A 252,256-nucleotide genomic window follows, 5' to 3' on the forward strand; every position below is an offset into this window, starting at 1 on the left:
TGATTCAAAGCCCAGTGCAAAGCAACAATGGGCTTCTCTATACATCTCAGCAGATCAGTCTGTCTCAAGGCTATTAAAATTCGCTTTTTAAAAATATTTAACATTGCTTTCTATGCAGTGACTCTATAATTTCTATGTACTATATGCAAATCTACAATCCCAAACCTTTTTCCCAGGGGAAGCTAGGAAGTTTGTGTTCTCCCTAGTGACCGCGGGAATGGGACTAGTTTTAAATCTTACAGTATACAAGTATTTAAGAAGGAATAAGATACAGGATTACTATACAAGGCAGTATACAGAGGGATGCTTAGTAGCTTGAGGACTGCAGGGAAGTACCAATGGTGAAACAATGTTAAAGCACTTTAATTTACTTAAAATGAAAAGGACAACTGTTTAGCCACCTAATTTCTAAGTGCACTTTTGTAAGAATGCTCTCTACAAGCAGGACTGGTTTCAGGTTTCTCCGATCCCCCAAAGGAAAATTCCAGAACTGACTCTAGAACCCTTAATGTTTTCAACTGCCTTCTCACCTCCCCTCCCTTGGCAAGCGGTTAATGTGGAAGGTTTTCTCTCTCCTGGGATGCCAAAGGAGCAACCTGAAGCTCCCAGAGAAGGGTGGCTAAGGGGTCATTTGACGATGCAGCCTTCCCCACCTTCACCAGTGGAGAGGGAGGTATGTCGCCACGGGAGGAAGTCCACTTCCAGGGGCCTCCTCATTGCAAACATCCACCTCCATTGCTCCTTTGGTGCTGGAAAAGCCCAAGAAGGCTGTGTTGCAGGGGCAGATTGGGGGAAGCCTTGGATCTGCATGATTCCAAGTCCTCCCATTTCCCCGATGAAGGAGGAGACCTACACGGAGCCTAGAGCAGATGTCCCACAGAAGGAGGAATAAAGCTCCTCCACCCATCCACCCCTTGCCTTGCTTGGGGCAATCCCAGCAACTCGATTCTCTCAACAACCCCTTCTCCACCTTCTCTGTAAAGTGGCAGCTCTCAGCACACTTACCTGGGACTAAGTCCCATGGAATTCAATAGGCCTAACGTTTGAGCAGATATGCATAGGGTTACTCTATAAGGGGCACTTCTGGACCTGCCTCTCTGGCAACCAGTCATGCTTTGAAGTGGCCACCGCCTTTTGGAAAAGAGAAAAGAAAGAACGCCTGCAAAAATCCTCATTATATAGGGTCACTATCTTAAAGTGACAAGGTTTATTGCATTACTGAGTTTTGAGTTCCAAGACGACGACAGCAGCAAGAAAGCACTGAGGAGGTTTCTAAAAAAACCCTGCTTGTTTTAAAATAGCAGCACAGAACACTCCTTGGTATCGGCGAGCACAAACAACGGTGGGATTGAAAGATATTAAAAGTAACAAGCAGGGGGAAGAGTAATTTCTTAGGGTCGGGTGGGGGTAGGGAAGGAGGAAAAAAATTGAAGCACACACAGTTTAACATCTTGCTACGCACAGGCCTCAGAAGAACATAAGAAGAGCCTGCAGGATCAGGCCGATGGCTCATCTGTTCCAACATCCTGTTCTCACAGCAGCGAACTGGATGTTTATGGGAAGTCGGGAAGCAGGACCCAAGTGCCACAGCACTCTCACCCGCTATGGTTTCCAGTAACTGGCATTCAGAGGCACACTGCCTCCCTCATTTGGTGTACCCTCAATGTGAAGAGGACACTGGACTGCTACCCACAAGAGCAAGTACGTATTTGTGGTTAGGAGTGGATGTGACCAGACCACTAACTTCCGCTATTTGTATACACCTACCAGACGAAGAAAAAAAAGTGTAGCTACAGTACTGTTTTTAAGGATGGCCTTTAGTCTTATAGCTTTTAGCCCTATTATTGCTAGTCTAAGCAGAAGGTTCTGGAAGGTTCTGCCTGGTTCATAACGGATAAAACTGAGAGGCTGCTTCAGACGACTGGATCTCCACTTGAGCCATCTTAAACTGGGTGCACTGCAGCCATTTGCGGAGGACGGTGAAGTTGGTGTTCATCTGGCCCGATCCCTGCAGCATCCTAAGGCTATGATGGTTCACGTTGCTCTGGATCGCTTGCAGGCGGAGCTGCAGCCCAGCAGATAAATGCTGTTAAAATATACAAAAGGTGGGGTTGTTTTTTTTAATTTGTTGGATTAAATGAACATATCAGAGAGCTCTGTAAATTAATAGTTAAAGTCTTTTATGTATCAACCTTTTATGCTCTTCCACACCCACCCAATGCTCCTATCCCTTCTTTTAAATTCTTATAGACTTTCATATTCACCTTCTGTTTTAATACCTTTTAGCTTTCCAAAACGCTTTTCAGATTTTAAATGCCTATATCCCACCCTTTTATGCTGGCCTATGACCATAATACAGATTTGAATTGAATTGAATTGTTTGTTTTGATATAGCAGTCACTTTCTTTATTTTAAAAGGATTTCAACCATGGGCTATAAAAATCAACTTGCAAACAATTGTTTAAGACAATGTCATTCTGAAATAAAACAATATTCACACCCAGCATAAGACAGGGGCGAAAACCCACATTTCCCTCTACTGTAGTCTCCTTATTAATGTGAGCTGCTTTGAAACCTGCCAAACTGCAAAGAGGTGCAGGGGCCTTTGTGTTAAGCACTTTAAAAGTTTAATTTGGAATGGGAAGAACTGAAACAAATTACCATCCAGGGTAAAATCATTCCCCTCTCCTTCCCTTCCTGGCATCTTCCTTAAACTTTAGAGATGCAAGTTGCACTCTAGCAAAGCTACTTCCTCCCCCCCCACCCCGCCCACCCCCAGAACTGGAATTGGAGAGCACTGATGAAATCATTCCCTCTGGTTGCATGCTAGACCTGTCATTCACAGTCTGCTCATGTTTTCCCTGTCTTCCCCGTATCCTCTCACCCTGGCATTGTTGGTACAGTGGTACCTTGCAAGACGAATGCCTCGCAAGACGAAAAACGCGCAAGATGAAAGGGTTTTTCGTTTTTTGCGTTGCTTCGCAAGACGATTTTCCCTATGGGCTTGTTTTGCAATATGAAAACATCTTGCAAGTTTGCTTCCTTTTTCTTAAAGCCGTTAATACCCAGCGAATCTGCGCTCCGCAAGACGAAAAAATCGCAAGACGACACAACTCGCGGAACGAATTAATTTCGTCTTGCGAGGCACCAGTGTAAATGCAGGAGACAGGACTTTCATGCAAACACTAATGTCTGTAGCATTTTTTATGTCTGGATTGCAGAGGTGCCACAAAGTCCTTTCTTCGCCTCATGCCTCCTCATAGAGATCCCGCTTCACCTCTGATGAGCCCCGTATAATTCTGAAGCATCCTGCTACACTCCTACATTCCTCTGAATCCAATGCGCTCCCCTCTTTATTACAGGCCTGCGAAAATAACAACTTTTCTAGCTGCCACAACCCAAGACAATGAGGCTGTGATAAGTGTGGCTCTTATAAAGGACGGAGTCCCCTCCATTTCAGATGATTCATCCAGGTCTATATGAGTTTTCAGTAGCCACATGTCAACAAAAGAACCAGTGCTTTCACTTCTCTCTCCCAGAGCTTCCTGCTCTGCTGCGCAAACCGCATGGCTCCTCAAGGGGCTGCCTTTGTATTGCTTTGTGCACCTAATTGAGGCTTCACAGAGAATCGCCTGAGTCAGCTTGATTATCTGTGCTGCTCTCTAAAGTTCCCTTCCTTGGCCTTCTGGTTTCCTTCCCTTGCATAGCCCTGAGAGGCTGAGCCATGTGGAAGTTCAGTGATTCCTTATCGGATTCTGAAGGAGCTGCATCTGTTTCATCTCTTGGAAAGGGTTTTGTTTGGTGGAGTTTTTGCAAGCTGTTTTAGCCCCAGACTCCCTTGTCCTGGGTTGCATGGGGCAAAGGTAAAAGGTAAAGGTAAGTCCAGCCAAAGGTGACTATGGGGTGTGGTGATCATCTCACTTTCAGGCCGAGGGAGCCGGCGTTTGTCCACAGACAGCATTCCAGGTCATGTGGCCATCATGACTAAACCACTTCTGGCGCAATGGAACACTGTGACAGAAACCAGAGCGCATGGAAATGCCATTTACCTTTCTGCCGCAGTATTACCTGTTTATCTACTTGCACTGGCATGTTTTTGAACTGCTAGGTTGGCAGGAGCTGGGACAGAGCAATGGGAGCTCACCTCGTTGTGCGGATTTGAACCGCCGACCTTCTGATCGTAAAGCCCAAGAGGCTCAGTGGTTTAGACCACAGGGCCACTCATGTCCCTAATGGGCAAAGGTACAACGACATGGCTGAGGATGAACTTATTAGAGTCTCAGTTCATGTAGAAACATCTGAGACCCCAGAGGGACGCATCTCTGCTTCTCCAGCACCTCCTACTAGGGCCAGGGCTGTGAGAGACACCAGCAGTGTTGTCCTGCATGGGACTCACATCTAGCTGCTTCAACAGTCAGCCCTAGGCCAGAAGATGCAGCTGTAGGGACTACTGCACCATTGCCTAATTTATTGTATTTTAATGTATTGTAAACTACCTTGAGAACTTTGGTTAGTAGGTGAGGTGTAAATATTCCTGAATAAAGAAATAAAAACTAATAATTTACTCCCTTCTTTGTGCTCCCCCTCTGAGGGAGATGCTGAGGGCCTTTTTAGTGGTGGCTCCCCAAAGAGTGGAATGCTCTTCCTAGGGAGGAGTGCTTGACGGGATCATTGCCAGCTTTTAGCCAAGAGGCAAATACATTCATGCCCACATAGGCATTTGGCATTCAGTTAGGGTCATAGGGTATGACGATACCCAAGCCTTTCTTGGTGTCCATCTTTTAGTAGAGTGGGATAGGATTTGTCCTTTCAGTGTAATTGCAGGACACTTTTAGTCTATGAATTACCCTTCTATCTTTTTGACGTATTTTGCATTTTGTATCACGTATGCATTTGTAATTGCAAGTTGCTTTGATATGTTTTTGTAGTAAGCAATGGATAACTGCAATAAACAAATAATCCAGAATTCTTATGATGAATTTGGGCACAAAATTCAATGTTCTCTTACACAAAAATACATGGGGAAAAGGTTGAAGTTGGGCAGCTGGAAGTGGGGAGCCTACCTTTAGATTGGACTGAATCATTGGCAGCCACATCGGGATCAGCTGGTGGAAGACAGAAATTGCATTATTTTCCTCGGCGTAGTGAGAATTAATTCATTACAGTCACCATGTTGTTATAGTTACACACAGTCAGAAGAGGATGTGACTAATTTTCTTAGTCTGAAGAACAAACCATAAACCTTGCTGATAACATTCATTCACAGGTAGTGCAACAAACATTTGCAGGGAACATTAGCTAAGCTGTGCTCTGTGCCATGTCTTTTATTTAAAAAAGTAAAATCTTTTAATAAACTGATGTTTAAATATTCCAGAAAAACCAGAGCATTTTTCTTTTTTAAAAAAGAGATATTTATAAATGAATTTAAACTTTATTTAAAAACACATTTTTGCTGAGATTTTTGTAATCAATTTTCCCCTCATTTCTGCTTTGTAAAGATACTGCAGCTAGTTCCAGTGAAATTGCCATGGTGTGGAATCTGCTTCAAATTGCTCCCCATGGTGCCTGCGACTGCCTATGTACTGCAGGGTGCCATCGGGGTTATGCAATTGTCTTCAGAGCTCCAGAACTGACAGGCAGGGGAGGGAATTGCAGAGGTGTTTAAAGAGCCACTCAGTCCATGTGACGTGCCACTGGCCGTGCAACCAACTCCACTGAGCAGTGGCAGCTGTCACATGGTTAATTTAAATTGACCTGTACATGGTGGCTCCCCCCCTTTTTTAGGAAGGTGGAGAAGGGTTGCAGTAGCCCAGTGCCAGAACATCTGCTCTACATACAAAATGGTGGTGTAGAGGTTAGAATATTGGACCAGGACCTGGGAGACCAGGGGTAGGTAAAGCAGGAAAACCGATTGTGAATATATCCATTTGAGGATGCTGGGTGCTAAAAGTGAGGGGTTGCATGGAGAGAGGGTCCCTGGGGCTGGCTGGGAATGTGCTGAGGAGGGTGGCAGGTGGCCAGGGAACTGGAAAGCGGGGAGGGAGGAGGAAGCGGGGGTCTTGGTGTGGGGTGAGAACGATGCACATGGAGTTGCCAGCAGCTGGGGGAAATGACTTCTGCTAAGGGATAGGAAGGCTTTGGTCTTCGGGAATGTGAGAGGAGCGGGGAATCTGCAGCAGCCTCTCCAGGTGAGAAGGCTGAGAGGAGCATCTGCACCTTTAGCAGGAGGTGTGTGCGTGGAAAGAGGAATTTCAGCAGGTGTGGTGGAAGTCGGCAAATTTTTCCTCGTTTTTGCTCTTCAAAATATGGCAACCCTAACCTAATACCGCTCTCAACTTTCATGCAGCCCTTGGTCCTATACACACACACACACCTTCTGTGGTTGATCACTTCAGATCTCTGGCAAGAGTGATCTGTCCCTCCCCACCTGCCCACCGGGTGGGGAAGAAGAGGGAGAGAGCAAGAGTGTGAGGGGGATGGAAAGGGGAGAGTCACCTCTTTGGGCTTTGGGAACATTACTGGCTTCATTCCACCCACAGTCAGCATGTGTCCTGCAAAAGTTTGTCCTCGGTGGTTGTGCCCACCATTGGCCTACTTTTCTGTATATGCTCCTGTGACACACAGGAGGCGTCACCTGTAACCTGCAATACCTGGAGGATGGTGTTCAACCAAACCTCCACATTTTTCTCAGCACATAGACATGCCTGTATCACATCTGCTAACTGTGCCTGCTTCTGGCATTTGCTAAGCTCAGATTTCTGTGGAAGAAACGAAGAGGGCTGCAACGGTTGATTTGTTTGGGGTTGTTGTTTTTATTTTATTTTTAAGTGTGTGCCAGGTTCGCTTCAAGTCCGAAGGCCCTTTTGACATGTTATCCGCGCTCTCCCATATTATTTAAGGAGTTGGACATATTGTTCTAAAGCGCTCCTCCAAATGGCATCAAGATTTGCAATTTTCCAATTAAGCTCCCTAGAGCTCCGTGTACAACCTAATCAGTATTGACAGCATGAGATAAACCACCCTCCAGAGGATGCGCTTTCATTGACCAAACCAGATGGCGTAATACTTGGCTGTGTTCTGTTAGTGGGTCGTTGTCCCTAATTACCAACAGCATTGGTTAGGGAATCCCAGTGAAGAGCAGAACACAACTACATTACAGCGTGGAGGCGAGATCTTGAAATGTTAGGAAGATGGCTTTGCCCTTGCAGTGACTGTCAATTACACACAGAAGCAGAGATGGACAAGCCTGGATCCTTAACAAGCAGACAGCAAGCCAAACAGCTAGGATGCTGTATGCCCCATGGGGCGAAAGAGGTGTGTTTAACCCTATAGAAAACTGGGGTGCAGAAGCTGTCTCCATTAGCCCCAGCTAGCGACTGGGGATGAAGGCAGCTGAAGGAGCAACCAATACAATCAGGAACGGTTGAAAGAGCTGAGTATATTTCGCCTGAAAAAGAGGAGACTGAGAGGAGATATGATAGCCATCTTCCAATATCTCAAGGGCTGTCACCTGGAAGATGGAACAAGCGTGTTTTCTCCCACTCTGGAGGGTAGGATTCGAACCAATGGCTTCAAATTACAAGGAGATTCCAACTAAACATCAGGAAAAACTTTCTGATGGTAAAAGCTGTTAGGACAGTGGAGTGGGGTCTCCCTCGGCAAAAACATTTTATCTTAAATAAACAAAATAAAAAATAAATTTTCTGCATGTGTTCTGATGGCTCTTCCCACCTAATGCTCCAAGAGAAAGCCCATCAGTTGGCAACAGATGTTACCTTTTGAAGAACAAAGGCAGCTTTTTGGTAAAAAGGCTGGAAGAAAGCAGAGAAGAACGATCGCTTATATTTTCCCCTTGTCTCTTTGACCCAAGTTTCCTAAGAACCACATCGTTTTGGGGAAAGGATACAGCTGAGTTACATGAAAGCTGTACCAAAAGCTGTTTTACCAGCTGAACCCAGTCACCAGAGTTATTTCCTCTCTATTATGAATGAAGGAATCTCTGTCCTGCATGCTACTTGGAGCACAGGAAAAATTCCAGTTCTGTTGACTGCAATTTCTCCTTTTGGATGCACAGGATTTTGGATTCTAACCATCTTAAAAAAAGAAGAAGGAAAAAGTATTCTCAATGGAGAATTCACCTACCTTGACGAAAATAGTGGAATTGCATTCCTGCAAAGCCTCCATCAAGCTGATCACATGGAGACATACCATCTCTACCATCTGTGGAGGGGAGAAAGATGTTGAAATAAAGTAAATACTCAGTGCCGTATTGTCGTGAAAGCAAAACACACCAAAAACCTGAGACTGATGGGATTAACCTAGATTAATTAGTATGGTACTTAAATGAAAGCAATACAGAATCGTAGAATTGTAGAGATGGAAAGGACCACAAAGGTCATTCAGTCCAGCCCCTGCAATGGAGGGATACAGGTGAAACTCGGAAAATTAGAATATCGTGGAAAAGTTCATTTATTTCAGTAATTCAACTTAAAAGGTGAAACTAATATATGAGATAGACTCATGACATGCAAAGTGAGATATGTCAAGCCTTTATTTCTTATAATTGTGATGATCATGGCATACACCTGATGAAAACCCCAAATTAACAATCTCAGAAAATTAGAATATTAAATAAAATCAGCAAAACAAGGACTGCAAATAGAGCAGTATTGGACCTCTGAGAAGCCGAAGCATGCATATGTACTCAGAACTTGGTTTGGGCCCCTTTTGCATCAATTACTGCCTCAATGCGGTGTGGCATGGATGCTATCAGCCTGTGGCACTGCTGAGGTGTTATGGAAGACCAGGAAGCTTCAATAGCAGCCTTCAGCTCTTCTGCATTGCTCGGTCTCATGTCTCTCATCTTTCTCTTGGCAATGCCCCATAGATTTTCTATGGAGTTCAGGTCCGGCGAGTTTGTTGGCCAATCAAGCACAGTAATCCCATGGGCATTGAACCAGGTTTTGGTACTTTTGGCAGTGTGGGCAGGTGCCAAAGTCCTGCTGGAAAATGAAGTCAGCATCCCCATAAAGCTCGTCTGCAGAAGGAAGCATGAAGTGCTCCAAAATCTCCTGGTAGACAGCTGTCTTGACCCTACACTTAATGAAGCACAGTGGACCAACACCAGCTAATGACATGGCTCCCCAAATCTCTTTTCTGATGAGAGCAGCTTTTGCATCTCATTTGGAAACCCAGAGTCTGGAGGAAGAATGGGGAGGCACACAATGAAAGATGCTTGAAGTCCAGTGTGAAGTTTCCACAGTCTGTTGATTTGGGGAGCCTTGTCATATATTAGTTTCACCTTTTAAGTTGAATTACTGAAATAAATGAACTTTTCCACAATATTCTAATTTTCCAAGTTTCACCTGTATTTTGCCCAATGTGGAGCTCGAACTCATGATCAAGAGTCTCATGCTCTACCTACTGAGCTATCAACTTGAACCATCAACACATCAGATTGAATATCCAGTAAAGAAGTGGAAACCCAACATTACCTTTCACATAGCCATGACAATCTTTAAGAGATTTTATTCAGTTTTAGCTTCCACCAGTGCAACCCAATGATGCTCTTTTATTTCAATTAACCTTGAAAAGGCTTTTCAAGCATCCCATCCAGGACAACCGCCATGCATAGCAGAGCCAGATTTCTTTAAAAAGAACTGGATTCTCTCTGAAGTTAACTTGCTATCTGGGTCCTATTTATTCCCTGCCCATCCAAAGTGATTTATCATTCTGAATCAGCAGCGAGCTATGAATATGCAATCTTCAAAGCATAAAACAGGGCATACAGGGCAGGGGGATGTCTCCCAGCCTTGGGTTGTAAATATCATTTTAACTTTTATGTGATGTAAATATAAAGGTAAACCAAGGCAAATGTAACTCGATAACGAAAAGGCCATGGAATTTTGAATACTGCTGATAAAGTTAAACCCTTTTTGTAGCCTGCTTCATCGTTATTTGGATATTTTAATTAAACGTCAGAACAACCCAATTAAATTTCATCTGGTCCAACCCCCTGCAATGCAAGAATCTCAACTAAAGTATCCATGACAGGTGGCCATCCAACCTCTGCTTAAAAACCTCCAAGGAAGGAGAGTTCACCACCTCCCAAGGGAGTCCATGTTGGGTGGGGTTGCCATATTTCCTCTTTTTCCAGGACACGTCCTCTTTTTCACAGGTAGAGTCGCTATAGCGATCCATAGTTAAAAGCAGAAGTTGGCAAATGTGTCCTCTTTTTTGCTCTTCAAAATATGGCGACCCTAATAATGTTGGGCTCCTTTGGGATATAAATTTAATAAATAAATGTATCCCAGCAGGGTAATAATAATAATAATAATAATAATAATAATAATAATAATAAGCTTTCAGCAGGAATCTAAAGCAATATTTATGCATTTATTCCATTTATTTATAAAATGTTGCGAGGGCGCCTGCCTAACAGGCAGGGAGTCTCAAAGCATGCGTGCTGCCACCTCGCAAGATTATCTCCTGGAAATGCAATTTATTCTACTACTGAGCTATATAGCCCTATAGTCTTCTGGCTGCCAAATGTGTGCATGTGTACATGCCCTATGATTTTCATTTTCAAATGGTCTATCTAAAGGCATAGGCAAACTCCGGCCCTCCAGATGTTTGGGACCACAATTCCCATCATCCCTGACCACTGGTCCTGTTAGCTAGGGATGATGGGAATTGTAGTCCCAAACATCTGGAGGGCCGGAGTTTGCCTATGCCTGGTCTATCTATTGCTTGGGGCTTTGTGGGATCTTGCCTAGCTCTGCTCACTGCCTCTGACTCACCACCTTGTTATGTGCCATCAGCTGGAGGATGCTCGGGGTGACTCGGCTCCAGAACTCCAGGGCAGTCAGGATGGCGGTGAAGCTGAATTCATTCTGGTTCTGCACCGTGGGCGCAACTGCCGCTTGTTCACAATACACCGTCCACAGCTGAGCAAATATAAAGGCGTGGAAGAGGGAGCACATGTGCAGGACGGACGTCTGGAGAAAAGAGAACCGGGGGGTGGGGAGCGTTAGCTTTTTCCTTCCAGCAGTGCATTATGGGATGCGCACACCCTCCCCCGGAGTACCAGAGCATGACAATTCCCTCGTCCGATAATAACACGCCCGCCCGTCAAAGCAATCCTAATCAAATATGGCTCTGTCAAGAATTCCCTCAGATTTTCCTTCCCTGTCAGTGAGCGATATGACAACTCATTCATATTGAAATAGCAGGCTTATAATTCACAGGCTAGAGTTAGGCAAAAGGATAGACAAGCTGAAGGCCATTAAAAGTGAAAAAGAAACGCTCACAGAACCACAGAGCTTGTTAGAACAGGGAGAGAAAGGAAATGGAAGAATATTGGAGTGTTTAGAACAGCCTCTCCACCCTGGTGCCCTTCAGATTTAGTTGGATGACAATTCCCATCATTCCTGACCAATGGCTATGCTTGCTGAGGCTGATGGGAGCTGGGAACACAGACATGTGGTCTGTCAGGCTCAGTCCTGTCCACACTAGCAAGAGCTCTGCAGGGTTTTAGAATACAGTGGTACCTCTGGTTACATACTTAATTCGTTTCAGAAGTCTGTTCTTAACCTGAAACTCTTCTTAACCTGAAGCACCACTTTAGCTAATGGGGCCTCCTCCTGCTGCTGCTGCTGCCGTGCGATTTCTGTTTTCATCCTGAAGCAAAGTTCTTAACCCGAGGTACTATTTCTGGGTTAGCATAGTCTGTAACATGAAGCGTATGTAATCTGAAGCGTATGTAACCCGAGGTACTACTGTAGAAACATTCCCAGCTCTCGTTGGAGATGGCAGGGATTTCCCCACCTCCAGTTTTTAAAACTGAGTTTCAAGGATTTTTAACAATTTAACTACAAATTTAAAAGAATTTTTACAAGTTGAGTTCCCACCCTTTCTCCCAGGTGTTTCCATAACCACTCTTTCCTGCTGTGTTATATAACATACTTTATCAATTACATTTCCCCTTCATTACAGTAATTATTCATTTATTCCCCCCTTATTTCAATTCATTATCCATTTCCCATCCACTGCTATTTCAGATCCTGATCCCGCTTCTGTTGACTTTAATGTTTTCCAGAGAAAAAGGCTCCAATCCTCCATAAAACGTTCAATATTTTAATCTCTTATACTGCCTCCTTTGTCATGTCCATGTGAGGTGACCGGGAATGAACCTGGGAACTTCTGCATGCAGATGACATCTTGATTCAGTTCTCGTTTAAAGATGAGCCTACCCAATTCACACTTTCTAAAACAGTATGCAAAGTGAAACACAGCCACCCTTTGAAATTCAAGCTCCTTCGAATTTTGTAACGCAATTCTCCAGCCAAGCCATGTGCACAGATATGCATATATTAGGACAAAGTTTGCAATGAAACACTAAAAATAATCACCCAAAGTACATTCTGCTAAGGACCTCTGTTTTGCAAAAAATAAAATAAAAATTGTATATCAGGGCTAATTATACACAAACCTACTTGTACTCAGAAATTTGTACTCAGACGCTGATGAATTTTCACGAGGGCTAAAGTGGAGAACTGAACTTAAGGCTGGAGGGAATGAGAAACGGAAGTTGACAGATTCACCCAACTTTATTGACCATCAGCCTCTGATCAAAAGACTGTGCAACAGCTGCAGAGTCTTCTTAGCATCCACTGTCAAGGGGCAGTAGCTCTGACAAGGATCTTAATTACCCAGGCAAGTTGGCAGCAGAGTAGGCAGCTATTCAGGTTAATTAGGCTGAAATCTATATAGTCAAATGTTGTTTAGGCACAACCAGCAGAATACTTGTACCTTGGACTGCTCTGGAAACCCAATCAGGATCACAATGAGGTGGTCAGCGACATGAGAGCCAGCATCCAGTGGAATGGGCATACATGTCGAAGGGGAATTTGGACAGATGACATTATGCGTCAGCGACCCCAGCAGGAGCCACGAGAGCAAACGAATATGAGATACGCATTCAATGAATTCTTTGGGCCTGTTGGAAAAGAAAATGCATTTCAGTGTCTTCTTATCTCAAAGGCTTTATTCTCCATGCCTTGAAATATTATTATGCTAACAAATGCATGAGCATTACTGTATTATGGATGCAAAACACGGGCAAAGTACATATTAACATGCCTTTTCAGGTGATCCATTTGTTTCAAACAGTGAATTGGGTGGGGAACCTCAGGCGGAGGGCCAAACACGGCCCTCAGGCCTCTGTACCTGGCCCTTTGAACTGTGGTGCAGATTCAGATGTCTTTTCTCAATGTGTCATTTTTGTTGAAGGGAAGTAGCACAAACTGCAATGTTTTGTTTCTAGGAAAATTCAATTTCTTTCCTGCTCCCCAGCTAGTGTGTACATAGTGGTGATGTTGCTGGCATCCATCTGTCTCAAGAGGCAATGGAGTGCAGCTCTGGGGTGAACTGAAGTGACCTCTTTGGGGTGCAAGGCTAGGCAGTCCTGAATTGCCCAGATGACAAGCCTTGCTGATGTGGTCCAAAGGAAAGCAGAGCAATACGTTTGGCACTGGCTTGGCTATAGGAGTTGCCGGAAGAAGGCACCATCAAACCATCTTAGAGACTCCACTCTGGTTTGGTGCAGAGCCGTTTCTTCTCCCAAAAAGAACCCACAACGCAGATGAGGTTTAGGATCAGCGTTTTCCTTCTCCCAGATGGCCTACCTTCCCAGGTTGAGAAGCCTCATCTGCCCCTCACTTCCCTCTACAGCATGTGCAGAAACCACCTTCTTGACGGTTGGACCCATTGCTGGGTCCAGGGAAGACTGTCTTCACATGCAGGGGAAGTCCCTAACTCATTGAGGGGTTGAGACCCATCGGCTACCCTCACCTCCTGGAGACCACATTTGCCATTGCAAGTGGTGGACGCAACTCCCCACTTTCACCCCTCTTCAGGGCACACCCATCTGGTGGTGCATTTTAAAGCTCTTAACGTTACACTGTTTGCAGCCAATACTTCCTTACCCCTGTTGCATTGCAGATGGAGGATGGTATAGCCAAGGGAGGTAACGAACTACAGCCTTGTTGTCCCTGTGATTACCACGCGAGATCTCCATCGCAGCAATCTGGGCTAAACCGACTTTCAGATGCCCACCAAAAGTGTCCTCATGCAATGGCTGGGAGCAGGTCTTCATGTGACTCTGTGGTGGAAGGACATTCAGCATATTGAGGGTATTAAAAGTAAGACATGTGGGTGATTAAAGGCATTTTGAAGGCCAAGGAAGCTGTTCCATTTATATGAAAACACTGTGTTCACTAGAGCAGCTTTCACCAACTCCAGATGTTTTGAACTACAAATGAAGGGAGTTAAAGGCTGCACTAAAGAGCAAATGTCCAGGTTATAAACTTCTATCAGTTTATCAAATACCTTTATTATACCTGCAAAAGGTGAAGTCTCATTTGTTTGCCCAAGTATTTGGTTGAGCTGGTTGATTGAGAGTGAGCTTTGGTTATGATTGGAGTTTTTAAAAAACTGCTACTCTTATTGTTTATTGATATTTATGAGTGCTTGGAGTTGAATTTATTCATTTACTTATAGAGATCACTTTTCACCAAGGGCCCCAAAGCAACTTCCAAAAGTGCAACAAACACACACCAAAACCCAATAAATTAAAACCAAATACAATTTGGAAATCAGATCATGCAGTTTACACAGGGCAGAACAGGGCAACCTGACACCCCAGAACAGGCTAAAGTTTAACAACTCCTCCAAAAGTTTGCTCTGTCGGGACTAGATAATCCAAGTCCAACAATGAAGTTGCCATCTGCACCTCTTGGGGGGAGAGTTTCAAATGGTGCAGTCACCAACAAGGCCCTGCTTCCTGCCTCAGCACAGGAAGCAATACTCAGCAGTTCCACTGGCCTAACACAAGTTATTTGCACGAGGCCCGACACCCCTGTGGACCCTGGTCACTATTTTCTGCTTTTTGCTGCTTATACAGTCACCCTTTCTATAATCGTTATTGTAGGAAGCTACTTTTTCAACTCTCCCATAAAACATGGCAAGGGCTTTCAGAAAGCACCTAAAGGTTCTCTCAACTATATGGGTGGCCAGAATGCAGAACTCCTCAAATGAGGCAATAACATCATTTGAACTGATGTGTCTGAATGCTATACTCACCTTTAATTTAGTTAACGTATGCATATCGGCAATAAAATCCAAAACTTCACCAATGTACTGTCTCATGCATTCCATGGCTGCTGTTCCACACTAAAACATGGAAGAACAATGGTCAGCTATCAGGGCTCCTCAAAGCACAATAATGGAAGTCCATTATCCTTCCCTCACCTAGCGCAAAACCAACTGAATCCTGAACCCTATATATGTCTACTCAGAAGTATGTCCCACTGGGTTCAGTTGGACTCAGAAGTAAATCCCACCTGGTTCAGTTGGACCCAGTAAGTGGGTACAGCATTGCAGCCTTATAGCTGATTAATCTCAAGACAAATATTGTTCCTAATGGACCAGGTCAGTTACACTAGTGTAGCCTCACTGATTGCAAAAGGACTAATAGTACTGTAAGTGGTTATGATTTTTTTAGGCTTATTATCCTAACAGTCCCATGGACTGCAAGAAGATCAAACCGATCAATTCTGAAGGAAATCAGCCCTGAGTGCTCACTGGAAGGACAGATCCTGAAGCTGAGACTCCAATACTTTGGCCACCTCATGAGAAGAGAACACTCCCTGGAAAAGACCCTGATGTTGGGAAAGTTGGAGGGCACAAGGAGAAGGGGACGACAGAGGACGAGATGGTTGGACAGTGTTCTTGAAGCTACCAGCATGAGTTTGACCAATTGCTGGAGGCAGTGGAAGACAGAAATGCCTGGTGTGCTCCGGTCCATGGGGTCACGAAGAGTCGGACACGACTAAACAACAACAACATTCTAACACTAGCTGCTGCCAATTGTGATAAGGTTGTAGTTGAATTTTTTCTGGCCTGGAGTGGAGGGGCAGAGAATTCAGAATGTAACTGGTCAGTCCTGCAACAAATTATTCAACCTTAACTCCCTTTCTGACCCAAAGTAATCAGCTGATATGGATAACAGATTGCCCCTCTTTGACGAGCGATGATTTGGGCCCACAAATTCAGAGAGTCTCAGTTGAGGTTCACTTGCTGGAATTCGGAGGGTGAGAGAAGAGACAATCTGCTCAAATTCCACATTTTAGCAGCTGACCCAAGTGCTTCTCATTTCTCTATGCTAATATAAAATCTACGTAGGGCTGAACTACACCACCTTCTGTCTCCTCCACAGTTACGCCTGTCAGTTGGCTTGACAGGACAACAAACAGCAAAAATAAGGTCACAGAGAGCCCTGTCAAAGTCTCCTCCATCTTCCAGTGGACTTGGAAGAAGGATTCCACATGTTGCTTCTTTCAAACTGAATGACAGAACGATAAAGGGTATTGTGCGCCAGCCCCTTGAATACCAATGACTGAATCTGAAGGATTTTCTCTTTCTTTTTATTCAGTTTCTCCCCGTTGCACTAAATATGTTGAGTACAAACAGAATAATCTGCTCTTCCATGTTTCCACCCCTGCCCTCATGCTACCAGAGTCTCCATTGTATCATCCTAACTCAAATAAAATTATAGTTTAACTGGGGAATGGTGTGTCACTGTTAGTATCGTTTAAGCTTAGAAGGTTTGGAGCAGGGGTAGGCAACCTAAGGCCTGAGGGCCGGATGCGGCCCAATCGCATTCTCATCCGGCCCGTGGACAGTCAGTGTGTTTTTACATGAGTAGAATGTGTCCTTTTATTTAAAATGCATCTCTGGGTTATTTGTGGGGCATAGGAATTTGTTCATTATTATTATTATTATTCAAATTATAATCCGGCCCACCACATGGTCTGAGGGATGGTGGACCGGCCCACAACTGAAAAAGGTTGATGACCCCTAGTTTGGAGTTTCTTCTCCTGAAAGACAGAAAGCATGCTCTATATTGAAACTAAGTCACTAAGTTTCAATGTGGATGGAATGCCAAATGATTCTGCATTGATTGGCACAAACCTTTACTCCATTCTGTCCAGGGGTCATTTACCTATCTATTTACCTAAGAAGAGTCCCATGATATAAATAGTGATAGCTTTATGGTGGCACATGCTCCCTACTAGGCAGAGGGCCTTCTTGGTAGTGGCGCCCACCCCGTGGAACGCCCTCCCATCAGATGTCAAAGAGATAAACAACTACCTGACATTTAGAAGACATCTGAAGGCAGCCCTGTTCAGGGAAGTTTTTAATGTGTGACATTTTAATGTATTTTTAATCTTTGTTGGAAGCTGCCCAGAGTGGCTGGGGAAACCCAGCCACATGGGCGGGGTACAAATAATAAATTACTATTACTATTACTATTACTATTACATCAGATGAAGGCAAATGTTACATAAACAATGATGTTATTTTCTGCACAGTTTTTGCCTTTTTCCTTCCACTGAAATTAATTAAATAATTGATTATGTTTGTTTCTGCCAAAGCAAAGTGGATAATGTAGGTTTTAGTGGAAGCCAAACTGTGGCAGAAAAGAAACAGTGCTGATTGTGTTCAACATAGCACAGAGTGGAAATCGCTGCCTTTTTATATCCCAAGCCCCAGCTGGCATGGCCAGTAGTCAAGGATATGGAGATAAATATATATTCTCTTCTTCAGTCTCAAGTCCCTTCCAACTGGAAAATGTGGGCTACATACATACAAAGCTAAGAAATAGTAAAGAAATTTGGAGCTTATGAAGAGGCGACTTATGTTTTGTTACTTACTGCAGGGATGGAAGCGATCATTTGCTTGTGTAAGATCAATGATTCAGCTAGTTTTGTTCCAGCATCTGCACAAACAAACTAATAAGAAATAACATATTAACCAATTTTGTGGACTGCTGGTGGTAAGGATGCAATAATCCCTAATTTATGAGTTTATTAAACAAAGTGTCTTCTTGCTGATATTTGCGGTAATTTTGCTGGTCATAAAAGGGAGAGCTTATATTGGAAACAAGAACCGTTATCAAGAAGTCAATCCAATTCTTTTTCACTACATACATATATTTAAAGCACTGTATAAAAATTAAGACGTATATTCTCATTTCTTCAGCAGCAAGTTTAAAGCGAAAGAGGATTTTCAATCAAAGCTCATTACACAGCCTGCAGTCCTGGTACCATTATGTCAATTATAGTTCCAATTGACTTAATGAAGGCTTTCATTCCAGAGCAAAACATTTCCCCTCCTTGTGAATTTTCTCTTCTTTTTCTTACAGAGTGTGAGCAACTATTCTATACATCAGATAGAATTTTTAGAAATAACATGTGTTTAAAAAAAAAATACGGACCATGTATTAAAAACCGGGGTTGTCAACTTTTTGGGTCCCATGAGTACATTTGCAAACTGGAGAAACTGTCAGGAACACCCTTCATATACCATAACCAAGCACACGTTACAACCTATTATATTGCCTACAACAGAATATTCCTTCCAACCTGGGGAAGGCCTCTGTGGGTGAATGAGCACCCATGGGTGCCATGTCGGCAACCTTCTACTCAACCAATGCGTTCCAGGACAGAAAGAGATTCCAAGATGTGAATCTTTCTTACCCCAAACCTACAGAATGCAGTGGATGGGAGCACCTTGCATTCAAGGTTCAACATGAGGTTACATGCATGAGCAGGCAAACTAAGGCCCAGGGGCCTGATCCAGCCCAATCGCCTTCTAACCGCCTGCAGACGGTCCGGGAATCAGCATGTTTTTACATGAGTAGAATGTGTGCTTTTATTTAAAAAGCATCTCTGGGTTATTTGTAGGGCATAGGAATTTCTTCTTTTTTTCCAAAATATAGTCCGGCCCCCCACAAGTTCTGAGGGACAGTGGACCGGCCCCCTGCTGAAAAAAGTTTGCTGACCCCTGGTTATGTGGCACAAGCGACCATAACAGAAAATGGAAGAGACCTGGATGCATCCCTCCCACTGGAAAGTTTGATGCAGTAAATCATGGTATTTCAGAGTGATGTATGATGCTGGGGAGTATCACTGTTTTGTGAGTTGGGAGGGAAATTAAAATATTGCAATCAAACAAATGGTCAGCACTTTGTTCCACTTTGTTGGAGCCACGACGTATTACATGGCGCCTTTCCGATGTTTTGGACTACAACTCCCATCATGGCCATGGCAGTTAGGGTTGATGGGAGCTGTAGTCCAAACCATCTGGAGCACACCAGGCTAGGGGAAGACTGGAATAAAAACAAGGCAGTAAATTGAGAAACTGGGGACAAAGAGTTACGGTCCTTAAGTATATTCAGCATCTTTGCTATACAAGGGTCCCTTCCAACTCTATAATTCTATGATTCTGTGATTCCTTTTGTTGGCCCTGAATCTCCCAACGTTCGTAGCAAGTCTCATTTAGGTGGACAGATCTGCACGATTGCTCGTTCTCATGACATGATAATTGGCTTAGTGTTATGTGCAAACCAGGCAAATGTGAGTCAGGGAGGAGTCTTTGGCTATACAAACTACCTTGGGTTAAGAACTTAATTTGTTCTGGAGGTCCGTTCTTAACCTGAAACTGTTCTTAACCTGAAGCACCACTTTAGCTAATGGGGCCTCCCGCTGCTGCCGCGCCGCCAGAGCACAATTTCTGTTCTCATCTTGAAGCAAAGTTCTTAACCTGAGGTACTATTTCTGGGTTAGCGGAGTCTGTAACCTGAAGCGTCTGTAACCCAAGGTACCACTGTCTGTATGTGCACATATGGTAAAGCAGAGGTGCACAAATGCTCCCTTTTTTTTTTTGCAACCGGCTAATCTGGCACATGCAAGTAATTAAGCTGAATGTGTTTTGAGATCATTTAAATTTGAACAGGTGGCTACAGCCATGCATTTGCAAAGAGCAATAGCCTCCTGCTCATCTTTACTGTTTCCGAGGCTCTCGTTTTGGACAACGTTATCTGCATCCCTCCAGGAAGTGGGGTGTGTTTCAACCTGACATCGCAAGCGGAAGACTGGGCAAACTAGACAAAGGCCCCACCACTTATTTCCAAAGCATCTCACTATCGCCCATATCAACTCCTTGCAAGATGCCAGGACGTCACCGGCAACAGATTTAATGCCAGTATTGTAAAAGAAAAGCCACAAAACAACATAACAGAAACAGGATAAATGTCTGCTGTGCCTCTCCCTAGAAATCTGCTGTCTGTGATAACGTGTCAGCAAAGGCTTCAGGGGTAGTTGGCTGGGCAGAGATCCAGGAAGACTAGTAGTCTAGGTTTGGGGATGGAGAGAATGACCTCAGCAACAGGCTGAGGCCTATGCAAGGGCCTAGATTTAGAAGATGAAAAAGCTGCCTTAAATTGAATCAACCATTGGTCCGTCTAGCTCAGCTTTGTCCACACTGATTAAACTTTAACATCATCAATTTTTAACATCAGCAGTAACATCTAGACCAAAGGAGCGTTTCAGCCTGTTCTTGAGTTTGTTTAAAATCTAAAACAGCTTATCTTGTATTCCTTTCTTTGAATTTGTGCTATGTAGGTTTTTTAAAAACTTTTTGTAAAGGCAATAATAGATTTTTCACAGCCAAGTCCTCAACTCCTTATTACTACTGCTTGGCTTTCTTTAAATAGGGCGATGTCTAAAACTTGAAAACTTTAGGTTTTCAAACCTTTTTTGTAAACTCGGGAGCGTTTCAGCCCTGTTCTTTAGTTTGTTTCAAATCATTTAAGGTTTATGATTTCTCTATTTTCTTCTGAGGAAACTGAATAGTTCAGTGAAACGAGGTTTGCAGCCAGCATCCCATTAAGACTTTGTTCAATTCTAGGTTTTTCTAATTTTTTCCTTAAACTTTTTGATTTTTGTTATTTAGTTTAATTCTATAAGATAATATTTCTAGTCGATTACTTCTCGTTTCAGGGGTTTTCACGGTATTTTATTTGTTTTGTGTAAATTGTCTACACTGATTGGCAGCTGCTCTCCGGGGTTTTAGGCAGGGTCCTCACCCAGCCCTACCTGGAGATGAGAGGGATTGAGTCTGGGCCCTTCCGCACGGCCCACCACTGAGCTATGGCCACATGACATTCTGCCCTATGCTTGCGCCTTGTTGCTGTCAGCAGAAATCAGCATGGAGACAATATTAAGGCCTTGGTGGAAAGAAAAACCCTGTGGCATTCAAGATGCATGAGATCTCTCCCTCCCACCCTGAAGGAATTACAAACTGATGTCCCTGACCAGAGTCAGGGCTGGTGAAGGGGCCATGATTCAGTGGCAGTTTGCATGCAGAATGTGTCTGGTTCAATCCCTGTCATTTCCAAGTAAAAGGATCTCAGGTAGCAGAAACCTTGGACCAGCCTTCCACACCCCGATGGACTCCAGATGTTCTGGACAATGAGTCCCATTATCCTTGACCATTGATTATGCTGGCTGGGGCTGATGAGAGCTCTGGTCTGGAGGGCAGCAGTTTGGGGGGCAGATGTGTTGTGCCTAGCTATAGGATTGGGCAAAGAGAAGAACCCTGTTCCATCTGCTGTGGTCACTCTTAGTATTTGCACTGTATTTGTTAGAAAATGCATTTTACAAACAATAAATTTCACTGCGGAAAAGAAAACACATGTAATATAACAGCTGCAAAGCAGGTGGTTCCCATTAAGGTGACAGAAACGCTGAACTATGGTGTTGTTAACTTCCTTTAAAAGTGAGTGTGTTTGTGCCTTAGACAGTGAGGGTGGGCGGTAAGGTTTGGCTGGTTGTACTGTCGTTTTTTCGCTGACTGAGTTTTGCTGACTGAGAATATGGGAGTGTGAAGACTTCAAGAAGATGCTGTCCGGAGGGGTTTGTGAGGACAAACAAGCTATGGACCAATGGCTTATGCACTGCTACAAAGGATTTTTGAAAGCAAAAGGACTAAACCCTCTCTTGGGCTCAAGGGAGAGAAAGGTATTGCATTGGACTTAATACATTTGAATAATACAAACTGCTCTGTTGCTGCCATCCTGACAAGTCTAGATTCATCTTCAGTTCTTGTGTGTGGAGTCCACTCCATCACTGAGGTCTGAGGGTGAAACCGCTACATCACTCTGAATAACTAAAAAAAAAAAAGCCATTACCCCCCACAATCCCACACAGCTGCCGATTCCAGGAACAGTTCTACTCCAGGGAATCCCCCCCCATACCCATGTCAAGAGCATGGGGACAGGTTTTGAACCCCAGCACCCTATGGGCTTTACTCCTAGACACACCCTAAGCCTTTGGCAGCTTAACTCTCGCTTCCAAAGGAGGCCAGCTAGTGGGACCACACCTTTCCTGCCCCACAACTGCTCTCCTCTCAGGGAAGCGGTGCTCATATGAACTCCTCATGCAGATTATACACCTACCCAAACTTTTCCATCCTCTAGCGTAAAGAAAGCTTTCCTCTTGTTTTGTGTCACTACCAATTCTGACAGCGATGAGTAACGTGGAAATAATTGGGATATCAAATGTAAATGTCAGGAATATATCTTTTGGTATTCAGCCCACCTTGCTTCTTATTTAACGTTCTTAGCCCCCGTACTGCTATCTTTGTCAAATCAAGCAGCAGCTTGAGTCCCTACATGTCTCACGCAGCTGTACACAGGAGTATTATGTGATTGCTCAAGTGGTATTTCAGTGTCCCACCTTGTTCTACCACCTTCCCATTGTGGTAGGTCACTTCCTGTTCTTTATACAGCAGGGGTGTAGAACTGGATCAATCTGGCAACCCAGTAGGGTCAGAGGATGGAGGCAGACCCACAAACTCATGAGCAGAAGATGGAGGCTTCATTGTCTCCCAAGGATTCTCCTTCTAGGGACATCTTTAGCAGGGTGGTTGAGGAAGCCTTCCTCAGACCTCCTCTTCTTAGGGAGCGTGGAAGACCCATGATTACATAAGTAAGCTTTCCACAATCTTGCACTCTCCGGACTATTTGGACCGCAGCTCCCGCCAACCCCTGTGAAGTTAACCAATGGCCAGGGAGGATGGTATTTATAGGTCAAAACATCTGGATAGCACCAGCTTGGGAGAGGTTGATGCTAGGGCTTGGGCCAAAAAATGCACTCCCAAGTTCCATAGAGCCATTCAGCTCCCACCAAAGTGGGCATGGGGTTCAGAGGCTTTTGCAGGGATGCTGCTGAATTCTAGAATATATTTTTTTGTGGGATGCGAGGGGCAGGAGAGACGTACCCTTGACACAAGGCAGCCAAGGGGAAACGAAAACCCTCCTTCCCTGCCTCACAGAAAAAGCTTCAAGAATGTAAGGAGAGGTCTGCTAGATCAGGCCAATGGCCTCTCTAGTCTAGCATCCTGTCCTCACAAGAGCCAACCAGATGCCGTGGGAAACCCACAAGCAGGACCTGAGCACAGGAGCACTCTCCCTTCAGTGTAGTGTAGTGGTTAAGAGCGGTAGACTCGTAATCTGGGGAACCGGGTTCGCGTCCCCGCTCCTCCACATGCAGCTGCTGGGTGACCTTGGGCTAGTCACACTTCTTTGAAGTCTCTCAGCCCCACTCACCTCACAGACTGTTTGTTGTGGGGGAGGAAGGGAAAGGAGAATGTTGAGACTCCTTCAGGTAGTGATAAAGCGGGATATCAGATCCAAACTCTTCAAACTCTTCTTCCTGTGGTTGCCAGCAACTGGTATTCAAGAAGCATGACAGCCTCAGACTGTTTCCCAACACTTTGAACAACGACAGAGCTGCCATGAGTAGCTCGTCCCAAGCCTCAGTCCTAAAAAGTGCCCCGCTGGCAATCACAGTATGCCATGACAGAGTGCCATTCCCAGACCCTTTGTGCATACGTGTGTATGTGTTTCTTGTAGGGTGGGGAGATTTGTTTGTGGGGGGGGGGGGAGTACTCTGTCATTCTGTGTAACGTTGCCTGTTTCTCACAGAGTCCAAGAAGCAGAAAGGACTGCCCTCTCCTCTTTTTAAATACATAAATAAAGGTTCCAGGTTGATCTACATTTAATTAATGAGGAAGGGCCTGATCCAACGTACTTGCAAACATCAACTTCCCCCCCCCCGAACCCATTACCTGGTGTGTCACCCCCCCACAACAACCAACCACACACACACACACACACACACACACACACAGTTCTCTTAACACTGATATTATAATAGTTGTTTTTAGGGAAATTCTAAGCCCTCTGTAATTTAGAACGTCAATGTTACTTTCCAACTCTCCTGGCAACTGCTAATTTTCTCTGACTAATGTGCCCATTGCTTACGAGAAGCTACGGTTCGTAGAAACATATGCCCGAGCGCAGCGCCAGGCACTTCGGAGGGGGGAAAGAAAAGAGGCTGTCATTCATGTGGAACTGTGCGTGACCCGGGGAGCAAGTCTGCAGAGCTGTGCATTGCGCCGTGGGCCACCCAGGTCACTTCCATTTCAGCTCCTTGTCATTTCGATGCGATTAAGTGCCAGCAACTGCCAGCCCAGTCATTCTGCAGTGGAGGATGGCTACTGTCAGGCTGCTGTATTTTTTAAAAAAACAAGTTGTGTGTCTCTCTAGTGAGCAACATGTGCTGTGTGCTTTCCTTCCAATCTGGTAGCGCAGGAGTCCTTCAGGCCCAATACAGATGAAGGGTGATTTAATTGGGAGGGAGCTCTCTCAGTGGCCTAGCTCACACTTAACACTAAAACATGGTTTGGTTAACAGGAGATAACCATGTGTTGCCCAATGACAATGATCAAGGAAACCATAGCTTGTTTTTGTAAAGTTTTGGTTTTTCCCCAGCTCCTCTTGCTTCATGACTTTGAGTTCTGTATTCTTTTCAATGTCTGCTGAAAATATTTTTGTTTAGGCAAACATTTCCAGATATGCAGACATTCAACCCCTTTTAGCTACTGGCTGTCCAGTGCTTGGAAACCCCACGCAATACATTCACTGTAAAACCATTTTTTAAAAAGTGTTTGTTCCATACCTGGACCAAAAGCAGAAGGTTCGTATCTGGCAAGGGAGATTTTAACTTCAGAGCTTGCAGCAACTCTAATATGACACTGCGGGATAAGTAGAACTTATCCCTTTCCTAAAAGAAAAGTGAACAAATCGGGGTTAAATTAATGCTTCCAACATTCTTCAACACCAAATCCTTGACTGCTATTTGTTTAGATGATTTATATGCCTCCCTTTGCCAAGTACAGAGTGGTTTAGAAGAAAACCAAATACATTAAAAGAATAGCATAAAATCCATAAAATAACACCTATACCTAACCACTAAATCACTTTTATATACAAATCACATACAGAGGCTTAGATCCTGAATTGCCCTTCCATGAATGGAGATTCTGTTCCTGGAGAGGCTCATGCTCACAGAATCAAAGAATTGGAGAGTTGGAAGGGAACCCGAGAGCCATCTAGTCCGTCCCTCTGCAAGACAGGAATCTCAACTAAAGCATCCATGACAGCTTAGGCCATCCAACCTCTGCTTGAACCTCTGGATCTCTTCAGAAGTGTACATATCCTTTACATATAATGCTACCCCTCTCTTCCTGTTTGGTCTATGCCCTTTGAAAAGGTTACACCCCTCAATTTCTACATTCCAGCCATAAATCTCATCCCACCAGGTTTCAGTAAAGCCTATTGGGTCATATCTGCCATTCTGTATCAACAGCTCAGACTCATCTTTCTTGTTTCTCATTCTCTGTGCATTAGTATAGACACAACTGAAACCATGTGCCATTCCCTCCAGCTACTTCCTTCTTGTAGTTTTCTGCCCTGTAGCAGGTTTCTGTAGCACTGCCTCAGTTCCCTGTGCATCAATGAAGCTATTATTCCTAGTACCAGGTGTTCTCCTGCCGTCTGTAATATTGCTTCCAGGGGGAAAAATCCCTCCATCTCGTCCGTACTCTGCAGTCCCCACTGAAACAGATTTTCAGAAGGAACAGAGGAATGTAGGGGCAACCTCTAGCAGCACCCCTTTCAATCAGCAGCCTCATCCTGCAAAGGGAGTTCCAGGCTGCATCCACACCATATATTTAAAGAACATGACATTCCTCAAAGAATCCCAGGAACTGTAGCTTACCCTCACAGAGCTACAGTTCTCAGCACTGTTAACGAACTACAGCTCCCAGGATTCTTTGGGGGAGGTAATGTGCTTTAAATGTACTATGCATACACAAGTCCTTTCATGGGAATTTAGGATCCAGTCCATAGAATTTGAGCAAGAAAATAGAGTTGAAAGAAGAAGAAAACCAGTGAGGTGTGTGCTTGCTCATAGAGCACACACATCGGCGTTCCCACAGGGGCTCAGTGCCCTACAACGGCCTGCGTGTGTTTATGCATCTGTCTAAGCTCCACAGCTCCTATCCCCTGTGATGCAAAGGATTTCTCTTCCAGGAAGGGCATGTTGCATCTGAGAGGATTATGTCAATGACATCTGCTGTTCCATTGAGCATTTTGTCCTGGCGCATAGACAAATGGAAAGATGGGGGGAGGGCAACTTTCGAACCCCCACTCCCAAGCTAATTTGCTCCCCTGTGAGATGAACTCCAGATGTCCCTACAGTTTATTCATCTGGATTTTTGTCAGATGGGGAGGAAACGTCTCTTATTTTTGAGAGACAGGATGGCCTAATGCATGTTCAGTAGAATTACTGATAATGCAAACACCACAGCAGCGAGGTAGAAAGTAGTGGACATAATGAAAAATATACCTCTGAAACTATGGCAGAAATGGAAGATGCAAACACCTCCCCCCGCTCTCACACACATTCATGTGGATGGAGGATAGATAGGGATGTATAAGCTAGAAAGAAGGCTGCCTCAATTGCTCTGCCTACTTTTGGCTCTAGCATGTGACTTCTGAAGGGCTGCCCAGAAGAGAATGAGGGCCTTGAGCTGAAAAAGTTTCCCACACCGATGTATTAGTGTGCAAGTACCCCGGTAGATTCCAGAATTTCTATTAATGAGCTATCCCCAGATCCATCAAGGAAAAGGTAAAGTATAATATTTGCACAACCTCTCAAGCAGGTTTTTGCCAGAGTTTCAGCTCCTTACTGTAATCTTCAAACTTTACCTCTAATTTTAAATAGCAGGTGGAACAGAGGTTGCTTTGACGTCAATTTCGCTTGAGAACAAAAATAAGGGGTAGGTGGGTTCCCCATTTGACCCTGTCTCTAGTGCAATTAAAAGGAAACAAGCCAGTTAATTACCTTTGTGAAAGCTCTGTGACACAAACCGCACAGCTCTACCAAATACGCTAGGGTGAAGACGGCGTTCTGAATGACGAAACTCAGCAATTTGGAAAATGGCTCCAGCAGACTCTGCAATGAAAGGAAGATGGAGGGCATGTCAGGAAATATATGCTTCTTTCAGCAATATGAAGGGTGTGTGGGTTGTGAAATCATTCATTATAACAAAGCCTGCCCCCCCTTTTTTTAACTTGAAGGATATGAAGTTGCAGCTGCCCAAACGGATTCGTTCCAATGACTGTAGTCACACTTTGGGATTCCCAGCCAGCACCTTGAGAGAACTCCTGGAAAGAGTTCTGCTTGCAAGATTCGCACTGGCTGCCAATCTGCAACCGGGCCAAGTTCAAAGTGTTGGCGTTAACATACAAGTCCCTAGGCAGCTCAAGACCAGGTTGCTTGAGAGACCCTTATACACCCAGCAGATTGCAGGAGAGTTCTGCAGGAGAGGTGCCTGGTTGACCTCACTTCTGGAAAACCAGTCCACCTGGTTGATGATCTTTTGCTGTCCAACACACCGGACAACAGCTTTCACGTGCAGCTAAAAGTCACAAGCCGACAGCTGCAGACAAAAAGTTGGCCATCACATTGCCTCAAACGCAACATTTTTCAATGACGTTGGCTCACACCGTCAGCCATGTGCCATTTAGGCATGTGCTTGCCTCCCTTAATTAAACCAGACATGAAAGTCCCAAGAAATGCAGCCTCTGCTATTCAATATTTTTCATTAACCAAATCCTGTACTTGCTCTCATCTTGGTTTGGTTCGTCCCAAACTGCAAAGCTCTAGGTAAATCTACTGGTGCCACTTTAAAAAAAGAAGAGAAAGAAATCCAACTCCTTAAGAAGACATAAACTCCCACCCACATAGTGCATGTAATCCCTCCCACACATTAATGCAACCTAGATTCGGAGAACTCCTATCCTGTTTGACACTGCACAATTGCACGGCTATAATACTCTTCCCACTAAGAGATAAGGAAGAAACCTGAAACGATGAGGAAGAGGGGAGGTTTTATATAAATATATAAAATCTCGAGCACTTACTCTGGCAGCACTGCTGGTGGGTATCTTCAGCAAGCAGATCATTATTCTGAGACTAGAATCTAAAGAACACTGGGGAGAAAACGGGGGAGGACACAGAAGAAAGAGTTAGTGCCTTTCCTTGGAATGTAATTTAGCCCTGCCAGGTATAAAGGATGATAAAGAAAGGCAGTCACACAGAAGTGCAGAAGCACACAATGTGAGACTATCTGGGAGGCAGTTGTCTGAGTTAAGAGTGGGCTTTTGAGCTGGAGGTACTACTCTGTAGCGCTTCCCCTCCTGCATGGATAGCCAGCTCTAGCAGGTGGTGCATGGCAGAGCCTGCTACTTACTAGATCGAAGTTTCCCAAACTTGGGTTTCCAGCTGTTTTGGGACTCCAGTTCCCATCATCCCTGACCACTGTTCCTGCTAGCTAGGGATGATGGGAGTGGTAGTCAAAAAACAGCTGGAAAACCCAAGTTTGGGAAACACTGTACTAGATGATGGGTAAGTTGAGCAGAACGTCTGGCTAATACAGATTTGCCAGCATGCAAGTCCTCCTTGAGCAAACCCTGTATGAATTAAAAGAGAGAGAGAGAGAAATCTCCACTCAGATTGGATAGGTGCTTGCCAAGTCAGACCACTGGCCCATCTAGCTCCACATATCTACAATGACTGGCAACAGCTGCCTGATGTTTTAGGTGGGCGATTTTCTCAGCAGCACCTGGGGATGCCAAGGACTGAATCTGGGATTGCAAGCACTGTACCTTAAGTGGCAAAACGCAGGGCAGTTTCGTAAAGAACGTCTGGAACTGGTTGCTGATTGTGGTCCAGAGGTTGCTGGGGGAATCCATCGGCAAAGCTTCCATGAACGTAGCAATGTTCTCCAAGCAGCGTAGCATCCCGCCCCCTGCTGGTAAATTCTTCTTGGTGTTTAAGCCCTAAGAAAATAAGTACATGGACAATTCAAACCCTGCTCGCAAAAAAGACACACACACACAAGACGGCGAGGAGCATTTTTGAAAAGTGCAAACAATAGGGACTGATTTCCTATTCCCTCCAACAAATCAATTACAAACTACCTTGTATCTCAACCTTTCCTAACCTACAGCACTTCAACTTGCATCCATTCCAACCAGTACACCTGTGCGAGCTATAGCTGGTGAGAGTTGGTGTTCAAAACATCTGGAGGGCATCGGGTTGAGAAAAGCTGGTGTACGTTATACATCGCAGGAATGAGGAGAAGCAAATATGTAGATAGTGCCTAACCTACCTCACAGCATTGTTGTAAAGGTGAAAGAGTGAACTACATACACCACCTTGAGCTCCTTGGAAGGAAAGGTGGGGTATAAATGTAATGATAAGAAATGAAATTGATCTGGAGATACACGTGTGTGTGTGTGTGTGTGTAGTAAGCATGAGTTAGAAGAACGGCTATAATGAAAGGTCTTTCTAATCCAGCATCCTAGTTTCAACAGCAACCAGCAAGATCCCTCTGGAAATGCCACAACCAAGGAATAAAGACATCCCTCCCCTGATTTTTGACCCCCAGCAACAGGTATTCAGTGCCACGCTGCATTTGGACACAGATATTATTTTTTACCTATAGTAGCAATGGGACAACACATAATCATGTCTGCCTGTTTGATCAAGGGAAATCCATTTGTGCAAGGAGACTTTGAGTTTCTCTCCTCCCATTTCCAGCCTCTGTGTACCCCCGCCCCACAAATCTGCTGCTGAGGGTCCCCAACCAAGTGTTGGTGATGCAGCGAAGAGGAAAGCAAGAAAAAGGAAGCTGTTGGGCAAAGGAACGGTGTCACTCAGGAAGCTGTGGATTCTCCTTCTGTGGAGGTTTTTAAGCAGAGGTTGGATGGCCATTTGCCATGGATGCTTTAGTTGAGTTTCCTGCATTGCAGGAGACTGGACTAGATGACTCTTGGGGTCCCTTCCAACTCTACAATTCTCTGATTCTATGAAAAGCCCCGTTGTTTAAATGAATTATTTTATTTATTACCTGTTCTTCACCCTAAGGCCCCAGGGTGGGTTGCAACAACTTAAAACACAACTTTAAAACAGTTTAAAACAAATTACAGTCACAAGAATAGGGTGAGAACAACAAAAATACACCTCAGGTGTCTAAGGCCAGCTAGTAGCCAAGAACTACTAGTCTTGATGGCTATGTTCTGCTTGAACTGTCAGAAGCATCATGTCTCTGAACACTAGTTACTGGCAATCACAGGTGGGCAGAGAGCTGTTGCGCTCATGTCTAGCTTCCTGGCTTCCCACAGGTATCTGATCAGTCACTGTGAGAATAGGATGCTAGACTAGATGGGCCATTGGCCTGATCCAGCAGGACTCTTATTTAGTTCTCAGTGAGAGAAGACACACATTGAAAAATAAACGTGGTGTTTGCCCTACACAAAATGGAAGTGTCTGAGCAGTTTCAGCTCTGCCCCAGTCAAAGCAAAACTTGAGAGTAGAAAAGTTGAGGGTGTGAGATGAGAAGATGTAAAATACATCCAGTGGAAAGAAACAGTGATTGTGAAAGATACACAGATGGTAGACTAACCTCCAGGAGCTGGCTCAAAGCAGCTATGGAACTCAGTTCACTGAAATCCATGAGAGATGTAGCCAAGGTCCGTAGAAAACTTCCATCTGCAAATGACAACATTTGGGGTTGCTGTTGTTTTCCAAAGAAGTTTCAGCATGGAGGTTGTGGAGAGGAAGGGAAACAAATCTCAGACATTTGCACATTACCTTTGATGTTGCTCTGGAACAGCTGGGGAAGTATGCCATTGGGAGCCAGTTGATGGAAAATACAGCGGAGAAATTGCTTGGCCACGCCTGCAGCATTCCCTGGGATCATCATGCTGAGGAACAAAATGAAGGAATAAAGAGGGAGAGAGATGCCATGATTCTTCAAGCATATCTCACCATGGAAAAGCCAAACACCATCCACTTTGATATGTTCAGTAGGAATTTCATTTCAAATACATTGTGGTGAGAAAAGAGTAAGAGTTAACTGGGGGGGGCTGAATGAAACCCATTTGCTGCATGTGATTCGAATGTCTTCGCTCAAATCAGTGCTTTTCCCCAGCTTGCATATCTTTCTGTTACATAAAAATGTAAGGCTGTCATCACACAGCAGTTCATGTGGCTGCCAACGGATGGTGTTGCAAACTACAGCATGATGACAAGCAAGGGAGAGGAAACCAAATACATTTGCTGTGCGTTTTTTGTTCTGTCCCCCCCCCCTTAATTCAAAATTACCTCCACCAAAGAGGGGATATTTATACACTTGTTTGTGGTCTGTAAAGAGGGGAAAAATTTGTTCTGATTGTACTGTACCTTTCTGCTTGATTAGAAAAATTGGTGCTTGAAGCCAACCTGGTGGAGAAGGAGGCAAACAAAAACAATTTATTTTTATTAAAGTAAAATAGTCGAAATGGCTGGTGCAATCAAATCAAATCCCAGATAAAATGACTTCACAATCATGAAGACTATCTTTCGTCAATACCTGGCTGGCAAAATCTGACATACTTTTGCTAAACCATTCTCATAGAATCGTAGAGTTGGAAGGGACCACAAGGATCATCTAGTCCAACCCCCTGCAATGCAGGAATCTTCCACTCTATGTGGGGCTCGAACCCATGACCCAGAGATTAGGAGTCTCATGCTTTACCAACTGAGCTATGCAGAACAGTTTGGCCACTGCTGCAAAATTGTCAGAACTTCTATTCACTTTCCCTTCTCGTGACAATGAGGAAGTGATGAAAGCATGTGCACTTAGCATACAAATGGGCTCAGGTCCAATCCCTTCCAACTTCACAGGCAAGTGAAAGTATAAATTATGGAGAAAGCGAAAGGTGAGGATATGACAGTGGGCAGGACATTTTCAGCTGGGAGCCCACTGTCCTCTGCAAGAAGCAGTTTTCCCCAGATACCAGTAGCTCTCACTGTGAGGTTGAGCATCAAAACTTCATCAGTTATCTGATGTTTACAGCAGTTCCCGGGCAGAATCCCTCAGCAGCAATCTCTAACCAATTTTCAGGTTCCTCCATGCCACTGATCATGAGGGTTCCGAAGTGTGGCCCCCCCAGGGACAGGGAACCTGTGGGGCTTCAAATGTTGCTGGACTACGTCAACCCTGATTATTGGCCATGCTGCCTGGGGATTTTGGAGTCCAACATCTAGAGGACATGAACCTCTCCATCCTGGATATTAGCAACAATCTTTAACTACCTTTCAAATTCCTCCATGCCACTTCTTATATCGCATGGTGTCCAGATGTTGTGGGACTCCATCTCCCACCAGCCCCAGGCAGCGTGGATGACAGTCAGGGGTTATGGGAGTTGTAGTCCAGCAACACTTGAGTTCCCCATCCCTAATGTAAGCGTTCCCATACATTTAGGACTACCAAGTGACGGCAACAATAGTCAGCTCCCTCATGGTTACAAACCATTTCTGCACAGAAGGGAGGGAAGCAGGAGGAATAGCTCAGTGACAGAGAATCTGCTTTGTATGCAGAAGTTCCCAGATTCAATCCCTGACATTTCTAGATAGGGCTGGGGGAGAGTCCTGCCTGAAACCCTGGGGAGCTTCTATTTAAAAAGCTAATGCTATTCTAGGCTGCATCAACAGATGTATAGTGTCTAGATCAAGGGAAGTAAAATAGTAAAATAGAGCAGTAAAATAGTACTGCTCTATTCTGCCTTGGTCAGACCAGAATACTGTGTCTAATTCTGGGCACCACAGTTTAAGAAGGATGTTGACAAGCTGGAAAGTGTGCAGAGGAGGGTGACCAAGATGATCAAGGATCTAGAAACCAAGCCTTATGAGGAATGGTTGAAGGAGCTGGGTATGTTTAGCCGGGAGAAGAGGAAATGGAGAGGAGAGATGATTGTTGTTGTTGTTTAGTCGTTTAGTCGTCTCCAACTCTTCATGACCCCATGGACCAGAGCACGCAAGGCCCTCCTGTCTTCCACAGTTTGGTTAAACTCATGCTGGTAGCTTTGAGAACACTGTCCAACCATCTTGTCCTCTGTCATCCCCTTTTTGTGCCCTCAATCTTTCCCAGGGAGTCTTCTCTTCTCATGAGGGAGGCTGTTTTCCAGGGAGTCTTCTCTTCTCATGAGGTGGCTGAAGTATTGGAGCCTCAGCTTCAGGATATGTCCTTCCAGTGAGGACTCAGGGCTGATTTCCTTAAGAATGGAGAGGTTTGATCTTCTTGCAGTCCATGGGACTCTCAAGAGTCTCCTCCAGCACCATAATTCAAAAGCATCAATTCTTTGGCGATCAGCTTTCTTTATGGTCCAGCTCTCACTTCCATACATCACTACTGGGAAAACCATAGTTTTAACTATATGGACCTTTGTCAGCAAGGTGATGTCTCTGCTTTTTAAGATGCTGTCTAGGTTTGTCATTGCTTTTCTCCCAAGAAGCAGGCATCTTTTAATTTCGTGACTTCTGTCACCATCTGCAGTGATCATGGAGCCCAAGAAAGTAGCCACCTTTAAACATCTCAAGGGCTGTCACATGGAAGATGGAGCAAGCTTGTTTTCTCCTGCTCTGGAGCGTAGGACTCCAAACCAATGGCTTCAAGGTACAAGAAAGAAGATTCTGATTAAACATCAGGAAGAGCTTTCTAAGAGCTGTTCGACAGTGGAATGGTTTCCCTTGGGAGGTTGTAGACTCTGCTTCCTTGGAGGTTTTTAAGCAGAGGTTGGCTGGTCATCTGTCATGGATTTCTTTAGCTGAGATTCCTACATTGCAGGGGGTTGGAGTAGATGACCCTTGGGATCCCTTCCATCTCTACCTTTCTATGATTCTATGTCAATGAAGGTGATACTAAGCAAGGTGGACCATTAGTCTGAGTCAGTATAAAGCAGAAAGGCAAGGCAAGTTTCTTACCTTCCTACAGACTGCATGATATCCAGCAACAAAGGAGCAGCCAGATCTGGGCTGAGGTGAATAAACGTGGAGAGAACCACAATGGCCAGACCTAATGTTTCTTCATCATACTCTTCCAAGATGGCTCCACAATCATGACACCTGTAAGAAAATTATGAAGAAGAAGTCTGGACATTAAAAGAGGACATTACATTCCTACAGTGATTAAAGCCGTGACTGATGGATCTGTGGATTGGCTTGCAGGAAAGGAAGGAAGACATTAATTCAGCATTAGCTGCTGTGGGCACTGACCGGCAGGCTGATCCTGCAATGCCAAGAGACATCTTTGAAAACTTTGCCAAGGCTGTGTGTGTGTGTGTGTGTTATGTGTGATCTTAAGGGACATGTCAGATGCAGGAGAGATGAGGCAGAATATCGCAGGGCACAGAAAGAGACAAACAACATTGGGAAACCAGTACATCTCGGCCCAATGGGCATGCTTGGGTAATTTGATCAACCACTCACTAATGTCTCCAACAGATTGTGATATTTGAACGTAATGGGATTGTACAGGCAATTTTCCTCTTCCCACTCAGTGGCAGCAGGAGAAAATGCCAGCAAGGTCATGAAAGTCAATCTCATTTAGCCCAGTTTACTACCTGCTGCCAAAGCTTTCTGGAAGCAGGCAGACCAACCGGCTGATACAAAATTAACCTCGCGAGAGATTTGGTCATTTGCAAAAATAAAATGAAAATCTTAATTCTACTTCCTCTTATTCCCATTGTAATGCTACAGTCAGGTTTTTCCAGCCACTGGTACTTGATTAATGCATTCAGAGGAGTAATGCAGAATGGTCAGAGCACAAGGTGAGATACCATTCCCAACACATTTTTGCCTGAGTACTTTGCCTCTGGGCACCTGCAGGGGTGGCCACATGTCCTGTTTTACACATGACAGTCTTCTATTTGAAGGCGTACTTTGTTTTGAGGGTTCTTCAATCCCAGCCCAGTTTAAAGATAAAGAAGGAGGAAGAACAGCTGGATTGAAGATGCCCATCAAGGCTTAGCGCTGGGATAGCACACTGAACAGGTCCGTCTTTCTCACTATTGCGAGATGTACTACAGTTCTATTTACACTACAGTAATTGTGTCTAAATGTGCATGCATTTAAGCACTGTGAATTTTATGCCAACCTGTTCCCCAGTCCTCTTTTTTGGCCGTGTGCAATTCACCATCCTAGCATCTGCCCAGTTGCCACTGCTTCCATGACAGGGCCTTTTCAGTGTCAGCTCTCCATTGTGGAATGCTTTCCCTGGTCAGGTGCATCTGTCCCCCTCATTACTGACTTATTATTATTATTATTTAATAAATCTGTATGCTGCTCTTCATCCGTAGAGCTCAGGGGGGTTCACAACATAAAAAATACAGCATAAAAACAAACATAAAAGCATACTTACAGTATGAATTTCAAAACATTCCTGTTTACCCAGGTATTTTATATTGTCAACTACCCTGTGATCCTCAGATGAAGGGTGGAAAATAATAATAATAATAATAATAATAATAATAATAAGGCTGAAAGGCACTGTTCCTGGCAACTCTGAGATCTCTGGCTGAAACAATGTTTTTCATGGTTTTTAGAATATTTTTAACTTAATTTAATTGTGATTTTGATTGATGTGTTTGGCACCCAGGGCTCCTTTTTTGGGTGGGGAGGAAAGATATACATTGAATAAATATCCAAATAACTCAGTAAATAAACCTGTTATTTCCCCATAATGTCCCTTTAAAAATGGGACTCCTGTTGAAAATTGCATTGCAGTTTTTCCTTGTTATTTTCCCCTCCCTTTGCCCCCCCATCCCCCCCAAATCATAGAAATGAGAAACATTGTACTCCTATCGGGGGAAAGGGAGTTTTTTCTTGCCTTGAGGGAGCTTTTTTAAAAAAAATAAAAAATAAAAATCCCCAGTTCTCATCTAGTCTAACACTTGTTACAAGTGTCTTTTGTTTTGACCTTCCAACTTTCTTTACTTGAAAAGTTTAAGAAAGTCTTCTAAAGATACTTCAAGTTTTGTTTGGGTTACAAAGTGCTCTGCTGCTGCTGCTGCTGCTGCTGCTGCTGCTGCTGCTGCTGCTGCTGTTTATAAATCAGCTCTATGTCTATGGCTGGTCTTAAATGACAAACCACTAAATACGTAAGTGGCTACCTGTTAACCTCTGGGCAAAGTTCAAAGCTGCTTTCAGTGTATAAAGCCTGATACAGGGTGGGACCAGCATACCTGAAAGATCATCTCTCCCCTTATATAGCCAGTCAGACCACTGCACTCTGCAGCTGAAGGTCTTATGAGGATATCAGGAGGTCCATTTCGCCCAATGTAGGAATCAGGCCCTTAGTGTCACAAAACTACTCTTAGGAATTTCCTCCCCTTGAGTATTAGACGGGCATGTCATCTCTGTTGCCTCTTCAGCGCTTACTGAAGACTTTCTTCTTTTAACAAGCCTTTTTAATAGAGACCTTTCCCAGTCTGAACCTGCACTGGAATAGCTTTGTAGATGTTTTGACTGTTTCATCATTTGTGTGTTTGCCATCATTTGTGTGTGCAATTAGAATGAAGAAATGAAGATGCTTACTTGTCAGTCATCATGGTCGGTTGGTCATCAATAAAATCTTCGGGTGCTGGTACAAACATACTGACTATACTGGGTGCTGACAGCAAGCTAGATTTTGTGGCACCTAGAGAGAGAAAGGGGAGAGAAAAAGAGCAAGAGAGCAAGAAGGAAGGAAGGAAGGAAGGAAGGAAGGAAGGAAGGAAGGAAGGAAGGAAGGAAGGAAGGAAGGAAGGATCCTTGAATATTAATGGGATTAAAAAACAAAAGTAACTGTTTTATACGTGAAATTAGATTTCTCTTTTGACCAATGGATTCTATTGACAATACCTTCTGCTGATGTAAATTTTATCAAAAGTGAGGGGATGTTTCTAAAGTAATCAAAGATCTGCTACAGGATACTTCTCCAGAGAAATCTGAAGGATTGTCCCCAATGAAGAGCCGTGCTAGAAGCACAAATAACAGTGTGTCTGGAGAACCCCTTCAATCATACTTGGTCTCTTTTTCTTCTATGATATTCTCTATCAAAGTCAAAGACACCAAAAGAAGAAACCAAGAGGATGTCCCAGTTTTGCATTCACAATCCTGTTCCAGTCCCTTCTTTAGAGGAAAGAGGTGCACTGCAGAACAGAGCTGGCCAGCCAGAGATTCTTTCAATCAATGGGTTTGTTCTTTATGTGATGTTAGATGAAATACTTCTCACCTTTAAGGAAGGTTGGGGACTGAAAGTGTCCATTCATCAAGACCTGGCAAACAGTTTCAGATAGACAGAGGAGGTGAAATGGAATCTTAGCATTGCATGGCTAGCATCTGTCAGAGGCAAAACAGGCTGATATGAAAGTAAACTCATCATCTATATATGCTGGGTGATTTGGGGCTTAGAAAGAGTACAATTGAAAGAGGGTCACTACAGCGCCTTTTTCACACAGAAACATGGGGAAGCCATGTAAACCTGGGGGGGAGTCAGAGGTTAAGGAGAGTGGGTCACAGAGCTAAGACTATCTGGAAAGCACAGACAGGTAGTGAACTACTGGGCAATTAATAATTTTTTGGGGGGGCAGGGGTTAACATGTCCAAAGAAGCCTGGCAATCCATGGTAGTTATACAGATGTGATTTCTGCTGCTGCCATTGCATAAACTCTTTCCTATGGTAAATAAGTTACTGCAAAACCATTTGGAATCAGAGTTAGATCCTGCCATGCTAAAATGGACTAGGAAGCCAACCACAAACTTCCTCCATCAAGTCCAAGAATGGATATCTTCAATGGTCCTTTTGAGCTTAACTTGATGGACTCTTGGTCTTCAGAACCCTTCAACAATGATAACACAGAATGAAAGCTGTATTGATTACATGTGCCTGGGCTAACTCTTTCTTTGTGGTTTAAGGGATTGAATGGCTTCCCTAGCACAAAATTCTGAGGCAGCTGGAGGCTGGTGTGTGCAGTTAGAAGCCAGCAGATAACATGAAGCTGCAGGTCTGCATATCAGCAGGGGGCGAGGGGAGGTCACCTACTTTAACCAGAACATTGTAATAAGAACACACAATTTCCCTATTCCCTATCGTATTGTGCTATAACATGAAATAAGGATAGCTCAGAATTCATTACAGGGGTTAGATTAGCAAGATGCCTGAGAGACAAAGCAATTTCAGAGTCAGCTTGCTGCTCTTTTGCAAAGAAACAGTTGCCAAACTTTGCTAGAGATTATAAACAAGAAAAAACCGATTGCGCTGAAAGAAGAACATTGTGAGAGCTCCAAGTTGCCCACTTCAAATCTGGGCTGGGGAGATATCTAGTCTTGTAATCCAAGGCTCTGTGCAAAATGGTCGATGAGGTCAGCTCAGAAACTGCCAGAACCACCATCACATTCAGCTCTAACTAAGCACCTTGGTTGTGAAGCTGCAGAGATGAAACCAAGGCTGAATGGACACTGAACTAACCTCTTATTCTTAGTGGTGGTCCCTCCAGGTCAGGGTTTAGGCAAACTGAGACATTGCACGGCCTCTTCCCATGCTGTATCTGTTCTGTGGATAAACAGAGAACTTCAGTCCCCTCTAGTCTCCGTTGAGAGTCTGCCACCAGCACCACAAAGACACCACACACGAGCACAACAGCTAGCGACATACAGCTAATGCAAGGCAACTAGAAAAAAGACAACTCCTATTGGAAAGAGAAGAAGGCAGACCAGGTCAGACCATTTGTCCATTTAGCTCAGTGTTGTGAACTGGCAGTCTTCCCCAGCCCTGCCTTGAGATTGAACCTGAGATTGCATTCGCTGTATCTCAGACAGAAGTCTTTCACATCTTTTAAGTGGAGGCACCAGGAAATGAGCCTGGAACCTTCTGCATGTGAAGTATGTCTCCCCCACTGAGCGGTATCCCCTCCCTAGATGCGGAGCCCACTTCCTAACATAAATATATATTTTAAAGAAGGCAGAGAATGTGCTGAAATAGCAACAGCTGGAGTCAAGCACAAAGACCTACTGTTTTTTTGGGGGGGGGGTCTAACGTTCCTCAGATCTTTAGATTTGGGCACCACGTCATTCCTACCAAACTCTCGAAGAGCTGAAGTGGTCAGAGGATTTAGAATATATATGAAATTGGGAACTATATACAGAAAGAAATGGAATATGTTAAGTGCTGTAGTAGAAGGCAATGTCAAGCACACAGCAAAATAAGATCAAAGGTGCTCACCACAATGGCACAGGATGCTTTAGGTCTACATGACGAATTTGCATTGCAGAAAAAGAATCCGAGGATGGACAGTTTGAAATGAAGTGTGAGAAAGGCGAACCCAAAAGTCACCTCCACAAAATGGAAGCTTTCCCCCCTAACTAAAGACATTTGCAGGGCAGAAAGAAAATGGAAAAGAATGGCAAACTGTGGCAAACTGCACCAATTCTGAAACAAGTTTAGAAATTATCTATGTTAAAATCAGAGGTAAAGCAGAGCAGAAGACAAGTACAGCTCCCATATTGCCAGGACTGCTAACTCTTCAGGGACGGCAGGAAGGATGGGGGAAGGATGGACAGTGCAGTGAAGGTTAGTGACATCATTGGTACACTACGGGGCCTAACAGCAGAAATGGGACTGTATAATATAGCAAACAAGACAGCAGAAAAATTAATCTGGTAAATCTGGGACTGTTTATGAACAGGAATCTTTAGTCCAATTCCAGGGTGAGTTATCCGAAACAATGCTGATCTCAGAACCACAGGTGTCCAAGAAGGAACAGAACACTAAACCGATTCTGAATTAAACAGCCGTTTCTGATCCATGTGCATCAACTAATCTTGTGACAGAGACATTTCCCTTGCTTTCCATCTTGGGAATTCTCCTGGCATTTCCCGCTTCATTGCAGAAGTTCCCCAAATGCATAATTTTGGAAGATAACTGCAGTGAAGCATCTGGTCCCTGTAATTTGCCAGGATCTATCATTCTGTAAAATCATCAGCCGAGTGGGACATCCTGGAGGGTTCTACAGAATTATGGAGGGGTGGGAAAGAGAGCCAAAGGCTTAATAAATGTTTAGTGTGGTTGGCAAAAATATGTTAATACACACACACACACACACACACACACACACTGAAAACCGAATGTCTTCATTTTGTTTTTAAATAACGATAAGGGAAGTAGGAGGACAGAAGTCTTGATTATAAAAACGACCACAGTTTCTATGAACTTGTGGTCCAGCCTGACCCGATCCAGGGTGAGGAACTTGCTGCTCTTCAGATGCTGTTGGACTCCAACTCCCATCAGCCCCAGCTAGCATGGTCAGTGACTGAGGATGATGGGAGCAATGGCTGGAGGGCCACAGGTTCCACCACCCCTCCTGCAGGGTATCATGTTCTACTTTGACCACCCGCTGGTTGTAAGTGGCATAGCTGCCTCCTGTGTGGGAATAAACTGAGCTACTATGAAACCAATGATGAAGCTCAACCAGGGGAAGAAGAGGCGAGTGTTTCTTTCCCCAAGGAAATAACTTTTGCTAGTGCACACAAGTAAAATCCTTGAGGAATACTTCTCTGAGTCCTTGCCTTTTCGTTTCCAGGACCAAACTAGACATGGGGGGAAGAGCTGCATGAAAACGACCCCACACACTTCTAAAGGCAAACTACCAACCCAGCAAAATGGGAGAGGGGCAAAGTGGTATTGTTTTGCTGGTCAAGGAAATAGTAGCTTTGGGGGATGATTTTCATCAGGAAAGTTATGCAGCGGGGAAAGGGTTAATTTGCCTCCCCCAGCATTGTGGGCTGATCCAAATCTCTGTGTCTTTCACATCCACACAGAAAACACACCCACACCATATACTTAGCACACACTTATCCTGTTTTAGCAGTCACAGAGACTCCAGAGAACTGCAGCTTGTTAAGGATGCTGGGAATTTTAGGTCTTTAACATCAGCATTCTTAACAAACAACGGTTCCCAGGATTCTCCACAAGTGTGAAAGTGGTATAAGAGGGACCACACACACACACACACACACGGTCCTATTTGTTCTAATTAGCAGGGTCTCATACACCATGCCTAGTTGCACCAGTGGTCACCAAGAGAGAGGTCTGAAATCAGGACTGGCCCAAGGAATTTGGCTGTTGGAAGTAGGTAAGGTAAAGAACCCCTGGACGGTTAGGTCCAGTCAAAGAAGACTATGGGGTTGTGGTGCTCATCTCACTTTCAGGCCGGCGTTTGTCCACAGACAGCTTTCCAGGTCATGTGGCCAGCATGACTAAACCACTTCTGGCACAATGGAACACCGTGACAGAAACCAGAGTGCACGGAAATGCTGCTTACCTTCCCACTGCAGAAGTACCTATTTATCTACTTGTACTGGTGTGCTTTCGAACTGCTAGGTTGGCAGGAGCTGGGACAGAGCAATGGGAGCTCACATCGTCTTACGGATTCGAACTGCCGACCTTCTGACCGGGAAGCCCAAGAGGCTCAGTGGTTTAAAGAACAGGATCGCATCTCCTCCCCACTCCACGTATAGAAACTGACTGCACAGTCAGATTAATCTTAATTCAACACTGGTGTCAAGATAGCATTCTTGACTACACCTGCTGCAGCAGGCCAGGTCAGGGGGCCAAGGACAGGCCATTTGAAAACAGAGAGGAATAGCTAGGAAGCTGAGGTGGAAGACTTGCAGGCTACTGTGCCACAGGATCTGTGGTTGCCTCATTCTGCCTAATGGTAGGGCTGCCCCTGCCTAATATAGAAGCAGAGATATATGAAACCAAAAGCAGGTTCTTCAGTATCCATTGATCCAGCCATGCACATACTCAGTTTAGATCAAACTGGTGTTCGATCTGTGGTGTTTGAAGATTTCACAGAAGAAAAACAGCGGCTTCCCTATCAACAAGATTGTAGGCTTTCTGTTGACTTCTTTCCAAAGAATCATAGAATTGTAGAGTTGCAAGAGGATCACCTAGTCCAATGCCTTGCAATGCAGGAATATTCAGCTGTCCCTTATGGGGATCGAACCTGCAGCCTTGGAGTTATCAGCACCGTGCTCTAGCCAACTGAGCTATGCGGTGGAAGATTCTACAACACCAGCAATTCAACACAGCTAGCAGACGCAGCCATTGATTAGCCTATGGGACCAGAACGATGGAAGAGAAAGGAAAGGGAAAAGAGAGGCACAGAGGGACACAGGGATGGAGGATGGAAATACTTACCAGTGTCCCATGTGCTGATATTATGAGGGGCACTAGACTGGTGTTCCAGCTGCCTCTTCATTAGCTGGTTCATAGTGAGAGCTCCCAGAGAACCCCTCTTCATTTGTCGGAACTGGGCTGCAAGTCAGAAATGGAAGAGTTTCAGAATGCAGATTTTCACTGGGCACATATTATAAAGTGAACTGATCTAGCCCAGACCTCCCCTGCTAACACATAGTTCAGAATGTAATCATCCTTTGACTTTTTGCACTCCTCTGTTTTCTACAATACAGTCCTTGGCTAAAAAATAAAATAAAAGAATACATATTTTAGGATAAAATACATTCCGAAATGAGTTCACTGAGATGAAATACATTTTTCAATATGATTTTGCAACTGGTTATGCAGTAAGATTGAGACACAGAATAAGGAACCACGGAGAAGAGGGGAGGGAAGTCAAAGAAAATGTTGATGTTTGTTTAGATTTGATTTTTGTTTAGAAACATTGTAAAATGAAAAATTGGGTTTTATTTTATTTTTAATTTTAGACTTTTAACAAGTTTAACAAGTTTAACAAATTTATTTTTTGACTTTTAACAAGTCTACTCCATCTTTTGCAAGTCAGTCCTTTGTGAATATTTGCAGAAACTGAATGCCAGATCCAGTGAGATTTTTGTGTGTGTGTGTGTGTGTGTGTGTGTGTGTGTGTGTGTGTGATCACCATTCAGTGTTCCATGTGGAAAGGGAGGAGTTTGGCTTATAGACAAATTCAGCAAAGAGAAGGCTATAAATGGCCACCGATGGCTACCAGCCATGATGGCTATGTTTTCCCTCCAATACTGGAATCAGTATGTCTCTGAATAACAGTTTCTGAGGATCTTGGGTAGAAGAGTGCTACCGCACTCATGCTCTCCTTCTGATCTCCCCATAGGAATCAGGTTGGCTGCTGTGATGTGAAAACAGGAAGCTAGATAGGTTTTTTGGTCTGATGCAGTAGAACATATTAACATTTAAAAAAACAACAACAGAAGAACATAAGAAACTGTGAACATGTTCCGAAATCTGGCCCATGGCTGCCTCAACTCACACTGGGGACTCAGCTACATTAGTGAAAATAAAACGTTATAAATGTGTTATAACGCTGTGACGCCATATGGCGCCGTAGAGCTGAAATAGGACCTCTATGAAATTTCCCATTGTGAGCTTTAAAATGTGGTTTTTTTCCAGAGCATTTTTTATAGTTGTGTTGCTTCTGCCTTGATGAATCCCAGGTCAAACCAAATCAGCCTGATTGGGTTTGGAATCTAGGATTTACCAGGAGCCGATGCAAAGCCCTGATGAAAATAAAATTTGAAGAGATTGTGTGGTTTTATTTGGAAGGATTTGGTTTTTGGATCCAAGGCAAGCATTAGTACCGGTCCATGTCACCTACTGGTGAATGTCAGACTGAACCCATTTCAAAAGTATTTCAGTGCAGAGTGTTGCCCTCGGATGCCCTTGTGTACATTTCGCTACTTTCAATACCCCAGAAAACATCCTGTCTGACCTGCTGGAATTGATGCAAATTCTGGTTCCATTTGATATAATAGGATTTGATATAATAGGATTCTGTGCTTTTAAAAGGGAAGCATCCTGCAGAAAGAAGTCTTTCACATCCAGTTGGGAACAACATAACTTCCATCATCTCCAGTGCAATGGTTTGAAATGAAAGCCTTATCAGCTTATCAAACACCGAATTTCCCAATGAAAGAACAGCAATTAAAATTTCAGAGCAGACATTATTGCTTGGGGCGCAGATGAGAGTTGAAAACATAGGAAATTGGCTGTTTTGAAATTGCTCCTTTGCTTTTATAATGGAAATTAAAGCTTTTCTCAGGCATATTATTCATTATCAGAACACTGATTTCGGTTTCTGGGAGTTACTTATCTGATGTCTCAAGGACAGCTTTGACTATTAATACTGGAGTGGTTATTTTTATAATGGGGGGTGCGGGTGGAATGAAAGGATTCTCTAATATTTGAGGTGCAGCTGGGCCAATACAGCACAATATCCATGTTTCTAACTATATGAGTTTTCGAACATAATACTTTATGCATGTCCACGCTATCAATGGCTTTATAAAATTAATCTGGCATTTTCTTTCCATCACGGAGTCATTTTAAAGTGACCATACATGGCCCAGAAAACTTGGAACAGTTATTTATTTATTTCATAAAATTTATTCACTGCTTAGCTGTAAAGAACCTCAAAGCAGTTTACAAAAGATAAAGCAGTAAAATCAAGAAAAATTTACAAGCCTACTTTAAAACATAAAAAAGTAAACCAATAAACCAGATCAAAATTGCCTCATTTATGACAAGAGAGGGAAACTGGATCCCACCAGATCCTTATCTCTCTCACCCCACCTCTGAGGGCTGCGTTTGACAGGTGTGCCCAGCTGTCAATCACCTGATGTCACAATGATGTTAGGTGACCATTCTTCCCCTGCACAGCTAATCGTCAGCGCTTGCGAAGAAACATGCATGGGGCATTTGCAATGCCCAACAATCAGCTGAGTATTCGGGTCATTCCATATCAAGTGATCCAACTTGCTTACCGCATGTCATCCAGTCTTCTTAATATTTTGTACACTTATTGAATGATCAAAACTAAGTTTAGATCTAAAATTTTAATTTTTTATCCCATCCTGTTTGTGAGTTATGAGGATTTGAAATTTTTTAAAATTGAAAATTTTGGCCTTGCCGGACCACACTAAAACCTTAAAAGCTCAGCCCACAATTGAGATACATCAAAACTAAAAACACCAATCTCTTCAGAACTTCATGGGCTTTAATATGATATGTCACATGATGGACTTTAAATGCCTTATTGGCTTCTATTTAGGATAAATGGGTCTTCCTGGAGTAAAATATAACAGAATAAACAAGACTTCAAACTGTAATATCAGTTACTTCAGGCATTTCTTTAGCAAGTTGTATCTGAAAAGCTAGTCAATCTCTTCTTTTAAAAAGGTGTTTGAAGTGATAGCTTGCTATTGCATGATAGAATTAATACTTTGAAAGAATTCTTGCTAGTACTTCATTTCATAAACATTACAACAAAACGAATATCAAACAAAATCATGGAGAAAAAATCTTGCACGTGAAATGGGTCTGAAAACATATATATTTCCATTATTTATACTTTACGCCAAACACTGAGCTTTTAATGTTTTTGTGTAAGGCCAAAATTGTCTTTTTTAAAAAAAAAAATTCAGACCCCCCCATTACTCACAAATGGGACGAGATAAAAAAAAAATTAGAATTAAAGTTAGTTTTGATCATTCAACAAGTGTACAAAATATTAAGAAAATTGGATGACAAAAAAGTAAAAAAAGTTGGATCACTTGATATGGAATGATCATCCATGCTTGCCAGATACCTTGTATAGGAGTTTGGCAATCCCTGATTGCCGCACACCATGCCATAAACAGCATACACAGTGCATTAGGTGGAAATGCTTGCAAAAAATATATATGTGTATGTTGATGAATTTTCATGAGCACTTCATAAAAGAAAAAGCTAACCAATGTGGAAATATGGGGAACTTATTATTGGAAAAACAGGAGGATGAAAGAAACTGATCTATCCATTCCCTCCTAGTATGCCTTGATCTTACAGACTGCCAAAGCCACTCCCATTCTCATGGAGTCAATTAATCGGCCTGCGCACAAGGCACATAAAGGACCAGTCAAATGTAAATTAGCGGAGAAAGGTGATGCGCCAGATGGCAAAACCGTCCTAAGAAGCCCTCAAGTGCCGTAACAGAGTTCCTCTCCTCAAAGCCAGGGGAAAACTTACTTGACATGGAAGAATGGCTACTCATCTCTGGTACACCTGCTTCAAGTGTCGGCGCAGATGATGATTCCCTTGGCATTTCAAGGGTTGAAAGGACTTTAGCTGAAGCATCTGCAAAGAGAAACAGCGCTTGAAGCTCAGATTCTCTTTTTGGCCCTCCAAAAAAAACCCAAAACCCCAGGGAACGCTTGTTCATCAACCGCCCTTTCACAGTCTAATTCCCCCCCCCCCTTCACCCCAATACACCACTTGGCTCTACAAGTGATGGTTTGGAATAAACGAGACACTTTGACAGAAGAAAGGCTCCCGCTTATTACAAATGACTTTGAAATGAGATTTGTGCATAAGGAAAACATCCTGAAGTGTTCGGCTTTTACTTTATGTGAGCACTTGGCATTCACTTCTAGGAGGACGGTAAATGCACCCGACTCACGGAAGCTTCTGCACAAGGACCTACCTCCCACCCCTTCATTGGCAGAGATCCTAAAAGGGGTGTAACAGAAGGGTGCAAATTGTGCCTCTTTGGGGAACTCAGAAATATACAAAACCCTGTTTCAAGATGCCTCTCCCAATATTACAGTATGCCCATGAGCTGAAATACGGCAGGGAGGCCATTGCGGTAGTAGAGATCTAATTGGTCGGAAAACAGAACAGGGTCTTCTCTAAAGTGGCACCCCAGCTCCGGAATTCTCACCCTCTTTTCTGCTCGCCAGACAGAACTATTGCTTCTCCCTGCACATGCTGACCTGGAAGTTCTCCCGACTCCACAGAGCTGTTTTGGAGTGCATGGAGGCACATGAGGCGGGGCGAGAAAGGGGAAAGCCCATTATGGTGGAGCAGAGGTTCCCAAACTTATTTGGCCTACCGCCTGGTGGTAAGTGTCATTACACAACAGATGGAACATGTACAAATATTTTTTCTTCATATTTTTTCTTCTCTTCTCTGATTCCTTTATGCTTCCACCACCCCCTTATTTTTATTCAACGCTGCCACCCCAATTGCACCCAAGGCTACTACCACCCCCCACCATGGATTGTCCAAGCACCCCCCGGGGGCGGTATCACCCACCTTGGGGAATGCTGTGCTAGAGGGACCCTCCTGCTAGTGTAACTGAGGGTGTGACTCTGCAGAGGAACAGGCAACGCAACTCAGAGTTGTGATGGCTTGATGCTCAATGGTGACAGAACCTAGGGGAACTAGGACAGGGTGCTGAAACTTTTATTTCTGTGTTTGCATGTGCACATGTGCGTGTGTGTCATGTGCCTCCACCTCTCCTGCCAGTTATACCTTCTCCTTCTCAAATTATGGGGGAATCCTTAGGAAAGAGGTGAGGGAAATGGACAAAGCCCATTGTGAGCTATACTCAGATTTGAGGGGGTCTGAGCCTGGCTCAGACTGAGATGAGGCCTTTCATAGTGGGGGAGCTCTTACTTCAAATTCCCCCAACTGCGAATTCACCCCATTACCACTGGGAAGAGCAAGGTAAGAAATTCTCTTTTTCCTCTAGCACAGCAGCAGGAAGAGAACATTTATTTTTCAGGTGGGTTGACCAACAGCTTCTGCTCACCTGACTCTTTCTGCTCCCCCAGCTTGTCTAAGATGTTGAAGGAAATGTCAAGGTACTCTCTCTGGATGGCACTCACTGCAATCTTCCTCTGCTTCCTCTGCCTTGGAACAATCTGGATCTTAAATTCCGACTCTTCGGCTTCCTCCTCCTGCTTCTGTTCTGTGCTTTGCTCCGTATCAGATTCTGCACCGGCGTCCAGCTTATCGCTTTCCGTTTGGACCTCAGAGTCCTCAGGAGCCTTGATGAAGACACTTTTCCCACTTGAACTGGGAAAGGGCCCGATCGGCTTAATCTCCTCTATGCATAAATCAAAGTTATCGTCGATGGACATCTCTGGAAGAGCAAAGGACTTCTGCAGCATATCTCGTTTCTGTTTCAGCGTGAGGGGGCTGCCAGGGGGTGCCTCGTGGACTTCTTCTGGCTTAGCTAGCTGATCAACATCTTTCTGACCTTCCAGAGGAATGGAGGTGGCTTCCTCTTCTGCAAATGAAACGATATGGCTTGATGCAGAAGGGAGCACATCTTTGGAGCAATCTTCAATGCTGAACTGCACCAGAGGGGTCGTGCTGAGGCTGAGCACAGAGAGGCCGGTGGGACTTGATGGAGATGAGGGAGCCACCTTGCCAGAGATGCTGTCATTCCGCTGGCTTGGGAGGTCAGCATCTTCCTCGTCGCTTTCCACTATCCTGAGAGGAGGGAGCGGTTCAAAGACCAATGAGTCGCTGTCTGAATTGGAGACCACTGACTGCTTTTCAGGTCCTGAAGTTGAATCAGAGGAGAGGTCTATAAGGTCCAAGTCCTCCTTTGGAGGGGAGCATTTGGCTGGGGAATCCACTTTCACTTCGTATGGCTCCATGCAGTTCAACCTGACTTCTGGTATGATAGGCCTCCGCCTTGCTAGGGTTCTTTCTGGGACGGCAGGCGGGTTCTCCTTCTCCCCTCCGTCTCCATCTTCCGTCTTGGTGGAGGAATTTTGACGCGGCCGCCCGTACTCGTTCTGCCTCAGTGCTGCAGAAGTGGCGGGAGGCTTCTCTAAGTCGCAGTGGTCTATGCACGACTTCCGGCGGTGTTCATCCAATGTAAACAAGAGGGAGTCTGCATTTCCTATGTCAAGCGATTTTTGTTTTAGTGAGCGCAGTTTCTTCTTCTGAATGCTTTCTTCTCTCACACAGCGCAGAATGTTGTCTTGCAATACTCCCGTTTCTCTATATTCAGCAAGTTCTATTTCACCTGGTTGAAACAGGGGAAAAGAGCTAGTACCATGCAAGTCACTGGCATTTCCACCATTCCCCCCTTGCATTCCATCATTAGGCACTATCGCATTTTAGATGCAAATCCTATCGTTTATTTCAAAATTAATTTAGAGGCATGCAAAATTAGTTCCACACAAGACACAACAAAAACTTTCTGGCAGTAAGAGCTGTTTGACAGTGGAACAGTCTCCCTTGGGAGGTTGTGGACTTCCTTCCTTGGAGGTTTTTAAGCAGAGCTTGGATGGTCATCTCTTATGGATGCTGTAGCTGAGATTCCTGCATTGCAGTGGGTTGGACTAGATGACCCAGATGGGGTCCCTCCCAACTCTACAATTCTATGACTCTGTGATAACACAGTGATGGCTCAAGACTGGCCCAACATTCCCTAGACTAGCTCATCATCATTGGCGATCTTCAAGCAGAGATTGGAAGAAGAGAAGAAGAAGAAGAGTTTGGATTTGATATCCCGCCTTTCACTCCCTTTAAGGAGTCTCAAAGCGGCTAACATTCTCCTTTCCCTTCCTCCCCCACAACAAACACTCTGTGAGGTGAGTGGAGCTGAGAGACTTCAGAGAAGTGTGACTGGCCCAAGGTCACCCAGCAGCTGCATGTGGAGGAGTGGGGAAGCGACTAGACTACCGCTCTTAACCACTACACCACACTGGCTCTCCAAGAGCTACCTGTTGGGGATTTCCTATCTCAATCTCTTGCTTTCCTGCATCAAACAACAAAACCACTCTATGATTCGATGGCACACTTTCCCCCATGCTTCCTTGGAGTCCTTGTGAACTATTTTCAGAGCTCCACAATCCTTCTTTGTGCTCATCATGTTGCATACGATGCTGTGTCTGGTAAACATGTCAGTTTGGTTAACACCGTTTTTAAAAGGTATAAAAAAGAAAAACGTATAGCATAAAAGATGTTCGGTTACATTTAAAATTAGTCGCTCTCTTTTTTTTAATGACATACTTCTCTGAGCATTCATCTCGACTGGCTGGTATTTCACCATTTTGCTGCCCCCAATTCTTTTCAGCCTCGCAAAGAAAGTTTGAGACTCTTTATTGCCGTTTCCAGTGGGTGTATCATGAATGTCAGACTCATCAAAGACGCTGTCTTCCTCCGCTGGAGAGAGAAATACAAGCATTGATTCCGCGGCAAAAGGCAACATATTGCACGTGAAACAGTTTGGCGATCAAAACTTCTCAGCAAAAGCATGCACCGATCTTCTATTTCAGTTTAATTGTTTTGAAAATAAAGGTCAAATAATGGCAGACAACATAAGTTCGATCACAACAGTATTTCACTGAGCACGCAGCAAGTATGCCAACACTACAGTGAGTTGAGAATTAATATATGATGGGAGGGCCATCTGCTTCCTAGAGCAGTTTGGGAAGGAGAGATCCCTAGTGGTCATTAAGAAAGCTGTTGGAGTTAGCATAGTCAGAAATGCCGACTCTCTGTTGTATAACATCCCGAAACAACAAGTTTTGGTTTTCTTTATAGGAACTGGCCTATCCTTTGGTGGAAGTTTGAGAAAAACTCTGAAATTCCATTTCAAGGTCATAGTCCTGGTACTAAGAGGACTACCACTTCCCTTTGATATAAAGGCCTTCTTGGATACTGACACCTGAAACTAACAAATATTTCAGTTTTTGTACCACTGTCCAAGCAAGCTGGGTAGCCACTTGCATTCTGGACAGTGTCACAGTTTCTAGCCATGGTACAGTGCAGAATGACCCAAGCAGCTGCCAGTCAGAGTAGCCAGCACTGGACTAAATGGATGGATGTTCTAACACAGTAAAAAGGAGCTTCATCAAACCCCTGTTCAGCAAACTCAGGTGGGAAAGATGCAAGCAAGCACCACTGCCCTCTGAAGCTAGAACAGAAGAACTGGTGGGTGTTTCACTCAGTTCAGATGCCACTATCTGTTGCAGTCAGCTTCCCCTACCCCCCTCCAAACTACTAAAGGTCCACAGCAGAAAAGAATAACTTATGTTGGTGATCTTACTCCCATCTTCCCTGACCATTGTCCATGCTGACTGGGGATGATGAGAACTAACAACATCTGGAGAGCAACACATTCCTCACTCCAAAATCATGTTGTTGTTGTTTTTAAAAAACCTGTTGACCAAGGTTCCATTAAATTCAGATAGCAACTGGCCTAGAAAGGGTCGATGGCGTGTCCTGAATGTGTGAATTCAGTTAGTGACAGATGTTCTTTTATTTTTCCTTCCTTAAAGACAAGATTAAGGAAGCAAGCCTGCAGACCATGTAAGAAAAGGTACTGCTGCAAGCCAACATCTATTTTTACTCTTTTTCCACTTTGTCCTCCTAGGAGAGCCTCTGAGGCAAGTCTCCTGCAGATTTTATTAAAAGTGACACCAGATCTGCTTGAGGTATCAAGCTTAATTCTGGTTCTCCCCCCCCCTTTTTTTTTAAAAAAGAAGTTTCGACTTTCCGAATCTCTTCAGAAAATAATGTAAATTAATTGCTGCATTAAATGTCACATTGCAGCTTGTAAAATAAAGAGTGGCATTCGGCCAAGTTTTACTCAGAGTAAATCCACTAAAATTAATGAACATGCCTAAAGGCTGCATTCACAAGGCAGTTTATTCCATTTTCACGATATATCCCAAACTGTTAATTTCCACATTATATTTGAACTTTCACACTTCCAGAACTATAGCAGAACATGGTAGAGCTATAGTGGAATACAGCACAAGTTAGCACTCAGTTCCATATTGCTTGCAAACAGATTTTTTTTCTGGAAGCAAACAACACAGAAATGAGCACTCAGTTTGCACTGTGTTCCACTATAGTTCCAGAAGTAGCTTTTACATTGTGTGAAAGCTCAATGTGGAACAGTTAGATAAAAGTAATAAAAACATAATAAATTGCATCAGGAATGCAGCCTAAGTTAGGTTTCTTGATTTCAATGGGTTTACTCATAGGAAAACTTAGTTGAAACCCACCTAAGTCATAAACCAGTAGCTTAATTCAGTTTCATACTTTGAAATACTTTGAAATGTTTCATACTTTGAAATGTAACATATGTCATTTATCTTGCTTGAAATTCTAATCCTCCTTAAGCATTCCTCCACAACTGTGTTTTTTAAATTTCTTGCACACAATGCTTTCAAGTCCACATAAGAAAGGAATTGGATCATTGTTGTTGTTGTTTTTTTATAAAAGACAAGGGTTGCCTAAGCTTAATGTTGCTTCCTTGGTTCACAAGCTCCGTTTCTCTTTCTTACTAGCAACTTTTAACCAAAAGTATAAAAATAGCATTTAAAAAGAAAGCACTAACGCATAACATTTCTGAACAACATGAGATAGAGAACCAATGATATTTCTATGATTCTTTACCCTCTTTCAGAAGCGCTTATGGGCATGCATAATGTGAAACGAGATGTTCGTTATAAGTCCATAACGAACTCCTGCATATATAAAGAATATTTACAGAAGGCTCTCTTCACATGATCGTGAGCGCTCTACTTTAAGAGTAAGATTTTCACACGAGGGAGCTCTCCATAGACATTATAATGGACACAGGTAGTCACTCCTCCACCCTGTTCAGCTGAATGTGAGAAAGGGGCTTTCTGATGCTTTTATTGTATGACACCTGAAGGGCAGCAGAGAATTTGTATTAAATAAGAGCAGTGCTATTTTTCTAGGGAAAGGTGCTGGAACGCACCAGAAACACCTCTCTTGTTCACTTACAAATGGCAATGGCGCCTACCTGAGAGGTGCTGGAACTGAGTTCCAGCTGGGGGGAAAAGCATGTTTCCTTACAACTGAAACCATGAGCCACGTGGTTAAAATTTGGTATGGCATTTGAGGGCCAGAAATCCTCCTTCAGCTGACCCAACTCAGTGCATGGACAGCTGGCGTCTCAATCTAGGCTAAACATGCCAGAAACATTCTTCCTTAATCCATGCCACCCAGAGCTTCCTCAGCTTCACATTCACATTTTAATACCTTTTTCCTTCTCACTGTAGCGGCTTATGTTGCTGTTGTCGCTGTACATAGGGCCTGCTGAGGCGTGAGGCTTGCAGCTGTGGTACTGTGCATTTAGAGTGTTGACGGTTATATGAATGAGATGCAACATGATTTTGCTGATGTCACAGTCTCTGTAAGGATACTGTCCAACAAGAAAAATGGAAAAGGTTGTTTTTTTTTGTATTGAAAACACCACTGACCTAAACAACACAATATGCAAGTGCAAAGGAAAAGGTTTTGAAACAGAAGAAAACCAAGGACGAAAATGATAGATAAAGTCAACGGGAACCTATAAACATTAAAGGAGGTGTGTGATTAGTTAACAGAAAGGCCAGTGCAATATATTACAACAACAGCACACAAAATCATGTGTGGAATACTCTCATATTGTAGCCAAAAACCAGCCACTGAACAGACTAGAAATACAAATTTCCTTGTGAAGCTGAATGTAAGAATGCATTTCAGAGCTGTTGATGAGATCTGCAGAATATATCTCACTTCATAGCTTTATCAAAACCAACTTAGAGAGGGGGAATCTATCATGGCTAGCAGCTGAAAATGACCCTCTTCCCAAAACATTAGTTATCTTGTAAAAATATATAAATACCAAGCAATTAAATTAGCTTTAATTGGCAATATAAAATTGCCCTTATTAAATGACGTGACTCACCCAAAGTCTAGTTCGCTTTAGTTATTTTATCAAGTATACGGCTCACCTCCAATCTGGTTTACAGTTCCCCTTGACTACCAGTGATTTTTATAACACCACCAAGCTAGTCATGTATTGCTATTATTTTGTGCACCATTTTCATCCACAGGCTTCTACACTCTCACTCCACAGCCTGCAGAGCAGCAATATTTCCATGAGTAAAGCCTTATGGTTCTTGTGACGTTTAATTGATAAGGTCCAACATAGCAGAAGCAAGTGTCCATTCATGCAATGGGGCTTCTCCTTCCTCTCCTCCCCCTGTGGCTTCCAAGGGGCATTGGCGATTTGGGGGGCATGTAGGGGGCTGGAGAGCAGGGGGGAAAAAACCCTGTTGCACAAGCAGATTTCAATTGTACAAGTGGATGGAAATCAGTGAATGTTGCTCAATTTTCATCAATGCAGTTGAATATTAAGGGAATATAGTATTAGACCCTGTTGAACTATGGGGATAGGAAACAAATAAGAATGCTTTAAATGTAGTGGGGGGGGGTTTCTATGCATATAACCCTGTCTGTCATCTCACAAAAGCACCTGCAATGATGTTTACTTACTTCTTATTTTAAATATTTCTACACCGCCTCAAAACATTTAGGAGGCTGTCCACTAGTGATGCTTCTTTCGTCATTTGAGAGCCCCACAGAAAACAGTTCCAAACTAAATAAACCACACAGGACAGGGCTGGAGGTATCAGCCATGCTCTCGGTTGCGCCTTTGTCTTTTACCGCTATACTTACCCAGGATCCATGCCAGTTGCTGTAGGAAAGACTCAGGCAAGCAACACAGAAGCATTTACCTTATACAGGATGACAAGCAGCGCCTTCAGCCACATCTGCCGAATGTGGGGCTTCAGGGACCAGAGGGAGCAGCGGGGCGGCTGCTGGAAGTAATGCCTGAGCTGAGGGCATGAGCAGTACTTCAGCACCTGAGCCACTAAAGGGAGGAGGTGTTTCCCCAGGTTAATATTATAGTCCATCACCTAGAAATGAACACACAATTTAGAATTTAGAGCATTTACTAAAATCACATTTTTTAGAAAATAATAGCAACAAAGGCATCAGGAAGAAGAAGAAAAACACTGGCAATGATTCGAGAAAATGATTGCAAGCTTTAAATTGGTAGATCAGCAGGCGTCAGAACCAGGGTCCAAATGCAACCCTATCCGGGCCTCTCTTCCTCACTCTTTGGCCTCTTCCCAGGCCACGCTCCTTCTCCCCACGCCAGTGGCGGAGCACGTATTTATGGTGCCCGGGGCACACATGCTAGCAGGGAGTGGGGCACGGAAGGCGAATGAAGCCCACCATGTGCCAGCACAGCCAACACAACACCAGCTCCGAGCTGCTTTGAGAGGCTGGAGCAAGCCCAGCCTCGCAAAATTGGCACAGGGCCCTGCAACACTTTGCGAGGCTGGCATCTGATCAGATACCAGCCTTGCGAAGCAGCTTGGGGAGGGTGGTGTGAGAAGGACGGCTTGCGCCCTATGATCTCAGTCCCTTGAGAGCAAACCTGGGATCCAAGGCATCTTTCTCATGCCACCTCCCCCAAGCTGCTTTGCGAGGCTGGGAACTGATCAGATCCCAGCCTTACAAAGTGCTGCAGGGCTGGCACCCAGGACAATCGCCCCGGCAACCCCCTAGCCCATGCTATGCCCCTGCCCCAGGTCACACCCCTCACCAGCCTTGCTTCACAAACTCCTTTTGAGTGTTTTGACTTAGCTAGAATGGGTCCTTGAACTCTGCTCATGATTCTTGCTTGTGAGTGTGTGTAGAAAGCAGCCTCCTGCATAAAAGGAAGATTTGCAGTCACCACTCCGCCCACTTTTGCCTCTGGCTTCATCTGCTACAGGCTGAAAAAAGGTTTCCTGCCCACCCCATAGTAGAGCAGCCAACAAAAGCTTTAGGCTAGGTATGGGAATCTTGTGGCCCACCAGATGCCATTAGACCCCAGCTCCTATGAGCCCCAGGTAACACAGTCAATGGCAATGGATGATGAGAATTATAGTCCAACAATATTTGATTCGCCCCATTCTTGCCCAGCTTTCAGCAACCCTGTGCATACTAACCAGAAAGACAGGCCCATGGAAAGCAATTCTAATTAGGAATGGATGTTAGAATTCCTGCTCCATGATTGCAGTCATGGGATTGTTGCCTATCACATGATGGTATATGTTTTGACTCCACAGAGTGGGAAGTGACGGAAACAGGATGTTTGTGTTACTGTGTTCCATGAAGTGGAACTATTGTCCTTTGTTCTTTTTCTCTTTGCTGTCTGATGCTAGAGAGAGAGAGAGCCATGTTGCAGTGCTCCGTGTATGTTTATATGTAAATAAAGTAGATTAGCCAAAATGCTGAGTTGCTGGGTCTGTCATGCGAACTGCCCTAAGTGTGCCAGTATCAGTTGGCATCGGTCGCTGTGATGTTTGGGCTGAAGAAAGCTTTTGAAGCTGCCAAATGATCGACCAGTAGGGAGAGAACATGCCAGTCAGGCATATGTCTCTGCCAGAGGCCTACTCGAGTGTAGGCCGAACTCCTGACAATGGGTTGCGTGTTTATTGATCAGGAGGAGCCAATTTTAATTGGTGGGGCTGAGTGTTAATGGAAATTCAAAACTGCGTTCTCATGATCACCTGGAAAATGTCCAGAGAGACAAGCTGCCGTTTTTCTTAGCCTCTTGCATGGTGTCAGAATGGGGAGTCATCTTCCGTGACACTGTCACTTTGATACTTGTCACTTCATAGTTTGCTGCAGGCAATTTCCCCCCTCAACGCTCGTTGCTTAGCTCGCCAGGACAAAATATGAATCAGCGCTCGCTATGATTGGCAAGTGTCCTTTCACGGACTGAATCTATGTGCCTGCAAATGTGTAGTGATGGGTCCCCAAATGCACACATGGTGCATGTGCCTGGCAGGAGAGCTATTCCAAGTGCAGCCGTTAACTGTAAAAGACCATCAATACACACGTGGCACTTTTACAGAATGAAAGTACAGGGAAAGTTCCTGCTCCATATACACTCTGGAGTCACAGGGAAGAGAAAAAAAACAAGTGGAAGGAAGAATGAAACAAGAACTCTAAGGAAGAACCTGGTGAAAGGGGAACACACACAAAAAAAATTTTCTCCTTTCTCTCACAACACCAGAACTCATGCACATGCAATGAAGCCGAATGCAGGAAGAATCAGAACAGATAAAAGAAATGATTTCTTCATGCAATGCATCGTTAAACTATGGAACTCGCTCCCAGTGAGAGCCAGTGTGGTGTAGTGGTTTAGAGCGGTAGACTCGTAATCTGGAGAACCGGGTTCGCGTCCCCGCTCCTCCACATGCAGCTGCTGGGTGACCTTGGGCTAGTAACACTTCTCTGAAGTCTCTCAGCCCCACTCACCTCACAGAGTGTTTGTTGTGGGGGAGGAAGGGAAAGGAGAATGTTAGCCGCTTTGAGACTCCTGAAGGGGAGTGAAAGGCGGGATATCAAATCCAAACTCTTCTTCTTCTTCCCAGGGAGGCAGTGATGGCCACCAGCTTGGATGGCTCTAAAAGAGGTTTAGGCAAGTTTGTGGAGGAGAGGATTATCAATGACTACTCGCCAAGCTAGCTATGTTCTTCCTCTGCTTCCAGAGGTGTTATGCCTTTGAATATCAGTTTCTGGGTATCGCAGGTAAGCAGAGTGTTGCTGCACCCATGCTTGAGGATTTCCCGCAGGCATCAGGGTGCCCGTGGTGAGAACGGGATGCTGAACTAGGTGGTGGTCCATTGGCCTGGTCCAGCAGGCTCTTCTTATGATGGCTTTGGGCTTCCTCTGGGATTAGCAGCAGCTTGCCTCTGAATACTCGGTTCTGGGGAACGGCAGTGGGAGAGGGATGTTGCTTTCACGTCCTGCTTGTGGATTTACCACAGGCACCTGACTGGCCATTGTGTGGCACATGGGGTGCTGACATCAGGACTCTTCTTAGGCCCTCTTACTAACAGCAATCACCATCTCAACCATAAGGCATTTCATAGAAAACCAACACAGGGAGCAGCATGGGCGTGTTATCTATATTGGGACACTTTTGCCCATATTATGCTCTAGCCCAGAGGTCGGCAACCTTATCGAAGGATGGGCAGGTCGACACTCCGTCCGTCGGAGGATGGGCTGGAATGTGTGTGCACGCACGCTCTTCCGGGTCAGAGAAGCTCCCGTGCACATGCGCACATGCGATTACCAGTGCTCCTCTGATCTGGAAGTGCGCTGGAAATAGCATATGTGCATGGGTGCTTCTCCATCCTGCATGCATGCGCACACGCTATTTCTGGTGCACATCAGGGTCAGAGGAGCACCCGTGTGCAAAGGTGCCATCAACCTGGAAGTCGGTCCCCACGCCACACTGGTAAGAGCGGGGGCGGCGGCAGGGGTTGCCATGGGCCAGTTAGATAAGTCTCAAGGGCTGCTACTGGCCCATGGGCCTTAGGTTGCCGACCCCTGCTCTAGCCCACTTGCTTGGTGATGTTCCTTTGCTTAATGGTTAACATTCCATCCCTGCCAGGACTTAATACTGCCCAGCCTTGACAAGAGATATCCAGGCAGGTCACAGCTACAGTCTCTTTCACAAAAACCTGTCCAACACCACCCTCTGGTGGACCAGCATCCAAACGATATCCAGGTTTATAAGGCATCTCCGTCCCCTTTGAAAACAGCAGCAATATCCAAATGAATGAAAAGAACATCTTTCAGAAACCAGGTTTCTCCGATGAAGGAACTGAAAAGTTGAACTGACGATTCAAGAGGCTGATAGAAGGCAGGATTCATTCTGCTAGTGGAAACCGGTGCAAGAACACTCACTAGTGCAATGGGGCTTCCCCCCCCACCTCCCTGCTCCCCCAGATCTGCTCCAGAACTATATGCAAGAGGAGAAGGGAGCTTGTTCCATCTGGCAGGCAGAAACTCCTGTGCTGATGGAACCATCTCCTGAGCACTACATTGAACTCCACCCTGCCTTCAACCACATTCTTGTCTCTCTCTTGCAAATTCTGCTTTGTGAAATGAACACCATCATCCTTTATAAGACCTACAGTGCTTCCAGACAGGGGGTTTGCTTGCAAACTGGTTGGTGTATTATCGCAAACAGGTTACTGGCAACAAGGCATAGGAAAATCAGTGCCAAAATTTCCATGGTTTTCCATGGAACAGTCTTCCAGGCTTAACAAATTTTCCAGGCAAGGTTCAGAGCATTGTCTTGGTAGCTTGGGAGCTGAGATATGAAGTAGGGTTCATTTGATGTGGTTATAACATCCCTCCAAAACACCAGTACCATCTTTTTTCAACAGCCTTTATTACTTGCCTGATCAGAGGAGGAAGGTTTCTGATTCTGTGTTGCCCAGGGGCCACAGAAACCTGGAGCTGGCCCTGAAGTCATGAACAGGTAATCCAGTGGCTTGCACCAAAATAATAATAAAAATGCAGGGAATTGGACATGGAATATAAAGCTGACTTACTTGAGCAATCCCCGCAATAAAAGCATTGAAGCATGTTGAAATGCGCATTTTTTGAGGAGCGATCATGAAGCATCCTTCCTGCTGATCATAGCCCATTAAGACATACAGGTGGCGCTTGACCGTGTTGAAGGCTTTAGCGCTGCTAATGTCCGACTCTGCACTGCTCTCGTCTTTGGCCATGAACTTCATCAACACTGTGATGAGTTGGTGGACAGTCTGATGGTCAATGCCAGCGTCCTCTGGGAGGAGGTCCTTTATGGTGTTGTCATTCTCTGGAGAAGGCTGCCCTATTAGCACAGAAAAAGAAAACATTGCAATGCATAGATGGCTGATGGGACAGCCAAACTAAACATCCTTCCTGAAGGACTCTTGGCATGTTCCTGAGATGTTTATAGGCATGGAGGCTTGGGAGTAAAGCAGCGATGCTAGAAATAAGTTACCATAACCAATGGGGAGTGGTAGACAGGCAGAAATAAATAAATAAATAATTTATACCCCACTCATCTGGCTGGGTTTTGCCAGCCACCGTGGGCGGATTACAGCACATAAAAATTGTAAAACATTCGACATTGAAATTTTCCCAATACAGGGTTGCCTTCAGATGCTTTCTAAAAGTCAGATACAGTCATACCTTGGTTCTCGAACGGAATGTTGGACTTCCAGAACTGTTTGAAAACCAAGACACGGCTTCTGATTGGCTGCAGGAACAGCCAATTGGAAGCCATGGAAGCCACGTTGGATGTTCAGTTTCCGAAAAACGTTTGAAAACCAGAACACTCACTTCCAGTTTTCAATTGTTTGAGAGCCAAAATGTACAGGTTCTGGGGCATTCAAGAACCAAGGTACTGTAGTTATTTACTTCCTTGACATCTGATAGGGAAGGGTCCCACAGGGCAGGCACCACTACCGAGAAGGCCCTCTGCCTGGTTCCCTGTAACCTCACTTCTTGCAGTGAGGGAACCACCAGAAGGCCCTCGGAGCTGGACCTCAGTGTCCAGGCTGAACAATGGAGGTGGAGACGCTCCTTCAGGTATATCAAGCTTCCTTCCTGCTTTTTCTCCAAGTTTGTTAGTTCACATATGAGCTAGTGTGTTCTCGTGCCTCCATACTGCAAAGCCTATACTCAGAATGGCTTTGTCTGTCAGGAGTAACAAACCTTAAGTCTCTTTCTTCTTCCTGCCTTACTGTACTATTTAATTACTGCACTCCTCTGCTCTATATTTACCAAACTGCAACAAGGAGAACAAAGTAGGCACTGGGGTGGGTGGAATTTGATTTCTTATTTCTAACACCACATTTTTTTAAAGGACACAATCCTTTCCATATATTTACCAGTGAACAATACTTCATTGCAGAGGGTTGGACTAGAAGACCCATGGGGTCCCTTCCAATCCTACAATCCTATTCTTCTAAATCACTGTCTAGATGCTAAACATGATCATTGTGAGGACTAGACTGAACCACACCTCCTTCTCACACTCAAAATATCTGAATATTTGCACAAATGTTCCTCTCTTGTCTTGGAGCCAATCATGTACTGTACACAAACACAGCATGTACCTTGAGTTTGTTCTGGTGTCCCACCAAGTGCTGGAGCAGATTGCTCATGCCTCATCAGCCTATTAGCTAAATAAAAATAAAAATATAGGCCTGTTAATATTAGATGAAAGACAGTCTCTCTGTGGCCACACCCATAACTCAGTGACAGGGCACATGTGGTAACTATTACTGAAAAAACCTAAAGAGTTCCAGCTCAGTCAGCAGAGCATGAGACTCTCGTGGGTTCGAATCCCATGTGGGGCAAAAGATTCCTGCATTGCAGGAAGCTGAACTAGATTGCCCTCGTGGTCCCTTCCAACTCTTCAGTTCTATGATTATATGATGTATATGCTAAATAAAGGTAAAGGGTAAAGGGACCCCTGACCATTAGGTCCAGTCGTGACCAACTCTGGGGTTGCGGTGCTCACCTCGCTTTATTGGCCGAGGGAGCCAGCGTTTGTCCGTAGACAGCTTCCGGGTCATGTGGCCAGCATGACTAAGCTGCTTCTGGCGAACCAGAGCAGCACACGGAAATGCCGTTTACCTTCCCATCAGAGCGCTACCTATTTATCTACTTGCACTTTGATGTGCTTTTGAACTGCTAGGTTGGCAGGAGCAGGGAACTAGCAATGGGAGCTAACCCCTTAGTGGGGATTCAAACCACCGACCTTCTGATCGGCAAGTCCTAGGCTCTGTGGTTTAACCCACAGCGCCACCCATGTCAGAAACATCTAGGACATCATGAGTTGCCAAAATGTGGTCCAAACTTCCTTCAGGTGGTCCACAAAGTGTCTGTGGATTTGTGGTTGAAGACAAGAGATGACACAACCATCATATTAAATATTCATATTGATCTTTAACTGTTTTTTTACTACTTCTTTAATTTTTACATTGCATTACAATTTGATATCTATTTTACTGCAATACAGTAAAACATACTATATAAGAAACGAAACGGAACAAGAAAAACACAAGAAAAAAACATAGCATCTTACAATAGTTACAGATAGGCAGGAACATCAGTAAGTGGTCTGCTAAGTACCTCAGCAACTTTCAAGTGGTCTGTGTGGGAAGGGGAATTTGGGAACCAATGTAGCAGATTATATTTCATATGATGTGCCATATATTTTTAACAAAACTTTGAGGAACATGCTGTGGAGTGTTCTAATAACAAGAGTTAAAAGAATTAATTAGTCGGTATTCCTTTTTGTCAAAACTACTGTCTTATACCTATTGGAGTAATGTTTACATCCATCTGAAAGAGAAACCTATTCAGTCATGCTTGAAAACCAGTCTCCACCTAGAAACAATTTGGTAACAGAGTTGAATTAAGAAAGGAGAATGAAGAAGAGACAATACTCAACGGATTTTGCTTGTGAGAGTTTCCGGGAGAGAAAGTGCCCTCTTGGATTCCAGCGGGCCCTTCACACTGTCTCTCAAAGAACGCACGCTCTTCTGTCGATTCCGGGCAAACCGAGCTCTCTTGATTTTCCACATCGCTGTATCGCTTAAGTTGGCAACATTCGTCCGGACAGCCGTAATCGCTTTTTGAATAGAATGAAACAAGTCAAGTTTAATTTCTTGGCACATTCCAGAACAATTTGTTCCAAGGGAACCCCACACCTTCATAGCATGTTGTTGCAAAAGAAGGATTTCAGATTGTCAACCCCACTCCTTCGGCAGATGAGCACAGACGGATACTAAACGTGGAGGTCAAATGTGCATCACCCAACATCTACACAAGCAACTTTATCTGATACAGGAAACCAGTTCAGATATTATTATCCCATCCCACAAAAAAATCAGTCATTTTCAGCAAAGCTATCATGGTTTCTAACCAGAATTTTCTATTACTACTACTACTACTACTATTAATATTTTGTACCCCACCCATCTGACTGGGTTGCCTCAGCCACCACTTGAGTGGCTTCCAACAAAATATACAAAAACACAACAGAACATCACACATTAAAACATCATACCAGAGGCAGTCTGCAGAAAATCTAAACAATTATGTTTCCAGTTGTGATGTAAATGTAATAGTCAAGTGACCATTTCAGGTATCTCATAGAAGACCCTTTGGTGCCCACAGGGCAATGCAGCTTTTCAATTTTTTTATTAGCCAGCCATTTTGACGATTCTCTCTATTTTTTAAAGTGGAGTTTTATGTTTCAATGTTGTACTCCACCTCAATCTTTTATGATACGGCCGTATAAAAATACTTTTATAACTAACTTTATAAATATATAAAAGGGTTATATGTGCAAGATCCTGGTTTCATACATTAATTTAGAGGGAGTTCTTAAACCAGAGTTTGCTAGTCCTGATTTCATGACTGATAAACCATGGTTTATGAACCAGGCCACTCCCTCTGCTTGTCTGGTTTTTAAGAACTTTTGGGGCAGGGAATTTCATTCCCATAAGGTAGCTCCCATAAAGGCAGAGCTGTACTTCTAGAGTCATCAACAAATTTAACAGGTGTTCTTGGGAGCTGTTCCCTCACCAATGAAGCAGAACATATAGAAGGCCTTCTTGTTGCAAACATGGGGCCTTCTACCCCATGTTTGTAACAAGAAGGCCTTATAAAGGTGAGGAACATGGAAGACACAGGATCTACCCACTCTGGAAGAATGGCAGATGAAGGTGATAGATTATATGGGACTGGCAGAAATGACCGGCAGAATCCGAGACCAGGGAGAAGAGACAGCAGAAGAAGATTGGAAGAAATTCAAAGACTATCTACAGAAATATTACAAAATTAATGAATGTTAGAATGATGTCGGATAGAAATTAAGCGGTTTCCAGCTGTAATGTTTTAGAATATGGAAAAAAAAGGTCTAGAAGCAGGTTAAAACTTATTGATAAGGATTTGCTGAACTAACAATTGAATTGGAATACAAAAAAGGGAGGTACGAGGAGGTCTGGGAAATAAGTTAATGAAAAATAAGTTTTTGAAACTTTGTGTGTTTTTAAGTATTTTCTGTTTTTGTATTGTTGTTATATTTTTCTGTTTTCTTTTTGATTTTCTTTTTATTGTATTAATATTGAAAACTTTAATAAATATCTTATAAATATATATATATAAAGGTGAGGAACATTTAACTGTGACAATATATTATCCCCTCCACATAAACACCCGCCCACACCAAAAAGTCACGTCGGGGAGTGACACTTACTCGTTGGGAATGGGAATTCCTTGTTGCAATCCAGGTGAAGCTGTGCCTCGAGAGAGAGGGTTTCAAACCTATTCACAAAGAATTCCCAGCTCAACGCCGGAATGTCTTGCTTGAGGAAATGAAGAAGCAAAAGCTTGCTGAGGATGGTGGGCCTGTCCTTGACGACAGTATCAAACTGGAAATCAAGGCAAAGGCAAAGGCCCTAGAGAGGAGAAATGAACAGGCAAAGGTAAAACACAAACACATTAATTGTGGTGTCACTAGGGCTTACACACACACCTTCCACAGCCACTACAATTAGGCTTCGAAAAACCCTTAGATCATAGCATTGTAGAGTTGGAAGGGACCATGAGGATCATCTAATCCAGCCTTTCTCAACCTGTGGTTCCCCAGATGTTGTTGAACTACAACTCCCATCACCCTTTGCTAGCAAGGCCAGGCTTGGGGATGATGGGAGTTGTAGTCCGACAACATCTGGGGACCCACAGGTTGAGAACCGCCAACCCACTGTGGTGCAGAAATATTTTGCCCAACATGGGGTTCAAACTCACAACCCTGAGATTAAGAGTCTCCTGCTCTACCAACTGAGCTATCCCAGCTCCTCCTAAATTGAAGGTTACTTTTGAACCTAATTTCGGGGGGGGCAGGCAAAGGCACACAACCTTGTGGACCTCTGCACGTGGAGGTGCAGGCATTGTGTGGGCAACCCGTGGCCTAGACCTACTCCTGGTCTCTGCCGTGGGACCTAACAGCCCCAACTCATCATAGGAAGTCAGCTGGGGCAGCTTCTCCCCCACCACTTCCTACAAACCATTTCTCCAACCTTACAATCTTTCTGCATCATTTCTAGCCACCCCTTTTACTCCCATACAATTGTCCTCTTACTGGCCCTTCCTCCCCCTCCTGCCTCCCTTTCCTTAACTTTCTCTGCTGCTTATAATGCTTCCACACACCCTTTTGGTATATGGGGGCTTAATTCCAGGCAGGTGGCATGGGCAGGGAGCCAAGCTGCTTTGACACAGTTCATCGCAGGTGACAAAAACGTTATTCCTCCCCATAGGACGGAATAATATATCGCAATTTCATCAAGAACGTTGAAAGATTGTGAAAATGGGTTGAACTGCATCTTTGACATGTTTGCCCCTAGCAAGAAAGCAAACTCAGAAAATAGAGTAGTAGTAGTAATAATAATAATAATAATAATAATAATAATAATAATAATAATAATAATAATTTTATACCCCACCCATCTGGCTGGGCTTCCCCAGCCACTCTGGGCAGCTTCCAACAAAATATTAAAATACAGTAAAGCATCAAACATTAAAAGCTTCCCTAAACAGGGCTGCCTTCAGATGTCTTCTAAAAGTCTGGTAGTTGTTGTTCTCTTTGACATCTGGTGGGAGGGTGTTCCTCAGGATGGGCGCCACTACCGAGAAGGCACTCTGCCTGGTTCCCTGTAACTTAGCTTCTTGCAGTGAGGGAACCACCAGAAGGCGCTGGACTTCAGTGTCCAGGTAGAACGATGGGGGTGGAGACACTCCTTCAGATATACTGGACCGAGGCCGTTTAGGGCTTTAAAGGTCAGCACCAACACTTTGAACTGTGCTCAGAAAACATGGACTCTTCCGTTTGGTATATTGCTGGGTTTGACCATGTTTCCTTTGCCACTGTTAACCTACCTGCAGAGCTGGCCTCTTGATGGTATCTAGCAACAGGCCTGCTCTGGTAGCCACAGCTGGGTTGACATCCTCAACAGCTGTCAGGAAGCAGCAAAAGGCATGTGCTAAGGAATACTTCAGCAAGTGGTTTTTGGTCACGGAGTGAATATCCAGGAACCGACACATCACAGCTACTTTCTCCACTGCAGCAGACAGCAAAGTCCCAAGATAAAGAAAAGAACACATTAATCAGACATTAAGAACATAAATATCTTGCTGGCTCAGGTCAGCGGCCCATCTAGTCCACTATCCTGTTCTCACAGTGGCCAACCAGATGCCCGTGGGAAGTTTTGTGAGAGAACACCCATGAAAGAAGACCCACATTTTCCGTTCACTTCCAGGTCCCTTTTCAGCTTTGGGTAGAAAGGTTCGACAGAAACATTTTGGATGTTGTAACCAACTTATAGTCATTGTGCCAGTCAGTTCCGGGTCAAAGTGGGTCTTTGGCTAGCTAAATGTTCCATTGTTTCATCATAGCAGAAAGTGTGAGAGGTTCAGCAAGCAATAGGGCAATGGAAAGGTGTAGTCCTGGGTTTCTGGCACCAATTTACAACCAGAAAAATAGGTGGGTTGTAGAGTAAGGAGAGACACCATAGCCAGCTGCTTTTTGTATTTTCTAATACAATAAATATCTGGAAATATGTAGGTTTGTTTCATTTCCTTTGCTTAAAACTCAATTCCCCCCCCCCCCAATTTGGTTCATGACAAAAGACTTGGCGGTACAGTGGTACCTCGGGTTACATACACTTCAGGTTACAGACTCTGCTAACCCAAAAATAGTACCTCGGGTTAAGAACTTTGCTTCAGGATGAGAACAGAAATTGTGTTCCGGCGGCGCGGCAGCAGCAGGAGGCCCCATTAGCTAAAGTGGTGCTTCAGATTAAGAACAGTTTCAGGTTAAGAACGGACCTCCGGAACAAATTAAGTACTTAACCCAAGGTACCACTGTAAATGGCTGGCATTTGTTATTCACATTGGGGGGTTGGGGATTAACCATTTTTGGCCCAGGTGCCACATTGACCACTGCACAACCCAATTATTTTTAGTTGTATTGCTTTGTTGTTTGCTGGCCAGGGCTCCTCTCCAAGGAAGCGCAAAAACAGAAATGGTATAAACAGAAACAACAACAGCTCCCATCATCCCTGGCCATTGGCCATGCTAACCGGGGCTTATGGAAGTTGTAGTCCAAAGGTTCTGGAGGGCCACAGATTCCACACTTACATCTTTTTTTTAATGTTAAAAGCTTACCTGCTTCAAACCTTATCTTCCAGTCTTTGCTGTTGAAGTTGCTATTGATGATGGTCCAGAAAATATCAGCTCCATGTGGGAGAGACAGAGCATGAAGAAGGAGGGGCACCGCCAGCGAAGAAAGCTGGGAGAATTCCGATTTGACAACTCTCCATAAGCTGGGAGAGAGAGAAAGAGGTGACACAAGCAAATCAGCTTGCAATCTGTTTATCTTCCCAACTTCACAAAATGGTTGCATTACTTTGCTGAGAGCATAATGGAAGCTGCTGCTCCAGGAACTTCTTACGCCTCCCTGGAGAGCCAGAGAACCCAGTTCCAGCACTGTTTTCCCTCAAGGAGATGCAGGGAGAAATTATCTTCCCACCACACCCAGATGTACCATGATCCTGCCACTCAAATGGCAGGTTTAAAATAGGAGTAATAAGCAAATGATGTGTGCTGACACAGTCTCCTATATACAGGGTACCTCAGTCGGACCTCCTATGGTCTTCAACAACTCAACTGGTATTCAGAATTATATGGCCAGGACCGTCTACAAGGCCACAATTTCTACCTCTGATCACCTGCTTGTGAATTTAATGAATTCAGTGGTTTCCCTCCACAAACCACTAGTTTGAATCTAACAATGGACTTGAAACAGGGATGGGGTGAAGGCCTTCCTGATGTTCTAGGATTACAACTCCTTCCACCCCTGAGCATTAGCCATTCTGGCAGGGGATGATGGGAGTTGGAGTCCACCAACAGCAGAACCTCAGGAGCTTGTGGGCTCTCCTTCCTTAGTAGTAGAACATTTAGTAGTTCATTAGCTGTCACCCATAACTGATTGGCTTTAGCCCAGTCTTCCCTGACATTGGGACCTCCATATGTTTTAAACTACAGCACCCATCATGCCTGACCACTGGCCATGTTGGCTGGGGCTGATGGGAGTTGCAGTCCAAAACACCTGGTTGCTGCTTTAGCCTACAAGCTTGCACTAGCTTCATATAAAATATCAACTCTTCTCTTGGGCGAAAATAGTATACCTGGCAATCAGCATATGATCCTGAATGTAGGCTAGGAACTGTGGGTAGTCCTTCCTTGCAATGTATAAACACTCTCCGTGAAGGCAGAGAATCTTCAAGCAGTTGAGCATGTTAAACAGAATATCTGGCTCTTCAAACCGTGCCATTTCCTTTGCCAAATTTAGAAACAAGCAGACAAAATACCATGCAATTAATCAGAAACGCCAAGCAGAAGTAATGAGACCAGAGCACTTGGTACTATAATTCTGAGCTAAAGCAGAACTGCATCAATTGAACCATGAACTAATATTAACATAAATAGCAATAGAGACTCAGGGCAATTTAAGCTGCATGTATGTTAATACTTTCTGGGAGATTGTCTGTGCTTGTGACTACTGAAAACCAGTAAACATTATTAAAAGAAAAGCGCACACACTTTCAGGGAGAAATACAATGATATCAGCATACAGGTGGAACAAACTTCTACTTACATAATGAGGTTTCATTTTTGTCATTCCCGCCCCTCCTCCTGCACCCAAAATCTTCTCCAGTGGGTTGGGGGACCTCTTTATCTTACTTCCCCCCTCCACTTAAAGAGTTTATCAAAATGATCAAACAAATGGTGCCCCACAGTTTACCAGTCGCAAAATCATTATTCAATGGGAGTGTCTTATCAAGAGACCACTTTATGACATAATCAAATCCACAAATACTTTTTAAAAAAAAAAAGTTTCAATTTTACCTGCAATATTGTATAGATAAGTTTCAGTGTCACTGGAAGCTGCTGGTAACAGAATTTCCTCTCAGTGTCATTTTTGATGGCTGCTATAAAAAAGGCATATGCAAAGGTTCACAGACAATTTTGTAGAAAGAAAGAAAGAAAGAAAGAAAGAAAGAAAGAAAGAAAGAAAGAAAGAAAGAAAGAAAGAAACCCACAGCTACCATATATCAGCAGCAGTTATGATCCCCTGTAAAATAAACTAGCAAAAATTAAAAGCAAGGTGAAACATCCAAATTTCTAAGTCCTGTTTAGAAAACAGTCAGCGAGGGGGACAGGCATTGTTCCAGCAGGAAAGCATTTTGTAAGGCTAGAATCAGCACAAAATAGGCCCTGTCACTCATGTACACCAACCTGACAGATCAAATCCATCTGTCAAGACTTTTATGCCTGATCTTAGGGTCTATAATAAACACACGAGATGTAACCGGCTGTGTTCTTAGATAAATAAGGTATACTATTCAAAGTGCTTTAACTACTGATGAAGCCCAGGATGGCTAAACAAGGCCAGTATTCCGGAAATCCTTGTCTAGACTCTGTGAAAGGATTTTGTGGAACTGTAACAACCTTTCATATGGCTTGTTTGGACTTTATGAACAGACAGGTGGAATAGACACCATTACACAGATGGACCTTATGCATGAACTGACTAGAGAATGATCTGATCCACTGGGTCTTCTGCTTTGTTCGTTTGTTGAACTTTATGTGTTACTTCTGTTGAAATTTGATACAATGAATAGGTAAAGGTAAAGGTAAAGGTACCCCTGCCCGTACGGGCCAGTCTTGACAGACTCTAGGGTTGTGCGCTCATCTCACTCTAGAGGCCGGGACACTTCCGGGTCTCGTGGCCAGCGTGACGACGCTGCTCCGGCAAACCGGCACCAGAGCAGCACACGGAAACGCCGTTTACCTTCCCGCTGTAAAGCGGTACCTATTTATCTACTTGCACTTAAGGGTGCTTTCAAACTGCTAGGTAGGCAGGAGCTGGGACCGAACGATGGGAGCTCACCCCGCCGCGGGGATTCGAACCGCCAACCATGCGATCGGCAAGTCCTAGGCGCTGAAGTTTTACCCACAGCGCCACCCGCGTCCCTACAATGAATAGTATACCTTATTTATCTAAGAACACAGCTGGTTATGTCTCGTGTGTTTATTGAGGATGCTTTACGTGACCAAAGGTTTGTTTGCTGTTGTTGTGATCTTAGGTCTAGGCAGGTTCGTACAGGGGGTCTTTCAAATAACCTGGTGCAAAGCCATTTAGGGCTCTAAAGGTAATCACCGGCACATTAAACTGAACCCAGAAACACACTGGCAACCAGTGTAGCAGATATAAAATTGGTGTTATATGTTCAGATTGCCTAGGCCCCACAAGCAACTGTGCTATTTGTATTTGTGGAGGCCAAATGTTTTTTCTTTGACACAGGAGTGAGGGGCAACTTGTGATGCAGACCCCTCACACAGTTATGATACCCGGCACCCATGATCAACCAAAATTCCCAGGATTCTTGTGCGGGTGGTGGGGGAGCCATGCCTGTTGAAGTGGTATAAGAGTGCTTTAAATGGGTGTAATGAAAGAGTTTGAATTCATGCCATCAAACAAGCACTAGATTTGGTGGCCATCGTAAAATCCAGGTGATTGTAAAGTTTTGAAACACAGTTGCTCATCGTTTACCTGTGTTTTCTGTTGTCTCTGTGTGATTTCCTGGGTTTTCTCCATGCTTCGATGCTGATTTGTTCTCTGCTTCCCCTTCAATTCCTATAATGAACTCAGGTCTAGAATCTAGAAGACTGTCCTCCAGATTATCTGTAGGTTCCTTCAAAAACCAAATATGGAGTGATGTTGATTTTCAGATGCCTACATTTACATGTTCTTAGATCAAGCATTCCTTAGGACATCTTAAGACATCTTAAGATGGATCAACAGACAACAGACTTGGTTTAATTTTACTTTTGTGTTGTATTTACTAAATACGGGTGTACCTTGGTTCTCGAACAGAACGTGTTCCTGGAGTCCGTTCAACTCCTGGAACTGTTCGAAAACCAAGACACAGCTTCCGATTGGCTGCAGGAACGTCCTTTAGCCAATCAGAAGCCGTGGAAGCAGCACCGGATGTTCGGCTTCCGAAAATCGTTCGAAAACCGGAATACTCACTTCCACTTTCCAACCGTTCGGGAGCCGAAACGTACCAGTTCCAAGGCATTCGGCAACTGTACTAAACCAGGCAAGCAAGCCATGATTCAGTATCAGGGTTAAGGTCTATCCATGTGTGCTGCCCTATCAAAAAAGCAGCAATCGTTGCAGGGGGGAGCAGGAAGTGGGAGAAATTGAACTGATTCCCTGCCATGCTGTCCTTTCCCAGAGCCTGACTGGTGCAAATGCTAATTTCTGATGGCGCTATGAATAGGCAGTCCTGGTGTCTGCATCAAGGGAAGAACCCCACACTCATAATTGTGCGCATGGCTCCTTAGCCAGCCAGAGCAGGGTGGTTATGCGGGGAACCTTTTATAGCCCAAGGGCCACATTTGCTGGTTGGCAACCTTCCAGGAGCCACGTTCCGGGGTGGACAGGGCAGAGGCAATAGCAAGGAGAGCAATGGCTGCAACTCTTAACTTTGTACAATAGGCTCCGTTCTAGCCAGGCAAAAGTAAGTGGTTTCTACACACTGAAACACATGCATCTTTCCTTCCAGACAATATGCAAATCATCCCTGAGTCTACAACAGATACAAGCAAGAGGTGTTGCTCGAACACTACATCAAGGGCAGTGTGCACTGAGTGTTACACATTTGTTTATCGCTTACCACTAGCCGGATTTCTTCTTTGGGGGCTAGTCTCTCCAGCAACTCACAAGCCAGCTGATAGCACAAGATACTGGACTGACACAGGTTGCATTCAATGGCCTTCTCGTCTTTTTGACAGGTATGAGAGCCACCCCAGGGGGCTTGGAACACATTGTTGATGATAGAAATTATGTCTTTGGATATGCTGTTCTCTAAACCCAGGGTAATGCCGTCATCTTGCAATTCCATCTGAAAAGCAAGTTTTAAGGAGCATAATTAAGGAAGCAACTGAAACACACGCTATTGACATAAGACAAAATCTATAAGCAAGCACCTCCTAGGCTACTTATTTTCTTTAAAAAAAGAAAGACAGATGTTCCATGCGTTCAAAACAGCTGCATAAGAAGCAGAAGTCAACAGGTGAAAATCACTACTCCTCCATGCCAGGAAAAACTGCAACTGTTGAAATTCTTCTTGCCAAGCTGCTGTTGAAAGTAAACAATCTATATCAGGGGAATAAAGCAGATGTGGGTATCTGGGGCCTCCAGATGTTGCCCCAACATCCCTAACTGTTGGCCATACTGGCAGGGGCTAAGGGGAGTTTGAGTTCAGAGGTGGCTGGTGTGCCGCAGGTTCTCTAACCAGTCTACAAAATGTGAGGCTGGAAGAGATCACCCAAATAACGGCAAATAATATGAGTAGAGAAAAGGAAGCTTAGGTCCTGGGGTTAGTAGCATGTGATCTGATTTGCTTTGTCCCAAAGCCGCACCAACTTCAAGTGGGAAGAAATGCATCCACAACCTTGGGAAGTCCAATTTTACCAGGTTCTCACTTTCTTTGGGCTATATTGTTTGCTACTAACATAAACATGGATTAGGTAACAAGGAATGCTGCAACTTCCTGGGCCACCCATTATGTGTTCCTCTCTTTGCAAACTGGATCTCGGAAAACAAGCTGAGACTACTCTATGCATCCAAAATCTCATTGTGCAAATGCAGAACCAAGCATCACAAGTGACTCGCACTCTTGGATATTGCATGGTTCCCATGTACAACATTTATAAACAACAACAGCGTTATAAGATAACCCTCCAGAAACTCATGCATCACTCTGAAGCTTTCTTTCCGTCCTCATTTAAAATGCCAGAATTCTCTTTTGCATTGTCACCTGCTTTAAGATGAGGTCGAACATCAGGATGAAACAATTCAGATTCATTTCTTCATCGTCGCAGTCAAAGTCAATAGCCCTCCCTCCTCCTCCTCCTCCTCCTCCTCCTCCTCCTCCTCCTCCTCCTCCTGGGTGCCCGAAGTTCTTGAAAGGACTACGGAAGGGGCTTCGCATGGGGCTGCGAAAAGGACTCTGAAATGGGCTTGGGTACGGGCTCAGTGTATTATGCTGAACTCTGTGCCCCGGATCAGAGGCAATGCTCACCTAGAGAAGTATGAAGAACCCAACATGCACAAAATCAGTGCTAAGCTCTTTCTGACTGACTAGCATGAAGCAAACACATCAACATTTTGCCATAGAAACAAGGAGGCAGTTCATTTAAAGTAGGGTCGTCAAATGATTTGGGAGAAATGCCCTGCCTTGCTTCTGTGCATTTAACAGCAGGCTTCTGTGGAGCAAAACCTTTTTAAAAACAGCATGGAGATCATCATTATTACCTGCTATTGATCAAGCTGCACATGAGTTAAGCACCACTTTAAAATAAAGAAAGAAAAAGGTGACAACAATATCTCAAAGGTAACTTCTCAGAAATCACACCTAAGCACATCTATAAAGTGGTTTAAAAATGTCTTACTGGGATTGATGAAGTATTTCTTAAAACGAAACTGTTCACAGGCGTAATACAGAGAAATATAGGTGGTCTGACTTAAATCATGTTAGAATGATGTGACCGAGGGTCAAGTTAGATGTGGGACACCATTCACACAATTAGAAACTGCATGAATGTTTTTAAGTAAACAGCAAGCTCAAAGAACCTGGTCCCAATGGGGAACCTGGTAGAAGGAAAATTTAACCCTTTACTACCCACTGTGATCCCAATGGATTGGGCCCTAGGCACATGCTTTTTGTATTGGGAAGAAAGCTCCCATTCACACAAACAGATTTCCTTCCCTATGCAAATAGCAGGGATTGGGGAATAGGGCACTCCAGAATGGAACCCAGCAAGTGGCAAAAGGTTGAACCCACTCAATGCACCTACCATTTACATTTATTTTTTTAATTTAAAAAAATTCTTTTTTTAATTTAAAAAAATTCTTGTTTTAATTTAAAAAAATTCTTTTTTTAATTTAAAAAAATTCGCACGAAAATCTTAAAAAACTTATTACATTTATGTACTGCCCTTCGTCTGAAGATCACAAGGTGGTTTACAACATAAAATTGCAAGGATGAAATCACATCCAACTTTGGCACTGATCATAAACACATCTACATGCACTTAAGCCTCACCAGGTTCACCGTGGTTTACTTCTCAGTAAGTGTGTTCAGTTTCAAATGCTACATACTCTTGTGTCACTGAATTCAGTGGAGTTTAGAAAACAACACGCTAAGTTTTCGCTGGATTTCACCAGCTGCCTTTGCCAAAAGAGGTGAGACATGCTTTTCCCTCTTATCATAAAGGTAAACTGATAATGAATTACCCTTCGAGCTGCAAGGTTCCCAGTTAGTTCCGTTACTCTTGATTTCCTCTGATTTGCCAGCTCTTTTACAGAATTAACCCCATCAGAAAACATACTGATCAGTAGCTGAAGAGGGACCACAATGTCTAATTCAGACAATACCTAAAAGAGAAAGAGAGAGAGAGAGAGTTCTCAGATCAGACCCAAAATGCAGTGAATGCTAATATTAGCACTAGGCCAAAATGAACAGTGAACTTAAGCAGGCATTTAACGTAGGGGAGTGCCATTTTCCCAAAAAGAGGTGCCAGAACTCACCATGAATGCCTCCCTTGTTCTCTTACAATGGCATTGGTGCCCACCTGAGAAGGGCCAGAACTGAGTAACAGTGGAAAAAAATCCCTGGTTAGGGACCTCTGTAAGTTTTGACCCTGACAATGCTGCTTATAGCTCTTGAGATCTGAAGTCGACTTTTCTTCCTGGCTCACAGGCACATGCTTCGCTTACAGCAAGCTCTTACCACCCAGAAGCGGCATGTCCTGTTTGTCAGGAGCTCAGCCTACACTCGAGTAGGACCCTGGCAGAGACACATGTCCGATTGGCATGTTCTCTCCCTCTTGGCCGATCGTTCGGGAGCTTCAAAAGCTTTCTTCCGCCTGAACCTCACAGCGACCGATGCCAACAGACACCGGCACACTTAGGGATCTGCAGAGTTTGCGCATCAAGCGTAACAGACCTCAGCAACTCAGAATTTTGGCTGATCTACTTTATTTACATATAAACAAACACGGAGCACTGCAACATGTCTCTCTCTCTCTCTAGCATCAGACAGCAAAGAGTAAAAGAACAAAGGACAATAGTCCCACTTCACGGAACAGAGTAACACAAACATCCTGTCTCCACCACTTCCCATTCTGTGGAGTCAAAACAAACACCATCAGATGAAAGACAACAATCCCATGACTGCAATCATGGAGCAGGAATTCTAACACTGTTTCACTGCCAGGGGAGAAGCGGGATGTGCCGCCCCACTGGCTCACCCCTGTCGAAGCCTCGCTTACTCAGGCCACATGGTGGCACCTGCAAGATATAACCACTTCTCTGCCAGCAGCAAGGCTGCAGGGGGGGCACTGTCTCTGGGGGTTCTGCCACCTGAGGAAGCTGCCTCAGCATGCCTTGTGAGCAGGCAGGCCCTGCTACCCCCCCCCCAAAAAAACAGCAATGGGTTTACAAAGCAGACCAAATCTCTGCTTGGGAAGGCAGCCCAAAAATCCAAGAAATACTGGTATGTAAAAGCCATGCTGCTGCTAACAGAGTGTTAATAAAATAATAATGATAATTATTTTATTATTTATACCCCACCCATCTGGCTGGGTTTCGCCAGCCACTCTGGGCGGCTTCCAGCAAAACAATAAAAACATAATAAAACATCAAACTTTAAAAACCTCCCAATACAGGGTTGCCTTCAGATGCCTTCTATAGTTCTTTATCTCCTTGAGATTTGATGGGAGGGCGTTCCACAGGGAGAGCGCCACTAACTATGGTAACTATGTTTAACTATGAGGGTTAGTGGATTATTATAATCCTCTTGGTACAGAGACAATGTTGACCTGATCATAGGAATGAAGGGGGAGCACTTACATGAAGCCAGAGTAAAGCCTGCTCTTGTACAGAAGAAGGGTATCCCGTAAACCGACAGCTTATGAAGCCAAACATCTCCTCCATGGAAAAAGGGAGCGGGCACAGCTCAATATCAAACATTTTGCTACAAAGCACAAAAGACAAAAAGGCTTATCAGTAAGTTCTTCTCGCAATCTCTTTTCACAAAAGACCAAAAGTTGTACATAACTTTGTAGGTTTAAACAAAATAAAAAAATTCCTTCCAGGAGCACGTCAGAGACCAACTAAGTTTTTTATTGGTATGAGCTTTCGTGTGCATGCACACTTCTTCTGATATGTATTTGTTTGTTTGTCAAACCTATAAATGGCCTTCAGCCAAAGGTGCCTCTCAATATAGTTTACTGTTATATGAAATAAAATACCTGCAGGTTCTGCTTTACAAACACAATGCATTCTGTGGAATTTGTTCCTTAGGTACGTGTTTGCATAACGAGTCAACAATTTCCACTGATTCCTATGGGGACATTTCTAATACATTCCCAACCACAGAATTTTGACACACACACCTGCCCTGCCAAAGCAGGGGAAACCCAGAAAAAAATGATCTCTGATTTGTCCAGTCTCTCCCCTCTCCCTCAGCCTACCAGCAAAAGGCAAACAAGAAGAGAAAGCGTGCTTTTTGTCCAGGTATCTGAATCTGTGGTGCTCACAGTGAGGTTTGGGTACTAATACCTTATGTTCAGATAAGTGAATTTTCGCAGAGCGAATTTTCATAAAGTGGGACCTGTGTGTCTAATGTTCCCTTCAAACAATAGTAAAAACTAGCATTAAATATAATATTTCTTGCCTGCCCTCCACAGTAAAATCCAGGGCAGATTGCAAAAATAGCATAATGCAATTTGAAAACCATATACTCATCCATATACAACAATCATCAGATTAATCAGGTTAATCATGAACTGCCAACCCTGTCTCCCTTCAATTTTAAAACCATGGCCCATCTGTAGACCTTTATGACTACAGAAAAACCATCAAAAGTAGTGAACAGGACCAAGGACCCTCTGATTCCCTTATAATTTGAGCACTAGCCCCAAATCAAATCTCCCACTTATTGAAAAGAAACCACTGGTGCTTCACTCAATGGTTGAGAGGTAATGAGCACCCCAAATTTCACAACTGATGGATTGGAAGGTTAAAGTATTCCATCTTCCACATTACAAGCTGCTTCAGGGTGCCTCCAGATGTGAAGCAACGTATATAAATACAATGGACTAAAGAGTAACTATGGGACGCGGATGGTGCTGTGGGATAAACCACAGAGCCTAGGGCTGGCTGATCAGAAGGTTGGCGATTCGAATCTCCGCAATGGGGTGAGCTCCCATTGTTTGGTCCCAGCTCCTGCCCACCTAGCAGTTCAAAAGCACGTCAAGTGCTTACCTTCCGGCGGGAAGGTAAACGGCGTTTCCGTGAGCTGCTCTGGTTCGCCAGAAGAGGCTTAGTCAGAAGAGGCTTAGTCATGCTGGCCACATGACCCAGAAGCTATCTGTGGACAAACACTTGCTCCCTTGGCCTATAGAGTGGGATGAGCGCCGCAACCCCAGAGTCGTCCGCAACTGGACCTAACGGTCAAGGGTATCTTTACCTTTAAAGAGTAACTAACTTTGGCGTTCTATTTTTGAAAGCCCAGGTGCCATTTTTCCCCCTCTGCAATTTGATTGACACATGCACAGAAGCCTCCACCGAGAGTTGGAAAACTTCCTACTTACATCCTCCTACTTACCTTAATACTTCCCTGAACTCCTTCAGCTGATTGTCTGGCACCTCAGTCCTGATGGCTTCCAGCCATTCTGGCATAATGCAATCCCACACAGGTTGGTTGATTACATTGTATGGAATTAAGCACAGGATCCGGTTCAGACCTTCCTTCAACTGCGTCACCGTGCTGCAGGACTTGTCCCAGTATCCACCCACCTAAGGGAATTTATAGGGGGGAAAGACTTCATTAAGGACTCTTTCCTCCCCTTCAAAACAGCCCAACACATACATGGCACCACGCAGTCATGAAACACTACTGAATAATCAACAACAGTACATTTTCTTCTCTCCTATAGCAAGAACAGTGAAAGTGAAGCTAAACTCTGCAATTTGAGGTGGCCCAAAGAGCTAGTGATGGCTTGTGCCCACTGGGACTTGGAGGACGGAAGGTAGAGAGGCCATGAGTAGGTGGAGCTCATTCTTGATTTGCCCTCTCCCCCTCCCTGTTGAGTTCCAGAAAGGCAACACCGAGATTAAGGAGGTGCTGAATGACAGCTCATAGTGCCACCCTCCAGGAAAAAAAGGAGGTAGGGCAGGAGATTGGCTGGGAGCAGAGCGAGGTTGACAAGGCAACGCTCCATTCTCCCCAGTGGGTCAACCTCCACTCAGAACACAGTTCACAACAAGCTACTGACAGAAGAAAACATAGGCAGACTCCTCACCCGTGCAAACTCCATCGGTTTAGGAAGGAGGCACATCACCATGACATCAAACCGGACATCGCACACTGTCTTCAGCCATTTGGTGACAAACTGGGGCTTGAGTTTCTCCACCAGGCTGCCAACTTCGTCATCCATCATGTAGGCCGTGGAATGGAACCACTGGAAGACCATGCTCACAAGCCGAGCCAAGCTCTCTGTGGGGGTGTTCTCGCTTGGGGTGCAAAGGCTTACCTGGAAAACATGTTTTGTTCAAAAGTCAGAGTAAGTTCCAGCTCTCTCTTGCAACCACCCTCATTGCAGTGGGAGGAAAGAGATGCGTTAGGATGTGTGCAACTGGAAAGTCTTTGGAAAAGACCACGAGGAGTGACAAGGCTGCTATCAAGCTTGTGCAACACTACTTGGAAAAGCAGTATGTGAATGTTAAACAAAGAAGCAACAGACCCACTTAAACCCTCCTGGCCCTACTATGGTCTCAGATCAAGTAAGTTCTGCAGGTTTTGTAGCCTTCTCGGTAATGGCACCCACACTGTGGAATGCCCTCCCACCAGATGTCAAAGAGAAAAACAACTACCAGACTTTTAGAAAACATCTGAAGGCAGCCCTGTTTAGGGAAGCTTATAATGTTTGACGGAATATTGTATTTTAATCTTTTGTTAGAAGGAAACCCAGCCAGATGGGTGGGGTATAAATAATAATAATAATTATTATTATTATTATTATTATTATTATTATTATTATTGGTATCTGAAGAAGTGTGCATGCACACGAAAGCTCATACCAAGAACTAACTTAGTTGGTCTTTAAGGTGCTACTGGAAGGAAATTTTTTTGTTTTTTTTTTTTATTATTATTATTATTATTATTATTATTATTATTATTATTATTATTATTATTATTAAATTATTTCCATAACCTACAAAACCTGTTCGAGAAGTGACTCTGGAAAATTACACAAAGTCTGCTTCATATCTGCTTTTCTAGACTATGTAGCTCTGCAGTAAATTATTATATTATAGTAATCTTTTTAGAATCCAAAGAAGAAGAAGAACGGGAAAAGCAAAAGAAACTCACCAAAAACCAAATTCCAAACTGGCTCAGAAGGCGCTGGTCGTTCTTGTCATCATCTTTGTTATCAAAGTCTGTGTTGTCCAATGAATGATGTGAAGAGGATAAGCCCAGCTGTCTCCTGCGATTCAGCTCATACTCCCGTTGCTCTGCATGGAGTTCAGCCTCCTTCAGCAAGCTAAACAACAACATCAGGTGTCTCTAAACAGATGCCAAAAATACAGCTGTGCACAAGGCCCCACATTTATTATTTTATTTTTTTCCCTGTTGCCTTTGATTTTATGGCAAACCCCTCCTCACAAGGCACCTTCTATAAAAAAATAAAATTCCAGTGTATACAGTATCATGTTTCAAGAAAAGCAGCAATTTAAAGGAGCAGTCTCTAAGATAATTCATGGGCCACCAGCACACCCTTACTGAAAAATTTACTAAAAACAAATTAAGACACTTTCGAATTATTGCCAATATAAATCTTCAAATACAGGGATGGGGAGCCAGTAGCCATCCAGATGTTGTTGGACTACAACTTCCATCAGCCCCAACCAGCACAGCCAATGGTCAGGGGTGATGGGAGTTGTAGTCCAACACCATCTGGAAGGCCACAAGTCTTCTGAGTCTGCTTAAAAACATGAACTGATGGTGTCATATGTATAACATCTGGGAGGAAATTATATAACCATGGAGCTTTGTCTCTGATTATCTTATAGGCAGGTTGACAAGCAGGGCCTCTGAAGCTGATCTCAGGATCTGGGCAACCTCATTATTAGTAAAAGCAGTCCATTAAGTAACCTGTTCTCATGCCATATATATTCCTTGATTATGCTACATTGCAAACTGTAGGAGCTCATCTGGTGTATTATTGTCCATGAATTGTTTTATGGAGACATCTACTTTACAAAGTGGGAAGCGGGTGGCGCTGTGGGTTAAACCACAGAGCCTAGGGCTTGCTGATCAGAAGGTAGGCAGTTTGAATCCCCACGACGGGGTGAGCTCCTGTTGCTCAGTCCCAGCTCCTGCCAACCTAGCAGTTCGAAAGCATGTCAAAGTGCAAGTAGATAAATAGGTACCGCTCCGGCGGGAAGGTAAACGGCGTTTCCGTGCGCTGCTCTGGTTCACCAGAAGTGGCTTAGTCATGCTGGCCACATGACCAGGAAGCTGTACGCCGGCTCCCTCGGCCAGTAAAGCGAGATGAGCGCCGCAACCCCAGAGTCGGTCACGACTAGACCTAATGGTCAGGGGTCCCTTTACTTTTACCTTTACTTTACAAAGTACCAGAGGCAGAAGGTTAAGCAGTGGAGAACAAGTAGCTCCAGACCCTTGGTGCTGCTAATATAGATTATGCTCATCTCTATGTGTTCATTATTCTGCAAATAGCATAATTATTTGGACAGCCACTTTTATCCTAGACGAAGTATTGATCTAGGTCCTGAATGACCCGACTTCAGATTACTGCTCAGCTGTGAAGCTCACGGTGTGATAGAAAGCGATCCCTCTGGGTTGCATCCAACTAAGTCAGAACTCAGAGCAGGCCCATTGGAATCAACAAGCGTTTGTTGGCCAGGACCAGCTTAGGCCTATTGCTTTCGATGGGTCTACTAAGTCAGAGAACCCTCTGTCTGATCTGAACCTACCTCAAAGGGTTGTTGTGAGGCAAAAATAGGTTGCCCTGAGCTCACTAAAGGAAGGGATTGAATTATTAAGTTAAATTAAAGTATTCAACGTGTAATAAACTGAGAAACTCCTCTTATACGTTACTTTAAATAAAATTTTAAAATAGCAATGCAACAAATGGAAACACATGAAATGAAAGTTCGTTAGACAGGAAGCTCCTAGTGCTGGTTAGTAATTGATCTTCTGCTGTAAACTACAAGTTGAATCGCACTTGATGTCTTGCATTTCAGGGGGGCAATTTTCCTGGTTTGCGCATCTTGTCTCGCTATGTTTCATCCCTGCAGAGGGAGCGACATAATCATGTGGGCAGGGCTGTTCTCCCCTTTCTCCTCCCCCTCATGTTCACTTTCATTCCAAAAGCCACTGCTCTAATTTTATTGCTTCCTGCAAGTTGTTTCTTCAAAGGGATGAGGGAAAGCAGCAGTTGAAACTGACAAACTGCAAGAGTCAAAGGCTTTATTAATTCCTTCTCCTCACCTCCCCTTCTCCAGGCATTTGAAACAGCTGATTAAATTCATTGTTTCCTGAAGTTGTTACCTCCTATCTACTTTGGGTACCATACTTACTCCCCCCTTTTCTTACACTTTTTAATTAGCGAGAATGCACCTACATTTCCTTCTCTTTTCTTAAGTGTTATTTTGCACCCGCTGAAGTGAAATAGCAGGAATTAAAAATAAAATGAAACAAATTAGCGCCTGAAGCCAAAGGGAATAAGTTTGTGGGGTTTATCCAGTCTCCTCCCTCCTGCTGAGGTTTGAAAGGATAATTGGGTTAAGCAGAGAATAGCATTGCACAATCAAAATATGGATACTGGGGATAAATTATATAGTGGCGTTTAGGCTGCTGAAAAGCTTTGCTGCATCAGGAGATGCAGCCCATTTGTTCTGATGGCATAGCAGCCAACATGACGCTCTCAGGATGTTGTCAGACTACAACTCCCATCTCCCCTGCTCATTAGCCATGCAGCTTTGGGCTGCTGGGAGCTGAAGTCCAGCAACATTTTGGGACAGCTTAAGGTAAAGGACCCCTGGATGGTTAAGTCCAGTCAAAAGCAACTATGGGGTGCAGCACTCATCTCCCTTTCAGGCCGAGGGAGCCAACTTTTCTCCACAGACAGCTTTCCGGGTCATGTGGCCAGCATGACTAAACCACTTCTGGCACATCGGAACACCATGATGGAAACCAGAGCACACAGAAATGCTGTTTGCCCTCCTGCCTAATAATAATAATAATAATAATAATAATTTATACCCCGCCCATCTGGCTGAGTTTCCCCAGCTTCCAATCAAATGTTAAAAACAATATAGCATTAAATATTAAAAACTTCAGATGTCTTTTAAAGAGAAGATAGCTGCTTATTTCCTTGACATCTGAAGGGAGGACGTTCCACAGGACGCCACTACTGAGAGGGCCCTCTGTCTGGTTTCCTGTAACCTCACTTCTTGCAATGAGGGAACCGCCAGAAGGCCCTCGGCGCTGGATCTCAGTGTCCGGGCAGAACGATGGGGGTGGAGATGCTCCTTCAGGTATACAGGACTGAGGCCGTTTAGGGCTTTAAAGGTCAGCACCAACACTTTGAATTGTGCTTGGAAACGTACTGGGAGCCAATGCAGATCTCTCAGGACCGGTGTTATGTGGTCCCGGTGGCCACTCCCAGTCACCAGTCTAGCTGCCGCAATCTGAATTAATTGCAGTTTCTGGGTCACCTGCAAAGGTAGCCCCACGTAGAGCGCATTGCAGTAGTCCAAGCGGGAGATAACTAGAGCATGCACCACTCTGGCAAGACAGTCCACAGGCAGGTAGGGTCTCAGCCTGCATACCAGGTGGAGCTGGTAGACAGCCGCTCTGTACACAGAATTAACCACTGGTGTGCTTTTGAACTGCTAGGTTGACAGAAGCTGGAACAGAGCAATGGGAGTTCGCCCCGTTGCAGGGATTTGAACCGCCGACCTTTCGTTCGGCAAGCCCAAGAGCCTCAGTGGTTTGGACCACAGCGCCACCCGCTACCGTGTTGAGCTCTAAGAGCTTAGAATGATTTCCATGCACGGATGGAAGAGGGAATGGGACAGACAAGAGCAGGATTTGGGTTCCACGTGTGTTCACCTGCCTGCTGTGGGTTACCTGATAACAGCTTCCACAGTACAAACTAGCTCCTCAGCCCCACACTCCCGAGTGTTGATAGGAGGCGGCGATGTCTGGTAGAGATGCGTCTCGGCTGTTGCCCCAACTTCACTGCTGTGGTGGTTGGAGTGGCATCGTTTGCAGTAGCGCACCGGCCTGTTCCCATGGCGACCACAGCAGCCGGCAGAGAAACACGTGACAACAGCCCTCCTAACATGCGAGCTACAGTTCTGGAAAGAAGCAATGTAAGTGCCATTAAGCCCATCATGGTGACTGAGAGGAAGAATCAAAGAGCTATCTATTCAAAGAATTAGCAGCTTATCCAGCAGGAGGGAGAGAAACACATATGTGTGTAGTTTGAATTTTAGGTAAAGGTAAAGGGACCCCTGGCCGTTAAGTACAGTCGTGGACGACTCTGGGGTTGTGGCGCTCATCTTGCTTTACTGGCTGAGGGAGCTGGCATTTGTCCGCAGACAGCTTCCGGGTCATGTGGCCAGCATGACTAAGCCGCTTCTGGCAAACCAGAGCAGCACACGGAAACACAGTTTAACTTCCCACCAGAGTAGTACCTATTTATTTACTTGCACTTTGATGTGTTTTCAAACTGCTAAGTTGGCAGGAGAATTTTACTTGGATGTGATTTGGTGAAATTGGCTGGCTTGACTTCCGTGAAATGGGTGTTCTGCGGGAGCAGAACATGGGTTTCAAATGATTGGCTTTTTTAGCAGCCATTTTGTGACTGGCTATCCCCTCCCACATGGCACCCATTTTGTGGCAACACACAGCACTTTTGCAAAATTCCAAGTGTGCCCTCCGAAACACTAAATCATACCCCTGGTCAATGTGTGCATTTTAAAAGATGGTAGGTGAATACTTACTGTAAATAATGTCACTTAAGTTCATCATATCAAAATCAGTAGGGCTTATTTGAGAGAAAATAAGCTTAGGATGGCGCATGGTATTAATGCAAGTGAATTCCAATTTTTTTGAAGGGTGTATATATTTCAGTTTTAGCGACATGGAATCTTACACTGCTTCTGTTGTCAAATGCATATGTTTTATGAAATTATTACATTGACGAGTTCCCCCAAATAATTCTGGGAGCTGCAATTTGTTAAAGGCACTGGAAATTGTAGCTTTGTGAGGGGGGAAACTACAATTCCTAGGATTATCTGGGCAAAGTAATGTGATTTATATGTGTACTGAATATGCTTTAAATGTATAGTGTGGAACTACTGTGGTGACTTTAAAAAGCCCAGAGTGCAGGAGGTAACTGACTCTACTCCCTGGGCCACCATTTTGCAACTGGCGGCTCCCACAATTTCATACATGGCTCCGCTTGGTTGATGTTGAGGTACTAGTTTTTTTTAAAAAAAAAAAAATAAAGCAGACCCCACAAGTCTGCCATACACAATGAAACAAGGAACTGCAAACAAGATATCTCATTTCCTCTTGCCATCTTCAGTCTCCTGCTCTAGGGTGGAATCTAGACACATATTAAAAAACACACTGTGAAAATGCTTTTTAAAAACTGTTTTGAAAAATATATTGAATTTGCCATAAGCTCACCATCGCCATCTAGTGTTAATTACGTATAATGCCCTTAAAACGCACTTAAAATGTTATATTTGCAGCTGTGTCCTAGGTCTAATTGTGCCACAATTCCTTTATGTCATGGCGTGAGGTAGGGAAAGGTAAGCAGTGCCTTGATCTTGTGTGTGTTTTTTAAATAAGAAGGCCATATTTTGATAGAATAGTGGTGACAACTCCAAGGTGCAAAGCCTGGCTGAAGCAATTCCAGTTTGAGCAAACGAGAACAAATTGTTCATTTGAGGCACTAAAAGGAATCACTAGATGAAAGTAATTTTGTAAGCATGCTTCATTTTGTTCTGCTGAAGCCTTTAAATTATCCTTGTAATCTCCATTCATTCCTACGGGCCTCGTGCCACAGCAATTATTTGTGGATTGCACTCACACCGAACTGCGCAAGGTGAAATGAATGGCAACAAGGCAGCGCTTGAAAATAGCCACTGAATATCAACGCCCAGTAATTAGAAGCACAATGTCAAGACGTTCCAGCAACATTCCACAGACTCCAATACAACAGAACCCTCCATCTCTTAACCAAAAACGACGACAATGGGAGAATATTTGCACTGCGTGTGACGACGAGATGAAATCACAGACAAAAATAAAAAGCTGAGAGTGATGCCCCATCACATAGATGGAAGAGTCTTACCTTCTTTTGACATATAGCAGAAATTTCGGCTGTAATGGGAAGGTAAACGGAATATCAAAACAGTTATGATCACTCCTTTGACAGGCTGATCTGGGGCCTTACAAGATATTCTAGAGAAAATGGAATTATGAGGTGGTAATCAAAAATCTTGTTTGCCTGTTCAGCACATTTATGTCTCCTAATAGCAGTTTCTGGGGATCGTGAACAGGAGAGTTGTATTGCACTAATGCCTCCATTTACATAGATGTCTGGCTGGAGACTTTGAGAACAGAATGCTGGACTAGATGGGCCTCTGATTTGATCCAGCAGTGCTTCTCTTATTATAAATGTGTGCTGGAAACAGACCGCTAGCCATACAGAACGCTTCCAGAATGAGACACCTCTTGTAGTTCTGTTTGTAAGCAGGTTTAGACGTCTAGAATGAGACATCTTTTGTAATTCAGAGCTTCTTTCTCTTACAGTTCTAAAACATGGCAGGTGTTCCCTGCTTCCCATCTGCATGGAAATGGTAAATGATTCTGGCCAGTCCAACACAAGGAGTATTAGCATGACCCTGTTCTCCATACAGAGGTAGAAGCCAGAGAATTCATTGGAACAATAAGCACAAGAAGAGATTCACAGATGGTAAAAGTAGTCTGGGCCAAGAGAAGAGCTGGAATAGAGAGTGCCGCTAAATTCTGGGTTCGTAATAAATTGTCAGGCCTCCATGGGGTAGAACTCCTGGCACCAGACTCAGGGCTTACTAGAATCTGGATTTCACCACAAGAAGCACTGGCCGAACTCACAACAAATTACCCCAAAAATGTTCAGGGTTAGTGAAATACACAAAAACAGGATCAGCACCAGAGGGTGTCAAGATCTAGCATTTGCCAGGTTCCAGAAAAGTGCTACCATTTCTGCTTTGCACAAAACACCCAATTCTGGAACCAGCACTGCATGAAGATTACTATACTATACTATACTAAACTATACTATACTATACTATACTTAATATGCAGTGCTATTTTTCTAGAAAAGGAGGTGCCAGAACTCAACATGAGCACCTCCCTCATTCTCTTAGAATGTCAATAGCACCCACCTGAGAGGTGCCGGAACTGAGTTCCGGTGAGTTCTGACTGAAAAAAGAGACGTGTGGCTCAGGCGCGCTGCAGGCCAGGCCCAGCATTCACCCCCCTCAGGGATGAGACCCAAGGCGGTCTGCTCCCACCGCTCCCCTCTTCCTACACCACCAATCCAATCTTTATTTGTTGCAATCAGAGCTGCTTCCTTTCTGCTGCTGTTCAGCTTCCCGCGAAGAATACACGAGTCATCTCACTGTGCACTATTTAATGTAAGTTATGTAACTTACACCCCATTCATTTCAATGGAAAGCAAATGTTAAAACAATGTCAAAAACGTAACTAATTATGTGCCTAACATCAATCTACAAATGACTGACATTGAAGCTGCTCCCCTGAGGAATAGTCCCACTGATTCTCTGCGACCAATTCCAGTCAGGCTGGCAGACACCAGTCCTGAACACTTTTCAGAAAATGGGTTTTGCCCCTCAAGCCCTTCTAAGCCTGGGGTTGGGCCAGGCAAAAGCTACGGTCAGGCAAATTTAAGGAGAATAAGCAATATTAAAAGTAACTTAAAAATAAGGGAAGGATTTGCTGAAAATAAATTTGAAATTGGAATACAGAAAGGGGAGGTATGAGGAAGTCGGGAAAGTAAGCTATAAGAAATTAAGAATTGAACTTATATGTGTTTTATGTTTTATTATGTTTTGTGTTGTGTTTTTTATGTTTTGTTTTGTTATGACAAAGTTTGCTGAAACCTTAATAAAAAAATATTTTTTTAAAAAAAGCTACGGTCAGGCAAAGAATCATAGACACCAAGAGACAATAGGACTGCTCAAGGTGCCCTGACTATAAAATTGGAGAAATTGAGAGATATATAGCCACACTGGCAGCATATCTCTTCTTTCTCATATCTAAAAATGCAAGAAGGGCCTTTACACTCGCCAGAAGCTCGGCTCTGCCCTCGCCGGTCCTGGAAGGAACCTTTAAAAAAGTCCCATATGCTCAGAGACTTTGCGCCGGTCCATTGGGGGAGATAGGAAGCCCAGAGCACATGTTCTTTAGATGTCCCTTTTATGAAGAGGCACATAGTAAATCCATTGATCCCCTACTGGTGAGGCTCTCTGACCTCCCGGAAAAGCAAAACTTCAACCTTTTCCTGTTAGGCAAAGATCAGAAGACGACCCGGATGGTCGCCGGATTCTGTGTACAGATCTGTAGGCGCAGACCACCTCCCAACTCAAACCAGTTCTATGGGTGACTCTGGATCAGCTCCCTGCGGTAGTTTATTGTTGTACATTATTTTTAAATTTATTGTTGTACATTGTTTTAATTGTTTGTTTTCCTTCTGTGACTGTACCCCCAAGTGTGTTTTATAAGCTGGTCTCCAACCGTAATAAATTATCTATCTATCTATCTATCTATCTATCTATCTATCTAATTATGTATAGATGGTGCACTTAAAAGCAACAATGTGAATGAGTCATATTTGTTTGACTGATATCCATTTCGGAACTGAACTACTGCTATTTCTGCTTCCTTTCTCAATTTTGCCTGGATTCTCTGGCATCTTTAATTTCAACTCTGATCATTCCTGAACTAATCCCAGCTCAAACCATTTGCCCATCTAGTCCAGTATTGCCTGCTCAGACTGGCATCAGCTCTCCAGGGTCTCAAACAGAGGGTCTTCCCCATCACCTGCTGCCTGATTTTTGAAACTGGAGGTGCTGGGGATTTGAACTCGGGGCCTCCTGCATGCATGCCACGTTCTCTACCCCCGAGCTACGATACAGGGGCTTGGTTTGAATGACCTTTGAGCACCCTTAGAATCCCACAATTCTATGATTCTATAAAAACTCCCATATCACGGTATTGCCATTAGTACTTGCTATCCAACTTTAAATGGTCTTACCTTGTGGTAAAAGAACATCAATCAACCATTCACTGTGATCCCTTAAAAGGAAAGGAAAGAATCAGAGTAGTTTATGATGTGTTTTCCCTACCACCACCACCAAAATAAAATAAAATAAAATAAAATATGAAAAAGCCATTTTTAAACTGCGCAGGCTGGGCTCCTCCTGATTATGGATAGTATCTATCTCTGTAATTTTTACTTCTGAACTGGACTACTTTGTCACATTGCATTTATCGCACATTACCGCTGTACTGATGTCAGGTCTGCTATGTTCTACCCATTTTTTTGCAGCTTATATTGAAAATTCTCAATTAGATGAAGAAATACAGAGCACCTTTGACTATCCTCAGATGGCTACGGGTGTGATCCCAACATAAAAAGAGAACAAACAGCTCCACCATCTAATTCGCTTGTTCCTGCTTAAAAGCCAGACCTCCTAGCAAATTTAATTATTTTCACTTCAGGTTTAAATCAAAGATGACTTCAACACCAAGGTGACTTCTATAAAATTAAATTACCTTTTTTCCCCTCCTGCAAATGGCCTCGCTGTGATGCCAAGGCTGCTATAAAGCAGCAGGCAAAAATAAGAAGTGCACCTTATGGTCTAATTTTTAGTAAATGTGCATTTCTTTGCCCTAAATTTTTATTATTATTGGACTCTGAAACTAAGGGAAAACGCTATCAAAGCGGTGAAGCCACGGTATGTTTTAAAATGTGCTTCTCTAAACCGCAACCCGCCAAACTGAACGGCAACCACTGTTACGATTTTATTACACTATAAAAATGCTCCCTTCTAAATGTCTCGCGGAAGGCAATAACAACGCCTTGTTGAGATGGAAAGTCGTGTTATCCCTTCCCTGTAATAACTGATGCATGGAGAAGAATTACATGATTTTGTGCCAAAGTTTATAACCTAATCCTGTACAGCCAAGATTGGGTGCTAGATAGATTACTGCAATGCTCTCTGCGTGGGGCTGCCCTTGAGGTTGGTCCAGAAGGTGCAGTTAGTGTGAAATGCAGTACTTTGAATGCTCACTGGGGCTAACATGTTATGCTGCTGCTCAAAGAATTGCACTGGCTGCCAGCTGGCTACCAGGTTTTAAGGTGCTAGTTCTGATGTATAATGTCTTCTACAGCTTGGGACTAGGATACCTGAAATATTTTCTCACCCCTTATCTCATTCACTGCACTCTAAAGATAAGGGCCTCCCACAGGTACAGAGGAACCTCAGTTTTTGAGCGTCTCGGAAGCCCAACTTTTCAGAACCTGAAAACCCGGAAGTGATTGCTTCCGTTTTTGAACGCGTCTCGGAAGTCGAACGGCTTCCAAGGCACGTTTCTCAATTTTCACCATTGAAACTGCCGACAGCCCTTTGCGCCTCAGTTGTCGAATGTTTCAGAAGCCGAACGGTCTTCCGGAATCGATTATGTTCGACAACCAAGGTTCCAATGTACCATCTTATCAGGCGGTCTCCTCTATACAATATCGGAATTGGGCACCTACACTTTGGAATTTCGCCACACACAGACCCCGTTATATATTTAATAAATAAATGAAATGCCAGGTTTAGATGTGAGGAAGCCATACCAGTCCCCCTCAGAGCCAAACTAGATGTGCTGCCCTGCACACAACATTTTAGGGCTTGATTTAGATTGGGACTATGGTATGCAGGTAAGTTTTTTATTAAAAAAAACCTCTCTGCCCCTGCTGCAGTCCTTTTTTCAGACCTCACGCCTCTGTTTCAAAAGGCAAAGGGAATATTGTCCCCCACCAAGCTCCAAAATCAGAAGTGACCTGAGCGATTTCTTGTGGGTATAGGTTTCCATCGGAACAACTTGCTTTTCCCAGTTTGCCGTCGCTCATCCTGAACCAAAAATCCTTCCTTGCAACATCCGGCGAATCCTTTTTCTCCCTCTCCAAAGTAAACTGAGCTGTTTTGCAATCAGGAGACAGCAACTTCCGGCAGCAAGAGTGGAACTGCCTCCAAACAAATCATTTCCTGTGATGCCACACGAACTTGGGTGTCTAATAAATCAGACCGGATTGGTTTACCATGCTCAATCATCAAATAGCATTTGCACTTACTTGCAAACGTGCCCTGATTTATTCTGATTTCTAGAAGTTTCAGTACTTAACCATTCAGCTTAAGAGAAAGCTATGTGCCTTTTGCTTTTGACTTAATTCAGGTTCCAGAGTTTTTGCATAGCTTTTTAGGATAGTTTTCTCAAGTTCACCATGATTCTTTGGGTTTGGTCGGCCTCTCTTAAGTCTACCCACCCTGCAATCCTCTGGCTGCATTCTTCACAAAGGTAGAGAGGGGGTGGTTTATCACCCAAAGCCACAGACAAGGAAGGATCTATGCACATCTGAAACACACAGGAAGGACAGAATCAGTTTCTCTCCAGAAATGTGCTCTAGTCACATGTGCTCTAGTCTAACACAAATCCCCTGCAAGTGACCAAAAAAAAACCACCTCATTGCTTCCACTGACGAAAGGGAATCTGTGTTCATGAGCCTCAAGCCTCTTTCAGGCCATTCTTACCAACTTTCTTTGTGCTTAGGTATGGAAAAGGCTCATCAATTAAGATGGCACAGGTGAGCTGAATGTTTTGTTTGGGATGTTGGCATGCAATAACGTATTAATGTTTGCAGAGCTCTCTGTGGAGAAAAATCAGTCACAAACTAAGCAGAGCTTCTGCACAAACAAGATTTGGGGTGGACAAGAATAGAAAAGGCTGTTAAACTATAATATTAAGAGAGAACCGGATCCGCTTGTTTCTGAACTGAAATGTGGAAGCAACTTACTGGATGGAAGGGATGTGAGTAGGCTCTTTTAGAGCACGAGAGTCATTCAGGGTCATTGTTAACCCCTGATATGTAACTGCTCAGGAATCACAGGTTATGCCCTGATATCAGCATAGGAAATGGGTGGTACTACTCATGGTTGGGGGAGCTCAACACAGGGACGTCAGTTTGTTCTGCTCTAATTACCGTGAGATCATACATTCAGCTCTGCTCAAATGCTATCATATCCACTCAGAGCTATTAAAGGTAAAGGTACCCCCTGACCATTAGGTCCAGTCGTGGACGACTCTGGGGTTGCGTGCTCATCTCGCTTTACAGGCCAAGGGAGCCGGCGTTTGTCCGCAGACAGCTTCTGGGGCATGTGGCCAGCCTGACTAAGCCGCTTCTGGCTAACCAGAGCAGTGCACAGAAACGCCGTTTACCTTCCCGTCGGAGCGGTACCTATTTATCTACTTGCATTTTGATGTGCTTTCGAGCTGTAAGGTTGGCAGGAGCTGGGACCGAACAATGGGAGCTCACCCCGTCACGGGGATTCAAACCGCTGACCTTCTGATCAGCAAGCCCTAGGCTCTGTGGTTTAGACCACAGCACCACCCGTGTCCCCATATCTGACAATTAGGACCAAACAAATTTATACTCCTAACATGCAGTGAGTGACCATGTACTAGGCACAGGGGGAAATATTTATTGGAACCACAGCGCATGGAGAGAGGAGGGTTGACTCTTCCCTTTCCTGCTGTGATGATCCTGACAAAAATCCCCCTCCCAGTACAGCAAATAACATGGTCGGGCGGGAGGAACCTCCCTGCAGCATGGAGGGCACTTTTTGTTGGCATCACAGATGCCAAAGGGAGGATTAAACTTCTCCTCCCCATGCACTGCAGTTCTGGTGAAAATTCCCGCCCCCCACAATGGTTTGTATTAATTTTCTTATTTAAAAATTCCATTACATGCACACTGACAATGTCCTCAGCATAATATGTAGTTTAACCCTTCATCCTGAGCTATCTGAGGAATGAAGATACTACCCAGGAACACCAAACCTAAACTGGGGAGTGGTTTTTACCAGTATTCTGCTGTCAAAAGTACAGTACAGAATGCAATGTACTTTTTAGGTTTACAGCTGCCCAGCACTGCAGTCCTGTAGCTGAAGAATGGAAACAGTGGCTCAAAGACAGATAACATCTGTTCCAACAGGCAGGACTATCCTATACAGGAAGAGGGGCCAATTTAGGGCCACCTTTTCTTGGTCACACTCTGTTCCTGGCACAGTAAGGCCTCTGATCCTCTATAAATAAAGTGTATACATTCCAGGTAGTCCAATGTACAAGGGGCATGGAAAGCAATGTGTCTCTTCGAGGGGAGGCAACTTGTCTCTGGGTGCAGAATTATAGCAGGATTAAGAAGAAATCCCTGTTCCAGGGGCAAACTAGAGAAAAGTTTCTAACCAATTGAACAGTAGGGATACAGGGGTTGCTGTAGGGTTTGGTTATGTTTGGCAATGTCATGGTTTGAATAGAAGCTATTTTGGAGATGCGGCCGTCCCTTCATTTGTTCACTCTTAATGACAGATAACCCCACTATTCCAGCAACTGCTGGGACATCATTAGCCCCTCAGTGGGCACAGTCTAAGGGGTGCATAAGTGTCCATTACCTTCACTGCTGGCTTGTTAATGGCATTATGGCATTCAATGTGCTGACAGTGTATGGGATTCCATGCTGAAAAACAAAACCATCACTGATGAACACACATAAGTTTATTGATGAGCTAAATATGGGTCAGATACAATGCTGAGAGACCATTACTACCAGCTGTACTCATTTCAGGTGATGATATTTTGTTTCAGGTTCAGGTTGAGATACTGAACACCAGTTTAGAATTATTTTTACTCTCGAGTTCTGGTGTCAGCTCTGGCAACTACCGAGTTGAGGGGCACTGAGAGTGCATGCCTGCATTATGGATCCAGGTTCAGTGATCAGCACGTCCATTTAAATGCTAACAGGCTGCCTGCAGAAAAGAATTCTGCCTGGGAACCTAGAGAGGCATTAAATACACTGAACTCGATGAGAATCTCCCTCTATTCTAATGCTGGGAAGTCTTGTTTATAATTCTGCATATACAGTAAAATATATTTCTACGGCTAGTTCGCACAGTCATATTCATCACTTGACTTCTGCAGCATGTGCTTGCTTGCTTGGCTGGAGGAATGGGCCATTGCAGAGTTAAGGCAGAACTGGCTGTGTTCACACGTCGCAATAATGAGCTGTAATGAATTTCAATGAACTTTGTGCTCACCTGCTTCTTCCTCCTCTCTCTTCCTCTTGCATAGCCACTAGAAGGACCCTGGAAGCTTTTGCTTCCGCTTCTGCTTAACGATGGTTTGTTGCATTCCTGGAGCAACAAACTGGTTTATAGTTAGTTTAAAGCAAGTTAGCTCCAAGCCATGGTTTCTGAGGCTGGCATGTTTAAACTAACCATATTTCCAGCTCAGGAGCATTGTGGCTGAACAAAAACAGAAGCAGAAGCTTCTGAGCTGCTCCTCCTGTCAAAATGTGATGGGGAGCATCACACAAGCCAGAAGCTGACCTGCAGCTCATTCTAGCTCATACGTGACTTGCGATCGGGCCATAGAGAACCCACAATATGTCTGCTGTAGCACAAGCCTTCCCAGCTTCACAATTTGAGTGGCTGGCATGTATACTAGCACGCTGAAAGCTGGTTCAGTTATCAGACTTTTCCCTCCCAATCTCCATGATTCAGGTGAGCTGTTCCCCCTTTTAAAGAAATGTTTAAAAGAATAGCACACGTGAACTTGCCCCTACATGAGAACAAAGAGAGAGTGCAGAAGCGGAGCAGAGAAGCCAAGAAAGACATTTCCCTTACCCTCCTGGAATCCAAACAAGTTACAGAAAAGATATCAAGAGGGGAATTCACACAGCGGCAGATTGACAGGTGTCATGCCTGACCTACTGCACAACTCAGCAATTTCATTATAGAATCATAGAATTCGAAGGTGCCCAATGGATCACCTCATCCAGCCCTCTGCCCTGAAAGAGAACCTCCTAAGTCTAAAGTATATCTGAGAGATATCTGAAAAAACACTGAGGGAATACCTTGGGATCGCATTCCAACACTGAACTCTTTTTCTAGTCAAGAAACTGTCACCTACTTTACTTTTTAAATTACCAGGAACACGTTAACCCAGAAACACCTTGCTGCATGTAAGCATTTACTACACAGTTCTGCGAACACACTGCATTATACACAATAGTTAGAAGTGAATGTGTCGATTCGGGGGTGGGAACCATCCATCTCTTCAGCATCCACAACAATACTGTGTTAGGCTTCAGCATCCAGCTCTAAGATACAGCTGGGCTGAGCATCACTTACCTGTATACTGCAGTCCTCGGTATTCGCTTATTGCCCCGGGTGGTTTTAAGTTGGGCCAGTAGTGGAAAAGCATTTGTACGGCCGGTGGTTTTACTTGAGAAGGACCATATGCTATTACGTAGAGCAAATCCTAAAAGAGAAACAGGGCTGTCGGTTGAATTTCAGAAGGCATCACAGGGGCAGAATGCAGAAAAGCGTGTGCATTTTGGCGCATCTTTGAAGGCCTGCACTTTGGCTGCAATCCTATACCTGCTCACTTGAACTCAGTGGCTCTTACTACTGAGTAGACCATGCCTAGGATTGTGATGTTTGGCAGCAGTCTTGGGCACTACACACTTACCTGGGAGCAAGCCCAATTGAACTCAACTGGGGCTTACTTCCAAGTAACCAGGATTGCAACGACTGCCTCAAAACACCTGCGTCTGTTTTGTTTTGTATTTTATTTTATTAGCTGCCCTGTGTTCTCCTTGGGATATTTATATGGAGTGAATTCTCAGCGGTGGTGCCAAAACTTAAGAATCCCCTTCCTGTTGACATCCACAGAATTTCCTACTCTGCTTGCTCTGAGGCAGGTTCAAAAGATTCATTTCAACCATCTTTAAACGCGTAATTATATGCTGCACAGTTCTAACTGCAGCAGCTATTAGCTATTTTATCCTTTTTAGTTTAGTTTTGTAGTTTGTCTTGGTGGTGGCTGCAGTGTGAACAAGAATGGGCAAAGCTTTCAGTTTCTCATTTTTCTAATCTTAAATTAAGTTCACATTGGTTTGTGAGCTTTTTTTTTTTTTAAGCCATCGTGAAAATTCATGCACATTTTTGTGTTCGCTTTCCCTACTATATACATTTTTGCAAGCTGTTTCCTGATATGTAATGGATTTTTGCACATTTATGTGCACCCTTTTTGCTGATATATGTATTTTGCTCTCATTTGGGGTGGAGGACTGCATTGCAAAATTCAGAGAAGTAAAAACTTTCAAAAGGATAGTTGCGATTTGGTCTGCATTTTGTTTTCCCCTGTGTGAATTAGGTAGGTCCACATTAAAATGAGAGCTGAACAAATGTCTTGCCCATCACTAATTGCAAACCACTTATTAATTGAAAACAGGGCTGCTGAAGACTGAACAAACTAGAAAAAAAGACAATCGGATGTAGTAAAGTAATCCAAGTTAAAGAAAACATCCAGGCAGGGTTGGTTCAAGGCATTTTGCTGCCTGAGGCAGAAGAGCACATACTCCCCTCTGCACAGACAATAGAGGTGCATCCTATATTGTATTTATTCCATTTAATTATTACTCAATTTTCAGAACCAAGCTCCCATGAAGCAATTCAGGCTTCATACACACCATACACTTAAAGCATATTACTCCCTGTACCAATTAATCCTGGGAACTGTAGTTTAACCCCTCACAAAGCTACAATTTCCAGCACCCTTAAAAAACTACAGTTCCCGTGATTCTTTGGTCATGTGCTTTAAATGTATGGTATGCAGCCAGAAAGAGAAATAAAACAATAGAACTTCAGAAAGCATATGAAGCACCAAACAGACACAGGTGAACAGATGCATAAGGTCACCAGCATCGTTCTCTTTAAGGAAAGGCAAGTTATCCATGACTGGCTAAGTTATTTAGGCACTGCAAACAGAAAATTCTGCAAATTCTGGCTGTAGAAATGCAAAATGAAATAGCCATCAATTTACTGCCCCTCTCATAAGAACAAAAATCACATTTCTAAGTAAACTTCCACACTCTGCCTAATGGTAGGGCCAGTCCTGAATACAGGCCTCCAGTAGCCACAAAAATTGGACCCAGCAATGACCAACTATGTTGCTGCAAAGGCCAGAAAGCCAAACTTCCTATCCCATACTCTGGGTTCTAGCAGGGTTCCCCAAAGGTGGATCTTCAGCTGTTTGGGGACTACAGTTCCCATCATCCCTGACCACTGGTCCTGCTAGCTAGGGATGGTGGGCATTGTAGTCCAAAAACAGCTGGAGAACCAAGTTTGGGAAACCTTGTTCTAGACAATGTTGCTGGCTCCTGAATTTTGCAAACCACAAAACAAAGCAACATTCTAGCCCTCTATGAATATGTGTTGTTTTGAACTGATTTGGTTTAAAGAAACAAAAAGACTGCATCAATGCTATTTCCCCCAGTGGGAAATATACCATGAAACATACCATGAAGAAGGATTCCACCTAGGGTGCAGGAGGGAATGGCATGCACAAATGCATATTGCAATACGGTCCTTCAGGAAATGAATCAGACATGTACATTTTCCCAACTGATTTGGTCATTTACTAGGATTTCAATGTTAAAATAGAGCATTGTTCATTCTATTCTTTTTGTAAAACATATTTGGTCCCGCACTTACTTTCCAAACTTCTTGTTTGTACTTCATAAGGCATTCCAGTAACTGACAATGGTACACTGGAAGAGAAAAAGCAGACTCATTGAAATACGAAATGAAGGAACGAAATTGCTTTGTAACATTCTGATTGTCTTAATTCATAGCTGCCAGTTCAAAGCCTGCATAGCAAATGGGTAGCAATAGCAGTTTCTACGTCTGGTTAGGGTGATCATGGAATTGTCCAATTCCCTGCAATGCAGGAATCACAGCTGAAGAATCCCTGACAAACAGCCATCCAACGTCTGTTTAAAAACCTCCATTGAAAGAGAGCCCCCACCACATTCCAATCAGCATCCCTTACATGGATTCAGGAAGTCAATTCAAATGTTCATCAAGCTCACATGATACAGTCCTCATGAGCCTGTATCAGAACCCACGTGGGAGAATGCATGTGTGAATGTGCTCCCCGTGACTCAGCATGCCTGTATGCAGAAAACTTACTGGGTTAGATCCAGACTTGGTCATGCTTAGCGCTGAACCACTGAAATGGGTTTTAGCTGTTTCCTTGACTGCTTTGTGTGTACACTGCTTTGAAAACAACTGAGGAAATGTGATTTTAAAGAAAGTTTGCAGTACAGATATTCTATAACTCGTAAGTTTAGTAAAAGATGTATATGATACCTTACTTTCTTTTTTATAATTCGTTCCACTTTTTTATACATCACAATCATATAAGATATATTGTTTGTCTGTTTATTTTGACGCCACTGTTGACCTCCCAGAAGGAGCCTGGGGTGGCAAACTCTGAAGTGGTAAAACAATACAATGAAAATAAAGCGAAAAAGTATTTTAAAATATCTAAAAGCATCCATGCTGTGTACAGACTGCTAAATTTAAAGTTGATACACATAACACAGCCAAAATTATAACAAATAGGTAACAAAAAGCAGTATGTTCACCTAAGTTCACAGAAATACAATATGGGTAACCTTCAAGAGAAGATTTGTTGAAACAACTGGGTTTTCAGATGGTGCAGCCAGCCTAACCTCAGTGGTCAAAGAAATCTCAGGAGCGCCACACTGAATGCTCCATTTCTGATTGATGAAGACACGATGTAACCACAAACCCATCACATGTGCCTCAGTTGCAGATTATAAAAATCAGATGGAGGTACAAAAGTTGAGGCAGTCCTTTAAATACACTGGTCCCAAGTGGTTTCGGGCTTTAAACACTGGTAATAACATTTTGAACTTGGCTCGGTAACAAATTGGCAGCCACATCTTGGACACCCACACCTGACTCAGATGTTGTGGAGAAACAGAGCAGGGCGTCATCAGCATACTGATGGCACTCCCCCCCCCCAAAAAAAACCTCCTAATATCTGCTCCCAATTCCTTCATATAGATGTTAAATAAAATCGGGTTGCCATACATCTGGCATGATGGACTTAGTGTCCAGAGGAAATTTGGGAAATTGGCCAAATGTCTGGATTTTTGAAGTCTTCCCAACAACTGGATTTGGGGGCCAAAGAGAATTCTGCCAGTGTTCCTCTTTGGATGCAAACATGTAGGTAGGACTGGAACCATTGTAAAACAGTGCCCTAAATTCAGCTAAGTCCAAGCCAACTTAAAAGGAAAATAAAAACCTTAAGAACAGAGTATTAGGAAACTTGGCCAACTCATTTCCTAAATATTTTGAAACTGCTTTTAAAGGATCTGGTGCCAGTCATCTTTTTAACAATAGCAGTGCCATAATAGGTGTGCCACAAGGAAAAAGTCAACAGGTGAAGCCCATGCATGAGTGCACAGTGTATCTATGCCACAAGAGAGATAGGTTCACCAGCTGTTATTTGCTAGGTACAGTGTTGGGTTTTTTTAAAGGTGGCAGATATACCTCACACAGAATAACTGCATATATTTATCAGATCCAGCATGACTGCTCCTATCTTTCTCATTGCAATCAACTTATGAGACTGTAGGAGGCATAATTTGCCCTTCTATAAGGAGGATTCATTAGGAAACTTACCAAAGTGCAGGATATGAAGCAATCAACACATTCGTCTCTAAATTTAATGTGAAACTTCAGTGTTCCTTAATTATCACTAAGGCAGTTGTGGGGTTTTGTTTAGTTTTAAAAAAAATCTGATGCTGTTTAATTTTCTGGTGTTAAAATAGAACTTATAGAACTGGTTCAAAGTCTCCAACACTGGGATCCAAATGTACTTTTGCAACACTGTGAAATTAATTATCACCAAAATAGCTGCTTCCGGCACTAGACTCAGACATTCTCATGGGGCTGTTTTCAGTTCTTTTGCAAAATAAGAACACAGCGAGAGGGATTAAGAACTGGTTGAGAAGAAATTCATGTAGTGTTAGCTTTCCAGTAGTAAAGGGACCCCTGACCATTAGTGACCGACTCTGGGGTTGCGGCGCTCATCTTGCTTTATTGGCCGAGGGAGCTGGCGTACAACTTCCGGATCATGTGGCCAACATGACTAAGCCGCTTCTGGTGAGCGCCGTTTGCTTCCCACTGGAGCAGTACCTATTTATCTACTTGCACTTTGACGTGCTTTTGAACTGCTAGGTTGGCAGGAGCAGGGACTGAGCAACGGGAGCTCACCCCGTTGCGGGGATTCGAACCGCCAACCTTCTGTCTGGCAAGTCCTAGGCTCTCTTGTTTAACCCACAGCGCCACCCGCATCCCAGTAGCTTCCCAGTAGCTCTGTTCAAAAAACGTTTTTCACCGTTTCCATGTTTTAAACGTTATGTGATTAATGTCCAGGAAGAATGACAGATGAACAAACAGTCAGAAAAACCAGTACATACCAGGGTTGGATGTGTACTGCATGGCAATCATCAGCATTGAAGATGCAGAAAGATTAACATGAGCAGGTACTCCCTCTCTTCTTGAGGAGCCCACTTCAAAGAAAACAAACAAGGTATTAGTAGCAAGCAATGCAAATTTGCCTATTATTCTAAGCAATTCATCCAAATATTGAATTTCTAACTATTCAGTTAAACTGACACTACAAGCATGATATCTTCTGGAAGGTTATCCCAATACATCTTACTGCAGTATTCTAGAGCTCTTGTTTTCTGCATACAGTGGTACCTCAGGTTACAGATGCTTCAGGTTACAGACTCCGCTAACCCAGAAATAGTGCTTCGGGTTAAGAACTTTGCTTCAGGATGAGAACAGAAATCGTGCTCCAGCGGCACGGCAGCAGCAGGAGGCCCCATTAGCTAAAGTGGTGCTTCAGGTTAAGAACAGTTTCAGGTTAAGAACGGACCTCCGGAACAAATTAAGTTCTTAATCCGAGGTACCACTGTAGTTTGTATAGCCAAAGACTCCTCCCTGACTCACATTTGCCTGGTTTGCACGTACCACGAAGCCAATTATCACGTCATGAGAATGAGCAATCGTGCAGATCCGTCCACCTAAATGAGACTTGCTATGAACATTGGGAGATTCAGGGCCAATAAAAGGAATCACAGAATTGTAGAGTTGGGAGGGACCCCAAGGGTCATATCGTCCAATTCCCTGCAATGCAGGAATCTCAGCTAAAGCATCCATGACAGATGGCCATCCAACCTCTGCTTAAAAACCTCCAAGGAAGGAGTGTCCACAACCTCTCGAGGGAGACCACTTCACTGTTGAACAGCTCTTACTGTCAGAAAGTTCTTCCATATCTTTAGTCAGAATCTCCTTCCTTGTAACTTGAAGCCATTGGTTCAGGTCCTACCCTCCAGAGCAGGAGAAAACAAGCTTGCTCCATCTTCCATATGACAGCCCTTGAGATATTTGAAGATGACTATCATATAGGATTGCAGCTGTCATGAGCTGTACAACTGCCTGCATCATCACCACAGTAGCTGGGCACTTGGCAACAACGTTCATGGAAATTCATTTGGAATTACCAAAAAAAAAGCAAGATTAAAAGCAAAAAAGAAAAGAAAAAAGGATGATGATAAGGAAAGAGGCTTCAGGTTCCATACTTAACTTTGTCGAATATTACAAATTGTATTAATTGGTTAGCAGATCAGACAATAGAATAATGTTCAGATATTTCAAAACCGGAGCAAAATATTATAGGCATCCCACTATATAAATTACTTTGGAGTAATAAAAAGCTTTGCTAAAGATCTGGGATCGATATAAAAGATCGCTACATCTAAGCCCATCCCTACCTGAATCGTTAACAGACAGGATAAAAGGAAGCGAGAGGATGGATTTTCAAATGTGGAATAACAATAACTTATTTAGGTTTAAAGATATTGTGCTTCAGGAATCAATGATTTCAGAAAGCAGCTGCAGTGCAGAAATTCCCAGCTGGTTTGAATATTTTCAGATAAGATCTTCAGTGCAGAGATGTCTTGGAGATCAAGTGCAATCAAAAGAGCTTCTGAAACACTAATTGTAAAAAACCAATAGCGTTTGGATATTAATTGAGCATCCACCAGTCTTTCGCTTCTGGGAACCATCTCCATAAAATGCAAAATAAACTGGAACTTGCCTTTTCCAATTGCTGTGAGCTGGAGAGGCTTTGGCTATGTGGCCATAGAAAACAGTTCTGCATATCAAAGGAGGCGGGGACTCAGCAAATGAGCTAATCTAATCATGAGCAGCTCGTGATTTAATATACGCTAAAATGGCATTGTATCTCAGATAGCATTCTTCTCCTGAAGAAATCAGACTCCACACAAACTCTAAAACTGACCCAGGAAATGGTTGTGATGTATTCTGCTTGTAAAAATTAAGACTGTAACCCTATACTTGGCTTTCCTGGAAGTTCTAATTGTTTGTTTTTGCTTCTGTGTAGACTTGAATAGGATTGCACTGTGAAATTCTGAAATAGGCATGCTCCAATGGTATATTATTGAAAATACAAAACACACAAAGGCATCAAAAGCAGAACTAAGAGGAAAGAAATAAAACAGATATTGTATTCAAAGATAAATATCAATCAAGAGGCATTATTATTATTATTATTATTATTATTATTATCCTGGAAATAGGGTGGGTCCTGAAAACACAAGACCCAGGTTCAAAGGCCAGGGTAAATAGGCATGTTTTAATCCACCAAGCATAATACAAATACAAAGGTAGATGCATAATGGTCAGAGAAGAAAAATGAAATACCTCTTCCCATCATCTTACATGCACGAGTTAATGTTGACTATTGTTTTTTGGAGAACTATTCCATAAGTAAGAGGAAAATGTAGACATGGAGCCAAGAGAGGGCAGAAAATGTAGTATTCCACTATTATTAGCGTACTGATTCAGTGACAGATTGAAAAGCATTTATAAACTACTTAATATTCTATTCTCAATCTTGTATACAATAGTTTAAAAGTTATTGAAACAAAAATACATCCAAAAACCAATAAAACAGCATTATGAAAACACGCAATTGCATATAAAAGCAAATGAAACAAAAATTCAGGGAATTTAAGCAGATAAAGCAGGGTCCAGTCTCATGGGTCAGGGAGAGCCCATCTGAACCAGACATCTGAAGCAACTGCTGGTTGCTGCTTCGTGTATGGCACAGGGAAGAGTATTCTGTAATATAGGGGCAACAGCAGAAAAATGTCTGTTTTCAGGTCACACACACACCCTATGATTTTCTTTAGGGCGCAGTACCACAAACAGAATTTCCTCAGAATACTGATGTAGTAAACAGAAAGCAAATTCTGATGCCTTTCCAGAGTTACCTTTTCTACACATGAACAGCAAATCAGCACCGCTCTGAGTCTTAAAAATACCGGGTTGTATGTGAAATTTCTATGGGTTTACACCGAGTATGACTAACTTCAGACACAAACCATTGTATTTTTTGAACTGCCATGTATTCTGGGTATGAAAACCAGGGGTAGGGCCTTCTCTGTGGTAGCCCCCTCAGAACTCTGACAAGTTCCAAGATGATATTTTGGCACTCGTTATGAAAAACATACCTGTGCACTACACCCTTTCTGGATCAATTAATGGTGCCCTTGGGGTTACCATTCGTATTTTATTTATATTACTCTGATTTTACTCTGTCTGTTTTTATCGTTTTAATTTGCACACTGTCATCTAATAGGTAGTGTACAGAAACTTTTACAGATAAATAAATAAAGGAGACCTTGGCATGAGAGATGTTTTGTACCGATGAAGCTCCTGAATCAGTGGCATATCCATAGGAAGGCCCATAACATTCAAGTCGGTAAGGAGCTCTTGACAATAGTATTTTCAATTTCCCAAAGCCATCCTTCCACAGGCTTTGGCACAGAATGCCACTTTATTTGCAAAATTGCAAATTCCACCACTCACCTAACAAAGACTGTCAGTGAAAGCCCTGCATAAGGGCCTCTGTTCCCTCAAACACACCATAAACCACCTGAAATTGGCTCAGGGGGAATCAGAAGAACCCCCAGAAGAGGATGCAAGAGAAAGGGAAGGGGGGTTGTTCCATCTGCCAGGCTGATACAAAACATTTGTAATAGCACAACATTGAATTCCACTGGGAGCATCGTAACTATAAAATCTATACTCAATATTTTTATCAGGACAAGGAGATGCCTTGGGGTTGTTTCTACAGGCTGGTTAATCCTATACAGTACACTCATGTTGCTATGGGAAACGCCAGTATTTTTCCACCACCCTTTTCTTTCGGAATTCACTTACGTATAGCCATGGGCAAGAACGAGGTGCTGAGATACTCGACGATGTCTTTATGCAGAAAGGGCGGGAACGTGGCTAATGTGGAGATCATGGTATACGGTAAAGTGCTCAAGATGTCGTCGTTGAGAAACGGGAGCAAGCATGTGGTTGTGTAAAAAATGGACTGTCCGAGATCTGCCAAGAGGAAGAGAAAACAGACAACAGTGAATGCATGGCCACCATCAAAGTAGGAGAAGGCATCCTACGTATTCCCACACCACCTGGTCCCCCTCCAAAACATCTGCAGGTGGGGTATCAGGTGGGGGTAAGCTGCTTTATAGCTTTCAGTGATAGATCCAATCAAGGTCACTGATGACCAAAGGTGTCCTTCTGGGGCACAGGGAGAACTGGGAGGCAAGAGAGGGAGGGAGGCTTACAACAGAATTTGGAGGAAACTGTCTAGTCCTTTCAAAATAATGCTTGACCCAAAGACTGCTCTGTCCGGGGCTGAGCCACCCTGAGTGCCCATAAGCCCATTTTGGGTAGTGCCATTTGTCCAGGCCTTGGGTAGTCCCTAGTAGCTGCTGATGGGATCCGGTAGAAGTGAGGAGGGGCTATAAGGAGCAGGAGGTGGATGGAGGTCCGCCTCTGCTGCTAGACCATCAGCTTGAGGCCACCAGAAGCCAAGCTGCACAGAAAATGCAGTTTGGATGAGGGAGAAAGGAGAACAAAGGAAGGATGGAAATGAGTGAGAGGAGGAAGGCATGGCCTGGTTCAACACATTTAGAAAAAGCGAAGAACCAGCTTCCTGGCCTCTTCAGCAACAAGCCAAGTACCAAGCCCAGTTCATTAGGCACCAGTAGTGACTGTTTGTCTGGATTTTAGGCAAACAGGAAGCTCCCTGTGAGTCAGGCCATTGGTCCATCTAGTTCAGGCTTCCTCAACCTCGGCCCTCCAGATATTTTGAGACTACAGTTCCCAGCATCCCTGACCACTGGTCCTGCTAGCTAGGGATCATGGGAGTTGTAGGACAAAAACATCTGGAGGGCCGAGGTTGAGGAAGCCTGGTCTAGTTCAATAGTGTTGACCCTGACTGGCAGCAACTCTGTGGGGTTTCAGAAAGGGGTCTGTCCAGCCTTACCTGGAGGTGCCTGGGATAGAACTTGGGGTCTTTTGCATGCAAGGCAGATGATGTGCCACTGAGCTATAGCACTCCAGGGTGCGTAAAACTTAAAAGCACTTCCAAGTTACATTGATTTCAGTGGGACACTTAATGCAATTTAAACCAAACTAGGACTTGAAATGATCTCCTGTTGGCTGGATCGCTCCTGAACTTTAAGGCAAAATCAAATTACTGCTCCTTCTGCCAGAATTTCTGAATGAGAAGATCCCAAAGGGACTGTGAATGGAATTGAGCATAACAGTTTTGCTGATTTACTCCAATGATTCTGGTATTATCAGTGTCCTAAATAGAGAAGCACAGACCTGCAACCTCAGTATGCATAATCAAGGAATACAAAATCTACAGCAGAAACAGTTTTGACCAATGCTATCCATCACAGAGTGATCTGTCGCAAAGCAAAAAGCTATTAAAAGATACGTCACTATATTTAACACACTGTATGTATTACTATAATTACAGCATTCTCTTGGCTACAATATCATTCCCTGCCCCACATGGTTGCTTGTCAAAGGTAGCATCTCTAAACATGGTGGTTCAATTGCTTTCCAGACTTCATGCAATGACAGTCAAAAGTGGGGTTCCCCAGGGCCCATTGTTGTTCAACTTCACTGTAAACAACTTGGATGAAGCTATTAAGGGGGTGCTTATCAAATTTGCAGATTACACCAGCATGGGAGGAGTAGCAAAGGTGGCTGAGGACAGAATCCGGATTGGAGAACTGGGCCGAAACCAACAAAATGAATTTCAGTAGGGACAAATGTAAGGTTCTCCGCTTAAGCAGGAAGAACCAGATGCACAAATATAGGTTGGGGAAACTCTGGCTTGACAGTAGTACATGTGAAAAACGATATAGGGCTCTTAGTAGACCACAAGCTTAATATGAGTCAACAATGTGATGCAGCAGCAAAAAGACATAATTAGAAATTTAGTCTCCAGATCAAGAGAAGTAATAGTACTGCTCTATTCTGCCTTGGTTAGACCACACCTGGAATACAGTGTCCAATTCTGGGCACCACAATTTAAAAAGGATATTGACAAGCTGGAATGTGTGCAGAGAAATGTGACCAAAACGATCAAGGGTCTGGAAACCAAGCCTTATGAGAAGTGCTTAAAGGAGCTGAATATGTTTAGCCTGATAAAGAAGAGACTGAGAGGAGACAGCCATCTTCCAATATCTAAAGGGCTGTCACATGGAAAATGGAACCCAAACCAATGGCTTCAAGTTACGAGAAATGAGTTTCCGACTAAATTTCCAGAGGAACTTTCTGACAAATACATATTTCCTCAAGTAAATGCCTTTCTTAAGCCTCCTGTCTCTACAGCAGATGGCTTCTCCCACAGACAGTGCTGAAACTAGTCAAGCAAAAGGGAACACATCCGCACCATTAAAGCACATTTACATCCCCTTAAACAGCCATGGCTTCTCCCAAAGAATCCTGGGTAAATTTTGCCAAGGCTGCTGAGAGTTACTTTCTCCTCACAGAGCTACAATTCCCTGAAAAGAGAGCTTGATTGTTAAACCACTATGAGGACTGTAGCTCCGTGAGGGGAACAGGAGCCTCCTGGCCACTCAGCACCCTTAAGAAACTACAGTTCCCAGGATTCTTTGGGAGAAGCTACAACTGGTTAAAGTGGTATAACGATGCTTTAAATGTATGCTGTGGGTGCAGCCTGTCTCTGAACACATGGAGCTGCGCCAAACTGAGCCATGGGTTCACATAAGCCAGTATTGTCTACCCTGCCAGGTGGTTTTCCTCCAGTGCCTCAGGCACTGAACAGCAGGGTTCAACCTGGGACCTTGAGCTTGCAAAGCATGTTCTCTGCCACTAAGGGTGAGGGAGTGCAGATAAGGCATTTTAGGGGAAGCTGAGTGCTTACGCTCGGAACACAAGTTCCCAGTACCCAGACTGGTCCCTCCAAACCTTGGACCTTCTCCTGTCCCACAGCTATCCTAGATCAGAAGACATTAAAGCTGTGGGAGGCTTGACACAGTGGATATATACAGGAAATAAGGGCCAACTGCACCTTCTGGTTGAAAGTGAAGCATGGCAGAATTCACAATGAAAGAGGGGCAAGAACATCTATAAAAAACGGGGCTGCTTTGCGTGTTGACTCCCTGATAGCTGCAATGTCAAGCCATGGCTTAGATGGCTGAGGAAGCCTTTTTAAATCCAACAGCAGAAGGAAAACACTTCTGCCAGTGCAGACACAATGCTGCACAGCTGGGCCAATTTGTTTCTTCACAGCAGCGAGCCATCAAGCAGAGAGAAGCCACTGGGGTGTTGTGTATATTTGTGTGAGAGAGAACGAACAAAATCAGCCAGCCTAAAATGGCTGGCAGAATGGATGAGGAAAGCTTGGGGAAGGGCCATATCTCATTGGAAAAAACATCTGCTTTGGATGCAGGAAGTCCCAGGTTCGGTCTCTGGTGCCTCTGGTTAGGACTCCTGTCTGAAATCCAGTGAAAGCAATACTGAGCTAGATGGATCAATGATTTGAACTCAGGATAAGGCAGTGTCCTATGTGAGATTTTGGGTGAGTGGGAGTAGGTTAAGGCAAGACTGACCCCCATAACACGTCTGGATCCCACAACACTTGTGGACTGCCCTGAGATCTTGAAGGGTGGTATAGTCGTACCTCGGAAGTCGAACGGAATCCTTTCCAGAAGTCTGTTTGACTTCCAAAACGTTCAGAAACCAAGGCGCAGCTTCCAATTGGCTGCAGAAAGCTCCTGCAGCCAATCGGAAGCCGCAGAAGCCATGTCGGACGTTCGGGTTCCAAAGAACATTCACAAACCGGAACACTCCTGGATTTTTGGCATTCGGAAGCCAAAACATTCAAGTCGCAAGGCATTTGTCAACCAAGGTATGACTATATATTAATTTAATAAATAATATTAATAAATAAACACAGCAAGACTCCATTCCTAAAACACTTGCAGAGAAGAGTAGAGTGCCTCTAGAATCTAAGACATTTTCAGGTACATATCTCTATGCCAATACATTTTAACTGTCCTTGGATCCGTCAAATTTGCAAAACATAAAACATCTAGATATCTGCCAATTTAAGGTTTTCTTATTGACATAAGCCCAGTGTAGATAATGGTGTATCTACAGTACAGACACAAGATACAAAATTTGGATCCGTGCCAATTCAAGCCTATTTTTGAAAGCTGTTTTTTCTTATTCATACAAGCCTAGTGTTGATGCCATGCCCCCAAGCAGTCTGTAAGGATTCAAAAGGTCCACTTACCATGCTGACCATGTTGTAGCAAAGGAACTAGATCCAGCAGAGTCACCAATGTCACGTATAGTCCTTGATAGTCCAATGAAGGGTAGTCTGATAACTGAGCATCACGACTTTGCTGGCCGCGTTCAGTGGGAGCATCTCGCAGGACGCTGTAAAGGAGGGAGCGAGTAACAGTAGGGTTGATGGAACTGACCTGTGGTCTTAGAGATGGGGTGAGTGGGAATGGCACAGGAAAAAGACACATGGTCATGGGCACTGTCAAATTGGAGGCATCTTGGTTCTCCTTCTTCCCTGTGCGGGACAAAATGCTGTTGGGGGGACAAAGAAAAAAAAGAGACAACAAAGACACAAAGAACAGCACATTACATTGAAATGACACTATAAAACAAATAATAAAACTCCAGATACATCCCACATGAGATGCAATCTCTACCAATAACTAGTGCATCTTGCAAAATCTAGCAACAGTTCACTTCCATGCTTGGGGAAAAAATACAATTCAGAAATTGCTACTTGTGGGGAAATTTTCCATTGCATCTCATGTGTTATCTGGTTCATAAGGAGCAAAAATATAAAAATGCATGTTTCAGTGGCACACCCATGTTTCACAGTTCTGCAAAATTAGATGCAATTTGCTATGGAAGGAGAAAAACAATGCAACGGCGGCAGCATCAGATTGTCTGAAATATATGTGTGTATTATTATTATTATTATTATTATTATTATTATTATTATTATTATTTTATATAAGAAAAGGATAATATTGGGAAAACATTTTGAACATTGTTGTTGGAAACCAAGGAGGAAATACTTGCAAAAAATAGGTGTGGCACTTCTAGAAACATGTTTTAGCAAAGAATAAACATGTGTGTTTGTTAAGAGAACCTTAAAAATCACATGTTTATTGCATCAAAATAATGTCTGTATGTATTACATGATACTGTTTCATGACATTCCGTCAGTATCATCTGAGATAATGAGATTTCAACAGGCACATGGATTTAGAAATAATATAATATTTCTAAAATGTTAGCTAAACTACGTTTGGAAAAGCTTTAAAATAATATATTGTCGATGGGCTGCAGCATGTTTGTGAGCTTATGAGAATGGTAGTTTGTGTGTGCTTTTAATTTAGGGGAAGGAAACATCTTATTTTCTGAATACAAACACTCTCTTGTTAACATGGTTACTTTTGAAATCTAAGGGCTAAGCAAGCATCACCCGTTGTATAGCTGAATATCAGACAGGGTCTTATCATACATTGCTAAGGCTACTTACGTTATTTATTGAACAAACTCACTACAGACTAAAGGAGAAATAATTTAGAATAATTAAAAGGCTTAGTGGGAATCAAAATGAAGGCTAGAAATTAGATTGCTATGCCTTCTCCATATCATTGCAACCATATTATTCCACTTTTCTGAAATGGCTATTTAAAAAAGGCTGCTATTACAACAAGATTAAAGGGCACTAATCCAGGCAAAGTTAAGCACCTTTACAACTCACTGAAATCAACAGAAGAGGCGCAACACAACCCTATGCAAATTTACTCAGAAGCAAGTGTAGTCAATGGGGCTTATTCCCAGGTAAGTTGCACATAGGACTGCAGCCTTAAAAATGTGCCTGGCTCTCTCCCAGTGAAATCAGAGGAGCTTAAAGGTGCTTAATTTTGTCTCGTGCATGCTCTTCACTTCTTTTTACTAATTTATCACACCATGACTATATATTAGCTAACTTACAAAATATATATATTCTTTACAATGCATCAGACCAGATACCCATTTCCCACCTGTGTGTTTGGCATGGAAGAGGCACTGTTTGAAATGCCTACTCGGAGGCTGGCAACTTGTGGCCCTCAGATATTGCTGGACGCCCAGTTCCCATCATCCCTGACCACTGGCCATGCTAAGCTGGGGCTGATGTGAGTTGCAGTCCAACAACATCTAGAGAGTCACACTGGTATAGCCTTGACCTTACTCTTCCTACAGATTTCTATGGTTGATCGTCTACAAAAGACAGAAGTTAGCATCCCATTGACTGTTCATCATTTATAGGTTGGATGTTGAGCCAGACTTAGATATTTCTGAAATCACCGGCCTCATTATATACTGCTGACCTCATGAATTGTCTTGCACACGAATAAGCAAATGCACAACTAGCAGGAAGGTGCCACAAAGTTATCCAGTGAGAGTACGGGCACTGGGGAAGTGATTTAAACATGTGCAGGACAAGAGCTTATTGTGGTGGCACAGGAACTGTCAACCTGTTTGGAGATTGTACAAGCGTTCTGGATTGGTCAAGTATGCCAGCTGCCATCTTCCAACAAGTAATCTGTACCATCTGCTCAACTCTACAAGTCTCAGTGATACAAACAGAGGCCACACAGCAGCAGGTTGTACCCATTATATTCGGATTTTAAAAATTCCTTGTTTATTGTGCCTTATATACTTCCCTCATCCCTTTTGGTATCCCAACGTCCAGTTACCGTGAAGGTATTTTTCAAACGCAAACCAATAAAATCGCCTAAAGACCACTATCATAATCATGTCCACACTAATAAATAGAAGCAAAGGAAGCTGGCTTATATCATTGGGCCATTGTCATTACTGTCTACACTGACTGATGGTGTTTTCTTTAGGGGGGTTTAATTTATTCTCCTATGCTGTGCTGTTCCATTGCCTTAGCTACTCAATTTCATTCTATTCCAGTGCAGTCCAATTGCTCATTTTTCTTTATTTGGCTGCAAAGCATAAATCTCGATCAGCTCTGGCTCTCTGAGTATAAGGCATTCAAGGTTGTCCTCCTTCAAAATGGAGCTGAAGCATCGAGAGACTACACATCCCAGCATGCAATTCTCCATTGCTATCCAATGTGCTTTCTGGCCAGAGCAAGGGAACGTTTAAATGTTTAAAGGCCAAGGATTTGCATGGCAATGTGCTTTCTTAGCAGGTCAAATTATTATATATCTTTTTGGTGTACATGCAGAGGACTGAGGCAAATTGTAGAGTCTGCAGGGCAGGGGAAGGTATCTAATAGCCACTTGCGGCTGGTGTGGTGGGGCAGAGCTGTCCTGCTAAGACCAGCAACACTACAGCTTACCTGGACAGTGCTGGGGTGGCAGCAAGGTCAAGGTTGTGTGGACACAGTTGGATGTACCAGCAGAAGCACTGAATTGGTTCTTCAGGTGCATCTGTGCAGGGTCTTTAATAGCTGCATAGCATGCAGAAATCCCTAGTTCCCTAGCACCCCTATGTTAGGAACTGTTGCCTTCTACTCACCATGAAGCTGTCCAAACCAATGGGCAGCCCATAAACCATGGCGCACCTTGGGGGCTTTTCCTAACCCAAATAGTGTGACATTGCATGCTGGGACTTGTAGTGTGTTAGGTGACACACCTCCATACAGACTAGTTATGCTACAGGAGTGCCATCTATACTTGTGGGTGCTGAGCACCCGTGCCACAGGGCCCCTGATGCAATGTCTGGTGCCTTGCAAAGCACCGGAAATCACGTCCGAGTGCTTGGAGATGCTTTCTGAGGTCTTTCTGAGATCTCGGAACCTGACTTCCAGTACCACCGGAAGTCAGGTTCCAAGGAGAGTGGGTGCGTATGGTGTCATTTTGTCATGTCACAGCGTGATGTCATGCCATCACGCGCACTGTGTACCCATAACCTGGGGCCCAAGTTGGCTCCCCTGTTACACAAGTACACTGTCAATGACGATCTAACTCCCATAAAGAGGAACTTAAAAGCAAGTACAGCCTCGAGGGAAGACAGTGTAGAGTCCAACTTTGTACCCACCACCATCTCCCAGAAGTGATTCAAAATGGTTCAAGAGTGCTTGCAACCTTCACCAAAACTGCCAAATATAAAAGAGGACAGGGCTTCTTTTACATTGTGCAAAAACCCGGATATTCAGTAGGAATATTCACTCACTCTTGTCTACATGACAATTTGCACTTGCCATTCTGTCCCAGGGATGGGGAAACTGGTCTTGTTGGACCCCAATTGCCACCAGCCCCAGCCTGCACGGTCAGGGATGGTGGAAGCTGTTCAACAACATTAGGAGGGGCAAGGACTCCCCAGCCCTGCTTCATCCTATCCTGCCCCCCCTTTGTACCCTAAAGGTCACTCAACATGAGGACCTCTGTATCAGCACCTTATACCCTGTTTTTTTTTATCACAGCCCCTGCAAGTCTATTTCTGAAGTTGAAGTAATCTTCAGCAATAGCCTCTGACGCAGGACATGGGAATGCATTTTTTTAAAAATCTGGAACAGCTTTTGCACCTGCAGAAACTCTGAGAAGGGATCCTGTCCTGTATCTTGAGCAGCTGCTATTTTATAGATAAAGAAACACGATTTTCTCTTGATAAGAAGATAATAATTCTCCTTTCCCTCTGGGGCATTTGTTATATTTGCAGTCAAGTTAGGGGGGAAACAAGCTGGAAATGAGCAATGCATGAAAATTAAATTCATGCTTAATGCAGAGAAATGCTTTGGCCTGAAGGTCAACTTAAGGAGGAGCTCGATGAATCAATGTGTTATGCGCTGTGCATGGTGATTTATTTTTAATGTGATGTTTTATTTGTAAAAAAAAATAATGCATTTTCTTTACATTTCCCCACCCATCCATCTAAAACCGGCACTGCCCAATTTCCCTCCCCAAATTTGGTGCACCCTAAAGATGTCTGCAAGTCCAAGGGTCATGTTCATCCCCCAAGTGACTAAAAGAAAGCCAACTAAATCCAAACGCAAAGGAAGTCAACCTCGTCATGAAACCAATGTCTGTTGTTCCCCCAAAGATGTTAGCATGTTGCAAATTTCCATGAAATCCATCTTTGTGACCTAGCTGGGAAGACTCCTTCTGAACAGCCTCATCCTTCAATGTGCCAGTTTGGGTTGCTGATTCGTTTTGGACAAAGTAGGACACATTTCCACCCAAAACGGAGTGCAGGTTTCAAGTCACCAGCTCAACCTCTAAATGTTTTAAGCCCATTTCTAGCTCACGGGGGAGGTAGTGGGACTTGAAGGCAATAGATCAAAGTGCACTCCAACAAATACCTCCTGGGGCATTAAGCTATTGGCCTGGGAGTCATTACAGCCCTGCTCCTTCCCACATGGCCAGAAGCATCATTTGAGAAAGGGGTTGCTTTTGTGTATTGATCAGCATTTGTACTTTAGCAAAACTTCATATCTGTTAAGGGAAACTAATTAGCCAAACGATCTAAGGAGGCCGGGAAAAGACATGCAATGGGTTTTAATTATAGGTTCCAACTGGACATTAGGGGAAATTGCAAGCATTTGATATTATCGCCATTGGAAATTTTACAAAAATTTGGCAGACGTCTCAGAGGGAACTAATTTGGGGTTAGGATATCCTGCCTTAGGGTGACGAGTTAGGAGATCTTACTGACCAAGTCGCCTTCCACTCCTGTTATGCTGTGGTACGGAACAGGTTATATAGCCACTGGTTGTTAAGCAGTTTGGTTGGGCAAACTGAGGACTGGTCTACATAAATGCAGCAGAATGGGTGGGGAAAGTTAGGGCAGGTAGAATGGACTGGATCACTGCTGGCTGATTGTAGGCAATCACAGTTCTGAATGCTCTGGTATATTATTAGCAACCTCCTGCAAATAGAAAATCAGCATAACAGATAAAGGGGGGTGATCACCTTTCCCCCTGCTTTGCTAGTGTTCCAATTGCAGGGAGTCTTCTTGGTGGAGAAACAGATGCAATACGTAGCCAATAGTGGTACAGCCCATCACCTCATTCCCCCTACGTTCTGCTGCACATGAACATAGCTTCCTCCTAGACAACCACTGCTGAAGTTACTTATTGCTTCCAGATTTTATACTTCATTGAGCTCTGACACATCTAGCAGAACACCCTTCTATTTTTCATAAAGCTATTCATACACTTCATTTAACCAGTATACATTTTCTATGAAAGCATAATTTAAAGCTTACCTTAGCAATGTCTGAGAAAAGTATTTCAGAGTGTTTGCAATGTCAGTTCCAGAGGGGACGGGGTAAATGTTGTGAAGAACACGGTTATGGTATTCTTGCAAGTACCGGATCTTGGAAGCAACTGGTTTTTGTTGTGTTTGAAGAAAATGGAAAGGGGAAGAAAAAGAACATGTATCTTAGTTCTGTTCTTGTGGATAGAAAAATCATATAGTTTTTCTGCATTCAGGCCACAATCCAGCACAGTTACAGCTAAGCTAACTGTAATCTATGATCATGGATCTCCCAGTTTTTTAAAAGTTAACAGCAGTTGTTGGGAGGGAAGGAGGATTCCATCGGATTGGGGCCATAGTGCTGGTGGAAGGAAGACTAGATGTAGCCTCAGATACTCCAAAACCCATTTAATTTAATGGACTTCGGCATGACTAACTGTGTTGAACTGTGGTCAGAATCTAATATATTCAGGCTGAAGGCAGTTGCCAGTTCGATTTTATTCCAAATGTCCACCAAACTTAAACAATTTTATTGGTGTCTGTCCCCCCCCCACACACACACATATGATATTTGTACAAAGTCAAGCAAAATGACAGGAAACCAATGCAATGATTATGTCTTCATAAAATTAATCACACAACACCTTTCAACCCTCAAAAGTGTCTCCAATATGGGCTTACATCCCAAAAATATGCTTAGAAGTACATGGCCAACAATGGAAAATTGGTTTGGCTTGCCATATTTTGCCCAAACATGCACCCCTTTTCTCCTCAGCATGCCATGATCACATCAGGAAGTCTACAGCTAACCATAGTTTCCCATTCTGCCCCAAACTGGGGAAACTGTGGTTACCAGGCTTGGAGCAAGCCAAGATCTTACACCAACTTCAGAGTTTCCTCTCTCTCAAAGGCTTGCCCAAATCACTGGAAGTACAGGAGACAAAACTAAGGAGATCAGAATAAGCAGTGATGTATTATCTATTTCACCAAATAAGCAGTGATGTATTATCTATTTCACCTGCACTGCTACCTGGGAAACTGGCCATCGGCTAGGCGGCTGTAATCATGAAACCAAAACAGGCAAGTAACACAAGGTATGGGTACAGCTAATTTGCTGTACACTATGTGCTTTATACTGCAAAAAGGGGTTTGCCAGGAAATGTGCTTGTGCTTTACAATGCAAGAAGGGGCTGGCTTGAGATGGCATAGGGAGGCCTCAAGAAGCAGTGTGAAGACAACTGTATCATCTCAGTACTCAGTGGGCTGATCAACCAAGGGGACAAGAAACCAGAGGTGAAGTTTTTGGAGGACCCAGAACATATGGCTCTTGCTTCTGACACTGCCATATTGAGGCATCACCTAGGAATAAGTTACAGCCCGATCTATTGACTGAATTGCTAAATATAACTGATAGAATGGCTGGCTGCAGGCAACCAAAGAATAAGGTTTACTACCATGGTTTTGCCCGGTCATTTGTATTAATGAAAATGTGGTATGTGTGTTTTCTTGTGGTGAAGGTGGCAAGGCTTCGTCACGCTTACTACTTGGTAAGTTGGCCGTATGTATTAGCAATCACAGTAGTTAATTGATTGCTTTTACTACTTTTGTTGCTTTTGGTTATCATTTAATCATCATTGCTGTTATTACTCAATTTCATTTATATATATATTTTTTTAAGATATTTATTTAAAAAAATTATAAGAATACATACTCAATTTCATTTATAAATTGCTTCTTATAAGTTGTTGTTGTTGTTAAAATTTGTATACTGCCCTATACCCATAGTTCTCAGGGCAGTGTGCAACTTAGTTCCAGGGCTGGCTGTATAAGCAACCCCTCACAGAAATCTGCCATTGGTAGGTTTTCATTTCAAAAATACTGTTGAATTACTCAGAGCAGTTTCAAAATACAGTAAAAACATATACAAAATAATGGCATGTATAAAAAGTACATATATATTATACACACACCCAATTTCAAATCCAACATGGATACCAACTGGGATAAAAATCTACCCTTGTTTTTATTGAAGTTGTAAGATACCTTGAGAATGTTGTATATTCAGTGGGAGGGTAGAAATGTTTTAAATGAATAAACTTTCACCCTACAGTTAAGCAATTGATAGGTTTATTATGCAGCCAACAGCAATGAAGGCAATAAATTAAACAGCAACCTATTAATCATCATAAGAAACGGAAAATGTAAAGGAATGTTACCATAAAAACTTAGAAATGAAATAAATGTATGGGAAATCTCTTTCCCCAGATTTTCCCATTCATCATGTGATTGCATGTAGCAAAGAAAACAGTGACTCATAAGTTCATCTGCCTCTGTTTTCTTCTGTAAGAGTCACTGAGATGTTTACTGCTGAGAAATCTCTGCATGCCTAAGCAGATATTTGAGTGACCATTGTAATGAACTATTTGCACTTGTGTTGCTGAACTACCACTCTCACTATCCCTGGCCATGCTGGCTGTGGCTGATGGGATTTGGAGTCCAACCATCTCTGGAGGGCCACAGGTTCCCCAACCCTGCAGTAGATGGATCAGACTTCTTCTCCATTGCTCCACAAGGCTGCACTAAAATCCATGGGTGGAAATTCCAGGGAAGAAGACGTCAGCTAACTGTTAAGAGACCTTTCTTAACAGTAGGAGCTATTCAACAGTGAAATAGGCTGCCTCAGGTGAGCTCTCTCCTTTATTAGAGGTATTTGAGCAGAGGCTGGATAACCATCAGCCAGGGATGATGTAGTTATGCCCTGTATCACAGTTCCTGCCCTGAGAAGGGGGCGTTCAACTAGACGACCTCCAAGATCCCTCCTGGCTCTATAATTCTGGTTCTTGTGGTGCAAAAGCTCAGAGCTGCTTAACTTCAGAAACATGGTAGCCTTGTGTGTCTTCAGGTCATAGCTGATGACCTGGTGTATGTATGTATGTGTATATATATATATATATATATATATATATATATATATATCGCGCACCAGCTCATAGCATATCAAGGTGGAGAGCAATCATATATTACTTTTTTATATATCTATCTATCTATTTCATATATTGCCCTGTATCCATAGACATCAGGGTGGTTCACAACACAGAATTACAATATATATAAAAAACACAAAATACATAATAAAAACAAAGACAACCCAATAATCCTCACCCCCCTTCCACAACACATAAAAGGGCATTAAGATGTCAATCTGCCAAAGGTCTGGTTAAAGAGGAACGTTTTTGCCTGGTGCCTAAAGGTGTATAATGAAGGCACCAGTTGATCCTTAGGGAAATCAACCCACAAACAGGAAGCCCATTCTCGTGTTGCCGCCCTCTGGATCTCTTGTCAAAAGAACAAGAGAAGGGCCTCAGAGGATGATCTCAGGGTCCAAGTAGGCTCATATGGAGAGAGGTGGTCCTTGAGGTATTGTGGTCCTGAGCCATTTAAGGCTTTATAGGTCAAAAACAGTACTTTTAATTGAACCCAGAAACTAATTGGCAGTCAGTGCAGTTGAGCCAGGATTGGTGATTTATGCTCAGACTGTCTTGCCCCCATGAATAACCTGGTCACCAAACTCTGCACTAGCAGAACCATTTTCAGAGGCAGCCCTACATATAACATATTGCAGTAATCTAGCCTTGAGGTCACCAGAGCATGGACAACAGAAGTTAGGTTGTCCCTGTAAAGATTAGGAATGCAGCTGGACAGGCTGGTGGAAGGCACTCTGCTCCACTGAGGACACCTGAATCTCAAGTGACAATGAAGGATTCAGAAATATCCCCAAGCTGTGTATTTGCTCCTTCAGAGGGAGGTAACCCCATCAAGAGCAGGTAATCTCACAGTCGTCCGCTCTAGAGATGCCTCAGTCTAACTGAATTGTGCTTCAGTTTGTAGGCTCTCATCAAGTCCATTATCGAGGTAAGACAAATTGTCCAGTATATCCACTGCCTGCCCTGCAAATGTAAAGGAGAAGTAGAGCTGTGTGTCTTCAGCATATTGCTGACAACGTACTCCAAACCTCCGGATAACCCCACTCAGCTGTTTCATATAGATGTCAAAGAGTGTAGGGGATAGAATCAATCCCTGTGGAACCCCACAATGAAGGCTCTACAGGTCATCTGCAAATGACCATCCAAGTAGGATCGGAACCACCACAAAGCAGCGCCACCAATCCCTAATTCCAGAATAATACCATGGCTGATGGTATCGAAAGTCACTGAGAGGTCAAGGAGAATTAACAGGGACACATTTCCCCTGTCTCTCTCCCAACAGAAGTAATCATTTAGGGCAACCAAATCAGTTTCTGTGCCAAAACCCAACCTTAACGCTGATTGAAATGGCTCTGGAAAACCATTTTCCTCCAAGAGTACCTGGATCTGGTCCACAACCACATAAATCACCATGAAAATAATACAAAATTATCAGTAAAATGACTAATCAACAAAGTTTAAACAGCTGCATGGGCCTGTCAGCACAAAAATGTGTTCAACAGACATACTGAACACAAATTTTATTATTGCTTCTAAGTCTTTTGGCTAAGATCAAATGTAGCCACTACGCTTTCACCTTTATTGGGGGTCACGCTGCAAATGTATTCAGGTAGAAGATTGTATTGACAGAGAAATTGGATTAATATGCAACTGTGGTCAGAATGAAACGGTCACAAATCAAATTTCAGGCCCCAGAGTAACATTTTTTGATTTACAGGGGTTTTCCTATCCTGGGAAACTTGGAAAGAAGGGTGAGATACAAATTCAATAAACAGATAAATAACATACAGGTATTTTGCAGTGACAGCCAGATGTTTGTCTGTGAGTGATTTAGAGCTATATTGGTAAATGACAGATCTGAAGAGAATGAAGTCATATTTTTAAAAGCCAACACTTTCCGTAGCCCAATCATCTAGAATATATCTGGACTACAAATTTGTATCAGTTTAACTATCACAATTTCCCCCCAACCCTGCTGTATAATCCTACTGTTTGAAGACAGGAATATCTGATCAAGACCTCTCACACCTCACTCACACAACTACAATTCCCAGGCTTTTATGCTGAATACAAGTGGCTCCTAAACCCTTTTGACACAGCATTCCCACACGTATCTGCCCCACTGAGTTCTGTGGGACTTGACTCACAGGTAAAATGGTTGTGGAAAAACAGTCTCAGTCTATAGCGTAGAAACGTTTTAAATTGGTTTTACTGCCTCTCCTGGATCTATAATTTTGTTTCCCCTCAGTTTTATTGTATTACAAAAGAATGTGCGGTGCAATTATTTTATTACATTGTATTTTTCTTCAACACCGCAATCCATCAGGATGAATGGCAGTTGAGAATTAAAAAATATAAAATACATCCTTAGAATATAATAAAGTTGTTGGGATTGCTCCTTCCAGCAGAAGAAGAAACTAATTTTTAAATACAGAACCTTTTGATGAGTGTATTTTCACCTTCCCCTTTTAATAGATGCTACCAGGATAGCCTTCCCTTCTTCTTTTGCCAATGTCGATGTGACAGCAGCACACACTTCTCTTTAAATGTGAGCCTGCCATCATCCAGCATAAAGCGGTCATGGCCACAGGGAGGCCCGTTGCAACTTCTGGAAGACCCAACACGGCCCATTGCAGCTACAGGAAGGCCTGACAAGGCCCACAGCAGATGCAGGAAAGGCCAACAAGGTACCCAGCAGTTGCGGGAAGGCCCAACGAGGCCCCCCACAACCACAGAAAGGCCCGATGGGCCCCGTTGGGCCTTCCCACAGCTGCAACGGGCCCTGTTGATGTTGGAATTCTGCCACGGTCAGAGGAATGTGCCCTTCTCAGCGTAGGCACCGGCAGATATTCCTTGGCGACCTCCCCGCTGCTACACTGCTGATAAGCAGCCGAGGTCTCGGCGATTCTTCCCAGATGTGTGAGAGGAACACACCGTTCTTCCTCTCTCCCCTTTGGTGTCCCCCAGGGAGGGGAAAGAAGCAGACAGAAATCTATTTACATCTTTTATTCCTGTCTTTCATATCAGTACAGAGAAACATGTCTGCACTCCATAGCAGTTAGAAGAAAACTCCACCCATGTACTTCCAGTACGGGTCATATGGCACACACACTGAGCTAACATCCGGTGCTCAGTACAGAATGGACTGCCCCTTTGTTCCCATGGCAACAGTCACAAACATCCTGTCTGGCTTTCCAGCCACAAGCAGCTGCCTGAGCTGCTAGAGCCTTTGCTTGCTGCAGCATTGGTGCTTTAGAATAACAGTTGAGCCCCATTAGGCCTTCCCGAGGGCCACAATGGGCCTCCTTCTGCCAGGTGATGTCATATGTGCGCCACGCACATGAAGTCACAGGCCCACACCAGGCACCAACAAAGTGGGGCAGGACGTGGCACCCGTGTCTCCCAGCCAAGTTCACTTCCAGGATCAGGTGCAAGGGGAGAGGTATCATTTCAGGAGACTGCAAAGAAGCAAACCTTGAGCAAAAGGAGAGTTCAGGGCCCAAACTTCCCCTTGCGTACCTCTTTGTGAATTGTTCAGGAAGACCTGTATTTAGAAGGATGGGTGCTCTGACCTACCCACTGCCTCACATGGCCCCAACCATTGCATGAAAAGTGTGCAGGGAAGCAACAGAGCTATTTCAGTTTTTCCTGGCAGATGCCAAAATGCAGGTCTTGGAGTCTCCCTACGCAGTATTTTCACTGGGGTGGTCAACCTTCAAAGCCAAGGCACATGAACATCTCCCAGAAAGGATGTAAGGGTCTTATAAGTGTATGTTTATTTGGCTTGCATGTCAAATTAATATAATTGTGTGTTTCCATCAAATACTGTATTACAGACCTTTTCTAATTATGAAAAAAAATTGTGCTGAAAAACAAGGAAACAGAAGGTAGACTTCACGTATGGTGGTTGGCCCAGATTTTGTTCCTAGTGTTCAGACATCAATGCAGTGCATCACACAAATGGCACCTTCAACCTGTTGCTATGATCCCAGGGACATTGCCAAGTCAAATGCAAAACACAGCTACAGCCACAATATAGAGAGCAAATCACCTAAAATGTCCTGTAATGAGTCATGACCTGGTTTTCAGAAGCGTTAACACCTAGATCATCAGGAAGCATCACCAGGTGCTTGAGAAAACAGCTTATTTTCATTTAAATTGTTTTTCTTTAAAAGGAGCTTAGGTGTCTGTATCCAAGATTATTTCATAACAACATTACTGGGTTTCTCTCAGCTCGCTTTTCTGAGCTAAGTGAAGCAGTATTTCTTGGAAGGGTCTGAACACAATTAACAGGCTCATGAACACTCAGTTCTGACCTAATCCTCTTCCTCAGCTACTTCCTACATATTATGTTAGTTCAGATCCTTTTTACGTCAATAGACTCAGTAGAAAGAGTCCTCTGTGGGATCTTCTCTGCTGCCTCTGTACCAAACCCACCTGCAGTAGATATAATATGCATTAATAGCTGTGCATCTTTTAAAAGGAAATAGCAGGTGCATGGGGGTTGATCTGGATCATGACCACAGGGACAAGGGTTCAACTCTTTGTCCCCTGCTGTAGTACTCATCAGGATCAGGGGACCATTGCCCTATATTTGCATTGGAAGGAAGTCTCTCAATTGCACCAGTGGAAACTTTCTTTCCAGTGCAAATAGCAGGCATGAAGGAGGGCCATCTGGACTGGCGCCTCAGTTGGGTAGAAAAATGGGTAAAAAAAACCTCCACACCAGCATACTTTTTCAGGATTGGACGCTCTATGCCTGCTACTTAACTTTCAAATGCTCACTCACCTGTTATTGCTCCATATCTACTTTGGCCCTGAAAACAATGGGAATAGGACTCCGACTGCACAATTCTATGTATGTCTATGCAGAAGTAACTCTCATTGAGTTCCATTGTGGTAAGTGAGCATAACAATGAGCCTTTAGTCTATCATTTGCTTGATTACCCCTGGCCTGGAGCTGGGGTGAGTTTCTGGAAAATGATATTGGGTAAGAGAAGGAAGTGAACGCCTTTGTTTCCTTTAACAATATGTGGAGAAAATAAATTACATCAGCATCATTTCCCTGATCTGTGGAAGGCAAGCAGAAAGTATAACCCATTATTCTAGTTAGTTAGTTAGTTAGTTAGTTGCTCTGATCCACAGACTGATTCAGCTATCCAAGCTCTAGTGCATACTGTCCAGAGAGGTTTATATATCTCCTTCCTTGATGGTATTCAGGAAAAGACTTCGGATATGGGCTGTTCTGTCTTTGGCTTGTGGACTGGAATGATCTGTCCATATTTATGGCTCTGCAGTTCTATGATCAGTGACATCATTTCATCCTGCATTGTTCAACCACAGATAATCAGCACATATCTTCCTTCATTAAAGAGGAAGTATTTGCCTGCCATCTACCAAGGGCATTTAACTGAAGCAAGATTGAACATTAAGGAGGTTATTCTAAAGGATCAGTGGTGGACTCAGTGCAAGACTTTGGGAGTAGAAGTCCAGTGTCCCGCTCAGCAGAATGAGCAGGAAATTCCCCAATGCAGCAGAGCTTGCTTGGCACATTTTTTTTAAGTAAGTGAAGTACTACACATTGCCATCTAATGGGGGGGGGCGGCTAAAAATTAAGTCCAGAATCTAAAATTCCCCAAGTGCAACACTATAAATGAAGAAACAATTCTGTACACTTCCAAGAGAAGTTCTGGAATCTTCTTCCTTGAGAGGTAGCCAAAGGAAGATAGGCAAGAACCGGTCATGGATACTTTGCCTGCAAGACATTGGAGCACCTGCAGTATCCAAGGGTCCCCTGCGAGTATACGGTGCCATGATTCTATTATACCTTTTCATTCAGTGTTGGTCAATGAAGCTACACAAACAGTCAGCTGATCCTGCCTCACAGTGACCTGATAGGGTGTCTTGGAAGCAACGGCCTTGTATATATATGGATCTGACCAATCCCTCTTTTCCTCCTCTAATTACATCTCTGTTTATCTGAGTGTGTAAATATTACTTCACTGGCAACTTGAAGAAGCCATCAAGGAAGACAATCCCCTCCCAGTCCAAAATATCAACTAAAGCAAGAGTGGGTGTGGGAGAAAGGCAAGAGATAGCCTATTACTTGAAGGCCCCTGAGATTTTGTTTTTATTTTCAAGTCATCCAGTACAGTGCAATCAGGAAATGAAAATAATCTGGGACGAAGATTTCCAAAATCTAGCAACGGAATCAAATCAAGTGCGTTAAGCTAGCTCCTCTTTTAAAAGGGGGGGGGGAGAGAATCGTATCAAAGGCCTACATTTCCTCTGTATGTGTGGAGACAGAAAACCATCTCCCCTCTTTTGGTAAATATAGGGATTCAAACACTCCATGATGCTTTTAAAGGGATTGTGCTTTGTAGATGCACATCCTTAAGGGTGGCCAACATGATGGGCGCAGAAGGCCCGGGGGAGACCAGAATCAAGCTCTTTAAACCGCAGTGCTCTTCGGTCTTCCTAGATCTGGGCTTCCCTTCTGCATGCAAGGGCGGAGAAATCGCCTGCCGCATTCAGCACCACGGACAGCGCCGTCCCTTCGCGTCTCTTTCCCCCCACCCCACAACCACCTGACGCCCCCAGTTTGCCCCCTTCCGTCCCTGCCGATGCTCTCCTTTGTCCCCCCCCCCCACGCAGTCTCTTTGCCTCCGCGGGGTGGGCTACTTACACTGCTCCGCTTTGGTGGACATGGTGGGGCCCGGGTGGAAGTGGTTGCTCCCAATATTGGCGGCGCGGGGTCCTCTCCGTCGGCTAGCGGGGAGCGGCGCTCTCCTGCCGCGGCGGTGAAGTCACCCTGCCTCCCGAGCTGCATCCCTCCCCCTCGGCTGCCTCTACCATCGCTACGGAGCCGCAGAGCTGCAGGGAAGGGAAGGGAAGCAGGCCAAGGAGGGAGGGGAGAAGCCACGAGGGGGCGGCGGCTTCGAGGAGCCCCCGCACGCTCCAAGCGCGGACCCCCGTTCCGCGCCCTAGGCTAGGCGGTGTCCGGGGGTGAGCGCGCCTAAACGGCGACGCGCGGAGAAGGGCCCATTTTACAGCCGAGGCAAAAATTAATAAACAAGAGGGCCTTCCCGCCCCCCCCCCCGCGTTTGCGTGAAATGAGCTCGACCGGAGAGGAACGTGGAGGCGGGGGAGGGGGGAGTGTTCCATTCATGAAGACGGGCGGCTGAGCGCGGCCAGCCTTTTAAAGGGACTGCCATTCGCGGCCCCCGCGGCAGGGAGGGGCTCCCGCTTTTTTCTGAATGGGAAGCGCGCCGCCTTCTTTTGCAGGACCTGCTCCAGCGATGGATTTAGGATTGCCATATTTTGGAGAGCAAAAAAGGGAGATGACGCTGTGACGGCCATTCAAAGCAATAAATGCAATTTGTAAAAAAAAAATATTAAAAAATGAAGAGGGCGTGTCCTGGAATAAGAGGACACATGGCAACCTTAGCGCCCGCCAAAATAAGCACGTGCTTATCAGGGGAAGTGGGGGATTCCCATAATATGCTGCTGGTTGGTTGGCCAGCCAGCCAGCTGCTCTTATGTCCTTGCACTAAAGCACTGGAATTGACATTGCATTTATGCATGTTTTTATTGTAATTTTTCTTCCAAGGTGTTTTATTTGTTTATTTGTTGCATTCCTACCTTTTTATTCATTGCATTTTTCTCTAAGGAGTAAAACATGGTTCTCCCTCCCCATTCTCATTTTATCCCCAGAACAACCCTGTAAGGTAGGTTAAGATGAGACACAGTGACCAGCAGTGGCATAGTGTGGGGGTGCAGGGGGGCCGGCCACACTGGGCGCAACATCTGGGGGGTGCTTGCACTCGAGTGCTAAAATCCACGGGTTAGGGGGCGCAAATTACTTGCCTTGCCCCGGGTGCTGACAACCCACGCTACGCCACTGGTGACCAGCCCAAGGTCACCCAGTGAGCTTCCTGGCAGAGTAGGGATTTGAACCCTGGGTGCAGCCTCCAGTTTAGTTTCATCTGCCTGCCCCCCCCCACTGCCCGCAGACATTTTCTGGGCTCTGCTCCTGCCTAGTGTGTGATTCAGAGCAGGCCCCTTTCCTCCATGAGGCCTTTAGTTCCCAGATCAAGATAAAAAAGTAAAAAGATCAAGGACCCAGACAGTTGTTGTTGTTTAGTCATTTAGTTGTGTCCGACTCTTCGTGACCCCATGAACCAGAGCACGCCAGGCACTCCTGTCTTCCACTGCCTCCCACAGATTGGTCAAACTCATGCTGGTAGCTTCGAGAACACTGTCCAACCATCTCGTCCTCTGTCGTCCCCTTCTCCTTGTCTTTCCCAACATCAGGGTCTTTTCCAGGGAGTCTTCTCTTCTCATGAGGTGGCCATAGTATTGGAGCCTCAGCTTCACGATCTGTCCTTCCAGTGAGCACTTAGGGCTGATTTCCTTAAGAATGGATAGGTTTGATCTTCTTGCAGTCCATGAGACTCTCAAGAGTCTCCTCCAGCACCATAATTCAAAAGCATCAATTCTTCGGTGATCAGCCTTCTTTATGGTCCAGCTCTCACTTCCATACATCACTACTGGGAAAACCATAGCTTTAACTATACGGGCCTTTGTTGACAAGGTGATGTCTCTGTTAAGTCCAGTCAAAGGCAACTATGGGGTTGCAGTGCTCATCTCGCTTTCAGGCCAAGGAAGCTGGCATTGGAACAGCTTTCTGGGTCATGTGGCCTACATGACTCAGCTGCTTCTGACACAACAGAACACAATAGGGAAGCCAGGGCACACAGAAATGCTGTTTACCTTCCCCCCGCAGCGGTACCTATTTATCTACTTGCACTGGCGTGCTTTCGAACTGCTAGGTTGGCAGGAATAGGCAAGCCCAAGAAGTTCAGTGGTTTAGACCACAGCACCACCCACGTCCCTTCCCATTTCAACTGTCATTTAAGGTTGATTTTTGTTTCCGCCCAGCACCCATTGTTCCTAATGTAGATCTTCACTCACCCCTCTTGCTCCCTGTGTAAATTCCCATCCCTCCATTGTTCCCAGTGTTGATCTTTACTCCCTGCTTTGTCCCTGGCTGCAGGAGGCATTTTGTGGTTTGCCCCAGGTGCCAAAACGTCTGAAGCTTCAGCAAGGTGAAAATAACAAGGTGGTATTATAACAGTGGTCATTTTCATGCTCTGTTCTTACAATATAACAAAGCAGCAGGGTGAATTTTTTTTTAATTCAAGGGAAAAGCTTGAGGTTTTTGGGTTGTTGTTTTTTTAATACACACAGAAAAATTAGAAGTTTGAGACAGGTCACATTTCTGTGGAATTTTTTTGAAGATGTCAGTGACATAAAACAGGTTGCTCCGGCCTCCTAGGTTGTCCAAACATCTAAATGTAGCAGATTCAAGAACACCAAGTCCTGGGAATTAAATTACTCAAGTGTCTTCAATGCTAAGGTCATTGTTTTCCCGTAACTTCCACAGAGTCACTTTGTTTAGTTAATTCTCCAGTGAACTGCTACAGAACCTTGGCGATCCAGCTGCAGATTGTTGTCTCTTCCCTTTGCTCCAAGTAAATCAAGTAGGAAACAAAACTCTAATTATGTGGAATATTCTGCATCATCTTACTGGTTGTACTGCCAACCAGATGGGGGAAAAACACTCATGTCTTTCCCTCCCTCCCTCCCTCCCTCCAACTGGCTGCATTTACAACATAATCCTGTGAATGTTGGTGCAGAAATGCCCCACTGAGTTCAGTGGGGCTTACTCCCAGGTAAGTGGGCACAGGACTTCTGCCTCACACAGCAATTCTGCAAACCTCTGCTCAGAAGTCAGTCCCCTTGTGTTCAATGGGGCCAAATCCCAGATTAATGGGTATAGGTTTATAGTCTTAATTGCCTTTCCTTCCCCTCTCAGCTAGCAGAAAGTAATTAATACCTATAAGCCATCAAAGCCATTATTAAGCAAACATCTTTATCTAGCAAACAATACAAGAGCTTTGCATATTCAAAGTCCATGTTTGCAGCAACTTAAAATGCAAGTTACTGAGGTTTGTAAGCTTCCAAATGCAGCAAATATTTAAATAAATTCTTTATTCTGAATAAACATTATGGTATGTACTTTGCAGCTTATATTTTGTTGCCATGCAATGTCCCAATGTGGCTTTTATTGTTCATAAATGCTTGGGAGTGCTCATTAAAAATGGGGGGGGGAATAAATTGTGATTCATGTTTGCTTTAAATAATGAGGAAAACTTTCTGGATGTTAACTTGGCAAGGTCTATCTGGCAGATCTGCAAAAACAGTCTGCTTCTGGCAAAAAAATTTGCTACTGAGTTAATGCCGCTCCCTTTTCTCAGGAGACAGAAGACTGTTGGATTTTTCCACATACTCAGTTGGATATAGATGGGGGTTGAAGAAGCTTAAGAATAAGCTGTACCATGACAACTTTTGATTTTGCTATTTGAAAGAGAGAGGTTCTCAAGCCTAAATCCTTTAATGCCCTGATTTGGTTGGATTTCTGATGCAGGCATTCCCAGAGAACATGCAGAAGGGAGCTTCCTATATCCCCTGTATGATATCTGAATGCACAACTAACATGAAAATCAATACATCTGCAAAGAAAACACAGTGGAGATCAAATGAAGCCTTAATTAAGTATGTGAGAGCCAGTGCTGTCTCATTTATTTGATCGTTTATTCCATTCATCAGTCATCCAATAGCAATAGTTCTCTGGGACTAAATAGATTGTGAAAATGGATTAAAAATCACAATTCCAATAAAACAAGAATCAATAAAAGCACTTTGGAAAAAAACTTTGAAAAAAATCATTCCGAAACGGAGACCTAGAGCAGATGTGGGGAAGCTGCTGGGAAAGATCTCTGCCTTAGGACTTGGAACATAGAAAGCTATCTTATACCAAGTCAGACCATTGATCCATCTAGCTCATTATTGTTGGCAGCTTGCCAGAATTTCCAATGGTCCTCAGTCCATTCAACTTCCCAAACATTCGGAAACCAAAGCGCTGCTTCTGATTGGCTGCAGGAAACTCCTGCAGCCAATCAGAAGCCTTGCCGGATGTTCGGCTTCCAAAAATAGTTCGCAAACCAGAACAGTCACTTCCGGGTTTGCTGCGTTCTGGAGCCAAAACCTTCGGAACTAAGCTGTTCAAAAAGCAAGGTACGACTGTACTTTGCTCAGAATGAAATTATATTCAGAATGGAAGCATGCAAGAGCTGATATCAGTTCCTTCATTAGCATGAATGGGGATATGCGACAGGGCAAAATGAGGATGGCTTGAATAAATATTTGATTCTGTATCTCTTGCTAGCAGCCAGAATAGCTATTGCAAGAAAATGGAAATATCTAGAGGGATTAAATAAGGATTTATGGTGTGGTGAAATCTGGTCCGTAGCTATAAAAATGAACTAAAACATTAAGGTATGCTTGAGAACAAACAAAAAAAGATTCATTTTCAACTATGTAGCAAAAAATAATAATAATTGTATATTCATGACGATAAGAGCGTTCAAATGCCTCCTGTAAAATATGCTATTTGAAATTCTTAGCAACTACAGTGGTACCTTGGGTTACATACGCTTCCGGTTACATACGCTTCAGGTTACAGACTCCGCTAACCCAGAAATAGTGTTTCAGGTTAAGAACTTTGCTTCAGGATGAGAACAGAAATCATGCTCTGGCGGCGTGGCAGCAGCAGGAGGCCCCATTAGCTAAAGTGGTGCTTCAGGTTAAGAACAGTTTCAGGTTAAATACAGACCTCCGGAGCGAATTAAGTACTTAACCCGAGGTACCACTGTATTCAGTTTGAAGGCGCTGATGGACCAATGCACCTCTCCCAATGGTGGCCTGTGTGGGGTTGTGGCACCCGATCCACGACAGTGGCAACTTTCCAGCCCAGAAAAGAGTTTGTTTTTGTTATCCCGCGTTATCACTACCCGAAGGAGTCTCAAAGCGGCTAACATTCTCCTTTCCCTTCCTCCCCCACAACAAACACTCTGTGAGGTGAGTGGGGCTGAGAGACTTCAGAGAATTGTGACTGGCCCAAGGTCACCCAGCAGCTGCATGTGGAGGAGCGGAGACGCGAACCCGGTTCACCAGATTATGAATCTACCGCTCCTAACCACTACACCACACTGGCTCCCAGGGCCCAGGGCCAGCCCCACTGGATTCCTATCAGGCTGTAGGCAGGCCTTAGCCAAACCTAGTCTTACCAGTAATCAATAAAGTTGTGGGCTAATTCAGCCCAAAACCAATCTCCTGTGTTCATTTTCCTCAGACTTCCCGCACTGGCCGCAGACATCATGCACCTGTGGCAGCAATTGAAACATGCAGAAATGGGCACTCTGTGTAGCCTAAGAACCACAACACTTTAAGGGAAGAATGTTGAGATTTCATAGAATCATAGAATTGTAGAGTTGGAAGGGACCACGTATGTCATCTAGTCCAACCCCCCAACCCTGTGGGAATCTTTTGCCCAATGTAGGGCTCGAACCTGTGACCCATAGATTAAGAGTCTCATGCTCTATCAGCGGAGCTACAAGGCTGAAGGAGAGTCATCCCCCAAAAAATAGCAAAAAGTTTTTTTATTTGTAAACTTTATTAATAATATTAAATTCTACAAACATCACCAATGGAAAACACAAATTCATGACCCATCAATTGATTTTACAAATACAGTACAGTGGTACCTCAGGTTACATACGCTTCAGGTTACATACGCTTCAGATTACAGACTCAGCTAACCCAGAAATAGTGCTTCGGGTTAATAACTTTGCTTCAGGATGAGAACAGAAATCGTGTTCCGGCGGCGCGGCAGCAGCAGGAGGCCCCATTAGCTAAAGTGGTGCTTCGGGTTAAGAACAGTTTCAGGTTAAGTATGGACCTCCGGAATGAATTAAGTACTTAACCCGAGGTACCACTGTATCCGTAATAACTAAACTGTCACTCATTCAAAAAGCTCTTCCATAACTATATAATTCAGTCGTCTTTTAGACTGTCTTAAAGATAGCTGCTGGTTCTCCATCAATTTTATCCAATTCACGACTCCTAAAGAGGATTAATATATATATATATATATATATCTAAACAAATCATTTTAGCAACTCCTTTGGAGAATTCGCTGGTGAAGGGCTGCAGCTCTGGGAGATGCCTGTGAAGATGTGTGTGTTCTTTGTTGTCTATTGTGTTGTTGAAAACCGCCTTGTGTATAGTAATATAGAAAGGTGGTATACAAATTGAAAGTGAAATGGGGGGGGGATGAAATTAAGCCTCTGCTCTCACAAAGGAGAGTTCCACACCTTCTGAGGCAGTCCGTTCCAGAGTCAAACAATACAGTCTGTGAGAACTTCTTCCTAATGTTGAATCTAAACCCCTTTTCTTGTGATGTTGGTTTGGATCCTGCCCTCTGGTGCAGCAGAAATCTAATTCTCGCCTTCATCTATGTGACAGCCATTCAAATATTTAAAGATTGCTTATTCCATTGCCTCTTTCCCTTTGCACTGAAGCTCCTAGATGGCCCACAGTGCTTCTGTTTCACATATAAAAACAGATTTGTAATTCCCAACCAAGTAAGCATGTGTGTTCATTAGCTGTGTTCTAATTATCAGTGTGGGAGATCACATAATTCTATCTATTCCTATGGTAACAAATTAAGATGTGTGTTCCAGCAGCATCTAATGAGATTTGTGCAGACTACTAATTTGGGGAAAATTGTGTTTCTTCGCTGATCATGGACGAAAGCTAGATCCCCCTGCAGGCTAGTTGAGTGTTCTCTGCCAATTAGCTCTTTAAAGTATATATGCAGTACAGCAGATTCTATCAATTATATTCTAACACTATTAAATATAAATCAGATGCAAAGCAGAAGAAGAATATAAAGAACCCCAGTTTCAAAACAACTTTATAAGGCCTGTTTAACTGTCTGTGACGCAGGTGACAGCTAGTTAGGATTTCCATTATGCTTGTGGGCATTTTGCATAATTGTCAGTGACGGGCTGGATACTGAAGGGTAGTGGCTAGATTCTGATGAGCGGGCACCAGGGGAAGGGAGGTTGGAGACTGTCTTGGAAGAAGGGATCAGTGATCTGGGAGAGCCCATAGCAGCCTGGAGTTGAGAGTCAGAGACAAGAGAAGCTGCAGGATTCTAGAGTGAACAACAGTTGCAGGATAGACAGGCCAGGCTGGTGGAGAGTCCAGGGCTTTCATAGTGGGGTAGGAGAGCTGAGGGAGGGGGTGGAATTCACGTCAGGCATTGGTTTCTGCCCCTTTGGTTTCAGATAGTACATGGGTAGTAAAGATAAAGGGACCCCTGACCATTAGGTCCAGTCGTGGCCGACTCTGGGGTTGCGGCGCTCATCTCACTTTATTGGCCGAGGGAGCCGGCATACAGCTTCCGGGTCATGTGGCCAGCATGACTAAGCCACTTCTGGCAAACCAGAGCAGTGCACGGAAACATCGTTTACCTTCCCGCCTCAGCGGTACCAATTTATCTACTTGCACTTTGACGTGCTTCCAAACTGCTAGGTTGGCAGGAGCAGGGACCGAGCAAGGGGAGCTCACCACGTCGCGGGGATTCAAACCGCCGACCTTCTGATCAGCAAGTCCTAGGCTCAGTGGTTTAACCCACAGCACCACCCGTGTCCCACAAGGGTAGTAGTAGAGTCTAAAAAGCCCAGGACACAAATTTTCTTTCTTTTATATATATATATTTATTTGGTTTTCCAGATTAAAATTTGACAGTCCCATATCCAACATACAACATAGAAACAAGATTCCAGAGACTCTCCTGGACTTCCTTCCTCCCCTTTTTAAAATCATTTTCTCCTGCATCTTTTATAATAATCCAAATCTTTCACCTCTCCATGGTGTCCAAAATTCACCATTAAACGACAAGTGTTATTCCAATCCTATTAACGATTTTAACTGGTTTTTAAGATAAATTATAAATTTCCCCATTCCTTATTAAAATTTTGGTCTTCCTGATTTCTGATTCTTCTGGTCATTTTAGCCATTTCAGCATAATCCATCAACTTGATCTGCCATTCTTCTCTGGTAGGGACTTTTATCTTCTTTCCATCTCTGGGCCAATAACATCCATGCAGCCATGGGCGCCTACATAAATAGTCTTTTTGCTCCTTTGGGATTTCAGCTCCCAAGGGACACAGATTTTCATGGCCCTCTAGCGGCTATGGTGACTCATTTACCAGAAGTAATGTGTTTAGCGATAACTGTGTATGCTGTGCATACTGACCAAACTAAGCCCCCTGGTGTACATTTTGCTCTAGATGTGAAATATATTGGCATTGTTTTCAGTTCTCCTACCACACTACCATGCCTCCTCTTTCTGCGGCTGCCTCTGCTGCTCCACTGTCTCCCAGGAGAGGTTTGGAGTGGGGGGAGCAGAAGCAGGTGACACACAGGTGGAGTCTTCACCTACTTGTGTGCAGCTCAGGTTGGAGAGATACATAAGCCAAGCTTGGGGGCGGGGTGTAAGGGACTGGGCAGAGGATGAATGGTGGAGATTCACTCCCCAGCCTGACTATTCTAGGGAGGAGGAAGAGGAAGACAGTATAGTTAACACAGGGGTTGGAGGGATGTCACAGCTCAGAGGCAGATGAGGGGACAAGTTGGGAACTAATTGGAGAGGATGAGGAGGAAGAGGGGGCTACAGCTGACGGACACAGACCCCCCTCCCAGAACCCGGCGAGCCTTGAAAGTAGGAGAGCAAAGAGCTCAAAGACAGAAGACACATAGCAGCACCCATAGAAGTGATGAAGGAGGAAGTGGGAGAGACGAGGGTGTGGAGATTCACTCGGGACAATGCCCTTATCCAGGAGGCTGGGTTCTAGATCCTCTCTCTGTAAATGCTGAATAAAAAGTGGATTTCTTGTTTTTGTATGTTCCTGGGCAACCGGCTGTGGGAGTTGCTGGCAGCAGCCTGACACGGGGCCTCTCTGTTGCGGCAACTGCATCACCGGGTACACACCTAGGAGTAGCTGAAAAGAAGGACTGATGGACATGCCTTTTCCTAACTTGTAAGTGTACTTTTGACTTAATTCCTCACTCTGGACATTCTGTGCCTGACAGCGCCATGTTGCTGTGGGCATGTCAAGTTGTTGTCAACGAGCCAGGTCAGCCACAGGACAGGCACACACATGGGAGGCACAGGTTGCAATTAGGTCTTTAACAACAGAAACTACCAACACAGCAGAGTCCTTCGTATTAATCCGGCTGAGACCTTGCTGAAACTGACCACTAGCTCTGCCCTCCCCTTCTAACCTTTTAATCTGGATCCCTCCCAAGCAGATGAGCACTGCGTCAGCAGGACTGGGGCTGTCTGCACTCACATTGTGATTCTCAGACTTTAACTCCGTCCTGGAGGGCCCCCTTCTTCTGATGCTCCGCCCCTCGATTGCTCAAACCCCTTGCTTGTAGCACCTCCCAGCTCGTCCCTTCTCCAGACTGCTCCCCAGTGTCCCACCACCAGGATCTGGGATCAAAGTCTTCTTCTTCTGAGCCCTTGGGGGGGGGCTCTTGTGCGGGGGCCTCCCACCACTCTTCCTCATCCAGCCAGTCCCTGAAATGGCACCTAGTGGGCAGTGCCCGCACAGACAGCACTAAGCAATACGGGGCAGCTGCTGGAGACCGCAGATGACCACGCTGCACAAAGAGTCTTTCCCCAGATCCAGAACAAAGGCAGCCTCCTATCTCCTCTTCTGATGACTGTGAGACCAGTGGAGAAGGGTGGACTAAGAGCTACTGCTAAGCTACAGAAGAGCAAGTTTCTTGCCTCTGGATTCAGGCATCTTCCTTGAGGCCCTCTGGGACAAACAGCTGAATTGCCTATCTCTCCCTGGGGCAAGGAACTACAAAAATTGGGAGCTAGGCCAGCAAATCACAAGTAATTAAGGACAACAGCTCCCCTTCTCCTATCATGTAATAGACATGCTTTATAATACCAGAGGAAAACTGGCAAAAAAATATGCACCAGGGCCTTTTATTCCAATCCGCACTTCAAGCAACTGCTCAAGACCTCAGAACAATATATAAACATTGATGTACTTTCCCAAATATGTTATTTATCTCTTTTTAAAAAAACAACACACCACAGTTTCATCTCCTGCCATTCCCACTCCTCTGGTCCATGTCCTTTGTTTACTTGTCTATCAGCAGACAGCCTTATTGCTTATCAGCAACACTTTAATGAAAGATAAATACCAGGAAAACTCTCATCAAGTTATTTCCTGTATGATATATATAGGGAAAGACATGGGGGGTGTGTGTAATGGAACTAAATCCCAAGTCTTCTAAGCAATTAGGAATGCTCATTAACTCAAAGTGCACAAATGATCCCCTTGACCTCGACGGATTTACTACTCGTGTGTCCTCAATTCAAGCGTGATCATGCTGTTAAAATCAGAGTTTTCTGTTTGCGCCTTGTCACAATCTCTTTGGTGTTATCTAATGAACACTGGGTTGTTTTGCAGCCTGCACTGAGGGGCAAAGGCTTGAAACTATGGGAATCTTCCCATGGACCTAATAAGTCTGTAATCAGGCCGGCTGTGGTGAGAGAGCTATCCTACACCTAGGAGCTGAGCAGCTCAATATGCGATCAGTTGAGATACCCCCAGAGACTTTAACTGTAATCCTTGCGGAAGGCTGGCATTGAGTAATGATGACTGAAATGATTATGCGGGAGAATCCAGCATGAGTGCAGCATCAACAAATACAGACTTCACCCTTTACTACCAATTCTCACAACTTTTTTAAACTCCTTCATTCTTTTTGGGAGATTCAGGACAAATAAAAGAAAGTACTTCTTCATATAAGGTAAAGGTAAAGGGACTCCTGACCGTTAGGTCCAGTCCCGAACGACTCTGGGCATGCGGCACTCATCTCACTTTATTGACCAAGGGAGCCGGCGCACAGCTTCCAGGTCATGTGTCCAGCATGACTAAGCCGCTTCTGGCGAACCAGAGCAACGCACAGAAACGCTGTTTTCCTTCCTGATGGAGCGGTACCTATTTATCTACTTGCACTTTGAGGTGCTTTCGAGTCCAGGGCTTTCATAGTAGGGTAGGAGAGATGGGGAGGGGGGTTGGATTCACATCAGGCATTGGTTTCTGCCCCTTTGGTTTCAGATAGTACATGGGTAGTAAAGGTAAAGGTAAAGGGACCCCTGACCATTAGGTCCAGTCACGAACAACTCTGGGGTTGCGGCCCTCATCTCGCTTTACTGCCGAGGGAGCCGGCGTACATGTGTCCAGCATGACTAAGCCGCTTGTGGCGAACCAGAGCAGCGCATGGAAACGTCGTTTACCTTCCCGCTGAAGTGGTACTTATTTATCTACTTGCACTTTGATGTGCTTTCAAACTGCTAGGTTGGCAGGAGCTGGGACCGAGCAACGGGAGCTCACCCCATCGTGGGGATTCGAACCGCCGACCTTCTGATTGGCAAGCCCTAGTTTCCCTACTTCTTCATGTAGCATGTAGTTAAACTCTGGAACTCACCCCCACAGAAGTAGTGCTGGCCACCAAATTAGGTGGCTTTAAAAGATGATTAGACAAATTCAAGGCTATCAATGGCTACTAGCCACGATGGCTAGTTGGAGACTAGCTGTCTCCAACTGCAATGCTTCTGAATACCAGTTGCTGGAAACCACAGGAGGAGAGAGGGTCCTTGTACACAGGTCCTGTGTTATGAAAGGCTTGGGCAAAGAGTAATGATGGAAAGAACCAGTTAGGGAACCACCAAGGGAATAAGGTCCAGAGCCCGTGGATTTGTGGAGGGACAACGATGAATGGTCAGAGAGTGATGAGAGAGAAGACTGGGAAGAGGGGGTGTTGGAAGCTGAAGAGTTAACAGGATTTAGTGAGCTGGGAGAGTCTGTGACAGAATCAGAGGCAGAAACTGAAGCACGAGGGTGGAAGGAGAAAGACCAAGAGGCAGAGATTATTTAGGCTGGTGAAGAGTCCTGAGTGCCTCCCCCTCCTGTTGCGACAAGCTCCCCTCCCTCCTTGTCTCCCAGAACCAGAAGAGACATGAAAAGGGCGGAGGATAGATTGGTGACATGCAGACACAGTCTCTGATTGCTTGGGGGGGAAACCCTGGAGAGAAGGGGATATACGCAGCTGTGGGAAGGCAGGAAACTTCAGTCTCAGCAACTGCTTCACGGGGACAAGAACTACCGGAGATGTACTGCTGTGCTCATTAGGCCTGGCACTCCTGTTATTGTTTTTGCTAACAAAGAGTTAACTCCAGTTTGCACATTGTAATTTACTGCTGGCTTGCTCTTGACATCCTGCTTGTAGGCTTCCTACAGGCATCTGGGGGGCCACTGCAGGAACAGGATGGGTCATTGGCCTGAACCAGCAGGCACTTCTTTTGTCTCCTTGATGCATGACTGTTATTAACCCATTCAGTTAGGCTAGAATTCCCATGTCTAAGGCGAAACACTGAAGCTACCCAATAGTTCCATAGTTGCAATGCACACCTGCGCCAATCCACCTGGGCAAGGAAGGGTCAGGGCTCAGTCTAAAAGTGATACAGAAATGCTACTCATGATTCAAGATGAATGGTGATTTTTGCTGCAGATTGATATATGAGAAAATGCAGTTACATTTTTTTAAAAATTCGAAAAGAAATGCTAAACACAATTTTAAACAGCTATTGTCCGTAAGCGTCTGCGTTTTCACAAAGCAACAGTAAGGTCAGAACAACAGGCGCAGAACCTGGAATTGGTGCTTCTATTTTTAGCTGGTAGGACTTCAAGGTGACTTTATTTTCCAGGGCCGTTGATAGCAGATCTGAATCTGATGCATCTCGGACGCAGAAGAATGTCTTCTACCTCATTCTATAGCTTGAAATATGGCTCAGGAACCATCCAGTTGGTCCGAGAATAGCCAATGAAAACACTGTTAAACCGATGACGGTTTCCTAAATCAAGGGAAAGAAGGGTCATGCAAGGCAAAACAGAGACGCAAGCGAGGCTGCCTGAGGGGGGGGGGAGCTTTTTGCCTTACAGATACGGGGAGCTTTTTGCCTTACAGATACAGCTATTGAACTTTTAAAGCTGCAATCTCAGTAATGTGATAGATGCAAAGAACCAACCACAGCAAAAGTTGATTATCCTACAAATCCAGTCACCAACTGAAGTAGTTCATGTCAACTGAAAAGCAAAGTGTGATTTGTCATTTTAGGTCACTATGGGTTAAAAATGGGGGTGGGGGATTACTTTCAAAGCTTCACTACAGCTTAGTGGCTTCGCTTTCCTTTTTAGCTTTTTGCACATTTTGAGGGTGCGCTGCCACAGCTAAGCAGAACCACAACCTTTTTGCACGAGATCTTTCACTGCTCCAGAGCTCCATATGCACGCCAATGGATACATGGAAACCGAAGCAGGTTTCCTTGCCATTGCCAAAACAAAAGGAAATGCATTGCTTAAAAAAAACTGCACATGCTAAGTTAAATTTACTTACTCAGTTTGAGAAATAATTGCTATCGTTTAAGCAGAGATACAGTGCATCTACTCAGTGGCGTAGCGTGGGGGGTGCAGGGGGGGCCGGCTGCACCGGGCGCAACATCTGGGGGTTAGGGTTAGGGGGCGCAAATCCACGGGTTAGGGGACGCAAATTACTTGCCTTGCCCTGGGTGCTGACAACCCACACTACGCCACTGCATCTACTCAAGGAAGACTGTGACCACATGTGTCAGCTGTTCAGGTGCTAGCTCAGTGTTTTGTTAGACTACAACTCCCATCATCCCTGACCACTGTTCCTGCTAGCTAGGGATGATGGGAGTTGTAGTCCAACAACCGCTAGGGAACCAAGTTTGAAAAACACTGTGCGCACTGTTGATGGGAAGCTTCAGGACCCAATAACTCATCTTAGGTTGTTCTGGGTGGGATTCAACTCATGAGTCCTGATAGTGGAAGCCCCTGCAAGGACTTACACTAGCGCAATGGGGCTCCCCCCCTTCTGTCCCTGCACGCACTTCCCAAAAGTGGTGTGTTTCAGGAGATCCCCCAGAACAGTGCACAGGGGGAGAAGAGGGGGGATTGTTCCATCTGACAGGCTGAAAATCACAAGTTGCATTAAAATGTGGAGAACTGAATTTAAGATTGAAAATTAGAAACGGAGAGAAATGAAATAGACAGATCCTTCCATCCCTAGTCTGGAGCCCCTCAATTAACTTAAGGGAGCTCATGGAAGGAATTCTTTTCCCCAGGAGCTCTTAGTCCTATTCCAGAGTGGTCAGGCATCTCCCCAGTGTCTTTGGAGAGAGGTTTTCTGGGCATCAGAAAGGTGAGATAGGAACAAGAAACACTCCTTCATTAAGTTGTCTCAGGGATCCACACTCATATAGTTGTTCTGATCAAGAGTAGGTTTTCAAGAGAGACAGCTTGCCTTGCTTGATAAATAGATCGGGATAACTCTCAGGTGACCTGCTTATTCAGCATTCATCCTGATTTGCTTGCACAAAATCAGCAAGCAGGTCATCCAGCATTGGCTATTTATCCACTATTCAATATGATTTGTTTTCAGGGAGGTTAGACAATGTTGCCTCGAGCAAGAGTTACGCCACACTTTCCAGAGCATTTTCCTAACACTTTTCTTCTTGCAAAAAGTCCAGTTCTAAGGGGGAAGCAAGCCTGTGGTGTAAGAGCTCCAAATAAACTTTCAGAGCGCCACCTGAATTTGCAAATGCGCAACCAAATTCGATCCAGAAACAGTGACAATCTTGAAACGCTTAGGGTCAGCTCCCATCATCCTTGACCATTGGCCATACTGGTTGGTGCTGATGGGAGTGGAAGTCCAGCAGCATCTGAAGTGTACCCCATTGGCTAGCCGTGCCCTAGACAAGGAGGCGACAGACAAGAAGACAACTTACCAGGGGTCCTACTTTGCCCTTGGCTGGCTTGCTGTGGATGAGACGAAGGTTGCTGTTTGTGGACCTGATGAAGGATAGCAGCCCAGAAGAACGGAGCCGGGAGCCTTGGAGTGCAGCTAGAGCCATCGTCCAAGTGAGCAGGATGAAGAGTTTGATCAACAGACCTCTGCCTGGTTGGCAGCTCTGGCTCTGCTGAACAGAATGGTCTTCAGCAACAGATAAGCAGGAAGCCCAGGAACTCAATAGCGAAGATCTTGTACATTCAAGAGAGAACGTGCTTTCTAGCACATCTGCATAGTCTGCTGGTCAAGGAGGCTTCTGTTCTAAGGCTCGGCTCTGCTGTTTCCAAAGACAGACCTCTGGATCAGTCACCTCCCACAAGCTTATTTAGCAGTGTCAGCTGTTGTGCCCAAGGGATGAGAGGATCAGCCAGCTGCTGCTGCTGCTGCTGCTGAGGGAGACAGTGGTACAGTACAAGCGAGATGGCTGGATAAAGTCTAGTGACAGGAGCAGTCAGCCAAATATGCTGGGACAAGGCTGGTTCAAGGGTAAGGGAGACAGCCAAAGTCAGGCAGACACAAGACTGAGGTTTGCTCTGGGAGCTGAGGTCCCCTAGAAGCACCCACTGCTGCCCTTAAAAATGCTCTGTACATTTTCCACTGTTATCTCCCCCCCCCCCCGCATTCATTTTCACTTTTAATATTTGTCATCATACACAAATCATAATAATTTTACAAATAGGATTCTCAGGATCCCCGAACTTCCCTCCACTCCTCCACAGTTTCCCCAGATATTCTTTTCAAACTGCATCTTATCATATTCTCCATGTTTTCTTAAATCTCAATTTTTATCGTCATTCCCGCTTCATTGCAAGTGTTTTTAAAATCCTGCCAATGTTTTCAGTTGTTTATAGTGTTCTTTCATGTAACTTTTTTTTAAATCCCCATTTTTAAAAAATGCACCTTTCTCAAAGTAGTGAAACATAGTAGTGAAACATAGAATACAAGCAATACAAGGAAGACTAGAGTCCATTATGAGCTCCAGATAGAGCCATAACAGAATGGATTGATACCATTCTCTTTTATAACAAGAAAAATCGCCTCTACTATAATTGGCTCTATAGTGTGGAATACGCTGCCAAGAAAGATGCTTTAGCTGTGATTCCTGCATTGCAGGGGTCGGACTAGGAGACGCTGAGGTCTTGTCCAGCTCTACAATTCAGCAGGCCGTCCTGTTCTAACTTTCAAACACCTTCTTTTAAAAATTATATTCTACCAGGCCTACGCAAGCAATTAAAAATACATCTTTTTTTTAACATACTTGTTTTAAACTTTTCATATCGTACTGCATGGTTTTGTGTGTTTTTGTTGTGAAGCTCTTTGATATTTTAAAATGAAATATCAGTTTATTTGTATAAATATTTGTATAAATAAACAGAGCAAACTGTAGAGCAAACTTTAATTAATTTTTCGATCTTGGAAGCATCTTTGATCACTCTTACCCTCCATATTCTCCATATTCACCATACACTATGCATACCTTCTGGTACCAACATGCAAGGTCTTTCCAATGTGAATGTGAGGCTTACAGCCACCAGTAAATGACCCAGTAAATGTTTATTGCTGCCATCATAGGCGCCAATTCCTAAGCGCCAAGGTCCCTTCAGGGTCTCCCTCCCCCGGTTGACGGACACTGCCATTCAAATTGCATGAAATCGTGTGCCCCCACCCTGTTCCACCCCGCTCTGCCCCTGCAGACGTCTTTTATGATGTTTCCAAGTCACTTCCTGGAACAGGTGTTGCCTGTATTGTTATTTTCTTTTAATCTCCAGCAAACCTGCCATCCTAAGAGGCTCGGTTTTCCTGGTTCATAAAAACGTATTGCTGTTAATGACTTGCAGGCCTTCCAGCTCGTAGAGCAAAGGCACCCCCGATACGCCGTCGGTTCATTTGCACTGCTTGCACAGAAAGAAAAGGGCAAGTTGTTATAAACCCTGGCTGGATTATCAAGCTCCCCCAGGAGCTTTGTTCACCATTTCCTCCCACTGTTTTGGTGAGAATGCTGGGAAGCGGTGACCTCTCAGCACAGCGGAGGCTTGAGAAGCAGATTCCCAGGGCTCTGCATTCTTGTATTTGATGATCGTTGACGTGCGGCTTCAGACGTTTCGATGCCTTGGCGGATGGTGCCATTAAGAGGAAGCTGACTTTTATTTGCTCAAGTAATTGGCACACATTTAAAACGAGTGCTTTCCTATTCTGTTTCTCCGCTACTTTTTCTACATTTAATTTCATACACAGTTTCATACCAGTTTGGATGGCTACTCATCACAATGGCTATACTCTGCTTCCACTGTCAAAGGCCATATGCCTCTGAACACCAATTTCTGTTGGGGAAAGTGCTATCACACCCTCCAAGTGTCTCTATTTCCCAGGCACAGTCCTGGAACTACAGAAGCCATCCCGGTTTCTGATTTGATCCTGGAAAGTCCCGGTTTTCCTTTCTCCTCCCCTCCACATCTCAGAGAACTATTAAAAATTGTGTGTGTGTGTGTGTGTGTGTGTGTGTGTGTGTGTGTGTATGTGCAAGAGTTCTGTTTTTACTGAAAATAAAATTCCTGCACCAAATGAAGGAAATGGTGAAACCCTTCTTGTAGTTTTGAAGGAAAATGTCACCAATCGACTTTAATTTATTTAACTGCAAAGCTTCAGCAGCCAACCATTCTTTAGGAAATGCGTGGAGCCCTATTACACTGTCTACTGAGAAGTAAGTCCCACTGTATTCAATGAAGCTTACTCCAAGGTAACTGAGCAAAAACGGTGTAGCCTTCCACTGCAATCCTAAGCATTTTTACTCAGAACTAATTCCCAATGAATTCAATAGGATCCCTGCCTCTTCTGATGTGAACTACATCAGGCAAATGCAGCTTGAAAAGCATTGCAAGGGGGGATGACCTTGCTGGCTTTAATGTGAACATGCCCAGAGATCAAGGACACGTTCCATCCAGGCAAAAACATCAAGATATGAAGAAAGGCCAGTGAGGGTTATGGCCTGGGGTGGGGGAGTCCTGAGGGCCAAAAAGAGAGGCCTAGGACTCAGCTACATTAGTAAAGAAACAGCAATTTGAATGCGCTATAAACATGCAACACCAGATGGAGCCAGAGAGCAGGAAAAATTTTAAACACGATTTTCCATAGGAATTTTTTTTGTTATAACAATCTAATTTCTGACTTACTTATAGCATTCCCCCCCTCTTGTGTGTAGGACCCCCCCCCAGTTGTTCACCACCCCTGCCCTAAACAGTATACTGGCTGAGATATCTAAAGGACCACCTTTGGCCAACTGAGGTCATCCCCTGAGGTCCTCCTCTGCGTACTCATTCCTTCTGAGGTCAGGTTGATACAGCAGGAAGGCGCTTTTCAGGTGGTCCATCCAAGTTCTGGAACACTGTCCCTCAAGAGATATACCCACCTGGTATCATATCTCTTCTTTTTAGGCACCAGGCACAGCCTCTCTTGCTCTCACATGTTTTTAAACAGTATTTAAGGGCCTATTTAGGGTTTTCCCATGCATGCGTGGCTGTTTCTGTCTTTGCGGGCTGTTTGGGGTTTTTTGTATGTATTGATTGCATTTACGCTGCAAGAGGTGGATCATAAAAATGATGAACAAAGGCGTACCTGATTGAGCAAGGCGTGAAGGGCAAATAGCGCTGGCTCTGCATACTGATCTCCTCTTCCCTGAACCAAGAACCTGAGGCACAGGCAAAAGCCCTCTTCAACCCTATTTTCCACAGTGAGAACAGTATGTGAAGAAATCTCTAGTTAAATGCCACAGTTCCTCAGTCTCATCCCGTAGGTCAGGAGTGAGGAACAAGTGCCCCTTCAGAGGTTGTTAGGCTGCATCCCCAAGACACATTTAAAGCACTATTATGCCACTTTAATAGCCATGGCTTCTACCCTCATCACATAATTCTGGGAAATGAAGTTTGTTTAGGGGACTGGCGAATGAAACTCTGTGATGGGTAAGCTGGAGTTCCCAGGATTCTTTGAGGGAAGCCGCAACTGTTGAAGTACAGGTGGCGACCATTTTGTGTATGTCTGATTGACATGGGACTGCTGATGTGTGGGTCCTTTTGGACCCGGAAGAGGGCAGAATGGGGGTGTAATGCGGCAGGTGTATGCGTGCTTTCACCAATGTGCGTGAGGGCCAGGAACGGAACCCCCGTGAAAATGGTTGTCGCCTGTAATAGAATACTGCTTTAAATGTGTGGTCTAAATGTAGCCTAACTCCAACGCCCATCAGCTGCCGCCAGCACAGCCTAACTGGAGAATTGTAACTGCATGTCAGTTGCTCTTTGCACTGGGAAATAGAACGGAGAGCATTGTGTGTGTGTGTGTGCTGTGAGTCTGCTTTTCATATTAATCAAGGCTCTTCTCTCCTTGCATCCACCTACCCCTTCTCAACTCACTTCATCCTCGGATTAACGCTTTGGACCACGTAATCAAATTGCAAGACCAAAGTAAGTAGTTGCAGATGGTTCCTTAATGTTCATGTTGTGATTTGCACCTAAACTAGAATTAACAAATAAATGTCAAGGCAGTTATAATCAGGGTGATAATTACAAGAGGAGCTAAATTTTTCAAAGTATTTGACTTAAATAAGATGGAATTTTAACTATAAGTTAAAATAAACTATAAGTTTATTATTTATAAACTATAAGTTAAGAATGAAATAAATTGTGTCTGTGGCTGGAGAATTGCAACAGGTGAGATGAAAGTGGTTTGAAAGATGATTTGCTTCCAATAAACATGCACAGAGTGATAGCTCAAGGCTTGAGTGTGTGGGATTCCTTCTACATGTGGGGTGGGACGTACATGGATTGGTCTGTCATTGTACAAAATTTGGCTATGCACAGACTGAGTCACCCAGTGCAGATGGGCTTAGGGTAATGAATGAATGAGTGAATGAAATGGGCCTAGGGTAAGCATTAACACCAATGTGGCCCTGCTGAAGTATTGGTTCCTTGAAAACAAATGCCCAAGAATACTGAATGCCAATGCCAGGCATTGATACACTTTCATTTACTTTGTCCTATTCTTGCCTTTGATCAACATGGTCTGGCCTCAAGGGTCCTCAAAAGCTGTTCACCGGGGGCAAGAGCCAAATAAATATACATACACCAAGCCACTTGGGCTTGCTGATCATAAGGTCAGCAGTTCAAATCCACATGATGGGGTGAGCTCCCATTGCTTTGTCCCAGCTCCTGCCAACCTAGTAGTTTGAAAGCATACCAGGGCAAGTAGATAAATAGGTACTGCTGCAGCTGGAAGGTAAACAGTGTTTCCATGTGCTCTGGCACTCATTAGAATGTCCCATTGCGCCAGAAGTGGTTGAGTCATGCTGGCCACATGACCCAGAAATCTGTCTGCAGACAAATACTGGCTCCCTCAGCCTAAAAAATGAGATGAGCACCACACCCCATATTCGAATTTGACTGGACTTAACCGTCCAGGGGTCTTTTACCTTTACCTTACATTCCATGAGCAGCAAACCCTTTTGCAAATCTCTTTCAACTCTCTGGAAGAAAAACATATATACACACATGCATTTACATGCACACACATACACACACACAGTCTGTAAGGTTGCTACCACTGGCCACATTTTTAAAAAGTTGTCTTTGCCCACTACCAGATTGAATTACAGAAACCAGCAGGTGAAGCTTTTCACAGCTTGAAGATTCAATGTTCAGTTGTGATACTATCAAGCAGCTCTTAAGGCACAGGTCTGTGTCTGGTTGAAAAGTTGACAACCTGTCAACCTCCAACCTGATTCATGCCAAAACCAAAGGTCATATCCAGCTGTTGGAAACAGCACCACTTGGTGATTCCCTGCTTGTACTGCATAGGATTTTTGCCCTACTTTTAAGGCCATGCCATGATGCTAACCCTCATTTTAACACAGATAAAGGAGGGGAACATTCAAAACCACCAACTTTTAAGACAAAGCTTGGGGATAATTCAGGTGGAAATTCCCAGATGTCAAAAAAGGTTATTTATGTATGCCACTACTGTGGCCTGTGTTTTGTTAGCCCCAAAATGGAAAGCGAGCGAGGTCCCAACTAAAGAAGAATGGCAACTTAAACTGATGTGCAGCTTGCGGGTCTAACATATAGAATAAGAGAACAAGAAGAACATACATTTAAAGACGATTGGAACATGTTTATTGATTATATGGGGGGGGGGTTATGTGCACTTGAAAATGTTGGCAGCATTAAGATAAATTCAACAGTGTAAATAAGTTTTGATGGATGTAATAATGGAATACTGAATGGTTTGGTTTATGCAGTGATTTAATTTATATTATGCAAAACGAACCGTGGAAAGAGAAGAAGGGAAGTCACTGATATTTTAAGGTTGTTTAAATTAATATTCAAAAATGTAAAACAGAAAATTTAATAAAAATTATGGGGGGGGGGTGCTTTTAAGACAAAGCAGATGAGCAAACAAGCACAAAAAGACACCATTCCATGCTCACAGTAGGAAGCTTTTGTGGTTTTAAGCTGCACTGTGTTTCAGCCTTTTTATATTATTGTTGGTTTTTACTTGTGCTAACGTTTGTATATTTTTCAGTGCTAGGTTTCCTTGGGTTGAAAGGGAGAAGTGTGTGCATTTTTATTTATCAGCAAGCAAAAATATTACAGGACGCTTGCATGTGTACACACAAAAGATGGTAGAAATGGACAAACACCTAGAATACCAGTTCTCTTGGGTGGCCAGATGAAGAAGAGGACAGAGCTCCTGTACCTGCCCAGAGAAACAGACAGGACCACTGTTAGGTAAAGTAAGGAAAAGTCAACTCTGTTGGAGAGCTCAACTATATATGCTATGCAATCTCCCCCATCACCATCTTGAAGTTAGATTCAGCCATCAGCCCATGAAGCGAACAGGACGTGCCAGCATGTCCTTTGCTTGAGGCGACAAGATGTTTCAGGCCATTCCTGACAGCAAATAAGTGCCCATCTTCAAACTAGCCACACACAACTTTATTGTGAGACACTTTACCATAGAGAGGCATAGAAATGAATTTGAGTTGGGGCTGAAAAATGCTCCTAAAGCTGTCTTTGGCCATGTATACATTAACAGCTGGAAACACGGCAAGGTCATTTCCCCCTTCTGTACACATCAAAGAGAGGGTGGGGAGGTCAAGACCTATTTTTTTGTCCTCTGAACTTTGATTCATTGAAGCTGTCATCTGCACATGTGCAATGGCTGCCTCAGATGTACACACCTCATCTTAACTGCGGCTTACATTTTGGATGGAAGCTGGTTTGAGAGCACCAAGCAGCAGTATTTCTCGAGAGATCTGTGGGACTACTTATTTATTTAACTTATTTACTTACGCACCCTTCATCCTAAGGTCCCACATGGATTGTGGCTATCGTCATGTGTACCTGGCTCCAGACACCAGTGGTGATAGCGCATTGGAGCTGGAGTGAATTGTAATGTGTACACTAGAGAGGGAATTCCACTACTTTTGCACCACACTTCCACCCTGAAAGAGTGCTTTTTGGTGCTTTTTTGATCACATGACTCACCATCCTGGAACATCCTGAATCTGCAAAGTTTGGGCAGTATGTTCTTGCTTTGGGGCTTTTGGGAGGTAAGAGTTCAACAACATCTCACTCTGGTCTATCCTACCCTTGGGCTCTGTTTCTTCTTTGACTTTTCATTTTATGGTGCTTTATGGGTCCTTGCTCTGATTTAAAATTCTGCACAGGGAGAAGGAAGAAGTGAATGTAACGGGTGAAGAATAAACACAGGCTGACTATCAGGGATTAAGCCAAAGGCTTTGCAGAAAGCATGCGTTTTGAATAATTACATGAAGCAAGAGAGTGTATTTTGTTGAATTTCTGGTATTTCTAGGTAGGGCTTGGAGGAACTGACAGCTAGATAGATATATCCTTTGCCGTAGGGTTTGGCCTGTTTGTCTCTATATTGGACAAACAGGCCAAACCCTACGCCGAAGGATAAATGGACACAAATCTGACATCAGGAATCACAAGACAGAGAAGCCAGTAGGAGAATACTTCCATCTCCCAGGACATTCAATACAGGATCTTAAAGCAGCTGTCTTCTTACAAAAGAATTTCAGAAATAGACTTGAAAGAGAAGTTGCTGAATTACAATTTATTACTAAACTGAAAACTATGGAGAGACCTGGTCTGAATAGAGATATTGGATTCTTGTCTCATTACATATGCTAAAGCTATTTTTGGTCATCTGCATACTATCCCTTGCTTTTTCCTGTAGGACTAATTGCAGTCGTTAACAGTTGACAACAGTTACCATACCCATTGAGTCAATCACCCATCTCCCACTACTCTTCTGAGAAAAACCCCGCTCCACCCTCCCACTATATTTAAGGGTCTGGTGACTTCTGTTTCAGTGTATCTAAAGAAGTGTGATGCACACGAAAGCTTATACAGTGGTACCTCTGGATACGAACGGGATCTGTTCCGGATCCCTGTTCGCATCCTGAAGCGAAAGCAACCCGCGTAATGTGTTCCATTACTTCCAGGTCGCCGGCGGAGTGCAACCCGAAAGCGCTCAGCCTGAAGCATATTTAACCCGAGGTATGACTGTACCCCTGGGATGTGGGTGGCACTGCGGGTTAAACCACAGAGCCTAGGACTTGCCAATCAGAAGGTCGGCGGTTCAAAACCCCGCGACGGGGTGAGCTCCCGTTGCTCAGTCCCTGCTCCTGCCAACCTAGCAGTTCAAAAGCATGTCAAAGTGCAAGTAGATAAATAGGTACCGCTCCAGTGGGAAGGTAAACTGCGTTTCCGTGCGCTGCTCTGGTTCGCCAGAAGCGGCTTCGCCATGCTGGCCACATGACCCGGAAGCTGTACGCCGGCTCCCTCGGCCAATAAAGCGAGATGAGTGCCGCAATCCCAGAGTCGGCCACGACTGGACCTAATGGTCAGGGGTCCCTTTACCTTTCCCTTGTGACTGTACCCAGAACAAACTTGGTCTCTAAGGTGCTACTGGTCAATTCTATATTTTTTTTAATTTATTTTGACTGCGTCAGACCAACACGGCTACCTACCTACCTGAATCTTGAATGCTGGAAGATTCAGGGCAGATTAAAGAAAGTTTTTCTTCCTGCAGTGCCTAGGAGAACTATGACACTTGCTCCTACAGAAGGGAGTTATAGTCACCAAGATGGAGGATTTAAAAGAGGGTTAGACAGATTCATGGAAGAGAGAGCTATCAATGGCCATTAGCCATGATGACTACACTCTGCCTCCACAGCTGGAAGGAGCAGTGCTTTCAGTACCATTTGCTGGGAACCACAGAGGGAGAGAGTCCTCTTGCGCTCAGTTCCATCAGACTCTTACTATGTTCTTAAGGCTGTTCCCTGCACTCCTGTGAATGCAGTAAGACGACAGCAGGATTTTCCGTTGGCTTAGAATTAAGTCCGTCTGACTTGATCAAGAGTACCAAAACCAAACAGACAAAATGGCACAGAATCCTCTTGAAAGAAGAACGCACTCATCCATATCAAAGTTGGGATTACAAAAGATGAAGCTTATTAAATAACAGGAAACCCTTATGTTACTCATTTAGAAATCTGCTACACTGCTTTAATTTTCCATCCATCTTTTCAGCTGCCTCTTTAAAATGCTGCTTCCATCTCTGTTTTGGGTTATTGTTTTTAATTAGAAGCTTGGGCATCACACCCACTTCTTAATGTCCTGACTGCAGATGGCGCTGAATTATCACGCACTCAGAATACAATCTGGAGATCACAGCTAACAATTAACATGAGATGGGTGGAAGAGGAGGGAGAACAGAGGAGGCTCAGAAGTAAAGTGTTTTGAACAGTATGCAGATTAAATATGTGGCTCGGGCTTTAGGTACAAATAATTACATTCCAGCAAATGACATAATTTATAAAGGTTAAATTCCATTTACTTTGGCAAATTTGAGTTTAGAGAGCAGCTTATTCCAGGTTGAAAGGAGAGGCTGCTAACTCTTGCCAATTACTGATGTTCAAGCTGATCTATCTGACTAAAAACACTTATTTAGGACAGACATGCGGCTAGATCGTGCCCACATTAACTCCGAAACAGGTCCCAGATAAGAATACATAGTTATGGGCTTATTTTGAAATATGGGTCCTCTTCCTATGGAAATCTGGGCATTGTATTTCTGTGAGGGTAGATTTAATGACAATTCCCAGCATTCTCTGGAGGAGGTTGAGAAAACTGAATGAAACCCATCTGAGTGTAGAACCTAGGCTTAATTTGTATCAGGACTTGGCCCGATTCTTTGGACTATTCTTAGAATATGGAAATTAACAAATATAGGGAACATGTCTCTGACTCCATGAAGTGTATGGAGACCACACTAGAAACGCCAGCTAATCACTAGCATTTATTTATTTCTGACATCACAAAAACCTTCAGCTGGTTTGGGAGCCTTGGGGGAAAGGGGACTTGTACCATCTTCCGTGCTAAACAAACTCATCTGACTTTTGACCACAAGGTGGCAACAAGCACAAAACATTACAAATGTTATGCTCCTCCCTTTTTTTAGATTACAGTTTAAGTCTCAAACCAACATGATGCATAAAGATTGTGCCATCAGTCATTCAGTGGACTAACACGGCTTCCAGTCCGTATGGAGAGATAATTGCGAGACAAAGTAAGCTCTTTTTGGCTGCTGCAATGAATAAGGGTGGATGTCTTCAGACATTTCTTGGCTTCTGCAAAACCTGATCCCTTTTCCTGATCCCACTGGACTTCTTTCTGTAAAATCTGGCTAACGGAGCTAATACTGGTGCCAGATAGGATCAAGATGAATCGTAATAAGCCTAAAATGAACTTCCAAGTTCAAGAACAGCCTTTAGTGCCTGGTATCATCTTTACTGGATCTTAAATCTGCTCCGTCAGTTTTATGTCAATGTTATGCAACAAGGGTTGCTAGCTGGTTTGAGAATGGGCTTGGTTATCCAGGACTGGCTTTGATGTAGTTATTTGTGTTTTCAATAGGATTTGTTATATATTTTACTGTTGTGCTTTTTGTTGTTGTAAGCTACCTTGAGTTTCTTTGAAGTTTAAGTGGGGTGTGCATTTCAAAAATAATGTGGAAAATAAATTAAACTAACAACAGCAAATATTGTGACACATAACATACCAGTGGGATTTAAATTTGTGGTTTGACATTTGGGTTACCCTTTTTGGAGGCACTCTCTAGATAGCTCTGCATGTCTTCTCAAGGACTGCTTCTACCCTGAGCAATTCACCACAGCTGGAGTCTCCTCAGCTGAGGTTTAGAAATCTTAGCCAGTCCCAGCCTTCAAAACAGGGAGGCATTTTTACTTGGACCATGAGTAAAGGCGGAGGTAAAGCATAACTTCCGCTCATCATATTACACACCTACACCATACAGTAGAGCTTACCTTCCCAAATATCTACCTATTACTGTTTTTAGAGGAGCACCAAACACTTAATGTGCCCCCACTGGTGATTAACAGAGAAGCCCCAATAACTCATAGGGCCCCTTCAGACTTGGTGTGCGGCTGTGTTCTGCAACACACCACTGATGCAATAATAGTTTGTTAGTAGTGGATTTACTGTATACTGGACTGTTCACACATAATTCCACTTCCCCAATGTTATCACAGCATTGCTGTTTGGAAGGGTGCTCTTGCACTACAGCACAACAAAAGGAGAACAAAAAGAATAATTCCAATCCTGGAACATTTGTGGTATCGAAAATTACAGGGTTTCAGCAGGATGTTATGGGACACGCACTGCTTGAAAATGAGGCCTCTCAAAACTTCAGCAGGTACAAACAGTACTGCAGGCAGGAACTGTGAATAACTGCCCTGATACTATCATGAGCACAAAGCATCATGAATGCACGATAAAATTAACATATTGAGTGGCGCCTATAGTTGTGTATGATCCATTAATGGTAACTGTCACTGGCTTCTCTCCCCCCCCCTTCTTTTGTGAATGTTCCCCACTCACATTTGTGTGTCTAAGGTTCCCCCCACCTGAATCTGAAGTTTGTGATGATGCATTGAAAAGTCCATTAGAAACATTTAAACACACACATCGCAACTTGGCCTTCTGATCTACTGACTGCAAGCCTGATCTTATGCTCTGCTACACAGCAGTCCAAAAATAGACATGTCGGGCAGGTTGAGGGAGACACGGCGTTTGCCGTGTGGCACATTCCGATTGCTGCAGGAAGAGTTATTGACCAATCTCCAGTTCCATGATTTGTATGGCTGGTGCCAATTAGGACACGGCAGTCAAATTAGCAGTAGCTTTGCCTTGCCTGCAGTCAAGCAGGGATAAGGAGCGATTCTTGATTTTATTTAAGGACTTCAGGTTTGGGGCCCAGGCGCCTTCAAGTCAAACTATGACAAATCTCAGCAGTATTGAATTTCACTGAGGTGCGGTTTAAGTGGATGATGCACAATTCATATTCCGTACAAAGGGAATGGCAACCACACCTAGCCAGAAGGTGCTGATTCACTCCCCATATTTCGGTGAGCAACCGACAACCTTCCCTCCTCTGCCTCCTCTCCTGTTCTAAAAACAGATCTGCATTCTAAGTTTTACCAGCTGTATTTCCCACCCTCCGCCTTCAACCTATAGTTTAGACAGGGCTTTTTTCAGCTGGAACTCGCCGGAACTCAGCTCCGGCAGCTTTCAGGTGGGTGCCATTGCCATGAGAAGAAAACAAGGTGAGAACAAGGAAACCCAGGCAACAGGACTGAATGAGACCCTCCAGGCAATTTTACCTGGCCCACAGGCCACACCCCTCACTGGTCCAGCCATACACCCTCCTGAAGTAAGAACATCCAAAGTGTCCTTCTGGATCAGGCCAAAGGCTCATTTAGTCCAGTATTAATACTGTGATTGTTTTTAATTCTTCCTAATATGTTTTTCAAATTGTTATACATTGGAACCTCAGTTGTTGAACACTTCGGAAGTCGAATGCTTCCATTTTCGAACACGCCTCAGAAGTCAAAGGCTCATTTTTTCAATGGATTTTGCCGACTGGCAATTGCACCTTGGTTGTCAAAAGTTTCGGAAGTTGGACGGTCTTCCGGAATGGATTACAGTGGTACCTCATGTTAAGTACTTAATTTGTTCCAGAGGTCCGTTCTTAACCTGAAACTGTTCTTAACCTGAAGCACCACTTTAGCCAATGGGGCCTCCTGCTGCTGCCACGCCGCCGGAGCATGATTTCTGTTCTCATCCTGAAGCAAAGTTCTTAAGCTGAAGCACTACTTCTGGGTTAGTGGCGTCTGTAACCTGAAGCGTATGTAACCCGAAGCGTATGTAACCCGAGATACCACTGTACATTTGACAACTGAGGTTCCACCGTACTTAATGTTTGTTTGACATGTTGTGAGCCACTCTGGGCAGTTTGCTGGGGAAATGGCACACAAATAAACTGATGATGGCGATTCTATTCTCACAGGGGCCAACCAGGGGCAAGTCCACAAGCAAGGCATGAGCATAACAGCACTTTCCTGGCTTGTCTTTCCCATAATTGGTGTCCACCTTTGGAAACAGTACTTTGTGGTGTAAGTGGATGATGCCCAGAGTGGCTGGGGAAACCCAGCCACATGGGCAGGGTATAAATAAATTTATTATTATTATTATTATTATTATTATTATTATTATTATTATTATTATTATTATTATTATTATGTGCAGAGATGGAAGGATTTGTCAGTGTTGGTTCTCTCAGTTTCTCATGTTTCTAATATTAAAGTCAGTTCTCTACATTTCTGCAGCAATTTGCAAAAAATAAATAATAATCTCATTAAAATTCTTCAGAATTTCCCCTAATAAACACAGTTTGATGCAGTTTCGACTAACATGCACATTTTTGGAAGCACTTTCACCTAATATAATGCATTTTTGTATGTTGTTTTCACACTGGATAGAAGCTGTGGGGTGAATGTGTGTGAGATTGACAGTGCACCAAATGTTTGAAGTGCACAGACACACCCAAGAATCCTGAGGACCTTTAACAAACTAGCGTTCCCAGGATTCTTGTAGGAGGGGTGCTTTAAATATATTGTGTGTATGCAGTCTGTCAGTGTAGGGAACAAAATGAACTGAATTTAAACTGTTCTGTTGTAATAATCAAGTAATATTTGCAAGAGGCCTAGAGGAAAAACTTCCCAGCGCTTCAGTCAGTGTGCCCAGATATCACCACTCAAGTCTCCTAGCTAATAATGCACAGTTAGCACAGCAAGGCTCAGTAAATCCAGGTCTGTCTCACTACCTGCATTCAAGCCTAATTACTAGAGCTGTCAAGACATTGCTTTCTTGCTTTGATATACTGTCACCGTGATCTAAAAATCTGAACTGCCAACTCATCCAGGAAGAAGAAAAAAGTGATGCTGAATTACACTAAAATTCTTTGATCCTTCACACCTAGTCAAAGCATAGGTGGCAGAGAAAAAACCAAATTAGGCAGTCTTGAGCAGAGTGAGTAAAATGACAGGTCTGTGAATGATTATGGCACCAAGACTACAGACTCCAAGTGCTGTTTATTTTTCAGAATGGATACCTAACACTCTGTGATTCTCCATTCAGTGGTTGCCTTGTGGTTACTGGCTCAATGAAGACCACAGACAGCATGCTTTTGAGAGAATGAACTATCTTTTAGTTATATCTCTGCAGCACACAGCACAAAGGAACCTTTACTCCAAACTGCAGGCATTGCTTAGTTATAAAATTTTCCAACCGTATCCTACAAATGCACTTCAAGATGTTGGCATATAAAACAAAATGATGCCGAATATATGGTCTTTCCAGGTAATAAATTTCTATTGGTACCAGTGCTGGTTTTGAAGTCTTGAGTTCTGAATGATAAAATGAATGCAGCTTGATTCTGTGTACAATTTCTCAGATTTATCACAACCCTCAACTGAAATTAAGGCTGCAATCCTAGGCATACTAATCTAGGAGTAAGTCTTATTTTACAGTACAATCCTATACATGTCTACTTGGAAATAAATCCTATTAAATTCAATAGGACTTACTTGCAAGAAAGTAATATTGGGACTACATTCTTAGGGTGCAGCCCTGTACCCACTTACCAGGGGGAAATCTCCATTGAACACAGTAGGATCTGCTTCTGAGTAGACAAGCATAGAATTCCACTGTAAAATAAGGCTTATTCCTGGACAACTGCGCACAGGATTGCAGCCTTAATTCCAGTTTTGTATTTCTGAGTGCTGTTAAGCAATCCTTCTGGACTAAAGACTTAAGCAAAATGTTTTGCTTGATTGGCCTCTGGATTTAGGATGCAACCATGCAGCTGCCTAACATATGCAAAGACATGTCTTGAAAATGGATGTAAAGAACAGCCGGACATGAAATCTAATCATACACCCTGGAATGTAAAAAGAAAAAGAAAAAAAGTACAGGTACAAGGACCCCTGGACAGTTACCGTATTTTTTGCACCATAACACTAACTTTTTTTCTCCTAGAAAGTAAGGGGAAATGTCTGTGCGTGTTATGGAGGGAATGCCTACGGGTGGGGGGGGGGATCTGCTGCAGTTGTGAACAGAGGATCCATGCTTCCCCTTCCTTCCCTCCTCCGTGGCTCGCTTTGAAACAGCAAAGTGGGAGAAGAGCCGCTGAGTGGGGAGGAGAGAGGGACAGAGAGCATGCTTCTTTAAAGGAGCAAAGCGGGAAAGGAGAGGAGCCGCTTACATGAGTGTAAGCGGCTCCTGTCCAGTTGGTTCCTTTAAAGCAAGCAGGCTCTCTGTCCCTCTCTCCTCCCCACTCAGCTCGCTACATACCAGCAAAGTTTTTCAGCTCACTAAGCTGGGGGGATGAGCCGGGTAGGAGGGAGAGAAGCAGACTGCTTGCTTTAAAGGAGCAAAGTGGGAGAGGAGAGGAGCCTTCTCCCCTTATACCCCTCTTCTTCATTATTAGCAGCATCCTTCTCCACCCACCCCATGCGTGCTCCTTGTCCCTTGAGTGCTTTTCCTACCCTCCCCACTTAAAACATGGTTACAAAGCACGGATCCACATGGATCCTCAGGATTTTTGCACTGGGTCACCCCAAATTCACCATCAGATCACATAGCATGTCCATGGCTACATCTTGCACCAAATAAATCACGCACCCACTGTTGCCTGGGGCCGCAGTGGTGCAAAAACGTGGTTACAAAGCATGGATCCACATGAATCCCCAGGATTTTTGCATTGGGCTACTTCAAACTCTGTCAGATCACATGTCTGTGGCCACAGCATGAACCACAAAAATCATACATCCACTGTTTCGTTTAGAATATTTTTTTCCCTTGTTTTCCTCCTCTAAAAACTATGTGTGTGTTATGGTCGGGTGCGTGTTATAGAGCGAAAAAACGGTACCGTAAGTCCAGTCAAAGGCGACGATGGGGTGTGGCACTCATCTTGCTTCAGGCCAAGGGAGCTGGTGTTTGCCCACAGACAGCTTTCCAGGTCATGTGGCCAGCATGACTAAGCCGCTTCTGGAGGCAGGGAGTCCATCTGTAGGTGTTCCCAGAACCCTATGATGGGCAGAGCCAACTAATTCTAGTTTTGCCCCCATCATCCTCCCTATGGAGTTCTACAAAGGAAACACTGAGATTGAGGAGGAAGCTGAAAGCCATTGTCATCCCCTGCAATGGATGTTTATGGCTTTCAGAGCATAGTGATCAGACCATGGCACTTTCACAGCGGGGAGCATGATCACATCTATGCCAGCCACAAAGATCAGATCCAGCGTGTGGCCTGCTTGATGAGTGGGGCCCAAAACAAACTGGGAGAGCCCTAGTGTTGCCATGGAAGTCACTAGGTCCAGAGCCTGTGAGGAGGGAGCGGCATCAGCATGGACGTTGAAGTCTCCCAAAACCTGTAGGTTTGGGAACTCCAAGGCCCAGCCCGCCACCACCTCCAGCAGGTCTGACAGGGTGGCTGCAGGTGTGCTGGGTGGTCGGTACACCAGCCAGACAGCCATGCTCTCCTTGGTGCCCCACACGAGACCAACACATTCAATGCCGGAGATCGCCAGTGATGGCAGAGCTCTGAAAAAGCAATCCTCCCGGAATAACAACGCTACTCCTCCCCCCCTGACCCACAGTCTGCGATTGATGGAGGACAGAGAAACCTGGGGGTGTTATCTCATGTAGGGAGACTACTTCGCCTTCCCGTACCCAGGTCTCCGTCACGCAAGCCAGGTCAATCCCCTGCGAGACAAAAAAGTCACGCATGGTGGCGGTTTTGTTGCCTATGGACCTGGCATTGCACAGCACCAATGACGGAGGTGTGTAATCCTTGCTCTCCCTACCCTCATCCCTTGGGATGGAGTGTAGATTGGAAGGGGTTCGAGGATCACTGCATCTCGAAACCCTTCGCCGATAGAGATATCTAGCCCCACCGCCATTCCTCCCTAGCCCTTCAATTGTGGAAATCCCAGATCCCGCACATACCTACAATTCCCACACCTGCTCTTAACATACCACCATTCCCTGGGTTATTTGGGAGAGGGGATGCCATGTGCTTTAAATGTGTGGCGTGTGACCTCTGTCAGCAGCATTGTGGGAAATATGGCTGGAGACACTTGTCTGTTCTTTGGTGTTTGATAAGTTTCCCAATGTCTTCAATTCTAGGGTGGCCCAGATTAGTTTCAAGCCTCTTTTACTGGTGAAACCAATACCAGCAGGGTAGCCATGTTTGATCTGTTTCAGCAAATGCCAAGAAACGTGCCTTGTCCTATGGCACCATAGAGACCAAGTGATTAACTGATTGTCTAGAAAAAGACAAATGTCATTTGTAGATTGTCACTTTTTTGCAGGTGAGATTCAATGGAATAACAGCAGATGTAAAATGGAAACAAACGTGCACCCAGAATTAGCTCCTCGACTTTCTGCAGTAAGTGACAGGAAGGTGCACTGGAAAGTGTGCATAGGATCGTGCTCTGCATGGCAAGCGCACTCCTACGCGCGCTTTACTGGTAAGTAAGAATGGCTCCCTGCTTATTTAACTTACCGGGTATATGCAGAATTCTTCATGTGAAAGGCTGGACTGGATGAATCCCAAGCCAGAATTCCAGGAAGAAATATCAACAACCTCAGATACGCATGACACAACCTTGATGGCAGAAAGTGAGGAGGAATTAAAGAACCTTTTAATGAGGGTGAAAGAGGAGAGCGCAAAATATGGTCTGAAGTTCAACATAAAAAAATGAAGATCATGGCCACTGGTCCAATCACCTCCTGGCAAATAGAAGAGGAATAAATGGAGGCAGTGAGAGATTTTACTTTCTTGGGCTCCATGATCACTGCAGATGGTGACAGCAGTCATGAAATTAAGACGCCTGCTTCCTGGGAGGAAAGCAATTTCAAACCTAGACAGCATCTTAAAAAGCAGAGACATCATCTTGCCAACAAGCTATGGTTTTCACAGTAGTGATGTATGGAAGTGAGAGCTGGACCATAAAGAAGGCTGACCACTGAAGAATTGATGCTTTTGAATTACGGTGCTGGAGGAGACTCTTGAGAGTCCAATGGACTGCAAGAAAATCAAACCGATCCATTCTGAAGGAAATCAGCCCTGAGTGCTCACTGGAAGGACAGATCCTGAAGCTGAGACACCAATACTTTGGCCACCTCATGAGAAGAGAAGACTCCCTGGAAAAGACCCTGATGTTGGGAAAGATGGAGGGCACAAGGAGAAGGGGACGACAGAGGATGAGATGGTTGGACAGTGTTCTCGAAGCTACCAGCCTGAGTTTGACCAAACTGCTGGAGGCAGTGGAAGACAGAAGTGCCTGGCGTGCTCTGGTCCAGGGGGTCACGAAGAGTCGGACACGATTAAACAAGAAGAAGAGCGGCGCAGAGCCAGCCCTTTGCGCGCAGGAAGCCCCTCGTTCAATCCCCAGAAAGGGCTGGGGAGGGGGGAGGGAGAGAGAGAGAGAACCAGCGGCCTGACCCGGCGTAAAGCATTTCCCTGCGTTCCGACGTGCGCCAGAAACCCACCCACCGCCTCTTCCCGCGCAACTTCTCCTTGCCACTTCCCTCCCTCCCTCAGCGCACCACGTGTCTAGGGCGACGCTGCGCATGCTCTGTGCTCGCTCCTCCCGCCTCCCCCCCCCCATCTCTCCCGCTCCTCCTGCTCCTCCTCCTCCCGAACGAGTCTGGCCGGAGTCTGTGGCTCAAAATGGCGGCCGCGGCGGCGGCCGGAGCAGACCGAGGAGGGGGTAGTAGCGAGAGCCGCTGAGGCGGGCCGGCCCCTGCAGCCCAGCTGGGGATCATGGAGGGAGCTCCGGGCTGCAGCTGAAAGACGCGCTCGGTGAGAGCAAGGAGGAGGGGAAGGGGGTCCAGAGGGGCACTTGCGAGGCGTGTGTATGGCGCGGAGGGGGGTTGTTATGTAGCCCCCCGAATCTCCCCTCCCTTTCCCCGGGCCCTGTGGGGGATGCCCCGCTCCACCGCCGCCATCCTCGTCCTCCTCCCTCCGCTGCCTCTAGGCACCTCCCGGGGTCCTGCCCCTGCGCTCCTGTCCCCGGTGTTTGGGTGGCAGCGAGTTCCGCCCCGGTGCTTCCCTCCCTCAAAACCCAGGCGAGGGTCTGGGGAGACAGGCGACCCCCCAAATGCCCGAGGCTCCAGGGGAGCGCTCGCCTCTCTTCTTCCGACGGCCACTTTACTTCGCCAGGCACACTTCGGAGCCCCGGCGGTGCGCTCCTTGACAGCTTCTTTCTTTTTACACTTGTGGCGAACGCCCGCCCTTTGAATCTTCCCCCTTTTATCCTTTGCCTATTTATCCCCGGGGTGACCCACAAGCTCATCCCTCCACTCCCTTTCACGTCCTCGGGCTTTGCTTTTTTGCCCGGCTCCCTTACTTTTTTAAAGGGAGATGGATCCTGAACATTTGACATCCTAAACTAGGGCTTGGTATGCTAATTCTTTCTTCTTTCTTTCTTTCTTTCTTTCTTTCTTTCTTTCTTTCTTTCTCTCTTTCTCTCTTTCTCTCTTTCTCTCTTTCTCTCTCTCTTTCTTTCTTTCTCTTTCTTTCTTTCTTTCTTTCTCTTTATCACTCTCCCTCCTCCCCCCACACCTCCACAACTTTCCCCTTTTCGGTATCCTTTGCAATAATTCGGGATTCATAGTGTTCGAATGTGGACCTGGGTCCAAGTTTTCTCTCTCTGCTTTGTACTTGCACAGGCTCTTCTTCCTTACTCTTTTAAGTTGGCACCGAAGTGCCAAAGCAGAGAGCTCTTCCCAAAAGGATATGATTTGTAGTGGGCCTTCCATAATAACATCGCAGCACAGGAAGATCCTGCGCCCGCTGCATTCTTTCGTCTGTCTGAAGAAGTCTGTAGCCCTTACACAGGCACATTGGACTAAGCCCTATTGAACGTAGTGGGATTTATTTCTGAATAAACACAGACATGATTGTACTGTAAGTCTGCAAAGAACTGGCATGGAAGATTCCGAGTGTGATATGTGTGTTCTGGATGTGTGTATCCAAAATGCATCCCCCCCTTTCTATTCATTTGTTCTCTTTCCTGTAGATTTAAGCTCAGAAGCATTAAGCAACTCATTATTTCTCAGTTCAGGTTTGCTTTTTAGAGTTGTGAAAATGAGTGATAAATTGTAAAAAAAAAAAAAAAAAGTAGACAGCTCAGTGTTTATTTGGAGCGAGTTTATTCTTTTAACCTCCCTGACAGAGGTAATTGTGTTTCTTCTAGATGACACCTCATTAGTTTTGCTTGTGTATGGTACAATAATGGTCTTGCTTAACAGCTTTGTGGTAATAACAACCATTTCACATCACAGCTTGGGTATTCTCTCTCTAGGGAGGCCAACATCTAAACTGAGAAAGTTTAGATGGCAGTGCAAAGACTGGTAAGATAGTTAGAGTTTATCTGAAAATTGCTGGTGGAGTTTGGAATGGATATGGAAGTTGTTGATCTCTTACTTTGTGCAGTATTTGTTAGGTTTTTTTGTTTGTTAGTAGACTTGGCCATTACTAATTAAAAGTTGGGATAGAGATTGAATCAATACACCACACCATGGAGAGGAACTGCTGAGTTCAGTGATTAGAAATCATTTAGTATGTACCATGTAGTAAGCAATTACAGTCCAAAGTGTAGTGTAGAGAGAGAATCTTACTTAAAGCTTTTCTGCCTGTTGTGGACTTCAGAAGCACTGCAAAACTGAAGTCCCCTACCCTATTGATGCTTGAGAGGGCCTTATAGAGACTGATTTATTTATTTATTTCTATGTTTTTTACTATTCTCTCACTGGAGAGGTGCAATATATATGAAGCTCTAGTGCTACAATTTCAATTGTTTCAGGATCTCTTGGATCAGCTAATTTTTCACAAAGGTTACACTGTAGTACACTTATGTCACTGATTAATCCCATCTTTGTCTATAGAGCTTTCTTGTTCTGTGATCACATAATAATTTTTTCTTCCTTGAATCAAGGTTCTAGGGTGACTTTTCTCATTTTGCGCAAAGTTTCTCATCCGTATCTGAGGCAGACTCTCTGTAGACTCTTGAGATTCTCAAGCATGAAAGGCAATACAGAAAAGCTGGCTATTATGCTGTTAGCATCCAGAAAAGCCGGGAAGGCTTATAGATGCAGACTGCAGATATAAACACCTTTTGGAATAGAATGGTGATGATACAGTTCATTTCTCTTGTACTGGATAAATTTTGCTGCAACATGATTTTTTTCCTGGGTGTGTAGTGGATAACACAATTACCAGTAGCATTTTCCATTGTCATTTACTGGAAGTAGTTAAAATATTTCATTCAGTGGAAGCAGCTGTGCTTTGTGTTGCTGTAATTCTTGCTCCCTTTGTAGTCTGCATTTATTAGTGGCCACTTTGTCTGTGCTCCCTAGATATAGTTTGATTTAAGGTGTTTTTTATATTAGAGGTTTGATATACGGTATTTATTGATGATGTGGTAGCTCTCTGCAAATGTTAATTAATTCTCTCACCTTCTGTGTAACAGTAATTGAGTGCATTTTACATGGTAGATAATTTTTTTAAGATCTAGTAACTCTTTTTCTACTAATCAAGTTCTTGTTTGTTAAACCAAATCACATTTGTTCCCTAAGTAGGAATTTGTTGCCATGAAATTATTTCTGATAGTAGACTATACATTGAGAAAAGTGTGTCCAAAGATTTTTTTAACAAACTCAGCATATCAACTCCGTCCAGAGATAGTGCTTATGCATGGTTTAGGAAACACTCTTGTAGCTCTTTATGCCCCTTCACCCCTGATTTCATAGAATCGTAGAGTTGGAAGGGACCCCAAGGGTCATCTAGTCGAACCCCTTGCACTGCAAATCCATGACAGATGACCATCCAACCTCTGTTTAAAGACCTCCAATGAAGGAGATTCCACAACTTCCCCAGGGGAGACTGTTCCACTGTGGAACAGCTATCAGAAAGTTTTTTCTGATGTTTAGTCAGAATTTCCCTTCTTGTAACTTGTAGCCATTGGTTCGAGTCATACCCCCCAGAGTAGGAGAAAACAAGCATGCTTCATCTTCCATGTGACAGCCCTTGAGATATTTTAAGATGGCTATCATAGCTCCTCTCAGTCTCTTGTTGTTATGAATTGCCAAACAATGGTTATAGCTTGCCTCCGAAGCACAGTTTGAAGTTTCTATTTGAAAGAGGTTTGCAAACAATGGTTTTAGAGGTTAACATTAACCATAGTTTGCCAATTAGGATGTCAGGTTAACCTATAGAAGGAGAGACTGCTGTTGTATGCAGGTCCGGCTTGCAGGCTTCCTGTAGGAATCTTGTTGGCCACTGTGAGAATTGGATGCTGGACTAGCTGGACCCCTGGTTTGATTCAGCAGGCTCTCATGTTCTTACAGTTAGAGAAAACTAGTAGTAGGGGAGGTGGGAGAGGAGTAAATACGTGCTCACATGGAACTCTCCTTACCAGACCTGTCCTGGCATTACCTCTGGGTAAAGCTTTTTAAAAACCCTAGAAGCTTCTCTAACCGACACAAACACCATTTAAATGATTGTGTAAACTGTGATGGGACAACAAAGGAGTACATCAGTATGTCTTTCCAACCACTTCTTGCAAGGCTGCGTGGTACAATAGGGATGGGAAACTAGTTCAGTGTGGCAGATTGCATCAGCAAATTATGCATTGTATATTACTAACTTTTCCTCTGCAATTATGAGGGCTAGACATTTGTTTGAAAACACATATTTTCCCTCAGGATTATATTCCCAGAGGTTATGTGAGGCCTGTAGGCTACAGGTTCCCCACCACTGCCCTAGCCAAGTTCAAAACCATTGCTCTTGCAAGTGGGGGGACGGAGACACATGAGCTCTGTGCCTGCTGTGAATAGCATTTCTGATAACTTGATTGAAGTGTTGATCTCACTGATTTTCACATGATGTAATTCGGAACATTATAAGTGATCATTTGCTTGGCTAATGGTATGGAAGTGCAAAGTTCAGATTCATTTCTGTTCGCTTCTATTATTTTAGTATTCTTTTCGGAGCAGAAAATGCTTAAAAAATTCTTCTCCTTCTCTCAACCTCTCTGGGGTATAGGTTAAGCTGAAATACAGTTTTCCACAGCATAATATGTGCTAGGTTTTGCCACAAAGTGGCTGCAGTACCCTATTGAGAGCACAATATTGTTTCTTACAGAATCACAGAATTGTAGATTTGGAAGGGTCCCTGAGGATCATCTAGTCCAACCCCCTGCAATACAGGGCTATGCAGTCATCCCATACTGGCATCGAACCTGCAACCTTATCAGCACCATGCTCAAACCAACTGAACTATCTACGGTATATGTATTTGTAGTATTCACCCTTTGTTTTTTAAGTGTACACATACAAGTCTGTGACTGTGGAAGATCTGACAAGGAGTCACCTATATATTAATAATTATTTTGGTTTACCTTGATGAGCTCTATATTTTTAAATCTGTCTTTGCCTTCTTTTTGATGGTGGATAGGTACAGCACTGGTGATACAACACCTTGCTTACTCCTGGTTGGGTTTCATCAGCATTTTACTCCTGGACTCTTGCAGCTCTGTCCACACCAATGGTGGAGAATACTTTGCCTATAGGCCTAATTATGCCTGACAGGCCTTGGATATTATTATTATTATTATCATCATCATTATCATTATCAGACCACTTCATTAAAGCAGTATATATGATGAAAACAGAATAAAATACACATATACAAGCTCTTGGAACAAAAATCAATTCAACAAAAATATCCTCCTACCTGTCATGGTGGCCCACAGAGGATTGACTATATTCTTCCAGTCAGATCCAGTTCCCCACCCCTGGTTGACACAAAACAAAATATAGTTTTTCTGTATTACCTGTGTGTTGACACCCAGTTATACCTCTCCAGGTATCCAATTCTTTATCTCCAGCTGTTATTATCTTTCCCTCCCTAGGTGTTCCATCACTATCTCAAACAGCTCACCCAGGCTTCCTAAGCTTTCCTTTCTTCTCTATGCATTGACATCAATCCTATCCGGACCCAAATACATGGCTTTTGCTCCTGATAATCAGTCTGTTACTGAATCGTGTCTCTTCCCCCTGTACAGCACAACAGATATCAACAACTTGCTTTTTGTTCCCTTTGTTGAATCTCTGGTCCTGGCTCTGGTTGTTTCTCACCTTGACTGCTGGAAAACCTTTTCTGGTATTCCTTTATCATATTTCTCACCTCTATTTGAGATTCTGCTGTCCAGGTTATTTACCATTCTCACTGTTGAGACCATTTTGAGCTACCTTGTTTATTTATTTTCTTTTCTACCTTTCTACTTGAAAATGTACTCAGGGTGTGTACTACATTGCAAACAATGTGTAATACCCCTGCTCAAATCCCTGTACAGGTCTTATTCTGAATCCAGAACAATTTCTTTTGCCTTACCTTTAAGGCTCTGCACTTACTGCCCCACCCTAGCTCTTTGTTCTTATTTCCTATCCTGTTCCCTTCAGGTTCTGCCATTGCAGATTCTTCTGTCCTATTAAGGGACTCTGTCCTCTGTTATTTTCCCTCTTGCCTGGTCCACCTTTCCATGTCACTTTTGTCACCGCTCTTCCTTTAGTACCTGTCTTAAAAAATTCACCATTTCTGTTAAATGTTTGGCTACAGCCCTTTTGTTCACTATCTGAAACTGTAGTGGTTCTGTAAATTGCCTAGAGTCTATCAGGGAAAAACGCAGGAAATATTAATATTAATAATAATAATAAAATATGATGAAGATGTCTCATATTCCTATCCTTTTGCTGTCAAAAGTTGTCTTGTCAGCTATTCAGGGTAGAGGCCAGTCCTTTTGTTTTGTAAAGTAGCATGTACTATAAAAATAATGAAAATGAATCTGCTCTTAATTACTCATGATGAGTAATTAAATACCAATTTTTGTATTTACCCAATTTTGGAAGAGCTTAATTTAGTCGCATAAGGTTGGTGGTTTTCGGTTTGTCCTCTTGGAAGGTAGGGCACCCAGCTTTTGCCAGTCACCTTACCTTCTGTACTGGAGCGCCCCCCCCCCCCAATTCCTCAGGAGTGTCTCTTGGAAGGGGGTGCCACAGTAGATAGGTGAGATGGGAAGAATCTGGTGCCAGGCATTGCACAAGTAGAAGTATACAACCCATGATGACGGACATGTTGCATGTCTGGCTAGGTTTGTGTTCTTTTTGGTATGACAGTAGAAGTGACAGATCTTTAGATGTTTCTAAAAACAGCTATTAATTTCAGTTGACTGAAATATAATCAAACTAGTTGAGCTAAAATTAATGTTTTAGGAAGGTTCAATTACTGTAAATGTCAGCTGATAATTACATACGCTTGAGAAGTGAAAGTTCACTTTTCGCCAAGCTTGCATTTTGGTACCTTGCCTCAAGTCAGGTAGAATTCAGCAATTTTTTTCCTTTTAAATATATTTTTCAGCACTTCAAATAATATTGCATGTCTGTTAATTTTACTGAAAGCTGTGGCCCAGCATTAATCAGTTGGAATGAATAAAAGACTTGGCACTGCCAAATTCAAATGTTCAAAGGATTGGGTTGTATCCAGTGAAGTTGCCCTGTTGGTGCATGGACTTCTGCTTGCCCAAAGAAACTTCCCCTCCCTCCCCTTCCCCAGTTCTGTTCTGAGGGTTCCCCCAATCCTCTATAGCACATTGGGAGAGTAACAAGAAAAGGAGACAGAGGGGATGTTCCGTTCTGCAAATTGAAGGCATTGCACTAATAGGGCAACTTCATTGGATTACAACCCAGTGAATCACATTCTCAGATACATGAGTTGAATTTAAAATCATGACACTATTGCACTGTTTTATTTAGAATATTTATATTCTATTTTCAGCAAATGGTTATGAAGGCAGTTTCCTTTATAAAATTGGGCAATGGTTAAAACATCCTAACATGTATTTACTATAACTTTTCCAACTACTGGGATTTTTGTTTGGATTTCTGAGCTTCACAGTTAAGCTTCTCTTTGTTTTGTTCCTTTTTTACTGAGACAATAAGTTAAAGCCAGTTGAAATAGGTGATGGAAAAGTCCTCTCTCCTTTCCCAAGACTCTAGGGAGCTACTGTAAGTGAGCAGACAATGCTGGGCCAGACAGATCAATAGTTTGACCTGGTATAAGGCAGCTTCCTGTGTTTCTAGGAGATATGGGCTTGTGATTACAAATAACAGAAGTGGTTCTTGATCTGCATGGGCTGTTATCTAATACATTTTTAATGTGAATTGTACTTTCTAACTGTGTGACTTGTGTCTTAATTAACTAGATAATTTAGAGTAGTTAATTGTGGACATCTTTTAAAAACTTCAATACTTGTCAAACAATTAACTTCCAAACTTAGATTGGTGGAACAGCAGTTTTACCACTGTGGGCCATAATACAGAGAACGCGTCCTACATCCATCTTCAATGCATGAAAAATATTGTTTGCCAAAGCGCAGGAGAAATTTGTGCCTATCCAGAATAATGGTAAGGTGTGTTATGTGTTATTAGCTATCTGCCCAGAAGTAGAAAACCCATGTAAAAGGATGCTGCTTTTTCTCTTGGAGGGAACGGCGTTTACAGCCAAAAGTGCTAAAAATTATCTGGAGCTCATGGCTTCAGCATCGTATTAAACACACATGATCAAAAATAATAATTGTGAACTTGAAAACACATCAGTCCTCTTCATTTGTTCAATATGAACTAGTCTTGTTCTGTAGGCATCAGCCTTGACGCAGGTGACATGCAGTCAGTGTTGGACCATAGGGGGCCCTAGACAACATGGATGTTTGTGGCTATATTCCCTTCAGACAGGCACCAAGGGTATAATGGCCAAAGGGCATGGCTGGCATGCACATTGCTTAGTTTCAAGGAGCAAGACCAGTTGGGTACCTTGTCAGAAGCACCTTCATGGGTTTGGTAGTCATGGGTACTGAATGCCTTCCGCCTGAAGCTGAATTTTCATTTATAAACCAATGTTAGTTATACATAACAAACTATTTTGAATTACAATGTGGAAGCAGGTCATTCCGATTCACATTTTTTTCAGTAATTTGATACTAATATTTATGTATGCTTGACTACACAATCTACAGTCAGAACAGAATTAAAGACTTGATACTCATTTAATGTCATTTTAGCTGTAGGAACAGAACTCTATCCTGAAAACCTCTATGATTAAATTCTCAGTTGTGCACGGAAGTTAAACATTGGTATCAAATTACTGGGAACCTTTTGTTTCTCTGCCTCTTCTCTCCTACTTTGAAAAATTTCTTAAATATACATTCTTCTGAAGGCAGCTCTGTATCAGGAAATTTTTAACGTCTGATGTTTTACAAATTTTTATATGTGCTGTAAGCTGCCCAGAGTGGCTAGGGAAACCCAGCCAGATGGGAGGGTATTAAGAATAATATATTATTCTAAAGGCATATCTGTGAATAACATAGAGAGTTGGAAGGCAATTTGAGGGTCATCTAGTCCAACTCCCTGCAATGCAGGAATCTCAACTAAAGCATCCATTAGAGATGGCCACCCAACCTTTGCTTAAAAACCTCTTCTTAAAAATATGTGGCATTTGTATACCACCAAGAGGCTTGTAAGGTAGACTGGTATGCTGTCCATGTTGCTGATGGGAAGTTGATGCTGAAATAATGCTTTGCCTAAGTGAGTTACTGGTTGAGGGGCCGTTTGTTCTGGGGACTTCCTGACTTGCATCTCCCACTTTTAGCCACTATAATCTGCCATAAAATCCTAATTTGACAAGTATTTGGTTTCTTCTCCTGTTTTCAATTTGCATTCATATTTCATCCCACCTCCAAAGCTACATGTTCAAACAGTCGCCCCCAGTTCTTGACTGGCCTTAGCAGCGTCAAACCAAAAGTTATGGTCAGCTGCCCCTCCCCTTGTTGGCTTGGCTGTCTCAGGTGAGTACTTGAGATGGAAAAATGTGTTGTAGAGTTTGCCTAAGTGCCTAGTGCCTAGTCACCTCAGTCACGCATTAGCAAAAATCTTCCACTTTCTCTACTTTCCTCTTCTCCAAAGCAGGCAAGGGTGACACAGACTGTACATTTGAATTTTCCAAGCAGCCTAGTAGCTAAAGAGCTCTCAGCATTCCTCCCAACTTTTGAGCTGGGGAAGAGGCAGGGATTATTTCATACCTCCCAGAATGATCCCTGCCTATCTCTGCAACTCCAAGGCTAGAAGCAAAATGGCAGCAGCACACTAGCCATGGCAAGTGAGTATAGTCGAATGGCTCCATTTTCGAACATTTCGGCTCCCAAATGCCAAAAACCTGGATATAAATGGCATTAAAGTGGCATTTTTTTGTAGTATTGGCATATGTGAAAGTGTTTCCCGTCAAGAGAAGATCACTGGTAAAAGAGCTCGATAAGGAACTGCCCCTGCCAAATTAAGCATCCCATGTAAATATTTCTGTTGTCAACAAGCTGATTATATAGCATTTATTGCAAGCATATTGTAGGTGCAGCCAAGATGTTCCATAAAGCTTCTTACACAGTATGTAGAACATGAGCACCAGTTCCTGTCTTGTTAAGAAAACCTACTGATGCGTTTCCAATAACACATTACATTGCTCATTTTTAATCATTTGCAGCTAGCTGTCCTGCAGCCATCTCGGGCATGGAGCATTGTTAGTTCCTTTTCTCTGCTTGTGGCTTAAATACTTTGGTATGTTGGTTTTTTCTTGATTGGTTGTGTACAGTTGTGATGGATGCTGAAAAGCAGCCACATGTGTGCTCAAAGACAGATTTTCCAGCACAGAATATGTGATGGTAGAATTGGAAGAGTGAAGGCAACAGGATGGGAAATAAGAAAAACTTCAATCATTTGATTACTAAAACTGTCACAATTTTTTTAGAAATTGAAAAATTCCTCCCACTTTCAATAGTCTTAAATATCATGTATGTTAGAGAAGAGGAATCAGAATCTGACATTTGTGAGAAGTGTCTAGTGCCATGGGTTGCATTTCTACAAAATGGGCACAGCTATGCCTGCTGACATGAGCTTACTTTAATCAGTAGGCCAGTTTACCCTGAATAATATGGCTGCAATATTGCTGAGTTGGCTTTGGTCTCTTTACTAGTCATATGGCATGGTCACTTCCCCCTCCTGCTTTCCCACTCCCAGCTGGAGTTGCTACTGACAGCTGCCAAAACATCCCATCTTTGAGAAGAGTTTAGTCACCATTATGGTAATCTACATCTTGTAATCTACATCTGTCTTTTCCTAAATGAATCATGACTGAATATTTAGCAATATGCATACCTGGGAGTAAACACCATTAAATTCAGTGGGATTTGCTTCTGAGTAGACGTGTAGAATTGTGCTTCAAATGCTTTAGAATCTGACCCTTGCAAGATCTTTTGTGAGTGTCACAGGACTTTGTCACTACAGTCCTCAGAGCTGACAGAACTATAATTTTCGGAACTGGCGGAACTCCTCCAGCCATTCTGTTTTTGACTTTCGGAAAACATCAGTACTTATAAGTGTCGGCTTTAAACCTAATATACTAAAGGTCTGGAGTTGGTTTCCTTGCTTTAAAACCCTTTAAAGAGAATGCAGACAGACAGAATGAGATGTCTTTGTCAAAACAGTCTAGTCTCTCAACTATGTGCTTCTAAAACAATTCTGACAGATTGTTGTAGAACTGTACAGTGTTTGATCGTAATTTGCCATGTTTAGTTAATGGGCTGGGAGTCCTTAATGTGTCTAGGGATCTTATCTGTTGAGTTTGTTCCTTCAAAGTGCCCTTTATTTGTCTATAAAGTTGCATATTTGTACTGAGAATTATTTTTCAAAGTGACAGGGTCTGAGCTAGTACACTGAGCTCATACCAAGACAAAACAAAATGAGACATTTGGTATGCTAACAGAAAATGTCCTATTTGTTAAGTTTTTCCTCACTATTCCATTAAGAAAATAGCTTCTAGATTGCTCTTTGAACTTGGATAAATGCAATATTAAGACAAGATTACTGAGCACCTTCTTACTGTTTCCTTGTCAGTTATAAGCACCTACAATGTACATGATTCTTTAAGTAACATGAGCAAAAGACAGGTCCTGTCTCAGAGGCTTAATCTAGATTTTGTGAGTGTGGGAAACGGCAGGGGAAGGGAAAATCAAGGCAAAGATAGGAATGCAATTAGGTGTGACCCTCTTTACTTTGAGGTACAAAACTATACCCGGTTAGACCCCTTTGCTAGACCAGTGTCTGAAGCAATAATGGGTTGCATGAGGACCAACAAACTGAAGCTGAATCTTGGCAAAATGGAGGCATTGTGGACTGGTGGTTCCCATGTCTGAGAATTAGGTACAAGTTCTGTTCTCAATTGGGTTGAATTCCCCCTGAAAGATGAGGCCCATAGTCTCATGGTGCTCCTGGATTCCACCTTGTCGCTTGAGATCCAGGTGTCTTCAGTGGGGTGGAGAGTTTCTCTCTATTTGTGACTAGTTCACCTGCTACAGCTATTCCTAGACCGGGAAAGGATGGCCATTGTGATCCACGCTTTAGTAACTTTCCGTTCGAATTATTGCAATTTGCTGTACTTTGGGCTGCCCTTGAAGACTGTTTGGAAGTTGCCCCTACTGCAAAATGCAGCTGTGAGAGACCATAAAAAGTTGCCCCTTCAACGTTTTCACTGGCTACCAATTCAAGGTTTTAGTTTTGACTTGTGTAGCTCTAAACAAGCTGTGCCCCACTTACATAAGAAAAACCTCTCTCCATACCAGCAACTTGTTACCTTGGATCTGGTGAGGCCTTGCTGGTAGTGCCATCCTTATGGGAAGCTCAAAGAGCTATAGGTCTTCATTAGGCCTTCTCAGCTAGAGCATGCAATCTGAAAATCTGGCCCCCTCTGCCAGCCTTTTAATATATGCCTAGATTACAGAAATTTGATAACTTACCAGTTCTGGTGGCTATGGATGAAGGACAAGATATAAAAATAAAATGAAACAGAATAAACTAAAATAGAATTAAATGTCCAGCCAGAGGTTCACTGGCTTTTTCTGCCCATCTGTTTAACCTATAGGTTAAATAGCCTTTGGCCTGGCAACTTTCTGGCGCTTAAATCAATAAATTGTTCCAAATGAGTGATATATTTTTTTATACTTGCAGTTTCAGCTTAGTTTAATAGCACATCTCAGTAAGGCAAGCAAAGAGAAGAAAAGAGAAAACAAAGTGGTGTTCTGAGTTTCTCATCTCTAGCACCAGTGCAGCTAGGATTAGCATACCTATGAGGAAGTACCTTTAAAGTCAAGAAGATGAGCTTTCAAACCATCACAGTCCCTGAGGAGCCCATTTGAGTATCTTGGGAACTGGATGTTGCTGTTATGTGTCACATTGTGCAGCCCACGCTCCATACATAATACGTTTGTAAAAGATGTGTTTTTTAAGGTAAAATACCAATCTCCAGATCTCGTGAACCTGACATTTAATAGGCCTTTATGCAATCTCTGTAGCTGTAAAGGACTAATGTGATGGCATCCAGAAAATGACTAGCAAATGGAGTCAAATAAACCATGGAGTCCCAAAGGATCCATATTGGGACCTGAATTATTTAAGTTATTCATAAATGAACTGGAATCAGGGGTGAGCAGTGAGGCAGCCAAGTTTGCAGATGTTACCAAATTATTCAGGATTAATAATAATAATAATTTCATTTCTATACTGCTTTATATTTTTAAGGAGGGTGGGAATCTCACAGCAGTTTACAACCTACATTACAATATCAAATAAAACAATCCAGAATCAAACATTACAGAAGAAAGTCACATATAAAGTACAGGAAATGATGGGGATGCTTTCCTGAACCCCGCGTATGTTGGCGGAGCACATGTAAGCCTGCCCTGCCCCATTACCTTCCCATTTCCACCACTTCCAGGTTGCAGCAATGCGCACGTGCACAGGTGCACATGCTCTGAATACGCATGAAACTGTTGTTGCCTGTATACATTTGCTACAATATTTTAGGAAACTAAAATTTTCACTTAAGGTTTCAAAATAAAACATTACAAAGGAGGTCAAGTGCAGAATGCACATTTAAAACAGCGTAATTAGCAAGAGAATAAAATATTACCTTAAGCAAGTAGTTTCTTAATAAACATAATGTGTTGCTGCTGTTGCCAGTCCTGCCAATGGTGGTTTCACGGTGGGCAGGGCTGTGGTCGCTCAGGTCCAATGACCTCGGTCTTCACTAAGAGACAGCCGCGGTGGTGTAACACAAAACAGACTGTGAAGAGCTCTAAAAGGATCTCTACACAGTGGATGAATGGGCAATGGAATAACAAATGAGATTAAATGCAAGTGTGAAGTGATATACATTTGGCCAAGAAATCTTAACTTCACATGTCCTGAGGGGGCTTAAACTGATTGTGAGAAAAGGCTAAAAGAGGCTGTGTTTTTTGTAGTGAGACTGTGATTTGCACTCCTTTAACCTCCGTGGAGGAAAGAAGTTGTTTCTCCAGCTTGTGACGACAGATCTTGGGGTCAACCAGTAAAATCAGTTTAGGGCAGATGAAAGAACACATAATTAATGTACAGAATGCACTTGTAAAACATGTGGTAGCTTTGAAAAAAGGATTAGAAAAAGAACAGTGTAAGATAGGCATAATGGTAGCTGTTGGCCATGCTAGCTAAATAGAACTACCATGTTCAGAATCTTCAAATTGTAGAGTTGGAAGGGACCCTGAACATCATCTAGTCCAACCTCCCTGCAATGCAGGAATATGCAGCTGTCCCATACAGGGATCGAACCTGCAACTTTGCATTATCAGCACCACACTCTAACGAACTGAGCTCTCCAGGCTCAAGTTTGTTTTGGTGATAATGTGTTGCTGGGAGCCACAGGAGAGAGTGATCGCCTTTATCCTTACACTTGTGAACTCCCAGAACCTTTGGAAAATGAATGATGGATGAGATTGATCTTGCTCTTTCTTCCAGCAATGCCAGCCTATAAACCTCATGGAATATAGTTGCCTGGTTCCAACTTGCAAGACAGCACAATTCCTAATCTGCCACACCTTTAAAAATGCCACCTCATGTCTAGTCTTGTGAGTTGTATCCAGCGTTAGTCAAACTCAGAGTAGACCCACTGAAATTAATGTACTTAAGTTAGCCATGCCTATTAATCTTAATGGGTCCACTCTGAATTTGACCAGTGTTGAATGCATCCCTGAGAATATTTGTCTCACAACATTTGCAGAATCACAATTACTGTGTTGTTGTGACCCACATTTTTTGAAATCCTGAACCTTGCCTGTTTATAGTCTTTTTTTCAAGTATGACTTGTAAATCAATTTCCGCCTTGCTGTTTCTGAAGGGGTCTCCTTGACAGCTTGAGAAATATTGCTTTGCAGTGATAGAATGCACAAAGCGGTGAGTTTCTAAGTGTTTATTCTGAAGAGTTTAGCAGCTCCCAAGCCTAAATTCATTGGCTATGCAAGCAAGACAGTTGAGATGACTTTGTATTTGAGCTGTACAAGTATACAGCTGTGCTTCTTACATGGACTAGGAATTGTTTTCATTTCACGGGATGGAAGAAAACTAGAGTAGGAAAGTGACTTGAACACTCTGAGAAGATAAGCAGAACTGGGAAGCTTAGCTGGTGATCAAGTGTCCACACTGTTCAATTGAAACAAAGTTTATCTATTTAAAGATCACAGTAGCACTGCAAAAGACAAGCCAGATAATCCTCTGCAAATGGTAGAAATGTCTCTTATTTCCCACTGGTGATCAGTGGTCTGTAAAGAGCCATATGCACAGACTTCAGTGGATTAGCCACAAATCAGTCAAAATCAGCTATGCTTACTGTTTCTAACTTTACCATAAAAAAAAGTGGGACATAAAGGGCTTTAATTTTGGTTGCATCAGTTCTGGAATTTTGAGATTTGGAAGGAAATATTTTGTGAACTATGCCATCACAATATTAATGTGAAGCATATAGTTTTACTTAAATGGAAAGTAGATCCATTTGTATGCTAATTCATAAATCATTTTCATTTGAGGTTTATTTTCCCAAGTATATTTTTTCCTTCAAGCTAAGGTTCATTTCAGAATTACAGGGAGGGCCACCTGATGCAAATTGAAAGATATAATTTCCTCTTGGTGGACCAAGAAATTAAACAAATATCCCGAGTTGAATTCTCAACGGGTAAAATTACTCTTTGGCTGCAATTCTATGCACCTTATTTATATGTAAGCCCCATGCAACTCAGTGGAGCTTAAGTAGACATGTAGAAGATGGAACTGCTAAGTAATTCGTTTTTCTTGATCAGTGAATTCCTTTAGTTTCTTATAACATTGATTGTAAATATAGTTTCCTTTTTAAAGTGGTGTGTTGGACATTTGTTCCGCAGTCATGGGTACTTGAGTACTGAATCACTTACTACTATATAACAATGATGTCATTTGTTGTCATACAGGCTTTTAAAACTAGACCAAGATTATCTTTGATAGCTGATGAGCAATTCAAATGCAACAAAACACTGTGGTGCATGTGTAGGGAACCTCTGGACCTCCAGACATTCTTGAGCTACATCTTCTCAGGACATTGACCATTCTTAAACAACAGATATAAATGTCCAACCTATAGAAAATGAGTATGGGGAAATCATATAACGTATACCATTACAGGATCAATGTGCTAGGTAATGTGTAAACTGTGGCATTTTAAACTCTTAAAAACATGATTTCTCATCTCAGCACATTTGCAGCTTCGCAGTATTGAATTAGCATTTGGTAATTCTTGCAACCCCTTTTTGGTGCAAGTGATAAACTTTGAAATGAGCTCTCTCCCGCCCCCATGCTTACCATGCTTCTATATTATATCATACATGGTTTTTCAATTTCTGTGTGTATATTTATTTTTGAAAGCCACTTTGTGACCATCTTGGTAGTAAGTGGTAGATAAATAGATAAATAATTATAAAAAGGAAATAATAGTCTTATAAGCTTAAAATGCTAAGTGAGTAACCAACTCTAGACTTGCACATTCCGTGAATCCTGCATTCTGGTTGCAGGAGTTTGTTATGTGGTTAGAGAATAAATAAAGGCAAACTATGATCTGATTGCCAGTTTTGCAGTGTGTTCACATATGTTGTGAGCCATGCAGTTTCTGTAAAAGTTAAAATTTGTGAAGGAATCTTTAGTTTAAGCAATCTTCAAACATAGTTAAAATTAACTACGAGAGGCCAGTGTCTATGGATATCCAGGAAACACTGCATGAACACTATCACTCTGCCAAGGATTCCATGTGTTTAGTTCCAGAAATGCAACTTGAAGAAATGTAGTATCTGAATGGAACTCTGCTCCATATTGTCTAGTAAAAACAATGGGGGGGATAGAGAACTGGGTTGTAAATAGGATCCCCTGTCTTTAAGTGTTAATGGGTAATAAAAAATGATATTGGGAGGGCTGAAAAGTGAAAGATCACATAATGGAGATAAATGCAAGAATGCATTGGCACCTACATACAGGATTTGCATAGGACAAATTTCAGGAACATTTAGATTTTTAAGCAGAGAAATGGCACCCTCTACTTAAGGAAACTTGGGTTGTATACTGTAGGCATTGTGTGACATGAAACAGTAGAAAAGGTACTAAGATTCATTTCATTGACTTTTTAGTAGGGTCTACAGAGGGGGTGTGTGTGTGTATGTGTGTGTGTTGCCTCACTCTAGCATTAATGAAGTGTTAAAATTGTTTGCTTGTGGGGAATGGGTTCGTTTAAGAAATATTTACCCATTGTACTGCTGTTTGTCAACCCATTTATAAATCGGTGTGTTTATGCTAAAGATGTTTCTGCTAAAGAAGCATAGATGGAGTGCCATAGAAATATAGATGGGGTGCTATAGAAATAAATATTGGCTCAGTGAAACTAAAATTCCTTTGCATAGATCTTATATACCATATACAGACTTAATGACATTTAATCTTTGAGACAGATAATTTTCTCTGACATGGAAAGTTGGCAGAGCACATGTAGTCATGCATGTAATTGGAACAAAGTTATAAAAGGTAAAGATGCCTTTTGGCTGGTCTTGCAAGGAAGAAGAGCTTGGTGCTGTTTTATCTTATAGAAAAAATAAGAAATCACTGTCTCTTCAATCACACTAATAATTCACTTAGTTCATGCATTTTCTAACTTTAAAGAATTAAAGTGGATGCCAGAAAATAAAAATTCACATAGTTGAGTAGACTTGAGGCACATTAGCCCCTAGTATTCTTATTCACTCCAGTGTATGTCATGCCCTAGCTTCTACTTTGCTTCCAGAAATGTGAATCTTGTAAATGTCAGCTGAGCTTTAGTGGAATGGAGGGACAGGAAATTTTCTGAGACTACAGAGATGGTTTGAGTTCCAAGGAGGAATGAATGCACCTGATTATTCCCCAAGCTTCTTATCCACTTCTTATCCAGCTTTGTCTAGTTTAGTCAAACTAGAAAAATACAATCTTTCACTTTGTTTACACTGATCTTGGTTTTACTCATCTTATTGAATGTACCGTACTATACAGGCAGTATTCAACAACAGTTGAACAAAAAAAGCTTATCTGGCAACCGTAAATTGCATCCATATCCTCACTAGACAGCACTAATTCAGGGCTTTAAAATCAGTTAGTTTTTTACTTGGAAAAATGTGGGCTAGGAAAGATGTGAGGCACTTGGCTCTCCAAAAGGTGCTTGCAACATTGGTGAATATTAAAAGATAATTTTAGATTGTTACCCTGCTGCATTTGGCCATACATTCAGATATACCATCTCTGGGCAATCTTGAAATATCAAGGCAGCTGGAAAAACAGATCTCAATTTATTATAAGCAGTTAAGGGACAAATTATTCCCTCCACTAGATAAACTGAACAGAATTTGGAGTGTGGAGGCACAAATCAATTCCCAACTTAAGTGAGGACAGAGACTAGTGGCATCAGTTCAAAACAAACCACTATAAGCTAAAGTTATACCACAGTAGTCATCAACCTTTTGGGAACATGTGTCTCAGGTGTATTGTATGAGAGTGTGAACAGCAAGAACATAAGAAAAGCCCTGTGGATCAGTGACCCATCTAGTCCAGCATCCTGTTCTCACAGTGGCCAACCAGAAGCCCCTGGGAATCGCCCAAGCACAACAGCATTCTGCCCACCTGTGAATCCCAGCAACTAGTATTTAGAGGCACACTGCCTCTGATATTGGAGGTAAAGCATAACCATTGTGATGACGAGGAGGTCTTGATTTCCTTGTCCTTGAGTTTTGGCTAATCCTCTCTTAAAGGCATCCAAGTTGATGGCCATCTACAATACACTTGCAGCTTTTTTCTCCAAGCTCTGAACCATGGAGGAAGCAAGAATGGTAGATCTGACCCTTGTCCTAGGGTCTTGTCCTGTTGGGCTTTACCCTTCTGTGACACCCCTGTATTGGCCAATTTGTGTTGTATTATATGTACACAGCAACAAGCAAAGCTGTGTATGTGTATGGGAAAATGTAAGGTTTGCAGAGCTATTATAATGGATATAGTCTGCTAGAAGAACACCGTGCTTGTTTTTTGTTTTGTAATTTCTCAAAACAAGTTAATAACAGGAAAAGGTTTTGCAATTTACGATCTCGTGTAGTGTATCTGGATTACTTTTCCCTCTCTCCCTTTTTGACTCTCACATTATTATAACATTAAAAGCCAATCTGTCTAAATAACATTAGTTCACACATTAACAGGCTTTGCATACTCTGAAGATTTGGCTGTTTCATTATTCTTCTGAGAATACCCATTTTGGGAAGAAACAGAAGTTTGAAGTATTTGGCTGCACAATATTCATTTTTTGTTTTGCACCTTGTCATTTAATCACTTTGAAGTCCTAGTGGAAAATAGTATGAAAATGCTGGTGTTGAGAGGAAACTTGTATACAAAAGCATGGCTGTTACCCAAAGCCCAGTTGTACACAGAGCTTTTGTTAGGCTGGGGACTCCTGGCTATAAGCCCAGATGCCTCAGATTATTGCCAGTTTCCTTAGACATTCTAAAGTTGTGGAATGGTGGGAACCTGAGATGTTTGCTGTATTGCAGACCTAGGTGGTGACATATTACAGTTTGTCTTTCTTATTTAAATTCATCTTCCCCAAATAGAGATTTCTGCTGTTTTGCATGCAACTAATTTTTTTAAAGTACCACACTGAAAAGCTGTTAAAAATTTGTGGGAGAGTAATTTGCATATTTTTTGTGGCACGAAGCATGTACATTTGTTATGTGCTGAGTATTGTATTTGTTTGGGAGGAATTGGCACTTCCTCATGTTTCAGTTAGCAGTAAAAGTGAGCTAAAATGTTGGGTATATAACCATCATCTTGGAAATCAATGGAAAGGTACTAGCTGTGATTTTATGTTCTTCCCAAAACTGAAGAACGGAAGGAGGATAACTTTTAAACATGGATGCTAGGGCTCAAGAAATATTTCAGATTCCTTGGCTTCAGTACTCTTTGGAATTTTTTTTTATGCTGCCAGCATTACACTGCACATAGAATTGAGTAAATGGTCAAAATTCCTGGGTGCTGCTGTTGCATTTCTAGGTGATCAAGCACATTTCATTTTTCCAGTGTTGATGTGTGATAAATGATAACTTTGGAGCAGGGATTTTGGAACCAGGGCTGAAGGCCACTTTACAGTTAGGTAGATGCAAATTTTGGTGTTTATCTCCATTTATAGTACTGTATGTCAAAAGCTGGGTTACACAAATTCTGGCTGGCCTTAATAGTTGAGCCAAGATGCTCATCTTGAACCTAAGCCTCACTGTGTTCAATGGGGCTTACTCCCAAATAAATGTCCATGAACTTGCTGCCTTAGCTTAGTCCATGAACTGAGGGAAGGCAGCATGAGCTTGTGTTCCTGCTGGCCAACCAAGGGTAATGCAGAAGGAAAGGCAGGATTTTGTTTGAGGGGTGGTAAGCTGCTGGCTGCCAAAATGGCCAGCGCAATCCACATCTCTAACTTGAAGCTGGGGAGGAATGCAGAATTTCTTTGTTGTACTGAGCCCCTTGCCAAAAAACCTCAGTGTAACAGTATGAGTGATTCCTGCAGCTATATCCTCTTGTCACCCTTATCATGTCATGGGGTGACAGAGGGGAAAGTGAACCCCTAGTCTAAGCTGTGTGTCTGGCGAGTTTCTCTGAAGAATTGCTCACCACATTAGTGAATAGCCACTTTAAGGCAAGCTTTCTGTATATTGTTATAGCGCTGCTATATAACATCAGGGACTGGTTAGTGAATAACTTTGGCCATGGACGTATTTTCCTAATTGCCACAGGAATTGTAGCTATTGCTTATGTGACAGTGACGAATTCACTCTGGTATATTAACATTGTTTAGTGACTGGGCTAGATGGACCTTGATCTCGCAAGGCAGTTATCAGTGTGTTTTTTCACGGGTCTTTTATCACCATTGAAATAACTGTGCAAGGGGGGAGAGGATCAGCTCATCCGGCACACATAAGAGATCCTTGTAAGAAGAGCATTGAGTTGAGTAGCCTTTCACCTTTGCTCCTTTTTAAAGTATCCAGACTGTAGCGGTGATAATGCTAACTGACTGTGTTGATTTATTCCATCCAGAGAAGGGGCAAGAGCATAGTTGAGTCATTAGCTTGGGAGTTTTTCTCAAACTAACCATGTTTAATGGGGGAACTCCTATTCTTTATTTAGCAAGAGGGGGAAAAACCCATCTTTTCAAAATGGCAAAAGGAATTACCACCTGTATGAAATAGAGGTTACAACAGTGAATTTAGTTGTAAGTTAAAACTAAACGCTAGTTAAAACTAAAACTAAACATCTTTTGTATGTCTCCATGCCAACTGATGCTCTAGCCTCCCATGTCTTCGCAGAGCCTGGCAGGGGTGGTTCAATACATATTTCTTTCTACAATGGAGCAGTAAATGATGTCCTCCCCCAGTCAAGGTGCATAGTACCCAACCAAGGCTGGTCAAGCTACTTTGGCATTTCAGGTAAAAAAAATCCCAGAAGCACCTCTCTCTCTGGCAGTAAAAATAGATTAAATAATGCCCTTTCATGACACCCAAAATCAGCAGCCTGAGGCAAGAATCTCATTCTACCTAATGGGAGGTCTGGCTGTGAGCTGCCTTCCCAGGACTTGAGCTCTGAGATCAGTTGCTGGAGGTAGGATGAAGGATTGAGGGTGAGTCTAAAGTCCAACAGGCATAAAGTACTGATCTTATCGACTAGGAAATGGGCAGAAGCCATTGCAGTTGGTATTTATACTCACACTAGCCATGTCAGAGCTTTTGTACTGCATGCTAGCCTCAGCAGCCGTTGTTATGTACCCGCATTGCCTTCTGAGCCTGAAGAGACTTCTTAGGCCCGAATGTGTACACAGCTCTAAATAACTGGTCTAGCTACATCTGAGCTTCTGGTCATGAGGTTTCCTGCAGACGCAGTAGCCATAGAAATAACTAGGGTAGTTGGCAGTGCAGGAACAGGGGCAAGATGTAAACAGATGTGACCTGCCCCTGGAATTTAGGGTTTTTAAATGACAAGTGAAAGGATAAAAATAAGGTACTTTATGGCTTATGCTGAAAAGAGGGTACAGTATTAGTTAAGTGTGTGGAATCGCTCAGTGGTGCAACACACGCTGTGCCTGCACAAGGTCTCAACTTCAGACCCTGGCATCTGCAGTTAAAAGTATCAGCTGATTGGAAAGACCTCCTCTTAAGACCCTGGAGAGTAGCTATCAGTCAGAGTAGAGAATACTTGGCTAGGTGGACAAATAGACTGTCCTGGTATAAGGCAGCTTCCAATATTATTATATTCCTGTCTGTTTGCAGTGTTGCATCAGAAGCAAACCCTCATGGTGGAGCCATAAAAATGAAAATTGCACAATGCCAGGACTCAGTTCTAAACCTGCCCTAGCAAAGAAGTATGTTTTTATTTGTTATTCAAAAAGATCAAAGAAAAAGAATATTCATAAAATAGTATTATATAAATTATCTGTACATGAGACAATACTGTACTTAATCTTAAAAAAAATTAATGTATTGGATACTGAACTGACCCTATTTATAACTGATAAGTATCAGTTGTGTAAATTGAGGTATATATGTTAAGATATTTTGTATTGCACTCTTGTCAGTCATTTAGAGTGAAAGAGTAAATGAAAATCTGCTATAAAAGCAAAGTTTCATGTTTCAAAACGTCTCCTAACAATTTACTGTATATGCATTTGTTTGTTCTTGCCCTTCGTTATTCCAATAAAATACAAAGAAGTTGTCTTCTATCTGCCTTCCTTCTCTTACTTTTAAGTTTACAAGCTTAGACATATAACCCATTTCCTAAACTCTGGAGAGCCAGGAATTTATTGACAGCGTAGGGAATTTTTCCACTTTCAATCTTTGCTGATGTTACTGTTTCTTGGTTGTCTTTTGAAATTAGTCTTTTGCAGTATCCAGATACTGTTGCAAAAGGGTCTCTGCGGAGCTCTGACAAAGGATGTTCTTTATTTCTGTTAGTGCAGGCTCCCAAAATATTTTAATTATTGCGCATTCCCAATCATGTGAAAGTTTTACATTTCCAACACCAGTTGCTTATTGCTGGGTGTTTTTTGCTCATGCTAGTTGGGCCAAGTTCCAGCGAATCATGATCTTATGGAAATTTCCCTTAGATTCATGCAGAACTGTTAATTTGTAAAAGGAATGGTTTCATTTCAGCCAAATGTACCCCACAGATAAGAAAAAAGATTGGCCCCTGTGGTTGTGGAGGCATAATGCACTGCTTATGATGCAGTATGGTATGTTGCAATTTGAGAAAGGTAAAACATGTTTTTCTGGAACAAGTCCATTTGATCTTGTCCCCTTCACAGCATTGCTGACCATGGTCCATTTTAATTGAACCTAAGTAGATAGCTGTAACTGTTTTTCTTTGCAGACAGGAGCCAACAAAAAGTGGTGACCCTTTGTCAAAGAGAGTTCCTACTTGCCCATGTGCATGGCTTGGGTTACTGGGGTCATGTGGCCAGAGCAGCACAGTGTCTCAAGATCTGTCTGCTGTTTTACTCACTCTCACACACCCAGTTTTTTATTAGACTCAAAAGCGCTACAGGGAAGGGAGTGCCTCCATTGCTTCACATACAAGATCCTACATGCAGCACATCTCATTTTGTAGGTTTACATATCACAACTCAGTTACATTGACTTACAACCACACGCATCTCTACTCTTTATTTATTTCTGAAAATACTTCTATACTGCTTTTCATGTGGTTTACCAAAGCAGCATACAGGTTGATCAACAATGTTAGGTTAAAACAAAACAGAATATACCAAATAAGTTGCACAAGCACAATAAATAGAGCCAGCAATTCCCAATCCACAAATTCCTAGGTGAACAAAAGTGTTTTTAATTGCCATCAGAAATATGTTACCGAGGTGCCTGCCTGGTCCCTGTGGGGAGACTGTTCTATAATGCAGGCACCGCTGCAGAGAGAGCCCTTTTCCTGGTTTGATGCCTGGTCAAGTAGAGCAGGCTGAGGCACTTCCAGGAGGGGTCCCTCTGAAGATTTGAGTGGCTTGGCAGGTTCAGGTGGGATAATGCATTGCCTTAGATAATGGGGTCTCAAGTTATTTTGAGCTTTATAAGTCAATACCAGAACCATAAACTTGGTTCACAAGCAAATTGGCAACCAGTGCAAACTGCCAATCAGAAAAGGGTAAAGGTAAAAAGGGAAAGGACCCCTGGACTATGGAGTGCAGCGCTCATCTCGCTTTAGGCAGCGCTCATCTCGCTTTAGGCCAAGGGAGCCAGTGTTTGTCCACAGACAGCTTTCCAGGTCATGTGACCAGCATGACTAAACCGCTTCCGGCGCAATGGGGCACCGTGATGAGTGCCAGAACGCACAGAAACACTGTTTATCATCCCACTGCAGCGGTACCTATTTATCTACTTGCACCGGTGTGCTTTTGAACTGCTAGGTTGGCAGAGCAATGGGACAGAGCAATAGGAGCTCACCTCATCATGCGGATTTGAACCCAAGGGTATAGTGTACTAACAGCTTTCTTGGCCCCAGCATCTGGCACCAGTTGCAGCTTTTGATCAAAGCCTAGGAGCTGCTGCCCCCTATAGAGCAGATTACAGTAGTCCAATACTTGTTCCGAAGGTGTATATTTTTAGGACCCTCTTATTTATATGGGTGCAAGTTGTTTTTAATGGTTTTTAATGTTGAAACCTGCCCTAGACCTTGGGGTGAAGGACGGGTGATAGATGATAGATAGATAGATAGATAGATAGATAGATAGATAGATAGATAGATAGATGATAGATAGATAGATTTTCAACAGCGCTTTTTGTGTGCTCATGAGTTGCATAAAACCATAGAATCATAGAATCATAGAGTTGGAAGAGACCACAAGGGCCATCGAGTCCAACCCCCTGCCAAGCAGGAAACACCATCAGAGCACTCCTGACATATGGTTGTCAAGCCTCTGCTTAAAGACCTCCAAAGAAGGAGACTCCACCACACTCCTTGGCAGCAAATTCCACTACGAACAGCTCTTACTGTCAGGAAGTTCTTCCTAATGTTTAGGTGGAATCTTCTTTCTTGTAATTTGGATCCATTACTCCGTGTCCGCTTCTCTGGAGCAGCAGAAAACAACCTTTCTCCCTCCTCTATGTGACCACTATATCTGCACATCTGAAACATTTATAGGAAGTGAGTTTTTCTCAAATGCCATTAAGAATATAAAAATGTACATCTAAACAACAATTAAAGCTGGGATAGCATCATCAAAGGCCCAGGAGGGCCTGAGTTGAACAGATAAGTTGGTATTAGATGATGGCATATTTTCAGCACAAGGAGAGTGTGCGGTAAGAACCCTCATATACAGCACTTTATTGCCTTTATAACCCAACCAGTTAGAAACTCGGGTGTATATAAACTAGGCGCCAAACAGCACCTTGAATCTAGATTGTGGTTGCCCCAACAGAATATCTATTCACCAGGTGGTTGGATTAAATGACCCTCGTGATCCCTTCCAATGTTACAATTCCATCATTCTATGGTTTCTATTGCTTGACTGTAGCTTGCTGTTACAACAATGTACATGTCCCAGTATGCAAGAGGGAGAAACACACACAGTGGAAATGGTATTAACTATGGAGTAAGGCAGAGGTTTTTAAACCTTGGTCGCTAACCTGGCACCCAGAAATCTCCATGTATTTGCAGTTGGACCCACACCGGTAGCAAAAAGCACCTGGCTAATTTTGAACATGGAACCCAACTTTTCTCCAAGCCACTTAAGGTCCTGCATGGCAATCCCGTGTTGGGTTAAGCTGACGCAAATAGTGGCTCACCTAAGGCCATCCATTGAGCTGGGAAATAGGATTGTCTTGAAAATGTCCATATTGGCTACCACAGATTTTGCATTTATTTAAATGCTGTGGTTTAAATGTAATGTGTGAAAACATTTTAAACATTTTAAAGCTGCACTATTCCCCACTGAATACAGTGGGATTTACTTCCAAGCAAACATGCATAACATTGGGCTACCAATCTCTTAAACTGTAGCAGCACTGCTGATTTTGCTTTTGCATTCTAAATGGGTTTTTCTCACTCAGGCATTTGTCATAATGAATGTTCTCTTACTGAATTAAGTACAGTATTAAGTACAGCTGTGTACTTGGGAAGACAGCAGTGATTATGATTATTATTATTTTTTTGTTGTTCAGAAATGGAGGCAAAGAACCTACCTGAGCCATGTCTTGAAGTTTTATAATGGATTATGGAACTGTGTGCTGATGAGCCAGCCAGTGGAATGCCTGAGTGACTGAAGAAAATGGGTGCTAATGCTTCAAACTACCCTCATTCGTGTTCCCCAAGGGTAGGGGGAAATTCTCAGGCACAACAGACATTCATAGGTAAGTTTCTCCTGTCTTTAAGTTTTTATTTCCAGGGCATAGGTTTTCTTGTGATATCTGTAAAAAAAAGAAAGGAAGAAAGGAAGACTAGCAAGTTATATAGATCTAAGATACTAGGATACTGTGAACTTTGTGGGTTCACACAATTTCCATTTATTACATTTATGAGTCATTCTGTAACAATGTTCTCTGAGCAATGAGCAAATAAAAGGACTTAACAAAATCATAAATAGACTCAAGTAAACACTAAAAGCCAACAACCAGGGCAGTACAATGTAACTCTAAGCATATCCACTGACATAAAAGCAAAATAACAGTCTTATAAGGTTAAAACATGCATCCAACCAGCAGAGATTAAAATTCTTTTTGGCACTAAATTAAGGTTATTCAACCATTAAACATCAAAACCTCATCAAGGCTGTGCAAAGTATTAGGCACCGTATTTTTTTAAATGTAGGGTTAGGGAGAGCATCCTATAATTGGGGGGGGGGGGGAACAGTAGTGAAGATTCTCTGCTTGTGCAGCCAATCTCTAAATAGGATTAAGAGGTATTTGACGAAGGGCATTCACTGATGATGTTAGATTTATATAGGAAAATACCAAGCCATGCAGGTTTAATGAGTAAAAAATAGCACTTTGATTTGGCCCCAGAACTCAATCTGGAGGCAACCAAAGTGAAAAAGAACTGGTCTAATATGTTCATAATTGGTAACTACCATGGCAAAATGTGTTTTTATCTCTTTTGGATGTACTTTGTAATTATAACATTTGGAATACTTACCTTGAATTAAATGCATCGTAGTACTTATTCAGACTCCCTGGATGGCAAAATCAAAAAGTGTGCATACAAGGTGACAATGGTCTCAATGTTAAGAGAGCATGCCTAGCCTCTCCCAGACTCCCTCACTAGCTCCTCCCCTCAGGCACTAGGAAGGTGTATGGAAGTTTTCACATCTCTTTTAAACCAGCCACACTTGTTGTGATGTCTGAAGCCTGACAAACCCATTGGCCTTCTTAACTACGGTTAGCTGAAACACGCCAGCTTCAAGACATGGGTTATGCAGCTATCTTGTTGCAACTAACCATAGTTAACACCATCCACAGTTTAGAATGTGGCCATAATGCTAAGCTGTGGCTAATTGAAATCAGAAGTAAAAATTCCCAGTCTCCTTAAGGCTATGCCAAAGGAGAACATGGGATGCATGAGACAAAGGCTTATGCATGTAACAATAATCCAGTGCTTATTGTTATGTCAAACCTGGATCCGTGTTGTTGTTTTTTACCTCGTTCCTTGTTTCTTCTGTGAATCTAGTTTTCATCTTGCCCTTCTACCAGTTTCAACAGTGTGTTAATGGTGCTGCCTCGACCTGATTTTCAGTTTCTCCCACAAGCAACCTTCTGCCCACATCCAAATATGCTGTGAGTCTCCTGTCTAGGGGCAGTAAATTCCCCTTGCACATGTGTCCTCACTTGGATGGCATTGGATACAACAACAGATTTTTGATCCTAGAGATATATCATTCTATTGTTGTAAGTTCCACATGCATGTTACATCTAGGCTCATAAGCAAGCAGCAGGGTGGGCTGGCACAATCCCAAGTCCTACTGTAAGTAAAGTATATGTGCATTAGTAATAGGAGTGAACAAGGGTCACTTTAGCTTTATTGGGCAATCAGCTACCCCTTAAAATACAATTTGCTCGGCTGTGGCATGTGGAAGTTGTTCTAAAGTTCAAAGTGTTTTGCAAGTCAGTTTCTCATGGATAACATTTTTCTCTCGGCTGCCACAAAATAAAAGGCCAGATCAGATAAGGAGAACACACTTAACAAAAATGAGTTTCCACCCCCCCCCCCGACACTGTGGGGCTGGAAACTGGTAGGAGACTGCAGATTTCAGAATTAGAAACTAGGCTTCCTGCAAGTTTGGTGTTTGAACTCCATGATTTTGTCAGGTTTTGCCTCTGGCACAAACTTGGAATAAGTACACTGTTAAAATAACGTCTCATTGTTAGCCCATCAGACTTAATAGCAAGATTGTTCTTGCTCAAGGTAAATCTTGGGTATTAATTAACCCTAAGTCCTTTGGAGGCTTCCCTTGAAGCCTCAATTACTACTTTAATATTTCCAACTTGCAGCAAGCCTGGTTTTTGTTCACTTTTCTCTGGAGCATTTTTTGAAAGTCAAGTTAGATCTTTTTTGTTTGAACTGCCTTTTAGGATCCATGGTAAAATGGCCCCAGGTGTGTATAGCAGGGACAAGGCAGGGTTGGGCTTCTTTTTCAAGCTTTCCTTTAGAAAGTTACAACCAACTTGTGGAATTGAACAGGGAAGAGTCTGAATGCAAATCCATATTAAGAGGGTACTGAAAGTAATTATAATGAACTTGCAGAGTATCTTTAAAATGGATTTCAGGACAGCCCCAAAAGTATTGTTCTATGGAAATGTAAGAATTGTTGTTGAGTTGCTTTCTTGGCCCTTAATTAAAATAGAACAAGTATATCTATGTAGGATTTTATACGTAAGCAAAGCAGATTTGTTTCATGCCTTCTGTGAAACAATGAAACTGTTGCAACATAACATTATGTTGCCGAGATTCAGCACACCCTCCATCATAAAGCTTGCAGATTAGTGTAACCTAATCCTCTTTGTCACACAGCTGACCCATCCTCCTGGACCTCCCAGGTGGAAATGTTGATTTGTTATATGTTAATTTGTTCCCTGGCAGGGCATCCTCTAAACATGTTCTGTCCTGGACTCATCCATTTAAATGGTAATAGCTGCTGCAGGACAAACTTCAGGAGACTTGATTGCATATGATGTCATCCCTGACTTGCCTAGTCTTGATTGGCGTTTCACATGACCTCCCCCTAGCAATAATTATTGGTTCATTTTGTAGGGGTGGAGCAACAATTTTGTCACATCATCTACACTTTGTTTTAAACAAAGTGTATCATGGGGGAGGGTGCTTTCTTTTTTGATCCCATGAGCCAGGCACCTTTTGGTTTGCTCCATATCTGAAATAGTTTAGAAAAATTAACGTTTTGGAACTTACAAGCTTATGTCTCCTGCTCAGTAGTATTATCCACCAGAGGAAGGATTTTGCCTAAGTGAGGGTTGTTTTTTATGTTGTTCCTATGTACTTCAATCTAATATAATCTATTTATTTTAAAGAGTTCTTACTGACTAGTTATCAGTATTAGATTTCACCTATGTTGTTAACACAGTCATCTTAAGACTGCTTGATTATGCTCTTGGCTTCATGCCCAGATCAGCAAGAGAGCTCAGAAACTTGGTTAGATGAGACAGGGCCAGAGACCTTGCTTCTCATGCCTTCTGTTTTTGTTTTGTGGCCTATCCAAGACACCATAAGGCAGTGGCAGCTAAGAAAAGTAGTATCTGCTAGTGGATTAAAACTCTGTGTTATACTTGGGCCAAGTATATGATACTTACGAAAAAGCACAAGAGCGTGAAAAGCAATATAAAAGTTGAATGAAACCTTTGCATGAGGAAGAGCATGGCATCAATTTAATAGATATAGATGTAGTTACATAAATACGCGCCAGTTTGCCTTGAGGTACAAACAGTTTAAGACAGAAGTGCTTTCTATGTCTGTGATGGGACTACAAACATTTCACATTGTTAGGTGCTACCTCCCTTGGCCAGTAAAGCGAGATGAGCGCCGCAACCCCAGAGTCGTCCATAACTGGATTTAAACGTCAGGGGTCCCTTTACTTTTACCATAACATTCTTAAGAATGAGCCTCAGATTTTTAGATGCTAGGCTTACCCAGAAGATTATGTGCATAGAAGAAGGTTCTGAATTGGTCTGCAAGCTGATATCCTGACGGGGAGTCCAATTTGTCCCACAAAGTCGTTTTCCTCAAACCACCTGCCCATCAGCTTACATCACCTGTGTCCTCATTTAAGGAAGAGGGCAGGTGAGAAGACAAAGGAGCCTGTACATGGCTTCTTTCTCTTCTCCCCACCAATGCTCTCTTAAAGGAGAAGCATGGAACTTCTACAAAGACCACTTCTGCCAAGTGTCTTAAGGCTCCTGTGTGAGTCTTCGCAGGCTCATGTGGAAGTGTGGGGATTGTCTTAAAGGCCATGATACCATGGTCTGGTCCTGTTACATGGGATCAATTCCAATCTGTTACCTCCGAGGATGTGGACAGGCTGCTTGGATGAGTGAAACCGACCACCTGTCTCCTTGATCCTTGCCCATCCTGGCTGATAAAAGCGAGCCGGGAAGGGCTGGGCGATGGGCTCTGCGGGGTGGTGAATGCTTCCCTCTGTGAGGGAGCCTTCCCAGACCCGCTGAAAGAGGCGGTCATTAAACCGCTTCTTAAAAAAACATCTTTAGACCCAGCCAATTTGGCCAACTATCGCCCAGGCTCAAATCTGCCATTCTTGGGCAAGGTGATTGAGCGGGTGGTTGCTGAACAACTCCAAGCACGCCTGGAGGAAATGGACCATTTGGATCCCTTCCAATCGGGATTCAGGCCTCACCATGGGACTGAAACTGCCTTGGTCGCGCTGGTTGATGATCTCCGGCGGGCTAGGGACAAAGGTGAGAGCTGTTTCCTAGTTCTGCTGGATCTCTCAGCGGCCTTTGACACCATCGACCATAACATCCTTCTGGACCGTCTAGAGGGGCTGGGAGCTGGGGGCGCTGTCATACAGTGGTTCCGCTCCTTCCTCCTGGGCCATGTCCAGAAAGTGGTGTGGGGGGGTGAGTCTTCAGACCCCTGGGCTCTCACTTGTGGGGTGCCTCAGGGTTCTGTCCTCTCCCCCATGCTTTTTAATATCTATATGAAGCCACTGGGAGAGATCATCAGGGGTTTTGGACTGGGTGTTCATCAGTATGCAGATGACACCCAGCTCTACCTCTCCTTTAAATCAGAACCAGTGAAGGCGGTGAAGGTCCTGTGTGAGTGCCTGGAGGTGGTTGGAGGTTGGATGGCGGCTAACAGATTGAGGTTGAATCCTGACAAGACAGAAGTACTGTTTTGGGGGGACAGGAGGCGGGCTGGTGTGGAGGATTCCCTGGTCCTGAATGGGATAACTGTGCCCCTGAAGGACCAGGTGCGCAGCCTGGGAGTCATTTTGGACTCACAGCTGTCCATGGAGGCGCAGGTTAACTCTGTGTCCAGGGCAGCTGTCTACCAGCTCCACCTGGTACGCAGGCTAAGACCCTACCTCCCCGCGGACTGTCTCGCCAGAGTGGTGCATGCTCTAGTTATCTCACGCTTGGACTACTGCAATGCGCTCTACGTGGGGCTACCTTTGAAGGTGACCCGGAAACTGCAATTAATCCAGAATGCGGCAGCTAGACTGGTGACTGGGAGTGGCCGCCGGGACCACATAACACCGGTTCTGAGAGATCTGCATTGGCTCCCAGTACGTTTCCGAGCACGATTCAAAGTGTTGGTGCTGACCTTTAAAGCCCTAAACGGCCTCGGTCCTGTATACCTGAAGGAGCGTCTCCACCCCCATCGTTCAGCCCGGACACTGAGATCCAGCGCCGAGGGCCTTCTGGCGGTTCCCTCATTGCGAGAAGTGAGGCTACAGGGAACCAGACAGAGGGCCTTCTCGGTAGTGGCGCCCGCCCTGTGGAACGCCCTCCCATCAGATGTCAAAGAGATAAAGAATTACCTGACATTCAGAAGACATCTTAAGGCAGCCCTGTTCAGGGAAGTTTTTAATATGTAATGCTGTACTGTTTTTAACACTGATTGGGAGCCGCCCAGAGTGGCTGGGGAAACTCAGCCAGATGGGCGGGGTATAAATTATTATTATTATTATTATTATTATTATTATTATTATTATTATTGCTGTTTGAAGCAGTCTTCCTCCTTTTAAGCATTGCTTGAGTGATGTTAAAAGGAGGGGGGCACTGCTTCAAAGAGTGGTTTGGCAAAGGGCTTTCCAACAGCCCCACCCACACGTCTGTTTCAGGCTCCAGAGGCTCACATGGGACTGCAGAAGCTGTCTTCAATCCCTTTACAGTCAGCAGAACAGCTTTGCAGCAGTTGCAGGTTCGCACGAGCCAGACAACCAGGGTGCATGGAAATCCCATGCAAAGGATATTGAGAGGTGGGCAGTGGTGCCCACCTGGCAGTTATGTACCACTATAATGGCATGTGATTGCCTGCTTGCCTGTCAAATTTGCCCTGCAAGGCCAATCCCAGTAATCATCTGTCTTGTGGAGCCACTTATCTCTGTGATAAATGATGCAAGCAGGATGCAGTTATCTTTAAAATAAATAAAAAAGGTATCCTTTGTAAGATATCTCACTGTACTGGCTTTCCAGAAGACTGTATATGACTAGCAAACATGGATAGTCCTCAGAAACAGGATAATGAACAGACATAAAATAGATAAAAATAGTGAAACCACAGGAAAGCAAGTGGGATTTTTCCACTTGGTCACATATTCCAGATAAATGATTATAATTTCAGGCCAGTTCTCCTTTTTGTAGCTGATGTGAAAAGGAGGGAACTCAATCTTCTTGTTGTCTAAGGCATTGGTCTTTAACCGATCGGTTAGTACCCCTCTGACCCAAGACAGGACAACATTACCAATGCTATTTTCTTTTTAAGAGAAGCAGAAAGAGGGGAGGGGGATCTGATGAGAGTGAAATGGGAACATTCAGTGTTTTAAAAAGTGTCTCTGAACTGCAGGTTCGGGCTAAGTGTTGGTCCTAGGTCTGACAAGTTGAAGACTGCCAACTTAAAATTATTCCTGTGCATGTTACTGCTTTTGAGTTCACGGTTGTTGACTTGGTCCACTTTTTTTGCCCTTCTTTGTGCCTTTATAGAAGGTTTTTGTTTTTATTGTTGTGTTTTGGCAATTCGATATTGTAAGTCACTTAATACTATTGATCGCTTAGAGGTGTGCAGTATAATTGTATAACTACTAGCATTATTCTTATTATTACTATTAGTTGTTGTTTATTTCGTTTCTGTACCACTTTATATAACATAAATTCATAGCAACAGAATTAACAGGAAACTAAAATATTGTCTTAAAGATTTCAGACTAAAGCATTACAAAGGAGGTTAGCTACAGAATGCACATTTAATGCAGCAAAGTTAACAAAAAATAATATTTCAAAAGAAAACATTACTTAAGGAAGTTAAATATAAAATGCACCTTTTAAAAGAGTACACTTAGCAAGAGAAAAAAATATTATCTTAAGCATAGAACATGTTTGCTGCACACATTTAACTACCATGTGTTTCAGGGTTTTCTGTATTAGATCCACACACAGTTCTCCTTTTTGTTTCAGGAACATCCTCCTATTCTCATCAAGGCTATGGCTGTGAATCGAAACTGTATAGCCTTGACCATGGCCATGAGAAACCTCAAGACAAGAAAAAGAAAAGCTCTGGGCTTGCCACCCTCAAAAAGAAGTTTATTAAGCGCCGAAAGTCCAGCCGGTCTGCCGATCATGCCAAGCAGATGCGTGAGCTACTCTCAGGCTGGGATGTTAGAGATGTCAATGCGTTAGTGGAAGAGTATGAAGGAACATTAGCCTTAAAAGAGCTTTCTCTACAAGCTAGTTTGGCAAGACCAGAAGCCAGAACGTTGCAGAAAGACATGGCTGAACTGTATGAGTTCAAATACTGTACGGATGTTGATCTAATATTTCAAGAGACTTGCTTCCCTGTGCATCGTGCAATTTTGGCTGCAAGGTGCCCGTTTTTTAAGACCCTACTTTCTTCTTCACCAGAGTACGGTGCAGAGATTATAATGGATATCAACACAGCTGGCATAGACCTGCCCATGTTTTCGGCATTGTTACACTACTTGTACACAGGAGAATTTGGAATGGAGGACTCGAGATTTCAAAACGTTGACATCCTTATGCAGCTCAGTGAAGAATTTGGAACACCAAATTCTTTAGATGTTGATATGCGAGGGCTGTTGGACTACATGTGTTACTATGATGTGGTTCTCTGCTTTTCATCTGACTCTGAACTGGTTGAAGCTTATGGTGGAAGTCAGAGCTGCTTAGATGAGGAGCTCAGAGCGCACAAAGCTATAATTTCATCACGGTCCCCGTTTTTTCGACATCTACTACAGCGGAGAATACGGACCGGTGAAGAAATCACAGATCGAACGCTAAGGACTCCAACAAGGATTATACTGGATGAATCTATCATACCAAAAAAATACGTGAGAGTGATTTTAAACTGTATGTACACAGATTTGGTGGACCTCTCTATTTTGCACAGCAGTCCCTCAGTGGGGAGTTTAAGCGAAGTTCAGGCTCTTGTAGCAGGAAAGCCAAACATGACAAGGGCTGAAGAAGCTATGGAACTTTACCACATTGCTCTCTTCCTGGAGTTCAATATGCTTGCGCAAGGTATGTAGTAATTTTATACCTTTCAGAACCTGTTGCCCTACTTGAATCTGAATGCAAATTTTAAGTTCGTCTCTTGTTGAGAGTTTTCTTGGCTGTAGTTTCCGCATATTGAAGGCTTTGCTTATAGCCATCTCACGCTAGCTAGGCAAAAATGTCTAAGGTTAAACTTCTGTGAGTGATGCTGTCAAAATTGGAATTATCAACTGATTAAAAGAATCTTAATTAAAGCTTGTATAATTAATTAACTAAGTTCATTCTTACTTGGAAGCAATTTGCTCTGTCTTTAATGGGATTTGCTCCCAGATAAATGTACATAGGATAGCAGCCTTAATATGTATAAAGTTGAAGAAAAACAATATTTCTCAATATTTCTATCAAAAAAGGATAATTTATTTGCATTTAGATCATACATGCATGTGTCGCAGCAGGCACCAACTTAAGAGCAATTTGTATATGTGTGTAAGAGAGAGGGTTATTATCTCTTACAAGATGGCACCAGGTTTTTAAAGTAATTTCACAAATATGTTTTATTCCTGGCTGGAGCTCTTCAACTGATAAAAAGAGTAATCAACTAAACAATTCCTAATGTGTACACGACAGCCTCCAATGGAAGATGGGAAGCTACCTTGTTCCAAATCAGCCTATTGGTCCATTTAACTCTATATTTTCTGCACTAACTGGCAGCAGCCCTGCAGGGTTTCGGGGAAGAGTTTTCCCAGCTCTATCTAGAGCAAGGGTCAGCAACCTAAGGCCCATGGGCCACAAGCAGCCCACAGGGGTCATTTAACCAGCCCACAAGCCACCTCAAACTGAGCCGCCCGCTCAACGAGTCTCTCCGCTAAACCGACGCACCATGGGGACTCACTTCCGCGGCACCAGAAATTGCATCTGCACATGTGCAGACGCCGGAAATCGTGCGCACACTCACATGCGCACGCAGTCTGTCCCATAGAGGGATCTCTGCTGGAGTGAACCAGCCCAGGCGAGGTAAACCTTGTCAACCCCTGATCTAGAGACACCAGGGATTAAACACGGGAAGTTCTGCATGCTTAGCATGTGATTTAGCAGCTCTTTGGAGGCCCACTACCTCCAAAACAAACCCTAAGTATGTGTGCTTGGGAGTAAGCTGCACTGAACACAGTGGATTTGCTTCGAAGTAAATATGCATTGGCTTGCACTCTAAAAAAAAAACTACTTGTGCAAGGGCTTGCACATACCATGCTCTGTCAGTGTGGAAACAGCACTTCCTTTGACGGGTTTTGACATGTTCTTTTTAAATTACTTTATTTCGAACAAGAAATAGGAGTCTGGAAACTCTTCTCCCCCCTCTTTTTACATGGGCCCAAGAAGTAGTGTTGGGTAAGATCAGGACTGACTTGTTTTTATTTTAAAAACATGAGCCCTTCACAGAAATCCTTGCATGTTTTTGAATATTATCTACCAACATGTCTGTAGATTCTCAGGAATGCAAATTCAATGTCAGTTATGATTCCCTTTCAAATTATCCAAATTATTAGAACATCAGAAAATTATTAGAACATCAGAAAACTTTTTAAGCTTGTGAGGGATTTCCCTGTTGAAAGTATACTGTTTAAAGAAATTTTATAGGCCAGTGGGGGAAAAATGAAGGTAATATTTGCTTTACAGCACTTGTGAATTGCAGTGTTAATTGCTGTTCCAGGGTTCTTGGGCTTAATCATGCTACAGCAGGTTCCCCATCAGGTTGGACAATGTTTTCAGAAGTGGATCTGCTGCTATAGCACAAGAGTGGCGTAGGAGGGGAATCTGTATTTTAGTTGGAGAGATTACAATGTTCATGCATGACTGTAGGGTTCTCTGTATAGAATGTTTGGATATTACTCTTGTCATGTAGTGCTTTAGATACACAACTCAGATTAGGAATTATGCCATACTCCAAGTATGTGCTTGTTATAGTTGACCAGTGCTCGGGAATTCAACCCAAAATATGTGAGCAACAACTCAAATCCTACTTGAAAGAGGGTGTTCTGTGGTGAGGGTGGACTGAGCAGTGGTGGTGGTGGTGAAAAGCACTGGTACCTTGGGTTACAAACACTTTAGGTTACAAACGCTTCAGGTTACAGACTCCGCTAACCCGGAAGTAGTCCCTTGGGACTTTGCTTCAGGATGAGAACAGAAATCTTGCGGCGGCAGTGGGGGGCCCCATTAGCTAAAGTGGTACCTCAGGTTAAGAACAGTTTCAAGTTAAGAACAGACCTCCAGAACGAATTATGTTCTTAACCAGAGGTACCACTGTAATGATCTATAAATGCTTAGTATATATATTAATGCAAAATATTAAATGCCTTGGGCAACTCACTTGAACATCATCATCATAATTCTTGTTTTTTAGTGGAAGCCAGGTCCACAAAGGCTTTTCAGTGATATTGTTAGTCTTTAAGGTGAAAGTATTGTTTGCTTCGGATACAACAGACCAACCCTTTGGAAATTTTACAGTAGGGAAGCATTTAGGCAAATATGGAACTTGTTACAGTGCTTTGGGAAAGGCCAATGGGAATAAAAATTATGTTTGAAATATGCAAGGGAGTTCTGTTTTTAATTTAAACATCTGCCACCCCCACCCCAATTTCATCATTTTGAGCACGTTTGTGACTATCTACAGGGGGTGGAGCTTGTTTTGTTTTTAGCCTCCAGTTGGATGAGAAAAAGAATTTATGCAATAGAACAGGGCTATAATACTCTTTTTAAAAAACACTTTTTTGTGAAATGCAGCTTTCTATACAAATCTCATTAAGACAAAGCCCCTTGGCAAACAGGTTATGTGGCTGTACTGGGAAAACATGTGATCAGCCACAGTCCTGTTTTGGGGGTTAGTACAAGGAATCTCCAGAGCCATACACTGTAATGTAGGTGGCATGCTGCCAATTGACTATTTCTTTTCTGAAGGATTGATGTCTATTAGTGGAAACACCAACGGCAGAGGGAAATTTTAGTTGCTATGGGAATAATACCTGAAATGCCCCTATGTTCAAGTCATTAATTTGTCATCTATAACATCTGCATACTTTTCACCGCTCAATTTTATTTCAAATATCATTCCGCAATGTAATTCATGGAAACTCTTAAATGATTTCTTTTCTTTTCTTTTCTTTTTCTGCACTTAAAATCAACCTTAGCTTTAAAAATAAAAATCACAGCATAACCCCCTCCAAAGAAACACTGAATGATGTGGTACTTTAATTATAGACGAAATCAACATAAGATATTAAAATGCGTTTTTTTTTTCACTTCTGTGCCACAGATTCTTTGATCTCGTTATACCAGTACGGGACTGAACCCCATCCTCCATTTTGGGGAACTCTTCCTCCACTACCACTCACTGTGTTTCTGCCTCTTTTCTGAGAAATTTTCAGAGAGTTGACATGGCGCACACTACTCAGTGGCCAAAAGTGTGTATGTGTTCTTCCTTTAACTGCAAAACATCACCATGTGAGCCTTGTGCAGCTCTTCCCCCACCCCCCAACTAAACTCTTTGAGCTCCAGAGGCATTCTTTGGAGCACAGCAGAGATCTTACTGAATATGCAGAAAATTTGGCCACAGTACTTCAGGACTTTGGGAAATGTTTTGGGGAATGTTTTGCAGGAAGGATGAACAACCAGTGAGTCTACAAAGAGCCACACACAGACTGGGATTTTTGCAGAACACACATTTACCTTGACCACCTATTAATATTTTGTTTAGCCATGTCCTCCTTTTCCACAGCAAACTGTGCCCAAAGTGACTCACAATAAAACATTTAACACTATCAAAATGCCTACCATAGTGGAGTCGAGGAACAATAAGACAAAACCAACTGTCGATAAATGTTGGGGGAAAATCAATATTACATTGAAATAATCTAGACTTATAACAAATGCTAAATCAAAATTATTACACAAGTGAATAATGTTAACCTAGTCCTGATGCACTCCAAGAGGCCATAGTCAGCTGGCTTACATACCGTTCAGAGTAGGCAGGGTCTCCAAACCAAGTGACTGCCCAGCAAGGTTTCCTTGAAAGCTTTTATGATTTGGATTGTTCTGTACAGAACTAGAAGAAGCAGCCTGCTAAGGTATCCTGGTACCAAGCTGTTAAGTGCTTCAAATGTCAATAGCCACAATTTTGAACCTGGCTTAGTAGCTCATGGGCAGTCAACATAGATCTTTCAGCCCTGTGTACAAATATGTACAAATCTGGCTGCTCCATTGAGCATTTTGTACTAGCTACAGATTCCAAATTATGGCTTATAAAGACATACTCACTCTCTTTTCTCCTTTGCTTCCCTGGGATGAATTATTTCCTCTCTTCCCTAGTTTACCTTAGATTTGATACCAACAATGATTAACTAATGTTTCCATGTTAACCAGATTTTGAAATCAAGGTTTGTCAAATGATGCTTAAGGGTAAACCCTGATAACATGGAAAGAATGATTGTTCTGGTTCAGGCATTTGCCCTGCATCTTCCAGAGTGAAGACAAATATTACCGTATTTTTTGCTCTATAAGACTCACTTTTTTCCTCCTAAAAAGTAAGGGGAAATGTGTGTGCGTCTTATGGAGCGAATGCAGGCTGCGCAGCTATCCCAGAAGCCAGAACAGCAAGAGAGATTGCTGCTTTCACTGCGCAGCGATCCCTCTTGCTGTTCTGGCTTCTGAGATTCAGAATAATTTTTTTCTTGTTTTCCTCCTCCAAAAACTAGGTGCGTCTTGTGGTCTGGTGCGTCTTATAGAGCAAAAAATACGGTATTCAGCTTCTCTGATTCTCTAACCTCTTTTAAAGCACACCTTTGACTTCATTGTGCCTAAGTTTGTGTTCTTTTTTGGTCTCCTCAGTTGGGTAGGACTTCATTTTTTTTTTAAAAAAAAAAAAGGATGTCTTCTTGCCTCTAATAACTTCCTTGACTCTATTCATTAATCATGTTGGCATCCTTGTGTGCTTGGTAGTATCTTTCCTGATTGTTGGTATACATCTGAGTCAAGCTGTTGTGGTGGTGGCTGGTAACTCTGGACTGGTGTATTGCTAAACCATAATTAGTGCAACCAAGGGAAGAGTTGAGGACGCAGGTGGCATTGTGGTTTAAACCACTGAGCCTCTTGCGCTTGCCAATCAGAAGGCCGGCGGTTCGAATCCCCACGATGGGGTGAGCTCCCATTGCTTGGTCCCAGCTCCTGCTAACCTAGCAGTTCAAAAGCACGCCAAAAAAAGTGCAAGTAGATAAATAGGTACTGCTCCGGCGGGAAGGTAAATGGCGTTTCCATGCGCTGCTCTGGTTTCAGTGTTCCGTTGTGCCAGAAGCGGCTTAGTCATGCTGGCCACATGACCAAGGAAAACTTGTCTGCGGACAAACGCCGGTTTCCTCGGCCTGTAAAGTGCCGCATCCCCAGAATCGTCCACAACTGGACTTAACTGTCAGGGGTCCTTTACCTTTAAGGAAAGAGTGGAGATTTCTGCTGGGGAAGTTCATTCCCTGTCTCAGTTATGCTGAAAAGTGCTAAACTTGCACCAAGCCTCTGTGAAAAATATGAAGGTGCTGAACATGCTTTTGAAATCAGTAAATGAACTCTTTGTGTCATTTCCCCCAGCCGCAGAAGAGCTGGGTGCTTTAAAACAGCCTCATTCACTAAATTTCCATATGGAGGCATTGTGTTTCCTTGAAGAAGATTGGATTTTTTTTTTTTAAAAAAAGAACGATTGGCTATGCAGATTATGCAAAAGAGCTGACATAATTTCCTTGACGTATTGAGGACATTTTGGGAAACTTGAGAGCAGTAAGAGGCTTTTAAATCAACAGACACTGGTTGTTGCTACTTAAAATGCGGTGCAAGAAGAACAGTGCACTGGCAACCTCAAAACTCCAGATGTCAATATCAAATTAGACTAGGGTGGGAAATCAATAAATAATTAGATTTGGGTGAGGAAGCCCTGGCGTTTGCTGGCTATAGCTCCTGAACACTTCATGGATACGTGCAGATTGGTGCTGCTGATAATTCATCAAGGTGGACACATTAATTCATGAGATAGCTTCTGTTTTATGTTCCACTCCGGGGATGGGTTTTGCAAAACCTAGTGCCTCATTAGAAGTTGCAGCGGTTGGCTGGAGAGAAGTGTTGGGCTCTCCTCCTTTGTGACTGTCGTCTTGCCTCTCATTGATGGAGCTGTTATACAGGGGTGGGGACCTCTAGCCTGTGGGCCTAATTAGACCCAGGCAGACCTTGAAGATTGGTTCAACACTCTGTTTAGGGGAAACCATGGTTGCCTTTCCCACGCCTAATGTCAAGTTGTGACTTGAAACTTAAAACCACAGCTAAAGTGGACGGGGTACCTTCTAAGTACACTCCCTTTGAATCCCCAAGTTAGTGCTTTCTGAACTTGGCAACAGAAAATGGTGCCAAATTTTTAAAAATGCCAACTTCTTGATGCAAAGGAAGCATTGGCAGCACTCCCAAGTTTTCCTTCAAATCATTGACTTGAATTTGATGGCAGGAAGGGCTCTCTGGGAGAAGTGGCAGGAGGAGGTGTTGACATGGTGAGAACAGCAGCAGTATTGATTTTTTTTGGAGAGGAGGTGAAACTAAGAAGGAGCTGCTGGGAGGCATAAAGCAGCAACAGTTGTGGCTTTTTGCCACCTAGAGATTTTTGCCCACAACTCTAGGACTTTTGAGGTCTTGGACCACCATCTTGATTGAAGCAAAAAGTACTGAAAACCAAAACCATGTTTGTTAAGAACAGCAGGTATAAATGATGACATGCTGTGTGTTTGAAGGATCAGAAAACACAACTAGAGATTTAACATCTTGCACCATGCTGAGGGCAAGATAAGGTCTATTACTCTTTAAAGGGGTGGGGGCATGACTCAAGCTAAGAGCCCTGGGTTCATTCCCCGCCATCACCTGTTGAAGTTCTTCACAGTTTTTAACATATTATGGGCTGGAAGGGAAGTTTTCATTGTTGGCAGTCCAGGATTTTGATTGAAGTATAGAATAATATAAGACCACTACAACAAACTCAGGTTGCATTAGAACATTAAATTAGAATTGTGATACTTGTATCTTACATATATTCAGTTATAAGCTGCCCTGTGCTTTGATGTCTTCTGGGGGAAAAAATCAAGTTAATTTCTCTCTTGAGTGGGGAGGAAAAAATTATTTGACAGGTTTGAAAGAGGTCTCTGCCTGAGACCCTGAAAAGCTTCCATCAGTCCTAGTTCTGGCATTAGGATTAAGGTACCAATGGCCCCTAGAATTTTTATTTGTATGTCTTATGTGTTTTAGTAAATGAATCTTGTAATCAGAATAACTATGCTATTTGATCCCTTTGTAAACTATCCTGTATTCTAATTTGAAAATCAGCAATATGAATAAAAGTGTCAAATGGCTTGTATCTTGATTATACTAATCAACTGATTAAGCGAGCATCCATCATTCTCTTAATTGTGTGGAAACTTACCCCTTTTCTATGCTAGAGGCCATTTCGGCAGCAGCTGAATGCAGAGCCAACCATTATGAAGCTTTTAGTGACGTTATTTCTTCCAATAGAAATGTCACCTTTATAATGCCATTTGAGGAAGTGGGAATCCAAACACTGAATTTGGAGACTTTATTAAACTGGTTTACTTGATCATATTGAGGTCATCTTTAGAGCTGCAAATGTAATATCTGTACGACGGCAAAGTTTACATTTGATATTCAGCCCACTTTTGCCTCTTGCCCTGCTCATCACTGGCATGTGGGCCCCAGAAGGCTGCTCAGGAGGGAACGTGGCCCTGAAAAAGGTTTCCTCATCCCTACCTTATACAGAGGGACACGGGTGGCGCGGTGGGTAAAACCTCAGTGCCTAGGACTTGCTGATCATAAGGTCGGCGGTTCGAATCCCTGCAGCGGGGTGAGTTCCCGTCGTTCGGTCCCAGCTCCTGCCCACCTAGCAGTTCGAAAGCACCCCTAAGTGCAAGTAGATAAATTGGTACCACTTTATAGCGGGAAGGTAAACGGCGTTTCCATGTGCGGCACTGGTGCAGGCTCGCCAGTTGCAGCTTCGTCACGCTGGCCACGTGACCCGGAAGTGTCTTCGGACGGCGCCGGCTCCCGGCCTCTTGAGCGAGATGAGCGCGCAACCCTAGAGTCGGTCACAACTGGCCCGTACGGGCAGGGGTACCTTTACCTTTTACCTTCTACAGAGTCAGATCATAGGTCAATAGTATGGAGCCTGTAGCCTTTAGATGATTGTTAGACTCCAACTCGTGTTGGTCCCAGTCAGCATGCTCCATAGTAAGGGATGTTGGGTGATGTAGCCTAGCAACTTCTGGAGGGCCACAGTTTCACCACCCCTGCCATGGGTCTTTGTAATCCAGCATTGTCTATGCTGACTTGTAGCAACTTTGCTATGTCACTGGTACTGGCCTTTCCCATCACCTTTTACCAACAATTTAACTGAAAGGGCTAGGCGTTAAGTGTGAGACCTTCCGCATGTAAGATATATGTTCTGCATCTGATGTGTGGCCTTCCCTTTTCTTGTTTGATCATCCATAAAGCAATCAATGTTGTGTTTTCACAGTCTTTTCCCCCAGCTTTCCTCAGTTAGAGCAGTTAGGTAAAGCAAGTTTTCTAAACAAGTTTATTCAGAAGTAAATCCTTCAACATTCAATGGCACGTACTCCCAAATAACTGAACAAGCTAGAACAAGGTCCTCAAGCTGACTCATTGTAACCCTGCCAGGAAATTCCCAAATGCTGCCTACTCTTGTGGCCAATGAAACGTTATGGGGGAGACCCGGAGTTTGTTATAACAGTGTCTTGAAAGATAGCCATGTTGAAATAAGGTGTTCTTTCCTGCACAGTTTCTTGTGTACCCTGAGAGAAAAGATCACATGGATATCTGTTTCTGAAATCCTGAGGAGAAATGAGTCACTTCCAACATAATTCAAAGAAACTAGCAATGTTTGTACCCAGCAGTTATGCAGCCGAAAACAAATGACCTAACCTACAGCCTGTCCGATAAGAAAAAGGAAACTGCTGTTTGGCTTCTTAGGAAGGCATTTTATTCCTTCACTTTGCTTTTGTATTTTTTTTCTGCTGCAGTAAATATTAGATTAATTCTCTGCTCCATGCCTAAATCTATGGTAGGAAATGCTGCTTTGAAACAAAGGCTATGAGGCCAAAAGAAAAAGTAGAGCATAAACAATTTGCAAATACAGTACAAGCTTGTGTCTTAAAGTTGCCATAAAGAGGGGACTGGAAATGAGGTGAAAGAAAATGTGACAGTAAAAAAGCAAAGATTCTTGGTTTAAATATTGCCCTGCATTCTTCCTTAGAGAGCTGAAATTGGAACTGTTATGGAAACTGTGGTAGCAAACAAACTTGAAAGACTTGAAACATGACCTCAGTCTTGGAAGATCAGATAAACACTGCTGAAATATTATGGTGCATTTCTCTAGCTCTGCTGCTGAACCTCTTTCCTGTTCCCACTCCTAGACACACTGTCAAACTCCTGCCTTCCTCTCCCTCCCCAGCCATTCCATCATCCAGTTGTTAAAACAGTTGTTGGATGGCTACCATTGAAGGACAGATACTGTATTTTTAAAAGTCTACATTAAACATGTTTGGGGTGTGCATATATTATATACCCTTGTGCTAATTAATTGAAACAAACAATGTAGTTTATTGTACAAAACTCACATATACATACATTAGTAACAGATATGGCCTCCGCTATTTTTAAGCAGCATTTGAACACGATTTGGCATGGAGTCTACAGTGGAACCTCATGTTACGTACCGTCCTCCTTGCACACGCTGCAGGTTACGAGCTCGGCTAACCCAGAAGTAGATGCTCCCGGTTGTGAACTTGGTCCCGGGATGCGAGCGGAAGTCGCACACCGGCCGCAGTGGAAGGGGCCATTAGTGAAAGCGCGTCTCGAGTTATGAACGGTTTCGGCTTAAGAACGGACCTCTGGAACGAATTAAGTTCGTAACCGGAGGTACCACTGTACTAGTTTCGAACAGTCACTGTTGATTTTCAGATCCCTGTACCACACTTGAATCAGCTCCTGAATGAGTTTCTCCATAGTTGTAGAGTCTACAGCACGGAGGCGACTTTTGCATATAGCCACAAATTCTCGATGGGATTTACGTCTGGGGAATTCCCTGGCCAATCAAGTACCTGCATTTGCTGCTCTGTCATGAATTTCTTCACCACTTTCGATGTGTGACAGGGGGTAGGTCCTGCTGCAATATCCCAGTACCACCAGGATACCTATTTTCCAGCTCTGAAATAACTCTCTTTCGTAGAACCTCAATTTATTGTGGCAAGTGCATCATTCCTTCAATTGGCTGCAGCCTTCCGACACCATAATGATCAACTGACTTTTCATGTTTGTTTTGAGCACAGGATTATGAGTAAAATCGAAAACATCCTTTTTTCAATTAATTTGCACAAGTGTGTATATTATCGCAGATTGCTAGCTATACATCCTATTTTGCTGTCTGGGTCCCTACAATAAGAAAATATGCATTAAGCCATGTTAGGTTCCATTTTGCTTTCAGCACAGTAATGTATACTTGTTGCTGACCCAGTTTTCTCAAGGCAGGGTTTCTGTTTCTGTTTGGGGTATTTACCCAGCACTCAAACTAGTACTTTGGAGAGCCAAGAAAACATGATTCCATCCTCTCCTCCAGCTGCTGCTACAGCTTTATCATATGAGGGGGAAAATGTGCTTTAATAACATGTTAATCATAGTGAACAATCTTTTTCACTCCAGAGCAAGGCTGTCCCCTCTTCTCCCTCCACCAGCCCAGTTTTATGGAGCTGAGAGAGTATACTCCTCCCCAGTGCTTTTTTCTTTAAAAAAAAAAGTTTTGGGGTACTCTCATTTTCCCACTCATATTGAAATACTGCCCCTCAGTGTGGCCAAACTTAGATTCACAAAATGTTTAGGGGTATGCATACCCCTGCATCCCCCCAGAGAAAATAACAGCTCCTCCTTTAAAAGAGAGTGGCAGGAATATTGTGCTGAATCCAAAGAGAGCTGGTTCCAGCTTCAATTTCAGTGAAGTCTTTCTGGAGCTATAGATTCTAATGGGGAAGCTGCACCACATCCAGGAATTCCCAGACATGTCCTCTTTTGGGGGTTCTACATCCCCATCTGGGGGGAATTTTGCATTTTAAAGCAAATAGTCTGGATTTTTGGTTTCATTTTGGTTTTTTTAAAAAAATGTGTGTGTGTGCGCGCGTGTGCGTGCGTGCGTGCGTGCGTGCAACTCTGGTTCAGGCTTGGGATCTGGTGGGGGCTACCTGGGCTCTGGCTCAAACAGTGGTGGAGGGACTATTGGGCAATTGCCCTAAAAAAACCTCAACAACTTTTTGTGTCCGGATTTTCACCTCTTGAAATATGGCAACCCTAACTTCAGGTCTATAAAAGAATGTAAGTGGACCCATTCTGGATTAGACCAAAGGCCCATCTAGTTCAGCATATTGTTCTCACAATGGTCAGTCTGATGCCTATGTAACTCTCACAAGCAGGATCAGAGTGCAAGAGCACTCTTCCCCTCTTGCAAATCCCAGTAACTGGTATTCAGAGGCATACAGCACCATATAAATGCCTTAAAGTCCTTTTTGATTAACACTCTACTCATAAGACTATTTACACAGAGTATATTAATTTCCAGTGGTTTCCCAATGAGTATGTTTAGGATTTCAGCCTAAAAATGATTGTATCCATTTGAGAAGCTTAAGTGTGTTTTGTGTGTGTGCAGAGCACACACAACGTAGTGGTCATGGCTGTAGCTTTGCCCAAGCTGGAATATATTTGCATTGTGCCACGTTAATGGAATTTCTTTTGACCGTCCATGAGGTTTTGTCTGCGCTTGCTTTTGGCAAAGCCCTGTATGTGCTGCATTGCTGAATACAGAGGAACACAGCAAGAAACTCTGCCCATGATTCAAACTTGTCGTGTAAAATGGGCTATGTGTCAAAAACACGTACAGCAGTGATTGTCACCATGGTTTGGCCCCCTTCTTTCTTAGCAGAAATCCTAAAGAATGTCTTCTGAGATCATTATATTCCAGAGTGGGCTTCTGCCTTGTTAGCTTCAGGTGCCAAATCCCAGCCTCCCACCGCATGCAAACTGTTTCTTTGACAGTCCCTGCTTCTGTAAGTAGCTTATGCCTCATCTTGGATGACACAGAGAGGAAATATTTGTAACATGGTCTGTATAAATTTTTGAAGTATTTGCATTGCACCACTTCTAAGCAGTAAGTTTCTTTTTAGTATTCCAAACATTAAAATGAATTCAAAATTGGTATTCCAATGTTGTTTGCATTAATCATTCTTCGTGATTTTCCTGCTGTATCTGTTTCCTCTGAGGCATTAACAATTTCAAATGTTCATTTGCATGCATGTATTATCCTGTGCCCAAAAACTCACTGGATTTCACCGTGATTGAAACATCCAAACGTTAGATATCCCAGAGCAGAAAAGCTTATAGACTGAATCATGGTGCTGGCTTCAGAACAATGGATATATGCCAAAGTTGTAGATCACTGGAGCATGAATACTGAAATAGTCAAAGAACACATATCACAAGGCAGTTGTTTTTCTGTTTATTTCTTTATTCACTTAGTCTCAAGCCAGTTGCTGGCTTTAATCGTTTGCTTATCTTTTGAGATGCAGAAATAAATATGGTATACAGTAAATACACTAATGCAGTGAGAATGGAAGATTGGCCTGTTACACAGTCAAGTTATAATTGACATTTCAAAGAAATTGAACTCCAGCAGGGAAGCAATTTGAAAGCAATGACCTATTTTTTTCCCCTGCAGCAGCCTGTTTGTGTTCTAGGAATGCAGGGCTTCAAACAAATACTAATGATCATTGACAGACTGTGTCCCTGTTTGCTAACTCTGCTGCCTTCTTTTCTGCCCACTCTTAACATTTCCATAGACTCATAGACTTGAAGAGTTGGAAGGGACCCTGAGGGTCATCTAGTCCAACCCCCTGCAATGCAGGATTCTCAGCTAAAGCATCCATGACAGATGGCCTTCCAACCTCTGCTTTAAAACTTCCAAGGAAGGAGAGTCCACCACTTTCCAAGGGAGTTCATTCCACTGTCAAACAGCTATCAGAAGGTTCTTCCTGATGTTTAGTTGCAATCTCCTTTCTTGTAACTGGAAGCCATTGCTTCAGGTCCAGCTTTCCAGAGCAGGAGAAAACAAGCTTCCTCCATCGTCCGTGTGACAGCCCTTGAGATATTTGAAGATTGGTATCATCTCTTCTCTCAGCCTCCTCTTATCAAGGCTAAGCATACCCAACTCCCTCAACAGTTCCTCATAAAGCTTGGTTTCCAGACCCTTTATCATCTTGGTCACCCTCCTCTGCATACGTTCCAACTTGTCAATTTCCTTTCTAAACTGGGGTGCCCAGAACTTGACACGGTACTCCAGGTGTGGTCTGACCAAGGCAGAATAGAGTGGTGCTATTACTTCCCTTGACCAGGACACTACTTCTGTAGATGCAGCCTAGAATAGTATTAGGGTTTTGTTTTGTTTTGTTTTGTTTTTGCTGCTGCTGCATCACACACTGTTGACTCACGTTAAGCTTGTGGTCTACTAAGACCCCTAGATCATTTTCTCCTATCTTACATTTGTGCAGCTGGTTATTCTTCCCTAAGTGTTGAACCTTACATTGTCCCTATTGAAATTCATTTTGTCAGTTTGGGCTCAGTTCTCCAATCTGTTATCTGCAGCACTCCTTTAATTCCTTCTTTCATGTTATTTATAAAATATGTTGAACAACAATGAGCTCAGGACAGAACCCTTTGGCACCTCAATAGTCCCTTTTTCCCCAGGATGTTGAGGAACCATTAGTGAGCACACTTTGGGTTCAACCAGCTACAACTCCACATAACGGTTACCTTGTCCCAGCCCACATTTTACCTACTTCTCCATGAGAATATCATGGAAGACTGTCAGAAACCTGACTAAAATCAAGATACATCATGTCCACAGCATTCCCCTGATCCACCAAGCTTGAAACTCCACCAAAAAAAGAAATGAGATTCATCTGGAATAACTTGTTTTTGAGAAATCCATGCTGGATTTCTTAGTAGACGCAGCATCCTTTTCTAAGTGTCACAGACCGACTGTTGAATTATCTGATACCTTTCCCAGTATAAACATCAAGCTCACGGTTTGTAGTTACCTGGGTCTTCTCCCCACCCCCTATTTAGCTCATGCAGAGGGTGGTGATCATTGTGATGTTGGAAACTTAAGGGCTTGCTCTGTCACACCCTTTCCTCCACAAGGGTGTTGTTGCAGTGATTCCAGAAGAGTGATACACGTGGAAGCTGTGCAGGAACTAAAAATCTGAATGCCTTTCTTAGAAAGGGCTCCTATTCATACAAGGTGCAGCAGTACAGTTCTCAAGCTAAGGCCTAATTTAAACACAACAACTTTGGGCCCAGAAACCATTGTCTATCGACTTGAATATGAGAACTTTCAAGTTATTGGAAAGGAACTCACAGCCACTTTGCTTCTCCCCAGGTCTTTTTGTCCAACCCCGGGCTTGTGGTTAAGTTCTCTCCTCACTAACCATGAGTTGTTAGTGGCTAAAGAGCTTTGGCTTCATGTGATGTGTAAACTAGCTCAGTCTCTTGTATGTTGCATTCTATTTTGAATTATTGCAGTCGCAAAACTCATCTGTGGGAAAGGTCTTCTACTGAGTTTTTAAAGGATCAAAGCAACTTCTGGGTCTTGCAGATGACCAAGATGCTTCAGAGCTACATGTGAAGGGCTAACCTTTTTTTAAAAAAAAAAAAACACTACATAAACTTTTCTCCCTCACCACTGTCATTACTTCATGCATAGCTAGAAGGCATAGCATGTTAAAGAAGCCAGTTGCTGAAGTCTGCAGTAACTGGAGTTCTAAACAAGTCTACTCTGTTTTGAATTTGCCATCATGTAATATATCTTGATATTATACATAAATGAAGGGTGCTGTCCTGCTTGATTATTTAAAATTGGCGCCTTTGCTTTTGTTTTCAGAGGGTTGTAGATTGCACATTTGTTCCCAGCAGAGTTCATTAAGTTCATGATTGGAAAATAGAGGCTTCTGTTAGCAAAACAAAAGCCTCAAAAGCTGAGTTTCTTTTAGCAACAAATGTTTGTCAAGGATGTACAAAGCATATGCTAAAAACATTAAAATTATGTGCCAGTATAAATTACAAAAGTGAAATAAATGGCCTCCCTCCCTATACTCATTTTGCATACTCTAGTCTATTTGGTTTCCTGTGGCTATGGAGAGAGGGAAGGGGCTCTGATGGACACTGATACTTTAAGGCTCTACCTAGTTCTCCACCCCACCTCCTGATAAGTCATCACATATTGGGTGAGTGCATTCAAGCCTGCCATCACAGCCATAAGATCTAGAAATTTATGCTTAAGAAGAAACAAAGCTGAGGTTCTCAGGATGCTGAATTGGGGTTCATCTATCATGCATCTTCCTTTTTCGGTGTTATTGTCAACGTGAGCCTTGCCACACATTCTTGGTTACTAAAAACCTATTAGCTGGTTAGTAGCTTTGCATTAGTACAGATTTCTCCCTGTTAGCAATTGATTGTAGGCAAAGGCTTTTTCTTGAGGCTTTTTCTTCAGCAGCTTTTTAGCACAGGAGAAATTGCCACCCCATTTTAATCACTTCAAAACAAACATATTTAGAACAGTTGCAAGATTTCTCTTTTTGACCAGCTGTTTGTTCCATTCCTTGTGACCAAAAATATATGTTTTTCATCTGTCTCCTTCAAGACCTTGAGAGTTATTTGCCTGTAAACACGACAGTTTTACAACCAGCTTGTACACAATTGCAGTGGAATTAAGCAGAAAGAGAATCCTTATGCAAGATTAGATGCAGCATCGCACCTTTGATGAAAATTCATTTGCCTTGCTTAGAAACATTAAGCTGTTCCTCAAACATACTAGCACAAATCTCCTCCTGGGCCTTGCTGGTCGCACTTGCCAGTAGAGCTTTTCTGATATTTTCCCTCTAAAGCTGAAAGGACTGTTACAGTGGAGGAGCAGGTTGTGTAGTTTGTCATAGTGGCTTAGGCATCATGGTTAGGATTTTTTTTTAAAAAAATGAGTATTTTAGAATAAAGTTGAAGAGCCTCTTTTTCAGAGAAAATGGGAGATGAGCCAGAGGATGACAGCTTGAATAAAATATTGAGTGCTGGGCAGGTAAGCCCCACCCTGATCATTTGCCCCTGCAGACAGTCCATTTGCCTCCATTGGTATCACTTCCCATCCCCAAGCCTGGCAACAGAGCAGTGGTGGGCAGGGGAGGGAGGGAGCTGGGGAGTGTGCGAAGGAGTGCTGGCTGGCAGCAGTGTTCCTTCAAGGCACTTTCTCACAGAGGAGGGGCAATGGCAATGCCCATAAACTTGGTGGGGGGCTGGCACTCTCAAATATTTCATTGGGGGGGCAGAAAGAATGTGGACCCCTTATGAGTTTGCTCCCTTGAGCTGAGCTTCTATATCAGGGATGTCCAACCAGATGATTGTGATCCACCTGTCGACTGTGGGGTGCCTGGGTCATGGTTGATCGTGTGATCCTGATCAATCCCCCCCCCAAAAAAAGCTTAATAACTTTTGCTCATCCTCTCCCCAAAAAGCTCAACAACTCTGGTCATTTCTCCCCCCCAAAAAAGGAAAGGTCAACAACTTTGATGAAGCCTCCCCCAAAAAAGCTCAACAATTCTGGACAATCCAATGGGTAGATCACTGCTAGTTTTCTTATAGTGGGAGTAGATTGCTGTCTCTTGGAAGTAGGATTTGCCTGTTCTATAGGTAGCAAGAGGGAAGTACTTTAATTAGTTGAGGGTTAATAAATTAGATGCAACTATTGTCAGATTCTCCCCCGCCAAAAAATAATAATCATGAGAATTTAAAGTTGAAGGGATTTCATATTTATAGAACTTATGTTGATCTATTGAGCTTCACAACCAGTAGACATGCCCTTGTCAACTGAAATTAGCAAATTCTAATGTCACTCTGCTCTAGTCCATTGTTCTTCAACTGGTGGGTCATGGCCTGATCTAAGGTGTCACAACAGTGGCACTCCCACCATGCAAATAGATGGTAAAGAATTAAGAAACAAATCCCATAAGGCATGTTTGTGTTAAAGATCTGAAAAGGTTAAAGGCTACTGGTCTAGTGGACCCAGGTTATTCTTTTAGGCTCCAGCCCATCTATGAGGATTAGAAATCATTCTATATTCATCATGAGTTATGCTCATTCTGGCAGTTTGTATGCAGAAGTTGGATAGGTTGGATGTAGTCTGGAAAAAGCAAGTAGCAGGTGTAGTGGTGTAGCGTGGGTTGCCAGGGCCGTGCGGAGAGTGGAGTGGGAGGTAGGAAATGGATGGAGTACGTATGTGCATTGAACTCCCTAATGGCATTTGCATCAGGAGATTGCAGCTGTAGAGATAAGAAGAGTCATTCCATTGTCTGGAGAGGTCTTCCTAGTTCGCATGGAGAAACCGTTTTCAGTGGAGTCCGATGATGGAAGTGTGCAGCTGTATTGAGGCAGCGCTGGGTGTTGAAATTTTGCACCCCTAACAATTTTGTGCCTGGGGCGACTGCTCCCTGTGCCCCCCCACCAAATGCTATGCCACTGAACAGGTGAAACCTTGAGTTGTCAGCAAGCTTAATGCTGAAATGATCCGACTGTGAGATCAACATTTCTACAGTTTGACAAGCTGTCATGTGATTCTTTACCGTTGAAACCCTGCTATTCTCTTATCATATTTCTGTGTTGTGCAGTGGCTTAACTTGTCTAGAATATAATCTCTGTGACGGATGGATGGGACTCGAATTTGACTTTGAAGCCCAGCATGTTTGTAAGCATCCCACTGTCTTCATTGATAAGAGGTACATTGGTAGAGGCATAGTCATTGAAGGTATATGCAGTCAAACCTTGGCTCCCGAACACCTCCGATATCGTGCGTTTCAGCTCCTGAATGCCGAAATCCCAGAAGTAACTGCTCCGGTTTTCAAACGATTTTTGGAAGCCAAATGGCTTCCAGGGAGTTTTTTCTTCTTTTTTCTCCATTGACTTTGCTGACTGCCCTTTGATCCTCAGTTGTCGAATGTTTCGAAAGTCGAATGGGCTTCCGGAATGGATTATGTTCGACAACCAAGGTTTGACTATGCTATATTGGTTCTTGAAAGAAGGAAAATAACAACCTACTTCAGTCCATTGTGTTTACAAACAGCATTGTGACTTTGGCTACTGTAATGTAAATTTGCTGGGTAGACTTCTGATGCTCTTTTGGAAAGATTTTGAAAATGAGGTGGCTTGTAGGCAATTGATGTGCCATATGTGATTAACATAGATACTGATATGCTTATAAATAGTTTTAGAGGGTAAGCATTTATGTTGACTCTTTTTTTCAAACTCTGACTAATGTGTGTAAAATATTCGCATTCTATTGGAGCACACCATTCTCTATGCAAAATCTGCATGTGATTTTGCTAAAAATGTGCTGCCTTTCTATTCCGCTTAATTCATTATACGCCAGCCCAAATGGATTAAATAAATCAGTATACTGCCTTGTTCTCATAAATATATTCTGTGTGTCTTTTGAACAATCTCCTGTATGGTATTCATGATCTCCCTGCTTTTCTCACAATTGAGTCCTTTTAAAATACTTAAGGGATTGAGCTGCTTTGATTTGCAAAATTATTGGCACTTTTCAAGGCTGCAATTGAAGAAAATGATGTGGTCTTCTGAATAGTATTCCCTGTTATCTAAAATATATGCATAATGAATGTATAGTAATCATGTTTTCTTAGCTGTGAATTCCAAATAACAATTGTCTGACAAACTATTTGTGGCTGAAATATGTGTTTAATAAAAGCTTTCAAATGCTTAAAGTTTACCACTAGGATACTGCAAGATTTACAACAAATAATTAGATTAGGCATAATTCTAAGAAGGTTAACTGAAGTTTGGACAGAAACAGCATTTAAAACACTTTGTGACAACATAGGTACTTGAGTTCATTGCAGAAAGTACCAAAGCTTTAAGCTTTTATACAAAATAGTTAAGGCAATTCTGAGTTCTTTGCACATGGTATGTGCCACTTTAGCACAAGTACCTAAAGGTAACTTAATTTACACTGAATGCTTAATTCAGTTCAGTGTAAAGTGAACTGCAGACACATTTATTGTTAAAAGATCAATGGCACTTACAGCATAGGGTTCTGAAGTGTACATGAAGAAGCCATAATTCGCTGTGCATTCTCTGAATGTATGTAGCCCGGATTCAGTTTCAGTTCAATAAAAGGATCTCTGGTTATAAAGACCTCTGGCCAAGAGGCTGGGGAACTGCTGCCCACATAATTTACACTACAGGACGACACATCCCATGAATTGGATTCTTAGGCTGAAATTTTGTACCCCATTCACAACTGTGTTAAACACTAAGTAGATGTTGGTAGTTAAATCCTTTTGTAATCTTGCTTAAAAGGCAGGCGTAGTTCTATACACAGTGGCACTTTGTGTTCCTTCCTGAAGAGCTGAACCTCACTGAACAGTATTTGGTGTTCTGCTCTTTGTAGGCTGTGAGGATATTATTGCTGAGAGCATCTCACTAGACACCTTTATTGCCATTCTCAAGTGGAGTTCTCAGCCGTACGGCTCCAAGTGGGTTCATCGCCAAGCACTGCATTTCCTCTGTGAGGAATTTACGCAGGTCATGACTTCAGATGTCTTTTATGAACTCGGCAAAGACCACCTGCAAACTGCCATCCAGTCTGACTACTTACAGGTAATCATTTCTCCTTCTCTCTCTCTGTGTCAAATTGTACCCAATTATGTCCTGAACCCAGTTTTGTTAATCACTTACCAGTAGTACAGAACAGAAGCATGCTGGTCTTCAATCTTAACTGCTGGGGTGGGGGGGAGAGAGAGCCGTGTGTGTGTGTGTGTGTGTGTGTGTGTGTGTGTGTGTATATACAGAATGGACTCTTTCTCTCTTTATTCTGGCATATGTACACACAAGCCTCTAGCAGAGGTAGTGATTAAGAAAACTATTCTGCTTTCTTGGCACATAACCCAACCCAAACTGGCGGTATAAACTATTTCTTGAAAGCCTAATAATAGTCTAGAAGCAGTTGCAAATTACTTTAACTGAAACTCTTCTTGGTTAAATTTTTGCCTTGCCTGTTCAGAGGTTTATGGAAATTATATAGTAGTTCTCACGCTAAAAACGTATGTCTTGGGGAAGAAAAGGGAAAATCTAGCTCATCATTTAAACACTTTTCTTGCAGGAGCTGTACAAAATCCCTTTGATTTCAACCAGTCAGTGCCCGCTCCCCCCCCCCCCCCGGCCCCATTCTGCAATTTAATCAATGGAGGAAACACCATTAGTGTGTGTTACCTCATCTCAAATGAGCTTTATTTATTTACTTATTTACTATTGATGCAATTTCAATACATGCTTATGTGATTTGGGTTCTAGGTGTGTCATGAGGGGCGGGAAACTGTTTTGGTCCATACAACTAGCTTATGCCAGAAGAGAATACCTGAGCATCCTTAATTAGAAAGGCAGACTGCTAGTAATATTTCCACACACATGTCTTAAAGAAGAGTTAGGGGCCCACAAATCTTTACTGGTCTTAGTAGGCAGCCATTATCTGTTGTCAGTTCTTGCCCTTTCCCTCCCTGCTGTCCTTTGGCACATTCAGAATATATGGGGGGGGGGGATCAGCCTCATGGTGTAATCTAGCTGTAGTGGTCTTGGCTTAGGATCACTAAGGTTAGTGACTAAGGTTAGTGATCATCTTAGGTTTCAGATCTTCCTCATTTCCTATGCCTTTCAGATACCCCATGAAGCATGTTTTGATGTTGAAATTTTTGGTAGCAGTATAATCTTATTTATAATCTTCAGTACCTATTGGCAAAAGTTTATAGTCTTAAGGATATCACTGAGGATATGCTTTAAGACATCTATTGCTTTATTTTCCCAAAAATTGTCATTTTGCAAATTGTAAATCTAAATTTAAATTGAACAGTTTGGTGTTGAATACCACCCATGTATAATTCTTCTGTGTTATAGGAATAATATTTTTGCTGCATTTTTATACAGTTTATCTAGAATTCTGAGAGGTCCCTCTTGTTGTGAGCAAGAGTACCGTAATAAATGCTGTTTGCATTGAGCAATTTGGTTGGGTGTAATTCATTGATGCTCCAGTGTTCATTTGTTGAATGTCTCTCTGATAGGCGAGTGAGCAAGATGTCCTGAAGTATCTTGTTAAATGGGGTGAACATCAGCTGATGAAAAGAATAGCAGACCGAGGTAAGTACTTCTTAATGGGCATATCTAAACTAATAATTAAAAGAGAAAGTGATATCTGTAAGTTAAAAAGCTGAACAAACCCTGGATCCTTCACGGTAGAGACATATGTAGAGATACATATGAATCTGCCAGATTTGTACTACAATGGTACCTCGGGTTACATACGCCTCAGGTTACAGACTCCGCTAACCCAGAAATCGTGCTTCAGGTTGAGAACTTTGCTTCAGGATGAGAACAGAAATCGTGCTCCGGAGGCACGGCGGCAGCAGGAGGCCCCATTAGCTAAAGTGGTGCTTCAGGTTAAGAACAGTTTCAGGTCAAGTACGCACCTCCAGAACGAATTAAGTACTTAACCTGAGGTACCACTGTATCAGCTTTGTCCACACTAACTGGCAGCAGTTCTCTAGAATCTGAGAAAGATTTCCTAATTCTTTTACATGGCATCTTTTTCACTGGAGATGCCAGAGAGTGAACCTGTCTGGACCGTTCTGCATGCAGAACATGTGCTCTACCACTGAGATATTTATGGCCATTCCTGTCTCTATTTTAGCATCTCTTCCCCATTTCGGGAGATGTTCCTGATGGATTATGCCTCGGTACCGAAATTCATGACATCTCTCTGGCATCTTGAGCCTTAAACTCATTCGCCCCGATCTCGCAGATTCCTCGCAGACATAAGAACTCCAGTGTTCACTTAGAGCTTCCCTGCCCATAAAAACTCCTCCATTCACTTTGATGGATGGTGATGGAGCAGCTCAGATAAGAGCACTGGAAGGTGCCTGCTGCACTCAGATGAATGAGGCAATCCACTTGAATAAAACTGTTCTTATCAAAGGCAGTTCCTCAAAGCAAGGCATTGTGAGCATGGTCGCTCAGAGAGCAGAGTCTGTGTCACTGTTCTCTTGGTGCAGCAAGATATTTAAAATTACCTTTAAAGGTATAGATGCACCTTTAAAGTGGCAAGATATTTAAAATTACCTTTAAAGGTATAGATGCATTGTTGACTTGCACTCCTTTTCTTTTTCTAAGCACATGGTAGGATTTCCTTTGTGGAAAAGACTATTGTTTCTTTAAAAATCCTGGGATGATGTGCGAATGTAAAGCCCCGAAGAAGCTGCAAAGAATGGACCTGCAGCTTCAGTAACAACCCCAGTCAGATAGAAAAATAGTTTTGCAATAGATGACTTTCTGTGAGATATGTGTCCTTGCTTTTTAAAATCCTGGTAGACAAGCCAGCTATATCAAACTGTATGGGAATCTCTCGTTAGCTTTCATCCCTTGCTGTAGAAGAGATATAGATTTTTTTTAAATGCTCAGGTGGAACTGTCTGCTTATTTCCCCTCCTGCAGAGCCCAATTTGCTGAGTGGCACAGCTCACAGTGTGAACAAGCGAGGTGTAAAGAGGCGAGATCTTGACATTGAGGAACTGAAAGAGATCCTTTCTCCTCTCCTACCGTTTGTCCGTATTGAGCATATTTTGCCTATGAACAGTGAAGTCCTGACTGATTCTGTGAGTGTCTCTTTAAGGTCACTGAGGGGCATTATATCACACAGATAAATGTCTTGTTTGTTTTTGAGGATGCTGCAGATGTTATTCACCAGCTTGCCCATATATGTTGCAAATGGTTTATTGTCTACAAAGAACGTAAACATTCCTGAACTCTTTTGTAATATGCCACCCTTTTCTGTTAAAGATGAAGAGAGGTCTCATCAGCACTCCTCCTTCGGATATGTTGCCGACAGCGGAAGGTGGAAAGTCAAATGCCTGGCTGCGACAAAAGAATGCGGGCATTTATGTGAGGCCAAGGCTGTTTTCACCATATGTGGAGGAGGCTAAGGTAATAAGACTTACTACTTAGTAGGTTCTGATAATGTGTGCCTCATAACTCACCTCACAGTTAACAACCTTGCTTTGTAATGCGTCTGAACAAGGTGCTCTGGATGCATAGGTAAAGAGTAAAGGGACCCCTGACCGGGGGCCAGTCATGGACAACTCTGGGGTTGCAGTGCTCATCTCGTTTTACTGGCCGAGGGAGCCGGCGTACAGCTTCTGAGTCATGTGGCCAGCATGATTAAGCCGCTTCTGGCGAACCAGAGCAGCGCACGGAAACGCCGCTTACCTTCCCGCCAGGGCAGTACCTATTTATCTACTTGCACTTTGACGTGCTTTCGAACTGCTAGGTGGGCAGGAGCTGGGACCGAACAATGGGAGCTCACCCCGTCGCGGGGATTCGAACCACCGACCTTCTGATCGGCAAGCCCTAGGCTCTGTGGTTTAGACCACAGCGCCACCTGCGTCCTTATGCTCCGGATGCATAATGGTGTTCAAAAAGAGCTGAGTGTCTAAAAGCACTCCAGTGCCTTCCAGAGATTGTGGACTACATGTCTCATAAAACCTGTCCATTGGCTCTGGGAGTTGTGGTCCAACATCTGGAAGGCACTGCATTGGCTGCACCTGCAGAGAATATGGGCATCTGGCCAAACAGAAGACAAAAGTCCTTCCATCTATGTAACTCCACCGATACATTAGTGCAGTTATCCCCAGCGGAAGAAGGTTTCAGCTCTCTTTTCCATGCCTGTTATGCTGCCCCCTTGTACATACATTGAAAGGGCTTAAATTCTTTTTCATTTCCTCTTTGGGTTTCCCTGAGTTTTTTTCTCCTGGGCCATAAGTTCAGATTTGCTTTCTAAACAAAAAGACATACTTGCTGTGACTCATGTTTATATGTTAGGAAACTCATAGGTGAACAAAAAGGGGCTGGAAGCAACAAGGGGGCTATTCCTTGGGCACAGAGAATGAAGTTAGGGTTCCCTTTTCCCGCAGTAACTGTATGAACATGCTACTTGTGGTCTTATATGTAGATGATGATGGTGGTGGTGGTGATTTATATCCCTCCTTTCCTCCCAAAGTAGCCCAGGGTGGCAAACATATCAATGACAATATCAGTAAAAACATTATAAAAGCAGCTAAAAGCAATCATATCCTCTCAGTCAGTGGTTTCAGGTTTGCCAGGAACATTACCTTTCAGCCATCAAATCCCTGTATAAACTAGAATATTTTAAATTTCCCCCTGAAACCCAATACATGAGGGAGGCAGATGCCGTTCACTAGGGAGGGCATTCCACAAATGGGGGACTATTACTGAGAAAGACCCTTAGATGATTGTGCACCCCTCTTCCTTTCACAGAGAAGTATTCAGACGTGTTAAAGGCAAGCATTGCAGCCTCCAGCAATCTTTGTACTTAAGAGCTGCTTCAGGTTTTGCTCAAGTGGGAATGAGGTGTGGAGTTTTGCAGCAGTAGAAGTGGATCGTTTTTATTACTATTAATAATTTGTTTTTAGTACTAGTGCTGGGCTGGGGCTTTTGGAGTTTATATCATTATTCTGATTAAGTTATGAGCATGGATGAGGATCAGTGACTGAAAAGAACACAATGTTTGATGTTTTAAAAGGGAACATGTGCTCCTGAACATGGTCAGGTCATTTTTATGTGTTTCATATCTGGAAAAGGAAGATAATGTAATGTCACACTGATGGCATTTACTGCTTTATGTTGACAGGAAATCAGAGAAAATGTTAAGTAAACTCTCTTGTTTCAACCTGTGTTGTTTCAGTCAGTTCTAGATGAGATGATGGTGGAACAGACTGACCTGGTTCGTTTACGGATGGTTAGAATGTCCAATGTTCCAGATACTCTCTACATGGTAAACAATGCCGTTCCACAGTGCTGTCATATGATAAGTCACCAGCAAATAAACAGTAACCAATCCAGCGCTCCTTCAGTTGTAGCCAATGAAATCCCAGGTGAGTTTGTAAGCTGATCCATAATAAATTGCTTATTGTTATCAATATTAAAAATGTTGTTAAATAGCTCAGAATCCACATGATCAGAGTTTCATGAGCAAGTGATAAGATGCTGTCCAGGACCTTATGCAGAACCTAGTCCTCATACTGTCAAAGGAAGAAACTGAGCATTTTGACTGTGGTGTAGGTTTAGAAACCAACAGAGCCCTGTTGATAGTGTTGATATGATGAACATGCTTTTGTTTCTAACATCTAAAACAGGAAAGCAGTTCTGGTGGGTGGGTGTGTTTTGTGATGAGGGGTGTTGATTTGTGAATCTTTGATGTGTGAATCTGTGAATTCTTGTTAGTCTGTCCAAGTGCCCAGTCTTAAAAAAGCAACAACAAACTAATTCCACATATGTTACACGAATAGATTTTGAAAATGTGATGATAAAATAACTGATCCCCATGGCCTGCAAGGTTTTATCAGTGACAGATTTAAGATTTTTTGCTTTCAAGGGTATCCATTTCCAAATAAAACCTTTGTAGAATAAAAGATACATGAATACCAGTTGGATCTTGGCATCTGACACAATAATTGAAATGGACTGCAAATTGCTTTTAATCACAGCCAGCTAAATTACAGGAGGGTGGAAGACACTAGTGGAAATGAAAACAAAAGAACACTTTAGATCAAAAGTGCTGCAGTGATTGTTAACGTGAAGAAGTGAAGCTGTGCTGTCCTGGTCAATTGGCTTCAGCTTTGATGTTGAAATAAAGTGTGTCCTCAAAATCAAGTGTCTTAAAAGTTACAAATCGCTTTAAAGCACTTAAAACGAGAGCTATGTCAAAAAGAGGGGGGAAAGGACACATTTTCTGGTCAGTAGTTGATACCATTCAAGGGCTCTAATGATGTCAAAAAAATGCATAGAGGGGCCTTCTTCCTTTAATTTAATTCATGCCATTTTCAGCTGCGTTTATTTATTGCATTCTGATCAATGTCTCTTTCCCCACAGTACATAGGACCTAAAAAGAACTGGTAAATGACCTGTCAGCGAAGCTGTATAGGCTGATTATTGCTCAGGGCAGATGTGGGGAATCTTCGGTCCTCCAGAGGTTGCTGAGCTGCAGATTCAATCATCCCTGGCCTTTTTGACCATGCTTATGGAGGCTGTTGAGAGTTGTAGTTCAGCAGCATCTTGGGGGGCAAAGGTTTCCCACACCTGGCCTAGGGCAGCTTGGTTGCTCTTTTTCTATTGTTATTTTTGTTGTTGCTGCTGCTGTTGTTTCCTAGAAGCAATTCATAAATGAAATGCATATTGAAGCAATTTTTACAAAAGAATCAAATTTATGTACAACAATTGTGTGTGTATTTTTTATATAAAAAACCCCCAGTTAAAACAGTTACACGTAGAAAAACAATTCCATTAGATACTGACTAGGATTAAAAATCTCCACCTTGAAGGCTAGTCGAAAGAGGAAAGTTATTTTCCAAAGGAACATTGGAATGTGTTTTTTAAACATTACAGAGATAGCTCAAGTCTCCAGTTTCAGCCGGGAACCTTCTTTTCTGTTCATGAATTAGCAGCACGGTCATTCATGGCCTCTGTAACCCATTTGCTATGTGCCCTATGGGAAACTGCTCTCGATGACTATCTGGAAGTTTGCTCTTTTCATTGTATTCTCCTAGAGTCAATTTTTAACGGCAAGGGCATGTAAAGAGACATTTAAGTAGCATCTCCCCAGCAAGAGATCTCCCTGCCCCTGGACAGTTGACATAGCCTATACTTGAATATTTGATGGCAGTGCAGTAAAACCAGACTCACTTTTCATGGTTGGGAAATAGGCAGCTGTATAGTTATTATAATTTCTTTCTTCTCTGATATATTTTAACTGGATATTTCAATCCGCAATGTCTTGTTGGGTTCTGTTCTTGCTTTTGGTGAAGGTGGTTTGGGATTAAAACAAATAAAACAATGCATACACAAATACTTTACTTTTGATTTCTAATTCCACAACCACAAATATTCCCTTTGTCCCTTCTGGGTTCAGAAATGCTGCTCCTCAAAGCATTGATAAGCGCTTGTCAAGAATTTTCCTGGGACATCTTAATAGAGTGTCTAACTAACTTTTCATGTGATCTCTTCCAAGGAGAGTCAAAATCAGATGAGTTCTCTAACAAGAGTGGAATTTCCCCAAGCTTCTGTTGGCTTTGAAGTTGCATGTTCTTTAAAAAAACAAAACCTAAAATTTCTGAAGTTATTATGACTCTCCAGTGGTCTTGTGATTTCAGCCTTCAACCCAACCTATCAAGTGTGTGCCAATAAAACCAATCTAGAGATGGCTGGTTCCATCCGGAGGAAGTGTAAATTTGAGATTTTAAGATACTCTGCATCAAAACATTTGATAAGGGCATGATAAGCGGGATTCACAAAGATAACTTGCTGACATAGAAGCAAATAGAATATTGCTTTAAACAGATGTTGAATGGTCATCTGGCTTCTTGAGCTGTGATTCCTGCTTTGCAGGTGGTTGGATTAGATTATCCTTTTGGTCTTTTCCAATTCTACAGTTCTACAATGATATTAAATCAGCATTCCAAGCAAATGGTTTTTCTGCTGCTGGTGTGTTTTAAGGAATAAGTTATCAAGGGGTGTTTGTCTGTGTAGGGGGGAAATGTGTCTTAATGAAAGCTGTGACCATCAAATATAATTCCCATCCTCTCAGCAAGCATTTGAAAGTAGTACATACAGAAGGCAAGATTGACTGGAGGGGTTAACTGGGAGGTTGCTGAAGGAGGGGAAATAACTCTTGAAAGAAGGGCATGCTAAATTATTATGGAAGGACAAAGCCAGAGGACTAGGAGCAAAGAGGGCTCTTGGGGCATGTTGGCAGGCAGAGGGAAGGTGTCAGGCTTTTGCTGGGCTAACGCAGCAGCTAGATTGGAAGAAAGAAGTGCCCTGTTGAATTAAACCAAAGGCACATCAAGTATCCTGTAATCACAGTGGCCGACCAGATGATTGGTTGGCTGGTTGATTTAGTTTACTTATATGCCTCCTTTCCACAGTTAGATGTGCCCAAAGCGGCTTACAACAGGCACCCACTTACTATGAAAATACAAAACAGGTTGCGAATGGGTAGTTCACAAGACACATCAACAATTCAACAAACATGGGATATGCAAGGCAGAGGAAAGTGGGGTGCCTTTCCTTCAGCATCAGTTATTCATTGTTCACGTGGGGCTGGTGGAGGAGATAGGGTCCTGCTGCCCTGCCTTACCTACCTCTGCAGAGCTCAGTATCCCAAGCACTTGTGCTTCCTAACCCACTTTTCTGCATGGCTTTACTTAGCGCAAACAAGTCCCGGCTCAGTTCCTTAAAAGCCTTATCTTGTCGGCCCATGGAATCAGCTGCTGCTCATTCAAATAGCAAAGGAAGTCATTTCAGCTTGGGTTTTCTGTCTGTTGCTGTTTCTGCAGTTCCTCGTCTCCCTGTTGTGAAAGAGATGGTCAAGCGGCTGCAGGAGCTCCGCCATACCGAGCAAGTGCAAAGAGCTTACGCTCTGAACTGTGGAGAAGGGGCCACTGTCAGCTACGAGATTCAGATCCGTGTCCTGCGGGAATTTGGACTTTCTGATTCTGCCGCTGAGCTCTTGCAGGTATGAAGCACGGACAGTAACCTCAGCAGACACTTGGCCGTCCTCAAGTTGATCGGCTATCATGATGATGGTGACTTATTTGAAAACGGGACTGTATATGTAAGCCTGTTTTAAGATGAAGTGTGCAGCAGTTTAGGCGTGAGTGGAGGAAGAGATAATGGGAATGTTAGGTAGCATTGCTGCTATATTTTTAGGCAAGGAAAGAGGAGGCTATATTAGGTGACAGACACCCACCAAATTTCCTCATGTCTAATTAGAAGCCAGGAGATTATTCCTTGTACTTCTTGGTGCTGCTCTGCCCTGGATGCTCCAAATGAATTAGCCCCAGAAAAATAAACCCCACACCCAGCATGCAAATTGCTGCTGATCATAGTAAGTCTACTTTCTAGAGCTTTTAAACCACAGGCCTGCAAAAGGATAACAAGCTTGAGAATCTCAGTCTAAAGCCTGCATTGTCACATCAACATTCTTCCTGACCTTGCCAAACAAAAAAATGTGGTTCTGGAGAGGGGGGGGGGAAATAAAAGTTAAAATCTAAAGATTGCTGTTCCAAGCAAGAAAGTGAGGGAGCTTTTGTTTTTAAGAAAACATACTTTATAAAAAGAAATCATAGAGGGAGCCACCCAGTGGTGCTCTGCAAAATAGAGATTTGTACAGAAGAGTTTTGTGCTGTTTAAAAACGGAACAGGAGCACCACAGCCGAGTATATTTTTGCACTCTCCAAAACTGTGAGCCATATGCTGCAGAATGATTGCAACTGACATGTTGTGTATTTTTGCTTGCGAAATAATTATATAGTGTAAAACCTCTATTTCCATACCTGACTGCTGACGTGGAAGATCTGTAGCTTAGGAATTCAGCTGCATTAGCAAAAGTGGTCATGTATTAGGATGCCTAGCTTAACTTTTTTTGCTGCTGCAATATGGGCTGAAGACTAGGACTCCAGAAAAGCACATTTATTTATTTATTTATTGACGCATGCACGTGGCGGGGTCAGATAATGCAGAGTCAGCAATGCCCAGGCCTCGTAGCAGAAATTCCTATGGATTTTTCAGCCTCTTTTGTGTTCTCTCTTACTGTTGCAGAATCCTCACAAGTTCTTTCCAGATGAGCACTTTGGGGATGAAAGCCCGCTCTTGACCTTGAGACAGCCGGGGCGGTGTCGCGTGAACAGCACGCCCACAGCGGAAACCATGTTTACAGAATTAGACTCTTTTGTGGCCTTCCATCCACCGCTGCCCCCTCCCCCGCCTCCTTACCACCCGCCGGCTACTCCAATCCACAATCAGTTCAAAATCGGCTGGAAGCAAAGGGCGCAGAGCCAGCACCCCTCGCGTTCCTTTTCTTACCCCTGCAACCATTCCCTGTTCCATGCCAGAACAGCACCGAAAGGCCCCCCTCCCATCTACCTGTCTGGTGTCAAAGCCACACCTCCCGATTGCACTAACACTACAGGACTGGGAAGACAAACAGTTGCTGCCGCAGCAGCTGTGATGGCTGCTGAAAAGCAAGTAGTAAGTATGCCACAGACATACACAAACTCCAGATGCATGGATGTTAAGGTAGAGTGATGCATTGCCCTGGTGAAGCAAACAGGACTTTGTGTTTACAGGAGCTGTTTGGAATTTGCCGGTACAAAAGGCTTTCGGCTTTGTCACTGAGCAACTAGGTAGTTTTCTGGAAGTCTACCCATGGGTTATTCCATAGCGGTCACGTGCAACCATGATGCAGCTTCTGTCTTGTTTTGTGGGTTACAAATTCGCCCAACAAACCATCCGGTTGGGAATATCTTTGTAATAAATACAGGGGCATTCAGACCATTGGCCTGGCTAGCTCAGTGTTGTCTACACTAACCATCAGCTGCTCTTCAGGGATTCAGACAGAAGGCTCTCCCAACCTTACCTGGATCTGCTGAGGATTGAACCCGGGAGCGTCTGCCTACAGAGCACATTTTCTTCCGCTGAACTGTGGCCCTTTCCCCTAACAGCGTAATGCATTTCCTCTGGCATTTGCCATGCATGGTGCCCATATGTGTAAAATAAAGCAAATAATTGCATAGTAAGAATCCACCCTTGGTTTAAATGGAAGGGGAAGATAGAGTAGCATAGATGGTAATGAAAGGAGTTCTTGCTCTCCTTTTATAATTTATTTTTTAAAAGAAACCATCTTCTTAGGGTTTCATTCTTTTCCAACCTCCTTTAGATGTCAAGGGACAAAAAACTCTGGTATGACAGAAGTCGATTTTTCCTATGGCACGTATCAGGTTTTTTCAAGCTTTGGAAACCAGCATAGATGGCATCCAAAGCTGAGGATTTTTGTTTCATGATCATACTTTTAAATCAGCTTGTGCTCAGCTGAATAATGCATGGGAAGGTTCTAAAGAGATGGGATAGGCTTAAGAGAAAATGCATAGCTTAATGAGTCAAGGTTAAGGCCTGGTGGTTGTTGTTGTTGTTTGTTTTAAACAGACCAAACCTGAGCTGTAAGCAAGGAAAATACAGTGTCCAGTATAAACATTTGAAACTGGCTTGTTTTATAAATATGTTGCAGTGGCTTTTCGTTGCTGTTATATAAAACACACTGAAGACAACAATAATGGCTGGTCTGGAACAAATTAGAAAAGAAAGGCCATTGATACATTAGCCAGCTGAATCTGGTAACATTTGAGCAAAATGTGAATTTCCGACACTGAAAGTAGGATCTGTTCAGTTAACAATTCGTCTTCCATAATGGAAATAGGTCAAATTCACTTCCCGTCCGTTCCTTGAAGAATTGTCTCCTTTGTAATTATTCTTTAGAAAGCTGTGTACTAGTCTAGATCATTTCCTCCTGCTAAATCCATATTGTTTGCTTGGTCTGAGTAACAAGATAAATATTTTATTGGACAAGGCTGACTGTGGCTGCATGTTTGTGGTAGCCGGCTTGGAATCCAGCTGTTGTTAAATCATTTGGAGAAGGAAATGATCTGTCGTTACATGTTTAGACCTTCTGAGTGCATTGTGCACCCTGCAGCTGAAAAGTCTCCATTGTCCCCTTTCAGGAGTCTGAAGGTTTAAATATTGCTTAACTCGGATGACTCCATAGCTTTGGTCAAATCAGAAACATGGAATGGAATGGGAGGTGATTAACCAGGATTGTTTATTTCCATGGATTTATTTTGCACTTAGTTGATAGTGTTTGGAAAAGAAACATGCAGAGGTCTACTCTATTAACAGCCTGGTGAGTGTTTGCTCTGTATCAGAAGGGCTGACATTCTGTTTCTTATGCTGAAGCAAGCACCATTCTGTTCAGTGGGATTGACTCCCAAGTAATTTCGTATAGGATTGCAGCCTAAATTTCTAACAAATTGCGCTGAAGAATTTTTTTTACAGAACTTGATTTTCATATCTGAGTTAGCTAATCCAGTATGAAACTCCTACCAATAATAATCAGTCCGAAATGCATTGCTACAGCAGGTGGAAATAATTCTAGACAACAAGCCCACACATATGAAAACAGTTTCTCTGATGACATTGACTCCTGCTTCTTCCACTAATATAAGGTTTGTTTATTAGATGGCCCAGTTGCAAAAGTCCTTCATGGAGTTAAATTCATCTGGCTTTGAGTCTTGTATATGCTTCAGTTACATAGATTTCTTGAACTGATATCAGTGTCTCTAGATTTGTTGTCAATCGTCTCTGATAACTATGTCACTGAAGTTTAAATGTCCAAAATAATTGGTTTTGGAAGCTAATCTGTATGGCAAACTGCTCTAAAGTTGGCTACTGTAAGCCCGAAGAGTGGCCTATAAAGACTTTGTAGCTCAGGACCACAGCACCTGAAGGACTGCCTCTCTCCATATAAACTGACCCGGACTCTGCATTCACCTTGCACCTTCATTATATAGCGCCTTCATTAGATAGGCAGCACTGATTTGTTGTGTGATTGTTTGTTTCCAACGGCGGGCAGGACGTAGAGCGTTTGGTGGTGGTTTGTTGCAGTTCCATAAAATAGGGAGTCTCCTTATACATGGGTGTGTTATACACGGGGAAATACAGTAAATAAAATAAAATAAAACTCCTTTTGTAATTGGAAATGCTCTTTAACCCATCTGTTTATGCTGATAGTACAAAAAACCCACGTAAGTGTGTGTGTGTGTTTAAGGGAGCATGTTCTCTTAACATGTAGCTATGGCCTGTGGCAAGCTTGGACTTTCTTAAGCTGAAATAGTTCTGGGGGAGGCGAAAGTATGTTGCTTATAGCTGGAACACAGGGGAATAAATAGCACAAGTAGAAATGGGTGTTCTCTTCTCTTTTCCAGGGTACTCAACCTGTGCTCAATGAACTGATGCCAGATATCGCTATGGGTGTGTCGACAATGTCTCTGAAGGACAGGAGGCTGCCAGAACTCACTGCTGACACAGAACTGAGCCAGCCTGTTCTGGAGGTTGGGCCAGGAGCAGCCCAGCACATTTCATGCCTTCAGACAAGGCACATGCACAGTTCCCGGAAAAAACATTCAGTTGAACAAAAACTGGATTCGAGAGAGAATCCGCAGGAATACCCAGATTTCTACGATTTCTCCAACGCTGCATGCAGACCGTCTACTCCTGCCCCCAGCAGGCACACTCCTTCACCTTCTCAAGGTATCTATTTTGGCCCAGATTTGTACAGCCACAATAAAGCATCACCCAGCGGCTTAAAGGCCACCCACTTACCTAACCACATCTCTCCAAAAAAGCTTGAAGACACTCGGAGGGAGTATGCACTTTCTCAAGAAGGGCATCCGCATAGACAAAAGAATGAACCGATACACCTCGATGTCTTAGAACAACCTCCCCAGCGGTTGGACTTGGCATTGGCTGCCCAAGAGAATGCTGGAAATGGCCCAGTTCACGCAAGGGTGCGAACAAAAATAGAAACTGACTTAACCTATGGGTTAACCTCTGGCCGGCCTTCTCTGCCTGCATACAGCTCAGAGATCCATGAAGAGCAGTCCGGCCGGAGGCTGGCAGACCTCGAGCCCTTGGAGCATGAAGCACAGAGAAATGTGGATTTGGAAAGGGAAGAGGCAGTGAGCAGAGGAAGGAGGTCTCCCAGCAAACCAGACTTCCTGTACAAAAAATCTGCCCTCTGAAAACCACCTCCACTTCTTCTCTGTGCCTAAGTCATGAAATATCCAGTCTTTGCCACCTCTGGCCTGACTTTGGTTGGGCAAGTTCATTTATTGCCAGCTGCCACATCACTTTTTTAATTATTATTTTTGTACATACATGGCTTCCTTAGAGATGGCATGCTACCAGTTTGTTTGGAATGCTGCTCCAGAGTTTGTGTCCGGAACAGATTTTATTAAGCCTCTTAAAAAAAAAAAAAAGCCGGCACCTTTAACAAAAAATGAAAGGTAGCCTTTTGCACCTGTACATTAATTTTATTTAGTTTTTGTACTAGTATGTTAAAACTTGCTGTTATATTTAAAGGACAATGTTCATGCTCTCTTGGGTGGCTTTTAAAAAAAGAATTCACCTTCCGGCTTCCTGTGCGCATTGGGTTTGCGCACTGAGATATGTATTTTCTTATCAAATGGTGACAATGTCTGTCTTTATTTTTGAATGACTATAGGAATTCCAAAGAACAGCACATCTAAGTAACTGCTCTGGTTCAGTCTCAAGCCTTCCTGGTCTACCACTAGTGCAAGAATCCAGCCTAATACGTTTGTTCTGTTTACCAAGTCCATGGCAGCTGGCCTTCATCTTGATGTAGCAAGCCCTCACTGATGTTTGTGGCCAAGGTTTTCTGTGGAAGTGAGGAGTATAACTCTCTTTGGGTTCCTTGAACTCTCTCTCTCTCTCTCTCTCTCTCTCTCTCTCTCTCTCTCTCTCTCTCTCTCTTGCAGGCCTTGGGGGCTTACATAACACCTCTGAGAAGCACTTAGTTAACTCCTTTTGTTGGAATACACCTGGTACTGCAAATTGTGACAGTACTGTAAACACTCTCATCAATTTTTCCTTTGAGTAAGGATATGCAGGTATGGGAAGGTTTTGTACCAACCCAGGACAGTGAGAAGATGCTGCATAACACCTGACTTTGGTGTTAACGCTCCATCTCCTTAGAGGAAGCTGCCTGTCTCCAGTAGAGGCACCCAAAGGAGTGCTTTCTGCCTTCTTTCTTCCACCTGTGATTAAGCAACCACAAGGGCTTCAACCTTAGTGATGTCACTGAGGGCTCCTGGACCCCGTGAGTCTCTTGCTTTGTGGACGGAAATCACAAATTGAAGAGGAACGCCTAAGGCTTAAATTAGCTGTAAGCAATTTAGCACTTAATTTCTTCATCCCAACCTCTTCCGTGTGTGCACGTTTGGTTTTGTCTTTTTTTAAAGACTCTGGGGACTCCGTGCTTTTATGAACACAAAGTAAAGAGACGGGGCCGATTGCTTAGAAACGCCCATTGCTGCTAATGATGGCCATTTGGGCTGTCAGCAGTTGTATGCACCCACCATGTCTTTTCTCATGCAAGTATTGGGGAAAGCCCCAGTGCTGCTGTGTGGCATCTCCTAATACAGGCTTGACAGGGTGGCCAGCTCTAAAATGCAGATCTTCCATCACCAGAAGACCTCAGTCAGAATATTAACTAAAGGCTGTTCTAACCTTAAATCTGACTCTTGATTTTAGATACTTGACACTGTTTTAAATGTACACTTTTTCAATGTTTAATCACATTTTTGTTTTCAGCTCTAACAAGAGGACCAGCTCCTGCCTTTCAGTTGCTGTGTCCTATTTATTTTAGGGGGCAAACACTGTTAAAGCAAACAGAAGTTCTGGATCCTTTATGGATAGTGTATATGAGTGAGAGAGTATCTTGTCCAGAATTTTCAAACTACATTAACTTTGCTACAATGGTGCAAATGCATAAAGCATAAAGTCTTCTATCCTCTGCCTTTTTAATTTTGAGGACAAGGGAAGATGAGAATCTACTATATCATCTTGTCTAGTGCTTTTTAGCTGTCTTTCATGGTATTGGAAAAGTTTGTGAGATTGGCTTTGCCTTCCAGAGAGTTCTGGGACAAGACTTACCTTTGATCCACTTACTCATGCACACCGAATATATCTTTAAACCCACTCTCCCAAACAAGAGCACACAGAAACGTCCATATTGTAGGTTTTAGATATTCTGTTATTTCAAGTAGGTCATTTTGTCCATGTCTGAAACAGAGCCTGTTTGCTTCAGTACGTTAGTAGTGTAATGTGTGCCTAGCTCTGTCTGTGAGTTACCCGAGGGGTAAATTCTTGATCTCAGTAGTGGCTATAGAGTTGGCTGAAATAATCCACCCAGGTTTAGTTTACACATGGTTTTTACTGTGGAATAAGCTTTGTGAGAAGCTATTTAGGTGCATATTGGCTCCCAGCGAACAAAACGTACCGCTTTTGAAGTCAGGTAGTTGCCATTTCAGACCATGGGACGGCATTCTAGATGAAAGCAAATCCTGGTAAGAGACAGAATTTTGTAGCATACCTTAAGATAACAGAGTTATTTAGACAATGTAAAACAACTTGTATTAAGTCAGAAAGGGGGGGGGGGCAAATATTCCCAGAGAAATTTTTGAGATGGCAAGAAACTGGCTTCTTTATCTCTATGGCTTTAATTAAGAACTTGCTGTTTCTAATGTGTCAACAAAACTCTTCTCAGATTCTTTGGCTTATTACACTAGATCCGTTTCCCAGCAGTGGTCAGATTGAGTTTGATCAGTTTGGTGCAGTTTTAGCAGGACCTCTGGGTAGCTCATTTATTCATCCAGTGTCATTCAACTCCTCTTGCACTTCCTTAGGAAAAGGCGTTTTTTGATAGCTATATTTTGTAAACGGCATATGAGCAACTGGCCAACTAAAGCCAAACTTTAATATCCATGATTTGATTGAGCAGGAGTCGCCAACCTGGCGACATTGGGCACCGTGTTGCCCACAAAGGCTTTCGTTTGTGCCCCTGGGCTGGTTCCCCAGACTCCAAGCTTTCTTTTTTTAAAAGAGGCAAGGCTCTAGTTATGGGGCAAAATGTGCTGGTACCTTCTAAGTGATTTCTGTGAAATGAAAGTGAACGTGACGTGACCACCTTGTATATTTTATCTTGACACTGACAAATGCTCCCTGTTATTAGAAAGCAACAGCACCGGTGCACGTGTGATTAGTAGTATGATCTCCATGATCAGGGCATAGCTGACTGTGGTAGGTTGTCAGGGTGCTTGTCTAATTTTGTGTTCTGCCATGACCCCCACCTTAGGAGGCACTTTGTGACTCGAGCCACCAGCACTCTCCCAAAATTTGAAGTGACCCCCCTGTTCCAAAAAGGAACAGTGCAATGCAACAGTTTTGTCTATGTGTTAACTTGGCCCAGCAACAAATTGATCAAACATGTATTGTGCCATAATTGAAATTAGTTTTACAATCTGCTGGGCAGATGATTTACTCAGAACTTCAACCGCTTGGTCCCTTTGTCCTCCAAAAAAATCAGGACTCATGAGCAAATCCCAGCTATTCAGTGTTTCAGTAATTGACAACTATGCTGTGTGTTTGGCATCTTCAATGCACAATACAGTTTTAGCAGCTTAAATAATCTTTTGTTTGCATGAAGCACTTTTGAATACATTTTAGGAAATTCCAAGTATTCAGTAACCATACAGCTGTGGCTTTGAAAGAGAAATAATTGCTTACTGAACAATTGGTAAACCAATGAAAGATGCTTCAGTATGGAAATTTAAAACTATAATCTTGGCTATTTCTGCTGCAACAGAACAGTCGCGTCCAAAACTGGTTTGGTATCCATCCTGCTAGGAAAAACTGTGTGTTTTAATCCATGATTGGGAACTAGAAGTGTGTGTGTGCATGTGCGCACACAAACACATTGTGTTTCCATGCATCTACCTTGCATGGGTTGTTCTCTTTTTTTAAACTTCCAGAGGTGCAAAGGGCTGTGTGGGTTGGGAAGTGACAAGGGTTCTCCTGCCAGGAGAAGGAAGTGGAAAAACCACCATGTAGACGTGCCACTTTGTATCCCAGCCAATGTGTTTACAATAAGTCTTCTGAAAGTATACTGTTAAGAGTTAATTCTTCAGTTATCCTTGTTATCCTGTAAGACTACCGTACAGTGACCATCTACGTTTCATGTTTTAATTCCTGTCTTTGATCTCTTTTTTCTGCCTTTAAAAAGAGAGAAAATGAAGAGACTGGCTCTTGCTTGTTATTCCAAACCATATTTTCATCTCTTATGTAACTTATTTTGAAATGGGCTATGGATGGAACAATTATTCTAGCTTCTCCCAATGGCTGTGCTTTTAAATGGTGGAGGGGCTGTGTGTGGGATGCTAGAGGAAGCTGGAGGGGGAGGGGATGCTGTTTCCGTACATGTTTGTATTTCTGGAAGGTGTTAAGTGTCCATGATGTTGCGTTGTTTTGTGCTGTTACTGGTATAAAGTCAAGTGCCTTCAATACTAAAGGCTCAGAAATTTTATTACAACAACTTCATGTCCTATGCAAGTGTTTTTTCTACAACCTGCATAACCAGTACTTTGTAAAACTTGTTTACGCTTCAATTGTACATATTGGTTTTTTAAGAAAATATAGTATTTTTATTTAGGTACCTCTAGAATTGAATTCTAGTCTTGTGTGATGCATTGTAAAACAATACATTTCTCTTTTGAGTACCATTACAGTTGTAAAAAGGTTTTCACTGGTTCTATTTTTCTACTGTTGCTGAGAAGCATGTTAACACTGACTTTATCCTACATATAGTTGGCATTTCAAATAAATGGCTTGTCTAGAAAAATCCTGTGTAAAATTTATTTGATTCAGACACGATAAAAGACAACTTCTGCATGCAGCATGCTAACGTATAGTAACATTTTTTCCTCCTGTCTGAGACGAAAACACATTACTGTGCACAGCTGCCAAGCATACTCCTTCCGACTATATTAATTTCCTGTCTTGAAAGAAGTACCAACTTGTCAATAAAATCTCAAGGCTACAAGGCAATAACTTTTATTAGGAACTAAAATGTTGCAAAGTAGCTTTGGAACTCTTCTTCAGGTTAGGTATAAAAAAGAAACAAAGGGGTAGGCAGGAAAGTTAGAAAAGACTGGATAGGATAGGAATACAGTTTATAAAAGATGGAATACAGGAGGTGCGTTGCAGAATTAGACTGGTAGATACAATACAGATGTTGGTGGCAGGGAAAAGATTGGTATATAAAAAGAGAATTCCTGGATGCCAAGGTTCCAGTTTGGGGCAAGTACTCTTTGGTGAGAGAATCCCAGCAAATGAAAGTGTGGAAGTCTATGTTGTTAGCCCTTTAAAATATGCCCTTGTGAGTTCCAAAAGTTCCCTCTTCCCTTAGCATAGAAAAAGACCACACATTTGGTAGGTTAAAAATGGTTTACTTACAAACTTTCCGAAGGTCAGGTTTATGTGATTTTTCTATGCATCAGTCATAAAACACAGGCAGTAAAACTTGGCTTAGTTACAGTGGTGAAAGTTCCTAGGTGACTGGTATAGGAACACAAGAAAGTCTTGTTAGAGCCATGGGGTGCAAGCTTGGAGTAATCGGCTCAGACCTCTTTGCACTGAGCTGCTCAGGCAGACTGAGGTACAATAGGCTTGATTACTCCCAAGGTGAGCAGGAGTGACCTAAGCCTGGCAGGACAGCTTACTCTATGGCATTAACCACTTCATTCATTAATGAGACTTGAAATATGTTGGTTATCTGAGGCTGGTTATCCCACAGGTTTCAGGTTATGCCAAAGTTTGTTCCGTAGTTGGATACATTTTACTTGATTCCAATAAGGCTGTTACTGTGCTGTATCTTTTTGATCCCCCCCCCAATGAACTAGCATGGCTACATCAATTGATTTAACAATATCCTTAAGCCCAATTACTACTGGATATGCATGTATAACCTACACTGAAAGTGTGTTGGGCTCTGTCTTCAGCCTCAGTAACAAGACTGGATAAGAGCCACCTGCAGCTTAATCCAGCCAAGACTGGAAGGATGGGGTTATACCCCCTCTGAAGCAGCAAGTATGTAGCTTGGGGGCAGTTCTGGATTCATTGCTGTTGCTCAAGGCCCAAGTAACCCTGGTAGAGTGGAATGCCTTCTGTCAGTTCCATCTGGTGGGCCCAGCCTTACTTCTGTTGTCTAGGCCAGTGTTTCCCAACCTTGTGCCTCCAGCTGTTTTTGAACTACAATTCCCATCATCCCTGACCACTGGTCTTGCTAGCTAGGGATGATGGGAGTTGTAGGCCAAAAACATCTGGAGGCACAAGGTTGGGAAACACTGGTCTAGGCTCTGGTAACCTAGTTGTACATGTGCTATACATGGGGTGACTTTTGAAGGTTCAGCATCTGCAGGTGGTGCCGAATTCAGCAGCCAGATTGTTGACCTCGGTAGGACAGTCAGTCCATATAACACCAATTCTAGCACAACTACACTGGTTGCGTATCAGTTTCCAAAATGCTGGTTTTGACCTGCAAAGCCTGATGTGGCTGAGGACCACCTCTTCCCCACATGAACCAACCCAAACCCTGTGAGTATTGTGTATTAAATACTTAGTATATCAATTTTCTCCCTACCTCCTACAGTGCTTTTAGAAATGCAAAACCACAATCTGTCAAACTAGATGGATCTGACTCATGTATTGTACTAATTCCCTTGTTTACAGAAATATGGTTGGGTAAAGATGTGCATCCAATGACCCTTTGCTGAACAGAAGTTATTTATTTCATTTAGCACATCATAGATAGCTTCAAGCTTCAAGATTAAAATCAACCACAGTGCAAGTTACCCATGTAGTCCTGAGTTTTGGCTAAGGGAATATGCAAAACCACACACTGGCACCCTGGTTATTAATATTCTGTTGGGAGCCATCCAGAGTGGCTGAGGAAGCCCAACCAGATAGGCGGGGTATTATTATTATTGTTGTTGTTGTTAAACCAGGATGTGTGCTGTCCATGGGAAACATTATGGTTACATGCCAGTGGAAAGGCAAGGCTGTATCTAAAAATGAGCAAGGCCACAGCAATTCCACTGTCACTAGCATGTACCCCATTCTCCTACTTAACATTCCTTTGAATTCTCTCACAATGCAGCCTAGTCACCCAAAGCAAACTGCTCTAGTATGGGCATATTACCCCACCCCACTGTTGCCTCCCTTCTTTTGAGCATAGACATTCCAACAGCGTGCTTGGGCAAGGGAAATCTTCACAGGTATCCATGGAAGGTTGTTGCCTACATATTTGGAAAGGGGGAGGGTTAATCCTTTTCTCCGCATCTGCCATGCTTCCTGCAGCAGCTACTATTGGGGGGGGGGGTGGCAGAGCCAAGTGAGGGAAGCCACAAGCCACATGCAAAGACAAGTGACATTGGCATTAAACTAGCTGATACAGTAATAGCATACTAACACTGATGAGACTAGAAGCGTGGCTATCAAACATTTGCCAGAAGCAAATCTTGCATTATGTCTCTAGGAGCCCATAATCTCTAGAGCAAGCCTACCATTATCTTGTTTCAAACCAGACTGAGTAGGAACTATCCTCTTCGGGCTGCTGGAACGAAAATGAGGCAACTCTGAGTAAACCACATTTGCAAAAGTTTTTGAACAGGCACAATCATTCCAAAATTTAGCAACATCACTAATGACAACCAACTGCTTTATTAAGATTAAAAAAACCAAATGGTGGCTGAAGAAGACATCGCTTTAAGGGTTCTGAATACACACACTTAAGATTTGCTTGAATAATTAGATCATTAAGTTGAGCACTAATAAGAAAACTGCTTCTGAACATTGGTTTTAACATTATTTACAATATTCTTGCCTTGGTTTTATTATCTAAAATTATTACAAAAAGATCACAAGTTCATTATTTTACAGGTGGGTAAATACCTTTGTAGGCTACCCCTCTGAAACATATACAAACTAGAACAATTACATTATATAAGCTTCCAAACCAGAGATTCCTTGCAGTCTAAAAAGTACAATGATAACCTAGTAGCATCCTGCAGCAACCAATGTATTTACATTCTGTGGGGGCAGGAAATTAACATTTACAGTAATTTCATTGTAAAAAGCTGCTATACAGTAGGAGTTATCAAGGACATATTATCTAGAATTTGCATGTGTCAGTCTGTTCATTTCAAAGTTTAGCTAGAATTTATACTTCATTCAATGAGAGGTTCGTTAATCCACATTCTAATCCTGTATTCACTCTCTTAAACAAGCAAAATGCCTACAGAACATGATTTGTACTAGAATTAATAAGAGGGTGTACTTAAATTGAACAGGTATGAATTCTTATTTTAAAAACAGATCTGCATGAAAAAGGGGTACCCTGATTAAAAACATTGTTCTGTAAACTTCAGTCAGTGATTTAGGTTTTTCTTTTAACCAATTGAAGAATGATTCATCACCTACAGCTGTTTAGAAGGCTTGTTAATCTTTTTCTAAGTATATACCTTTGGACACTAACCCCACCCCCAATTCCTTCAACACAAATTAATTGGCATTTTTATGAAACCATGATCTTGTTAATTTTCAGCACAGCTGCCATGAAATTGGAGCACATGTTTAAGCTGTAAAGCAGCAAGCATTGCCTTATAGGACAAAAGCCAAGATGAACAGGTAGTCGAATTAAATCAGAAGGGAGGGAAGAATGAAAAGGGGTAGCAAAAAACTTGTCCTTCGATTTCCAGGCTAGTCTAGCTACAGTAGTACTGCATCCGGTCTGTTCTCCTCCTCTTCCGAGACTGAAATTCTTCAAAAAACTGCTGAATGTCTTCTCTCTTAACAACCTGGTGGCAAGTAAAAGTTGGTGGAAGAAAATAATGGAACTGACACATTTTAAATGTAAGTTAAGACTTGGATCAAAAGCATGGTGGTCACTAATAGGGCAGAAATCAAGGCATTTTATCTGGGATGCTAAACAAGGTTTTGAAAGTCAAACTACTAAAGGTCATTTTGAGACATTACACTTTAAAATGAATTATTGAGTCTGATCTGAAAAATGGCTTAATTCCTCCTAAGGGCTCATGATAGCTAATACACAAATTCCTCTTACCACCATTAACATCCTTAAAACAATTCTATGAGGAAGATATGGCCCAAGGTCACCAGTGAGCTTTATGAGTGACCTGAGAAACTGAGGACCTAAGCCTAAAAGCCTTATTACCTTCCAATCCTGTTACAACCGAGTATGATTAATCTGTAAATCAACAAAAGAGAATCGCTATGGAGTTATATACTTACTGTTCCATCATTCGCAAATCTTCTCAAATAGTCTGTCAGTTCTGTTTTCAAGTCATTGTATTCTAGATTTAAAAAAAAATATTGTGTTACTGTAGTTGTGAATTTACTTAATGGATTGTTTTTCTCCCATTTAGCTGACTAATTGCAACCAAATATGGTCCAAGACTCATACTGCTCCTCTACCTCCCCGCTCCTCTGATCTGCTTTTTTGCTCAACATATCAACTTAGTTTAGCATGGATTTTCCATTCAAGGGAAGTAACAGTACCAATCTATTGAGCATTGGCCAGACTACACAGAGTACTGTGTTCAGTTCTGTGCACCACAATTTAAGGAGAATATTGACAAGATGGAACACGTGCAGAGAAGGGCAAGCAAGATGATCAAGGGCCTGGAATACCAAGCCTTATGATGGAGCAAGTTTCCTTTCTCCTGCTCCGGAGGGTAGGATTTGAACCATGGATTCAAGTTAAAATAAAGAAGATTCCAACTCAACATCAGGAAGAACGTTCTGACATTAAGAGCTGTTCAGCAGTGGAACAGACTACCTCAAAAAGTGGTGGATTCTCCTTCCTTGGAGGTTTTTAAGCAGAGGTTGGATGGCCATCTGTCATGGATGCTTCAGCTGAGATTCCAGTATTGAATGAGGTTGGACTAGATGACCCTGGGGCTCCCTTCAACACTATGATTCTATGACCAGCATTCTGAAACCAAGCTGCTGCATTCTGCACAACATTCTGCCTAAGCATTCCCCAACCTGGTGCCCTCCCACCAGCTGCTCACTGGGTAAAAAGTATAAAAGCTCCATCACTTACCACTGATTAGCTCCACCTGCTGGACTCTATTCATGCTGCTAAGTGTGTCCATTAGAGGATCTCTTCTGTCTGCTTCCTGGTCACTTGTCCCTTTATTCTCATAGGCTAAGACTGTATCACATTCCTCTGTTAGAAATGGGACTTCCAGGTCACAATACATTTTCTAAAAAACAAAGTTTTATTTTAAATACAGAAATGAATTGATCACCTTGGCCTCTTCTCCCTCAACTGGCACCTCAGGGCAGCCATTCTATCAATGGGATACATAGGAAGCAGGGCTCACTCTATCACCTCTGCTATGACAGTCCAGCTCCATTTGTTTTACTCTTCCCTTCCTGACCCGTTTATGCAAGCCACTCCGGGAGCCTCTGGTATACAAATGCAATCTATCAATAATATACACTTCCCTTCTTGGGGGGGAAAAGTTACTAAGTTTTACTCAGACTAGACCCACTGAAATTCATGAACCTAAATTAGTTATGCTCAAACTTATTTGACTACCACCTTAAATATTTCCAAATACCTCAAAGGAAGAGGTAACAATGTGCAGCTAGAGCCTGCAAATTTCAACGCAAGCCAACAAAAGGTGGAAGTGACAAATGGAGCCAGGCAAGGAAACCTGGGTAATGGGATACAAGGCCAGCAAACATATCCAACACAGGATTAAGAATTAAAGGGCAAGAACAGCGGTAGAAGAGGAAAAGCAAAAATGGGACATTTCTCCTCTACTTCCTCTTCCCCAATGTATGCAAAGAGCTTTGAAATTTGATGACTAGAAAAGAGACTCCAATAGTGAATCAAATGAATAGACAAATTACAAGCAAGCATCACTCTTTTTTGTAACCTGCCCGATAAAATTCATTATATTTTTTCAGACAAAAACAGGTTAAGTCTCGCAGGTTTACGCTTTCCCACTCCTTCCATTTTTATTCAGCCACTTGCAAGGTCATAGGTGAACTCCATTCTAGATAGTTCTAAAGCAAACATGAAAATTGGAGATTTTCAAAAATACATACCATACATTCTTTGCAGGTGCACAATTTGCTTCGCCAGTTGTGTGGCCAAAAGGTGGCCTTGTTCTTCTGTACGTACTGCTTGGCTTTAAGTTCTTGGAATCTGCAGGTAGATTCTTCTTTCTTAACTGTCTGCTGCAAAATGAAAGGTCAGTTTCTCTTCCATATCCAAAGGTGTTGTTCATTCTAGCCTGTGCACTTCTTAGCTTTCTGCAAAGTTATTACTGCTACCAGATCACAGTTTTGTAAGACAATAGTAATGCCATAACTAAAAAATGGAATATGCACATGAGGCTCAGACTTGAATTGAGGTCTAGGGAACCAGGAAAGCAAGCAGAGTAGCAAATACCTCACCAAACCTAACTCCATTTATTCCTCCTGAGGTTCCCAAAATACATTAGCCTTCACGTTCTTCCTAGACATTGTATTGAAAAAAACCTCCTCTGGATAAATCTTGCAAAAAGAGGAGCTCACAGTTCTCATTTTCCCAGCCAAAAAATGCACAAACACTGTAGCACCGGAAATAATCCTTCTAATACTTGCTTTCTGACTCTACAGGCACATTTGACATGAATCTTTCTGTTCATTTCAGTCCCACTTGTGAAGGTATCCAACTAAGTTCTACTCAGAGAAGACCCATTAAAATTAACAGATCCATGTTAGTTACTTCCATCAATTTCAGTGGGTCTACGAACACTGGATATAACATATAATTATTTTGAGTCTGGGGTTCCTGTTACATTCCCCAGTTGCACATGTAGCTACTGGTGTCAGGCAGTTCCCGTATAGCTTGGACACTAGGGTGCTCATACACACAAAACAGTGTGTTTGTCTAGCAGGTAATTAGCTGAATTACATGAATTTACATGCTTCACAAAGAGTTACATGCTCACGTAATTTCGACACAAACTTTTCTCCTCAAAATTGCCTTTGTAAGGGCAAAACAGGCCACTTTTTCAGAGCTATAGGAAGACCTGTCCCTTAACAGAAAGTCAATGTGTGAAGCATTTTATTCCGTTTTTATATTTTATCTTTTGTAATGACCAGCTAGACAAAATAAATAAATAACAATTATTCTCTTGCTCAATTATTCTCTGAGCACAAACGAAAGAAAGATTTTGACCATAAACCACAAAAGAATAAATGCAAAGCTCACCTCAGAACACTCAGAGGCAGAGCTGGTGGAGGGCTCATTATTGTGTGCTGCTTTTTCTTCTTCAGTCTTTATTTGATTGTCTATACCATTTTCTTTTTTTATTTCTTCAGTTTCTTCAACATTCAGCACAACTTGATCTTCAGCTGCAGGAGTAACTTTGGTCACAGTGTGAACTGCAATAGACAGACACCCACACCTAATATTGGCATGCCTGCGCTACAAAATGTTACTTCATTCTCAAAAACCTGAAAGGTGAGGTGATACACTATGCCTAACATTAAGAAATCTCAAAGCGCAAGAGCACAATTCAATCAGCCAAAATTAAGACTGCTGCAACCTAAACAAGTCGAAGTTGCAGTAATTTTAATGAAACTAAGATGGGTTAAATCCAAAAACTTGCATTAGCGAGACTGAGCTGCTGCTCCAGGTTAAAAATATTAGCACAACAGCTGCCCTTATTCTCCTCACCTGCTATCTGTGAGGCATATGCCCACAGGAAAGGGCAACGATCCATGCAAGCCTGACACACCATTTCGTGAAAGTCCCCACTATCTGGAGGGATTGCACCAAGATGCTGGAGGTAGAAATGAGAACACAGGGGAAACACATATTAACAAATTATTCTTCAACAACAAAATGGGAAACCAGTGATCCTCAAGCACTAGAACACATCTTTTTTCTTCTTTACACTCTAAACTAGGTACGAACAGACCCCAGACTTATGGAACCTTTAGAAGTTGGTGTTTTATTAGAAATGAACCTGGGTACAAAGCAGTTCATAGGAGTGAACTGGTGGCATTCATCTGTCTCGGGAAAGAATGGAGGAGTGCGCCTCTGGGGGTGACGTCAAACTGTTGGGAAAGTTGTAGCACTCCAAATTAAGTAACAGGGTGTCTCTGAGCAAAGAGTGGCTGGGGAAACCCAGCCAGATGGGCAGGGGTATAAATAATAAATTATTATTATATTATGTTCAGCTCAGGAGTTTGTTTTAATACCAACTGAGTTCACACAAAAATCCACTCATAAGTTTTCCCTGGGAGGGATGGGGGAGAAAGAAGAGATTAGCTTAGAATACAGAAATTCAGCAATCTAATTAGAAATTGAAAATCAAATATTCCTTCATATTTAATGTAGACAGCACCCCTAATCTTACCTCTGCCCATGGCATACAGTGTGACCCAGGCATTTGTGTAAATAAAGGGTTAACTTTATTTTACAATCTTTCATCCTTACTAGAACATGTAATGGCTAAACTTCATCTAAACGTTGCCTGTTCCAATAAGGAGGAGATTTAACTATCCAACTGTAAACAGTTTTAAATGTATAGGTTTGCAACATAAACTCAATTATTCCAGAGTATTGCTTGAGGGATCTATGCAATTATTTTGAATTAAGGAGGCTGAGGAAGCGAGCCCTGTACAAGTTAGAAAATCCGGTCTGACAGGTTAAATTTATCACTTTAACATTTCCAACCCTTTCCATTTAATGAAGTGATTTTATTACATGAGCTTACCCTTCCATGAAACCAGTCTTCACAAACTATGCACTGGATCATTTCATCTGGAATCTAAAAATAGAGCCAAAATATTACAAAATTATCTTCGTCAGGCTACCTTTGAAGATGGTTCAACGAGTGCAAAATGGTGCTGCAATTTGCTTATTGAGAAGCTTGAAATAGCAATCTCCTCAATCACCTATATTAAAACATCTGCCCTGCCTGCAGATTCATTTCCACGGTTTTAACTTTTAAAGCCTTAAATTGTTAGGGTCCCAATTACCTTAGGGGACACTGCCATCACTACATTTTCTAATACAGTGGTACCTTGGGTTACAGACGCTTCAGGTTACAGGCTCCACTAACCCAGAAATAGTACCTCCGTTTAAGAACTTTGCTTCAGGATGAGAACAGAAATCGTGCAGTGGCGGCAGCAGGAGGCCCCATTAGCTAAAGTGGTACGTCAGGTTAAGAACAGTTTCAGGTTAAGAACGGACCTCCAGAACGAATTAAGTTCTTAACCCGAGGTACCACTGTAGTGAACTCCATAATTTAACTAAACACCGTGTGAGTAATACTTATTCTGTCTGTTTTCAATCTTCCAACATTTAGCTATAATGGATGGCTCCAAGTTCCAATATTATGAAAAGCCAATTTGGCCACTGGGTAAGCCTAGAGAACACGATGAAATACCCTGCATAAAAAAATACCCTGATGTTGCCAGTTTGTGCAATTTCTTGCGTCATGGCACATGATCAGTAGCACTGTACATATTGCAGAGCTTTGTTTTCCACCAACTACCTCTGCCAAACATCTCTTTTTGCTTATTTTAAGATGGATAACAAAACATAGTAAAGTTACTAAAACTTACTAGAACTGCACGCATATAAAAATATTTGCACGTACAAGACGTCAGCATCTTACCTCATCATCAGGATCTGGGTAAGGTCTTTTACAAACACAATATAATCCAAAGAAGTTATCGTTATATTTATTTGCTGGATTCACCATTGCCTTCTCCTAGAAATAAGTCAGGACATATGTCTTAAACAAAAAACAAGAGGAAAACAAATACTCTAGAAATAAAAACTGTTAAATCATGGTATGTATCTTACTTTTAGTCATCCCAGAAAGCTAAACTTTGCTATTATGTCCAGTCATATTAAATGCATATCACATGTCCCTTATTGAACCTCACTTCAAGCCTGAAAAATTTATATACTCTATAAACCTTTGAGATTTTGGAAGGGAAAGAAATTGAGGTAATTAGAAGAGAAAGAGGATGAACTGTTTTTTTCCTTGAAGGCAGACTCAAACAACAAAAGAAAAAGAATAGAGTTCCCTCAATTGAAGTTAATGGGAGACTCAATGTGCCCATCTGACTCAGATGCCATCTCTGGATTGCAAGCTGTGACCCACATTTAAAAACACACTCATATTTCTCCAAGTACTTGAGTCCAGCAGGTTAATAAAAAGCACATTAATATCATGTTTACAGACAACACTGTACACACTAGGGCTGGGCGGTATTTGGTTTTCAGCATCACAATATATCATCAGCTAAATATCATGGAATCTCGATATATCCCAACATATATTGGCGATGGCAGAGGACCTTGCTGGCAGATGGTCCCGCCATACCTCCCTGCAGCACGAAGGGTGCGCCACGCTTCCCCACAGCAGCCAAGGGCCTTGACAAGACTCCCTGCTGCGGTGGAGGGCCTTAAAATGTAAAGTAGTAGTAGTTTTAATAAAAATATTAAATAAACGTCCACATAATTTTCAACTAATTCAAGTGATTTACTACTCAGGTTGCATCTGCTTCCCCACTCAGAGGTCTAAGTGGAATCTATGCATGCATAAGCCCCACAGAGTTCAACTGAACTTACGTCTACTTTCCTGGGAGTAAGCCTCATTGAATTCAGTAGGGCTTGCTTGTGAGTAGACATACATGTGCTTGCACTAGTTACTGAAAAACACCCTCCCCATCATTCTCCCATTTCAGCACAAGGCAGCCAGCTAAATCTTCTCCCCTCCATCTCCACCCCCCACACAGAAGGGCCTCCTCAAAAGCCCTCACCCCACCAATCTCTCTCTTTTTATCAAAAGGAGGGAGGGCAAGCAAGCAAAAAGATAGGTTCCTTTAAATAAAAAAAACCCTTCCTTTTTTATATGGAGGAAAGGTATTTAAGGGGAAACCAACAACATAAAAACCACCAAAAAATAAAAATGAAAACTCTTCGGGGGGGGGGGAGTTTGAGGAAAGGAAGATGTGCTTTCCAGTTCTTTGTTTACTTTCTTTGCAGCTGGATCTTAGATTGCTGGATCTTCACTGTCTAGGCATGGGGGGACCCTCCAGGATTGTTAGCAGGCTCTGCATAATTAGCTCAGCTCTAAGTGGAAAGAAGCGGGTGGCACTGTGGGTTAAACCACTGTGCCACCTGGGCTTGCCGATTGAAATGTCAGCGGTTCAAATCCCTGGGACGGGGTGAGCTCCCATTGTTCAGTCCCAGTTCCTGCCAACCTAGCAGTTTGAAAGCAAGGATAAATAGGTACCGCTCCAGCGGGAAGGTAAATGGTGTTTCCGTGCGCTGCTCTGGTTTCGCCAGAAGCGGCTTAGTCATGCTGGACATGACCCGGAAAAACTGTCTGTGGAAGCGGACAAACACTGGCTCCTTCAGCCTGTAAATTGTCAGGGGTCCCTTTACCCCTTTACCTTTAAGTGAAAAGATACCTGTGAAGATGAAAGAGTTTGCTGGTTTGTGTGAGGGCTTATCATCATTTAGGAGGGAGGAGGGAGAGAGCAAACAAAGCTGGGGAGGTGGTGCCAGCAAATTATCTGCAAAGTATCTGTAAAGTATCTGTTCAGTTGAGCTACCCCCTCCCCCCAAACTGCTAAGTCTCCACCTTTTGTTCACCGGTACATTGCCTTGTTGAAACACATATCACAATGTTATTTCAATACACTGTATTCAAGAATATGGCGATTTATAGCACAGCCCTAGTACACACCATTTTTATAAGCCAGCAAATGAAATCTGCATTTCCATGCAGAGTCAATCCAGATGTGAAGGGGCATCTGGATGTGGGTCACATCTGCAATGAACTGACCCATGAAGGTCACTGGACACTAAATAAAGCTAGCCTGGGCCAACAGCTATGAAGAACTTTGCAAATCTCATTTCACTCTCACTTTTGAAATGCATGTTTGTGAGAGGGAGGAGAAAAGAAATTACAAGTAAAAGTTCTCACACTAAAGAAACAAAGAGTTTAGCTATGATTACACTCCAAAAAGGAAACAGAATTATACTTACTGGGAGTAGTTTGCATTGCAAATTTTTGAATTTGCTGTTTCCACAATCACAGCGGAAGTTTCTAAGAGAGAAAAAAGAGCCAGAGTTCCGACAGGGCTTTTTTTAGTTTTAGGAACATCAGTTACATCTCAGGAAAGTTAACTGTATTAATAAATGGATGAAAAATCCCTACTTCTGACCAGGATCATTCAACCACACCCAAAAAGGTTTTTATCAAAGCAGACATTTGATTTACAAATTTGATGATTATTATACTATCATGAACAAGAACATGTCATTTTGGTGAGCCCATAGTACTGCTTATTTTGGTTGTCTCATTGGAGGCTCATAAACAAACAGCTGCAGCCAAAGGTTTTTCTTTTAAACCTAACATATCCAATAGTTTTCTATGTTTGCTAAATCTCAGTAACATTTTTCTTGCAGTTACAATCCTGAGTTTCAAAGCGTTCTTGTATACACTGGCAGAGGATGAGGAGTGTGGGGGAGCGCACCGAGCGATCCCAGTGGGGTGCCATCGCAGCTGCCCCCCCACCCATGCTGGGCGCCGTGCCCCCACAGGTGGCACGCCACGCCCCCAGGATGCACCCCAGCCCCGCCCCCACCTGCTCTCCGCCACTGCTTGTATAAAAGAGTTACAGCGGCAACAAAAGGCAATTCTAGTTAAATAATAATAATAATAAATTTTATTTTTACCCTGCCCTCCCCAGCCAAGACCAGGCTCAGGGCGGCTAACAACCAATAATAAAAACAAGTTGATTGAAATACAACTTTAAAACAAGATTAAAATAATTAAAACATTAAAATGCAGCCTGCATTTAGTTTAGCTGCATTAATGTTGTACAGTAAAGGAAATAAATTTGATTTTAGGTATACTACTTTACTATTGCTGGCAACCCTGAGATCACTGGATGGAATAACTGATTTTAGAAGGTTTTAACTGTAACTGGTTTTTTTAAAAAAATTAAACTGATGTATAATGTTCTGGTTTTTAAAACTGTAGATCTGTTTGTCACCCTGGGCTCCTTCAGGGAGTGGGATATAAATTCAATCAATCAATCAATGTTACCTTTTTGTATACAGCTCAAATAACTTGTGGGTGCCATGACATTCATAACTGCATGCTAAACAGATCCCTGCTGGTTCTTCTCCTGGCGGCGTGCACGTACTGCAGGCATACAAGGCTTGCCTCTTTACAGCTCCCTGGAAAAGAGACAGCAGCATAAAAATGGAGATGTTAGGGAATGCCAGTCTGGGAATTTGAAGTTGAGCAAAATTGAATTCTGTGTACAGAAACCAAATCCAGCTTTCATTTTCAAAGGAGATGCCATAATGGCTCCCATGTTCTCAAGCAGCTGTATCCTACAACTTAGGACTGATTATTGCAGATTCAGCCAACAATATGTGTCCACATTAGAAATTTCACTTAGGCAGCTAAAATAACTGGCAGCCAGAAAATGCTGTATACTCAATGCCAAGTTTGTTTCTGAAAAGGGAACAAAAGGACCAGGGTGCTACATGGTGTTGAATAAGAGCACTGCAGTATAAATAAGCTTCCAAATAATCCCATATTTTCATTATCTAGATAACAAGCTACTGATATGGGGGGGGGGGGAGTCAGACAAAGTAAGAGGAAAGGGACAAAATCGCCCTTGCCTAAGCAACAGTAGGAGGCAACCATCATTCACTGCTGTTTTACACAATTCTTCCTTGTTTCACAGGCAATGTATAACCAGAGGATATTGATATTTCAGCTGTTTTCTTCCCTAATGAACAAGGTATATAAAGAGTACCATGCACAGATGAGGATCGCTGTCCAGTGTATTTCTGTACCCCTTAGGTGTATGAACCTTAGTCTAAAGCTATCCCAGTTTATTTTCAAACATACCAAGACACCCACACACACTCCTCCTTGCTTCAGCTATTGCAAGACGGCTTGAGGTTACTGCAAGATACTACTAAGATATGTGACGCCTAACTTTTTTCCAGGAGCATGCCGATAGGAGGAAAAACAAGAGATGCAGCCAGATGATCAACAAACTTCAGAATGATCATCACTGGCCAGAATACACTCCTGGAGCAGTGAGAACGGAGTTACGTCAAAATTGTAGCAAAAAGGGAGTAGGCAAAAGGGGACATTTGTAACTACGATATTAAGTACACTGTATTGTAATCTTTTAGAAGACATTAATAAGATTCCAGTGACCATTCCATGCCCTTCATTTCATTTAACCACACTAAAGTCTGATCACCATGGGACCACAAGAACAAACCAAAGTAGGGAGAAAAGATACCCCGCAATTGGTTGCCCACGCACATCTGCTAACAGAGTCCTATCCCACCCTCCTTTCCAAACAGGGTTTTAAAAAGAACAAGCAAAACTAACAAAAGCACGAGGTCAGCTGAAGAGAAAAACACCAAGACGTTGCTGAATGGAGCTCGGCCGCCGCGTTGCCATCTTGTTGACCACTGCGGATGCGTTTCTGCGGATGGTTTTTTAAAATTGCATTATAGGGTTTACGTTGCACTTGCGAGGCTCTTGTTTATTGTTTGTCAGCCACTTTGGGATTCATTTGAGCGGAAAGTCCGTGAATCTTTAGTAGGCTGAGCAAAGTGGCTGGGCAAACCCAGCCAGATGGGCGGAGTATAAACAATAAAATTAATAATAATAATATGATGATGATGATGGAGCGGGGTTACTTCAAATAATGACTAACGAAATAAAGAGGAGCGGGCATTCCTCTTTCCTTCTGCCCCCGCTTCCCCTCACCCCCCAACCACCTCAGCCGCCCCTCCTCCCCCCCCAAGCCCCTCAGGGGTCGCCAAGGGAAGCCCCACCTGGCGGGGCACCGCCCCCTCTCTTCGCCCCCGGGGGCTCACCTGAGAGTAGCTGCAGCGCTCGTGGTCGCTCCCGCCCAGCACGGCGCGCGCCTCCTTCTCGAGCTCCTCGCTCTCGGCCAGCACCTCGGCTAGCGACACCACGGGCTCCTCCGCGCTCCTCTCGCCTTCTTCGCCCTCGTCGCCAGGTAGGCCGGCGCCAGACGCCGCCGTCTCTTTCTCCATCCTCAAGCAACGCACGCAGCTCCCTTTCCCTCCCTGGTCGGTGAAGGGGAGGAGGGGGAGGAAAAGGCGGGAAAACGCCAAACCGCCACCAGAGAGCGCCCGGCGCACGCCGGAAGCGGAAAGCGAGGGGTCCGCTGTCCTGCGCCGCCGCCACCCAGACGCTACGAGATAAAAGGCGCTGGGTGGGGAGGAGCAGGAAGGAGAAGTAGGGCGTGGGGGGGAGGGAGGTTCACGCGACGCCAACGAGGCCCACGTGAGCTCCAGAAGCCAATCACAAAAGGGGGAGGAGACGAAGGCGGGAGGAGAAGACAATGAAACGGCTCGTAAGCCTGTTGAGTGAGGCGCGTGCGCTGGGTAGGCGGGGCCAGAGTGGCGGTTGGAAAAGCCGCCTCCTCGGTTACGGATTGGCTGCCTGTTTCCAGGGCGGGGGAAAGGCAGAAGAGAAGCGGAGCGATGGAGTTGCGGGCGGAATTGACGGGCCGCGACGGGCTGAAGCGGCCGCTGAGGGTCCGTTGCGAGCCGCCGGGAGAGTTGCGGGGCCTGCTCAGCGGCCTAGCTCAGCTGCGGGAACAGGTTTCCGCGCTGCTTGGCCCCCTGGTGCAGCAGGAGAGCGGCGCCGGCGACCGAGCCGGGCCTGGAGGTGAGGAGGCCCCGGACTCGGCCACGAGTTCCCGCCTCGCCCGAGAGGAGAGGAAAGAGGCTTCGTCCTGCTTCCTAGCAACCAAGTGCCCCTTTGGGTACTTGGAAATCAGCAGCAGGTGGAGCCTCCTCAGATGCCACAACAAAGCCTTTCGGTTCTTATTTTGGCTATTTTGAATTTACTGACATGTCTCCATGTTTGTATTTGTATATTTGTCCTCTGTTTTGAATGTCTGGGCACAGCTCGTTGTGGGAAAGAGGCATATAAATAAAATCGGTGAAAGGGCAGTGGGTTGACTTTGTGAAATCAAAAAAATAAAAATGTAGAATAGGCATAATTAGCTAATTTACATTGATGTCTCTGGGTTTACCCTGAGCTTTAAGTTCAATACCATTTGAGAATTCCAATAGAGTCTATACCACTTTATTCTCAACATGTAATTCTGCATGTGCAGACCAGGTCTATGCTAATATACCTGTTGTATGATCTGGTGAGGACCTAAAGCTTTGGACTAGTTACCATAGTCTCAGAAAACTGTCTTATCAGTGGGGTTGATCAGAGTTGTAGTCCAATATCTGGTAGGCCACACAAGTTTCCCATCCATTGTATACGAACACTTTGCATATACATTTCTAACTCTTGAACATGCCTCTTGCAAAAGTACACTCAAATGCTAGTATCTCTTGACTTCTTATACCCAGTTCAAGCAACACCAAAATAAAAAAAATTGAAAATCATAGAACTGTGGAGTTGCATGGGGCTACAAAGCTCATCTAGTCCAGCCCCCTGCAATGCAGGAATATTACACCCAATGTGGGGCTCAAACCCACAACCATGGGACTAAGTCTCATGCTCTACCAACTGAGCTCTACCCAGCCTCATAAAATGTTAGTTAAACTCAGCAAATGGAATGAGAAGTTAAGTGTAGGCATTCATGGGGAAATAGTTTAGCTATCTTAGCAGATTTCATATGAAATCTTTTTCTTTTAGGTGATTTTGATGATGAACAGGATGGTGATGATGATGAAGAAGAAAATCATGTCATTGCCAAAGCATGTGCTGACGGACCACCATTAAAACGAATAAAAACACAGTCCTGATGAAAACTACAAACATTTTTCTACTGAACTTGAGTTTAATCATATACACACTTTCCCTCTGGGAAAATTTCTGGGATGTTTTGTTAAAACAGTCCTGATGAAAACTGCAGGTTTTTTTCTACGGAATTTGAGTTTTGTTTTCTAGACACTTTCCTCCCGAGGAAACTTCTGGGCTACTTTTTAAACTAGAAATGCACTGTCCTTTTTATTATTTATCGTTACCACAAATCAAAAGGGAAGCTCATTTGTGGAGTATTATGTGAAATACTGAAGCAACCAAGTAAAAGACCATGTATATAAGAAAGAATGATCTCCCTTCTCTGAGGGGAAAGGGCCAGTAGTGGTATTGAAATAAATTAGAAAGAGCTGTTTATTTTCATGACTTTCTTCATATATAAACTGGGAGTAGAAAGTTAGGAAGTAATAGAGGGGAAATATTGTTAAAAGAGAAAGAAGTGGATGTAAAAGGAGCAGGCAGGAGGAATGGAAGTAATGACATTTCGGAACAGGAAGCAGAAATAAGGTATGAACATGAAAGAAGAACGGGAGAAGAAATTATGAGTAAAAAATAATTTGCGATATATGGGGTGGAAAGGGGGGAAATAGAAAAGAGCCTCTTCTATTTTAAGTCACTTAGAGCAAATTCTTCCTGAAATGGGGAAGCTGAATCACAGTATTTCCAGTAGCTGCACTTAGTTTGAGAAAAGTTGAACTATAGAATTCATTTCCAGTAGGAAACTGCTGTAGCAAAGAATCTAGCAATTTCCCAAGATGGATTAGATACCAATAGAAAATGGTGTCCACAATTGCCAGCTGATTGTGCCAAACTGCCTGCATGTGGTTATGTATATCCTAATCCTCTCATTGGAGTGATAAAAAAAATAAAACTTAACAATTCTAGTGATGTCAAAAGTGATGCCAACTAAGATCGATCTCTGAATGCTTTCTGAAAAAGTATTCAGTGGAGGGTGAAAAGACAAGCAAGATGATACATGTGCAATAGTCAACAGGCTTATATGACTGATTCTGTCCCTGCACCTCCATTTTGGCAGTTTTGTTTAGGAAAGTTTTTAATGTTTGATGTTTTATCGTGTTTGCTGGGAGATGCCCAGAGAGGAAGGGACCTCAGTAATTGTCACCTTTTAATTGAACCCTGGGAGTAGAGAGTTTTGAGAGCCTCCTGTCTTAAGGACAACTTCTAATGTGACGTTTGTCTATGGCATTACCTAAAAATGAAAGACCATGAGAAGACCATTTCAATAATACTTTAAGTTCTTTCTGTAGTAGATTTAAAATAAATTAAGTATCCCTTTAAAAGAGCCTGGGGCAGAACAATAACTCAAAAGTAATTCAAACAAATGTATCAAAGACTACACTTGTAATCTATGACTAAATCAAAGACATTTAAATATGTTTCCCATGTTAATAAACAGTTGGAGACAAAGAAAATGTGCCTGGGCGTGTGCATCAAGCATTCACAATACAACGAAGTAGAATATATCATGAACTGTGTTCGTTTATATGCTGTCAAAGTGTTTACTTTCCATGACATGCATTAAAACTGCTGTCACTCAGATGCAATGCTAGCTACTGCTTAGTATTACACAACTATGCTTCATGCCAGTCACCTTCCTCTCTGGAAGATGAGATTAAATGGTTTTGCTTCTGTTTCTATACAACACTTTAACATTATGTCTGAACCTAGGCAAAGCTATGGTTTACAGAAAGAAGCCAACTTCAACCTGGCTTATAAAATCTTGTTTCAATAAACCATAATTAAAATCAATCACAGTGCAGGGTTTGGACATAACCTTAAATTGGGGTGCCAATCATTTTGGACCAGTATGCAAGTGCTGCGGGTGCCAGTCTCAAAATGGCTGCCATGGGGTCATGCTACTCCCCGCATCCTGGCCAAATTCACGCTTGTTGTGGGAAGTCAACTGTGTCCTGCCTGTCCTCATCGTGGAGAACACATAATATTGATTCCACACAAACACCATGATTTTGTTGCTATCTAATAACAGGAAGTCTTCCCAAGAAAAATATCCAAGATGGACACAGAGCATGCTTGAGCATTCCCCCATCCCAAAAAGCCCCTCCACAGGTTGAGAAAGTACCTATCATTTAAGAAAAAAACCTTTCCCCCTCAAAACATGGATCACCAGCCTGGCACCCATGGGCACTGGGTCTGTACATACAAACAGACAAATTATGTATAAAAGCATGTCAATTGTTTATGCTCCTTGGTAGCATAAAGGCTCTATTGAGTTGTAGCAACCAATTAGTAGACCGGTTGTCTAACAAGGCACTGGCTTGTAACCAAGAAAGTAATGATTTGGTGCAGTTCAAAAGAATCTGGACAGTAATTTATAAGATTTGTGTGAATGTTCCAGCAAGAGATTTGTTTTTGCGTTGACAAGGAAAAAACGTTGGCTCAAACAGGCCAGGGGGACTTCGCTTTCCTCCTGCCTGGTTCCAGGGACGCCTGGCTAATAAGGGAATCTGTTCTGGGAGAGAATTGACCTACCATTCCAAAGTTTTTCTCACAGTTCAGATTATATAGGTTGGGTGGCTTAGTATTATTCACAGTAGAAATAAAATAACTTCAGTGGAGAAGTGATATATAAATTGCTCAAATACTAGTCTTCAAATTCATCACAAAAGCTGTCAAGAATCTGCAATGGATGATAGAGGTAGCACTGGTCAGTGTTAATGCAAAGGTTGCTTAAATTAAAGCTGAGCTCCCAGTTGCCTTGCAGTCACACCTTGTTTCTAAGAGGCATGAGTGCTTCCATTTGGGCTATTGGGCATTTCCTTTGTCTCAGTAAAGTAGCAACCAAGTTTATTAGATGCTGGGGCCTGGGTTTTATCACTAGACTACTGTATGTTCCATAAAACAAGTATGACTGCCATGTTCAGTAAGCCAATAAGCAAGATTAAACAGATTCAGATGGCCCACCTGACAAAACAGCACTCATTTGACATAGTCCATGTTCATGGATGGTATTACTAGCATGTAGGTGCTATAACAAAGATGGAGCAAGAACCTTTTAAAAGTTATGCTTGTGATGAACTGGCTGCTGCATATGGGAGTTGTATTTAATGGAACAATTTTTACAAGCACACTGTTATAGTGACTGCAGGCTTAATTTTCTAACTGCTCTACTATTCAGAGGAGCTGATTTCATGTGAAATGTATGAAGCAGCAATATTAAAGCGCAACGTCCACAGAAATGAAAACATTGTTCCCGTTATATCCAAATCAGATCCACATGAAATCCAATTTAAAAAACACTTTTTTCCTTGGAAATCCTTAGCATCACATATCATTCTAATAAATACCAGCCAGAAAGTGCCATACATTTCTGACTGTGCAATGAGTTGCACTGCATATAAACTCTATATACTAACCTAATTTTTCCCTAAAATTGTAGAAAATGTGGGGGAAATATTGAGTTGGACAGAAATGGGGAATGTGCCTGACTAGGTCTACAAATTCAAAACCCTTCATTCTTGCTTACTTGAATGGCTACCTAGCTACACTGAACTTTAGGTACACAATTGATCCAAGCAGCCACAATGGATGCAACAGAGATATACGGTCATCCAATATTTCCCTGTTCAGCTGTAGACAGAAGAATTTGATCTGCCTGGACAGCCAAAAACAAGATTTTACTAGTGAACTGCGCATATATATATATAATGGCCGAGTAGCCAGGGAGGTTGCAAATGTCTTTCTACTAATCTGTGAGAAGTCATGAAATTAAAAAAGGCAAAGGATTTTTCCCCACTGTTTTTTTTTTCCATTATGCCATTACTAGTGATTTTGTAGCAAGGAGCATGCCATGCAGAGAGAGTAGAACACTTTTATGGCAGTCATTAAATTAGTCAAGCAAATAAAGTGTTTGGACTTAGCAGGGCTAACATCTCTTGGGACTTGTTGCTAGTAACATACTTATATTTATACCAAATGAAATGAATAACCTCCTCTGGTTTGATAGAAACCAGGCCACAGGAGGATGCTAAAGTACATCATCTCAGTTGCAGTTAACTGCATTTCCCCTCAGATGCCATGCAATTAGAAGGACAACTGGTATATCTGAAGTACTTTACTAAAAGGGGGGTGGGGGAGAGAGAGACTTAAATCATG

At 43.1% G+C, this 252,256-nt stretch overlaps 4 protein-coding genes across 14 annotated transcripts; 2 read left to right on the forward strand and 2 right to left on the reverse strand.

Moving 5' to 3' along the window:
• Positions 1-1,091: 1,091 nt before the first annotated feature.
• Positions 1,092-123,824, reverse strand: UNC79 (unc-79 homolog, NALCN channel complex subunit). 7 transcript variants are annotated; one of them, XM_081908080.1, is made up of 52 exons: positions 123,454-123,824; positions 113,795-113,915; positions 107,832-107,977; positions 103,421-103,591; positions 99,583-99,675; positions 96,782-96,837; positions 94,415-94,544; positions 92,678-92,742; positions 90,496-90,584; positions 88,216-88,256; positions 85,246-85,274; positions 83,007-83,236; positions 79,221-79,392; positions 78,151-78,381; positions 77,454-77,644; positions 75,695-75,818; positions 74,078-74,218; positions 72,600-72,863; positions 71,454-71,681; positions 70,325-70,466; positions 68,617-68,699; positions 67,896-68,044; positions 66,874-67,031; positions 65,587-65,768; positions 63,908-64,109; positions 62,096-62,275; positions 60,753-60,818; positions 59,193-59,479; positions 54,519-54,701; positions 52,996-53,158; positions 49,987-50,139; positions 47,765-48,994; positions 46,201-46,308; positions 42,382-42,498; positions 38,650-38,733; positions 36,735-36,837; positions 34,125-34,265; positions 31,563-31,601; positions 30,972-31,084; positions 30,784-30,869; positions 28,982-29,155; positions 28,238-28,306; positions 27,156-27,266; positions 24,927-25,031; positions 17,775-17,852; positions 15,142-15,231; positions 13,986-14,161; positions 12,811-12,997; positions 10,800-10,997; positions 8,143-8,220; positions 5,064-5,105; positions 1,092-2,086 (listed from the first exon to the last, which is right to left on the reverse strand). In XM_081908080.1, the coding sequence occupies exons 1-52, from the start codon at positions 123,473-123,475 to the stop codon at positions 1,886-1,888; spliced, it is 8,022 nt and encodes a 2,673-aa protein (XP_081764206.1). In that variant the 5' UTR covers positions 123,476-123,824; the 3' UTR covers positions 1,092-1,885. The 7 variants fall into 7 exon arrangements, with proteins under 7 accessions (XP_081764206.1, XP_081764203.1, XP_081764204.1 ...); XM_081908077.1 differs by having other exon boundaries at positions 68,617-68,696; positions 107,832-108,136; XM_081908078.1 differs by having other exon boundaries at positions 10,803-10,997; positions 107,832-108,136.
• Positions 123,825-157,838: 34,014 nt separating this feature from the next.
• BTBD7 (BTB domain containing 7) lies at positions 157,839-231,045 on the forward strand. 2 transcript variants are annotated; one of them, XR_014168018.1, is made up of 12 exons: positions 157,839-158,003; positions 183,898-184,086; positions 191,374-192,453; positions 212,072-212,280; positions 213,735-213,810; positions 215,160-215,320; positions 215,505-215,648; positions 217,426-217,615; positions 221,075-221,253; positions 222,339-222,767; positions 225,554-228,616; positions 228,842-231,045. XR_014168018.1 is itself a non-coding variant. In XM_081909555.1 (11 exons), the coding sequence occupies exons 2-11, from the start codon at positions 184,005-184,007 to the stop codon at positions 226,367-226,369; spliced, it is 3,366 nt and encodes a 1,121-aa protein (XP_081765681.1). In that variant the 5' UTR covers positions 157,839-158,003; positions 183,898-184,004; the 3' UTR covers positions 226,370-231,045. The 2 variants fall into 2 exon arrangements, 1 of the variants encoding a protein (XP_081765681.1); XM_081909555.1 differs by having other exon boundaries at positions 225,554-231,045.
• Positions 231,046-233,905: 2,860 nt separating this feature from the next.
• On the reverse strand, positions 233,906-246,568 carry UBR7 (ubiquitin protein ligase E3 component n-recognin 7). Of its 3 annotated transcripts, none has more exons than XM_081913882.1 (11): positions 246,184-246,568; positions 244,373-244,506; positions 243,307-243,367; positions 240,917-241,012; positions 240,011-240,064; positions 238,966-239,071; positions 238,498-238,670; positions 237,345-237,473; positions 236,329-236,491; positions 235,515-235,576; positions 233,906-235,060 (listed from the first exon to the last, which is right to left on the reverse strand). In XM_081913882.1, exons 1-11 carry the CDS (start codon positions 246,364-246,366, stop codon positions 234,968-234,970), a joined length of 1,254 nt encoding a protein of 417 aa, XP_081770008.1. In that variant the 5' UTR covers positions 246,367-246,568; the 3' UTR covers positions 233,906-234,967. The 3 variants fall into 3 exon arrangements, with proteins under 3 accessions (XP_081770008.1, XP_081770009.1, XP_081770007.1); XM_081913883.1 differs by having other exon boundaries at positions 237,345-237,476; positions 238,498-238,640; positions 246,184-246,567; XM_081913881.1 differs by having other exon boundaries at positions 237,345-237,476; positions 246,184-246,565.
• A 158-nt stretch (positions 246,569-246,726) lies between these two features.
• On the forward strand, positions 246,727-248,485 carry GON7 (GON7 subunit of KEOPS complex). 2 transcript variants are annotated; one of them, XM_081916257.1, is made up of 2 exons: positions 246,727-247,006; positions 247,997-248,485. In XM_081916257.1, the coding sequence occupies exons 1-2, from the start codon at positions 246,820-246,822 to the stop codon at positions 248,104-248,106; spliced, it is 297 nt and encodes a 98-aa protein (XP_081772383.1). In that variant the 5' UTR covers positions 246,727-246,819; the 3' UTR covers positions 248,107-248,485. The 2 variants fall into 2 exon arrangements, with proteins under 2 accessions (XP_081772383.1, XP_081772382.1); XM_081916256.1 differs by having other exon boundaries at positions 246,727-247,124; positions 247,997-248,119.
• The last annotated feature ends 3,771 nt before the right edge of the window (positions 248,486-252,256 follow it).

This window comes from Podarcis melisellensis (assembly GCF_964234715.1).
Source record: "Podarcis melisellensis genome assembly, chromosome: 1".
NCBI lineage: Eukaryota > Metazoa > Chordata > Lepidosauria > Squamata > Lacertidae > Podarcis > Podarcis melisellensis.

Coding starts and splice junctions, on each gene's coding strand:
- UNC79 (XM_081908076.1), bottom strand. CDS start 123,475: ATGTCCACCAAAGCGGAGCAGT. Junction 92,743..94,414: donor CCGAGGACTGCAGTATACAG/GTAAGTGATGCT, acceptor TTTGTTTTTCAG/CATGGAATCCCATACACTGT. Junction 8,221..10,799: donor TGATGGCACATAACAAGGTG/GTGAGTCAGAGG, acceptor TCCCCTCCACAG/ATGGTAGAGATGGTATGTCT.
- GON7 (XM_081916256.1), top strand. CDS start 246,820: ATGGAGTTGCGGGCGGAATTGACGGGCCGCGACGGGCTGAAGCGGCCG.
- UBR7 (XM_081913881.1), bottom strand. CDS start 246,366: ATGGAGAAAGAGACGGCGGCGTCTGGCGCCGGCCTACCTGGCGACGAG. Junction 241,013..243,306: donor TGCAATGCAAACTACTCCCA/GTAAGTATAATT, acceptor ACTTATTTCTAG/GAGAAGGCAATGGTGAATCC. Junction 238,671..238,965: donor ATATGCCTCACAGATAGCAG/GTGAGGAGAATA, acceptor TGTCTATTGCAG/TTCACACTGTGACCAAAGTT.
- BTBD7 (XM_081909555.1), top strand. CDS start 184,005: ATGGGTGCTAATGCTTCAAACTACCCTCATTCGTGTTCCCCAAGGGTA. Junction 192,454..212,071: donor GTTCAATATGCTTGCGCAAG/GTATGTAGTAAT, acceptor TGCTCTTTGTAG/GCTGTGAGGATATTATTGCT. Junction 215,649..217,425: donor CATATGTGGAGGAGGCTAAG/GTAATAAGACTT, acceptor GTGTTGTTTCAG/TCAGTTCTAGATGAGATGAT.